This window comes from Leopardus geoffroyi, chromosome A2 (genome assembly GCF_018350155.1).
Source record: "Leopardus geoffroyi isolate Oge1 chromosome A2, O.geoffroyi_Oge1_pat1.0, whole genome shotgun sequence".
NCBI lineage: Eukaryota > Metazoa > Chordata > Mammalia > Carnivora > Felidae > Leopardus > Leopardus geoffroyi.
This window is the reverse complement of record NC_059331.1, coordinates 155,587,204-155,875,561: the sequence shown is the minus strand read 5'-3', so window position 1 is coordinate 155,875,561 and position 288,358 is coordinate 155,587,204. Positions and strand designations below refer to the sequence as shown.

The 288,358-nt window shown below is 40.5% G+C and overlaps 4 protein-coding genes and 1 pseudogene across 10 annotated transcripts; 3 read left to right on the top strand and 2 right to left on the bottom strand.

Moving 5' to 3' along the window:
• Positions 1-5,295: 5,295 nt before the first annotated feature.
• MRPS33 (mitochondrial ribosomal protein S33) lies at positions 5,296-16,568 on the top strand. The gene is made up of 3 exons (XM_045495899.1): positions 5,296-5,363; positions 11,008-11,249; positions 15,792-16,568. Exons 2-3 carry the CDS (start codon positions 11,035-11,037, stop codon positions 15,895-15,897), a joined length of 321 nt encoding a protein of 106 aa, XP_045351855.1. The 5' UTR covers positions 5,296-5,363; positions 11,008-11,034; the 3' UTR covers positions 15,898-16,568.
• Positions 16,569-68,427: 51,859 nt separating this feature from the next.
• Positions 68,428-243,112, top strand: BRAF (B-Raf proto-oncogene, serine/threonine kinase). Of its 5 annotated transcripts, none has more exons than XM_045495890.1 (20): positions 68,428-68,795; positions 146,471-146,572; positions 160,935-161,198; positions 167,651-167,754; positions 168,605-168,707; positions 173,436-173,584; positions 174,546-174,665; positions 180,648-180,807; positions 188,253-188,289; positions 191,946-192,082; positions 192,329-192,446; positions 194,450-194,534; positions 195,375-195,551; positions 213,064-213,110; positions 213,934-214,052; positions 217,613-217,744; positions 224,787-224,921; positions 228,129-228,179; positions 229,078-229,231; positions 235,777-243,112. In XM_045495890.1, exons 1-20 carry the CDS (start codon positions 68,670-68,672, stop codon positions 235,797-235,799), a joined length of 2,343 nt encoding a protein of 780 aa, XP_045351846.1. In that variant the 5' UTR covers positions 68,428-68,669; the 3' UTR covers positions 235,800-243,112. The 5 variants fall into 5 exon arrangements, with proteins under 5 accessions (XP_045351846.1, XP_045351850.1, XP_045351847.1 ...); XM_045495894.1 differs by lacking the exon at positions 228,129-228,179 and adding an exon at positions 189,697-189,816 and having other exon boundaries at positions 68,451-68,795; XM_045495891.1 differs by lacking the exon at positions 228,129-228,179 and having other exon boundaries at positions 68,451-68,795.
• LOC123607816 lies at positions 111,952-112,052 on the top strand (annotated as a pseudogene).
• A 5,427-nt stretch (positions 243,113-248,539) lies between the features above and the next one.
• NDUFB2 (NADH:ubiquinone oxidoreductase subunit B2) lies at positions 248,540-256,711 on the bottom strand. Of its 2 annotated transcripts, none has more exons than XM_045495898.1 (4): positions 256,555-256,711; positions 251,646-251,790; positions 250,149-250,251; positions 248,540-248,621 (listed from the first exon to the last, which is right to left on the bottom strand). In XM_045495898.1, the coding sequence occupies exons 1-3, from the start codon at positions 256,650-256,652 to the stop codon at positions 250,177-250,179; spliced, it is 318 nt and encodes a 105-aa protein (XP_045351854.1). In that variant the 5' UTR covers positions 256,653-256,711; the 3' UTR covers positions 248,540-248,621; positions 250,149-250,176. The 2 variants fall into 2 exon arrangements, with proteins under 2 accessions (XP_045351854.1, XP_045351853.1); XM_045495897.1 differs by having other exon boundaries at positions 250,153-250,251.
• A 4,438-nt stretch (positions 256,712-261,149) lies between these two features.
• Positions 261,150-278,612, bottom strand: ADCK2 (aarF domain containing kinase 2). Of its 2 annotated transcripts, XM_045495895.1 has the most exons (8): positions 277,677-278,612; positions 275,631-275,777; positions 273,053-273,181; positions 271,154-271,249; positions 268,625-268,876; positions 267,125-267,253; positions 265,643-265,696; positions 261,150-261,577 (listed from the first exon to the last, which is right to left on the bottom strand). In XM_045495895.1, exons 1-8 carry the CDS (start codon positions 278,607-278,609, stop codon positions 261,437-261,439), a joined length of 1,881 nt encoding a protein of 626 aa, XP_045351851.1. In that variant the 5' UTR covers positions 278,610-278,612; the 3' UTR covers positions 261,150-261,436. The 2 variants fall into 2 exon arrangements, with proteins under 2 accessions (XP_045351851.1, XP_045351852.1); XM_045495896.1 differs by lacking the exons at positions 261,150-261,577; positions 265,643-265,696 and adding an exon at positions 266,404-266,843.
• Positions 278,613-288,358: the final 9,746 nt, after the last annotated feature.

Genomic DNA, 288,358 nt, shown 5'->3' with positions numbered 1-288,358 from the left:
AGCTCTGGAGAGTTTCACATGGGTGAAGATAATACTTCACTTCTGTTAACAACGCTTTGGCCAGAAAGAGACATATGGCTTTACCTAATCCCAAAACTGCCATGAAGTGCACTCCAACCTTAGGCCCAGAAAGGGGAAGAATGGTAAATATTTGGGTACATTGTATCAGTGATTGCATAGTACGTTTATTTGTTTTAAGTAAGCTCTAGGGCAACACCCGGCTTGAACTCACAACCCTGAGATCAAGAGTTGCATGCTCCACCAGCTGAACCAGCCAGGCGCCCCCTCAGTATGTTTTCACCTTTATTCAATAACACATACCAAATCTAAAATAAAATTATGTATGACTTTTTTGCAGACTATTCCAGAGTAATGTGAAAAATATGAAGGTCCCTTAAAATAATCCATTTTTTTTTTAATTTTTTTTCAACGTTTATTTATTTTTGGGACAGAGAGAGACAGAGCATGAACGGGGGAGGGGCAGAGAGAGAGGGAGACACAGAATCGGAAACAGGCTCCAGGCTCTGAGCCATCAGCCCAGAGCCTGATGCGGGGCTCGAACTCAGGGACCGCGAGATCGTGACCTGGCTGAAGTCGGACGCTTAACCGACTGCGCCACCCAGGCGCCCCAAAATAATCCATTTTTTATTTAAAATAAGCAATAAAATAATCAATGTCTCTAACCTCTATTACTTCAGCTTCTAAGTTTGCTTTCCTTTCCAGGTAATGACACATCCTACGGATAAGAATTAAGAAGAGCTGAAAAGAACTGCTTATGTTGAAATATGTGGGAAGACATATTCGGCGCTGGCTTGGCCTGGCTTTCACCGGACTCTGTTTCAATAACAATGCACTTCTTAGCTGCAGAAGATGGGAGACACATTATGATTAAAGGAGATTTACTATCACCCTTACCATTCACTCACACTCACACAGTGTATCTGGCTTCAGAAAATCACAAGTATCCAATTACCTTCTTTCTTTTTTTTTTTTTTAATGTTTTTTAAATTTATTTTTGAGACAGAGAGAGACAGAGCATGAGTGGGGGAGGTGCAGAGAGAGGGAGACACAGAATCCGAAGCAGGCTCCAGGCTCTGAGCTGTGAGCACAGAGCCTGATGCGGGGCTCAAACTCACGAACCGTGAGATCATGACCTGAGCCGAAGCCAGACACTCAGCCAACTGAGCCACCCAGGCGCCCCCCGGTTACCTTATTCCCAACAGCCTCACTTCACCCTCACCTAGAATATATGTCACACAGGAAAAGACAGGAAGCATAAGGGTGGGTTTAGGGTGCCTCGATCGCTCATTAAAGGAAGCTTCCCCCAAAACGTGTTAAATTGCCGGAGGGTTTTATACCCTGGGTGAGGGATATACCTTTGTTTCAGAAAGTGAAAAAGAACTACTGTAAATGCAGAGGCAGGAGAGAAGAACCTGTATAATGCTAGCAATGAGTACTTACGGAAATAGGGCATCTGCACGTTAATTTACTTAAAGGAAAAAGTATCCACCTGCCTCTTGGACTGTGCCACACAGGAAGAACCTGAAACTGATGTGAGCTTTAATTCTTTCTCTAACAACAAGGAATATTTGCCACAGAGTATGATCAGTAATGAAACCGTACAGCAGAGGCTTTCCACTTCACCACAACTTAGAGTAAGACATAGATTTTACATTATGATCCAATATACACACATTGTTTCATGAAACAGTAATTACCCTCATTATATGTGAAGCGCTCTGATATTCCCTATACTAATGTCTTTTAATGCTGGTCACAACCTGCTAAATTGATTTCACAACTAACTTATGATTCATAGCCCACAATTTTGAAACACTGAGCTACAGAGATGGAAATTGGTAACGCAATCTCTGATTATAAGAAGTGTCTCTAAAGAAGCCTTAACTTGAAAGTACAAGTGGGAAAACCAAAGCCTGGAAGTCAATGTATGTGAGAGGTTAAATTTTGACCCTGAGGTGGGGACATTATTCTGAATTATCTAAGTGTACCCTAAATGCAATTACATGTATCCCTGTGAGAAGGAGGCATTAGGAGATCTGATACACATAGAGAAAGAGGTGATGTGAAGAAGAGGCAGAGAGACAGTTGAAGATACTGACCTTGAAGATTGACGTGGCCGCAAGTCAATGAATGCCAGTAACCACCAGAAGTTGGGAGAGTCAAAAAACGGATTCCAATCTAGACAGAGCCTCTGGAGGGAGTGTGGCTCTGTCACCACTTTGATTTTGGCCCAGTGATACTGACTTCAGACTTCCGGCCTCCGGAACTGTGAGAGAATAAAGTTTTGATGTTCCAAGCCACCAAATTTGTAGTATTTTGTTATAGCAGGCTCAGGAAATTAATAGGAACCCCATAAGCTTGACTTAATGAGAGTCATATTGTAAAGTGCCTAGAATGTTACTAAGACCCAAGTTCAGCTACTTATAGCTTGAAAAGCCAATATTTAAAAAAATTTTTTTTTAATGTTTTTATTTAATTTTTGAGACAGAGAGAAACAGAGCATGAGAAGGGGAGGGGCAGAGAGAGAGGGAGACATAGAATCTGAAGCAGGCTCCAGGCTCTGAGCTGTCAGCACAGAGCCCAACACGGGGCTCGAACTCATGGACCGTGAGATCATGACCTGAGCTGAAGTTGGACACTTACTGACTGAGCCGCCCAAGCACCCCATTGAAAAGCCAATACTGAAGAGATGAGGTGTGGGGTTTAAGTTTTTTTTAAGTTTATTTATTCATTTTTGAGAGGGAAAGAATGTACTATCAGCCCAGACCCCCCCCATGCAGGGCTCAATCCCACAAACTATGAGATCATGACATGAGCTAAAACAGAGTTAGATGCCCAACCAACTGAGCCACTGAGGTGCCCCAAAGTTTTGATTGGAAAGCAATATGAGCTTTATTCAGGAGGCCAGCCACCTGGAGGAAACAGACTCTTGACCAAAGGCCAACTCTGAGCTTTCTGCCTTGCTCACAGATTTTTAAAGGAGTTTAGGGCAGTTAATCAGTAAAGGGAGTGCAGTGGTCTGTAATATTTCTTGATTACTGTGCAGACTTAATAGTGCCAGCTACAGACGTTTTCACAGTGCTCAAAGATTGTGCAAGGGAGTCTGGTTCCTTAGTCCTAGGCATTAGGGGCGGGGGTATGTGTAAGAGGGTCTGGTTTCTGTTTTGAGATGTGCAGAAGGGCTCTATTCTTTTCTTGGAAAGAATGCATGATCTCTCAAAAAGGTTTGTATATGGGGGCGCCTGGGTGGCTCAGTCGGTTAAGCATCTGACTTCAGCTCAGGTCACGATCTCGCGGTCCGTGAGTTCGAGCCCCGCGTCGGGCTCTGGGCTGATGGCTCAGAGCCTGGAGCCTGCTTCCAATTCTGTGTCTCCTTCTCTCTCTGCCCCTCCCCCGTTCATGCTCTGTCTCTCTCTGTCTCAAAAATAAATAAACGTTAAAAAAAAAAAAAAAAAGGTTTGTATATGTACTGGGCTATGGGTGGTTGCTAAGGCTTAAGGACAGAGGCAGTTTCAAGAGTAATAGCCATTTATAACTCTTTACACCTTGGTAGTTTCGAGAGTCATGGTATCTTATAGAGATATTCACAAAACATACTGATAACACAAGTGATAGGTGAAAAGGGAAATGCCAAAAATAGATATATAAATGGAGCCAATGACAAGGTTTATGCAAATATACATCATAATATTCATTGCCATGAGTCTACTGCAAATTTAGCCTTAAACTTCCCAACAGCCCAACATGCAAAGGGAGCCTTCTTGTTTACATGATTCAGTGGCCATTAGATAAAAACAGGCAACTACACAAAAACACAAAAGACAAGGTGAAAATTCTACCCGGACCATTATTTTTGGACTGAGCTATGCAAAAAAGGATGAGGGATGCTCATTACATTGTGTGTAAATGTAACTGCAGTAAACTCACACCAGACCAAGTTTCTAAGGCTGATATGGTAAATATCATAGATTGATAAAATGTCAAAACTTAACTTGATAAGAGCAAATTCTATAGATTAGATTGATAAGATGTTGCTAAAAACCAAAATTCAACAGAATAAAATTAAAGATCCATTAGGCTTTATTAAGCGAGTTATGAATCAGTTAGAAACGAGCTGAGTTGTACAAAATGGTAGTAGGGTGGCGCAAGAAAATTATTAGCAAAATAAAGGAAAGAATTGTTTCAAGTCAGGACATTTTTTGTGGGGGGGGGGGTGGGAAGATGGGGGTTTTTATCATGCAGATTACCTCACTAGTGCAGATCAAGAAATTTCAGATTGACTGTTAAAAGGTTAAGTTCTTGAGAGAGGCTGAAACTGTGATTAAGTTTTGGTTTGCTGTGGTGGGTATGGGTGGAGAGGAATGATTCCATTTGGGGCTTCTTTTTCCCTTTTTAAAACAACGTCAAAAAATAACATGATTCTATAGGAGGGAAGAGTGTCCACAGAATACCTTCCCGGTATATGGCATACTGCTGATGCACCTCATTTCCGGGATACATTTTGGAGTATTTGTGAATGGCTTTGAATAATGCTTAGAAAATAATGTCTTGAGCCTTACTATCAGTCAATAAAGACTTCATACAATGCCTGAGGTGTGCCGTGCTTGAGAGCAGATTTAGCATGGAGGGAAATACAGTATTTCCACTATCTCCCAAGCCTATCTAGGTAACTACTAAAAAGTCAGATAAATATCCCATCCCTCCTGCCTGAAGGGCCACTGGGGGAGATAAACAGGCAGCTCCAAATGGCGCCCTGATCTAGCAAAAGGTATCAAGAACGGCCCTCTTAGAGGTGTTACCAATCCACTATTAGAAAATGAGTAGGTAAGTGCAAGGAGAGGGGAATGGCATCGCCGATGGGCCAGAAAACCCTTCAGCCCCTAGTCAAGCAATGCCCTTGGAGCACATCAAGGCCTAAGCTGGATGAAAAAAAAGAGGAACGGAAAAAAGAAAGTGCATTTTATCCTCCACCACGCGGCACGCGCACGACCATTACTTTAGAGGTTTGGAGGGTTTGTAACTCTTTTCCAACAAAATACGGTTAGCGAACCTTGCAAGACTTCTCAGCAAAGCCAATCTTCTCCCTAAACCACCTCCAGTCCACACACCCGAGGCACTGCCCTCACTGCGCAGGTGCCAAGTAGGACCTCTGAGGCCTCCAAGAGAGAGCGCTAGTAGTTCCGGGTTTCACTAGGGCTCCCCTCTAGCCACAAGCTTCTGTTTCTCCACTGCTCTCCGTTGTAGAGTGGCGTCCGAGCTTAGAGCCCGGCCGGGGCGGGCCTTCCGGGAGAAGGGCGGGCCTTCTGGGAGAGGGGCCCGAGGGAGAGGAAGGTCGCGCGTAGGTAAGGCTGTCCGGGAGCTTTGGGGGGTTCCGTAAGTGTGCGATTCCGGCGATCGTGGGAGAGGTTTTGCGAGGGTCTCCAGCCTTGTAGAGTTGCCAAGAATAAGACGATTCTATTTCACTATTAACCAGCTCGGTGGTTTCACACCGTCCAACAGACAAGTTGGCCTTTTCCTGCGTAAATGGGGGAATTTACCAAACGAAGGACTCTAGCGTAGTTGCCTCTCTGACACAGTTACTGTCTTTCTGATTAGGTAGCGTGCAAGGCTCGGTTTGTCAGCTCATCTGGCGGTATTCTGTACCGTCACTTTGTGTGGGGATGCAGATTAATTTTGTTGCCAGTTGAAAGAAAAATATTTGCGGGACGCCTGGCTGGCTCATTCCGAAGAGCATGCGACTCTTGATCTTGGGCGTCTTGAGTTCCAGCCCCACCTTGGGTATGGAGATTAAAAAAAAAAAAAAAATACAAACTTAAAAAAACAAATTGGGGAATACCCTAAAGATACAAGCGTCCGCTGACTTGACACCTGCTTCCATCACAAGCAGGCGTGATCCAGTCATTTGCAGGGGGTTGGTGGCGTTTTTGTTGAACTGAATAAAGCGGACTGACGTTCAGAGCGTTCGTGTCCCTACGACCCGGTGACAGTCTGTACCAGGTTTTAAAAATAATAAAGCATCGTATTTAGTTTTGTGAAACACGTGTGAAGAACGTGTGTGGGTTCCCTGAGACCTGATGATTATTAGGGCAACCGCTGTGCCACGAGTTATGCGTGTCAGCCTCGAAACACATGAGGTAGTAACTTACTCAAGTGGTAGATGAGAAAACGGGAGGCAAAGGATACCTACTACTGCAGACACGAAATGGCCATCAAAGCTCAGAGGCAAAATTCCAAATGGTTTTTCTACTGCAAAGCTGGTGCTCTCCAGTAACCAGTGGTTTTGAGAAAATGATGAAAACTCTCCCCAGCAGAATTTACACACACACATTCAACATACGCTTTTAAAGTTCGACGGGATTCACCCCGCTAAGGGATACCCAGGTTAAGAACTCCTGTACTTCATCTGCCCTTTTCAAAGAAAAAAAAAAAAAAAAGCAAACCTAATCCCAAGCCAGTTATTGACCTTAATTTATTTTTTTATAAAATTTTTTTAGTGTTTATTTATATTTGAGAGAGACCGTACGCAATCAGGGGAGGGGCAGAGAGAGGAGACTGAATCTGAAGCAGGCTCCAGGCTCTGTTAGTAGCACAGAGCCTGATGTGGGGCTCGAACCCACTAGTCCTGAGATCCCGACCTGAGCTGAAGTGGGACGCTTAACCTACTGAGCCACCCAGGGTGCCCCCAAAACCTGAACTTTTAAATGCATCAAACCTATCAAAAAGATCAATGAAACTTGCCCCTTTATGCTAGAGTAAAAATACAGGAATTTTCTTGTGTGGGCTTAACATGTCTTGCTCCAGTACATTTGAACATATATATGTATATATATTTTTTTCCTTAGCATTTTCCACTCCAGTTAATTTTTCTTCATGGTACTGTTTACTTTAGATTTCATTTAAGGAAAAATGATGTTTTTAAGTTTTTAAGTGACTATTTTATACTTGCTGGAATGGCTTCATGCAAATAAAAATCTTGACCTGTAAGTTATTTGCCTTTTCCTTTATTGTCTTTAAAATAATCTTTTTATTTGTAACATAAAATTGAAAGATTCTGTAAGGAGGCATACTAGGATCCTAAAAAATCCTAAGGCTTTCCAGTCAAAAAAAAAGAAAGAAAATTTAAAGCCAGTAAAAAGTGACAATTTACCAGTCCTAGAACCAGTATTTATGGACAACAGAACTGTGTAGCTGTTTTAGCCTATGTTAAAAAAAAGAACAGCATACCAGGTCACCTGGGTGGCTCATTCAGTTAAGCCTCTGACTATTTTGGCTCAGGTCATGATCTCATGGTTCAGGAGTTCGAACCCCACATTGGGTTCTGTGCTGACAATATGGAGCCTACTTGGGATTCTCTCTCCCTCTCTCTGCTTCTCACCCGCCCCCCGGCTCGCTCGCTTTCACGGTCAAAGTAAATAAAACTTTTTTGAGAGAGAGAGAGGGCGCAAGTGAGTGAGGGGCAGATAGAATCCCATGAGGGGCAAAGAGAGGGGGGTTGAGGAGAGAGAAGCGGGGCTCACCCAAAGCAAGGCTTGTGTTGTTTTGTTTTTACCCAGAGTGGGTCTCGAGCTCACGCATTGTGGAACTCTAACCCATGAACCATGAGATCATCACCTGAGCCGAAATCTGATGCTTAAGGACTGAGCCACCAGGCGCCCATAAATAAATAAAGTTAAAACAAAACAGAGCGTACCAAGCTCCTATGCCATTCTTCATCAGAGACATATATCTGCTCTGTGGAAGGAGACTACAGAGCAGTAATTGATAATTGTTATAATCATTTTCCGTTTTCTTCTTTTTAGCAAATGGATCTTTATTTCTAGTAAGGGATTCAGGTTTGAAGAGGCTTATTCCCTTTCTCCATCATAAAAGTTTTAGGACTTGGATTTTGTGGTATAGCCGTGTCCCAGTGGATTCTAATGAGACTTCTTTGCCATTTATGTCTCCCAGTAATTTCCTACATTACAAAGTGGGCCTGGAGATAACTTAGTATCCTATGATGGCTTCAGTGATCACTCTCCTTAGAGGTCCCTTCCTCCTTGCTGCCTTTCACGTTACTGAGCTGCTGGTCCCCTCCCCTGCATTTCTCTGGCTGTCAGTTTTTGTAAGTGAGGATGTCATTCCAGGGAGATAGCGGTTTAACTGCATGAAGTGTGTAGCTCTTTTTTTAAGGTATCTCCTTTTTTGCATGGTTAAATGAGGACAAGGAATAGGAGCACCTGGCTGGCTCAGTCAGACCATGTGACTCTTGGTCTTGGCGTCGTGAGCATGAGTCCCACATCAGGTGTAAAGATTACCTAAAAATAAAATCTTAAAAAATAAATAGGGGCACCTGGGTGGCTTAGTTGGTTAAGCATCCAACTTCGGCTCAGGTCATGATCTCACGGTTCGTGAATTCCAGCCCCACATGGGGCTCTGCACTGACAGCGAGAAGCCTGCTTAGGATATTCTTTCTCTCTCTCTCTCTCTCTCTCTCTCTCTCCCTCCCTCCCTCCCTCCCCCCCTCCCTCTCCCCCCTTCTCTCTCTCTACCCCTCCCCTGTTCACACCAGTGTTTCAAAGATAAGCATTAAATAAGGACAAAGAATAAATAATTGTGTCTGATTAGATCATACGAGCACCAAACTTAAAAACACATTTAGATTTTTTTTTCTTTTTTTAAGTAACTATTTACTGTCACAGTCTTAGTTATTTCTCACAGTAGCCCCGCAAGCTTTGTTTTCCAAAAAGGAAACTCAGATTTAGAAAATAAGTAACGTTAAAATAACCCAGCTAATAAATGGTAGAGCCAGGATGCAAACCTAGGCCTCAGGACTCCATGCTGCATCTTCATTTAAAAATAAAGCGATGGGGGGGTGCGCCTGGACAGCTGTCGGTTACATACCAGTCTCTTGATTTAGGCTCAGGTCATGATCGCGTGGTTGGTGAGATTGAGCTCCACATAGGGCTGTTTGCTGACAGTGTGGAGCTTGCTTGGGATTCTCTGTCTCCCTCTCTCTCTGCCCCTCCCCTGCTCACCCTCTCTCCGAAATAAACATTAAAAAAAAAGAACTCTTTAAAAAAAGAAAAAAAGCAATGGAATTTGGAACATTATCTGTCTGAAAACATTGTAACAAAACAATAGTTCCCTGGCCATCAAATAATTGGTCGTGGAAATACTGTGCACTTGCAGAAGAAATTTATTCTAATGCCATAATAGCAGTTAAGCAAAACAAAGCAAAGGTGATTAAGAAACCGTTAGTTTTAGTTTTTTGTTTTTTTTTTAATCTGATGTTGAGAAAAAGATAACTTTAAAGAGGAAAGGTAAAGCATGCAAAGAAACTTTGTAGCCTCTGAAGACCACTATGGAGTCTGCAAGGCGTTAGAGGTTTACAGCACTGATTTATTACGATTTCATATTTATACATTGAACTGTTAATGCCTTTTTTCTCACTGATGAAAATATAACTTTACCCCTAACAAGCCAACCCAACCCAACCCACTCCCATCCACACAACTCTAAGAGTTGAGAGAGAAGTGACAGGAAATGGAAAAAGCAAGGTTTGCATGGGATCCCCAGGTTGGAGGGGCAGAGAAGAGACCCTAGATCCAATGGTTCTCCCATTGCTGGCCTTCAGATGGCACTATTGGCCCAGGTTTGCTTGGTTGGTGTTAACCGTTTGGTAACTGGTTTGAGATCCACATTCTGCAATTGTTTTGAGGTCAGCCTCTGCTCTTTCAATGGGTCTTGAAATGGACAAGAAAAATTCCTTAATTTAAACTGGTTTTGGGTTTTTTTTCTTTTCTTGCAAGTTATTTTGAAATTTACTGGGCACTATTCTTGTTTAGAGGGTGTTATTTTTTTTTTTTTTAAGATTTTACTTTATATTTTAAGTAAACTCCACATGCTTCATTGACTGAGCCAGCCAGGCCCTCTAGGAAATATTTTTGTTTTCTATATTTTTTCCCAATTGGTTTTTCAAGATAGGTTTATGCCTTTTTTCTGTTTGGATATCAGCTCCTTTTCACCCCCACCAGACTGTCCCCCAGGACAGTTTCTTAGCAAAGATTCTCCTCTCCAAATTTCACAGTAACTAACACCATCAGCCACCAGGAAGCTCTGCATCTGGTCTGGGATGGGATGGGACAGCTATTCTACCAGCAATGTTCTTGATTCTTAGGTATCGCCTATTAATTTTTGATATATATTAGCTGAAATCTCTTCATATTATGGATAGCATCCTTCTACCTCTTTCAACATTCGATGTCCTGTTTTCAGTTAATAAGAAGTTAACTGGCGTGCACTGAGGCAGAGTATATAAGACGGAAGAAAAGACAGATAACCTTATAACCTGTAAGTCCTTCCTTTCAGGAATAAAATGAATCTTAAGAGCCATTGGGTTTATTTCTATAAGACTACTGTCTCTGTTTTGTTTTTTTCCCCGAATGGCTCTCAGTCTCTAGGCAGAAGTCAATCCAGCAACCTAGAGGCTAAATGACCTCATAACTCATTAGCAGTTCTCAGAGCCATCTGGAGCCCGTGAGGAGAACAGTGTTCAAAGGGCTGATAATAAAGACAACAGGATAATTATTTCTCTGCCATGATTAAACCTTTCGATGGCAAGCAGTCAGCATTTTTATTCTGCAGATTGCTGAGGTGGGTGTTTTCTGAAGGTATAATAACAATGCTGTGGTAGGATAACTCATTTGCCTGTCCTCATCTAGCCTACAAACAGGTAAGCTGTCAGTAAATAACAAAACAGTTCACTGTAAAAAGTTCACTAGAGCAAGGTAATAGAATGGAAATCCCAAATGTAAAAATTAGAAATGTAAATAAAGCATGCAAAGGAAACAACCATTCGGACTGTGGACATTTCCCAACTCCAAGGCATGTCCTGTCGGCCACATGACATGCACGTGTGGCCTGCTGGTTTCATTTTCTAAAGTGCTCACTGGTTAATCTTAGAATTTCATACACTAACCTGTTGATGTTTCTTCTCATTTTCTGTAGGGACCCTTGCTCCTTGTTGCTCAGGAAATGTCTTCACTTTCAGAATATGCCTTGCGCATGAGTCGTCTCAGTGCCCGGCTCTTCGGTGAAGTTGCCAGGCCCACTGATTCCAAATCCATGAAAGTGGTGAAGCTCTTCAGTGAGCAACCGTTAGCCAAGAGGAAGGAGACTTACGACTGGTATCCAAATCACAACACTTACTTCGCACTCATGGGGACGCTACGTTTTCTTGGCCTCTATAGGTAATGGCAAAAAAGCACAAAGAGTAACTTGTAAGAGATTATTCTAGGAGATCAGAAAAGGAAAAAGTTAGTTTTTTTATCCTAATAGTTTTTTGGCTCTTATAAAAGTGCCCAGGTTGTTCAAAAGGCACAGTTTTGGGGGGAAAGGATTTTAAAATACTCGACAATGGTCACACCAGAAAAAAAAAAAAAAAAGGAAACATGCACTTAGTGGAAGACATATTTTATTTTATTTTTTTTTTTTAATTTTTTTTTCAACGTTTATTTATTTTTGGGACAGAGAGAGACAAAGCATGAACGGGGGAGGGGCAGAGAGAGAGGGAGACACAGAATCGGAAACAGGCTCCAGGCTCCGAGCCATCAGCCCAGAGCCGGACGCGGGGCTCGAACTCACGGACCGCAAGATCGTGACCTGGCTGAAGTCGGACGCTCAACGACTGCGCCACCCAGGCGCCCCAGTGGAAGACATATTTTAATTATGTCTAAACCTGGACAAACTGACTGGATATTGAGCTACAGAGATGTTTAATTATTAATTTAAGAGCACTTTAAAGGGATGCAGAGGAAAACTGATGCAAATTCTGCAGAAGAACCCCCCCCATCCCCGCCCCCACAGGCCGCCAGAGCTGCAGGTTCTGATTGGTCAGATGAAGAGAGGCCCTGCCTGCAGCCGATCCCCTTCCTGGCGAGTTTATGGGAGCCTTCTTTCTTAACTAGTGACAGTTTTTTTGCAGTTCTTATTTCCTTCTACCTTCTTCTGGCATTTAAAAAAAATGTTTTTAGTGTTTATTTTTGAGAGAGGGAGAGATGGGGCGCCTGGGTGGCGCAGTTGGTTAAGCGTCCGACTTCAGCCAGGTCACGATCTCACGGTCAGTGAGTTCGAGCCCCGCGTCAGGCTCTGGGCTGATGGCTCAGAGCCTGGAGCCTGTTTCCGATTCTGTGTCTCCCTCTCTCTCTCTCTGCCCCTACCCCGTTCATGCTCTTTCTCTCTCTGTCCCAAAAATAAATAAACGTTGAGAGAGGGAGAGAGCACGCATGAGTGGGGGAAGGGCAGGGAGAGGGAGACAGGATCCAAAGCGGGCTTCTTTGGACCACAGAGCCCGATGCAGGGCTCGAACCCACAAACTGCAAGATCTTGACCTGAGCTGACGTCAGATGCTTAAGTGACAGAGCCACCCAGGTGCCCCCTTTTCTAATGTTTATTTATTTTTGGCATTTTTAGTTTGTACCCTTTTTGATATATTAATTTGATCTAAAAAAAAGTTGTAGTTCACCTTTAAGAGTAATATGTGGATTGCACAGGCTCTTAGTACCATGTGTTCCATGTTTGTGTATGTATAGGTACTTGGGACTATGTATTGCTCTAGAAAGAAAAGAGATCAAATGCCTATGTGATCATTTTCTTTAAAAGAGAGCCTTAGGGGCGCCTGGGTGGCTCAGTTGGTTAAGCGGCCGACTTCGGCTCAGGTCATGATCTCGCGGTCCGTGAGTTCAAGCCCGGCATCGGGCTCTGTGCTGACCGCTCAGAGCCTGGAGCCTGTTTCAGATTCTGTGTCTCCCTCTCTCTGACCCTCCCCCATTCATGCTCTGTCTCTCTCTGTCTCAAAAAAAATAAATAAACGTTAAAAAAAATAATTAAAAAAAAAAAGAAAACACAAAAAAATATATTTAAAAAATAAATAAATAAATAAAAGAGAGCCTTAATACCAAGCTAATACATGCTCATTATAAAAGAATTCAAACAGTGTGTAATTGTGTAAAGTTAAAATCTACCTTTTTTTCATGCTTATTTATTTTGAGAGACACGGAGCAGGGGAGGGGCAGAGAGAGAAGGGGGGAGAGAGAGAAAGAGAGAGAGAGAGAGAGAGAGAAAGAGAGAGAGAGAGAGAATATGAATCCCAAGCAGGCTCTGTGCTGTTAGCACAGAGCCCTACTCGGAGCTTGATCTCATGAATCGTGAGATCATGACCTAAGCTGAAATCAAGAGTCAGATGCTTAACTAAGTCACCCAGGCCCCCCCCCCCCCACCTTTTTTTTAATGTAAAATAAATCTACTTTTTGGAGTGCCTGGCTGGCTCAGTCAGAGCATGTGATTCTTCATCTTGGGGGTCATAAGTTTGAGCCCCATGTTGGGTGTAGAGATTACCTAAAAGTAAAATCTTTTAAAAATAAATAAATCTACTCTTTAAGAAAATCTAATATGTTTTAATTGCACATGTCTTAGGGCAGCAGTACAAAAGTTAATTTGGGACTATTTAATACAATAAAATTAATAATTCATTCCAGGTAATTAAAATTTGGTACACTCATCTATACAACAGAAATATTTTTAAGTATCTTTCATGCATAGACACTAAGATAGGCACTAGAGGAACAGCAGTGAACAAAACAGAATAGATTTTCTTAGTTAATATATTAAGAGAGATTATAATCCATGACACATTCTGAATTTCTGGAATTGCTCTGGGGCTTTCTCCCTTGCTATTAGTCTGGGCTCAGAAAATAAAAATTGTATTGTGACCCAAAATAAAATATCACTGGAAGGCAGATCTCCTGAGTAGAAAATTATAATCCATAACAAAGTCATATTCAGCTAATTTAATTTACCTTTTTGGTGCCACTGTACATTTGTTTGAAAAATAAAACCTTGACTATCTTTGGGGATAGGGAAAAAATACTTAGTGGTTAGTTATCTGTGGAAAAGCACAATTCTTTTCATGTATTTGGTCACTGGTTATGGTAAATGGTGCCTCTAATGGAAGACCTCCTGTGGCATCAGGCAGGATGAAACTAGACAATCTTCAATAAAGAAAATATTGCTCAAAGGCCTACAAACAAGGGAGGGACGCACAGGTTCTCATAAACACTGACTCATTCAGTGACACAGGTGCTTGGGCTGTATCATCACAGAGACAAAGACCCCTGCCTTTGGAGCCTTCCTTCTGGCTGAGGGTTGGCGGGAGTGGAGCAGGGAGGGAAGAAGAGGAGAACAGATGTAGCGGATATGCTACACAGCTGAGTGTGCCGTGGGGGGAAAAATAGTAAAGCCGCCTGAGCAGGATCAAGAATGCTGACAGGGCACGTGGTGGGTGGGGAAAGGATGGGTCACAGTATTAAACAGGACAGTCAAGGTCAGCCTCTTTGAGAAGATGAGGTCTAAGCAGAGACTTAAAGGTAGTGAGTAAGTCAAGTGGGACCTAGGAAAGAACTTTCCAGGCAGAGCAAAGGCCCTGAGGTTGGAGTGTACCTGGTATGTTCCAGGGGTAGCACGGGCTATGAGAGAGCGGTAGGGCCACAGGCAGATCATGAAGGGTTCTGAGGGCCATGACAAGGTCTTGGCTTTTACTCTGGGTGAAATGGGGAACCGTTCATAGGCCTGTGAACAGAGGAATGGAGTTTTAAGAAAACTTTTTTGAGTTTTAGAGTTTTGAAGAATTACTCTGGCTGCTCTATTGAGAATAGATTATTGGAGGGCAATCATAGTGAATTCCAAATAGCTCAGTTGTGTCCATCCTGTTCATGGAATGAAACTGTGTACCCTAGAAAACCAGTCTATTTTAAACCACCTAAGGAGTGAAAAATTGGGCCCAGCAACCCCTCCCCCCCATATTTAATTCATATGCCATTATTATCCACTCTTTACAGATGTGGTACAGAGAGGGAAAAGTCACTTATCCAAAGGCATACAGCTACTAAATGTTAGATGGAGCCGTGATTTAAACCCAGGTTGAAATGGATTCCAGGGGCACCTGGGTGACTCAGTCAGTTGATTGCCCAACTCTTGATTTTGGCTCATGTCATGATCCCACAGTTCATGGGATCGAGCTGCTTGGGATTCTCTCTCTCAACCCCTTTCCAACTTAGGCGCACAAGCTCACGCATGCTCTCTCTCTCTCTCTCTCAATAAATAAACTTTATAAAGAAAAGAAATGGGTTCTAGAACTTACATATTAAAAGGTATTTGATCTTAGAATGCAGACATTTTTCTAGAGTATAGGCCATCTTACACCCCATCCACATGTCCAAACAGCCCTGGCTTCTTGATCTCTAAATCTGTCTGTTGACTTGGCTTCCTTCTGCCTGAGCCTTTCCCCAGCAGCCTTTTCATGTGAATCATCCACGGCCATGAAGGCAGCTTCCTCCAGACCTCTTCTCCTTGTAGGACGTACTGGTTCCTGCGGCTCTCAGCGTCTCTGTGTAGCTATTGAAGCTCAAACCCACTTTCTGCTTCCCTCTGTTCAGTCTTAGTGTTACAGGGAAATTTGGGGTAATTATTAGCACTGTATCATAGTTGCATAGGTTTATATGGGCTGGCCTGGGAATTTAACTGTCGCTTATGGGGACACTGTGACTCAGAAGTGAACTTCTGGAACACAACTCATGTATACACTGGGGACTCCCTGTCCTTTCTGTTCACCAGGCTGAGCACGTGCCCTGTAGAAGACAAGGACCGATAACCACAACAGCCTAAGGGAAGAGTGCTACATTGGTGTGCTTTTCCACTCAGATACAAATACTGGCTCTTTTTCTTTCTCCACTCAGAGATGAGCATCAGGACTTCAAGGATGAGCAGATGCGTCTAAAGAAGCTTCGTGGCAAAGGGAAACCAAGGAAAGGAGAAGGGAAAAGAGCAGCAAGAAAGAAATAGTGTTGGTCCATCAGGAGAAAAAAACTTCTTTCTCAGCAACTGGCAGCAGAAGAAGGTGTATTCATCTTTCCACATCTTGGAGGAGTGGGAGCTTCCTAAACTGAAGATTATTTGGAAGAACACAATCATTTCTGTGTTGAAGTCCAATCCAGTTGAATTGTGACTGGTTTCTGGGACATGTTATAATTCTGCAAAGCTGTTTTGGCCTTGGTTTTTTACTCAGATGTTTACCTCTTTCTCTAAAGAAATGATTGAAGAAGGACTCATTTGGGGTGGAAATGGGATGTTGAGAGCACGGGGACAAACTCATTCGATGAGCATCCTTTAGTGTCCTCAGTATCCCTTCTTGCTTCCCCCACTGCACCAGCCCTGAACTCCTCCACCCCTCTGACCGCTCAGCCACCGTCTCCACCACCAAGCTCATCAACTTTAGGTACCTCTCCACCTATTCCTTGGAGACTATCTAATAAGATAGATTTGTGGGACACAGCTGTACCTGCTGAGAGAGTACTGAGTACCTGCTGTATACAATGTACTGGGGCCCTGGTAATACCATGGTTAGCAATAGAAAACTGTCCCTACCTTGTAGAACTTTCAGGCTTGTGGGGAAGACTAAATATTGTATCATTACACAAATGAAATTGTATTAAATGCTACAAAGGAAAAATCCAGACTTCTGCGACAGTGTGGATCAATGGATGGCTCAATCCAGAGATAGCAAGAGGCCCAAACTTCATGTAGTTTCAAGAAGGCCTCTCTAGGCACTCCTGGGTGGCTCAGTTGATCAAGCATCTAACTCCTGATTTCAGCTCGGGTCATGGTTCATGAGTTTGAGCCCCACATCGGGCTCCATGCTGACAGTACAGAGCCTGCTTGAGATTCTCTCTCTCTGCCCCTCCCCCCATCTGTCTTTCAAAATAAATAAATAAACTTAAAACAAAAAAAAGGCCTCCTTAAAGAGGCCTTGATCTCGGGGTCATGAGTTCAAGCCCCACGTGTGGTGTAGAGTTTACTTAAAAATTAAAAAAAAAATGGGATGCCTGGGTGGCTCGGTTGAATGTCCGACTCTTGATTTTGGCTTAGGTCATGATTCCAGGGTCATGGGATCAAGCCCCATGTTGGGTTCTGTGCTGACCATGGAGCCTTCTTAAGATTCTCTCTCTCCCTTTTTCTCTCTGCCCCTCCCTGCATGCTATGTCTCACTCTAAAATTAAAAAATTTTATGGGGCGCCTGGGTGGCTCGGTTGAGCATCCGACTTTGGCTCAGGTCATGATCTCACGGTTTGTGGTTCAAGCCCTGTGGTTCAAGCTCTATGCTAACAGCTCAGGGCCTGGAGCCTGCTTCAGATTCTGTGTCTCACTCTCTCTCTGCCCCTCCCCCACTCATGCTCTGTCTCTCTCTCTCTCTCAAAAATGAATGAACACTACAAAAAAATCTTTTTTAATTTAAAAAGAAAAAATGATGGGAAAAGTGTGTGAGGCACAGAGAACTCTATTGCAAATCCCTAAGGTAGGAAGAAAGTGTCCTGTTCATGGAGTGGAAAAAAGGTCACAGACTGTATAGGTTTCATAAGGAAACAAGAGGCCAGACCATGAAGGGCTTTGCAAGTTCTGTACAAAAACTTGGAGTTCACCAATGCAGTGAGTGTGTAAGGTGTTATTTCTTTGAGAAAGGAGTAGCTAGCTGCTCATTTTACTGTATTCTAGCAGTGAGGTTCCAAAGAGGTGGTGAGGCCTCTCTGATTTTTTTTTCAACTTCCAAAAATCTAACGTCTAGTAAATTTTTTGAAGTACTTTTTCTTTTCTGTTGTAAAATTTACCATATTAACCACTTTTTAAAAATTTGTTTTAATGTTTATTTTTGAATGACAGAGACAGAGTGAGTGGAGGAGGGGCAGAGAGAGGGAGACACAGAATCCGAAGCAGGCTCCAGGCTCCGAGCTGTCAGCACAGAGCCCAACACGGGGCTTGAACTCACGAACTGTGAGATCATGACCTGAGCCAAAGTTGGAAGCCTAACCGACTAAGCCACCCAAGCACCCCCCATATTAACCACTTTTAAGTATACAATACAGTAGCTTTAACTAGATGCACACTGTCCAGCTAAAAGACTTTTTAAGGGCGTTTTTGCCTCTCTCTGGAAAAGAGCAAAGTATCCGCAAGAGTACATATAGCAGCTACTGAAGCTATGACTGACTTTCCCTGCAGCATCAGAAGTCCTGGCAATAACTTCCCTGCAAATAATTCCTGAATCAGTAAGAATCCCATCCCATGTCTCAGATAAATTATATTTTTAAAGATACATGATCCAGATGGTATGGCTGGGGCCCATATTATAGCTTTAAAAACTACTTAAAGTTGGGTAATTTGTGTCTCATTTCATCAGGGGACTGAGAATCTATTCATTTAGAATTCTCTGAGCACTTGCCCTGTGCCTGCCACGTGCTAGTTGTGGAGGACACAGACTCAGTCCGTAAGGTTGTATGAATGACAGTTGTGTGATCCCGGGGATTTGCTCAGAAAAGTGTACACTTTCTGTAATTCTTGGCCAGTGCAGCTGAGCCAGGTGGGTGGAAGATTACCCCAGGATGCCGGGCTGAGAAACAGGCTCTCAGCCTGAACACGGTGTAGAACAACCCAGTGGCTGTTTCGAATGAGGCCATCTCCAACTTGTGGAGAAGGCCTGAATGTAAGGGGAGCTTAAAAGAATTAGCATGGTATTTTAAAGAGAGACCACATCAGATACCAATAGCTGACCTGAGTCGGAAACAAGCAAAGGATCTGGGTGTTGGTTTGCTGATGGCCCCTGAACCTACAAAGAGCCTTAGCAGTGGTTGATAGGTTTGTAAGTGACTCAGCAGTAGGCTAGTATGCCACTGCTCCATGCTGAAAATCCAAAACTATACCTAAAATTTACTTGCACATAAGCTGTACCCTGAAACCCATCTGACACAGTAAATGCTACCTGACTTAAAACAGCCTGTACTGAACATGGTGGACAGATAGGACGTAGAGGATAAAAGGGAAGGGGTAATTCTTGATGCCATAAAACAACACATTTCAGGACACCGGCAACTGTGGTTTAAGACAAGGACAAAGTGCAATCGGAAAAAACTCTTTAACTGCAGGTGTAGGCTAGACAGATGTTTAACTGGACCTCTCTGGCCAAGACCAAGACTTTTGTGTTTTCCCTCCAATGTTTGGTATTCTGTGTGCATGAAGGATTTTGCCCTTGATTTCACTATGGCACGGTAAACCAGATTGGGCTTGGGATTCAGAAGTCATGGATTGTGGATGCAGTCCTCCTTACAGGCTTTGTGACCTTAAGTCACATTCTCTGAACCTCCTTCCATCTCTAAAATCATAGTGATGCTTCACTAGATTCATGAAATATTAAGATTTGTGAAAAGTACCATGTGAGTTGTAAAACAGGAATCCAATGTTTTCACATACAGCTCTTTGTGTGACTAGCGAGAATTATTACATCTTACCAATAAATTTTTCCGAGGTAGTGTTGACAAATATATGCTAAAAATATAAAATTCTCTACATTTACATGCAACACGACAGGTTCGGGAAGCAGTAGGTGGGAGATGCATTTTATTATTTATGTGATCATGAAACTCATTTTTTAAAAAGCATCATGTACATGTGTGTATGTATATCTAAATGTGCATAAGCGTATAAACAGGATGCTTTTACTTGTTAAGCACCTTCTGGAAAAGACTAAGTCAAAATTAAAAATTCCTCCCTGTTCACCCTTTCCTTTTTTCCTCACACATTTCCCCCAAAGCTTCTAAGTGCCTAATTTTACAGATTTACAGGCAGGAACAAACTTCAAAGGAAATAGAGGGAAATGTCTCTTAAACTGCCAACTCTGTCTTCATTGTCCTTTTTCTTAAGTACTCATTTTAAGTTCAAAAGAAAGCATTTAAAAAAAAAAAAAAGAATCAATAAAACAAACAGTAAAACATTCAAGAAGACTTAGAAAAACAGGGAAATACAGTAAAGCCCTGGGTATTAAGAACTAAAAACCAGTAAAACATCATGCTGAACTTAAAACTGAAATGTTTTTCTTTGGCTTTTTTCTTTTTTGAGAGAGAGAGGAAGAGAGAACACAAGTAGGGGAGGGGCAGGAAGAGAGGGAGGGAGAGAGAGAGAGAATTGCAGGCAGGGTTCATGATGAGCCCAATGCAGGGCTCGATCTCATGACTGTGAGATCATGACCTGAGCTAAAAATCAAGAGTCAGATGCTCAACCAACCGAACCATCCAGGTGCCCCTGAGATGTTTTTTAAATGATACCATGACAGCAAAAGAGGAGGATCATGAGACTAGGGTGAGTACTTGTCAAAGGAACTACCCAGATGCAGTTTTTTAACTTAATTGGACGTCTGGCGATATTATAAGTTCATGTCAAAGTAGAAACCAAAACTAAACCAGCGTAGATCCTAAGGCCTTTTTCATTCCACTTAAATGTGTTTTTTGAGACAGAGAATAGATTCATTTTTGGAGAACCCTCTGTGCCTATTACAGAAAATATGAGCTCCTTATTAACAATCTAAAATGGTGCTAAGTGCAAAATATCTTCCCAAAAGACCCACAAAACTACTAACCGACCCACTGAGTTTAGCATAAAAACAACATTCTAAACAAATTAAAAGTCTTAGGACACATGTCAAATCTAAAAGACTGAGTATATCTAGCATGAGAACTGACAAGTTCATTAAGCACCAAATTAAATATAAATTGTTAATAAAGTTAAAGATAGAGATCAATGCAGTCCAGTCATCCAGAATGACTTCACAATCAGTGAAAGCAATGAATGCAAGTTATGTCAACATTTTTGGAGCACTTACCCCACACCTGGCTTTGCATTTTATAGGCCTTATGTAACGCCAGCATAAGTAGTCCCATTTTACAGCTGAGGAAACGGAGGCTTAGATCTTGTGCCCAGGATCACACAGTTCTAAGTGTCTAGACTGAGGTTTAAATCCAAGCCACCTGACTTCAAAGCCTATACCACCAATCACCACACTGTTACAAGTAGGATCATCCCACGCAGAGAGGGGGTTACAGCAAATAGTGTGTGCAAAGACCCACAGACAGAATTCTGGTGGGCAAGAGCTATAATGAGCGTGGCCTTGCAACTTCAGAGCCATGACTTCATGAGCCCTGAAGTTCCCCGTGTCCTTTTATGACCCGACAATGCAGCACTGACCTCTCTGAGTCTGAACGGTATTGTAACAATAACTACCATTTGTCCAATGCTTCCCTATTTGCTGGGAACTGTGCGTAGCTCTGTAAGCTATACCACTTAATTCCTCCAACAACCCTTTGAGGTATTACCTTTGCCGTTTTGTAGGTGAACTTAAGTTTAGCACCGTGGTTCTCAACTGTGGCTGTGCATCAGAATCACCTGGGGGAGGTTAGAACGCTGTGCCTGGTTCCACTCCAGACCAACCGAAGGCGGGGGAGGGAGAAAAGTAAGTTCAGCTTTGATAATTTTGAAAAGCTCCTCGGGTGGCTCTACTGTACGATGGAGGTTAAGAATCCCTGGTTTAGAGCAGTGTTTCTCAAGCTTTGGTATTTAGCAGTAATCCAGAGGGCTTGTTAAACACGGATGGCTGGGCCCCACCCACAGAGTTCCTTATTCAGGAAGCCTCAGTGGGGCCCAAGAATCTGCATTTGTAATAAGTTCCCAGGTGCTACTGGTCTAGGGCCACGCTTTGAGAACCATTCGTTTAAAGTCGTCTCTTTGTGTGTGCATTTTGCCTACTCTAGTAGCAAAGACAGGTGGAAATTGCTGGCTGCTTAGCATCAGCTCCAGCCAGGAATGACTTCTGGGTCCTCTGGTCAGTAGGTGGTACTGACCCAGAATGGAGCCAGACTGGGGCCTGGGCAACTGGTTTGACAGGTGGTGAGTCCTGAAGGAGTAGGAAGGGCTAGGTCACCCTGGGACTTCGGCCACTTGATAGGTCAGCCAGGGACCACTGAGGGGGGCTGGTGGGCATAGTGCAGGGGAAGCCAAGTCCTCAGGCAGAGAGCAGGTACCACATGGTGTGCAGGAAACCAGGAGCAATGTGACCCCCTGAGAGAGAAAGGCCGACAGCAGACAGCAGCCGTCAGTGCGGTAAGGGGAGCTCCAGGGGAATGAGGAGTTCCGTGGCTACAGAGGCCAGGTAACAACCCTTGCTTATCACACTCCATTCACAGGTAGTTACATTCTTGGTGGAAAGGCTAGATGGAGCTGACAATAAAGTCAGGGTGGCAAAGTCACTGCCATGTGAAAATGAAAAGTAGATATAACCTGTTAGGATTCAGTAAAGGGGAAGTAACAATTAACTCACGTTAACTCTGTACGCAGCCATTTAGAAATACATGTAGAATGTAAAAATTGGGATTGTCTATTCAATGTTTTCTTTGCACGCTTTCCCTTTCTTTAGCCTTTACTCTTAGCTTTTGGTAGGAGACTAGCGGGAGTAAATACATGACTGTCTTTCCCAGTGACACAAGACCTACACTTGTCAGTCAGTGTGACTCCATTAAGACAGTAAGGCTCAGAGGATGGGCTCAGCCGGCCTGCAGCTGAATCATCACCAGAGACTTCTCTGAGTCAGCAGGCAGGGATGCAGCCTAGGCACCTGCATTTCCAACAAGTCCTTCCAGGTGATTAATATGCAATCTAAATTCTGATGGAACCCTTGAAAACCAGAAGATAAACGCTGGTTCCACGACAACCTAGTGAGCCACAAGATGGAGGCATCCAGATGACCCTGTGCTTGTCAATGTAGCAACACATGTCTTGAATCGACCGTGAATTGTAATATCTTCATCACCAACCTCCTTCAGCTTCTGATTTTAAAATTCTCTCCAGCAAGCTCACATGTCTGATTTTATTCTTAGGGAGTCCTTGGCGCTAATAATTGCTTATCATTCTATAATGATCTAGGATGATCTTACCTCTACAGTGGTCTTTGCGGGGGCATGTTCAAGGTTACAGAGGGAGCAAGGATACTGCAATCCCTGGATGCTCAATTCCAGGCTTGTGGGCTGTTCCAGACCATCTGTGCAGGTTGTAAACTTCATCACAGAAAGGAAAGCATAATCAGAATTATTCTTCTTGTGAAAAATAATCACTTGATCTTTCCTCCTCTTTTATAGGTCTTATAAAGTCTCCCACTGCATTTCACAACCAGCATAAGAGCAGGGAAGATTAAAGCGAAGAGAAGCTCAGTGATCTCATTTGGAGATCACAGTCTGTCTAGTTAGCACAACAGGTGGGCCTCCAGTGTTTTTGCCACATGGCAAAACCAGGCAGGCACCAGCTCCCCAAGGAGGGAAGGGTGACTGGGTGACGCGAAATAGGGAAAAAAGAAAATTAAGACCACCCTAAAACATTATTCATTGTCAAGTGTTTTGCAAAGAACAAGTATTATTTCAATGACAAAAAAAAAAAAACACATTATTTTTTAGAAAGAACATTGTCATGAGATCCTAACAGCTTGCCAACTGATGCAGCTATTTTCTTACTAAAAAGGAAGCACCTGAGAAAGCATCAAACTAACTCAAAATGGTCATTTGGGTTATGTTTTTCTAATTGTTATTATTCTTCAGGAACCCAAATCAATTGAAAAATGTGTGCAAACCCCATGAGTCCTGCCTTCCTGTTTATCTCCCACCAAAGACCCTCAGACTAAGGAGTTCCCCACGGCCCTGCTGCCTTGATCCACAGCAACTGACCAGGCCTGCCTGAACCCCCCTCTCTTCCCTTTCCTGCAGTGCTTGCTCCTGCGTCACCTGAACAGGTGACCCCCAGGATGAGTCACCCTCATTTACACCCCTGGCTGGTTCAGGTACAATGAAGAATCTGTTTCTGAAATGCCAAAGTCTCAAAAAGAGAGGCTTCTAATACTTTGTATTAACTGCTCCTGGCCAGAGACAGATTTGTGCTTGCCAGCTTGCTCTAAGGTTGTGCCAACTGGCGGGCTCAGCCGAAATAGACAACAGTTTACAGTGTCTGAGCCTTTTTACTGGAAGTGTGCTGCCAGGACCCCCTGGGAGCTTGTTAGAAATGCACAACTGCAGGCCCTCCCCAAACCTTCTGAATCAGGATCTGCATATTAACAAGATCCCCAGGTGGTTTCTATGCACCTGAGAGCTGGAGAAGCTTTAAGGTTTAGACTTGTATTAACCTTCAGAGTTTTCAGCAGTCCCAGGGACCCAAATACAGTCTTCCTGCCTTTACTCATGCAGTCCATCCTCTCTGCCTGGAAATGTCTTCCATAGCAGTTCATCATCCTGGCCAACTCCTACTTATTTTTCAAGGCCCGACCCAAAGATCACATCCCCATTGAAACCCTCCTGATACCCGGAGGGAGTCAAAACTAATCATTCCCTCTTCTGTGTTTCCTTGATATATTACATCTATTATATTCAGTGTATACTAATATTATAGAGTTTTCATGCCATATTATATTTATATGCTCACATGTCCGTGTCCCCCATAAGAATGTGAGTTCCTCAAGGACAAATAACACACTTTATTCATCTATGTTCCCTAGCACCCAGCCCAGGGCTTGAAACAGAGTCTCAGTAAAGGTGTCATGAAAACTACCTTTGGGGGCATCTGCGTGGCTCAGATGGTGGAGCATCCGACACTTGGTCTTGGCTCAAGTCATGATCTTATGGTTCATGAGATCGAGCCCTGCATCAGGCTCTGGCTGACAGCCGGAGCCTGCTTAGGATTCTCTATCTCCCTCTCTGCCTGCCCCCCATTCTCTCAAAACAAATTTTAAAAAAGAAAAGAAAAATAGCTCTAACTACCAAATTAAAAAACACACACACACACTACCGTTTGATCTTTTCTTTCATTGTTTGAGTCAGGTAATAGTAAAATCTTACTCCGCTACTTGAAAATTTTCCCATTATAATTTTGTATCCTTTAAAAACCTTTCTTACATCTTTGATAGCTGATTTACAGTGACTATTCAAAAACATTTCCATTGGCCTGGAAACAACCTCTGAGCCTACATTTCATTGGGACAATGATTTCTGCCCCCTTTCCCTTGCACACACCCCTCTCCCACAAGGTAACATATCCGTTGTTGAAAAGCCAACTTAGAGCAGATATTTTTAGTGGGGATGGGAGGTGGTATAGTAAAAGGAATTATTTTATTTCCTCATTTCTATTAAGCCTGTCTTGGTAGCTCTAATATTTTCTTGCAAATATATAACTGATAATATTAAATAAATCAGTTGTGAGTGAAAGGCAAGAAAACAGTAAAGAAAGTAGAAAATAAGTAGTGATCCAAGAGTCCCAATAATTAATAGCTGTGTTAAGACAAACACACCAGAAAACATGCAGGTAATTATGGGGCATTTACAGAGTTGGCATAACCCCTCAGGTTAACAATGAACTCTTGAAAGGCTGTATGTAGTCATGCACCAGCCTGCATGAGATAACACACAGCCTGAGATGTTCACTGGGAATATACAATGAGCAATTATCACTGCTCAGTGCTAGTCAGCAGTGCACAGCTATAAACTGCTCATCACCCATAAGATTCATCCAGATGGTCTTAGTCATTGTTCACGTTTATTTCTGAATGTATGGTTCTGGCAGTGGTAAATAAGAGACACTATTTAGGTGAACTTTCCCTTTCTAAAGTGGCCCATGCAATATTTATCAAGAGATTAAACATGAACCTTTGACTCCAGTGTCCCGCAAGTCTAGAGCACAGAAATACAGATACAGGGACGCCTGGGTGGCTCAGGCGGTTGAGCGAATGACTCTTGATTTTGACGCAGGTCATGATCTCACGATTGTGAGATCTAGCCCTGCATTAGGGTCTGCGCTGACAGGGTGAAGCCTGCTTGGGATTCTCTCTCTCCCTCTCTCTCTGCCCCTCCCCCCTCTCAAAATAAATATTTTTTTTTTTTAAAGAAAGAAATACAGATACAAATGCACAAACATTTTCACGGGATTTTTGTTATTGTTGTTTTAAAGTTTATTTATTTTGAGAGAAAGAGAGAGAGAGCATGCACGTGGGAGGGACAGAAAGAGAGGAAAACAGAGAATCCGCACTGAGAGTGCAGAGTGCAACTTAGGGCTGGATCTCACAAACCCGGAGATCATGACCAAAGCTGCAATTAAGAGTCGGACGCTTAACTCACTGAGCCACCCAGGTGCCCCTAAACATTTTTAAAGAATAATAAATGAATGTTACTGGAACAACTGAAAAAAATGTAGGTTTTTCCTTCCCAAGGGCACAAATGCAAAAATTTAATAGTCAATGATGTACGACTTTAGGTTCAACAGAACTGACCCGGTCACTAGTACATTATAATGTATTTATGTAGTGATTGCTTTATTAAATACAAACTTCAGAGGCTTGTTTATAATATTTGTTATCACTTTTTATCATTTTATTATTATTTTTTTTTCGTGTATTTATTTATTGTGAGAGAGAGAAAGAGAGAGAGAGTGGGACAGAATCCCAAGCAGGCTCCACACTGTTAGTGCAGAGCCCGGTGCGGGGTGGGACTTGGAGCCCAATCATGACCTGAGCCAAAATCAAGAGTCCAATGCTTAACTGACTGAGCCCCCAGGCACCCCTGTTGTCACTTTAATTTCACTCATTCAAAAAATTTCTCTTCTTTAGATATTTTTCCTGTAATTAGATGATATGCCACCAGGTGGCAGTAGTGCCTCAGTCATGGCCTCATTATCTGAAGAGTAAGGATTTTGCCGCAAGGTGTTATAATATGTTGAGAGATGTATGGTTTTATATTTTGTAATGTTTTAATTCTTCATTAAAATATTTGAATTTAATTGAATATACTAGATATTTCTTTTATATCAAGATTAGAAAGAAAATAAAACAGAAAAAAAGAAAGATTAAAAGAAAAAAAGAAACATTCCAGTAAAAGAGACAGCCCAGTCACACTGCTTAGACAATCAGAGTTACATAAAGGATTAATATTAGTCTGTCTTTCTAGTATTCCTAATCAGCTAGAAAGTTCTGGGCTGCTTCCTATGACTCTCCTGAAATGTCTTTTTCATACTGCTACAAAAGAACAGAAAGAAAAGCAATCCTTGTTAGATTTACCCTAACTGCAGGATTTTAAAAATCCCACTTTTTGAGCAGGGAGCCACCTTAGAAATTTAGGGAAAGCCCACATTTTACAGCGGAAGAAATTGGCATCTCAAGAGGCAGATGTTTTACCCAAGATCCTTTGGAGACACAGAACTAGATCCCAGGTTACATAGGGAACCTTGACAAATGTGCTCAAACAGGATACGAATGTCAATTTGTGAAATATACAGTCACTTTATAAGGCTAGGTTTACCAACCCAGTTTAAAAAAAAAAAAATTGTTGGGGGCGCCTGGGTGGCTGGTTAAACGTCCGACTTCGGCTCAGGTCATGATCTCGCCATCTGTGAGTTTGAGCCCCGCATCGGGCTCTGTGCTGACAGCTCAGAGCCTGGAGCCTGTTTCGGATTCTGTGTCTCCCTCTCTCTCTGACCCTCCCCCATTCATGTGTGTCTCTCTCTGTCTCAAAAATAAATAAATGTTTAAAAAAATAAAATTAAAAAATAATTTTTTTTTTTTTAAATTTCAAATAGTTTCCATGCCCAACATGGGGCTTGAACCCACTTCCCTGAGATCAAGAGTCAGACATTATATAGATTGAGCCAGCCAGGTGCCCATACCAAGCCAGTTCTTTTTTTTATTATTATTATTATTTTATTTATGTAAGTAATCTCTACACCCCAACTCGGCTTGAACTTCCAACCCTGAGATCAAGAGTCGTATGCTCCTCCAACTGCGCCAGTCAGGCGCCCCCAAGCTAGCTCTGTATAGACCAAGTAGTTCCTCTTAGTCACTATTCTTGCAGTTCAGACAGGTTAAAGAACACACTTCAGTTACCAGCTGTTAGACCAGTCACTTAGGTTTTTTGCAAGTAGGAAGGATTATGAAGACAGACATTATAATTACAACTAAAAAACAAATGTGCTTGCGGAATTGCTAACCAATACAAACATTTACTCCACAACAGTAAGAAAAGCGGGTTTACAGTGTAGACTAAAATTTTATGAAGTACAGGGGCACCTGGGTGGCTCAGTTGGTCAAGCGTTCAATTCTCAATTTTGGCTCGGGTCAGGATCTCACAGCTCAGGAGATGGAGTCCTGTGCTGGGCTCTGTGCTGACAGCACGAAACCTGTCTTGAAATCCCTGCTTGGGATTCTCTCTCTCCTTCTCTCTCTGCCCCTCCCCTGCTCTCACGCGCGCTCTCTCTCTTTTTCAATAAATAAACTTAAAAAAAAACACACAAACTTTTAAAAAGTTTATGAAGTACAAATATCTGCCTTTCTCACACATATGATTTCAAATTGTATGAATGCTAATCTAATTCTGATCTTCCTTATTTCAAAAGGGGACCTCCCAGCTTCCTCTTACTTAGGCTTCACGTTGCTGCATAGTTCACCTTGGGTGCCCTGGGACTCAGGTTTTACGTTTACCCACCTGCTTCTGTGCATCACAGGGAGGCTGGGGAGACTCCCGGGCACTCCCACTCCGCTCTCCTCTAGTTGTCTAACTCTGTCATTGCTGTCAGTTCCTTTGAAAATGAGGAACTGTGCGTTCTGCAACCCACAGCTATCTGTCAGCCTTAGGAAAGGTCTCAAGTCTGTTCCTTGAATCCACGACTGCTACAAATTTCTTCTAGAAAGTCAGAAAAAGAAGTGAATGGAGAACATGAAGAGACCTCAAGATCAGTGTGAAAGTCCATCTTTCCAGTGAGAAGTTTCCTCAGTTTCCTCCCATGCACCTTCACTCTTCATGGTCAGCAGCTCAGGGACAGTCCCAGGTGCCCAACAGAGGCCAGCTTTAACTTCGTACTGAATTATTAATTATGCTTTCTTTGAGCTGTTGGATATATCCCAGACTTTGGGGTGTGCATGTGTTTTGCATTCAAAATAGTTTATGTAGGGGCGCCTGGCTGGTTCTGTCGGTGGAACATAGGACCCTTAATCTTAGGGTTGTGAGTTTGAGCCCCATGTTGGATATAGAGATTACTCAAAAATGAAAAATCTTGGGGTGCCTGGGTGGCTCAGTCAGTTAAGCATCTGACTTTTGATCTCAGCTCAGGTCTTGATCTCAGGGTGGTGGGTTCAAGCCCCGCATTGGGCTCCACGATGGGCATGCAGCCTACTTAAAAAAAAAAAAAAAAAAAACAACTTAAAAAAAAAAGTTTATGTACATACAATAAAAGAGAAGGAAAACTTTATCAAATCCTTGGACTGGAGATAACTTTCTAAGTTTAAAAAGAAAAGAAAAGGCACCTGGGTGACTCAGTTGGTTGAGCGTCTGACTCTCGGTTTTGGCTCAGATGATGTTGAGGTTTGTGAGTTCAAGCCCCACGTCGGGCTCTGTGCTGGCAGTGCTGAGCCTGCTTGGGATTCTCTATCTCTGTCTCTCTCTCTGCCCTTCCCCTGGCCGTGCGTGCATGCGTGCACACGTGCATGTGTACACACGATCTCAAAATAAATAAACTTAAAAAAATAAAAGATTAGAAAGGTGAAGTGCATCAAATATTTAAACCTCTGTACATCAGAAAGTTACGAGTAGGTTTGAAATACAAGCTAATCATTTAAGAGAAGAACTGCAATATTATGAACTAAGGATTAAATCAGCTCCTACAAATAGGGAAAACAAAATCCCTCTAAATTTCCAGTAAACAATGGACACAGAACATGAATAGACAAGGCACATGCAGTTGGATGATAAACATTTGGTAATATGATCAACTTCACTGAAATCAAATAACAGAATTAAAACTACAAACATGATATATTGCCTACCTAACAACTTAGCAAAGACGTATTGAAACATGAATGTCCCAACTGATACAGTTGTGGTGAAATGGGTCCTTTCACATACTGTTGGCAGTAAGGATAAAAACTAATACACATCTTCTGAATAGCAATTTCACCATGAATTTAAAGAGGCTTTAAAATGTTCTAAGTTTTGACCCTGTAATTCCACTTCTAGTGACTTGTATTAAAGAAGTAATCCAAAATATGCACAAATATTTTGAAATTAAGAAGATCATTGCAGCATTTTGTATGCAAGTGAAAAATTGACACTTAAAATCTAATGATAGAGGTCTGTTATGGCAAATTCCATAAATAGCATACTAGGCAGCCATTAAGAACTATGGTTAGAAATAATTTTTTTTTAATTTTTAAATTTTTCTTTTATTTATTTTGAGCGAGTGCAAGTAGGGGAGGGGCGGAGAGAGAGGGGGAGAGAGAGAATTCCAAGCAGGCTCCACACTGCCAGCACAAAGCCTGACGAGAGGGGCTCAATCTCGCGATCCGTGAGATGGTGACCTGAGCTGAAATCCAGAGTCAGATGCTTGACCAACTAAGCCACCCAGGTGCCCCAGAAATAATTTTTTTAAACAAGAAAAATGCCTGTGATAGTAAGTGTAAAAGGCGAGGCATAACTGTTGTTTTAACGCAGGAGTATAAAGACTGGAAGGGAGAAAGGTTAACAGTGGTTGTAACTAAGAGATGGGATCTCAGTTCATTTTATTGCTGCTTCTTTATACTTCTATGTGTTTTACAAACATTCTACATTCAGCATGGATTACTTTTCTAATAAGAAAAAAAGAGACATAAAAGGAGAAAAGCTAAAGCACAAAATTAATTAACAAAATGACTATGATTTCCCCACCCTCCCACAGCAACAAAAAAGTCTCCTGAGAAGACCCTGAAAACCCACCCTCCAGGTAGTGCTCTTAACCTGATGTTTACAGAGAGGAGTTGGTTTATTGCAGTGTTAATGTGGTCAATTGAGAAACGGCCTAGTTCCTGCCACATGACTTTATAGGGTGCTGAGTTCTCTGCAATAACATGCATAATAATCTTTTTAGCAATCCCTGCAATTAGGGGGTGGCCAAACTGGAATTATTACTTTATTCGGGGCAGGCACACACACATATGCACGCACACACAATGCTGGAAATTCAGAAACAACTACCCTCTTGAAGAAAAACAGAGTAATTAGGTCTCCTTTAGATGGGAAGATAGTCTTCAAAATCTAAATATAAACAGATTGTACTTTTTTTTTTCTTAAAAAATATAGATCACCAATCTCCACCACAAATTGGTTAAAGTCAGGTAGATGATACCATCTATCAGCGGTATCATAGTGCTTTGGACCTTAGGACAACAACGTAAATTGGTGGCCTGTAAGAAGTTACAGACCCACAGCTTTGGAGTTGAATAAGCAATGAAGGAAGTTCTCAAGTTGCACCGTGAGAACCAATTTTCTCAAGCAGAACTTAATTACAACTGTACAATCATCAAAACATTTATGGAGAACGCTAACCTTACACCCACTGCTGGGTTTCTGTTAAACTGATTTCCTTTAACTGAAATGTTCCCATCGAGAGAGAGAGAGAGAGAGAGAGAGAGAGAGAGTTGCAATTAGTACTGTTTCTGCTCAACAATATCAATAGCATGCTTCTGCTCGTCTTCTTTGTAAGGCCAAATATTTTTTCTCTGCTTGACAGGAATCCAAATGGGACTGTCTTAGGGTGCATCTAGTACAAGCCCATCTACTGTTTTAAGCACAAGAAACCCACTTTTCCAAGGTTATACAGCTAATTAGTGGTACTGGTGTTTACGGGAGCCCAGTTCTCTGAACTTGTATTCCGTTGTTACTGTTCCATTGCTTTAGCAGTATGATATCCTCGACTGATTTTCCCAGAGAGAAAACTAAGATTTGCATATCAAGACTTTATCTTTGAATGCAAAGAAAAATACAAGATTAAGACAATTAATTAAATAATTCTGCAGGGGGTAAAATCATCACCCCTTGCGATGTCAGAGAGTCTCGCTGTCCTGGGATGACCATCTTTGGGCTGACTCAAAGATGGTTTTTGTGCCAAGTACTGCTCGCCATTGAAATGAGGAGCTTTACACCTACACAGGGGCAAGAAAGAGAAAGAGCCTTGGCCAGGTAGACTAGGCCTCAAGGACAATCAAATAGCTTGGGAGAGAAGGATGGAAGTGGGTGCAAGGCAAAGGATAAGCAGATGTAAAAAGAAGTGTTTCAGGTGCTCCTGGGTGGCACAGTTGGTTAAGTGCCCTAGTCTTGATTTCAGTTGGTCATGATCTCACCGTTCACGGGATAGAGACCCATGTCAGTGCGGAGCCTGCTTAGGATTCTTTTTCTCCTCTCTCTCTGCCCCTCCCCGTTTGCTCTCTCTCAAAATAAATAAATAAATATTAAAAACAAAAACAAAAACTGTTTCAGCCCTATGCATTATTTGGAAGTAGGATCATGGGTCTTTGGAAGAACCCTGGGGAGGGAAGTGAGTGAGAACCAGTTAGCCTTTTCACCACAGACTCACAGACTGACTCACATGCACACGTGCACACACACACACACACACACACACACACACACACATCAGGGCACCTCTTAGACTCTGCCTTAGTGCAGTGCTGATACACAAACACATACTTTGGCCTCTTTCCTTTTGAATGTGCAATTTCTTCTTTATTATTCTGATCTGGCTAAATTTTACTTGTCCTTAAACACTCAAACCACACCACTTTGGGATGCTTTCTCTGAGCCCTCCCATCTTCTCTCTGCCCTCACCCAGACTAGGCTACATCCCCCCACCCCTGTGCGACCACACAACTTAGACATACTCTAGCGAAGTGTTTTTCATACTGCGCGGCAATGGTCAGTCTCCCTACAGGGACCATAAGCTGTTTGAGGACAGGGACCTCATTTTTCTTCTTTATATCCCGCTACCAAACAGTGGGCCGGTCACATACTATTGCGTCAAGAAACCCTTCATCAAATGACTGATTTCTGAGGATCTACTTACTTCTAGGACTATGCTAGGTCATGGAGACACAGCAGTAGATGAGCTTCACGTGGTCCCTGCCTTCACGAATTTTATATTATATTAAGGCACGTTGACACTCCAAAAGCTTCTTGGAAGAAATGATATTTAACATGATGAATGAGTGTCAGATTGGTCGGACATAATATAAATAACTTCCTACTCTGCAGCATTGTCCCACCTCAATGTATAATAGACTCAAGGACAAACACAAGGATTAGGGTTTTCTCAGATAAGCTAAATTTTGTAAGGAGTGCTACCAGAGACAACACAGACAAATTGGCCTGAGCCTGGCTGCTAACTTCCATAGCAACACCTAAAAAGACTGGCATTCTATTCATTTTATAGAATAAAGACAGTCACAGCCAAACATCATTTAATTGAATTCTGCTAATTTTGAATCTGTGAATTACTCACTTAGAAACTTGGCTGGCCTCTACGTTGACACTGCATATAGAGAATTAGATTTCCAGAGAGAATTAATAATAACAACAAGCCTTTAAATAGCTCTTCAAAATTTTTAAGTCTTTCATATATAACATCTGATCTGATAATGAGACTGTAGCTACTTCTACTTTCGGGATCTTTACCTGTTGGATCGTAGCCATTCTCAGTAGGATGTATGAGAGGAAACGAGGTTTGATGACTCACTATCCTATCTGAAATGAACAATTGGGCCATGCGTCAAGCAAACTTCAGGTGATGGTCCAGGTGTTGACTCCATTGTCACAACATTTGCAAGGGCTCCACGGGGTCCAGTTTGAAACATGATGTGTTCTTTTGTTTTCTTTTGTTTTTAATGCAGACTCCTGTGTGAAAGTGTAGAGCTGTGGAATCTTGATTTACCACTTCTTTTCTGTCACCATGTCTAAATCTCCAGAGAGAATGCCTTTTCGTTAGAAGAGTTGCAGAATGTTCAATGGAATTTTCAGCCGAGCCCCCAAGGCCATAGGTATCTGACACCAAAGGCAGTTTCAAGATGGACTAGCCTGACGGAGTTTTTCAGGAGATGTCTCAAAGTCAGTGGCATGGCTCTTAAAATCTCTTTGCCCACGTTGGGAATATAAAGGGAGCAACTTGTTGAGAAATGAAAAGAATTTGTGCCAAAATTAACTGGCAGGAAACGGTGCTGTGAGTCTCCCGCCCTCTCGGGGCAATGGTGGAAGGTTCTTCTCGTTTTGTATCAGGTGAGGAAAGAAGGCACATGATGCACTAGTGCCTGACTCCCACCTGGAAAGTCCCAAAGCCAGAGACAGGCTGGCATTAGATCCAGAAACTGGATAAAGGGGGTGGGAGCGAAGACAGGGTGGCCGCTCTGGGTGGCCTGTGTTCCCGGAGTGTGTCAGAGGAAAAGATGCTTGAGCATTTTTTAATTTTTAATTTTTATTTTATTTATTGGGCTCCACATCCAGTGTGGGGCGTGGGCTCATGACCCCGAGATCAAGAGTCACATGCTCCACAGACTGAGCCAGTCAGGCTGGCTCGCCCCTGTGTGAGCATTTTTAAGCCCACGGTGGCCCTCTCAGTGGAGAGCCAGCCTGGAGCTTTTTAAAATCCTGCCCATGGGGCGCCTGGGTAACTCAGTCGGTTGAGTGTCCGACTTCAGCTCAGGTCATGATCTCACAGTTCATGGGTTCGAGCCCCACATCAGGCTCTGTGCTGACCGCTTGCTCAGAGCCTGGAGCCTGCTTCGGATTCTGGGTCTCCTTCTCTCTCTGCCCCTCCCCCTGCTCACGCTTTGTCTCACTCTGTTTCTCAAAAATAAATAAATGTAAAAAAAATTAAAAATAAAATAAAATCCTGCCCAGAGGACCACACGAAGGAATGAACAACAGCAGAAGGCAAGAATCTGTGTAGAACCAATGCAGAAAAACCAGAGAAAACAGCGGCCAGCCCATGGAAGACACTTATCCCATATCACAGGAAGTGCAGCCAAACATGCCCAGGGGCTGCCTCCGAGGAACCCCAGAAGAGTCGGTGAAAAAATTTAAAAAAGGCACCTGTAAACACCTGGCAGACCCAGAATCGTAAAGCCCTCTTCCAAGTGCACCAGTAAATTAAGAATTTCCTGCAGGGCTGTGCCAGGCCATACTGGAGCCTGAGGCCACAGGAAAAAATCTGTACCCCCACATACACTTGTCAAAATATCTTCTCCTAGGGGCGCCTGGGTCGTTCAGCGGGTTAAGCATCTCACTCCTGAGCACTCAGGTCATGAGCCCACAGTTTGTGACTTTGAGCCCTGCGTCCGGCTCTGTGCAAGGAGCCTGCTTGGGATCCTCTCAAAATAAATAAGTAAACATTTAAAAAATATATACCTTCTCCTATGTTAATGAGTGGAAAAGTTAATAAAAGCTCTACAATCAAAAAACATGATTACATATGAAGTCCCGTGTTTCCCAATCTGTTTCTCACACCATTGTAAAGCCTCATAAACACACCCATCAAGGGACACAATGACCCGGTGGCCCTTGAACTACAGGCTGATTAGAAATACTGTTCCCGTTGCACAATACCTCAAGGTCATAAAACAAACAAAATATGACAGCCTGTCTTTATTTACATTTTTGGTGTGTTGTTCATCCTGAATTTTTTGCATGAGACTTAAAAAAAATACTGCATTAATATGGATCTTGTTTACTGAGCCCCTTTCACTTTTGCACTTGAGGCAAGTGCCTTCCTGCCAGCCCTGCTTTTCAGCTCAGTTTCTCCTTCATTTTTCACTACCTTCAAAGTCAGAGAACCCAGGACCCTTGGTTAGCAAGACGGAGAGGAGAGGTGGAAGTTCAAGGTGAAGAAAGTTTTTCGCATCTGCAGATGGTCTCAGCTGGAGAACAGGGTCAGTGGGAAGCAAAAATAAAGATGCCTTCTCCAGTCACATTCCCATAAGGGTTGCTCATTCAATGTACTGGCCACCTGAAGTTACACAAGAGCTTCAAAACAAAATCACACAAAGGCCTGGCAGTGGGGACTTTCGCTGGGGATAGACAGAAACCTCCAGCATAATATCTAGTGAAAGAATTTGGGATTGGTGGTCAAAGGCCAGGGTTCTACTCCTGGCTTCTCCACACACTATGCTTGTGAGAATACTCTGTTAGCCTCAGTACCTCATCCATAAACTCAGGGAATATTACTGAATACTTCCAACATGCTAGGAAAACATGATTACATCTTTAGGGGGAGACAGAGGCAAACAGCCAATAAGACTTAATGGTAGAGATATCTGCAGGGTGTTACTGCCACGGAGCCCAGGAGGAAAGCAACCCCCTCAAGTACGGAGCTTAGGAAGGTGACAGCAGACCTAAGTGGGGGCAGGAAATAATAGAGTTGAGTCATGTGAAGCTGCAGTAAAAGAATGCTTCAGCCAGAGGGAACTGTGGTAAAAGCAGGAGGAGCATGGAATCTAAAATAGCCAAACGCATAGAACCAACGGTGGTTGCCAGGGGTAGGGGAGGAGGAGAATGGGGAGAGGCTGGGCAAGGGGCACAAACTTTCAGCTATGCAAGTGGTTGAAGCAACACTGAGGTTTATTTCTCACTCGTATCCTGGTTCCACAGCCCCTTCTCTCTTGGTGTTTTGCTGTTTGTATGCATGGTCCCTTGGTCCAAGATGACTGCTCAAGGTTTACAAAGCAGGAAGAAGAAAGGACATGAGAGGGTCATGTTCCCCTCCATTTAGAGAACTAGACATTCCACAAAATATGTTCACTTAGCTTTCATTGGCCTTAGTCACATGTAACTAGTTGCATGGAAGGCTGACCTACTGCAATCTTTTATTCTGGACAGTCATACACCTGGTGAAAACACAGGATTCAGTTACTAAGGAGAAAGAATCCTTTCTCCTTGGGTCGGGCAACCAAGAGTCTCCTCCACAGTTATTGTGTCCTCTCTCAGCTAATGATACTGCCAGTTGTTCAAGCCGAAGTCCTGTGAGTCACCATCAGTGAACCCCAGATCCAATCTCTGAGGAGCTCAGGACTTATCATAAATCCCATTTTTCTAGCTTCTTCCAGCCATCATCTCAACTATTAATACAGCTTTCTATCTGGTCTCTTTGCTTTTACTCTTGCCACTCATGTTAGTCAGGATAGGCTATGCGGTGCTGTGGTAACAAACAGCTTTCTAATTCCAGTGAATGAATGTAAGAATGAATGATAGGGGGGCTTGGATGGCTCAGTTGGTTAAGCGTCTGACTTCGGCTCAGGTCATGATCTCACAGCTCATGAGTGTGAACCCCACGTAGGGCTCTGTGCTGACAGCCCAGAGCCTGAAGCCTGCTTTGGATTCTGTATCTCCCTCTCTTTCTGCCCCTCCTCTGCTTGCACTCTGTCTCCCTCTGTCTCACAAAAATAAACATTAAATTTTTTTTTTTTAATGAATGATGAATTCATGGAGAGTTACTGTTTAATAGGTACCAAGTTTCCATTTTGCAAGACTGAAGGAGTTCCACGGATGGGTGGTGTTGATGGTAGCACAATAATGTGGACGCTGAACTGGTCTAAATACTGAGAAAAGTGTGGGAACATGGAAGAAGCCTGGACCCAGAGAATCCATTGTAGCAGACCTGGATTACCCACCTATCTCCAAACTTCTCGTGGCTTGAGACAAATAATCTCCATCTAACGAACAGCCACGTTGAAGTTTTTCCTTGGGGTTTTGTTTGTTTTTTTTTTTTTTTTTTTTTTTTTTTTTAAGTTAGTATTTGAGTTTCTACCATGTGCTACCACTACTACATGCCAGGTTTTATTCTAGAAACATGTGAGTAAAAGTGAATTACTGCCTTCAAGTAATTTGTACTCTAGTAGGGGAAACATAATAAGTGAGTAAATATACAATGCATGACCTATAAAGGACTATGGGAGCAAAATAGCAAGTTTAAGAGAGTAAGAGTAAGAGAGACAGGGATTTCCAAGGATGGGTATTGCTTTTTTAAAAAAAGAAAAGAGGGGCGCCTGGGTGGCGCAGTCAGTTAAGCGTCCGACTTCAGCCAGGTCACGATCTCGCGGTCCGTGAGTTCGAGCCCTGCGTCGGGCTCTGGGCTGATGGCTCAGAGCCTGGAGCCTGTTTCCAATTCTGTGTCTCCCTCTCTCTCTCTGCCCCTCCCCCGTTCATGCTCTGTCTCTCTCTGTCCCAAAAATAAAATTAAAAAAACGTTGAAAAAAATAAATAAATAAAAAGAAAAAAAGAAAAGAAAAGGTACTTCTTCACTCGTGCTTTATTATTTTACTTTTATTTATATTGAGAGAAAGAGAGCATGTGTGTACACACGCAAGTTGAGTCAATGCAGAGCCCCATGCGGGGTTCGATGAGAGGCTCAAACCCACCAACCGTGATATCATGACCTGAGCTAAAACCAAGGGTCGGAGACCTAACAGACCGAAGCCCCCCGGGCACCCCGGGCTTTGCTTTTATATGTGGCAGTCAGAAAGGCTACTCTGATAACAAACGTGACAGGTAAGCAAGGACCCAAAGGAAGTGAGAGAGGGAACCATGAGGCTACTTGAATAATACTGCCCAAGCAGGAGCATCCTTGGAGGGTTCATGAAAGAATAAGGAGACAAAAAGAGGATTGTAAAAAGTGACAGAAAAATGTGTGTTGGGGAGGGGAACGAGTGCATGCGGGCCTTTGGGGCACTGTAAAGACCAGGGTTTTACTCTGTGCTGGGAAGCCCTAGGTCTTGCCACTTGGAGTAGAGGTCAACGAAAGAAATGCAATCTGAGACTCAAGCAAGCCAGAAGGCATGCAGAAAGGGAAGGGAATGTGCACGACTGCAGGACCAGGACAGGCTCTCTCTGCAGAAGCCTGGAGCCCTGACTAGGGAGCCTGGTGAGCCTGAAAGTCAACTGCTTCCATCTGATCCCCACCCTGAGGTCCAGCAAGGGGTCTGTGAAGCAATACGCCCAGCGAAACAGAAGACCAGTTGTCCAGAACTTTAGTCAATACCTTCACTTTTAGAATTCTTTGCCTGATACAGAAGGAATGCAGTGGAAGAAGATGGGATTAAGGGTGTTGTCTTCCTGCCTATTCTTAAAAATTGCCTCGAGGCTGGGGCCATTAATTTCTGGGAGTGGGGGATTGGCAGAGCACTAAGGCCAGTCCAAGAGCCAAAAATTCTCAGATTCAAAGACTAGAAAAAATATTGGCCTTGTTTACTTGCACACAGAATTAACTGGAAAAAAATAATCCAAAAACAAAACCCAAAAAACCAAACCACTACTAGGTTTAAGAGACAACTATATTTATTGAAAAACAGAAAAGAAAACAAACAAAAACCAAACAAAACCCACAGGCTGTTAGCCACAGCCTGTGGCTATTAAACCCTAAAGCAATCTCTGGGCCCCCAGAGAGTACTAGCAAGAATAGAAGGGCTTAATCTCCAATGATGGGAGGGATACTGAGCACAGGTTTATCCCACAGAGAAGACTGGTGGCTGCGGATTGGCTCCTCAAGAAACTTTTTTTTTCTCCTACCAGGGCAGGAGTTCTTGCTGTTCCTGTCTTAGTAATTGTCTAGGAGGATTTAACAATTTCTAAAGATCAGTAACTGCTGTAATTTTCCATTCTCCTGCTTTTCTGAGCGGGATTTTTCGATATAGTTCTCCTGGTCTTCCCCACCATTGTATATTAGGTATTTGGATCACTAGCAAGTTGTCTTTAAGCTTATGGGTTGGGGGTGCCTGGGTGGCTCAGTTGTTAAGCATCTGACTTCAACTCAGGTCATGATCTCACAGTTCATGAGTTTGAGTCCTACATCTGCGAGCACGAGGCCCACTTCAGGTAAGCCCCGCTTTTCCCCCTCTCCCTCTTTCTCTTTCTCCCTCTGCCCCTCCTGAGATTTTCTCTCTCTCTCTCTCTCTCTGCCCCTCACTCATTTGCACCTTCTCTCTTGAAAAAGAAAAAATTAAGCTTATGAGTTGCAGGAGTATAAGCCAAGTTCATACCTAACGGAGAGGGTGGTACTCCTCCAGAGTACCTGTCTGGGATGTCAACCTGGGCAAGGTCTGTGGATAAAACTTGGTGGTTGTCTCTTAGGTGAGGCAGATGTGCTTCATGTAAAGGAAAGAAGGGAGTGTACAGAATGATGTCAGTAGCAATGGCAGGTAGTGTGACCCAGTCTCAACCTCTAACTACTTTATCTTTTTTTTTTTTAATATTTTATTTTATTTTTGAGAGAGAGAGATAGAGCGCAAGCAGGGGAGGGAGAGAGAGGGAGACACAGAATCCGAAGTAGGCTCCCTCTGTACTGACAGCTCAGAGCTCGATGCGGGGCTCGAACTCATGAACTGCAAGATCATGACTTCAGCTGAAATTGGACGCTTAACCGACTGAGCCACCCAGGTGCCGCTGACCACTTTATCTTTTGCCTGTTGTACTGCAGAAGTTGTAAAGCTATTTCTGATCATCTTTGATACTAAGGTGACCATTGCAGGGGAGGAAAATAATTTTCCCTTTACCCTTCTAGGTTCTCGTAAAACCCCTGTAAAAGAAGATTAGCACGATAAAAAACAAATCGAATTATGTACATACATACAGGAGCCCCACAAAGATGAGACTCAAAGAAGTCTCATCAGAAGCATGAAGCTTTTATATTTTTTAGATAAAGAAACAAGAAATTTGTGACAAATTGACAAGACAAAGGAGTTTGGGCTAGGGATAGTAAAATGGTGAAGTAACAAGTTCATTTTTTGTTTTGTTTTGTTTTTAATGTTTTTATTTATTTTTGAGACAGAGAGAGACAAAGCATGAGCAGGGAAGGGGCAGAGAGAGCGGGAGACACAGAATGTGAAGCAGGCTCCAGGCTCTGAGCTGTCAGCACAGAGCCCAACGCGGGGCTCGAACTCACAGACTGTGAGATCATGAGCTGAGCTGAAGTTGGATGCTTAACCGACTGAGCCACCCAGGTGCCCCTGTTTTGATTTTTTTATACAGTCTTTTGGCCCTAAATTCCCTGTATCCAATGATAGGTTGCTTTGAACCATCCTGACACAAGGACGGTACCTTTCACGTGGAAGCTTTATCTCCTACTTTCAAGGAGACAGAGGAGGGTCAGAGTCGCCTTCCTGCAACAACTGTTTCTCAAGTACCTTTAATTCAAAATAGTCAATATGCCAAAGTCCCATACTTTGGGGTGACATATTCTGAACCCCTATAACATGTAACCAAGATCTGACTAAGATATAAGCAGAAATCTGCTGGCAACTTGGGAAAATATTTTGCTTTTTGATACATGCTTCCTGTTCCTCTTTCCTCCACCTTGGAGCCCAGACTTGAAGCTGGAGGTGGAGAAGCTGTCTCCCAACAAGTGCAACCAGGTGAGGATAAAAGTCAACAGGCCAGCAATGGTGGAGAAGGAAGGGGGGGGGGGGGGGGGGAAGGAAATGCAAGAGAAAAAGCAAGGAAGGGAGGGAGGGAAGGGGAGAGAAAGGGAGAAAGAAAGAAAGAAGAAAGAGAAAGAAAGAAAAAGAAAGGAAGAAAGAAAGAAGAAAGAGAAAGAAAGAAAAAGAGGAAAGAGAGAAAGAGAAAGGAAGAAAAAAGAAAAGAGAGAAAGAAAGAAGAAAGAGAAAGGAAGAAAGAAAGAAAAGAAAAAGGGCAAGCTAAACCGGAGTCCTAGATGGAATTATTAAGTAGCTATTAAGCACCAGCCCAGGAAAACTTACCCTGGAATTTGTTGTATGAAAACACAACAATAAATCTACATGTTTAAGCCTAGTAAATCCATATGTTTAACACTAATAACAAGGAAATGTACATGAAAATTGTGAGTTACCCTTCTATGCTCATCAAATGGGCAGAAATTATAACACCTGACCTTATGAATTATTGTCAAGGAGGCAGAAAAACATGTATTTTTATACACTGCTGGTGAAGGGTGAATTGGTGCAACCACTTGGAAGAGCAGCTTGGAAACTGCTAGGGTAGGTGAAGATGGACATAACAATTCCACTTCTAGATACAAATGCTTGACCCTTGCTATTTAAATTTTTTTTATGTTTATTTATTTTTGAGAGAGAGAGAGAGAGAGTCAGAGCATGAGCAGGGGAGAGGTAGAGAGAGAGAGAGGGAGACACAGAATCCAAAGCAGGCTCCTAGCTCTGAGCTGTCAGCACAGAGCCCCACGTGGGGTTCGAACTCACAAGCTGTGAGATCACGACCTGAACCAAAGTTGGACACTTAACTGACTGAGCCACCCAGGTGCCCTGACCCTTGCTATTTAATGTATGGTTCGTGTAGTCCAAGAATCCCTTGTACTTGTGCATAGGACATGCAGATAACGGTATTCACTGCAACTTTGTTTGCAATAGAAGAAAAAAAGGAGAGGGGAGACTTAAATGCTCATCAACAAAAGGATAAATAGATTAATGTTATTATATACATATGAGAATGAAAATGGATGAACTAGAGTTTCATAAATCAACAAGCATAAATCTCAAAAACATAATGTTGACCTAAAAAAGCAAGTTACAAAATAATAAGTGCAGTATGATATCATTTATATAAATTTTTTAATCCCCAAAATAATTATCTTATTCATAGATATATATGTGTATGTATATGTGTGTATATATGTACAGGCCTGTGTGTGTGTGTGTGTGTGTATATATATATATACATATATATATATATATATATACATATATGTAACATATATATAATACAAGTATAAAAATGCATGAGAGGGGTGCCTGGGTGGCTCAAGTCAATTGAGTGTCTGACTCTTGATTTCAGCTCAGGTCATGAGATCCTGGTTCATGAGACTAAGCCCTGTGTTGGGCTCTGTGCTGACAGTGTGAACCCTACTTGGGATTCTCTCTCTGCCTCTCAACCCTCTCAAAATAAATAAATGGGTATTAAAAGAATCCATGAGAATAAAAATGAATTCAGGACAGTGGTCACCTCTGGAGGAGGGAGGGTAGCAGCCTAAGGGGTTCAAGGGTTCAGCTCTGCCTTTTTTTTTTTTTAATGTAAATTTGAAGCAAATGGGTAAAATCGCAATATTTGATAAACCTTGGTCATGGGTGCCCTCATGATTTATTATTCTATTTTTCTCTGTGTTGGTAGTATTTCGCGATTTTAAAAGGTGGGGTTGGGGAGAGAAAGGAAAAGAAAGAGATTCAAGGCAAATACCAGAACAAGAGCAAGGTCTCCTCAAAAAGAAAAATAGATCACAGGGAGGCAGATGGAGAGAAACACGCTGGTTGGGAAAAGAACAATCAGATTTCAAATGCTGTTGCTTCAAATGCTGTACAAGTGCTGCAAACCACTGCTTGCGGTCCACTTAATTATTCCCATCTATTTCTGTGATTTGCCAGGTCAGAGAGAAGACGAAAGGCCTTTTGATGCTGAACTTGCTTGAGCCCCAGAGTACTTGGGGTATGAATATACCCAGGGGAAGATTTTCAGATGCAAGTCTTCATTCAACAAACTTGATAATAACTAACATTTACTTTGTGCTTACTATGTTCCAGGTACTATGTTCAGAACTTTATATGGTTTATCTCATTGCACTCTTAACACCCCTATGTGGTAGGCAGTAGTATCATCCCCTATATTACAAATGAAGAAACCAAGCCTAGTCACAGGCTAGAGTGTGGTGGGGCTATGATGCGAACCTAAGTAGGTGCTTCCACAGGCCACAGAGCCCGATGTGGGGCTCGAACTCAGGAACCACGAGATCATGACTTGAGCTGAAGTCAGTCGCTTAACTGACTGAGCTACCTGGGCGCCCAGAAGAGGCCTCATTCTTAACCACCTTGCAATGTACCAGGCATCGTTAGATCTGAGACTACAGGACTCCACAGACCTACAAGCAAAAAATTTCATTGACACGTTCAATTCAGTTTCATACACTCCTGTTTGTTCAGTGGAGTAGTTTCTGAGGCTCTGTTCATTTTTTTTTCCTATTTCTCATACTGAATTGAATAATCTCAATTTAGCTAACTTTAAAGTTCATTGTTCTTTCTTCTGTTTGCTCAAATCTGAGGAGCTCAACCTCAGATTTGAAATTTCCATTTCAGTTAGTGTGTTTTTAATCTCCAGAATTTCTACTTATACATGATAATTAACCATAGTCAGCATGCTCTACATTACATCTCCAAAACTTATTCATTTTATAACTAAAAGTTTGTACCCTTTGTTCAATATCTCTCCTTTTATAATCTATTCTTCTATGGTTGGGTGGGCCTGTGTTTTAATTTTGCTTACCTACAAGTCACAAAGATATTATCCTATCTTTTCAGATGCTTTACGGATTTTGCTTTCTTGTTTAAAGCATTTAATTTTTTTAAGCTCATTTATTTATTTATTTTGAGAGAGAGAGCAGGGGAGGGACAGAGAGAAAGGGAAAGAGAATCCCAAGCAGGCTCTGAGCTATGAGAGCAGAGCCCAATGTGGGGCTTGAACCCATGCACTTAGGGGTCCAAACTCATACTTTTTTTTTTTTTAATGTTTTATTTTTTATTTTCGAGACAGGGAGAGACACAGCATGAACAGGGGAGGGTCAGAGAGAGGGAGACACAGAATCTGAAACAGGCTCCAGGCTCTGAGCTGTCAGCACAGAGCCCGACGCAGGGCTCGAACTCACAGACCGCGAGATCATGACCTGAGCCAAAGTGGGCCGCTTAACCGACTGAGCCACCCAGGCGCCCCTCAAATTCATACTTTTGCATGTAGATATCTAGCTGTCTCAGCACCATTTGTTGAAAAGACTATTCTTTCCCAACTGAATGGTCTTGATATCTTTGTCCAAAATGAGTTGACTACAGATGGATGGGTTTCCTCTCGATTTTTAATATGTCAACTGTCCAAAGAGGTTTCCCTCTCTGAAATAGATATGTACTGGTCTGGTTCATTAGAAGGTATACAGATCATAAAGCCCACACACATTAGCACAAGCAAACAAGTGGGAAAAAAAGCTATTGAGAAAACACACTAGAGAATGGAATAGAAGAGGAGAAGATGAGATTGGAGATAGATGCAGATCTGGTCCATATACGGCCTTTGAGGCCAGGGTGTATCATTTGGGTTTTATTCTAAATGTGTTAAGAAGCTACTGGATAGTTTTGAGCAGGAAAGTGAGATCAAATAATTTACATTTTTAGAAGATCATCTGAATGCCAGGTAAACTCTGGAGCATAAAGTGGCAAGAGTAGAAGCAGGAAGATTTTTAGAATGTTATTAGGATCTAAGTAAGAGATGATGATCATTTGGACAAGTATGGCCCAAGTGACAAAGGGGAGAGGTAAATTCAGGATATATTTTGGGGATACAGATATGAAGGTAAATGTAATGGTTGGGGTGCTGTGGAGAAGTAAAAAGAGGGATCAAGGATGATTTCTTAAGTTATGTTTAGAAAAACTGAGTGGATGATTGCTCAATTACATCCCTTCCTTTGCTGAGATGTTTAAAGCTAGGAGAGGAGAGGAACCAGTTTGGGGAGTTGGGTGAGCTTACTGGAAATTCATGGGGAGAACAGGCCTAGACCCTGAACTGCACAGGAGAAGTCATCATAGTTGTAATTAAGTTGAATGTGTTCAGATGTGTCTTGTATGTTGATAAACAAGATACGTGACTCTCACGCTGAGAAGGTAAACAAAGGATAACTTCAAGGATGAGAGAAAGCCTTCTAGGGTTGGAAGAAAAAGAGGAGGTGGACAAGTTGGGGGGTGGGCAGGAGCTGAGGGGCAGGGAGGATGTGTCAAAGGTAGAGGAGGTGGTATGCTATGTGTGTATGTATAGAAAGAATTATGTACTTTTCAATTCTGCATTAGGGATACTGTGAAAGCTCATTGGTGCATTGCATAATTAAGCTACTCTTCAGGAACAAATGATACATTTTGAATGGGAAGAGACACTAAATTTGTTCTACTAATCCAGTGGGTCCTGAGAAACATTATAGGTATTCTAATTAATGATATAAATAAATGCTTAGAAAACATATTTACAGTGTTGGTGGGAAGATTAAATAAGATTATAATCATGTATTTTACTGTTTGGCATATAGCTAATCTATTAATAAGTGATAATAATATTATTAAATGTCAAAAATACCAGATCAGAATTAGCATAAACAATGGTGATGACAGCAATATGTTAGGAGGTGCATTTAGTTATTTTGAAATTCTGTTCTCTCAGTTCCTTTTCTACAAAATTGGTACTTTCTACACACACACAAATATAATTTTAGTTTATTGTGTGTATATATGTGATGTTTTTTCCTTGCATTCTTACTTTTATCTCACAAGCTTGCAGCAATGAATAATGCCGGATTCCTTAAAGACTAGCAGCTTGTGGTGTTATTTATAAGAAAACGGTAGTTAAATGTAATGGACTTATTTTAAGATTTTATTTTATTTTTCAAATAATCTCCATACTCCATGCGGGGCTTGAACTCACAACATCAAGAGCAGGAGTGGCATACTCCACCTACTAAGCCAGCCAGGCACCCCAAAATGGAATTATCTTAATCAGTGATACTTTAAATTTTAGTATCCCAAACATAATTATTATAGGAACTGTCATACATAATGCTTTTTAATACTCTTCAATTAGCAGAGACAGAAACAAAAACAAAATTAAAAAGAAGATAAACCCTAAGGACGCCAAACAAGCATTGCCTTCATCTGAATTACTCCTGGTTTCCATTTCTTCTACATTCTTTCTTGTTTTTTAAAAAATATTTATTTATTTATTTTGAGAGAGAGAGAGAGCACGCAAGCCAGGGAGGGGAAGAAAGAAAGAGAGAGAAAATCCCAAGCAGGCTCTGCACTGTCAGCACAAAGCCCAACACAGGGTTTGATTTCCAACCATGAGATCATGACCTGAGGCGAAATTAAGAGTGGATGCTAGGGACGCCTGGGTGGCTCAGTTGGTTAAGCATCCGACTTCTGTTCAGATCCTGATCTCAAGGCTTCTGGGTTCAAGCCCTGCATCGGGCTCAGTGCTGACAGCTCAGAGCCTGGAGCCTGCTTTGGATTCTGTGTCTCCCTTGCTCTCTGCCTCCTCCCCCGTTCATGCTGTCTCTCCCTCAAAAATTAATAAACAGTAAAAAAAAATAATAAAAAATAAATTGAAAAAAAAAGAGTCGATGCTTAACCAACTGAGCCATCCAGGTGTCCCCATTCTTTCTTCTTTTTGATGTTTTCAACCTTATTAGAAATTTTATAGATTTGTTACTTGGTTTCAAACAAAGGTATTAACGAAGGCAATCAATTCAATTTAAAAACAGTCTTTGACAGCAAAATAAGAACCAAACGCTACTCCCCACAATACATGGAGACAAGACACCTTGATAACTGAGGGAACACTTTCTTTCTCAGTAGAAGCTTGGCTGCACATTTCCCCCATGGGAAAGAGTACTCCTCACAAGGTGCACATGCTTAAGTGTACACATCTCCTTGTTAAAGGGGACAGACATTTACTTCTAAAGGTTTACTTTGAGTTCGTTAATGACAATGAAGATAATTATACTTAATTTATATTCATTTCTCACTTTTCTCCCCATTATTTTCTGTCTACCATATAAATGTCTACCTTGCTTATTTTGTGGCTTTTGTTATGTTTATTTTTGAGAAAGAGAGAGAGAGAGAGAGAGAGAGAGCAAGTGCCAGCCAGGGAGGGGCAGAGAGGGAGAATCCAAAGCAGGCTCCAGGCTCTGAGCTGTCAGCACAGAGCAGGATATAGGGCTCGAACTCACAAACTGTGAGATCATGACCTGAGCCAAAGTCAGATGCTCAACCAACTGAACCACCCAGGCACCCCTATTTTGTGGCTTTTTAAAAAAGTTTCTTTGGGGCGCCTGGGTGGCTTGGTCGGTTAAGCGTCCGACTTCGGCTCAGGTCATGATCTCGCGGTCTGTGAGTTCGAGCCCTGCGTCGGGCTCTGTGCTGACAGCTCAGAGCCTGGAGCCTGTTTCAGATTCTGTGTCTCCCTCTCTCTCTGCTCTTCCCCTGTTCATGCTCTGTCTCTGTCTCAAAAATAAATAAACGTTAAAAAAAAAAAAGTTTCTTTAAGGGGTACCTGCCTGGCTCAGTTGGTGAAACATGCCACATGATCTCGGGATCATGAGTTCTAGCCCCATGTTACCTGTAAAGATTACTTAAAAACAAAATCTTAAAATGGGGCACCTGGGTGGCTTAGTCGGTTGAGCGACTGACTTCGGCTCAGGTCATGATCTCACATGGTTTGTGAGTTTGAGCCCCGCGTCGGGCTCTATGCTGACAGCTCAGAGCCTGGAGTCTGCTTTGGATTCTGTGCCTCCCTCTCTCTCTGCCCCTCCCCTGCTCATGCTCTGTCTCAGAAATAAATAAACATTTTAAAAAAATTTTTTTTAATAAAAAATAAAAAAATAAAATCTTAAAAAAATTTTTCTTTAATATTTTTTTTCTGGGGAAATACATCACCTCTCTTCATCATCAAAAACAACTGAGAAATATATGAGGTCTTATAACTTCAATTATTCTCTTTAATAACATAAAACACATTCTTCATAAAGAATAATAAACCTTGGGACACCTGGGTGGCTCAGTCGGTTAAGCGTCCAACTTCAGCTCAGATCATGATCTCTCAGTTCATGAGTTCAAGCCCCGACTCGGGCTCTGTGCTGACGGCTCAGAGCCTGGAGCCTGCTTCAGATTCTGTGTTTCCCTCTCTGTGCCCCTCCCCTGCTTGTGCTTTGTCTCTGTCTCTCAAAAATAAATAAACATTAAAATTTTTAAAAAAAAAAGAATAATAAATCTTAACTAACTTAGATTAAAAAAAAGAATAATAAAACTTCATTAGTTCAATTAGGGAGAAATAGGGGGGATAAAAATATACAGGATTTAGAATGAAAAAGGAGATGTCTCATAGATAGAGTGATTAAAAGAATTCTAAGAGAATACTACATGCAGCTTTATGTCAATCAATTTGAAAACTAGGATAAATAGATGATCTCCTTTATAAACAAAATTGACCCATGAAAGATGGTAAGCATAAATAGCTCCATCTATAGCCACTGTAGGATGGAACTGAGAAAGTACTAAACTCTAACCTTGTAAAATGCACCAAACTTATTTACCTAATTTTTATCTCTTCATCCTTCCTTCTTTCCTTGCTTCCTTCCTCCCTCCCTTCCTTCTTTCCTTCCTTCCTTTCTCTCTTTATTTTGGTAAACTCTATACCCAATGTGAAACTCGAACTCATGACCCCAAGATCAAGAGTTGCATGCTCTAGGGGCCCCTGGGTGGCTCAGTCGGCTAAGCATCCGACTTCGACTCGAGTCATGATCTCGCGGCTTTGTGAGTTTGAGCCCCGCATTCGGGCTCTGTGCCGACGGCTCATGGCCTGGAGCCTGTTTGGTATTCTGTGTCTCCTCCTCTCTCTGTCCCTCCCATGCTCATGCTCTGTCTCTCAATAATAAATAAATGTTAAAAAAAATTAAAGAAAAAAAAGAGTTGCATTTTCTACCGACAGGGCCAGCCAGGTGCCCCATGATTTTTATTTGTTCTTAAATTTTTTTTAATGTTTTATTTATTTTTGAGAGGGAGGGAGGGATGGAGAGAAGAGGGAGACACAGAACCCGAAATAGGCTCCAGGCTCTGAGCTGTCAGCACTGAGCCCAACACGTGGCTCAAACCCACAAACCATGAGACCATGACTTGAGCCGAAGTCAGATACTTAACTGACTGAGCCACTCAGGTGCCCCATTTGTTCTTTAAAAAGCATAAAATTTCAGTGTGCGTTAAGTGATTTCAGGCTATTAATGAAAAGATAGAAAAGTCACTAATTCATTTTATGAAGTCAGCCAACTTTAACATTAAAACTAAATAAAGACCATACAAACAGCAGAATATTGTAGACCAGTCTCATTTGTGAGTATAGATACACATTTCCTAGCTTATGAATATAGATGCATGACCCAAACAGTTACATTTGATACAGTAACATAATAGGGGCACTTGGATGGCTCAGTTGGTTAAGCATCTGACTTTGGCTCAGGTCATGATCTCATGGTTTGTGAGTTCAAGCCCCACGTCTGTGGGCTCTGTGCTGACAGCTCAGAGGCTGGAGCCTGCTTCAGATTCTGTGTCTCCCTCATTCTACATCTCCCCTGCTAATGCTCTGTCTCTCTCTCAAAAATGAATAAACATGAAAAAAAGATTTAAAAAATACAGTAATGTAATCAAGCTTTTTTTTTTTTTAGATGGTTCAACAATAGGAATTCTATCAATATAATCCATTACATCAACAAATTTAAGGAGAAAAACTATGTCATCATGTCAATAAGTGCTGAAAAGATGTTTGATAAAATCCATTGGCCATTCCTAATTTTAAAAACTCTACATAAAACAGAAGGAACCTCTTAATAGGACCTCTTAACAAATGCCAACAGGAAATATCCTATGTAGCAAAACACCAAAACCATTTCATGAAAATCGATAACTAGTCAGGGATGCTATATCAGTATTATTTAACAGTGCCTTGGACAGTGTAGTACATTCAGTAAGATAGGAAAAATGGCATAAATTTTAAGGGAAAAGCAGATAAAATTGAAGAAATTCAGGTAAAAAAAGACTAGAATTAATTAAGAGAATTTGGTAAGATGATTGAAGACAATATAAATATATTGGAGTTAATGGCTATTCTCTATTCTTTTTTTATATTAAATATAATTTATTGTCAAATTGGTTTCCATACAACACCCAGTGCTCATCCTAACAGGTTCCCTCCTCAATGCCCATCACCCACTTTCCCCTCTTCCCCAACCCCCATCAACCCTCAGTTTGTTCTCAGTATTTAAGAGTTATTCTCTATTCTTTTAATAAACATTTAGAAAAGGTAGTGAGGGAAAATACTCCACTAACAATAAGAGAAAAACATCTAAATCACCCAAAGTTAAATTTGACAGGAAAAGCACAGAACTTAAATGAGAATCATAATAATGTCTTTTTTCAGAATATAAAACAAGTTTTGGACAAAAGGAAAAGCATTCATGTCGTTATATGAGAACATTAATATTAAAAAGGCAATTTTTCAGGGTGCCTGGGTGGCTCACTTGGTTAAGCATCTGACTTCACCTCAGGTCATGATCTCAGTCCGTGAGTTTGAGCCCTGAGTCGGGCTCTGTGCTGACAGCTCAGAGCCTGGAGCCTGCTTTGGATTCTGTGTCTCCCTCTCTCTCTGCCCCTCCCCTGCTTGTGCTCTGTCTTTGTTTCTGTCTCTCTCCCTCTCTCTCAAAAACAGATAAACATTTAAAAAAAAGTCAATTTTTCCAAAACAATGTATACATTTAGTAAAATTCCAATTAATTAATAGAGTATGGGTACAGGTTGGAATTGGATAAAATACTTTTATTTATTTTAACAAAAAATATTTTTTAATGTTTTTATTTATTTTTGCGACAGAGAGAAACAGAGCATGAGCAGGGGAGGGGCAGAGAGAGAGGGAGACACAGAATCCAAAGCAGGTTCCAGGCTCTGAGCTGTCAGCACAGAGCCCGGGGTCTCGAACTCACAGACTGCGAGATCATGACCTGAGCTGAGCTGAAGTCGGACGCTTAACGGACTGAGCCACCCAGGCGCCCCTGGGTAAAATACTTTTAAAAGTTATACAGAAAAATAAATGACGAGTATAGCAACATAAACAGTCAAGGGAGACATAGCAGATATTAGAACAGATTAGAAAGTCACTGCTATCAAATGATTACAGAATTCTAAAAGGTTAGACAAACCTTTTATATTGGTGAAATGGAATAGGAATCCACAAAGGGACCTCAGCAGATATATACAAGTAATATGTGATAAATGTGGTTGAAGTCATTGTGGGAAAGACGAATTATTTAATAAATGGGGCTAGCACAACTAGCTGTGTATTTGAAAGAAACTACATTTAGATCTCTATCTTGTGCCAGATATAAAAAGAAATGGATAAACTACTTAAAAAGCAAACAAATAAACAAAATCCTTGGGGGGAATATAGGAAAATAATGTATTTTACCAACAGGTAAAAGACATTGGAAATCCAGAACATATAAAACACAAGACATATATGACTCTATAAATACTATCAACTTTTTAAAAAAAGTTTATCTATTGATTTTGAGAGAGAGGGAGAGAGATTTCACATGAGTGGGGGAGGGGCAGAGAGAGAGGGAGAGAGAGAATCCCAAGCAGGCTCCGTGCTGTCAACAGCCTGATGCAGGGCTCGATGTCACGAACCATGAGATCATGACCTGAGCGGAGATCCACAGTTGGACGCTTAACCAACTGAGCCAACCAGGTGCCCCTCAACTTTTGTACGAATAAATGTGGAGGAGATATTATAATTTAAGCTAATAGATAGTAGATTCAGAGAAAATATTTATAATAAAGAGGAGAGATATTCAATAACAATAATCAATAACGAGCTCTTACAAACTGAGAAAAGATATGAAGACAATTCATAGAAGAGAAAAAAAACCTAATGACTAATAAGCACATAAAAATACACGAAATTCACCAGTAGTCAGGGAAATGTACATTAAAATAACAAGAAGTTATCGCTTTAAATCTATTTGTCAAAATTTTTGTAAAGTGAAAATGCCTACTGTTAGCAAGAATGTGCAGAGAAGGACGGTCTCATATACTGTTGGTGGAAATAGGAAGCGTTGGAGCCTTTTTTATGAACAATTGGCAATATCTATTTAAATTACAGTTACTTGTGGGGCGCCTGGGTGGCGCAGTCGGTTAAGCGTCCGACTTCAGCCAGGTCACGATCTCGCGGTCCGTGAGTTCGAGCCCCGCGTCAGGCTCTGGGCTGATGGCTCAGAGCCTGGAGCCTGTTTCCGCTTCTGTGTCTCCCTCTCTCTCTGCCCCTACCCCGTTCATGCTCTGTCTCTCTCTGTCCCAAAAATAAATAAAAACGTTGAAAAAAAAAAAAAAACACACACACACATCCTTATAAAAAAATAAATAAATAAAATAAATAAATAAATAAATTACAGTTACTTGTACCTTTTTCAAATAATCCCATAGCAGCTTTATATCCCAGAGTAGTAAAAGCATCAAGTGGTAAGATGACACGTAAAGGGATGTTTTCTTCAGCTTTCTTCATAGTACAAAACAAAATAAAATAAAGTAGAACTCGGTTAGTTGAGAGATTTGAGAGATTACCATGTATTTTTGGTATTCTTGAGAAAGCAAGATGTGCAAGATGGTCAATTTGCCACCAAGTAACCGTTTGATCTCCTCAATAAATGACGCCTTATTGGGGGCTCAGTGCTGGTTTCTGTAGCTGGCAGGTTGGCAGCAGTAGCTGGAGCAGCGTTGGCAAGTAGGGGGCCAGGCTTTGGGGCTGTGCCTAAACTCAGTCTCTGCCACCACGGCCAATTTGCTCATGTGCCCACTGTGTCGGCACTGGGATATTTTGTGATGTAGACTGGCTGACATCAACCAGCCTAATCATTTGGTCCCTGTGGTTGTTAATGCCTCATCCGTGGTACGTGCTCTCTGGTAGACACGAACACGTGATATGCTGATCTGTACACTTGGTGCCAACTCTCCTAGGTCTATTCATAAGGCCCGCCCCTAGATTTCCTCATATCCAATCTGTCAGCCTGTCCCTTCCAGGGCCCTGATCACTGACCACTGCCCGGGAATATGCATGTATTTTCATCTTGGCCCACGTCTCCTTCTCCACAAAGCAGGTACTACCTTTTGGGAAGATTTTCCATGCCGACAACTGTTTAAGGCCCTCCCTAAATGTGGATATTATGCAGCCATACACATATTCAGTGTTCACTCATGTACTTAGCTGACCCATCTATGAGTCAAATTTGGGCTTTTCCCTCCTCCCTTAGCTGGTTTTACAGGACCTCCTCTCACGACATAGCCAGAGGCATGAGCGAGCGAGGGAGGTACTGTGCAATTGTGGTGGTTGACAGGAGGGTCTTCCTGTTTAAGCCTGATACCAAATATACCATTTCAGTCTTTTGACTGCTGCTGGGCCCGTCTGACTTTATAAGTTGGCAAGGACGGACAAAATCCTTAAAGGGCATCTGGACTCACAGTCCCTTGGTTCTTCATGGTCAAATATTCTGTCTCCATCATGGCCCAGTAACGTACCAAGAAATGTTTCTCAAAGGTGTCTGATTCTCTTCTTCAGATGGCATGGCCGCACAGAGAATGGTCTGCACTGTGTGATTCTCCCACTGGAGTTTGCTATCAACTCCATACTGAACAGATTGAAGATTTTTTTAAAAATGTTTATTCATTTTTGAAAGAGAGAGAGAGAGACAGAGCACAAGTCGGGTAGGGGCAAAGAGAGAGGGAGACACAGAATCTGAAGCAGGCTCCAGGCTCTGAGCTGTCAGCACAGAGCCCGATGCAGGCCTCGAACTCACGAACCGTGAGATTGTGACCTGAGCCATCGTCAGCCGCTTAACCAACTGAGCCACCCAGGTGCCCCCGTACTGAACAGATTTAAATTAAATGTGACCTTTTTGTAGATTTACCTCAAAACTCAGGTGTGAGCGAGAGCTGCAAGAATGGAGAATAATCTAAATAATAGATAATATATTATTATGAGAATCACTGTATTCAACACTGGCTCATGTTCCTTGACCCACCTACAAGGCATTCCAAGCTGTCATATAAATGGGCTGCTGGCAGGCATGTGCCACCAGGCTTCCAAATACACTTAAATCTGGAACACAGTTTAGACTCCAGCTGGGCCCCTATTATAAGAGAACACAACAGTATCTGACAAGAATAGTGTAAAACTAAGCAGCCAGGGTTCCCAGGTGTTATCAGACCATACGAATAAAATGAAGATATATTAACTGAAAACTCAAAATCACAATGGCTTAAGTTTCTACCAATTTGATAGTTTGAACCTCAACAGCCCAAGTAAAGCAGGCTATAATTATTTCTTAGAGTCTCCTGTGGCTTCCCAGGACCAGGCAGCCACTTTGCCCAATTCCAGGGGGCGTGACTGATATTGTGTCCCAGGTGAATGTCACTCCCTGGCGCACACCTGAGATTCACACTGCGTAAAATGTGAATGGTGTCCCTGGAATAATGTAACATTGACCCTGCACCTTTCAGGTGTTCACAAACCAATTCCCACTCCAGATCTACTGTTCTTCCTCTTCTGTTTCAGTTGCCTTGGCCATTGTCCACTGTCCTTGACATTGTCTGAAGGAGAACCACTGATGCTAATGTTGAAGGTGACCTTTGCAGGCTCTCTACTACTCATACCAAAGATGCGGCCCCCTGATCATCCCAGAGCCACTGTCTGCACATTGGCAAAACAGGCTACATTCTGTGCAGACTGGGGAGAAAGGTGAGCTTTCCACGGCAATTTGCTTCCCAAGTACTCAAGCCCAGGACCTTACAAAGTCTCTCACTTAAGTGTTCCATCAGCGGCTACTTTCCATTCATTCTTCATCTCCTGAAAGCAACTCTCAACACTATCCCCCACCAACAAAACCTTTTTTTGTCATAGAAATAAGTAACTGGTAGGTATAACTTGTCTCAATGCATAATGTACCAACATCTCCATATGTTTTCTCCAACCTCCATCCAAAAGGACAAAGAAGCATATATCTAAACCAGAACACTTAACACATGTGGTTATTTTAATTGTAACTTTATATATGTATGTATGGAAGGGTGTCTGGGTGGCTCAGTCGGTTAAGCATCCGACTTGGGCTCGGGCCCAAAGATGTGCGATTAGCTATATGCTGTAAACTTGACAATGAAATAAATCTTCAGGAAAAGAAGGGAACACTGGTTTTATACCTCCGATAACTTCAAGTTTCCAACATCCTGCAAGGTCAAATTACAAGGGCAAGTGTCTTGAGGAAATTATAATGGCCTTGGAGTAATTGTTCCAGCTCTACATTATTAAGAAACCTTTAATATTGTTTATTGCTCCCTAACACCTTGTAATAGGCATGTTAATTCAATGAAGGGAATAGTTACCTTCAGACTCCGTAAAAATAAGCTAGTTAAGAAGACGGTGATCCTCACCTTGTACACTTCAATGCTTAGCCACCAGTTCTTAAAGCAAAAGGGTTTTACATTTTTCATTGTGTCAATTTTGCCTTTAACTTGCTCATTTTTGGCTAGAGATGTCTCTAAGCACATTTTAATATAAGGTTGGGAGTTTCAGTCTTTTTTTTTTTAATGTCTATTTATTTTTGAGAGAGAGAGAGCACAGGGGAGGGGCAGAGAAAGAGGGGGACAGAAGATCTGAAGTGGGCTCTGTGCTGAAAGCAGCAAGCCCAATGAGGGGCTTGAACTCCCAAACCGAGCGATCATAACCTGAGCTGAAGTAGGACGCTCAGCAAACTGAGTCACCAAGGCTGAGTTTCAGTCTTGATCTATATATTGAAAAACTTCTAAAGGTACAGTAATATTATGAAGCTGCCTCTGCGTTTCTCAGTCTTCTGTAAATTAGTAGCAATAATATTCAGCTTCTGGTTGAGTCCAGCCTGGCTGTCTGCCACCACTATAGCCCTGCTCTCACCCACAATCTTCTGCTTATAACTTTTAAATGGCAGTGTTAGCTACAGCTTCTCTTCAGCGTTTCAAAGATCTTTGGTCCTACTCTCATCCAAAACAATCCATTGCACTTATGTTTGGAATGTATTAAGTAATATGAAATGTAAACATGATAAAATGTTCAATCTTCTCATTAAAATAACAGAGTTTTTGGCCCCTTAATTTCCCAACATCTAACTTCTTTTATCATTCTAACAACTAATAACATTTCCTAGAGAGTGAATTACTGTCCTGTACAGAATGAGGGAAAATATGTTTATATTCATGTAAGAAAAGTTCTTACGTGAAAAGCGCCACCCAGAAAACCATGCTAATTTTAAATGGTGTAAGAGAGATGCTAATACAGAGACTGAAGGATCTGCATAATTAGCATATTTGCCTGCCAAAGCTATTGTTAGTTTAAAATATAAAATACATAAACTGTGGGGAGCCTGGGTGGCTCACTTGGTTAAGTGTCCGACTCTTGGTTTTGGCTCAGGTCATGATCTCGTGGTTTTGTGGGTTCAAGCCCCACATCAGACTGTGCACTGACCATGCAGTCTGGTTGGGATTCTATCTCTCTCCCTCTCTCTCTGCCCCTCCCCTACTCACGCTGTCTCTGTCTCTCTCAAAATAAATAAACTTTAAAAAAAACTTTTTTAAATACATAAACTGTGATCAATAAATATACTAGCGATCTAAGTCAAACATATTTATAACACCATGAAATTAACATTTGGTTAGACCCAATAATGAGTCATTATAAGAATAGAGCCGGGAAGTGATCCCGGCAGATGCCAAAACCAGAAACTCAGATTCAGGAGAAAAAAAGACATATCAAAATAATAAATAAAAGGGTTTTAAAAGGGAAAAATCCAGATTTTCCTTCATAGGAGGACACCCAGTATGGAAAAGATGTGAAGGTGGAAAGACATACATTTACCAATCTGTTGTTGAAAAACTTCTAACTGAATTCAAATATTAAAAAAGATTCCAGGGATTAACTCAAAGATTTTTGTTACATCAGTAACAGAGAATAAGGAATTAGCATTTATCTTTAATTTTTTAAAAAGTTTATTGAAGTAGGGGCACTGGGGTGGCTCAGTTAGTTAAGCATCCAACTCTTGACTTTGGCTCAAGTTGTGATCCCAGCCAGGGTTGTTGTTGGATTGAGCCCTGCATTGGGCTCCACACTGTCAGCAAGTGGAGCCTGCTTGGGATTCTCTCTCTCTCTTTCTCTTTCTCTCTCTCTCTCTCTCTCTCTCTCCTCTCTCTCTCTCTCCCTCTCTCTCCTCTCTCTCTCTTTCTCCCTCTGCCCCTCCCCTGCTCCCTCACACTCTCTCAAAATAAATAAACTTAAAAAAAAGTTTATTGAAGTAAACTTAATATACAAAAGAAGGTGCATGTATTTAATATGTACATTTTGATGAATTTGGACATAGGCATATACCTGTGATGCCATCACTGCAAACAAAGTAATAAACATATCCATCACCTCCAAAAGATTTCTTGTCCTCTTGCTTTTTGAGGGGAACTAGTATTTATCTTTACAAAAGAGGGTCAAAATGCAATAACATCAGTTAATTAAAAAACAAATACAGGTTGAACAGCTGTTATAGCATCAAGTAGGGAATGTAGGGCTCAGTTTGGACTTGGGGAGTTGGCAGTGTCTGTGACACATTCAGGTACAGACATGTAGCAGGAAGTTGGATACTAAAGGCTGAGTCTGAGTCCAGGTGGAGATATCTACACTGTGATACACATTTAGAAGCCATCATTGTAAACAAAACCTATGAGATGAGTACAAGGGTGAAAGGAGTTCCATTAGGAAAGAAACAGGGAAAGGGTGGAGTCCTCTTTCTCTGGGTTATATTGACAGTTAAACTGCCAATGGTGAAAACTGACCCCAAAAAGAAAGCCAAGAAAGAACTGACCTTTTTTTTGAGAAGACCAGTAGTGTGTGGAATCATGAAATCTAAGGTAATAAGAGATTTTCAAGAAAAAGAAAACAGCTAACAGTTGTTACAAATACAAAAAGAGGAGCAAGACCCCATACTGTGAGGTAGGCAAGGAAATAAGAATGGTTAAAAAAAAAAAAAAAATGCATGGGGCACTGGGTGGCTCAGTCCGTTAAGCATTTGACTTCAGCTCAGGTCATGATCTCACAGTTCCTGGGTCCAGTTCATGGGTGCAAGCCCCACATCGGGCTCTGTGCTGACAGCTCGGAGCCTGGAACCTGCTTTGGATTCTGTGTCTCCCTCTCTCTCTCCCCCTCCCTGCTCTCTCTCTCTCTCTCTCTCTCAAAAATGAATAAATATTAAAAAAAAATTTTAATAAAAATAAATTTTAAAAAATGCATAGAAATTTGTACTTGGGGGAGTTAGAAGCTAGAAAGTTCCTGTCTTAAAGCCTTTATTTTCTCGGTGATGTAGGAAGCAAGATCTCACAGAAAGGTTTCTGTATCTCGGAAAAAGACAGAAGCAAAACACAGATGTAAAAATCAGCATTTAGAGACATTAAACATGAAACACAGCAGTAGTTGTGATGTGTATAAAAGTTGGGTACTATTAGATATTTGCTCTTTGACAGGCTCTCCCAGAGCAATGGTACATGTTAAAACAAAAAAACAAAAAACCCAAGACTGTCATTATTGTTCAGATTACATAAAAGCCTAGCACAGTTCCTGGCACTCAGTAGATATGCAATAAATATTTGTTGAATGAATGAAAGAAATGAACCATGAGACCTCATAAATCTATCTTAAGAACAAAAAGATAACCAGGACAGGTGTTGCTACAAATGTTTATAATAAAAGTGCATTACAAATACATACTTAGAATAACACAACAACATTTAAGAGAAGATCCCTATTTAATATGTAGAGATACATTACAGGGTCTTATTAAAACCTGAGTGCAACACAACAAAAACTTTGTCTCACAGACTCTTGACAAAAGGTGTAAATCCAATATACCAAAAAATAAAAAGCATCATAAAACTAGATTTATCTAGTTTTATCTAGAAATTGATCCTATGTAAGAAGGTAAAACTTAATGCAACATTAATAGTGGATGACTGCAAGTTTTGTTTTGTTTTATTTTGTTTGAGACAGAGAGAGACACAGCACAAGCAGGGGAGGGGCAGAGAGAGAGGGAGACACAGAATCTGAAATAGGCTCCAGGCTCTGAGCTGTCAGCACAGAGCCTGAAGCAGGGCACGAACCCAGGAACCACAAGATCATGACCTGAGCCAAAGTCAGACGTTTAACCAACTGAGCCACCCAAGGGCCCCGACTAGCAAGTTTTTAAGTGCCTGAAAACACTTTCCTTCAGAAACTTATGACAATGTCTTATTATCATAAGTATGTGCTCTTTGTATACAATGAAAGAAAAATGTTCTCCAACATTTTTTTAAAGATTTTATTTTTAAGTAATCTCCATACAGGGCTTGAACCCACAACCCTGAGATCAAAAGCTGCATGCCCCACTGACTGAGACAGCCAGGCATCCCCCTCCAACATTTTTTGAAAAATCTCAAATATACAACAAAGTTGAAATAGTACTACAAACAAATTACCATATATCCTTTATCTAGATTCTAATAAATTGTTACCTTTTCTTTATCTCTATCTCCATTTTTTCCTGAGCCATTTTAGAGTAAGTTGCAGACATAATGGTATTTCACCTTAAACACGTCATCGATCATCTTATGAAAATACAGATATTAACATTAATTCACAATTACTACTTAATATATAGCTCTCCTTTAAGTCTCCCCAGTTGTCCCAAGAATGTGTCTTATAGTTTATTTTCCTATCTAGGGTTCAGTGAAATTTCATGTATTACATTTGGTTGTTAAAGCTCTTTAACTTCTTTAATGTAGAATAGTCTCTTTAACTTCCTGTCCTTGATTTTTTTTTGTTATTCGTAATATGGAATTTTTGAGGAGTTAGGGTTGTTCGTCTTATAATCGTCCACATTCTGGATTTGATAGTTTTCTCATGGTTGTGTTCAGGTTAAACATTTTTTGGACCCAGTACTACATAGATGATGTACCACATCAGGACTCATTACGTAATGTTGATTTATCCCCCTATTGGGGATGCTGAGTTTACTAGCCTGGCTATTAAACTGCTATTGTAAATGTATACTTCCCCCTTTATAATTAGTGAGAGGTCTGTGTGGTGGCAATAAGAAGCCAAAGGACTGCCCTCGTCCCCAACAGTCTTTTACCCAAATAAGAATTTCAGCAACTATTAATGGTCCTGACCTGGAGTAATTATCACACTGGCAGTTGCAAAATGGTGATTTTTCTAATTCTATCATGCCCTTGCTCTGGAGTATACCAAAGTGCATCCTGTGCAAGCTCAATTTATACACTGCTGTCCTAGATCTGGAATCAGCCGTTTCTCAAAGGAGCCCTCGTGACTTTTAGGGGAAAATGGTATTTCAAAATCAAGATTCAGGTATCAGGTATCAGGTATACCTCGGCACTCCTTTCAGTGCCCAGAGCTAAGAATACATGAATCTACGTGTACGTCTATACTTATACGTTTATATATATACATATGCACACATACTATATATAGGTATATACACATATAAATACTTATGTATACTATATGTACATATAAATGTACCTACGGATAAAAATTATATAAGGATTTATAAGTGTACATATATTGTATAATACATACATTATATACTATACATATACTATATAATACAAATATTACACAGCATATGTACTTTCCTAATTCTATCATTTCTTCTCTGTGTAATAACTAGCATATATTCTTCTAAAATTATACATACATACATGTTCACAGACACATTATTTTTGTCTAAGTCCTACATTAATACAGTTATTCCAATTCATATCCAGTATCACGGGGTTCTTCTTCAACTTCTCCTGTTCATAACATGTTTCTTACTTTTTCCACAGTAAGACTCTTGATTCCCAACATCATAATATGTACTCATTTCTCTATCCACAATAAATACAAATTGTTTTGGAATTACAAAGTCAATATCACTACCCATAATAAGCCTTCTAAAAAAAGTTAAAGATTTATTCGTAGTTCATTTTGTTCTTTGAATGTAATCCAGTCAGTACTTAAGAAACATAATAACAGGAATGTACTGCAGAGATTTGGTCTTAGGCAACTGTCGAGCTGGTTAAACAGTCTAGGTGGGGATGGTGTTTCTGGGTCTGCTGCTGGAACCTAAAATCCTCAGCCAGACAGTCAGGAATAAAAGTCAGAGGTGAAGTGGGAAAAGCGGGAAAAAATGAAATCTATGAGGCTGAGCTGGAAGCTAGGAGGAAAGACTGTAATACAAGTCAGATTGTCACTACCTTGGGTTCTTGTGACAATGCCAGTGATGGGGCTCCTGCGGGAGAAGCCCATCATCACAGAGTTAGACATGCATCCCATACAAATGTAGCACTTGTCATTTCTTCTCTCAGAAGAGAGCCAGCAAAGAACTCTAAGAATTATGCTCACAAATGCATTTCTCACAGCCTTGGTGGAAAGAGTTTGCTCTGGACACTCTCAGGGGACATATTTCAGGAGTGGGTAAGCAGGTCTTAAATGATGGAAGAGGATTCTGGGGAATAGTTCCAGTTTAGCTAATTTAACACAATGTAAGTCCACTATAGTCTACAGTCAGAAAGTGACATGCAAAAGCTACTGGAATTAATCACTCTCTCTGTGTGATTATGCTATGAATTTGATATATGATTAGGTTCATTTGGTTAGATTTTACTCTTTTTCATTTATTTACATCCATAAAGTAAAAGTATATTAAAAGATATACTCAGAGAAGTCTCACTCTTACCCTATCCCCTTCACCCCGTTCTTACTCCTCCCTTACCAGGTGCCATTTTCATTATGTATATATACATATATAGTTTCCCCTCACTTCTTGCCAAAAAGGTAGCATACTATATATAGTCTACTGCACCATGAAATACAAACAAATTTAAAAATAATTGAACACTTCATGGGCACCTGGGTGGCTCAGTAGGTTAAGTGTCTGACTCTTGATTTCCATTTAGGTCATGATCTCACGGTTTCATGAGTTCGAGCGCCACATGGGATCTCTGCTGACCGCATGGAACCTGCTTGGAATTCTCCCTCTCTCTCTTCCCCTCCCCTGCTAATGCTTTCTTTCTCTCTCTCAAAATAAATAAATAAACATTAAAAAAAATTTGAATGCTCCAAATTGCCAAATTCGCAAAGAATAGTGAAAAGAACAGTGTATCTTATTAACACACCAAAGGGTTAGTATAAGCAAGATGGTACAAAATGAAATAACATAATCATATAAATATCCTTTGGTAAATGTTAAAAAATGTTGAAAAATCACTTTTTAGAGTGATGAAGGTGTTCTGGAACTGACTGTGATGATGGCTGCCTGACTCTATGGATATATTAAAAATCACTGACTTGTATACTTTATTATGTTTTAAATGTTTATTTACTTATTTTGAGAGAGAGAGCATGAGCAGGGGAGGGGCAGAGAAAGAGGGTGAGAGAGATTCCCAAGCAGGCTCTGCACTGATGTGGGGCTCGATCCTACAAACCCTGAGATCGTGATCTGAGCTGGAAGGAGAGTCAGAGGCTTAACTAACTGAGCCACCCACGCACCCCAAATTGTATACTTTAAAGAGGTGAGTTATATGATATATGGATTATATTTCAATAAAGCTGTTATTTTAAAAACTCAAAAAAAGAGAGAAATATAATATCTAATACGTTTTTTTAAATTATATTTCGGTTTTTTTTTTTTTTTTTTTCAACGTTTCTTTATTTTTGGGACAGAGAGAGACAGAGCATGAACGGGGGAGGGGCAGAGAGAGAGGGAGACACAGAATCGGAAACAGTCTCCAGGCTCTGAGCCATCAACCCAGAGCCTGACGCGGGGCTCGAACTCACGGACCGTGAGACCGTGACCTGGCTGAAGTCGGACGCTTAACTGACTGCGCCACCCAGGCGCCCCATATTTCGGGTTTTTTTAATGTTTATTTTTGAGAGAGAGAGAGAGAGAGAGAGAGAGAGAGAGAGAACAAGCGGGGGAGGGGCAGAGAGCGAGGGAGACACAGAATCTGAAGCAGGCTCCAGGCTCTGAGCTGTCAGCACAGAGCCCGATGTGGGGCTCGAACTCACAAACCGTGAGATCATGACCTGAGCCTAAGTCAGATGCTCAACTGACTGAGCCACCTTCTAATACATTTCATCAATCTAAAAGCAAAGTCTTCCTTTAAGAATTAAAAGCCTGAGAAATGTGAGTTCAGTAGAGGAGATGACAACTGTGCTGAAAAGACAGAAAACCTAGACTTGATATGAGTTTAAAAAAAAAAAAACAAGAAACAAAAAACAAAAGTTTTTATTGACTTCCAGTTTCATAGGTACCAGTAATGGGGTGGGGTTGCTTATATGATTTTTGATTGTATTTTTTTTAATATTTAGTTTTCTCTCTTTTTTTTAATGTTTACTTATTTTTGAGAGAGAAAGAGAGTGTGAGCGGGGGAGGGCAGAGAGAGAGGGAGACATAGCATCCAAAGCAGGCTCCAGGCTCTGAGCCGTCCACACAGAGCCCGGCATGGGGCTCGAACTCATGAACTGCGAGATCATGACCTAAGCCAAAGTCAGATGCTTAACCAACTGAGCCACCCAGGCACCCCTGATTTTTTACTGTATTACCAAAAGCACGGATCCTAGGTTATTGCAATCAGCAGTTCTATTCTTTGTTAGTTGCACGAAATCTGGAAAAGTGTTCAACTGGACCATGTTCTAAGAGGAAAATTGAAAAGAATAGCAGAAAGATGGGAAAATACTTCAAGGAGAGAACTAGAGGAAACAGAACTCCCTTCAAATACTTGAAAGCACTTGACAGAATAACATATAGACTCATCCTGTGTTCCTCTAGAAGGCAAAACAGACCACAACATAGATGTCATAAAGAGGAGGGCTTTAATTCAACTTCGGAAAGCAAAGAAGTTCCCCTTGAAGGCACTGTATTAGTGAGGTCCCCATCACATTTGTATAGAGTCTGGGATTCCACTGTGAAGATTCCAAGTATCTCTCTACAGGAAAGCTGCCCTGAATCAACTCTATGATTCTATCTTCTATCCACACCTAAATAGCTTCTGAGAGTAGCTTTCTACTTTTTATTTTGATGTTTATTTATTTATTTTCAGAGAGAGCACGAGTGGGGGAGGGGCAGAGAGCGAGGGAGAGAAAGAATCCCAAGCAGGTTCCACACTGTCAGTGCAGAGCCCAACACAGGGCTTGATCTCATGATCAAGTGAGATCATGACCAGAGTCGAAATCAAAAGTCAGACACATAATTGACCAAGCCACTCAGGCGCCCCAAGAGAGGAGCTTTCTATTAATACAAGATGTATTATTCACAATGATGACCTTGATTCATAAAGAAAATATTAAACTATAATCAGCTATACATCATTGAATCTTGTTGGAGCTGTAGAAGCTTCCTAGAAACTGCTTACTTGTTTTCCAGTAGTTGACTACATTAACATGGATCAGACCCAGCTGGTCAGGTCCAGCTTATGGGTGAGACTACCCAGTGTCTATTAGAATGCAGGATTCAAGATAGAATTTCCAGTTGAAAAGTAACTGGAAGAGAGGGTCAGATATATCAGCAAGGCTTCTTAGTGTCTCAGACACGAACTAGAGCCAAGATCTGAGGAATGCTCCTCACCTGGATGTGTTTTCCAACTTCCTGTGAATACACAAATGCCTTAGGGGAAAAGGGGACTGGGAACAACACCTAAAAGAACTGCATTGACTAAATGCAAGCTAATACTGCTTTGATGCCCATATGACATACCACAGCACAGGAAGGAGGTGTCTTTCTGTTTCTGTCCAGAACACAAACTGGCTTGATTTATTGCAGGCTCCAAGAACACAGTGCCATAGTTTTGGGCAGAGAGTTTCAACACAGCATAGTGTCTATGGCAGTATCTGGATTTGGCCAGGGAAAGTGCCCAAGAGGAGACAGTTAGGCTGTGTCCTACGGCCAAGGACCTGCATTTATTTTTGCATGCAGTGGTAAGAAGCTAAAGAAAGAAGGTAAGGGCTTCTTCATTAGTATACTGAGATATGTCTTGGCGATTCCCAGTAATAAAAGGGGGAGGATACGAGTATAGAGTCCCCTGGGGAGAAAGTGAAGGTAAGTAACCATTTCTAGAAAAGCTGGCTCAGTATTCTAAATTTTTTTCTCTTAATGTTTATTTATTCTTGAGAGAGAGAGAGACAGGACATGAGCGGGGGAAGGGCAGAACAAGAGAGGGACACAGAATTTGAAGCAGGCTCCAGGCTCTAAGCTGTCAGCGCAGAGCCCAATGTGGGGCTCGAACCCACAAACCGGGAGATCGTGACCTGCCAAAGTTGGACACTTAACCCACTGAGCCACCCAGGTGCCCCTATAGTTCATTATTCTAAACACAACTTGTCTGTAAATTAAGATAACTGTAAATTCTTTGACACTTCTTCCACTGAGAGGTACGATCTATATGCCCTTTCCTTGAATTTGGGCTAGACTTAATGACTTACCTATATCCAATAAAATGCAGTAGAAGAAAATAAATAAAATAAAATAAAATAAAATAAAATAAAATAAAATAAAAATCCAACAGAAGTGACACTGTGTGACTCCGGAGGCTAGGTCATAAAATACAATACAGGTTTCACCTTGCTTATAGGAAGCCTAGCATTTGGAGCCCCCAGCCACCTTGTAAGAAGGCTGACTACCCTGAAACAGCCATGCTACGAGGAAGCTCAGGCCACATGAGGAAAGTATGTTTGGGTATTCTAGCTGATTGCCCCCAGCTGAGGTACCAGCTTCAATCACCAAGTATATGAGGAAATATGCCTCCAGATTGTTCCAGTCCCCACCCATTGAGACACTTCTAGGTATTGAGTCTTCCCACCTGAGGGTCCCAGATATCATGGGGCAGAGGCAAGCCATCTCTGCTGTGCCTTGTCTGCATTATGACTGAGGAGGTAACTACATTTTGTTAAGGGCAAAACTATGTTTGATCCTCACAATGATATAGTTAGGCGGGTTGGGTTGGCATTATTACCACCGTCATTTTACACATTAAAATAACAATAGGGGTTTGAGCGAGCTTACCTTCTTTGAGATTATATATAGTTAAGATATGGCATGCTGATACTGATCTTTGTACTCTACAAAGTTTATGCTTCCTCTATATTCTCCCATCTGGATCCTGTGGGGCTTTAGAATGGCCTAGGGAAATCAAATAAGATATATCCAGATTTAAAGACAAAGTCAGAAAATGTTGAGTGAATAGAGGCTAACAAGAATCAATATTAAATGGACGAGATCAATCATCCTGTGAAGAAATAACTATGTAAGAGATGGATCTACAGGTTGTTGCTGATAAAGAAGGCTATAATTTAAAATAGAACCAATGAAAACAAATCTTAGAACTTTGAATGTTATGAGGAAGTGTTATAATGATGTAATTTTTTAAGGGTCTCATTAGAAAATGAAATAGCACTGTTAAAGAATAAAAAATGCTGCAAGTTGTGTTTTTGATAAAACTAAGGGTAAAAAGTGCCATGACTGGCTAATGGTGCAATTTGAGTCTGTTTAGAAGTATGTCCTTAGAGTAAAGAAGGGCACTTCAGACTAGTATAGCTTGATGACATAATCTCTTAGGACAGTCTTCATTTACTCTACTTTTGCCAAACCACTTTTGATTTAAATTTAGTTCTTCAGGCAGACTTTTCCACTTGGAAGGGAAAGCACAAGGAAGCTAACAAACCTACCACACTCACTTGATAGGCTGCATTTTGCATTGTAAAGGAATATTAGTATTCTGATTAATCAAGCAGCCTCACACACAACGCCTTACCTTTAGACTAAGGATCAGTTCCTGGGCTCATAGTGACTCTATCGGTATGCAGACATTCAGCTTCAGAAGTCAGTAGGACAGCTTTCCATCTCTTTAATCATGGTGAATACTATAAGGAGGTCACTGGTGAATTTCCTCCTCATGGGAAGTAAAGAAATGTAGTTCACTCAATGCTTCTCATGACTTGATGGCTTGGTTACTTTGGTGATTAAAACTGTACACCATCAGTAGGCCACAGTATCTTCCACTGTGTTTCTCACTCCTATTTCTCCATTCCTTATTCTGCACCCCCACCCACCCCCCGGGAATATTCCCTTTCCTTTAAAATAAATGTACTTTTATTTTTATTTTATTATTATTATTTTTTAAATAAATGTACTTTTAGTAACGGATTGGGTGTCTTTAATTTCATTCTGTAATTGGGCCTCACAAGGGGAATTTAACTCTTATTTTCATGCATACTTTTTACAGATAATGTCTTAGAATATTCTATTCACAAAAGGCACGAAGTATTTAAAATGTTCTCAATGATTTTCTTGAAAATAAAAATCATTTAAGTTTTGATGCTTCAGATGACTGGAATGCTGTGCCTTGTGCAGGCCCTTGCACACGACAAGTTTTCCACTTACATTTGCTGAATGAATCTGCAAAACGAAAAACACACTTAAAGAAAACGTTTTATTCCTCAATAATGGGGAAAAGCTTTTAGACTTCCATTTAGACCTACTTTAACAGGCCAGATCCTTTAATGAAACGGATACAAAAATCATTCTGATAATTTAGCTGTTCCTAAATATATTTCTATCAAATTCGCTCAGATGTTTCCCCCTGGAGGTTTCAAGTCTTATTTTAACGACAGAGACACTCGCTGTAATGGAAAAAACACAAGCAGTATGGGCTTCCCCATCTTTCTCCCTCTAGGATTTCAACTGCTCGAACACCACCCATGCTCTTCTAGTAAATCCCACATTACGGCACAGGTTTAGCACAGGAAGGAGAACGAAGTAGGAAATCGGAGCCATGGAAACGGCAGAGCGGAGGAAACGTGCACGCGCGAGGGTGGGCACGAAAGGAAAGAACCCTCCCCAGAAGACTGCGCGAGGGCGCTCCTAGGATTACGTCACGCACCCCGGTGACGTCACGGCCGTGACACGCGGGTGACGCGGGTGACGCCGTTGCCGCGGCGACTTCTAGTCGTCTCCGCCCCCTTCCCCCGCCCCCCGCCTAGCATCCTTCCCCCAATCCCCTCAGGCTCGGCTGCGCCGGGGGCCGCGGGCCGGTTCCTGAGGTGGCCCAGGGGCCCTCCCGCCGCCGGCGCCGCCCGGGCCGTCCCTCCCCGCCGCCCCCCGCCCTCCGCCTCCGCCTCCCCCCGCCCTCCGCCTCTCTTCCCCCTCCCCGCCCAGCAGCGGTCGCTCGGGCCCCGGCTCTCGGTTATAAGATGGCGGCGCTGAGCGGCGGCGGCGGCGGTGGCGCGGAGCAGGGCCAGGCTCTGTTCAACGGGGACATGGAGCCCGAAGCCGGCGCCGCGGCCTCTTCGGCTGCGGACCCTGCCATTCCCGAGGAGGTGAGTGCCGGCGCACCCTACACCCCTCAGGTCTCTGGGCTCGGCTGGCTGGTGTTTTTGGGGGGAAAGAGGTGACGGTGGGGGCTCTGGTGCCCTGAGCCACCTTCTCCTTTGGGTTCTGCGGGGTGGGATATGGGCATCCCCGCCGTGTCCCTCTCCGTCATGCAGCTCCTCGCTACGTAAACACACACAGTGGCCCAGGGGGGTTTCCCTGGCTCGCACCCCAGTCTGGGGGATTCAGGCGGCATTGGCTGAGCGGGAGGCTATCAGTAGGGGGCGAGACTCAGGGTTGGTCTGAGAAGGTCACGGCTGGCTGAAGGTAGCCAGGCTCTCATCTCTTCGATGTTTTCGTTATTTTGGGGTGGGGGGGGGCGGCGAAGGGGGGCGGCATCCAGGTGGATAGATGTAGGTTAGTAGCCGGGGCCGGGACCCCAGCCTGAGTTACCATTGTAATTACTACATGGTCCGGGGGGGTGGGGTGGTGATGGGGCGCATCGTTCCCCTCCACTCTCCCTGATGTCTCCCTTTTCAGGCCTCTGCCCTCCCCTCCACTTTTCTACTTGTTTGGGGATTTCTTTTCACCTGTTTTACCCAGCAGATGGTTTTGATTTAATTTTTACTTTTTTCAATCTTAAATCCCACTGTTTCCGCTCTCCTCTCCATCCCGGTGTCAGGGCCCCAGTTCTTATGTTTGCCTGTGCTCTGTCGCTGAGTGGTAACCCTTCCACCCCCCCCATCCCATTCCCATCGGCCGCTCCGCTCTTTTGCCGGTTGTCGGACCTGCCAGCCTTGTAGCCTCAGTATCTACTTAAGACCATTTTTGCACTTCTCTTACCCTAGTTCTCTTTAGGCCCTCTGGATCATTCTACTGCTCCCTAGCATTGTTATCTATTATCTTCATAAATCCGTTTGGACGCTTTGGAGCTCCTTCCCTTCTGAATCCTGAAGCTGTCAGGATTCCATCAGGTTTCACTTGAACTACTGGCACTTTTTGGCTAGTCTTCCATTGTGCGTCCCTACCTCTTGATTTTTTCCTACCCGTTTTTAAATAGATTTGATTGATTTCTTTCTGTTGTCCTCCTTTTTGTCCCAGTTTTTTCCTTTCATTTTTTCCTTCTTGGCTTCTGCTTCTCTCAGCCTGTTTTTTTTTGTTTTTTTTTTTTTGCATTATTTAGCCTATTATCACCTTGTCAAATTATTTACATTTGGTTTTTAAGGAAAACTTACTCCATTTACTATCTGGTATTGTATTATATAGAGTAATACACTTTATTATACTTTGCAGATAATGAGATATTAGTATAATAACTGTGCTTTGTAGTTATTGATTAGATTATGTGATTTAATTCTGTTGACTTTGCTCAAAGTTCTCTTTCCTTCCGTACTGTTTACATTTTGTTTCCCAATTCTCATAATGTCTCACTCTTTCTTCTATGTATGCAATGCTTCTTTCCTGCTTCATCATCTTTACTTAGGAAATTCACCCCATATGCTTGCTCTAGTATTAGTTTGTTCACAATTATAATTGTTTTTCAGTCTCCTCTACCACCTCCATCTATGCCCATGATGTGTTCTATGCCATCATCTGGTCTAAAGTTCTCATATGTTTTCTTCATTAAATTGCACCACTTTCCACTTAATTTTTACTTTGCGTTTTTGCTCAGATCAGTTTCCTCTAACATCTGTTCATTTTCACCAACTTCTTGTATTCTAAGGATAGCTCTTTTCCTTCTTCCATTTCCTAGTTTATTCTGATTTCCTTGTCCCCAGCTAACCATTCATTCGGCCTTGTTTCCTGACTTTTGGTTCTTAACTCTCTGAAGCTTCCTCTTGTCTTCCCTGCACCTCCACATTCCTTCTTATTTATAAACAGCTTTGTTCCGTTGACATGGAAATTTATTTTTAGGATACATTGTTTTTAATGGATAAATACGAGGGGTCACATCTGCTGTCTATTTTTTCCATGAATCGGATATGCCTTTGTCTTACCAGGCACAGGTGCCTCCAGGCTCCCTTTACTCTGTAGTGTATGTGTGGTTTTGTTGAATTCTAACTTTGAAGACTATTACAGAATGGAAGAATGGACAAATTATTGGGGGTCATGAAATTGTAATTCTCTGACCATAACATTGTTTATACTGAGAACTTTAAGACTTAGTAGAACAGTTTGCAATGATATAGAGAAGTCTTTTGTTATGTATAATCTCCGCTATCTAATTGGAAAGGGCCGGATTGTTTGAGCTCTACCCTCTGAAGATTCTGATTCTGTAGGTGAGAGCTAGCGCCATAAGTTTCTGTATTTGGCACACTTCCTGTGCCGTTCTCATGTGTTAATGATTGAGAATCACTAGACTAATGAATTTAAGTTTAAATCGCCAATAATTAGAAAACGTATTGGTATCTCCTAAAACTACAAGGATACTCCTCTGACTCTCGTAACTAAATTTAATTAGTTAGAAGTGTTGTGTGCTGCGTCCTCCACTCAGGTTTTAATGTTTACTGATGAATAGTTTTATCTCTGTAATTTCTTATAAGAGCTGATATAAAAGGTATTTGAATGGAGAGTAAATGATTAAAAGTGAATCTCTTTTGAATATAGATATCAATGTTATGGATGGCAGAATAAATTCCTCTAAGAAATACTTTAAAATTTGAAGTTGGTATTGTTAATTCGGCGAAAACTGAAATGTACTGTGTGTGGTCTTTTAATTGAACTATCTTCCTTATGTGCACTTAAAGAGGTAGACTTGCCAAGTGCATGGAAAGAAATGAAAAGTTGTGCTTGTGTAAAATGACACATTCTAAAGAATTCCCTTGCCTGACATTAAAATAGAGGGTTTTTTTTTTTAAGTTTCTTAGAGGGAAATTTCAGCTTTCAGGTGCATTAAAAAATTTCTGACTACAGAGGGAAAACACATTCGTTATTGAAAAATTACAAAGCTGTAAGTAAAAAAAAAAAAGAAAGAAAAAAAATCTAATTATGTCACTAGGATATAAAAGTATAAACATTTTGGTGTCTATCCAGAACTTTTTTAATGCTTGTATGATATAGTATATGTGGTTTTAATATTTTAAACTTAATGTAGCAAAATGTTTTACATTTCATTAGGTAATACTGTGATTTTTTAAAAAAAACTAATAATTTTTTTTGGATATTAAAGATTTTTTTTTACTACTTGTTATCAAACATCTTGAAGATAGAATGTAGATTTCAGTTTTTGATGTATGTTGGGAAGTGAACAAATTTTTTTGTCCTGTATTTGTATTTGTAGACCTCAAAGTAGAATATTCTAGAAATAACAGGATCTTATTAAATATTTATGAAATGAATGTGCTTATACTTGTGGTATTAAACCTTTATTTCTGACCATTTATATTTCCCTGATGTTTCTTTCTATGACTATATGGTATAATATTGGGATATTGTGACTAAATAGTATAATGAATACATTTATTTGAAAAACATGTTATATTAGGGTATATTTGTTAACAGTTCTTCTGTAGTGTTTCTGTAGAAGGAGCTTCTTATAATTCATTACAATTAAAATTATATTGTTTTCATGATTTCTTATTGCCTGCCTTAGTTGAGCTATGTAATTATAATAATGCATTGACTAAGCAGTATTCTGGGATGGAATCTTTATAATGTGGTTCACTGTATTAAAACACATATTTATAAACCATGAAAAACCAGAGATAGTCCCATTAGGGTACTGCGTGCTTGTATAGTTCTGGTATTGCTGCTAATACTTGTCTAGGTATTTTTGAAGGTGGCCAAAACACGCCTGTTAGGCATAACTATAAGATAGCTATTTTTGTCTTTAATATTTCTAGTGGTCCCTTTCTGTACTCTTTCTCTCCTTCCCTCCTTAGGCATCTACTTTTAATTAGAAAACTATCTGATCATCAGTCACTTACATATGCTGGCTGTTAAAGGAATCATTTGTCAGTAAACCGATAAGAAAGGAATGTTGGTTCTGGATGCTTGAACCTTTGAATGTAGTAAACTCGAAGCAAACTTGATTTAATCTTGTTTGGATAATAGGCCAGAAAAATTATATTAGGATAACAAGCTAGAGAGAGGTTTGACTTTTTTTCAATTCCCTGTCCTTTGCTTTCCTGATAAGGATGGATAGGAAGCTGATCTAACACCTGGAAACCTATGTTCTCTGAGTGGTGGGGGAGAGAGGGAAGGAGCAGGCTATATTGGTTTTTTTAGGCTTTTCTGTGACCTGATGCTTACTTTGTTAAATGTGGCAGCTGCTTAGAATTCTTCCTTTTTCCTTTTTTCCCAATCATAAAGTTGTATTCTCCTTTAGAATTGAAAAGTGCATATTTCCTTTGACATCTTGGTATTAATTTAGCTGAGTTCTTAGTGTGAACATTTTGTGTCACAATTCCCTTGTTCTAGGAAATGCAGTATGTTGCTATGCTTCCTATATTTCTGCCTCAAATTGTCATTAAAATAAGCTTTTATTGGCGCGCCTGGGTGGCTCAGTCTGTTGAGCGACCAACTTCGGCTCAGGTCATGATCTCACGGTTCGTGAGTTCAGGCCCTGCATTAGGCTCTGTGCTGACAGCTCAGAGCCTGGGGCCTGCTTCAGATTCTGTGTCTCCCTGTCTCTCTGACCCTCCCCCGCTCATGCTCTGTCTCTGTCTCAGAAATGAATAAAATAAACGTTAAATTTTTTTTTTTAAAATAAGCTTTTATTGTCAGTAGCTCTTACTGGATTTCATCTTCCTCAGAAGTTGAATTAAGTCCTTTACTCATTCCCTTCATCTGTTCTACATTGGTTATTCTGTGAGGTCAGGATCAGCAATAGAGAACTGACTTCTCAATTATGTCTACTGCTTTTGTAGACATAATGTTACAGATAATAAAAGAACCAAAAAGGTAGTCTCATTTGTATCGTTCCTTCATTAAATATTTGCTGGAGGCATTGATGTGTTCTGGGAGGTAGTTTTTATTTTTTAGTTTCTTTTGGCTACCAACCTAATTTACTATCATACATAATTAGCATGGTAGAAGAAAGAAACTCTTAATACAGCCTACACCCTAACATTAAGCAATTATTTTTTTTCTACCCTCTACCCTCTGAGATTATTTTGGTTTCCATGTTTTCTCTTGGGCTTAAAAAACTATTAGTCTTGTTTCTTCTATCAAGACTATGCATATGGAGGGAAATTGATGCCCAGTAACTTAACATTCCTTTCGGGGTCCTGGGAATGTACTTGATACAGAGTATAAAAATTACTCTGAACTCAATTAACTTTATGTCTTTGGGAAGCTCTGTAACATCAAATGAAACATCATTTTCATTCTTGTAATATAGCTGCAGTTACTGACAGCACTTTTGGGAAAAATATACCATAGGATGGTAGTTTTTAAATTACTGTAGAGCACTAGACAATTTTTAAAAAACTACCACTGTAAGAAATTCAAGTTTTCAGTTACCCTAATACATACATAGGAGAGAAACAGTTTTTGTCTGTTTTGTACATTTTTTAAACTTTTTTTTTTTTAAAGAGAAAGAATGTGTGGGGGAGGGGCAGAGAGAGGGAGAGAGAGAGAGAATTTCAAGCAGGATCCATGCCCAGTGTGGAGCCCAAAATGAGGCTTGATCTTACAACCCTGAGATCGTGACCTGAGCTGAAATAAAGATGCTTAACTGACTGAGCCACCTAGGTATCCCTGTTTTGTACAGTTTTTTTTTAATCTTTGCGTTTTGCAACGATATGTGGCACAGAAGTACTCAAATACTTCATGAAAGAAATAGTGAATGGAACCTTATTAGATATGATGCACTCTGTTTTTCTGTACTTTTCAGTTCTCCTTTTTTTAAAATTGTTTTTAATGTTTATTTTTGAAAGAGAGGGACAGAGTACAGGTGAGAGAGGGGCAGAGAGAGAGACAGACAGACAGACACACACACACACACATACACACACACACACACACACACACACACACACACACACACACAGAATCCGAAGTAGGATCCAGGCTCTGAGCTGTCAGCACAGAGCCTGACACAGGGCTTGAACCCAGGAACCACAAGATCATGACCTGAGCTGAAGTCGGATGCTTATCCAGTCAAGCCACCCAGGCGTCCCTCAGTTCTCTTTTTTTATGCTATGCATAAATCAGTTTACTAGATTGATAACAAATTGGTTGTAACAGGCATTTTGAAGGGTGGTGTAACTTCTTCAGCAGTTATGAAAAGGCTCTGCTTAGTTCTACACTTTAACTCTTGAAGTTCTTCAGTTATCTGCTTTGCATGTTGGTTTCCTTGAAAAAGAGGCTTTTATGGCTGTGAAAATTTTAGAGATGTGTACTGGCATAAATCTTCCCAATTGTAATAATCTGTGTAGAAAATTTCAACAACTTGTATCTAAGATAGTGGTCAGCAAACATTTTTTGTAAAGAGTCAAATGGTAAAATTTTATGCACTGTGGGCCTAACTACTCTGTCTCTGTCAAAACAACAGATTCAACAGTGGCATTGTAGCACAAAAGCAGCTAATAGACTCTGTAAGTGAATTAGCCTGTGTTCCAATAAAACTTACGGACAATGGAATTTGAATTTCATATAATTTTCATGTGTCATGAAATATTCTTATAAGTTTTTTCAACATTTAAAAATGTAAAAACTATTCTTGTGGGCTGTATTAAAATAGATGATAGCCCAGATTTAGTTCATGGGCCAGAGTTTTCAGATTACTGGTCTAGGGGAGACTGACTATATCATATTAAAAGTTCTGAAATGAAGGTGTGGGTTAGAGGTCTATAGAAAGTTGATCATTGCTTTTTGAAAAAATGTCGGGTTTATTGGGATATAGTTTACTATACTGTAATGTACCATTTTAACTATATAGTTTGATGAGTTTTGACAAATGTATATAGTCATGTAACCACTGCCACAATCAAGATATGGAACATTTCCATCATCTCAAAAAGTTCCCTAGTTCCTCTGTATTCAGTCCCCTTCGCTGACCCTCAGTTCCTGGCAGACACCGGTCTGGTCTCTAGTCTTATTTTCCCAGAAAGCTATATACTTTCCCGGAAAGTTATATAAATGAAATGATAAAGTATGTGGTTTTATGTATTTGGCTTCTATGATTTAGTTTGATACATCTGAGATTCACCCAGGTTGTATGTATCAGCAATTAGTTTTTGCTTATTATTTAGTAGTAGTCTATTGTGTGGATATGCCACAACTTCTGCATTTACCAGTTGATGCGGCAGTAGGGTTGTTTTTGGTTTTCAGCAATTGCAGTAAAGGTTGCCATAAATATTTGGGTTCAGGTTTTTGTGTGGACGTGGGTTTTCATTTTTCTTGAGTAAGGACCTAGAAGCAGGGTTGATGGGTTGTATGGTAAGTATATATTTAACTTTATAAGAAACTACCAATTCAGTTAAAAAATGGGCAGAGGACATGAACAGACATATCTCCAAAGAAGACATCCAGATGGCCAACAGACACATGAAAAGATGCTCAATGTCACTCATCATCAGGGAAATGCAAATCGAAGCCAATAAGATATCATATCACACCTGTCAGAATGGCTAAAATCAAAAACTCAAGAAAAACCAGGTGTTGGTGAGGATGTGCACTGTTGGTGGGAATGCAAACTGGTGCAGCCACTGATGGAAAACAGTATAGAGGTTTCTCAAAAAATTAAAAATAGAACTACCCTACGATCCAGTAATCACACTACTGGTATTTACCCAAAGAATATAAAAACACTAATTTGAAGGGATATATACACCCCTGTATTTATTGCAACATTATTTACGATAGCCAAATTACGGAAGCAGCCCAAGTGTCCATACATTGATGAATGGATAAAGAAGTGGTGTGTGTGTGTGTGTGTGTGTGTGTGTGTGTGTGTGTGTAAAATGGAACATTATTCAGCCATAAAAAGAATGAAAGCTTGCCATTTGCAATGATGTATGGATCTAGACAGTATAGTGCTAAATGAAATAAGTCAAAGACAAACACCATATGATTTCACTCTTATGTGGCATTTAAGAAATAAAACAAATGAACAAAGGAGGGGAAAAAAGAGACCAAAAGATAGACTTGTAACTACAGATAAAATGGTTATCAGGAGGGAGGGAGGTAGGGGGATGGGTGAAATAGGTGAAGGGGATTAAGAGTACACTTATGTTGATGAGCACTGGGTGATATATGGAACTGTTGAATCACTATATTGTACACTGGAAACTAATAACAACATATGTTAACTACACTGGAATTAAAACAAAACAAAAGAAATGAAACTGCCAAAATTTTCTAAACTAGCCATACCATTTTGTATTGCTACCCACAGTGAATGAGCATTCCAGTTATTCTGTATCCTTGTCAGCATTTGGTATTGTCAGTCTTCTTAGTTTTAGCCATTCTGATAGATATATAGTAGTTGCTCATTGTGGTTTTCATTTGTATTTTCCTAATAACTAATGTTGTTGGATATCTGTTTATGTGCTTATTTACTATCCACATATTTAGTGAAGTCTCCCATTTAAATCTTTCTATTTAGTTATCTTCTTGTGGAGTTGTAAGAGTGCTATATTTATATTCTGGATTCAAGTCCTTTATATCAGATATCTGTTTTGCACATGCCACCCAGTCTGGCTTCTCTTTATATTTTCCTAATTGTCTTTTGAAGAGTAGAGGTTTTATTTTTGATGAAGTTCAATTTATCATCTTTTCTTTTATGATTTCTGCTTTTTGTGTCCTATTCAGTAAATCCTTTTTTTTTTAAAGTTTATTTATTTGGAGAGAGGGAGAGAGAGTGCGTGCACACACATGCGAGTGGGGAGAGGGAGAGAGAGAGAATCCCAAGCAGGCTCTGCAACGTTAGTGCAGGGCTCGAATTCACAAACCGTGAGATCATGACCTGAGCCAAAGTCTGATGCTTAACTCACTGAGCCACCCAGGAACCCCTATTTAGTCAATTTTTGCCTAATTTAAGATCATGATACTTTCTCCTATGTTTTTGTTCTAGAAATGTTACAGTTTCACCTGTTACACATCATAGGTCTGTGATCCATTTGGAGTTAATTTTTGTGTATGTTGTGAAGTAGAGGTTAAAGTTCATTCTTTTTCATATGGATGTCCTGTTTCATAGTTGTTGAAGAAACTTTTTTCTGTCAAGTTACTTTAGCATCTTTATTGAAATCAATTGATCATATATGTGAGTTTTGAACTCTGTTTTATTGACCTATATGTCTTTTCTTTGGCCAATATCACACTATCTTGATGACTATAGCTTTATAGTTAAGTCTTAAAATTAGGTAGAACCAATTCTTTGGATTTTTAGAACTTTAAAATTTGATTTTTGAATTTCCTGTGTTAACTATACTTTTAGAAGGAAAAGGCCCATAATTTTCTTATTCTGAAAAGTATTTTCTACCCCCAAAAGCCAAAGACTCACTGCTATTTATAATTAGCGCACCCCTATCTTGAATTATTTGGTGGTGAGGTTTATGAAAAATGGCAGGTAAAGAAAAACTTTCATTCAAAGTTCATTTCTTTATAAGAAATGAAGGAGATGTTTCAGCGGGTTGCACAAAGCAGTCAATAATGTCCTTTTTACCATATTGCAAAAATATTAACTGTAAAGAAGATATGTGTGGGTGAAAGTATATTAAGATGTTTATTCACTACAAAAGTCACTGAAAATGTCAGCTGGTGGAAGATATTAGTTTCTACTATGTTATTCTCCATCTTCATTGTAATAGTTCTTCTATTTGAAAACCTATGTCATGTTCTGTGATGTTCCAGAATTAGCACCTTTATTAATCTTCAAGGCATCATTAAATTGTTTTTACTAAGGATAAGCATTTGGTGATTGTTGGTCATATTTCTACCTTTCTCGTTGTGGCTCATATGATCCTTCATCTTTTTTTAATTACACTGGTGATTGCTTAGCTTAGGGGAAGTCCCTACAAGATAAACTATTCCTGGTCATGTTTTTCATCTAGGTATTAAACAAAAAATCAGCAAACATGTTCATAGAACATAAGTCTTGAATACCTGACTCGTACAGGGCTGTGTGGGAAGGTAGATAGTATCCAGGCTTTTGTTCACATTGTAAGGAGTGTTAATTCCAGTTGTATTTGGCTACCTTGCAAATTTGGAAAATGCTCTTCTAGGGAGAGAGAAGCTCAACATTTTGGCAGACCATTTTCAACTGTTGTTTCAAAATCAGTGTGTTTAAAAAATGCTTTTCCTTTGTAAAAGATACTTTGTGTTTACATTGAGAAATACTCTACTCATGTTTTATATTTTATATTTTTAAATATATAACCATTAAATTAATAACATCAAAAAAAGACTTTCTATTTTTAGAATAGCTTAAATTAAATGAAATTTTAGGATGCTTTTAATTTTGAAATAGTTTAAGGGGCGCCTGGGTGGCCCAGTTGGTTAAGTGTCTGACTTTGGCTCAGGTCACGATCTCAATGCTTGTGAATTCGAGACCCGCATCCAGCTCTGTGCTGACAGCTCAGAGCCTGGAGCCTGCTTCAGATTCTCCATCTCTTTCTGCCCCTTACCTACTCATGCTCTCTCTCTCTGTCTGTCTCTCTCTTTCAAAAAATAAACATTAAAAAATTTTTTTTAAAAGAAATAGTTTATTTTCTAAAAATGTTTATTTTTTTATCTTAGAGAGAGAGAGAGAGAGAGAGAGCAAGGGCAGAGGAAGGGCAGAGAGAGAGAGAGAGAGGGAGATAGAGAATCCTAAGTAGACTCCAGGCTCCAGTCTGTCAGCACGGAACCCAACTTGGAGCTGAAACTGACTAAACTGTAAGATCATGACCTGAGCCAAAGTCAGACACCTAACTGACTGGAGCCACCCAGGCGCCCCCAAAAATAAATAGTTAAAAATGCTGCTTAGGTTTGTTCGTTCCTCTGTTAGAATTTCTAAACTGCAGGGGCGCCTGGGTGGCTCAGTCAATTAAGCGTCCGACTTCAGCTCAGGTCACGATCTCGCGGTCTGTGAGTTCGAGCCCCGCGTCAGGCTCTGGGCTGATGGCTCAGAGCCTGGAGCCTGCTTCCGATTCTGTGTCTCCCTCTCTCTCTGCCCCTCCCCCGTTCATGCTCCATCTCTCTCTCTCTGTCTCAAAAATAAATATAAACGTTAAAAAAAAAAAAAAGAATTTCTAAACTGCATTTTCTATATTATCACATTTATTTTGCAAAATAAATTTGTTTGGTCTCATAGATGGACTTTTAACATTAAAGGGGATTAATAGCTCCAGCAGTAATATTGTAAATATTTATTAGAACCTGAATTTTTTGTATTCTCACCCTGGGTCTAATCTCTTTTCCTCTGTTTTATTTTTTTTATTTTTATTTTCTTTTTAAAAAGTTTATTTATTTTGAGAGAAGACAGAGACCAGAGAAGTTTATTTATTTTGAGAGAAGACAGTGGGGTGGCAGCACATAAAGAGAGAGCAAGAATCTCAAGCAGGCTCCCTGCTCAGTCAGTACAGATCTCGATGCGGGGCTCAATTTCATGAACCATGAGATCATGATCTGAGCCTAAACCAAGAGTCAGATGTTTAACTGACTGAGCCACCCAGGCGCTCCCTTTTTCTCTGTTTTTAAAGTTATACCATCTACTTAGAAATCTCTCTGTAGGGGCGCCTGGGTGGCTCAGTCGGTTAAGCGGCCGACTTCAGCTCAGGTCATGATCTCGCGGTCCGTGAGTTCAAGCCCCGCGTCGGGCTCTGTGCTGACAGCTCAGAGCCTGGAGCCTGTTTCAGATTCTGTGTCTCCCTCTCTCTCTGACCCTCCCCATTCATGCTCTGTCTCTCTCTGTCTCAAAAATAAATAAACGTTAAAAAAAATAAAAAAAAAAAAAAAGAAATCTCTGTAACTTAAAGGAAGAAAAACATAACAATTACTAATGTAAGAGTCTTAAATTTTTTTTAATGTTTATTTATTTTTGAGAGAGAGAGAGAGAGAGAGAGTCAGAGTGTGAGTGGGAGAGGGGCAGAGACAGGAGACACAGATTCTGAAGCAGGCTCCAGGCTCTGACCTGTCAGCACAGAGCCTGATGCAGGGCTCGAACTCATGAACCGTGAGATCATGACCTGAACCAAGGGTGGACACTTAACTCACTGAGCCATCCAGGCACCCCTGTAATTTAAGAGTCTTATGTAGGTATTGTTTTTTTAGAGTTCTTATTAGCATAATTTCTGGTAATGTTATATGAAGGTAATTTCATTCCCATTCATTATAAAAGTATCCTATCAATACCAAACAATTATTGCCTTTATAGTTTTTTAATATAAAAAGGTAAAGTACTATTAATTATTCCTAAATACCTCAAAATTGCATTTTTACACAATTGTATAACTGTATGTCCATGGGAATGGTGTCAGAACTTCAGACAGGGAAGAGGTTACAATTCATTGTAGTCGTTACATTCCTTTTGTACAACCACTGAAAGTGTTCATTTCCCCTTAGTTTTTGTACGCTTTTAACGCTTTTAACATTTGAAATATTCCACCCATATTTTCTTTCTGCAGGTGTCTTCTCATATTAAGTTACACAATATGAAGTTAGTTTCACTATGCATGAACATTTAGTTCAGTGTAACTTTGTGATAACTCTGTTGTAGAGGATTTTTCTGCCTTTGAATTTGACACTTAAGTTTCTGTATATATTTATGAAGGAAACTTTGGTTATTGGTTATCATGGATGACTCTTTGAGAGAAAGGTTTAAATAGTTCTAGCAACTGTTCTGTGTCATAGCCATTCCTATGCAGCTTGCTTATCAGTGGCGGCATTTGCTTTTTCCCTCCGTCCCCTGTGATAGCCACTGAACTTGTAAGTGGATCATAGTGGTATGAGAATAAAATGAGATTGTGAACATGTAAAACCCCTCACAAAATTATAGTGATGTTATTTTTCTGTTCATTTTCAAGATTAAAAATAAATATATTCAGATTTTTCCTTTCAGAAATACTTATGGCATTTTTTAGGATGTTCAGTGACACAGCTCAGGGCTTTAGATGTTACAGACTTTTGGCAATTCTTAATATAAGGTTGTTGATTGACCTAATAGGACTGTTTCAATGTTGATTACATTCAGTGTTATCTTTAAACCACTACTGAGTTAAAGAAACACACAGTGACAAAATACTTATATTTTTTGGTAAGCATGTCTTAGGAAAGAGGTAAAATGTGTTAATATGATAGTACACAGACTGTGTCTCATGACTTTATTGGAAAAATGGTAAGCATTAGGACTTGTGTTTTAACATTTTTAAAGCTATGGTCCACCATATTCCTTGTCCTCTTTCTTTTAAAAACTATTTATTATTTTTTTTTAACGTTTATTCATTTTTGAGACCGAGAGAGAGACAGAGCATGAATGGGGGAAGGTCAGACAGAGAGAGGGAGACGCAGAATCTGAAACAGGCTCCAGGCTCTGAGCTGTCAGCACAGAGCCCGATGCGGGGCTCGAACTCACGGACCTGAGCCGAAGTCGGCCGCCCAACCGACTGAGCCACCCAGGCGCCCCTAAAAACAATTTTTTTAACACTTATTTATTTTTGAGAGACAGGGTGCAAGTCGGGGAGGGGCAGAGAGAGAGAGAGAGAGAGAGACAGAATTCGAAGCAGGCTCCAGGGCTCTGAGCTGTCAGAGCCCAATTTGGGGCTCAACCCCGTGAACTGTGAGATCATGACCTGAGCCGAAGTCGGACGCTTATCTGACTGAGCCACCCAGGTGCACCTTACTTGTCATCTTTTTAAAACTACATTGATGACTGGTAGTAAGTCGTTTCATAGGCCATTATTCAAGTATTCAGTAAATAAATATTTGAGTGCCTACAATATGCCGGGTAGTAATCTCGGTGCTTAGGAGTACATTAGAAAACAAAACAAAGATCTCTGCCCTCATCTAGTTTACATTCTGGTGGAGGTATGTGTATATAGTGGGGGAGGGACAGATAGACACACAAAAAGAAAATTACATAGTATGTTTGAAGGTAATAAGTTGTGTGGAAAAATCAAAACAGAACACGGCAAATTTTGGGGGGTAGGTTGCAATTTAAAATAGACAAATTAGGGGCACCTGGATGGCTCAGTTGTGTAAGTGTCCAGCTTCAGCTCATGTCACAATCTCATGGTTTGTGAGTTTGAGCCCCATATTGGGCTCTGCACTGATGGTGGGGAGCCTGCTTGGGGTTCTCTCTCCCTCCCTCTCTGCCCCTGTCCCGCTCACTCTCTCTCTGTCTCTCTCTTTCTTTCTTACTCTGTTTTGCATTCTCTCTCAAAATAAATAAATAAATATCTTAAAAAAATAAAAATCAAATAGGGAAATTAGGTTAGGGCCTTAGTTGAGAGGGTTGACATTGAGCAAAGATTTCAAGAGGTAAAAGAAGAGCATTTCAGACAGAAGAACCAAATTCAAAGGTTCTGAGTCAGGATGTGCCTTGCCTATTCGAGAAATAGCAAGAGGGTCAAAGTTGCTGTAGTGGCTTAAAGAAGGGAGCTGAGGGGTGCCTGGGTAGCGCAGTCAGTTGAGCGTTGGACTCTTCATTTTGGCTCAGGTAGTGATCCCAGGCTCGTGGGATTGAACCCCATATGGGGCTGCACACTAGGTGTGAAGCCTGCTTGAGATTCTTTCTCTTTTCCTCTTCCCTCTCCCCATCTCTACTGTTTGCCCATGTGATCTATCTCTAAAGAAATTTTTTTAATTTAAAGAAGGGAGGCAAGTAGTAGGAGGTGGAATCTAAGAGGTCTTGGGGTAAGAGTGGGAACAGAAGCATGACCAAAGGCCATTGATTTTTGCTTTAGGTGAAATGGGTAGCCATTCAAAGTTTAAGCAGTCAAAACTGAGCCACATGTTTTTAACAAAAAGGTTCTGGTTGCTATGTAGAGAATAGACTGTAAAGAGGCAAGGGTAGATGTAGGGAGACCAGGGAGGAGGCTCTTGGAATTATCTAGACAATGGTCTAGACCAGAATGGTAGCAGTAGAGGTATATAGAAATGATCAGATTTTAGATGTTTTTATTTTTATTTATTAAAAAAATTTTTTTAACGTTTATTCACTTTGGAGAACAGAGTGTGAGAGTGGGGGAGGGGCAGACAGAGAGGGAGACACAGAATCCCAAGCAGGTTCCAGGCTCTGAGCTGTCAACACAGAGCCTGACATGAGGCTCAAACTCACAAACCGTGACATCATGACCTGAGCTGAAATTGGATGCTTAACTGACTGAGCCACCCTGGTGCCCCAAATTTTAGATGTTTTTAAAGTAGAGCCAACAGGATTTATTGACAGGTTGAAGGTGAGGTGTGCAAGAGAGGTGTCAAAGGGGAAGGGGAGGGCACAGATTAAGAATTCAGCCACCCAGGGGCGCCTCGGTGGCTCAGTTGCTTGAGCATTCGACTCTTGATTTCAGTTCCGGTCATGATCCTGGGGTCATGGGATGGAGCCCAGTCTCGGGCTCTGTGCTGAACATGGAACCTGCTTGGGATTCTCTCTCTCCTCCCCTTCTCCCCTGCTCGTGTACTGTCTCTCTCCTAAAAATAAAAATAATAAATAAAAATTCAGTTTGGGGCATGTTTGAAATACCTATTAGATGTCAGAGATGTTGAGTATGCAGTTATGAGTCTGGAGTTTGGGACTGAGGCCCAGTGACAGAGACTGTTCACTGTATCTATGTCTTACTTTCTTCTTGAGTATGTACTTAGACATTTCTCCCTTGTAGTTAGGTGTGGTTATATGATTAAGTTCTGGCTAATGTAATATGAACACATGTGATATACACTAATTCTAGGTCTGGTCCATACAAACACCCTCCATCCTGTTTTTTCCCTTCTGGTTGGCTGCACTGAGATAATCCTAAGGGTAAGTTGGAAGCCATATATTGTAAATGGTAGGTTGTCCATTAGCCTAGGTGTCTGAATACTGTATGGATAAGGACCACTTTGCTAACCTATTCAACAACCTAGTATTATTAGATGGATAAGAAATAAGTTTACATTGTATTTGAGTTCTTATACCTTTTGGGTGTATTTATTATAGCAGTTACCCAGCCCTGAATTTGGGATTTGGATGGTATTTGAAGCTATGAAACTGATGTGGTCATCAAGGGAATGAGTGTAGATAGGAAAACAGTGAGCCAAGGTTGGAGAAAAGAGGAGGAGCCTGAGAAGGAGCAACCAGTGGGGTAGGAAATCAGATGAAGAAAGTTTATTTTTTATTTATTTTTATTTTATTTATTTATTTTTTTTTTTTTTTGAAGAAAATTTAATAGAGAGTGGTCAGTTGTGTATACTGCTAGGTCAAGAAAAATAAAGACTAACAATTTATCGTTGGAGTTAACAAAGTAGAGCTATTGTGATATAGACAAGAATAGAGCATTGAGATGAGATTCCAATGGAGATATTCTGATGGAGTGATTTTAAGGGAGAATAGAAGAAGTGGGGATAGTGAAGAATTTTCCTATAAAGGGGAACAGAGAAATGGGGCAATAGGTAGGTAGTGATTGGGAAGTGGGGTCAAAGAATTTTTTTTTAGTGATTAAAAAAAATTATAAGGACATATGGTGATAGGAATGAATCCTTAGTAAATCATTAACCATTTCTGGAGAGAGACAGGGAGAGGAGGAGGAAGAGGGAGGGAGAAGGAGAGAGAGAGAGAGAGAGAGGGACATTGCCTCTGAAGAGGCAAGAGGGAAAGAGATTTAGTTATATGTGGAAGGATTGGCTCTCAATAGGAGCATGGATATTCTATGGTAATAGGTGGTAAGGCAGAGTATATAAATGCAAATGTTGATAGGTCCATGTGATAAGGTTATAAGCTAAGAGTGAATCTTAGGGATAGGTGCATTAAGGAGAGAGGTGAATGTCTTAAAGTTGTTTGGGAACACATGAGGGTGAATGGATAAGGGGCAAATATAAAACTGATAAGCAATATTAAATTATTTTACCAGTTGTCCAAACAGCATTGTGACTTCTGGCTTTTTGGTGCAGGTCCTCAGATCAAAGTTAAATGTAACTTGCTGAAGGCAATTTAATAATTGATATGAGTCATTCTCATTTTGACTCAGACATGGAATCGTTGTGAAATAGAACATGAATTATTACTTCTTCGTGAAGTATATGCCATTATCCTGTGGAATTTAAGCTAAATTTGGAGAGGTCTGGTTACTAAGGTTGTTTTTAAAAAGAATTCATTCTTTCTGTATTGAAGTTTTATTGAATATTTATTTTGTCTGGTAGAATAGCATCCTCATCGTTGCAGTCTAATTTTTTATACTGTACAGTGAAGCAGTTGCTGTCCTGTTACTTTCCTTCAAACATTTTCCAAGTTTGACTTGTCTTTTTGCTCATTCTTTTCCTGCTGCCTGAATTAGGAATTCTTTCCCTTGTCCTCAACCCATTCATACCTTTTAGACTTAGCTCACTTATCTCAGGAAGCATTTCTTAACCTCTTTCCAAGGCCTGCTCAGGTGCTTCTACTTTGTGCTTTCATAGTGTATCTCAGGGTATACTTGTATCATTTGACTTACTATATTATAGTTTTTGTTGATATCCATCCCTTCCCTCCAGACCAATGTCGTTCAGTCAAACTTTCTGTCATGATGGAAATGTTCTCTGCTGTCTTGTATGTCCACATGTGGCTATCGTGCACTCAAAACGTGTATAGTAGGACTGAAGAGTTGGATTTTAAATTTTATCTGATTAAATTTAAATAGTCACATGTGGCTGCTGACCAGTACTTTGATCAGTGCCACTCTAGACCCTTTTAAAGTCAAGGCTTGTGTGGGAGTCATATTTATTTTTCATTGCTTAGCAATACTTACTGCTACTTAAATTACTGCATTCTTTCTCAATAATCTTAGTCCAAATAGTTGTCACTCACCTGGAACATGGCAGTTTTCTTCTCTACTTCCATTCTTAACCTTAGCTTTCCAGTTTGTTTTCAGATTACGTTGATTTATGCAGCGGTAAGTTCTTCCATCCTGTGAAGCTAGGGTTTTTGTTGTTGTGTTGCTGTTGTTTTTCTCTTTTGGACTGAAAAACTGGGTAGTGGGAGGTTACCTCAAGGAATTTCTGAGGGTTAAGGAGCGGCAAGGAAGAGGTTTAGTGGGCTTGTGGAGGGTAGAGAGGCAATTTCCGCTTCAACCAAAGTAGCTCCACTGTGCTTGAGATTTCACTTGGAGGGAAAAAACGCTTCTAAAAGAGAACCCTCTTGTTGGAGGAAACAGGGCATGCACATGGCAGTATGTGATTAAGTGCCAGAGTGGATGATGGAGGAGTTCAGAAATGGAAGGTTATTATAGGCTAATGAGGTCTTGATGGAAGTTAGCGTTTAACCTAGGCAGGAAGAAGGAAGGAAAAAAAGATGTAACAGGTGGTGGGTATAGACTTTGCAAAGAACTAGAGTTAGAAATACATATGGTAGTTTTGTTTAAGGAACAGGATCACCATGATAATAGTTGAGTGAATTGCATGAAATAAAATTTGGCTACGTTAGACAGGACTGCATTGTGTAAAATAGTTACAAATGGAATATTTTTAACTTTATATTATATGCAGGGGGACGAAAGTGGGGATTTAAAATGATAAAAGCAGTGTTTCAGGATGATTGAATTGATAAGGGTTTGTACGGTGGATTTCAGATGGGAAGAGGTCAAACATTAAATATTTAGAGACAAAAGCTGTAAGGTGTTGTTCCTGTCACTGTTGAAGGTTGCATTCATTGACAGTAGATACTGAGACACTGTAGTGTGCGGTATTTATTAGGAATTAACACCTGTGAAAGGAAGACTGGGCACAGGATGAGGTTGTATTGTGATGCGGGCCTCATAAAACCCTTGCCTTTTATTTTAGCGCAGGGCTCCGGAGTGAGGATTGCCTGTCAGAGGGAGTTGAGCCAAATGGCTGGGCCTTTGTACCCCTCCTTGCTTGGTCACTGGATGTGGGCCGAAGTTGAAGCGGACTTTGAGGGAGGTGACATTTGGAAGCTCTGTCTTCTGGCTGTTCTCATAGCTGGTCAGCAGTTCCTTCCATGAAGGGGGAGCTTGGTCGCACATCTCTATGTCTTCCATAGACAGTGGGTCTGAGTGTGTGCACTTCTTCCCCAGAGGGCGGTTTTGAAATAGTTTGGAGGTATTTTGGTTTTTCAAACGTCGGGGAAGAGGGTGGTATTAGCCTTTAATGAGCAAGGAGAGGGAAAGTCCGCCCTCTCACAGTGTTCAGGACAGTCTGCACGTTTAAGAACTGTTTGAGTTACTACATGACTGAATGGTTGTTGTTGGACTTGTAGGTGAAAAAGTGGTAATGATAATCTGAGCTTAGAAACTAACTTTGTTTTAGGTATGAGGCATTGTATTAATATACACCAAAAGTTTCAAGAATTTAGTTACCACATAAATCGGAGCAATGTTAAAATTTTTTTTAAGTTTATTTTTGAGAGAGAGAGAACATGGGAGGGGCAGAGAGAGAGGGAGACAGGATCTGAAGCAGGCTCTGCGCTGACAGTAGAGAACCTGATGCGGGGCTCAAATTCATGAACCCTGAGATCATGACCTGAGCCAAAGTTAGACAGTCAGCTGACTGAGCCACCCAGGCACCCCTGAATATTAAAAATTTTGATCAGAACTTTATCGGGAGTTCACTACTTCAGAAAATCACACGATTGATAGCAGTGCCACCTGCACAGTATTGGGTGACTCAGATACTTTTCCTTTCAGTCTACAGTTGTAACCACCACAGTTGGAGTGATTCTCCATATAGATCTAAGCATCAGATACTCTCATTATGTTTATTTTAATAATTGCCTGCACATTTTGTAATATTATTACAAATTTATTTCTTTCATATGCTTGAAAATACAATTAGAGTATTGTTGACTTTTAAAATTTCACTTAGGCTATCTCTGAATTTAATTTTAGGATAGTACAGGGGGTGTTACAAAATGGTGGTCATAAAAAGAGGAAATTGATTTCTGTTTTCATTAATGGTGGATTGGGTTATTTCAGACCAGCCCTTTTTTTTTTTTTTTTTTTAATTTTTTTTTTCAACGTTTTTATTTATTTTTGGGACAGAGAGAGACAGAGCATGAACGGGGGAGGGGCAGAGAGAGAGGGAGACACAGAATCGGAAACAGGCTCCAGGCTCCGAGCCATCAGCCCAGAGCCCGACGCGGGGCTCGAACTCACGGACCGCGAGATCGTGACCTGGCTGAAGTCGGACGCTTAACCGACTGCGCCACCCAGGCGCCCCAGACCAGCCCTTTTGATGAAAACAACTAAAAATCTTGGAAACAATATTTCAACATTTTTTTGAGGAATTAAAGAGCTGAAGAGCTAGTAGAGAGCTACAAGGCCAAATACTAGGAAAAAAATAGGAACCTAAAAAAATAAAGTGGAGAATGAAGTAGCTTTTGCTCTAAGGGCAATTGCCAACCTATTCAGATTTGAGCTTTGGTTTTGGGGTACTTCATGGGATGAAGAAGTTCGAAGTCAAAGCCTGGAGTTCTTCCAAAGTGACAGTCAAAAAGAAGAATAACTCCCTCTTAAGATGATATCCCAAGGACTCCATCATTAGGTTAAGAGTGAAACAGAACTAGACTGTCTACCCATTCCCATATCTAGGGGATTGTGGATTTGATTGGAGCAGGGGAAGAGAAAAGAAATTAAGAAAAATAAATCCTTCAAGTTGTGACCACAGTTTTAGCTCTCACACTAATTAGCAGTTTAGATTTCTCTTGCCTGGGTGGTCCAGGGACCCTCAAGCCATTTATCTTAGTTCCTGGTTTCAGACTGGTAGTACTCAGAAGGCTTGGCAGAAGGAAAGGCAAATTATCGTTGGAGAGAGGCCCTTCATTCTGAAGAGGATTGCCACCAATAATTTTTCAAGAGCAGTTAATAGTACACTATCACAAGTAACCAAGCATAGTAAAAATATACACACCCACACATAAAATTACATGATACATGTATGTAAAATTCTTTAAGCAATATAATTTAAGATTTGTGTAGTTTTTTTATTGAGATATAATTGACAACTGTGTAGTTTGCTTTATATACATATACCTCAAAATAAGTTTTTAAAAAAATATATAACCTACTTGGAAATGGCACTGTGAATAAGAAACAGATCCACATAATTCTCATATATCAGATGGATTTAAAACAATTGCTGTTTCTTAATGAAAGACATATATATTTTTAAATTTTTTAAAAATACTCGTTTTTGAGAGACAGACACAGAGTGTGAGTGGGGAGGGGCAGAGAGAGAGGGAGACACAGAACTTGAAGCAGTCTCCAGGCTCCGAGCTGTCCACAGAGAGCCTGATGTGGGGCTTGAACTCACGAACTGAGATCATGAGCTGAGCCGAAGTCGGACCCTCAACCAACTGAGCCACCCAGGTACCCCGAGAATGAAAGACATATTTGAAGACAAGCAGAGAACAAGAGACTATGACACTTAGTAGACTTGAACACACACACACACACACACACACACACACACACACACGGAAAATGCAGAAATGAAACTATGCCAAATATACCTAAGGGAGAGATTGAACATGTCATACCTAACTGAAGAAGAATTAGTTACCTGGAGGATAAGGTGGGAGAAACTTTCCCAGCCGCACTACTAGAGAGTGAAAACAGTGAAAATATTGAAGAGAGCTTACATGATGAGGAAGATAGAATGAGATCTATCAAAATTTAATCAGAGCTCCAGAAAGAGAGGAAAGAGAGAATGATGCAGAGGTAATATTTGAAAAGATATTTCTGACTGCACATTTTCCAGTTTTTGTTTTGTTTTTTTTTAATTTTTTTTGACGTTTTATTTATTTTTGAGACAGGGAGAGACAGAGCATGAACAGGGGAGGGTCAGAGAGAGGGAGACACAGAATCTGAAACAGGCTCCAGGCTCTGAGCTGTCAGCACAGAGCCCGATGCGGGGCTCGAACTCACGGACCGCGAGATCATGACCTGAGCCGAAGTCGGCCGCCCAACCAACTGAGCCACCCAGGCGCCCCACACATTTTCCAGTTTTAATGAGAAACCAGTTGATAGACTTTCAGAAGCTCAGTAAATTTCAAGTAGTATAAATGAAAAGAAATTTGCACCCAGGCAAATCAGTGAAATGGCATAAACCCAAATACAAAGAGAAAAATCTTAAGATCAGCCGGAGGGAAAAAAAGGATTTCTTTCAAAGGAGCAGCTATTGACTGACAGCTAACTTCTCAACAGAACAGCATATGTATTTTCAAAATAATTGCTAATTTATATTTATAAATTCTACACTTAGCAGAAGTAACTCTTAAGGATGAGGGTAAAATAAAAGTTTAGTTTAACAAACTGCATCAGTCCTTTATAAAGGAAATTATGAAGGATGTACTTTAGGCAGAAAATTCCAGATAAAGGTCTGAGGTATGAGGTAAAATGAAGAGTAAAGAGCCTTGTTGAAGTAAATTAAAGAAGACCTAATGGGGCAAAATACCATGTACATGGATTGAAACACTCAATATTATGTAGATATAATTCTATCAGTATTTTATAGTTATAGATATTTAATATAATTCCAATCAAAGCATTAGTTGTTTTTTTAATTTTTTTTTTTTTTTTTTTTTTTTTTTGGTTTTGTTGTTTAGGTAGAACTTAAAAAGCAGATTCTAAAATTCTCTGGAAAACAAAGGGCCAAAATAGTTGAGATGTTCTCAAAGAGGACAGTAGGGGAGGATTTACTTTACCAGTTATTGAGACTTACTATAAAGAATAATAATTAAGACATTGTCATAAGTAGTCTAGTGATGGATGGACCAGTGGAACAGAAGAAGGTCTATAATTATGGGTTACTTGATGAATGACAGATATAGGTTACTTAATATATGACAGATACATGCTGGGTAATCAGTGAGAAGAGTGCCCTTTTCAATAAATGGCTGGAAAAATTAATTTGGACCTTAACCTCACAGTGATCACAAATTCTGGCTACATTAAATGTCTGGATGTGAAATGCAAAAATATAAAGCTTTTAGAAGACAATATGAAAACATATTTTTATTTAGAGAGCTTTTAGAATTTATTAGTGAAAATTAACATTTTTTGTTAAATTTAAGATGCCATGAATTCTAAGATTCACCATTACTTTATATTTCTGAAATAAAATATTGCCAGATAACCACGATATGCTATTGACTGTAAAATAAATGCACTCAGTTTTCACTTTTTTAATCTTACAAGTGATGAAATACAGTGCACTTCCTGAACTTCCTTCCATCAAATGTGGATGCAGCTTAGGTTCTCTCCACTGGATGTATTCCCAAAATTTGGAAGGCAAAGAGGACAAGGAAACTTGTTTTTGCTGCTGCTTTGGGTGGTTAGCACAGTTGTGGGATTTGAATGAATAGAAGCAGTTGAGGTGTCTGGACTGAGATTCCAGTGTTTAATACCAGTTTAATACCACTCCAGGCAGAAGTGGCAGTAGCTTTTAGACCTCTGGTTTGCAATGTAGCCTTTATCTCCTCATTCCAGTAGCTACTCCTGATTCTTAATCCTTACATATTTTGAATGATAACCATCTTAGTCCTTGTATTTAAAAAAGTTTTTTCTTACCGCCGCCATCATGGGTCGCATGCATGCTCCCGGGAAGGGCCAGTCCCAGTCGGCTCTGCCTTACTGCCGCAGCGTGCCCACCTGGCTGAAGTTGATGTCCGACGATGTGAAGGAGCAGATCTACAAACTGGCCAAGAAGGGCCTGTCTCCCTCACAAATCGGTGTGATCCTGAGAGACTGCCATGGTGTTGCACAAGTACGTTTTGTGACAGGCAATAAAATTTTGAGAATCAAAAAAAAAAAATTTTTTTTTTCAGGGCGCCTGGGTGGCTCAGTTTGTTGGGCATCTGACTTCAGCTCAGGTCATGATCTCACGGCTTGTGGGTTCAAGCCCCATGTCGGGCTCTGTGCTGACAGCTCAGAGCCTGGAGTCTGCTTCGGATTCTGTGTTGCCCTTTCTTTCTACCCCTCCCTTGCTTGTGCTCGGTCTCTCTGAAAAATAAATAAAGCAGGGAAGGGACAAAGAGAGAGAGAGAGGGAGACACAGAATCTGAAACAGGTTCCAGGCATTGAGCTGTCAGCACAGAGCCTGACTAGGGGCTCGAACCCACAAGCCGTGAAATCATGACCTGAGCTGAAGTCTGATGCTTAGCCAGCTGAGCCACCCAGGTACCCCCATCTTAGTCCTTGTATTAAATACCTTTCTGGTTGAAATATGTGATATATGTCATTTTCTTTTCTGCATTGGGTCCTGATAAATAAATTTTTATTGGCTCAAGGAATCATTTGGCATTTAAAAAAATTTTTTTAAACATTGTGGTAAACTATATTCATGTTTTAACCATTTATTAAGTGTATAATTCAGTGGCATAAATACATTCAGAATGTTGCATAACCATTACTACTATCTGTATCCCTAATTTTTTTGACCTCTCCTGCAAAAACTGTACCCATTAAAAAATAATTCCTTCTTTCTCCTTTTCCCAACCCCTGGTAATTTTTATTCTGCTTTCTGTCTTTATGAATTTGCCTATTCTTAGGTACATTGAATAAGTGAAATGGTATAATATTTGTCATTCTGTACCTTATTTCACTAAGATATGTTTTCAAAGTCCATATATCAAAAGTGACATATATCAAAATAACTGCCAAACTGTTTTCTCACGAGTATTCCATCTACATTCCCTCCAGCGATCATGAGGATTCCAGTTTCTTCACGTCCTTGCCAACACTTGTTATTGTTCTTTTTCCTCCTTTTTTTGGATTTTAGCTATCCTAATGGGCATGAATTGGTATCCATTGTGACTTTGTGTTATGTAATTCTTAGTGGAGTTTTCTCAAGAATCTAAACATAAAATTACCATATGACCCAACAATTCCACTTCCAAGTGTACATACCCATAAGAATTGAAAACAAACTTGAATAGATACTCGTACACTGATGTTCATTGCAGCATTATTTATGATAAACAAAAGCTGGAAACATCCTAAGTGTCCATCGACAGATGAATAGATAAAATGTAGTATATACATACGATGGAATATTAGTCATAAAAAGGAAAGATGTTCTGGGGTGTCTGGCTGGCTCAGTCGGTAGAGCATGCTCCTCTTGATCTCTCGGTTGTGAGTTCAAGCCCCAAGTTGGGCAGGGAGCCCACTTAAAATAAAATTTTTGAAAAAGGAAAGAAGTTCTGATACATGATATAACATGTGGAAACCTTAAAAACATTATGGTAAGTGAAATAAGCCACACACAAAAGGGCAACTATTGTGTCATTATATAAAATATCTAGAAGAGGCAAATACATAGAGACAGGAAGTAGAATAGAGCTTAACAGGGGCTGGGAGGAGAGGGAACGGAAGTTACTGCTTAATATGAGAAAGGTCAGAATTTAGTATCAGATGGAACCTAGGCTTAACTCTCATATAATACAAAATTTGTTCTGTAGCATCCCTGACAAATGATTAAGCATTCAATTGAATATCCATAATAGTAAGGCAGTTTTTTCCTTTGTTAAACATCTTTATTATTTTTTTTATTTTTAAAGAGAGAGCGAATTAGTAGGGAAGAGGGGCAGAGGGAAAGAGAGAGAATCTTAAGCAGGCTCCACGCTCAGTGTGGAGCTCAACATGGGGTTCAATCCCATGACTCTGGGATCATGACCTGAGCCAAAATGAAGAGTTGGACACTCAACTGACTAAGCCACCCAAGCTCCCTAAATATCTTTATTGTTAATAAAGATATCTAATAATGTGAATCTCAAATATACCTTCTTGAACTTTTGTCTCTAAGTTGTAACATCATCCTAGTTTAGTCCTTTGGAAAAGCACAGGACAAGCTGTCTCTTTTATCTCACGTCCCCACCCTCTCACTATTTGATATGCACATACACACTCCTTTAGATGTTTCTTTGACACTGGTTACTTGCTTTGTGCTTTCTCTTGTATCCAGGTCATCCTATCCAAAACCAAAAATACCTTCCCCAACTCTGGTACCCCCTTGAGCATTTGTTTTTCTTTCTGGTCACTGGCTGTGTTAGTACTCACTTAAACCTAACCTCTTGAAAGTCCGTCTTTCATTTCTTATTGCACAACTGAATGTATTCTTTCCGAGGCTACTCTGTAACCTTAACAATCAAGTTACCCTCTGATTTAGTGTATCAGTCCTGCATTTCCAGTGGTGTCTTGAGTATTTTACGTTTTAATGTCTCACTGACATCACAAAGTCAGCAAGTCCTAAACTGAATCAGTTCTCTTTCCCTTTAAATTACTTCTTCCCCTCTTGTAATATTCTCTACTTATTACAGTTTATTCTTGAAACCCCAGAGCATCTTTCATTTCTCCTGTCTCCTTATTTTTCCTATGCAGTCAGCAAAGCCCTCATGATTGGGATTTGTGTGCTCTTATACGAGACCTCAAAGAGCCGACTCCTCCCTTCCTGCATATAAGATTACAGCTAGAAACACCGTCTGTGAACCACAAAATGGGTCCAGACACCATATCTGCTGGCACCTTGATCTTGGACTTGCCAGTTTCCAGAACTGTGACAAAATTCTTTTGTTTGTAAGCCACCCAGTTTTTTGTTTTGTTTTTGAGAGAGAGAAGGGGCATGAGCAGGGGAGGGACAGACGGAGAGGGGAAGAGAAAGCTTAAGCAGGCTCTATACCCGGTGCGGAGCCTGACATGAGGCTCCATCTCATGACCATGAGATTATGACCTGAGCCAAAATCAAGAGTAGAGCGTTTAACCAACTGACTCATCCACACACCCACATGGTATTATTTTTACAACAGCCCACACAAATGAAGACAGCTGCTGTTCTTACTGAGGTTTATGAGACTCTGACCTCCCGGTCAGTAAGGACTATCACTACAGTATTTCTAATGCCTAGTACATCATGTGATACTAATACTAGGCTTTTATAAAATATGTGTCAAAAGGATGATTTACTTTTAGAATTAGATATAGCATGTAAGCATTCAGTGTAGCATTGTGCCCAACACATACAAGGTACACATAAATGGTAGTCCTTTTCCTTATAAAATAGTTTGTACTTTACATTCATTGATTACATTTATTCATTCATTGGCTTAAAGTTTAAGAATAAATACTGAACTCCTCTGTGCTGGTTGTGTGTCAGCTAGGTGCTTTGATACAGACACGATTATCTCTGTCCTCAAGGAGGTTACAATCTAGGGGTAGGACCAAATAAATCAAGAATTAAGGACAGTGTACTATGTTCAGAGTGTGCTCCAGGTGCAGAGAAATCACAGAAGAGGAGCACAGAATGCAACATGGGCTTAAGGGAGGGAGGATAAAAGATTTCCTAAACGAGATGAAGTGAATTTTAAATATTTAAGATGTACAAACCTTTTTAAAGAAGGATAATTACGCTTTATTTAGAGACATAAAAGAAGACCTTAATAAATGGAGGTACATACTGTGTACTGAGAATGAGTTGAAGACTGAGTATGGTAAAGATGTCAGTTTTTTGCACATTGACTGGTAGATGTATTTAAATCCAAATGCCTGTAGGTTTTTCTGTGGAACTTGACAACTTGATTAACAGTTTCTATGGAAGTAAAAAGAGGCAAGAATTGACAAGTTACTATTAAAGAACAGTAAGAAAAGACTTCCTTAATCTGTTTTTTCAGTCAACAAATTTGAATGCTTGCTACATGTGAGACCCTTGTTATTACCTTAGTGAACACGAGACATGTCTCCTACCCAAAGCACATTCAGATTCACTTCTGGTGATATCTGAGGTTTTTAAATAAACCCCTTCATGAAATATCGGGTGAGTGCCAGGACTACCAACAAACTTATCACTGTAATTTTATTACATGGTTTTTATATTTAAAATTTTTCCTGGTTGTGTAAGATTTTTCTTTACATTTTATTAGTTTTAATTTCTTTTAACTGTAGGATGCCAGAAGTAGGCAGGTTTTACCTTAAATAGATCCTTAAGAATGTCAATTGGATTACAGCCTTGTTAGAAAGGGAGGGAGGTTCTGCTGCTGAATGATGTATCAAGCAATTATGCGACCTTGGGGAGTTAGCGAGGGAGGGTGACTTTGAGGGTCCCACACGCATAGGTTTCGAGGCCTAGCCTGTGTGTCAGGTGTCTGGAGAACTTACAAAAGAAAAGGCAAGATGAATAACAAAATGACAGGTGAACTTAAGTAGGTAGAGGTTGCTAATGAATTTTGTCTGCCTGTATGGAAGTACGTGGGTGAATACATGCTGCTAAATTAGTTGGGAAAGGATACACTTGTTTGGAACACTTGCTTACTGTATTATTATTATTATTTTTTTTATTACTTTTTTTAACATTTATTTTTTGTTGAAAGAGTGTGAGCAGGGGAGGAGCAGAGAAAAAGGGAGACACAGAATGTGAAGCAGGCTCGAACATAGGGCTCGAACCCACGAGCTGAAATCATGACCTGAGCCAAAGTCGGATGTTCAACCAACCGAGCCACCCAGGCGCCCCTGTAATATTATTTTTTTAATGTTTATTTATTTATTTTGAGAGAGAGTGCATGCACATGGGAGAGGAGCAGAGAGAGAGAGAGAGGGAGAGAGAGAATCCCAAGCAGGTTCAGCACTGTTAGCACAGAGCCCAAAACGGGGCTTGATCTCACGAACCATGAGATCATGACCTGAGCCGAAACCAAAAGTTGATGCCTCACCAACTGGGTCACCCAGGGGCCCCTTGCTTACCCTGTTAAATGAAGTTGAACCCCCTCTTAACTGTGCACAGAAATCAATTCCTGGTAGATTGAAGGTTAAATACAAAAAGACAAACTCAGCTTTTTCTAAAAAGCAGCATACTTTTATGAGCTCAAAGAAGGGAATGATTTCTGAAGACTGAAAACATCATAAAAATGGACAAATTTGGGATGCCTGGGTGGCTCAGTAGGTTAAACATCCAACTCTTGATTTCCCCTTAGGTCATGATCTCCCTGAGATTGAGCTCTGCGTTGGGCTCTGTGCCGAGCCTGCTTGGGATTCTCTCTGCTCTTCCCCTGCTTGCATGTGCTCTCTCTCTCTCTCTTTCTCTCTCTCAAAATAAATAAACATTTTTTAAAAAATTGATAAATTTGACTACACTAAAAATAGGAACTTTGATTTGTTAAGGCCCCTTTAAGAGACTGAAAAGACCAAAGTGCAGAATAGTAGATATTTGTAATGTACGTGTATTAGTTACCTATTGCTGTGTAATAAGTTATCCCAAAATTTAGCAGCTGAAAACAGTAAACATTTATTTTACAGTTTCTGTGGGTCAGAAATCTGAGAGCAGCTTAGCTGGGTGACTCTGGCTCATGGTCTCTCATGAGGTCGGAGTCAAGTGTCAGCCTGGCCTGTAGTTATCTCAAGGTTGGACTGAGAGAAGATCTCCTTTTGTGCTTTCCCATGGGTTGTGGCAGGGGCCTCAGAAGATCCACTTCCAAATTCAGCCACTTGGGCCTCTTTACAGGGCTTACCTCACGGAATGGCAACTGGCTTTTTCCAGAGTGAAAGATCCAGGAGAGAGTGAGAGAGAGTTCACAGCATGTAGGCCGCAAATAACTTAATCTTGTAACCTATCACAATGAATGGACAACTAGTACAAAGTGTATATGTAAAGAAGTATGAATCACAGGGGCTCCTGGGGGTTAAGCATCTGACTTTGGCTCAGGTCATGATCTCATGGTTTGTGGGTTCAAGCCCCATGTCCGGCTCTGTGCTGACAGTTCAGAGCCTGGAGCCTGCTTCATATTCTCGTTCTTTCTGCCCCTCCCCCCGCTTATTCCTGTGTACATGTGTATGCGTGCCCTCTCTCTCTTTCTGTCTCAAAAAGAAACATTAAAAAGAACAGGTATGAATCACTAGGACAAAGAACACCAAATAGAAAAAGCAGGCATTTGAGTTAAAAAAAAAAAAAAAAAAAAGACCAATAAACATATGCAAAGGTCATTAACCTCATCAACAATTAGGAATAGAAACGAAAACCATAGGAGTCCATTTTATACAAACTAAATTGGCAGAAACGAAACATTTGAACAGCACCCAGCATTGGTGAGGGATATGCTCTTCCACTGCTGGTGGGAGTATAAATTAGAAGAACCACTTTGGAAAATACTAGTGTGTTCTACAACCTGCAGTACCACTCCTGGGCATTTAACCTAGACTGGTGGTTGTCGAACTTGATTGTGCATCAAAATCCCCTGAGGGATTGTTAAAACAGACTGCTGGGCCCCACCCTCAAAGTTTCTGATTCAGTAGGAATGGGGTGGAGCCTGACAGGTTGTGTGTCTAACAAGTTCCCAGGTGATGTTGGTGCTGCTAGTCCAAGAATCATAATTTGAGAACCAACCATTGCCCTAGAGAAATTTGTGAATATGGGGAATAGGCAGCGTATGAATATAAGACTGTTCATAGCACTATTATTTATTTTAACTCTAAACTACAAAGAAAAAAATTCAAATGTCCATCAGCAGTGGATTAGATTGGTAAATTATGGTATATTCACTTATGGAATAAAAACTTAGTTTATCGCTTCTCGGTCTTATGGCTAAAATCTGTTCTTACCAGTTTGATAAAAACTTAGTTTAAATGGACCAGGAAAAAAACTCACAGCTCCTGCACCAATATGTGTGGTCCCATAAACTTAATATTAGTCAAACATTAGATAAGTCACAAAAAAATTCAATGCAACGTGATGCTATTTATAAAAAGTTCCAAACATGGGGTTAACTGTATTGTTCAGGAGTGCAAACAGAAGTACAGAATTAAAGGAAAATCAAGAGAATAATTATCACAGGGGTGCCTGGGTGGCTCAGTTGGTTGAGTGGCCCACTTCGGCTCAGGTCCACGAGTTCAAGCCCCGTGTCAGGCTCTGTGCTGGCAGCTCAGAGCCGAGAGTCTGCTTTGGATTCTGTGTCTCCCTCTCTCTCTGCTCCTCCCCTGTTTGTGCTCTCTCTGTCTCTCAAAAATAAATAAATGTTTAAAAAAAAAAAAAAAAAAGAGAATAATTATCACAAAGGTGAAGAGTGATGTGTTTACCCCAGGGATGGCAAACAGTGGATGGAATTGAGGGACATGTGGGAAGGTTTTAAGGTACTGGCAATGCTGTTTCTTAACTTTACCATTATACTTTAAACTGTAGATATATTTTATAAACTCTTCTCTACATACATCTATAATAAAATTTACTTTAATATAAATAGATATTTTATAGATGAAGAAACTGACACTTGGAGGGTAAATACTTTGCCCAAGATTACAGAGCAAATAAGTGTCGGCTGAAATTCTTTCTGATTTTAAAGCTTGTGCTCTACTATTCTGTACCATAAATTTTTACAAGAGTTGTAAGAATTAGATACTGTAATCCCCATTTTATAGATGAAGAAGTAGGTTTAGAAAAGTTATGCAACTTGCCTAGGGATACATTGCCTAAGTAGAAGATCTGGGGATTTGGACACAGACCTTGTGATTCCAGAGGCTCTTAACCACCTTGCTCTTGGAGCCTCCCCACTTACTATTGTATCACAATCAGTTATACTTTTTGCGAGTTTGTTAACCACAATTGATAGCTCATGTTACACCTTTTGGCACCTTCACTGGCTTTCTACTGATGTTTTTCAGCCTGGATTATTATCTTGAATCTGTTTAGTACTCTGAGTTTGCTTGTGCTAGAGAATAAAACATTTCTTTACTTAGTTGTGTTCTTTTACCTAGGAATTTAAGTTAGAATTTTGATAAACTCTGCTTATGTCAGTGTACTGATATCTATTAGCTTTCATTGTCTAATCTTCAGCCTTTAAAAAATTCTGTACTCTTACCAGTAAAATTTGAGTTTATTAATGTCACTGCACGTCTGTTTTATTTGTAAATTATGTGTGTACCGCTGTACGAAAATAAATTTTTAAAAGCTAAGCCAAAAATGAAACAACTTGTGATGGTTTTCTTTGTCTGCAGCTAATATCTCAGGCCATTACACCCTTATGGCAAGGTTCATCATTAATGATAGTGGGTACAAATCTATATTTCGAATAATCTGGATAATTCTTAAAAACTGGCTAGTTTCTTATCAGATCTGATTAGGTCAGGATTTCTCAAATTGGACACTGTCTGCATTTTGGCCTGGATAATTCTTGGCTTGGCAGGGGGAGGGGGACGTTGTCCTTTCCGTTGTAGGACGTTAAGCAGCATCCCTGGTCTCTACCCCCTAGGTGCCAAGGTATCCTCCCCTCAGTTCTAACAATCAGAATATCTTAAGACACTGCCAAGTATCTCCTGGGGACAGAATCACCCCTGGTTGAGAACCACTGGGTTAGATCGTTGTTTTAATCCTGTATTGTGCCTGCCAAACAGCTTGTGCTAGGAGCAGGCAATGTCACCTTTGCCTTTTTGTCTAGCAGCAGTAGTGTTACCTTCAGTATGAGGTTTGAGATTTTTTGGTATGAGTTCCTTTCAAGCCTCATGTCTATTTTGTCAGGTTTATTTAGTAAAGCTGGATAATAACCGTACATTCACTTCACTCAGTATATTTAAGCTGTAGCATGTCACAGTAAGATGTGCAAAGAAGAGGGAGAACTCCTCCCTTAGTTAAGTGCTCTGCAGTGTGGAATGCCAGGGCTTTGGCATACCTCTTAGCCACGTGTGACATACCTGTCTATTAATCCTGAGTGAGGGTGGCTTTGTAAATAGTAAATCTGAAAAATCTGTAAGTGAAAAATCTGAAGTTTTCTTAGTTTTCTAGATGAATACATGACTAAATAATGTCTGCCTACAGCCCTGATAAAGAGTCTCCTGCTTGCCCTTTATAGGTGTAAATCATGTGTTCGGCCATCACATTGTCAACTGCTGTAGAGTTTGCATCATTTCAACTATAGAACTCAAAAGGGGAAAACAATTTAAGTTCTCTTAATTGACTTCTACCTACCCAACTCATCAGGTTAACTGATAGTTCCTGTTAAAAAAAAAATTTGCTGTCAAGGGCACCTGGGTGGCTCAGTTGGTTAAAGCATCTGGCTTTGGCTCAGGTCACGGTCTGTGGTTCGTGAATTCGAGCCCTGCATTGGGCTCTATGCTGATAGTGCCGAGACTGCTTGGGATATTTTCTTTCCCTTTGTCTCTGCCCCTCCCCAACTTGCACACGTGTATACTGTCTCTCAAAATAATAAACTTAAAAAAATATATGCTGTCCGATTAGATGTGGGTTATATTTAAAGGAAGATTCCTCACCCTACATCAAGGTTTGGAGAATGAGTGTTCATGTTACAGTTTTAAGGTAAAATAAAATCTTTATGGTTTTACCGTTGCTTATGATTCCCTGATTTAGCGAACCTTTTCTCTTAACCAACCACCAGGCTTTATTACACTGAATAAAGGGCTTTCTTTTGCACCCACTTCGGTATTACGATTGTGATGATTTACTTTGTGGAGTTGGGATTACAGTTTCTCTCAGCACCCTACTTCTCTCGTCATCTAAACTCACAGCTGCGTTATTATACAAAAAGTCTTCACACTTTGTCTTCTGGAATGGCTATTTGCTCTCTCAAAACAACTCTGGCTTCCTTCTTGCTAATTTACAGGATTATTGTGAGGATATTAAATCTATCAACAGTCGTTCAGACTCTCATTACTTCTTGCCTATAATTGTGGCATGCTTTTAATGGTACTCTTGGCCTTTAGTGCCTCTCTGGCTTGTTAGTTAACCTGAACATTGTTGCCAGAGTAAACATCTAAAATATATGTCTAAACAGATCAAAAGCCATTTATAACAATAAGAACTGCAATTTTTAAAAAATTACTGTATATGCTGGCTTAGATGTGGTCTCTATAATCAGGAGATGTCCATTAAACAATTTATTAAAAAAAATACATTACACACATAAATTCTGAATTGTGAGTATGTGCCCAAAGGAAAAAATAGCAGGTACTGTGGAGTTGAATGTGAGTCTAGTATAGACTGGGGAGAGTGATCAAGAAAAGCCTCGCTGAAGTGAGACCTAAAGATCTCTTCTATCTGGAGAAGCTGTGCTTGTTTGGAAAAGCACTGGGCAGAGTTTTACAAGAAGAAAAAATAGGTTGGGTAAAGGCTTTCCTGCTGGAAGGTCATTGGTGGTTGAGTTTATTGAGTAAGGGATAGACAGAATAGTGCCTGATAAGGCAAGAGGTTGGCTGGGATAAATCATTTAGGATCTTGTAATCTGTGCTAAGAAGTTTAGGTTTTATTTTTGAGTCACTGGGGAGCCAGTAAAGGGTTTAAGCAGGGAGAGTGATGTGATCAGATTTGTGTTTTAGGGATTCACTCTGATTATGGAGAATGGATCAGAGAGGAGTGGGAGTAGGGCAAAAGAAACGGGAAAAACAGTTAAGATACCTTTGTAAGTAGTAATTCAAGGAGAAAGGATAATAGTTTAGAGTAATGACAGTAAACAAGTTAACACATAAAATTATTATCTCAAAAAACCATTATCATAGCCTTGTGAAGTATGAGCAGAATAAGATTTGGAATGAACATATCCAAGCCCATCCAGTAAATAGTGGTGTAAGGAATTGAAACCATGGATGTTGACCGTTCGGCTTTTGTCTCTGAAACAAAAAACAAACTTCAGTGAAGATTTTTTAGCTTACCTTTATTACCTTTATCTCCTCCTAAACTCTTATTTACCTATGCTGTAGCTAAACCATACTATTACAATAGTTATTATGAACCTAACTTGTACATAGATGCCACTGATGATTGTTTGCTGTGGCTGGAATACTCTTACATAGTTAACATTAGGATCCAGATCAAAGAGGAAGCCTTCCAACTTTGTCTCCAGACACACATTGTCCATTTTCCCTCTTTTAACCACAGTAGTTTCTTTATGTCATGGTATGTTAATTCAATAGATATGTGTTGGGCACTTTGTGTAGACGTTGTGGATATATTCGTGTACAAAAATAGAGCGTCACTATGGAACCTATAGTCTAGAGACAACACAGACCTTGTAAACAGAATCTGTGCATACAAATGTAGTTATAAATCTTGAAAAGTGCTCTGAAGGAATAGTAAAGGATGCCTGTGGGTTCTTAGTAAATAGTACAGGATTGATTGCCTTGGAGGGGCCTTGAGTTCAAAACTATTTTTGTAATAATACTAAGACATTGTTTGCCTTTCACTCTCATTCTCTCATGAGGATTCAGTGATATAATGTGTGATAGTGTAGCAGATTGAATTGTAGAAGATGATATGACAATCCGGATGTCTTCTGTTAAGGTGGATGTTAATGATACTGTAAAAAATATAAAAAATATTACTTTCTCTTTTCATTATTTTTGTTTTGGAAAATGTAGTTATTTTTTCATAAAAATTAGGTTAGTGTAATTTTTAAATGAATTAAATATACAGATTTCTTGGTTATAATTTTTAATATGGTAAACATCGAAAGCTCCAACCTGCATGAATAAGAGCTATGAGGGGTCCTCAATAATTTTTAAGATTATAAAGAGATTCTGAAACCTGGAAGTTTAAGGGGCACCTGGCTGGCTGGGTCGGTGGAGCATGTGACTGGATCTTGCATTTACAGGTTTGAGCCCTATGTTGGGTGTAGAGATTACGTAAAAATAAAATCTTTAAAAAACAAAAAAAAGAAACTAGCAAGCTTAAGAACCTCTGTGGTGGGGACCTGACTTAAATTGGGGTCTTCTAGAGAATTAAAAGATCGCTTATGTCTCATTTTAAGTTCTTACCTGAAAAGTAAAGTCTGGTTATCTCCATATCTCCAAAGCCTGTACTTCTTTGCATATAATGGGTATGTTGGTTAAATAACGTTTTATTGCCAAGGTCTACTGTACATGGTCCTCATTTTTTGAATTTGGTTTGAAGCCTTTATTGAAGATACCATCTTTATTTCTGATTACTGTGGGAGATAGATCTGAGTTCAAATCCTTCTTGGTGTGAAGTTGCTTAACCTTGATGAACCTTGCCACTCATCTGTAAGATAGAATACATATTACTGTATTGTAATGATTAAATGAGCCAATGTATATACCCTGACAGGCACAGAACATGCAATAAAATGGTAACCTTTTATTTTATATACATAGCATATTGAGCTTAGTTCTAGTTAGTGGGCAGAGAGGTCTGTGGGTGAATTAGTATATAATTAAATAATCATCATTTGAGTACATCTAATAGTTTATTAGGAAAGGAGAGAAAGCCAAAATAATCCATTGCATGGTTACTCATCTTTAGAAGAGGGAACTGAAACAAAATGTAGGCTTAGAATAGTTGAAATAAAAATAACTCCAAGTACGTTGTAAGGATAGGGACAGAGTTTTATATGTCTGGTACCCCAACAGTGCCTCACATTTACTGAATATTTAAACAATGTTAAATAGCTAGAAATACTAAAAAACATTTTTAGAAACCTTGCAAAAATGTGTACTATAGTTTAAAGGTCAGGTCTCAAAATATCCCACATGGCTAACTGGAGAAGTAAATAAAGGAACCTGGAAGAAAAACAGAATTGCCCTGGGGGATAACATGAAGTGTTATAAAGTGTGACTAAACAGGATCTAATAAGATAGGACAGAGTAGGGCATCTTGTGGTGGATTCCAAATTTAGCCGTTAAAATCTTAACTATATTAGAGGTAGACTCCCTGAGATCACAGTGCAGAATGTTTGCCAAGGGATGACAAGAAAATAGCTAGGAAGATCAAGTGACTGCTTTGCTTTGCTTTTCATGGCAGAGAGCTATAGGAAAATTATCCTTTTATATATTCTCTTTTGAAGCAGGTAGTTCAGTTGTGCTGAAAAGAAAGAAAAAAGAGTGTGGTGACAGATGGTAGCTACACTTGTGAATATAGCATAATGTATAAATTGTCAAATGGCTATGTTGTACACTTGGCAACTAATGTAACATTGTGTGTCAACTATACTCAAATACAAAAATTAAAGAAAAAGTAATATTGTTATTCCTTATTTGAGATAAAAATCAACAAAAGTTGGGGGCGCCTGAGTGACTCAGTCGGTTAAGCGTCCGACTTTGGCTCAGGTTATGATCTCACGGTCCATGAGTTCGAGCCCTGTGTCGGGCTCTGCTGACAGCTCAGAGCCTGGAGCCTGCTTCAGATTCTGTGTCTCCCTCTATCTCTGCCCCTCCCCTGCTAACGCCTCTGTCTCTCTCTCAAAAATGAATAAACATGAAAAAAAAATTTTTTTTAAATCAACAAAAGTTGGCTAGAGCAACACAGAGGTCTGGATCTAGAGCTTGCTTACGTTAAAAAAAATTTTTTTAAGTTTATTTACTTATTTTTTGAGAGAGACAGAGATAACGTGTGAGCAGGAGAGGGGCAGAGAGACAGAGGGAAAAAGAGAATGCCGAGCAGGTTCTGTGTTGCTAGCGGAGGGCCCAATGTGGGGCTCGACCCCTCGAAACTGTGAGGTCATGACCTGAGCCGAAACCAAGAGTCAGACACTCAACTGACTGAGCCACCCAGGGGCCCCAAATTTGCTTACATATTAAACAGAAAGGGCTGTAGACTTTCTGTTCTTTTTACAACTAGAAAGCTTTACAGAAACTACCTGTGTAATTATCTCATAAAACTTCTTTCTCGTTTGAAGATTTTTATCAACTTAAGGTTTGAATTTTCATAGATTATTAATGTGTATTATCTCGATAGCTGTGATCTTTGAATTTATAGGCGACTAAATTGAGATGTCATTTGTAGTCAGAGCAAGTGAAAAGTATGTTGCTGTTCGCACTTGGTATTTAAGTAGATGCTTATATTATGCAATCAGTGCCAGCAGCTGGTTGTTAATTGAAGATAGTTTAACTGGAAAAAATTTAAGGGTATTAAAATATAAACGCCACATTTTAATTTAAAACATATAAATGTATTCTCCTATACCTATATTTTGATATAATGTTTGATTAATGTGCTCCGAGTGGAGTTCCATGTGTTTTTTCATGTCTCAACAATACTTATAATGCATTATCCATAACCACCTGTTTTCTTTTTACTCTAATCATCTGTGAGTTGAGTGAACAAATCATGAGAGATTCTAGGAAAAGGATGAAGATGACTTAGACTAGAGTGATAACAGGGGAAGTGATACAAAGTAATCTGATACATGATATATTTCAGCCATAGATCCAAGATAATTTTCTCTTGAACATAATTTCCAAGTGCATAAACTTCAGAGACAAACTGAAAAAGAGAAATCACTGCTAAGAACCAAATTTTTGTTCTACAAGATTGAGTAAGATATTTTTTTCTTCATATCCAGGATCCTATCTTCTAGTGAATTCCATTGGCACTACTTTTGAAATATATCTTGAACCATACCATTTCTCACTGCTTTCGTTGCTACCATGTCAGTCTTAGCTACTTTCCTCTGTCCAATAACAATAACCTATATATAAATGGTCTTGCCCCCTTGCGTTGTGGTCTCTACATGGCAATGGGAGTGATCACTTAAAACGTAATTTATGTTATTTCTTTGCTCACAAAACCACACTTAAAATGGAACCTAGACTTTGTATGGTTTTCAAGATCTGTATAATCTGACTCTTGCCAGCCACTGTCACTTCATCTTCTAAACTAGTGATTCTTGGGGCGCCTGGGTGGCTCAGTTGGTTAAACATCCAACATCAGCTCAGGTCATGGTTTGTGAGTTTGAGCCCCACATGGTGTTCTGTGTTGTCAGCGCAGAGCCTGCTTTGGATACTCTCTCTCCTCTCTGTGTCCCTCCCCTGCTCTCTCTCTCTGTCTCAAAAGTAAACATTAAAAATATCATAATAAAATAAAATAACTAGTGATTCTCAAAATGTAGTCCAGGCACAGTTAGAGGCCGCCAAGGCTCTTTTGGAGGATCCACAAGGCCAAAACTATTTTTATAAAATAATTATATTTTGTAAAAACTTTTTATAAAAATACTAATATGTTAATTTTTCAGAGTTTCCAGTTGTTCATTAGTGTGTTTTATTGCTACAGATTAATGCAAAGTCATATGAGAATCCAGCTATCTTTTATTAAGCTAGTCATTAAAAAGAATTGCAAAGATGTAAAACACTGACATCCTTCTCACTAAATCTTTTTTGTTTTGGACTTTAAATAATTTGTGTTACATGATGGATTTCCTACTAAATTAATATTTTTACAATTTCTCAGTCTTATTTTCCACTGTGGCAAATATTAATAGATATAGCCCACATAACCAAAGCTTTTAGAGATCCTCAATAATTGTTAAGAGTGTAAAGCGATCCTGGGGTGCCTGGGTGGGGCTTATCGGTTAAGCATCTGACTCTTGGTTTTGGTTCAGGTCATGATCTCACGGTTCATGAGTTTGAGCCCCGCATCAGGCTCAGCGCTGACAGGATGGGGCCTGCTTGGGATTCTCTCTCTTTCCCTCTGTCTCTGCCCCTCCTCTGCTCACTCTCACTCTCAAAAAATAAATACATAAACTTAAAAAAAAAAAAAAAGTTTAAAGCAATCTTGAGACCAAAAAGTTTGAGAACTGTTGTTTTGCACTATCAGCATTTTCTTAACACCAGCTACATTGGCTTTCTTATTCTTTGTAATCTCCAAGCACCCTTCTAACCTAGGGCTTTTTTCAGCAGCTGGTATTTTTTCCTGTGGCCGAAGGGTATTCTTCCAAGCTTCCTCACTTCATTCAAATGTTCAAATGTCATCACCTCTTTGATGAGACCTTTCTTAATAGCAAACTGCTCTTTCTAAGAGCTTCTTCCCTACCCCCTGTCCCTTACTTAGACTGAATTTTCCTCCAAGCACTTGTCACTGTTGGAAATTAAGTGATATGTTTGTTTTCCTGTTTTGGTCTCCTACCTGAATATATACTCTGTGAGGGTGGGGATTTTGTTCACTGCTATGAGGCGAGAGCCTTGAACAGTGTTGGGTTCGTGAGTGATTAATCGGTTTTTGACAATGAAAAAAGTAAAAATACACAGAAACAGAATCCATGAGTAAAAATGTGAGTAATATAGAATACATACTCTGGAAATCTAATACATGAATTAAAGGATTTCTAGAAGGAAAAAAGCAGAGAAGTAAAAATTAGTTAAATAATAGAAGACTGTATCTCTGAGCTGTAGAAAGACTTGAATCTGTATGTCGAAAGATAGAATAACAAGCAAAAGTTACATTTCCAGTTGAAATTCCTGAATATCAGGAAAAGAGATGATCATAAGCTTGTAGACAGAACAGAAAGGGAAGATAAGTCAACATTGGCAACACTGAGAGAAGAAAGTGTGTTTAAGAATCCCATATCTGGCCAAGGTATTTTCAGACAAGAATGGAACCAAAGTATATACATCCCCCATATACACTATCTGTACACTAAAGAGACATGATTAAAAGTGGAAATCAACATCTATAGATGTTGATCCCATATACTGTAATGTTAACTTTTTAGAAATTAAAAAATATTATTTTAATTCTAAATAAGTGATTCTGAAAGTGAGGTGCCTATACCAGTGGCAGCAGCATTACCTGGAAATGTCTTTTTAAAAAAATGTAGGCCCTATTGCAGACCTACTGAAACAGAAACTCTGGGCATGAGGCTCTGCAAGCTATATTCTAACCAGCTGTTTTAGTGATTTTGTACATGGTAGACTTTGAAGACCATTGTTAATCCTAGATCCAACTTAAAATAATAACCACAAGCATTTTAAGTAATTCTGTATGTTTTACTCTAAGGTTTTGGCATATATTAATTTAATTTCTCCCCTAACTACCTTATGAAGTAGGTACTCTCGTCATTTCCATTTTGTAGTTGAGAAATTTAGAAACTTGGCCAGGTATTCAGGACTGGTTAGTGGTGAAGTAAGATTTTTTTTTTTTAAGAGATAATTATCTCTTTTTAAAAAATTATTTTGAGAGAGAAAAAGCACAAGCAGGGGAGGGACAGAGAGAGAGAGGAGAGAGCAAGAATCCCAAACAGGCTCCACACTGTCAGCGCAAAGCCCGATGTGGGGCTCGAACCCACGAACCATGAAATCATGACCTGAGTTGAAGTCAGATGCTTAACCAACTGATCCACTCAGGTGCCCCAGTGGTGAATTAAGATTTAAATCAAAGTATTATGACTACAAAGCCCATGCTTTTAGCCGCTACAGAGCCCTAGTGCTTTCTTCAATTTGGGGGATGGAGCAGAACTAAGCAAGTTAGGAAATCCAAGAAGTATAAAGGAGAAGATTGACACACCTGAATATATAAAAATTTAAGATTTTTATAAGAAAATAGTATGCACATAAAAGAAAAAGATGTGATATACAATGGCAAAACTGACACATAACACAGGATTAACAGTTCTGCTATACAGAGAGCTCTCACAAACTGTTAAGAAAATGACTACATTAAAAAGATACAAACCTATATAATTCATAAAAGAAGACATGCAGATTTCATAATATCTGAGTAGATACTCAAATCTCAGTAGTAGTAGAAAAGGAAGTTGGTATTAACAGCAAGATTATTGTTTTCCCATCTGTGTGGTAGCAAAAAAAAAAAAAAAAAAAAAAAATGACATCAGGTACTAGCTGGAATATAGGAAAATCCTTTCAGTATCTCTCAGCATCCTATCAGCACCTGTTTGGGTATGATAGGGCTGAGGTGCTGATAGGATTGAGATACGGGTACTGATAAGGATTGAGAATTTCTAAAACCTTTTGCAAAAGTACATGTTAATGTCTGTTACAGATTTGAAAAGCTGTGTGCATGTGTGTCCATCCTTTGATCCAGCAATTAACTGCCCTTTAGGGAATCTATCCCACAGAAATAAAAGCCCTGGCAAATGGATAACTGTATAACTATTGTGTATTGCAGCATTATTCAGCAAAATGTGCCAACAACCAGAATGTGAATGTCTCAATACATGGTTGAGTAAACTTGAACACAAAATTACCAGAACAATGATAGTTGCCAAGTAATAATATATAAAGTATAATCTTGGTTTTGTTTTTAAAAAGAACAGAAGAAAGGCAGAGAGAAAAATATGGAAGAGTATGACTCAAAGTGTTAACATTGATTACTTCAGAGTCATAGGATTGGGGTGAAGGTGGAAGGGAAAATTACAAACTGATTTTTTTTTTAATGTCCTTATTTGATTTTTGTGGAACAAGGGGTGTGTGTGTCTGTGTGTCTGTCTGTCAAGTCTGTAGACGAAATGGGAATGGATTGGTGTTTTGCTTGCCAAATATAAAAACTTTCCAGTTTAGAATGTTAGATGTAGACTGATGGATGTATCTTTAGAAATGTCAAAATGTCTTCGTTTTGGACTACTTTTTTGTTGTGTGATCCATAGCTAGGTGGCTTATTTCTAAAATATGTGTAAGATCATAAAATACTCATGAATGTGTATTAGTATTGAAAATTCTCCTTAGGGGCACCTGGGTGACTCTGTTGGTTGAGCATCTGACTCTTTTTTTTTTTTTATTTATTTATTTTTTTAATTTTTTTTTTCAACGTTTATTTATTTTTGAGACAGAGAGAGACAGAGCATGAACGGGGGAGGGGCAGAGAGAGAGGGAGACACAGAATCGGAAACAGGCTCCAGGCTCTGAGCCATCAGCCCAGAGCCCGACGCGGGGCTCGAACTCACAGACCGTGAGATCATGACCTGGCTGAAGTCGGACGCTTAACCGACTGCGCCACCCAGGCGCCCCGAGCATCTGACTCTTGATTTCATCTCAGGTCATGAGATGGAGCCCTGTGTCAGGCTCTGTGCCGAGAGCATGGAGGCTGCTTAAGATTCATTCTCTCTCCCTCCTTCCCTCTCGCCCTTCCCCCCTGCCCCCGCTTGGTTGCTCACACTCAAAAATAAAAATAAATAAATAAAAATTTTTAAAAAATAGTAAAAGTTTAAAAAAAGAATGAAAATTCTCCTTAAAGTAGGATGACATACACTGGACCCACCAAAAATAACCCCAAAATGTTCTGTAAGAATCAGATTTATCTGATGTGTGAATATTACTTTAGAAATTTTACTTATTTAATTAACTAAATTTCAGTAGTTAAGCAGATTTTATCATTAACCTTTACATTTGAATATATTTTAAACTTAGCTTTAATTAGATAAACTCTTTACCTGATTAAAACTTGGTCTTGATTGCTTCTCAGCTTTTGGCTAAGATCAAGTGTAGTATCTATTCTTATCAGTTTAAAACTTGGTCTTGAAATGCAAAAAACAAACAAAAAAAAAACCCACAAAAACTGTTAATAGAGTTGACTGCACTGATTCATCATGGCTTTAAAAATTTTGTAGCTAGTATTTTATTGAAAATTGCCAAAAAATTAAAAAAAAATACAAAAGCATATGCACCGAAGGGCAACTTTAATTTCCATTCTGACAGAGCTCTAGTCTTATCTCTCACATGTAACCACTGTCAGTAGTATCTGTGTGGTATTTCTGAGTTTGTCTGTATAAAGCCAACTGTTGGTGGACTTTGATGATGATGATGAAGATGATGATTTTAGAGAGAGTGCATGTATGTGAGAGTTAGAGGGAGAGAGGGGGAGAGAATCTTAAGCAAGCTCAATGCTGAGCATGGAGCCTAGCTCGGGCTTGATCCCTTGGGATCCCTTGAGCCAAAAATCAAGAGTCGAATGCACAACCAACTGAGCCCCCAGACACCTCCCGTTGCCGCCCCCTTTTTTAGTTTTTTTTTTTTTTTTTGAGAGAGAGAGAAAGAGCAGGAGAGGGGCAGAGACAGAGGGAGAGAGAGAATCCAAAGCAGGCTCTGCACTGTCAGCACAGAGCCCAGTGTGGGGCTTGAATTCATAAACTGTGAAATCATGACCTGAGCTGAGACCAAGAGTCAGCTGCTTACTCTACTGAGCCACCCAAGCACCCTGCTGTCAACTTTTTAAATTGTATATATTTTTGCTATACTGATTATGTAAATTATATATTCTTTATATTGGAAAAAAATAAAGAACGTTTATGTAATCAATGCCCAGAATATTTTTGATCTAGGGAAAATTTTTGAATTTAACTTATTTTTTTTTAAGTTTATTCATTTTGAGAGAGACAGCTCAAATGTGGGAGGGGCAGACGGGGGGGGGAGAACAGAGGATCAGAAGCAGGCTCTGTGCTGACAGCAGAGAGCCTGATGTGGGGCTTGAACTCATGAACCATGAGATCATGACCTCAACCAAAGCCAAGAGTTGGATGCTTAACCAACTGAGCCACCCAGGCACCCTTGACTTTAACTTTTTAAAAACTTTTTTAATTTAATTTTTTTTTAATTTACACCCAAATTAGTTAGCATATAGTGCAACAATGATTTCAGGAGTAGATTCCCTAGTGCCCCTTACCCATTTAGCCCATCCCCCCTCCCATACCCCCTCTAGTAACCCTCTGATGTTCTCCATGTTTATGAGTCTCTTATGTTTTGTCCCCCTCCTTGTTTTTACATTCTTTTTGTTGCCCTTCCCTTATGTTCATCTGTTTTGTCTCCTAAATCCCTCATATGAGTGAAGTCATATGATTTTTGTCTTTCTCTGACTAATTTCACTTAGCATGATCCCCTCCAGTTCCATCCACGTAGTTGCAAATGGTAAGATTTCATTCTTTTTGATTGCTGAGTAATACTCTATTGTGTGTGTGTGTGTGTGTGTGTGTGTGTGTGTGTGTGTGTGTGTACGTACACACTTTGGCTATTTTATATATATATATATACACACACACACACACATACGTATACACACACACACACACACTTTGGCTCTCTCTCTCTCTCTATATATATATCTCCATACTTTGGCTATTGTTGATAGTGCTTCTATAAACATGGGGGTGCATGTGTCCCTTCGAAACAGCACACCTGTATCCCTTGGATAAATACCTAGTAGTGCAATTGCTGGGTCGTAGGGTAGTTCTATTTTTAGTTTTTTGAGGAACCTCCATACTGTTTCCAGAGTGGCTGCACCAGCTTGCATTCCCACTTGACTTTAACTTTTAATAATAACTAGATAAATAGTAGAAACAGCAAAAAATTTACCTTTCCTTTCAATATTTTGAATTATTTAAGAAATTGACACTTGTCCTCTTCTATCAGGTAGTAAGAGAAAGTTGTTGGACGGTTTTCAGTCTGGCATAATCATAAATGTGGCATCTCAATCTGTTCATTCATCTGTTTATTGTTTTCTGTGTTATTGTGTGTATGTATGATAGGAAATACCTGAATACAGGTATTTTACTAACTCCCTTAGTCAAAAGAGGGATTTAAGTCTGAGTTTGGTACAAAACTACCTGAATATATGTGCCAACTGTTTACTAAAGTTAGAGAACTCCAGTTGCTTGGCACCTGCAGACCTTGGAGGAAGTTACGATGGCACCTGTCATCCTTGCGCCCTGGTATTTCTTTTGGATAGAACTTTGACAACCTTTTAGATTCTCTATGGGCTTACTGTCCTAATTGGGTTTTATAAGGCTTTTTGAGTTGATTTTGGCAATTTAGATTTTTATATAAATGTCTATTTCAACCAAATTTTCAATTTATCGAGATTGTGTATAATACTGCCCTCAGTGTCTTTAATCTTTATCTCCATGTGTTTTACCTTTCTGATTCTTAATGTATTTTATTTTCTTTTTGAGATTTTCAGGGTATTGATCAATATTATTAATTTCTTCAACAAATTAATCCTTAGTTTATTTAACTTAATGCACTTAATTTTTGTTTGCTCTTTTGTTAATTCCTGTTACTATATTTATTTTTTCTCAGGTTTTTTTGTTGTGATTATTGTTCTATCTTACATCAGTTTATTTTCAGATTGATTTTTTTCCCCTAGTAAGTACATTTGAGGCTACTGATTTTCTCTTTTAAATATTGCTTTGGCTCCCTCCCATAAGTGTTGATATGCAGTGTGTAATTATCAATCAATTCTGAATATTGTACTTTCAGTTGTGGATTTTTCAAGTCAGGAGGTATTTGGAAGTTGAATGTTTTTTCTTGGTTGTTTTATATTATTTTTTATTTATTTTTAATGTTTATATTTGACAGAGAGAGAGAGAGAGAGAGAGAGCGTGCCCGCGAGTGGGCATGGGCAGAGAGAGAGGGAGACAGAATCTGAAGTAGGCTTCAGGCTCTGAGCTGTCAGCACAGAGCCCAATGCAGGACTCGAACTCATGAGCCATGAGATCATGACCTAAGCCAAAGTCTCACGCTCAACTGACAGAGCCACTCAGGCGCCCCTGGAAGTTGAGTTTTTAAAAAACTTCCCAGTGCCTGGATTCATAGGTTTGTTTGACTGACTGATTGATTTTATTTTTTAGCTATAATTTCAGTCTTTTTTTTTTTCAAGTAGGCTCCACACCCAACACGGGCCTTGAATTCATGACTCTGGGATCAAGAGTCAGATGCTCTATTGACTGAACCAGCCAGGTGCCCCTGGGGTAATTTTATTCTTTTTTTTCTTTTTTTTTTTTTCAACGTTTATTTATTTTTAGGACAGAGAGAGACAGAGCATGAACGGGGGAGGGGCAGAGAGAGAGGGAGACACAGAATCGGAAACAGGCTCCAGGCTCTGAGCCATCAGCCCAGGGGCTCGAACTCACGGGGCTCGAACTCACTGACTGCGAGATCGTTACCTGGCTGAAGTCGGACGCTTAACCGACTGCGCCACCCAGGCGCCCCTGTAATTTTATTCTTAATTTACAGTTTGGCTATCTTATGGTTAGAGAAGAAGGCTATAAGTATCTACATATTGACATTCCTGAGATTTCCTATATGTTCTAATACATAATTAGTTTTCTAAATACTGATCCTTAGCTTTCTCCCCTCCCCCATTCTAAGGTTATTTTAAGTGAGATATAATTCACATGCCATAAAAATTGTCCTTCTAAAGTATACAAGTCAGTAGATTTTAGTATACTCACAAGGTTGTGTAACCATCATCAGTATCTAAGTCCAGAACATTTTTGCTACTCCAGAAAAAGCCCCTATTCCCATTAGCTGTCAGTTCCAGTTCTCTCTCTTTTTCAGTCCCCTGGCCTCCACCATTCTTTCTGTGTCTATAGATTTGCCTGTTCTGGGTATTTCCTATAAAAGGAATCATACAATATGTGCCCTTTAATGTCTGTCTTCATTTACTTAACATAATACTTTGAAAGTTCATTTATGTTGTCGCATGTGTCAATCCTCCATTCCTTCCTTTTTTTTTGTAAATTGAGGTGAAATACACATAACATAAGCCACTTTAAAGTGAAAAATTCAGTGGCATTTAGTATATTCACCATGTTGTACAACCACCACTGATGTCTAGTTCAAAATACATTCATCACTCTAAAATAAAACCATGTACCAACTAAGCAATTTTTCTCCATTCTTCTCTCTCCCAACCTCCGAAGGTCACCAGTTTGCTTTCTGTTACCATGGATGTATCTATTCTTAATATTTTATACAAATGGAATCATAAAATATATGACCTTTTGTGTCTGGTTTCTTTCACTTAGCATAGTGTTTTCATTTCAGGATTATCTACATTGTACTTTCCTTTTTATGGGTGAATAACATTCCATTGTCGTATACCACAATTTGTTTATCCATTCATCCATTGATGGATGTTTGGGGATTACTTACAACTTTTAGCTATTGTGAATAGTGCTGCTATGAATATTGGTGTACTTGTATTTGGGTACCTGTTTTCACTTATTTTAGGTGTATACCTAGGAGTGGAATTGCTGGGTCACATGGTCATTCTGTGTTGTTTTTTTGTTGTTGTTTTGAGGAACCAGCAAACTTGGTACAGCAGCTGCATCATTTTACATTCCCATCAGCAGTGCATGAGGGTTCCAGTTTCTTCATATTCTCACCAACACTTGTTGTTTTATGTGTGTGTGCTTTTAAATAATAACCATTCTAGTAGATGTGAGATGAAAACACATTGTGATTTTGATTTGCATTTCCCTGTTGATTCATGACTTTGACCATCTTTTTATGGATTTGTTGGCTTTTTTTGTATATCTTTGGAGAAATATCTGTTAAAGTAGTTTCCCCATTTTTTAATTGAGTAGTCTTTGTTTTTGAGTTCTTTCTATCTTCTGGATACCAGACCTTTATCAGATACAAGATGTGCAAATATCTTCTTCCCTTCTGTAGATTGTCTTTTTACTTTCTGGATAATGTCCTCTACACAAATATTTTTTATTTTGTTGAAATCCAGTTTTTTTCTTTTGTGCTTTGGTGTCATAAGTAAGAATCCATTGTCAAATCCAAGGTCATTAAGATTTACCCGTTTTATTCTAAGAATTTATAGTTTTAGCTCTCATGTTTAGGTCATTTATCCGTTTTGAGTTAATTTTCATCTATCATGTGAGGTAGGCGTCAGCATTTATAGTATAAATTTGCTACGAGGCACTGCTTTTGCTGTATCCCATCAGGTTTATTAATATGTTATATTTTCATTTTCATTTCTCTGAAAGTATTTTCTTTTTTTTTAAAGAGTTTTTTTAATGTTTTTTATTTATTTTTGAGAGAGAGAGAGAGAGAGACAGAGTGTGAGCAGGGGAAAGGCAGAGAGAGAGGGAGACACAGAATCCGAAGCAGTCTCCAGGCTCTGAGCTGACAGCACAGAGCCCGACATGGGGCTCGAACTCACAAACTGTGAGATCATGACCTGAGCTGAAGTCGATGCTTAACCGACTGAGCCACCCAGGCTCCCCATCTGAAAGTATTTTCTAATATGCCTTGTGATTTCTTTGACTTTACATCTATATTCAAAAGGGATATGGGTCTGTAGTTAATTTTTTTTTTTTTTTTTTTTTAGTATGGTCTTTCATGATGGTATAAGGGTAATGCTGGCCTCAAAAAGTGAGTTGGAAAAGGTTTCCTCCTATTTTTGAAGAACATTGTATAGAATTAGTCTCATTTTTTATTTTTTATTTATTTTATTTTATTTATTTATTTTTTTATTAATATATGAAATTTATTGTCAAATTGGTTTCCATACAACACCCAGTGCTCATCCCAAAAGGTGCCCTCCTCAATACCCATCACCCACCTCATTTTTTATTTTTTAAAACATTTTGTAGGGTTTGTCACTGAAATCATTTGGATCTAGAAATTTCTTTTTAGGAAGGTTTATAAAATATTTTTTTAGTTTCCTTCATGGTTTGAGGAACATTAAGATGATCTCTTTCACCTTGTGGGAGATATTGTGTGTGTGTGTGTGTGTATGGTTTTTGAGGAATTGGTTGACTTCTTCTAAGATTTGGAATTTATGTACATCTTGAATTTTTCATAGTATTCTCTTATTATCAATGTCTAAATATCTTTGAGGGTCTATAGTTTATTTTTCTTTCATTACTAATGCCGGTAATTTATATCTTCTCCTTTTTCTTTTTCATTCTCATTAGAGATCTATAAATTTATGTTTTCAAAGAACTAGCTTTGGTTTGTTAAAAAACAAAAACCAATTGAGTAAATTTTAAAGATTTTATTAGCTAGGGCATCTGGGTAGCTTGGTTGAGTGTTCGACTCTTGATTTCAGCTCAGGTGAGGATCCCAGGGTTTTGGGATCAAGTCTGTGTCAGATTGCACGCTGAGCCTGGAGCCTGCTTAAGATTCCCTCCTCCCTCCTCCCCTCCATCCCCCACCCCCAACTCCTTCTCCCCTGCTTATGCTTGCTTACTTTCTCTAAGTAAATAAATAAATAAATATTTTATTAGCCTTATTCAACAATTCGTGAATTGGGCAGCGTTGCATCTAGCAGATAGAAAAGGAGCTACAAAGAGCTATGCACAATGGAAGACTTTTATAGGCGGAAGGAGGTAGGACAAAGAAGCTATTCTAGCAAAGAGCTAATATTTTCCAGGCAAGGTCACTTTCTTTGTGGGAGACAGCAGGGGTCTACAAATTACTAACTGGGGGCGCCTGGGTGGCTCAGTCGGTTAAGCGTCCGACTTCAGCTCAGGTCACGATCTCACAGTCCGTGAGTTCGAGCCCCGCGTCAGGCTCTGGGCTGATGGCTCAGAGCCTGGAGCCTGCTTCCAGTTCTGTGTCTCCCTCTCTCTCTCTGCCCCTCCCCCGTTCATGCTCTGTCTCTCTCTGTCTCAAAAATAAATAAACGTTAAAAAAAATTAAAAAAATTACTAACTGGGTATTCCAGGCTGACTGGGTAAGGTTACATTCCTGGGAAAGACCAAAACTACAGTTATGTCAGATATTAAGTCTTGCTTTGGGGATGTGGGCTTAGCACAAGGGACTCCATTTTTAGCCTGTTGTCTTATTTAACAATGTAATTTGTTAAAAGTATTTCCTTCCCTGTTTACAATTTAACTGATTTTCTCCTCTGTATCTGTCTTCCTTTTCTTTGGGTTTATTTTGCTTTTTCTCTAGTTCCTTGAGGTGAATTTGAGACCATTTTTATTTTCTAATAAATGATATAATTTTAATGGCATAAAGTCACCTTTAAGTCATACTTTAGCTGCAATTTACAAATTCAATATGTTGCATTTTCATTTTTACTTCTTTTTATAATTACTGGATTGTTCATCAAAATATTGTTAATGATTTTTGCGTCTGTGCTTTTGAAGGCTGTTGCTTTGTGGTTTTGAGGCCTTCTCTTTGACCCAGGCATTGTTAAGAAGTGTGTTGTTTTATTTCCAAGTGTTTGGAGATTTTCTGATTATCTTTATGTTTCTAGTTTAATTCTGTTATGGTTAGAGATATAGTTTGTATTTTTTAAAACTTCGAAGGTTTGTTTTATGATTTAGAATAATATCATGTATCTTGGTAAATATTCTGTGTGCATTTAACAAAAATTTGTATTCTGCTATTGTTAAGTCGAGTGTTCTGTTTTTAAGATAATTTGATCCAGTGGGCTGAAGAAGTTGTTTATTTTTTTCTATATCCTTACTGATCTTTCTGCTAGTTCTGTTGCTGAAAGAGTGTTGAAGTCAAGTACAATTGTGAATTTGTCTGTTTTCCTTTCATGTTCTAAGTTTTTATTTAATGTTTAAAAAAAATTTTTTTTAATGTTTATTTATTTTTGAGAGAGAGAGAGCGAGCATGGGTGGAGAAGGGGCAGAGAGAGAGGGAGACACAGCACCTGAAGCAGGCTCCAGGCTTTGAGCTGTCAGCACAGAGCCTGATGCGGGACTCGAACTCACGAACTGTGAGATCATGACCTGAGCTGAAGTCGGATGCTTAACTAACTGAGCCACCCAGCACCCCTATGTTTTTTAAAGCTTTGTTAGTGGGAATACTTGTCTCTTAGTGAATTGACCCTTTTATCACTATGTGGTGTCACTTTTTCTCCTTTTTTTTTCCTTGCAGTCTATTTTATCTGATATTAACATAGTAAAGCTTTCTTTTTTTTTATTTAACTTTTTTTTATTTTTTAAAATTTACATCCAAATTAGTTAGTATATAGTGAAGCAATGATGTCAGTAGATTCCTTAATGCCCCTTACCCATTTAGCCCATCCCCCCTCCCACAACCCCTCCAGCAATCCTGTTTGTTCTCCATATTTATGAGTCTCTTTTGTTTTTTCCCCCTTCCTGTTTTTATATTATTTTTGTTTCCCTTCCCTTATGTTCATCTCTTTTGTCTCTTAAAGTCCTCATATGAGTGAAGTCATATGATTTTTGTCTTTCTCTGACTAATTTCACTTAGCATAATACCCTCCAGTTCCATCCATGTGGTTGCAAATGGCAAGATTTCATTCTTTTTGATTGCTGAGTAATACTCCATTGTATATATACCACATCTTCTTTATCCATTCATCCATCAATGGACATTTGGGCTCTTTCCATACTTTGGCTATTGTTGATAGTGCTGCTATAAACATGGGGGTGCATGTGTCCCTTCGAAACAGCACACCTGTCCCTTGGATAAATGCCTAGTATTGCAATTTCTGGGTCGTAGGGTAGTTCTATTTTTAGTTTTTTGAGGAAGCTCCATACTGTTTTCCAGAGTGGCTGTACCAGCTTGCATTCCCACCAACAATGCAAAAGAGATCCTCTTTCTCCGCATCTTTGCCAACATCTGTTGTTGCCTGAGTTGTTAATGTTAGCCATTCTGACAGGTGTAAGGTGGTATGTTATTGTGGTTTTGATTTGTATTTCCCTGATCATGAGTGATGTTGAGCATTTTTTCATGTGTCGGTTGGCCATCTGGATGTCTTCTTTGGAGAAGTGTCCATTCATGTCTTTTGCCATTTCTTCACTGGATTATTTGTTTTCTGGGTGTTGAATTTGATAAGTTCTTTGTAGATTTTGTATACTAACCCTTTATCTGATATGTCATTTCCAAATATCTTCTCCCATTCTGTTGGTTGCCTTTTAGTTTTGCTGATTGTTTCCTTTGCTGTGCAGAAGCTTTTTATTTTGATGAGGTCCTAATAGTTCATTTTTGCTTTTACTTCCCTTGCCTCCGGAGACGTGTTGAGTAAGAAATTGCTGCGGGCAAGATCAAAGAGGTTTTTGCCTGCTTTGTCCTCAAGGATTTTGATGGCTTCCTGTCTTACATTGAGGTCTTTCATCCATTTTGAGTTTATTTTTGTGTATGGTGTAAGAAAGTGGTCCAGGTTCGTTCTTCTGCATGTCACTGTCCAGTTTTCCCAGCACCACTTGCTGAAGAGACTGTCTTTATTCCATTGGATATTCTTTCCTGCTTTGTCAAAGATTAGTTGGCCATATGTTTGTGGGTCCATTTCTGGGTTCTCTATTCTGTTCCCTTGATCTGAGTGTCTGTTCTGCCAGTACCATACTGTCTTGATGATTACAGCTTTGTAATATAGCTTGAAGTCCAGGATTGTGATGCCTCCTGCTTTGGTTTTCTTTTTCAAGATTGCTTTGGCTATTCGGGGTCTTTTCTGGTTGCATACAAATTTAGGATTATTTGTTCTAGCTGTGTGAAGAATGCTGGTGTTACTTTGATAGGGATCGCATTGAATATGGAGATTGCTTTGGGTAGTATCAACATTTTAACAATATTTGTTCTTCCTATCCAGGTGCATGGAATCTTTTTCCATTTCTTTATGTCTTCTTCAGTTTCTTTCATCAGCTTTCTGTAGTTTTCAGTGTATAGATTTTTCACCTCTTTGGTTAGATTTATTCCTAGGTATTTTATGGTTTTTGGTGCAATTGTAAATGGGATTGATTCCTTGATTTCTCTTTCTGTCGCTTCATTGGTGGTGTATAGGAATGCAAACGATTTCTGTGCATTGATTTTTATATCCTGCAACTTTGCAAGTAGAATTCATGAATAAGTTCTAGCAGTTTTTTGGTGGAATCTTTTGGGTTTTCCATATAGAGTATCATGTCATCTGTGAAGAGTGAAAGTTTGACCGCCTCCTGGCCGATTTGGATGCCTTTTATTTCTTTGTGTTGTCCGATTGCAGAGGCTAAGACTTCCAATACTATGTTGAATAACAGTGGCGAGAGTGGACATCCCAAGCTTTCTTTTGATAATAGTTTGTATGATATATATATTTCCCCATCCTTTTATCCTCCCTGAGTTGTTTGTAGACATCATATAGTTGGATATTTTGTAATCTCTTCTGACAATCATTATCTCTTAATTTGTATCTGTAGACCCATTTACATTTAATGTAATTATTGATATGTTTGGATCTAGGTTTACCAGTTTAGTAATTTGTTTTATGTTAGTTTTCTCTGTTTTTAATTATTCTCTTTCTCCTCTCCTGCTTTCTTTTGGATTCTGTGTATATTTTTTAGTATTCTATTTTAAATTTCCTTAGTGTGGTAATCCTGTGTTTATATAGTTTTTCTTTAGTGATTACTCTGGAGATTATAATATACATACTAAAGTTTTCAGTGTCTGCTTAGAATAAATTTTGTATCCCCTTAGATGGATTATGGAAATGTTACCACTATATAGCTGTTTTTATCCTTCTGCCCCCCTTTTGTTACTGTCAACTTGCATGTTACCTTTGTTTTCATACAAAGCCCCATTAGGCAATGTTATCAATTTTCCTTTCAACTATTAAACATATTTAAAGAATGTAAGACGGGGTGCCTGGGTGACTCACTCGGTTAAGTGTCTGACTCTTGGTTTCGGTTCAGGTCATGATCTCATGGTTTTGTGGGTTCAAGCCCCACATCAGGCTCTGTGCTGACAGCACAAAGCCTGCTTGGGAGTGTCTCTCTCTCTCTCTCTCTCTCTCAAAATAAGTAAATAAACTTAAAAAAAAAACAGAATGTAAGACCAGAGGATTCGTGTATTTATATTTATATATATATATATAATAAATCCACATATATGTGTATATATATATATTAATGTTTATTTATGAGAGAGAGCATGAGTGGGGGAGGGGCAGAGAGAGAGGGAGACAGAATCTGAAGCAGGCTCCAGCCTCTGAGCTGTCAGCGCAGAGTCTGACATGGGGCTCGAACCCACGAACTGTGAGATCATGACCTGAGCTGAAGTCAGACGCTTAACTGACTGAGCCACACAGGTGTCCCCATGTATTATATTTACCTAGACATTTGCCATTTCTGGTAACAATTCTTATAGAGCAGGTCTGTTGACAACAAATACTATTAGTTTTCATTTATCTGAAAATATCTTTGTTTTACTTAATCCTCAAAGATATTTTTACCAGATATAGAATTCTAGGTTGTCAGTTATTTTCTTTCAGCCCTTGAAAATGTTATGCTACTTACTTCTGATGAGAAATCTGTAGTCATCTGAAATGTTGTTTTCTGTTGTTGTTTTTTAAAAATTTTTTGTTGATGTTTTATTTTATTTTTGAGAAAGACATAGAGACAGAGCATGAGCTGGGGAGGGGCAAAGTGAGAGGGAGACACAGAATCCAAAGCAGGCTCCAGGCTCTGAGCTGTCAGCACAGAGCACGACACAGGGCTTGAACTCACAAACCACAAGATTGTGACCTGAGCTGAAGTTAGAGGCTTAACCGACTGAGCCATCCAGGTGCCCCATGAAATGTTGTTTTCTTATAGTTTATGGGTAATTTTTGTCTGCTTGCAAGATAATTTGTCTTGGTTTTCAACATTTAATGAAGTATATGTTTATTTCTGTGTATTTATCCATTTTGGGATTTACTGTCATTTCAGAATCTTACACGTTTTGTCAAATTTGGGAAGATTTCAACCATTATTTCTTCAATTTTTTTTGTTTTTGTTTTTGCTTCACTTTCCTCTCCATTTGGAGTTCAGTGACACATCTGTTAGATCTTACTGTTGTCTCACAGAACTTTGACGTTCTGTTTTTTTAATTTTCAATTCTTTTTTTCCCCTCTGCTGTTAAGATTGGATAATTTCTGTTGATCTATCTTCATGTTCACTCACTCTTCTATTTTCATTCTGGTGTGGAATCCAACCATGAGTTTTCAAATTTCTGTTATTTAAATGTTCAGTTGTAAAGTTTCTGTTGATTCTTCTGTCTTCACTGTGTGGAGGCTCTCTAGTCTTATTTCTTTTAAGATTTTATTTTTAAGTAATCTCTATACCCAGTGTGGGGCTCAGACTTACAACTTTGAGATCAAGAGTCTTTGCTGTACCAACTGAGCAGCTAGTGCCCCAAGAATATTTTTTGATCACTTGTTGAAGCATATTTATTACAGTTGTTAGATGACTTTGACATCCGGGTCATCTTGGGGTTAGTATCATTTGGTTGTCTTTTCCATGCAGGTTGGGGACTTTCCTGGTTCTTTGTGCAGAGTAATTTTGAATTGTTTCCTGATGTTTTTAATATTGTGTTAAGAGAATTAATCTAAGACAGGAGACTTACAGGTTCATACTGAGGCATAGAAATGCTCTTTGCAGTTATCTCTCCTTTTTTTGTTTTGGCTGTGTTCAGGAAAGCAGAAACTTAGAGCAGGCAAGTTGAAAAATAGGTCAAAGTCTTTACTCTAGTTATCTAAGTCAGAAGGATGAGCTCACCAGAGACTCAGAAGTAAAGAGAGCTGCCTGTAAGGACTTATAGTGTTAAGATTATCTGGAACCTTAGAGCTGTGTATTCTCTTCAGGTAGGCCTTTTCAGTATTAAGAAAAGTTAAAGACTCTCAAAAATAAACTAAAATTAGTAACATTAATGAGACAGTATAGAATTGCTTTTTTCCTTAAGGATTTAGCATACAATTTTGAAATGTAGTTTTGAATGGTATTTTTGAAACCTGTTTCTATTTTAAATTTTCTTAAAAGTTAATATAAAGATTTGTATTCTCATCTTGTAGCTCACAGAAAAGGGCATATTGTTTTTTTAGTAGTATATGTGCTACTGAAGTGAGCACACAGCATATATTTTTTGAATATCACAATAGATACCTTAGGTATGTAGAGGAAAGAATTATTAATTTTTTAATCAAAGAAAGTTATCTTAAAAGTTTATATTGAATCACTATATTGAACACTTGAAACTAATATTACACTGTCTAACTGGAATTTAAATAACTGGAACTAACTAACTGGAATTTAAATAAAAACTTACAAGAAGAAAGTCTACAGTATGCAGAGATGGCTGGGAGGGTGGAAGAGTAAGACGGTCCTAAGCTCACCTTGTGCCATGGATACAACTAGATAACACTTCAACATCAATAACCCAGAAAGTGACCTGAGGAGGAGTAGAACAATCTCCTCAACTATAAGTAGAGAACAGGCCACATTGAAGAGGGTAGGAAGGGTGGAGATGCAGTGGGGAGCTAAATGAACTTGGACCACCCACAGGGCCGGGGAGCTGACAGCTAAGGGAATGGAGAGAAGCAGAATATCAGTGAGCCTGCAGAGGGAGGACGAATGCCCATAATATTTGGTGCTGAAAACCAGGGGCTGAATTAATGAGTTCTTAAAACCAGCAGGACTTAAAGTCTGAAATGTTAATATCAGTAGGCTTGGCTCTCCGGGAGCCTAGAGGGTGATTGGAAGCTGAGTCCCTGCTCTTAAAGAGATAGCAAGACAAAGAGCCCACAGACTTATAGCATAGAAGCAGCAGTTCGAAAAACACCTAGGACGTACTGGGAGGGAAAGTACGCTACTCATCTTGGAGTGTGTCCCCAAGGGGCAAAGATCACTGAGGGACCTCTCTAGGGAGAGAGGAGCTGGCGGGCACCATCTCCTTCCCCTCACCCCCAGCATAAACACACAGCCACCTGTGGGAACCAGCATTGCCTCCACATTCACTACTTAACATGCTTACACCAGGCTCCGCCCCATGCTTTCAGTGGATCTGCCCTTTTCAGTCATGCTTATGTCAGTCCCCTTACCTCATTCCTGGCACTGCGGGTCCCTTCCCCCAGACCTTGCCAACACCATGTCTTCCAGCCCACATGTCTTGTGGGGCTTCGGTCTCGGCAGGTGGTGGTGGTGGGCCATGCAGAAGCCCCGGGTGCACCTTGTTAAAATTGTGCCCCTACCTGCTTGGCATGCTTTGTATATCTGCCCTGGCCAGCCCCTGGTCCTGGTGGAGGCGGCAGCCACAGCAGGTCTCATTCCACACACACCAGTGCACACCTTGTTAACACTACTCACCACCTCAGCTGGGGCTCAGACACTGCTCGCAGCAGGCAAAGAGAACATCTGCTGACAACTGAAGAAAAATGTGGCCAGCATAAAAGGGCCTGGGCAACACACATAGAACACCCCCTGAAGTGCCAGTTTCTGGTGAACGGGCGACATTGTACTGCAGGGCACTAGAGGATCTCTTCTTCATAAGGCCATTACTTTCAAGAGCAGGAGACACAGCTGATTTTCTAACACACAAAGACAGACAGAGTTAGATGAAGTGAGGAGACCGTAGACTGTATCCCAGATGAAAGAATAGGGCAAAATCAAAACAAAAGAGCTAATAAACAAAATAGATATAAGTAATATGCCTAATAAAGAATTTGAAGTAATGATCATAAAGGTACTAGACTTGAGAAAAGAGTGGAGGACATCAGTAAGAACCTTAACAGAGATCAAAAAAGAACTAGGCAGAGATGAAGAACACAATGAAATAAAAAATACACCAGATGGAATAAATAACAAGCTAGAGGAAACAGAGGAGCAAATTAGCGACCAAAAAACAGAGTAATGGAAAGTAATCAAGCTGAGCAGGTGAGAGAAAAAAATATGCAAAATGCAGATAGACTTAAGGAACTGAGCGACTCCATCAAGTGTAATAACATTCACATTATAGGGATCTCAGAAGAAGAGGAAGGAGAGAGAGAAAAGGGTCAGAAAATTTACTTGAAGAAATAATGCTGAAAACTTCTCTAATATGGGGACAAAATGGATATCCAGATCCAGGGGGGGCACAAAGGTTCCCCCAACAAAGTCATTCCAGGGATGTCCACACCAAGATGCATAGTAATTAAAATGACAAAAAACAGTGATAAAGAGAATTTTAAAAGCAGCAGGAGAAAAGACAGTTACATGTAAGAGAAACACCATAAGGGTATCCCTGGACTTTTCAGCAGAAACTCTGCAGGCCACAGGGGAGTGGCCTGATATATTCAAAGTGTTGAAAGGAAAAAAAATCTGAAGCCAAGAACACTGTACCCAGTAAGGCTTTCATTCAGAATAGGAGGAGAGAGAGTGTTTCTCAGACCACAAAAGCTAAAGTAGTCATGACGACTAAACCAGCCCTATAAGAAACAATAAAGGGGACTCTTTGAGTAGAAAGGAAAGACTATGAGTAAGAGTAAGAACACTAAGAATGCAAAAGCAGTACAAATAAGTATATGTGTAAAAATTAAAAATCAGTCAAGGGATTCACAAAGTAAAAGGATGTAAAATAAGACACCATATACCTAAAAGGTGTGTGTGTGGTGGTGAGGGGCGAGGATGAAGAGTAAAGAGTGGATTCAAAGTTAGGCAAACATCAATTTAATATAGACTGCTATATGCAGAAGGCGTAATATATAAACCGAATGGTGATCACAAATCAAAAACTAGTAATATATATGCAAAAAGAGAAAGGAATCTAAAGTTATCACTAAAGAAAGCCAGCAAACCATGAAAGAGGGCAAGAGAAGAACAACAAAAACAACCACAAAACAAGTATAAAAATGGCAATAAGTACATATCTAGCAATAATTACTTTGAATGTAAATGGACTAAAAGCTCCCACCAAAAGTCATAGGGTGATAGAATGAATAAAAAACAAGATCCTTCTATATGCTGCCTGCAAGAGACTCATTTCAGACCTAAAGACACGTACAGATTGAAGGGATGGAGAAACATTTATCGTGCAAATGGATGTCAAATGAAAACCAGGGTGGCAATATTTGTATTAGACAAAATAGACATTAAAACCAAGACTGTAACAAGAGACAAAGAAGGGGTACTGCATAATAATAAAGGGGATAATCCAACAAAAAGATAACAATTGTAAATGTTTACGTACCCAACATGAGAGCGTCCAAATACAAAGAGCAGCTAGTAACAAACATGAAGGAAGTAATTGATAGTAATACAATAATAATAGAGGACGTTAACATCCTGCTTACATCAATGGGCAGATCATCCAAACAGAAAATCAGCCAGAAAACAGAAGCTTTGAATGACACACTGGACCAGATGGGTTTAACAAACATACTCAGAACATTCTATCCTTAAACAGAGGTATACTTAATCTTTTTGGGTGCACACAGAATATTCTCAGAATAGATCACATTTGGGCCACAAAACAAGTCCCAACAAATTCGAAAAGATTGAAGTTATACCACACATCTTTTCTGACCACAACGCTATGAAACTAGAAATCAACCAGAAGGAAAAAATTCTGTTACAATGCAAAAGAAATTAGGTGTCTTTTAGAATGAGTGAAAAACATGTTACTTTTCAACTTCCAAATTTATATCTCCAACATAGACCTCTTAATTTAATTCCAGATAACGATATGTAGCTCCTATTTCAGCTCTCTACTCTGTTTGTTTAAAGGCCTCTCAGGATGTTTAAAATAGAAATTTTTTATTTCTTTATGCTGTGTCTCTCAGTCCCACCTCCAGTATTTCTTCTGCAGTCTTTTGGATTTGGTGCTCTTTCGTCTTCAATTGACTTAGGTTGAAAACTGTAGAGTCCAAGATGTCTCCCCTCTATCATACCCTGCATTCATTTCATCAGCAAACCTATTGACTCTGTAGTATATCCAGGCTATGATGAATCTTACCACCTTTGCCTGTGTCAGTGTGGTAAAAGGCAGCATCTTATTTCATTTGGCAGTCATTTCCCACTTGGTTCTTGGCATCAACTCTTGTTCCCACTATGGTTCATTTTCGGTATAGCAGCTATTAAAAAAATCTGAGTGAACATGTTACTTTAAAAAAAAAAATCATTATTGGGGCATCTGAGTGGCTCAGTCGGTTGAGCGTCCGACTTCGGCTCAGGTCATGATCTCACGATTCGTGGGTTCAAGCCCCGTGTCAGGCTCTGTGCTGACAGCTCGGAGCCTGGAGCCTGCTTCGGATTCTGTGTCTCCCTCTCTTTCTGCACCACCCCCGCTCACACTCTGTCTCTCTCAAAAATTAACATTAAAAAAAATTTTTTTTAAATCATTATTAAGATAGAGTTCACATACCATACAAACTACCCATTTAAAGTGTGCAATTCATTGGCTTTTCCTAGGTTCAGAGTTGTGCAACAATCATCACCAAAATCAATTTTAGAATATCTTCATCGCTCCAAAAAAGAAACCCCACACCCTGTAGCCATCAGCCCTCAGTCTCTTTATTCACTTAATTCTCCTCAGTCCCAGGCAACCAGTAATTTCTGTCTCTATAGATTTCACTAATTTGGACATTTCCTGTAAGTGGAATCATGCAATATGTGGTCCTTTGTGACATTCTTCCTTCACGAAGTATGATTTCAAAGTTTATTCATGTTTTAGCATATATCAGTATTTTATTTCTTTTTATTGCCAAGTAACATTCCATTGAATATGGATATACCACATTTTATTTATTCATTAGCTGATGAATGGTTGGGATTGTTTCCCCTTCTTGGTTATTGTGCGTAATGCATCTATGAAGACTTATGTACAAGTTTTTGGATGTTCTGTTGTATGTTGTTGTGCTGTTCTTCTAACACAGTGTATTAATTATCTATGGTGTAACAAACCACCCCAAAGCTTAGTGCTTAAAACAACCATTGCGAGTCTGTGAACAGGCTATTCTGGACTGAGCTCGCCTAGGCTAGGCTTTCTTATTTTTCTGTAACCAAACTGGTGGTTCTAGGTAGGCTATCGGGTCTCGGATGGCCTTGAATGACACAACTTGGTTCTAGGAGGTAGCCCAAACATGTGTTTTAGCAAGGCACAAGTATATTAGCAATCAAGTTCAGTTGTGCAGGAAAGCAAGAAGAAGCTTGTGTTTGCATTTTAAGCTTCTCCTTGGGTCATATTTGCTAATATCCTGTTGCCTAAAGCAAGTCACTAGGAGAAGCCTAGGATTAGAATGGAAAGGGACTACAAATTAGAAAACAGAAGGTATGCCTACAGGGAAGCCATTAATTGGGGTCATGAATGCAGCCAGCCTGTTACCACCTCCTTTCTTCTTGTATCTTAATACCTTGTTTTTGTTTTCCATCTGGTTTTCTTTTTATATACCTGCATGGTGAGTTTGCTCCTTCACTCCCTCAGGTCTCTGTTCATTTATCATCTTATCAGTGAGCCCTTCAACTCTGACTACTTTACAGAATTAATAGCCACCCCCCTCCTTCCTGCTTTACAGCTAGATTTTTCTTTATAACTTTGTTTTAAGAGCTTATTTATCATTTTCTTGAGAGAGTACATGCGTGTGCGCCCAAGTCGGGGAGGGGCGGAGAGAGTGAGACAGAGGATCCAAAGTGGGCTCCACACCAATAGCAGCCAGCCTGACATGGGGCTCAGACTCACAGACTGTGAGATCATGACCCAAGCTGAAGTTGGATGTTCAACCAACTGAGCCACCCAAGTGCCCCTTCTTTATAACTTTTTATCTCCGTCTGACATATGTATTTTGTTTTATGCTTGACTTCCCTCAGCTTCTGTGAGGTCAAGGATTTTGGTTAAATGCGCTGTCAATGCCTAGAACCCTGGCACAGGACTCTCATTAAATAGTTGTTAAATGAAGGAACGAATCTACATTGATCCATTTTTTCTTAAATTCTAATTATCTCAAAGTTCTCACCTGTGTTACATTGTGGACTGTGTAAAGTGTCAGCTGCTCTTGGTTAGAATATGTGATGATTTTTTTTCTTCAGTAATAGTACCCCCCACCCCACCCCTGATCTCTGGGGGATACATTCCAAGACACCCCGTGCATGCCTGGAACTGTAGGTAGTACTGAATCCTAGATATACTGTTTTTTTCCTGTGCATATATACCTGTGATAAAGTTTAGTTTATAGGTACAGGAAGAGATATAACAATATAATAATAAAAATAGTTCAATTATAACAACATACTGTAATAAAAATTTTGTAAATGTGTCCCCCCCCCCAGAATATCTTATTGTACTGTACTTATCTGTGTGATGATGGGAGATGATAAAATGCCTACATGTGAGATGAAGTGGGGTGAATGATGATGTAGGCACCGTGATGTAACATTAGGCTACTATTGACTTTCCAACAATATATCAGAAGGAGGATTATCTAGGATTCCAGACTGTGGTTGACCACAGGTAACTGAAACTGTGGAAAGTGAAATGGTAGATCAGGGGAACTACTGCACTTCTTATAGACACACAGACCCTGTGGTGTATAAGAATTGTTCTGCCACTCATTAACTCTCTGACCTGGGCCAAGTTTATTTTTTCACCTGTTTCCTGTTCTATAAAGTAAGGATAATAATAGTTCCAAACTGCTTGAGCTGTTGGGAGAATTGTGAAAACAATGCCTGGTACAAAGTAAGCACTATAAAAGATTGGTACAATTACTGTCTAATATTTCTATCAACCCACTTGTTATTAGATTACATGGCACAGGGTAAATGGAATTAGAAGCTAGAGAGGTCTTATACTGATGGAGAAAATTGTTGAAAACTTGACTATACTTTTTTGGAAGGGGAAAAGCCCACAAAGCAAAGGAAATAGGTGATGTTTTTCCAGTGTGTGTATAGGAACATTGTATTCTGAAAACATTCATATACCATGAAGTGCTCTTTACAAAATATTTTTTATTTTAGAATTTACTAAAAATACCTAAAATTGGGGCACTTGGGTGGTTCAGTCAGTTGAGCATCCGACTCTTGGTTTTGCCTTCTGTCATGATCTCTCGGTTTTGTGGGTTTGAGCCCCATGTCGGGCTCTGTGCTGGAAGCATGGAGCCTACTTAGGATTCTGTGTCTTCCTCTTTCTGTGTCCCTTCCCCACTCACACTGTCTCTGTCTCTCTTAAAATAAATACACTTTTAAGAATATAAACAAAAAATAAAAATACCTAAATTAGTGAGCGCATATTTTAACTCTGTCTCTGTTGAGAGTCATATAAGCATCATTCTCGATACATCAGAGAGAATGCCTTTGACTCACACTGGGTGCATTAGGGTTTAATTCTGTCCTGGAACTCCATTTGAAAAAGAAGGAAAAAAATACCTTGACTAGGGTGGCTCCTGCTTCATTGACTGGTAAACTACCTACTTCATACTAGTGCACTTAGTTAGGTGCTAGGAATAAAGCAGTGATCAGTGTCCAATAGATCTTAACTTCACTGAGTTTACAGCCCTAATAGGCCATTATACCCCAGTTATTTATTTCTGTTTCCCACACATCTTTTATTTTAGAGTCGTGGGACACGTGCTCTGGAATGGTGTGCCAGGGCTTTGGAGAACTGAGGGTGGCTTGTTTTTAAAGTTACATAGGGGCGCCTGGGTGGCTCAATCAGTTAAGCGTCCGACCTCGGCTCAGGTCATGATCTCGCGGTTCGTGGGTTCGAGCCCCCCTGTTGGGCTCTATGTTAACAGCTCAGAGCCTGGAGCCTGCTTCGGATTCTGTGTGTCCCTTTCTCTCTGCCCCTCCCCTGCTCATGCTCTGTTTTGTGTCTCTCTCTCTCAAAAAAAATAAATAATAAAACATTTTAAAAAATTAAAAAATAAAGTTACATAAACTTAGTGGATGATCTTATGGACAGTTTAAAATAGTTCATTTTTTATGCTGTTTTGTTTTTCCAGGATCCGTGAAATGATAAGGTTTACCTGCTGTCAGCCAGAAAAAAATCTTTTCTTCCTCTTCCATTTTGGATAATTTTAAATTAATTTCCAAGTTTGACTCAAAAGTCAGGATATTTGTCACCTATTGATTTCATGAACACCACTTCCCTATTTGTATATCTCACTCTCTCCTCGAACGAAGTAATTGTGAAGCTATGATCAACAAACTCTTAAATCCTCAACCTCTTTTTTAACCTTAAAAAGATTCCAGACACCTGTCTGGCCCCTGATCATTGTGCTTCTTCAGCCTTCTCGAGAGAAACTCATTTCACAACCCGTGGACTCCAGGACCAAGGAATGACTGTAACAGTTACTAATTTTCTTGACTCTTTAGTCTGTCTCCCCTTTCATTTTGTGAGTCTCACAAAATAGCAACTGCACACCATCTCTCTTCCATCTCTGTCTTCAGCAGTGGCTGCTGGCAGTGCTGCTCCTTCTGTCTTCCGGTGAAGACTGTCCACTCACTGCGAACTTCTCACAGCTCCCGCTTTCATCTCTGGACTTCGCCTCAAAGTCTTTATTGAGAAGTTAGATGCAGCTCTGATCTCACCACCGAATCTACAAACCTGTCTGCGTTGGTCTTGGTGTTTTCTACCTTCCTTTCCCTCATTATCAGAGACCTTCCCTGACTCATTCTCTTCTCTTCTCTTCTTCTCTTCTTGTGACTCAGGTTCCATCTTTTTACTGTCTCTGGGGCTTCTTTCCTGCAGTTTGTGTCTCTCTTCCACATCCTCAATTTCTCCCTCTCTTTTGGATTTTCCTTTTAGCCTCCAAACATGCTGTTATCTCCCAGTCCTGCTGTATATACAAATATATGCAAATATCATAACCAGATATATAGAAGACACATCCTTCTTAGTGTCTTCTGTCTGCTATTCTTTTCCCACTTTTTAACCAATGAATTTTCCTCTCTGAATAGTTTTTCTCTTACCCTAGTGTCTGTTTCTTCTCAACCATTTTTGTGGACTCTGGTTTTTGTTTTGTCTTGTTTTGTTTTACTGGTCCTCTAAATGTTGGTGGGCCTTAAGGTTGAGTCTTTGCCTACACTCCCTTGGAGGTCTGCTCATTAGTATGCTGTGACACCTAAATGTATCCTGCCTTCTCTCTCCTCCTGAGTTCATAACCAGCGTCCCTCCTTGATCATGTAATTGACCTCACCTGTTGGGGATACAGTGCTTGCTTTCTCTCCCTCTTGATTCCCCACTTCAGTAAATGACATGACCGTCCATACTGTTGCTTACACCGACGTTTTGGCTCTGGACTCTTATTTTTCTTTCTCACCCCTTCCCCATGTCTAATCCATTAGTAAGTCTTATTTTCTCCACCTCTAAAATATATCCCAGATGCACCAAGTTTTCTCCATCTCCTCTGCCTCCACCTTAGTCCAGGCAGTCATCTCTTGCTTAGCCTACAACCGTAGTCTCAACTGGTCTTCTTTGCATCCACTCTTGCCCCTCTATAATCCATTCTTCACTGGAGTGATATTTAGAGACATTATAATATTTACGCTCTGGATTTCCATTATCTAGAGTTAAATCCTGACTCTGTTGTTTGCCAGTTCTGTGGCTTTCAGCGAAATACAACCTCTGTGCCACAGATATTCTCATCTAGAAAATGGGATGGTAGGGGCGCCTGGGTGGCGCAGTCGGTTGGGCGTCCGACTTCAGCCAGGTCACGATCTCGCGGTCCGTGAGTTCGAGCCCCGCGTCGGGCTCTGGGCTGATGGCTCAGAGCCTGGAGCCTGTTTCCGATTCTGTGTCTCCCTCTCTCTCTGCCCCTCCCCCGTTCATGCTCTGTCTCTCTCTGTCCCAAAAATAAATAAACGTTGAAAAAAAAAAAATTTTAGAAAATGGGATGGTAATTGTCAGTAATAATAAAATATCAATCAGATTATGTCACACACACGCACACACCTGGTTTTGAAAGTTTGGATTCTCACTGCACTGAGAAAAAAATCCAGACTACTTACCATGGCTTTTTGCTTAATGTTCCTGACCTCTTGTTTTCATGTTCTCCTTGTTTACCTTACTAAACCCACACTTAGTTATCTTTTAACTCTTTACTTGCAAACATAGCTTTTGGTGGGGTATGCTTGCTTGCTTGCTTGTTTGCTTGCTTTCTAGACCAGTTTATTAACATTCTTGTTTTGTGTTTGTTTTGTTGTATATAAAGATAGTGCCATTTAAAAAAATTAGTTGATGTTTTTTTTTTTTTACCTGGTGACTTATCTTTTTAAGTGCTAGGACCAGTGTTCTACTGTGTTTTTCCAGTTTTGTGGGAGATTTATAAAATTCTTAGAAGTGGAATTGCTAAGTCAAATGATAGGAAAGTTTTCAGACCTATGAGTCCTATTGAGGTGAGTTTTTGAGACTTCACATGTCCACAAAAGTTTTCATTTACCCTCGTATTTGATTCATATTCATGAATAAAGGACCAAGTTGATTATGGTAGAGAGCTTTGCAGTTATACAAATATAGACCTTTGTTCTAAATGGGAAGTCTGATTGTGGGTTCTCTTGAACTTTGTGTATTCATTGGTTGTTTTTTTCTAGGGCACAGGGATTGGAGTAGGCAGGTTTAGGGCCACCCTAATTATAAATGTAAGGGCAGCTTTTAGTATGGAGGGAGTTAACCAACTCACAACCTCCATTTCCTTCTTCATTCTCTCCTTCCTTCCTTTCCCAAGCATATAAAAAAGTACAGAGAATAATATCATTGATCATCCATGCACCTATAACCCTATGTTGTTGAATCATGTCTTTTATCATATTTGCTTCAGATATTTTAAACAAAACATTACACAGATAAAGCACCTTCTAGCTCATCAAAGATAATCAGAGTGTATGCTTTGTATCTGTTCCCTGCTCTGTTCATCTTCAGAGGTACCCATTATCCTGAATTTAGTGTTCATCATACCATTCACGCTTCTAAACTTTTGACATGGGTGTATATCTATAAACAATATCAATGGCAAGTTTTAAAGCTGTATGTATCTTAGAACTTGGTTGTTTCATTCAATATTGTGTGTTGGAGACGTATCCTCAATGATAAATGTAGCTCTAGTTCTTCATTTTGACTTATATATAGTATTCCATTTTACAATTGTTTTGTTTTTTTTTTGTTTTTTTTTTTTTTTTTTTTGCCCCTTTTCTCTTAGGGAGTATTTTAGTTAGTTCTAGTATTTTGCTATTAAAACATTGCTGCAATGAATACTTCTTGTACATATGTTAATGTTGTAATAGCTGCATGATAGTATAATGCCCACCATCAGCTTTGCTAGATATTTTCAGTTTACTCTTATGCATCTGTATCATACCCACATGTAGAATAGAAAAGCACCTATTGCCATACATAGTTAGACCTAAAGGTTTTGCCAGTCTCATGGGTGTGAAATGATTTCTCATTTTAATTTGCATTTCTTTGATTGCTAATGAGGTCATTCATGTTATCATGTATCTGTTGGATAGTCTGATTCTCTTTAAATCTACTACTTGTTCATAAATCCTTTGCCCGTGTATCTTTTGGATTATTTGACATTTTCCAAAAGGATAGCCAGTTACCCCAGCATTATTTATTCATTTTTTTAATGTTTATTTTTGAGAGAGAGAGAGAGAGCGTGCGTTAGCGAGCAATCAGGGGAGGGGCACAGAGAGCAGGAGACACAGAATCCAAAGCAGGCTACGAACTGACAGCAGAGAGCCTGATCCAAGGCTCAAACCCACGAACTGTGAGATCTGACCTGAGCTGAAGTCAGCTGCTTAACTGACTGAGCCACCCAGGCACCCTAGCATTATTTATTATATGGTCCATGATGTCCCCCACTAAATTATAATGCCAACACAAACTATATCCATTCTCTTTGTTTATTGCTGTGCTGTCCTATTGCTTTATAAATCTTGCTCTCTAGTAATAACAGTCTTACTCTCATTATTTAAAATAGCTAAAAGACTGTATCATTTTATAGTACTTTTGTAAGAATTTTAGAATCAGCTTGCCAAATCCATGGGGAAAAAAAAATCTCAGGATTTTGTTTATTGTACTACACTGAATTAATTTGGGGGAAAATTTGAGATTATTACAATATTGAATCTTCACATAAAAGAGCATTTATGTTAGTCTTTGTCAAGTGAAGGGGTGGAACATGCACATACACACATGCATCACATGGCATAAATGTGAAGTAAGATTTAGTGGAAAACAGTAAGTACCAGAGCACACAGAATCCCCTGAGTTCTGTTATCTTCACACAGATATATACTTAGGGTAGACCTAACTAGAACTAATATACCAGAGAAGGGGCTCCTAAGTAATAATTGGAACTTTGAGGTTGATGGAATGGCCTTATTAGAACGGAGAGCTCTGTGGCTGTCATCAGCCTTTTCTTGCATTGAGCAAACTCAGACCTCCTAAGTCAGCTTGTTGATAGGCTACTAAAAGAGAGGAGGAAATAAACCTCCAGAGTCATTTGAGTTTCTCTTCTCAGTCTTCCTTTATGCCTTTGCATATTATTTTGTTGTTCCCTTCACAAAGATCTTGCAATCCTTTTATTAGATTTATTCCTAGGGGCGCCTGGCTGGCTCAGTAAGTAGAGCATGCGACTCTTGATCTCAGGGTTGTGAGTTCGAGCTCCATGTTGAGTGTAGAGATTACTTAAAAATAAATTTAAAATCTTAAAGATCTTTTTCTAGATTCTTTATAGTTTTTGTTGCTATTATGAAGGACATCTTTTTAAAATTGGCTCTGGCTGATGCACTGGATTACTATTCTATCCACCCATCTTGCATTATTTATTTATGTCTGTTTTTATATTTTCATACTCTTAAAAAATTTTTGTTTTAATGTTGTATTTATTTTTTGAGAGAGTGGGAATGTGGGGGGTGGGCACAAGAGAGGAGGATAGAGGATCTGAAGCGGGCACCTTGCTTAAAGGCTGACTGCTGCGAGCCAGATGCAGGCCTCAAACTCACAAACTGTAAGATCACGACCTGAGCTGCAGTCAGATGCTCAACCGACTGAACCACCCAGGCACCCCTCCATGCTATAACCCTTCCATACTATAACCTCCTGTATATAATATCAGTGGTAACAGGCACCCTTGTCTTATGCCTGACCTTTCATTGTGATATTTTGCTGCAGGTTTCTGTAGATATACTTTTATTAAGTTAAAAGATCACTATTTCTAATATTCCAAGATTTTTAAAATAAGTAAATGTTGAATTTTTCAAAATACACTCGAATTTTGTTACTGATTTTTAAATTAATTGCATCATGATAAAGAAATAGGGTTTGTATCACAACAGTTTTCTGTGTTTATGAAACATGTTTTGTGGCCTAGAATGTGACTGGTACATAGAGGAAAAAAGGAACAATAACAAAACTTGATCAGTTCCGTAGAAGTCAGAAAATCAAGAAAAAAGCAGTGTAAGTAGAAAGCACACAATAAGACTAGAAATAAATCAGGTACAAAAATGTAAATGAACTAAATTCTCTGATTAAAACAGATAAATATGTTTAAAACAAAACATGCTAGGAAAAGAAAAAAAAACTTTGCATAGTTCATTTATAATCAGTTTTTTTTTTTTTTTTTTCAACGTTTATTTATTTTTGGGACAGAGAGAGACAGAGCATGAACGGGGGAGGGGCAGAGAGAGAGGGAGACACAGAATCGGAAACAGGCTCCAGGCTCTGAGCCATCAGCCCAGAGCCCGACGCGGGGCTCGAACTCACGGACTGCGAGATCGTGACCTGGCTGAAGTCGGACGCTTAACCGACTGCGCCACCCAGGCGCCCCTGCATAGTTCATTTATAGGCAACACAAAGATGAGAAAAGACATATCAGGCAAATGCTGGTGTAGGTAGGTTTGTATCATAAAACAGACTTTAAGAGAAAAAGCATTGTTGGGGAGAATTAAAGGAAAAAGAGATAAAAAGTTTGGAGCAAAACTCAATCCTATATAGAAGTTGAAGTAACAGTACAACAAACGTTTGCATTGGTATCACTTAACACCACATAGCTTCAACAATTGTTAACATTTTGCTAGATTTATAGGTCCTGAAAAATTATTTCACTTGTCTAAAATTATATCTAGGGAGATTAACAATTCCGTAATCATATGTGTAGTACATGTTTAAATTTCCACAGTTATCCTAAGAATGTCTTTTATAGCTGTTCTCCATCCCTACACTAAGATCTTCTTTGTGTGCATGTGTTGAATTAGTTGTTGTCTTTTAATAGTTCTTGTCTTAGAGTCTTGAACAGACCACCCACCGTTTTGTTTCCCATGACATGATTTTTTTTTTTTTATTTTTTTTTTTTTTCAACGTTTATTTATTTTTGGGACAGAGAGAGACAGAGCACGAACGGGGGAGGGGCAGAGAGAGAGGGAGACACAGAATCGGAAACAGGCTCCAGGCTCTGAGCCATCAGCCCAGAGCCCGACGCGGGGCTCGAACTCACAGACCGCGAGATCGTGACCTGGCTGAAGTCAGACGCTTAACCGACTGCGCCACCCAGGCGCCCCATGACATGATTTATTAAAGAGACTAGGATACTTGTCCTGGAATGTCCCACATTTTGGATTGTCATGGCTTTGACTTTTAAAGAGAAAGATAAATGTCTTATAGAATGTCCCATATTCTGTATATGTCTGATTATTTCATTATTTTTTTTTGCCTTGTGTATTTCTTCTCAACTTGAAGCTAAGTGTAAAAGTTTGATTAGAGGGTGCCCGGGTGGCTCAGTCGGTTAGGTGCCCGACTTTTGACTCAGGTCATGATTTCATGGTTCATGGGTTCAAACCACACATTGGGCTCTGGGCTGACAGCTCAGAGTCCGGAGCCGGCTGCAGATTCTGTGTCTTGCTCTCTCTCTGTGTCCTCCTCCACTTGTGCTCTGGTGTCTCTTTCTCCACCACCACCACCACCCCCCCCCCCTCACACACAAATGAATAAACTTTAAAAAATTAAAAAAATGTTTGATTAGATTCTGTATTAATGTTTTGCAGGTAAACTTCATGGGTGATAGATAATGTGTCATTTATGTTGTATCACATTAAGAGGTATTTGTCCGGTTGTCCCTCTATTAATGATTCTAAGCTACATCTCCTTATAAAGATGTGTGTTTTTCCCTCTGTCTTTAATCTCTGTGGAAATGCTTGGACACTATAGGAGTATTCTGTTCTTCATCAGCTTTTCACCTAACAGCTTCAGCCTCCTGTGATCCTTTCTTGAATCAGTGATTTTATATTAACTGGCATTCTTTTAGAAAGAGCTTCCCACATCAAATAGGAATAACTAGAATTTTTTCCAAGAAGGTAGAATATAAAATACATAATTCTTTTCCACTAATGTTTAATTTTCTAAAGATGTAACAGTCACCTACAGTGGTGGCAAGTGTCTCCCAACAAACTTCTTACTTTTATGGACTAGTGAGTTTTTATTTATTTATCTTTTATGTATGCAACCTGTTGTAATTAATTATAGTTTTTGCTCTTTTTGCTGAAAATCTGCCAAGTTTGGCTAGTAGGAGTCCCTTCAAGCTGGCTCCTGTGTTGTTTTGACATCTGTCTGGCACATGAAGATGTTCCAGGATCCCTCTTGAATAATAAGTGGGTCTTAGAATGCTTTACTGTTGCCCATTTGCCCCCAGCAACTGTTGTCACTGTTTTTGTTGTTATTTTGTATAGTCTGCTTATTTAGATTTACCCTTGTGTTTATTAGTTTCCAGGTTCCCCATTTGTATTAGTTTCCTGTGGCTGCTGTATCAAATTACCACAAACCTGGTGTTTTACCGCAAATGTATTCCCTTAATAATTCTGAAGGTCTGAGGTCCAAAATGGGGTTCACACTAGGCCAATCGAGGTGTCAGAAAGACTGTTCTCCCTCTAGAGCACATTTCCTTGCCTTTCCCAGCTTGTAGAACTGCATTCCTTGGATTCCTTGATTCATGGTCCCTTCTTTCAGCTACCCAGGCCAGCAGTGTAGCATCTTCAGATCTCTCTGGTAGGTCTTCACTTACCTAATCCTCTGTAATAAAATCTCCCCATTTTATAAGGATGCTTGGAATAACATTTCGGGCCCATCCAAGATAATCTCCTTAATTCAGAATACTTAATTACATCTGCAAAATTCTTTTTGTCATATAAGGTAACATAGGTTCTGGGGTTTACAGTGTAGATATTTTGGGGGCTGTTAATCAGCCTGCCATGCTGCTCTGTCTTTTACATTATTCTGGGTTCTGTTTCCTTTTAGGTTGTTAGCTATTTTCTTTTGTTTCTTGAAGTCATTTCATTATCCTCTGGCTTCTTATACTGTTGTTAAGAAATATGCTGTCAGGGGGCGCCTGGGTGGCTCGGTCGGTTAAGCGTCCGACTTCGGCTCAGGTCATGATCTCACAGTCTGTGAGCTCGAGCCCCGCTTCGGGCTCTGTGCTGACAGCTCAGAGCCTGGAGCCTGTTTCAGATTCTGTGTCTCCCTCTCTCTCTGCCCCTCCCCTGTTCATGCTCTGTCTCTCTCTGTCTCAAAAATAAATAAACGTTAAAAAATTAAAAAAAAAAAAAAAAGAAATATGCTGTCAGTGTAATTTATTTTTTTTTTCTCTCTGGTTGACTTTAAGAACTTTTATGAACTTGTACTTCAACCTGTATGGTTGTGGATTTAGTTTTATCTGTCATGGACAGGACACAGGACTCATTGTGCTACTCTTGAGAATTTTTTATTTTCAATTGTTTTAGAAAATTACACCCGTCTTCTGTTTAAATATGTCTCCCATTGTCTGTTTACCTTCTGAATTTACTAATTCCATTCTTTGCCCTTCCTGTTTTCCATTCATTTTTCTCTGCCTTTTGGCCAATTTTCTCTGAATCCTCTTCTAGTTCTTTAATTCTTTCTTTAGCTCTAATCTGTTTACTTCAGCTGAGGTTTTATTTTAATGACTGTGATTTATCATTTTCTCATGCTCCCCTTTTATATATATTGTCTTTAAGCTTGGGGATATTCTAGAATTATCTCAATAGAAACTTTGATATTTTGGTCGGCAATTTATAAACTTTGATTTCTTTCTCAAGCTGATTGTATTTGTTTTTTATTTTAGAGGAGTTTTTCAGAATCTTTTCCACTGACTGATTGTCTAGCCTTCATGTTTCCACTGCCATGATTATTTTAATAATTCTTCTGAAATTTTAGGACCATGTCTCTCTTTTTGAATTATTTATTTTAAATAAATTTGTTTAAATAAATTTGTTTTACCTTTGGTAATAGTTATTTGTTGTTTGGGCATCTGTTAGACTAGCGTGTAATTTTCTCCTTTGACCTGTTAAGTATTATTTTACTGGATTCCTGATGAATGACTAACATTAATTTGAGGGAAAGAACAAGAGTGAGAGAGGGAGAGGGAACTGAAAGGAAGAGGGAAAATGGAATTTAAGAGGTTTTCTATCCTCACAGTTTGGATTATTTGTGTGTGTCTGTGTGGTTTTTTTTTTTTCATTTTGTATTCTCTTTGTCAAGTTTGGATATCTGGATTTTGCTAATTTTATGAAATGAACTTGGAAGATTTTCCTTTTTTATATGCGTTCACATATTAATAACTTATTGTATTTTCTTTAAAGGTTTGATAGAAGCCAATCCTATAATAATCCGGACTTGATGCCTTTTTATTGGGAGGAAGGGAGGCAGTGGCTGTAGTTTTCTGTGCCATTACTGCCCTGCAGTTCTTCCATAGCAGTTGGTCTGAATTTATATTTTATTAATTTATACTTTAACATAGGCGTCTTCTGAGGTGGGCGTTAAAAAAATTCATTTTTGTGGGGGAGGGAATTTTGCCATCTGTAAAGTCACTAGAAATGATTGATTGTTTACTAAGATTGCCTGATTTTAATTGCTGTGGTCCACTGAAGAGATCAAAACAGGACAGGAAATCTAGTACCTTTCTTGAATTTTTTTGCTTCTGTTTGTAATTCTTTCATTTCCCTTTCAGGATTGTTGAAACAGATTTTCTTCATTTTTTCCAAGAAGGCATTTTAAGGCCAAAACTATATATCTTCTCTTAGTTTTACAATATTTATTCTATTTTTTAAAATATTTATATTTAATAATTATCATCAAAGTTCTTTCTCTTACTCTTCTGGAAAATCTGAGCAAATTTTTTCTACCAGACTCATCTTCCCTAATTTCAGTGACAGCTCATAGTGATTTTTCTTCATTCTTTGGATATAAAATTACTTTTGTTGTGGGAACTAAGAAATCTTATTCCAGAACATTCATGGTCTGGCCCTGCCCTACCTAACCAAACCTGTCATTTTCTACTCCCCAGTACAAAAATTTTATTCTAATCAGTTTTAATCAGCTCAGTTCTGTAATTTCCCTCATGTTCATTTTCCTTTTCTAATCTAATTTCTTCCTTTCTCTCTCTCATTCCTTGGGGGGGTGGTTCTTTACTCTAACTGTACATGAGTTTTATCTGGGGAGCTTTAAAAAAAACAAAACAAAACAACACCAACAAAAAAGGCTTTGGATAATAACATCTTCATTTATTTACTGAAGTGGAAAGAATCCCCGAACTAGGCCTAATTTTTCCTCTCTTCCCCTATTCTAAAGACAGCCTGAATCTTAGTTTCATCACTGATTGAATACCTGTTATGACTAAGACACCAAGATAAGTGATGGGGAAACAAAAGATAAATAAAACATGTTTCTGATCTCAGAGCAGCTAATAGACATGAAAAACATAATCAATTTTAGGATATCAAATTCTGATTATAAAGCACTTCTGCCTGAGTGGTCAATGAAGTCAACATAGAGGGAGGTTATCATTTTCTGAGATGAAGAGACTATAGGAAAAAGAAGTTTTGGGGGGATTGTGGGCTAGACCAGAAGTTAAGTCTTTGAACATGTTAAGTTTGCAATGTCTATTAGTTATTTTAGTGGAGATGTTCAGTAGGCAGTTGGACAAAAAGTCTGGAGTTGAGAGGACAAAGCTGGATTTTAAAATTTGGGCTTCATCAGTCCATATTTGGCATATAAAGCCACAAGATTGGATAAGATCACCGGGAGAATAAGTATAGCTAGAGAAAAAAGACATCCGATGCTTTTTGGGGGATATGAAAAAGTAGCCAAGGAGTCGTAAAGGAAAATAATACTATATCTGACAATAGAAAGAAAAGGAAACTTCTGTCACTGCTTCTCAAATTCTGAGATTTTGCATGTATAACATGCTTCTGGAAGATTATGCTGCTGCTAGTCTATGGACCACTTTTGAGTAGCAGGACTTTGTATGACAAATGAGGCATAAAGTGAAAAACATGAAAAAACCGCAACATTTGGAGGACAATAGGGTTAATGTATAAAATATCTAGAACATAGGGTATCTATAAATCAACAAGAAAAAAATAGAATGAAAGAAAGAATATGGATAGGGAATTTTCCAAAAAGAAATGTAAATGTCCAATAAACATGAAAAATGGTTTTCTGGGAAATACAGATTGAAACAACAAGATCACCTTTCCCCCTTCAGATTGGCAAACGTTTCAAAGTTTGATAAGACCCAGTGTTGGTGGGATTATAGGGAAAAGCATGGACTCATACCCTCCTAGAAGGAATATGACTGGGGACTTTTTTTCTATTGGAAAACCATTTGACACATGTATTAAATTTTTAAGTGCCCATAACATTCAATTCAGGAATTCTGTGCATTGATATCTAAAAGGGAAACGTAAACCTGTGCCCAGAAAGGCAGTTCAGAACTATTCATTGAAGCATTGTTTGAAGTTGAGAAAAATGGAATAATCTGAATATCCTCTAGGAAGAGAATTTTTTTTTTTTAATTTTTTTTCAACGTTTATTTATTTTTGGGACAGAGAGAGACAGAGTATGAACGGGGGAGGGGCAGAGAGAGAGGGAGACACAGAATCGGAAACAGGCTCCAGGCTCTGAGCCATCAGCCCAGAGCTTGACGCGGGGCTCGAACTCACGGACCGCGAGATCGTGACCTGGCTGAAGTCGGACACTTAACCGACTGCGCCACCCAGGCGCCCCAGGAAGAGAATTATTAAATAAACCAAGGGTCCTGAAGCCCCCTCCTTGTTCGTCTATCTATACCCTCTTGTACATTTTTTAATTACCTCACATTTTTAAATTACAACTTTCGGTAGTTTAAAAGGCCTTAATCTCTAGTGTGTATTATATTTATGCTGTTCATTTTTGGTCACACCTTAGAATTCCAGGTTTAGATCATGCAGTTTGTGGAGTATCTAGTATACAGTGTAATTTGCAAGCACATTCTCTAACCACTCAGATAAATTGGACTCATTCTTCATCAAGGAAAAAATGACTTTTTAAAAAATAAACACATAATATATGCCTATACTATAACCACCCAACTTCTGAATTCTAGGCTGGCCAGCTGGATAAATGAATGAGGCTTGGAACCCTGCCAAGAATTTATTTCACTGATAAAATGAGGTCTTGGTTTTAGCCCCTACCCCTTTTCTCTCAAGGGGTTTTTCCCTCGTGTTGACTCCGTACTTTAAAATTTATACATCTTAGAACAGTGCACATTAGTAGGATCTGAGATGGAGAAGAATTTTGCCTTTCTTGTATAGAACGGAGAATTACAATGTGGTGATTTTAAAGGGAGAGGAGGAAAGGAGACTAGTTCTCAAGCAGTTCAGTTAGGAGTACACAAAAACATCAAGGAGCTGAAAATTGTCCTAAAATTATCCGTGACCATCCACTGTTAGGTTGCTCTTGAAGTTTGAAGACCATTGACAATAAGCAGTGTCATAGCAATATTACAAAATAAATGTTTCTATCCTTAACACCACCATTTAAAAACAGTAAAATACATATGTATTGATATGGAAACAACTTTGAGGAATGTTGTTCAGGGAAAAAAGCAAGTATTAAAAATGTTTTTTAAATATAATATTTATATGTATTTGTATACTTTGTATATGTATTATTGTATTTACTTTAATAAAAAGGAGATGTGGAAAGGATGTATAACAAATTGTAAACGGCAGTTGAGTTTTGGGCAAAGGGTCCAGGAATGTGGAAAAGTGTGAAAAGAGACTTTTGTCATTCTTTTTTTTTTTTTAATTTTTTTTTAATGTTTATTTAGTTTTGAGACAATTTTTGAGAGACAGAGTGTGAGCAGGGGAAGGGCAGAGAGACAGGGAGACACAGAATCTGAAGCAGGGTCCAGGCTCTGAGCGGTCAGCCCAGAGCCCAATGCGGGGCTCGAACTCACAAACCGTGAGATCATGATCTGAGCAGAAGTCGGACGCTTAACCTGCTGAGCCACTCAGGCGCCCCTGTCATTTATTCTGAATACTCATGTATTATTTGAATCTTTTACAGTTGAGAATATTTGTACTACTAGTGTAGAAAAGAGTTTTTAGGTGTTTAATAAAAGATGGGAAAAATTGCTATGCTAAATGGTCTCACAGGTCTCAGCTCTAAATTTCAAATTTTAAAATATCTCTAATTCATATCCTAAATGATTCTTATTTACATTCTTTTAAATTATTTTTCAGGTGTGGAATATCAAACAAATGATTAAGTTGACACAGGAACATATAGAGGCCCTATTGGATAAATTTGGTGGGGAGCATAATCCACCATCAATATATCTAGAGGTAAGCTTTTGAATATCATATCTGTAGTGATTTTTGATTTTTGATTTTTGATTTTTGTTATTTTAGAGACAGCGAGAGAACACAAGTGGGGGAAAGGGACAGAGGGGGAGAAAGGAGAGAGAGAGAATCTTAAGCAGGCTTCACACTTAGCACGGAGCCCCGTGCAGGTCTCGATCCCACAACCCTGGGATCATGACCCTAGCTGAAACCGAGAATTGGATGCTCAACCGACTGAGCCACCAGGTGCACCTGTAGTGATTTGGAAAATAAAAACATGAACTTACAAAAAGCATTTCTACTAGTAATAATGTTTACCCTAGGGGATAAGATGAGAAGTAGATATGGGAAGGTGGATTACCTTCGTCTTTATTATATTATACTTCTTAATCTTACTTCATTTGTTACAATAACATAGAGTATTTTGTAGTTTGGAAAAGGAGAAGTCATGTATAAACCTCAAAATATTATTCTGTTAAAAAACTTATTTAAAAAAGAGAGAAAGAGAAAGCATTCAGTTGTGGAGGTTAGGAAACTAGTTACTGTGTTAGAAAGTGGGGTCAAATTTTGTGAAGTATCTTTTTTCCTTGTGAAATATCTTTTTTCCAGCAAATCCCCCCAAATTGGTGTTTGCTTTCTTAATAGGTAAAATTTATATTTAAATAGCTCAGAATTGCTTAGCTTTAGTGTTTGAGGCTTTTGTATCAAGACTTGAGCATCATAAATTTATAGTCATTGTTCTTAATCCTGTGGGGTAGTAGTTTCTGTTGTAATCACAGATAACGTTTCTTGATATTGGTTTCCTGATGTAAGTCACTCGGGTTCCATGACGAGCAAGCTGTTAGGGAATCCAGGCAGTCAGGCTTCACGGTCCACACTGCTTCCCTCTGCACTACAATGCCTGTCGCTGTAAAAGCCGGTCCAGCTGTAATCACTAATCATATAGAAATATAACCATAAATTACAAATGATCATTTGCCTTGAAACGCCTTACATTTTTAGGCATGGATTGGTAGACTCCTAAACTAAATTTCTAGTTTAGTAATCTGGTTGCACTTAAAGGACGTGTTAAATCTTTCAGGTATTTTCATGAGAAAGTAAGTTTGCATTTCTAAAATAAATTTGGAAGTTTGGAAATAACCACTGATAAACTGTTGCCTTCTTCATATGGCTTCCCTCAGAGCACACTGCCAGATACCAGTAGTAGGACCACAGTTCATACCTCTGAATACTAGTTAGTATACTTTCCAATATCCCATGCTGTTTTATTTTTCTGTTTGAGGAGGACAAGTGCAGGAGTCATAGGAGGCAAAGAGTCCTCGTGAAAATAGTGATTCTTTATTAATTAGAATTAGACAGTTTAACCAAAAGTTTTTGCCAACCATTTCTGTGTCTTGTGAGACTCTCCCCCACCCTTAGTCGTATTACATTAGCATCAATAACCGTTTTTGACAATGCAGGGATTCAGTGCCCCCTCCACACACTCACATTCTTCACGCTCTTCACTGTTCACATTACATCTAACTAGGACAATATAAAGCAGACCATACCTCTTAGATTATATCATTAGCATGTAGATTCTTTTTTTAAAAATTTTTTTTAATGTTTATTTATTTTTGAGAGAGAGAGAGAAAGAGAGACAGTGTGAGCAGAGGAGAGGCAGAGAGAGAGGGGGGAGACACAGAACGTGAAACAGGCTCCGGGTTCTGAGCTGTCAGCACAGAGCCCGACGTGGGGCTCAAACTCACGAACCACGAGATCATGACCTGAGCTGAAGTCTGACGTTAACCAGCTAATCCACCCAGGCACCCCATGCAGGTAGATTCGTTATTCTCAGGGACACACAGAATTTCTCTGTAGAAGGCGATACAATATAGTGATTAAGATGATCTTTGAAGTCACATAGGCCCTATGTTTGAATCTTAGCTGTGACTTAGCTTCTGCAAATAGGTTACCTAATCTCCTTATACCTGACGTCATTGGTAAAATGAGAATACTCTCACACATGTAGTAATTTAAGGTTTAATTAAGTTTATAATTAGGAAATAGCATCATTCTTCACACATATTGATTACCCATAAATTTTTGATTCATTCATTCAGCAGATATTTATTAAGTGCCTGTTTATATTTATGCATTTATGCTTTTCTAGGCTCTGGGGATATAGCACAAAAAAAAAAACACCACACAACTGTGCCTTTAAGCAGCTTATAGTTTTATCAGAGGAGGGAATTACAGACAATAAACAATAAACCTACATAAACATTAGATAAACTATGAAGAGGAGCCTACCTGGAGATGACAGTATTCTTCCCTAGGGAAAGTTGATGAGGGTCAGTGGGAAGACCTTTGGGTACTGATATTTGAAGGCCCTTCAGTGAAAAACCAAGTTTGTTGGTTAGCCACTGAGACCCATCATTCTGCTTTCTGTCCCTACGTATTTGACTACTCTAGGAACCTGAAACAAATGGAATTGTACAATATTTGGCCTTTTGTGACAGCGCATATCATTTAGCATAATGTCTTCAAGGTCCATCCATGTTGTAGCATGGGTCAAAATTTCCTTGCTAATTAAGGCTGAATAATGTTTCCACATTTTGTTTATCCATTCATCTATCAGTGGATACCATTGATGGTTGGTCATTTCTATCTTTTCATTACCACGAATAATGCTGATTTTACTCCTTTTGACTGTATACCAGAAGTGGAATTACTCAATTATGTGGTAATTCTGTATTTAATTTTTTTTAATTAACTAATTTCTCTTTAATTTACGTCCAAGTTAGCACATAGTGCAACAATGATTTCAAAAGTAGATTCCTTAATGCCCCTTACCCATTTAGCCCACCCCCCCCCACACAACCCGTCCAACAACCCTCTGTTTGTTCTTTTATGTTTGAGAGTCTCTTATGTTTTGTCCCCCTCCCTGTTTTTATATTATTTTTGCTTTCCTTCCCTTATGTTCATCTGTTTTGTCTCTTAAAGTCCTCATATGAGTGAAGTCATGTGGTATTTGTCTTTCTCTGACTAACTGATGTTGCCTAGCATAATCCCTTCTTTTTTTTAAATTAATTAATTTATTTATTTATAAAAGTTTTTTATTTTTTCTAAATTTTTTTCTTTTTTTTCAATATAGAAATTTATTGTCAAATTGGTTTCCATACAACACCCAGTGCTCATCCCAAAAGGTGCCCTCCTCAATACCCATCATCCACCCTCCCCTCCCTCCCACCCCCCATCAACCCTCAGTTTGTTCTCAGTTTTTAAGAGTCTCTTATGCTTTGGCTCTCTCCCACTCTAACCTCTTTTTTTTTTTTTTCCTTTCCCTCCCCAATGGGTTTCTGTTAAGTTTCTCAGGATCCACTAGCATAATCCCTTCTAGTTCCATCCACGTAGTTGCAGATGGCAATATTTCATTCTTTTTGATCCCCAAGTAATACTCCATTGTGTGTGTGTGTGTGTGTGTGTGTACACATATGTACACATATACACACACCCATATACATACATATATATATATATATATATATATATATATATATATATATACATACACACACACACACACACACACACACACACACACACACCCCACATCTTCTTTACCCATTCATCTGTTGGTGGGCTTTTGGGCTCTTTCCATACTTTGGCTATTGTCGATAGCGCCGCTAGAAACATTGGGGGGCATGTGCCCCTCGAAACAGCACACCTGTATCCCTTGGATAAATACCTACTCGTGCAATTGCTAGGTCGTAGGGTAGTTCTATTTTTAATTTTTTGAGGAACCTCCATACTGTTTTCCAGAGTGGCTGCACCAGCTTACATTTCCACCAGCAGTGCAAAAGAGATCCTCTTTCTCCGCATCCTCGCCAACATCTGTTGGCTGAGTTGTTAATTTTAGCCATTCTGACTGGTGTGAGGTGGTATCTCATCGTGGTTTTCATTCCTGATGATGAGTGATGTTGAGCATTTTTTCATGTGTCTGTTAGCCATCTGGTTGTCTTCTTAGGAGAAGTGTCTATTCATGTCTTGCCCATTTCTTCACTGGATTATTTGTTTTTTTGGGTGTTGAGTTTGATAAGCTCTTTATAGATTTTGGATACTAACCCTTTATCTGATAATGTTGTTTGCAAATATCTTCTCCCCTTCTGTCAGTTGCCTTTTAGTTTTGCTGATTGTTTCCTTTGCTGTGCAGAAGCTTTTTATTTTGATGAGGTCCCAATAGTTCATTTTTGCTTTTATTTTGCTTGCCTCTGGAGCCGTGTTGAGTAAGAATTTGCTGTGGCCGAGGTCAAAGAGGTTTTTGCCTGCTTTCTCCTCTAGGCTCTTGATGACTTCCTGTCTTACATTTAGGTCTTTCATCCATTTTGAGTTTATTTTTGTGAATAGTTTAAGAAAGTGTATTTAATTTTTTAAGGAAATGCCATACTGTTTTCCACATTAGCTGCCTTTTACATTTCTGTTAGTAATACACAGGAGTTCCAGTTACTCCATATCCTTGCCAACACTTACTTTGTGGATGTGTGTGTGTGTGTGTGTTTCTGATAGCCATCCTAATGAGTGTGACATGGTATCTCATGGTTTTGATTTGCATTTCCCTGATGACTTATGATGTTGAACATCTTTTCATGCATTTATTGGACATTCATTCTTCTGTGGAGAAATGTCTGTTCAAGTCTTCTACACATTTTTTAATTGGGTTGTTTTGTTGAGTTGTAGGAGTTCTTTATATATTCTGAGTATCATTTCTAATTAGATATATGATTTACAGATACTTTCTTCGATTCCATGGGTTCCCTTTTCTCTCTGTTGATTATATCCTTTGTGCAAAAGTTTTTTTTTTTTATTTTGATGATGTCTCATTTACCTGTTTTCCTCATGTTGCCTGTGCCTTTGGTGTCACATCCAAGAAATCATTACCAGACCCAGTGTCATGAACCTTTTTTTTCTGTTTTCTTCTAAGATTTGTAATTACAGTTTTAGCCCTAACGTTGAGGTCCTTGATCCATTTTCAGTTAATTTTTCTGTATGATGTAAGCTAAGGGTTCAACTTCATTCTTTTGCATGTGTATATCCAGTTTTCCCAGCCCCATTTATTGAAAAGGTTGTCCTTTCCCATTGAATAGAAACTTTGACACATGCCCTTGTCAAAAATCATTTGACCATGTATGTGAGAATTTATTTGCGGGCTCTCTTTTTTTTCCGTTGGTATTTATAGTCCAACTTTATGCCAGTTTACACTGTACTGATTTGATTACTGTAGCCGTGTAAGGATTTTAAAGTCAGGAAGCATGAGATGTCCAACTTTGTTTTCCTTTTAAGGATTGCTTTGGCATTTCACTATCTTTTGAGATTTCTTATGAATTTGAGGGTGGATTTTGCTATTTCTGAAACACATGGGGATTTTGGTAGGGATTGCATTGAATCCATAGATTGCTTTGTGTAGTATTGACATCTTTAGAGCTCATAAGTCTTAAATATGAATGGGCAGCTAAGAATAACCAAATATTGGAAGAAAGCTTGTAGCAGGAAAACAATAGCAAAAATGGTCAAAGCAACTCAGAAATAGTGCACAGAACAGATGAGAACCTGAAAATAACTATAATTAACATCAGAGATAAGAGAAGACAATCTGTTCTTATTTCATGGCTGTACTAAAGAAACAAAAGTCTTAATAGAGAACAAGAAAGAGCTCTTGGTATTAAAATAATTAAAATAGTAAGCAGAAAATGTAAATACATATGTGTATGTGTGTGTGCATATACATAAACAATTGTTGTAAGATAAAGTTAAGGAAATCTCTAGAAAGCAGAATAAAAATAAAGATGGAAAGTATTAGAAGAAAGATAAGAATTAGAGAATAAATCTAGGAGAGCTATAAAAATACCAAATGGGGGCGCCTGGGTGGCGCAGTCGGTTAAGCGTCCGACTTCAGCCAGGTCACGATCTCGCGGTCCGTGAGTTCGAGCCCCGCGTCAGGCTCTGGGCTGATGGCTCAGAGCCTGGAGCCTGTTTCCGATTCTGTGTCTCCCTCTCTCTCTGCCCCTCCCCCGTTCATGCTCTGTCTCTCTCTGTCCCCAAAATAAATAAACGTTGAAAAAAAAAAAATTAAAAAAAAAAAAAAAAAATACCAAATGCTTTTAGCTACAGAAAAACAAAAACACCTAATCACAAGTTGCCCAAACAAATAGGAGTTTTATTTTCCCTTCCTGTAACAAGAAGCGTGGAGGTAAATTATTTTAAGATTGATTCCACAGCTCAGAGTTGTCAGATGCTGGGGTGGATCTCTACAGTCCTTTAGGCCTTTCTGTCATGAGTGCCACAGATCTGTATGCCATCATAGGACACCTCAAAGCAGGAAGCTGGGATCACAGACGCTCTCTTGTGTCGTACGCGCTTTCAAGGAGGAAATTTTTCCCTTCATATCCCCTACACGTCTTTTCCTTTATATCTCATTGACCAGAATGGGGTCACATGTATCCCTACACCGGGACTATGTTTATATTTCTTGAAGTAAGAGGCTAAAAAGTGAAGTTTTTCCAGTGTTCACAGTTTGGCTTTAAGATAAGCTTGAGCATTGGCGACTAGAAGTTATGCTATAGTTATTTCGTTCCAAACATTTCAAGATAGGAAATAATGTTTTCTATGTTTGATATTTTTGATATTTCCACAGGAAGATAAAACTTTACCTATCCCTGCATCTCTTCCTTGTAGCAGAACAGAGTGAAATCAGTTCTGTCACCATCAAAATCTTATGTCCTTGTACTAATTTATTTAAAAACTAGCTTTTAAGTTGTTCTAGATTTTTTCCTACTGATGTGAATAATAATTAAAATTATATTGATTCTCTTGATGATAACTTCAGTGAAATGAACTATAGTACTCTTAAGGAATTTCAAATTTGGCTTTTTAGTCTTTGGTTCCCTTTTTATTTATTATTATTATTTTAACATTTATTTATTTTTGAGAGACAGAGATAGAGCACAAGGGGGAGGGGCAGAGAGAGAGGGAGGGACAGAATCCAAAGCAGGCTCCAGGCTCCAGGCTCTGAGCTGTCAGCACAGAGCCCAATGTGGGGCTCGAACCCATGAACCGTGAGATCATGACCTGAGCTGAAGTCAGATGCTTAACTGCCTGAGCCACCCAGGCGCCCCATAAATCTTCATCCAAAGGAGGAAAAGATAAGTTTGCCTTGAAGAGTCCTTTCCCAGGAAATCTTCTTTTTTTTACCCAATTTTTCTCCCTCCCTACATCCAACAAGTTATTTGAATGCCTTCTGTGTGTAAGATAAAATGCTAGTTGCTTCTCTAGTAGTAGGTTCTTCTTTTTGGACCTGACATATTAGATTCCAGAAGAGAAGGAATAGTGTTTCTGGAATCACTGTGCTGGTGATACACACTGATGTTACGCACTGAGTCCTAGCTACCATAGAATTGACATGTATGCCAGAGTGCCCTGCAGACAGAGGCATGGTAACGGTAGTAGCTCCTGACATTTATTATTTGCTATATACCAGGCACTGTTCCAAGCAGATAGTAGGTCATTTAATCCTCAACCTATCCTTTGAGTTACACTTCCTATTCTCATTTTCATTTTATAGATGAAAAAACTAAGGCACAGAGGAGTATAATAATAACATGGCTAATGCTACAAAATTAGTCAATAATGTAGCCGAAGTTTGAATCCACACATTCTGAATTCAGCATCTGCTCTTAACTGCTATATCATAAGTATGATACTGACAGCCTTTTTGGTCTTTAATCTGTGTAGAACCCAGGATGATGCAGAGATATTTTATTAAAACAAGTGAAAAGAATACTAGCAGCAAGGTCCTTCTTGTGGAATACAGAGCAGTCCATTAGATACCATCTTTGGGCAATCTGTAAGATTTCATTGTATCTTGTGAAATGAAGTTTAACAATAAATTTAATGGACTAATGATAAAAAATGTTTATTTCACTGCTTTTTCCCATTTGTTTAAAGTAGATCCTTAGATAATTTTCCTCCCATTTTCCCCCAAAATTTTATTTTTAAGTAATCTCTCCACCCATTGTGGAGCTTGAACCCACAACCCTGAGATGGAGTTGCACACCCCGCTGACCCAGCCAGCCAGACATCCCTCCCACTTTTACTTGAGAAATGATTCACATACTGTAAGATTCACTTTTTTAAAGTGTGCTGTTCAGTGGGGTTTTTTTTAGTATATGCACAAAGTTGTGCAGTCATCACCACTATCTTAATTCCAAAACATTTCCATCACCCTAAAGAGAAACCCTTTACTCATTAATAGTCATTCCCATAAGCCCTTGGCAGCCACTGATCTGCTTTATATTTCTATACGTTTGCCTTTTGGGGCACTCTGTGTAAATGGAATCATACATGATACGGCATTTTGTGACGGGCTGCTTTCATTTGGCGTAATGTTTTCAAAATTCATCCATGTCGTAGCATGTAGCGTTCATTCCTTTTTATTCCCTCATGTAGATATATCAAATTTTGTTTGCCAATTTATCAGTTGACATTTGGGTTTCCACTTTTTGACAATCATGAATAAAGCTATTATGAACATTCATATATAAGTTTCTGTGTAACATATGTTTTCACTTGTCTCGGTTCTATGCCTTGGGATGGAATTGCTGTGTCCTATGTATGGTAACTTTATGTTTTAACTTTTTGAGGAACTACCAGACTGTTTTCCAATGTTAGCTGCTCCATTTTAAATTCCCTCCAGAAATGCATGAGGGTTTTCATTTCTCCACATCGTTACCAACACTTACTCTCTTGTTTGTTTTTTAAACAGTCATGCTTGTAGTTTTGACCTAAAAATGGTAAAGCATCTTTTTCATGTGCTTATTAACTGTTTATCTTCTTGGGAAAAATACCAATTCAAATCTTTTGCCCACATTTTAAACTGGGTTATTGTTCAGTTGTGAGAATTCTTTGCATATTCTAGATAGTAGATCCTTATGAGATATATATATATTTTTTAAGTATTTTCTCCTATTCTGTGGGATTTATTTTTCATTCTTTTGGTAGTGTCTTTTGAATTTTTTTTTTTTTAACGTTTATTTATTTTTGAGACAGAGAGAGACAGAGCATGAACAGGGAAGGGTCAGAGAGAGGGAGACACAGAATCCGAAACAGGCTCTAGGCTCTGAGCTGTCAGCACAGAGCCCGACACGGGGCTCGAACTCACAGGCTGTGAGATCATGACCTGAGCCGAAGTCGGCCGCTCAACCGACTGAGCCACCCAGGCGCCCCAGTAGTGTCTTTTGAAGTATAAAAGTTTTAATTTTGAGAAGTGCAGTTTATCTGTTTTTTTCTTTGGTTGGTGTGATTTAGCGTGTCATACCTAAGAAATTACTGCCTAATCTAGGTTCATGATGATTTACTCCTATGTTTTCTTCTAAGAACTTTGAATTAAAAAAATTTTTTTAATGTTTATTTTTGAGAGAGAGAGAGCATGAGCGGAGTAGGGACAGAGAGAGAGAGGGAGACACAGAATCTGAAGCAGACTCAAGGCTGTGAGCCGTCAGCACAGAGCCCAACGCGGGACTTGAACCCACCAACCGCGATATCATGACCTGAGCCAAAGTCAGACACTGGTTAAGTGGTTAAGTGGCTAACTGAGCTACCCAGGCTCCCCTCTGCTAAGAACTGTGTAGTTTAAGGTCTTAGTTTTAGGTATATGATCCGTTTTGAGTTACTTTTTTATTGTAATCTTAGGTAGTACTCCAACTTCATTCTTCTGCCTGTAGATATTCAGTGGTACCAGCACCATTGTCAAAAATCAGTTGGCTGTAAATGTAAGGCTTTATTTCTGGATTCTCAAGTCTTCTGTGGTGTTCTATATATGTATCCTTATTCCAATGTCTTGATTACTGTACCTTTATAGTAATTTTTGAAATGAAGAAATGTGAAGCCTCCAACTTTGTTCAAGATTATTTTGGTTTTCTGAGTACATTACACTTCCATATGAATTTTAACATCAGCTTGCCCATTTCTATAAAAAAGCCATTGGGATTTTGATAAGGATTGTAGTGAATTTGTAGGTCAGTTTAGGGAAAATTTTCATCTTAATAATATTAAGTGTTTTTGTATTATTCAAAAACATCCGACATGATCTGTGCCTTCAACTAGTTTACAGTTTAGTAGAGTCATGTTAAGAACTCAGCTAAGTAATACAAGGATGACAGTAATAAACATAACAAGAATTGCTAGTACTACTTATTCCTGCTAGTAAGAATATTTATGGGTTTTTGCTATGTGGTAGCCTCTGTAATAACTTCTTTTACTTGTATTATCTCATTTAATCCTCACAAAATTTTTTCATAATGAGAAAAACATAGTCCTATAAAGAAGAACATGGTAATAGTCTAAAGGAGGTGAAGAGAAAGAATACTTCTTTGGAGTTTTATCAAGCAGAGCTTTGAATTGGACTTTGAAAAATAAGTAGGATTTTGATGCGAAAGAATAAGGTTTTGGGAAAGCTTCATCCTGAAGAAGTATCTGGTATCTGTAGTATCTGGAAGAACGAACCACAAGAATTTTGTTGATGATACTGGTGGTGGCTGAGGTGTGCATTTTTGTGGGAGGACTTGTCCATATTTGCTGAGTAAGGAAACAGAGGAAAAATTGGAAGATATAAGAGAAATTGGGGATAACAGTGTACCAAGGCCTCTGTAGAGGCCCTAAACATTCAGTGCCATTACTAAATTGAGAACAGAAGAGAGATGGGGCGGGCCCCTGGGTGGCTCAGTCGGTTGAGCATCCCACTGTTGATTTTGGCGCAGGTCATGATACTGGGTTCGTGGGATCAAGCCCCACATTGGGCTCCATACTGAGCATGGAGTCTGGTTAAGATTTTCTCTCTCCATCTGCCCCTTTCCCCCACTCGTGTGTGCTCTCTCACTCTCTCTCTAAAATAAATTAAAAGAAAAGAGAGATAGGGAAAGGCATGGAGAATTGCTTAGACAAAGAAAGAAGAGGAAGCTTTTATTTGATGGCTTTGACCTCCAGAGTAAATTTGAAGGTAATGTAATGCTGTTTTCTGAGCGAATTACAGATTGGGTGATGAAGGTAAGGAGGCAGAGAAGCATAGAAAAGGTTGGAGTAAGTATTGTGAAAAATGTAATATGATGTTAAAAATAAGTAAAAATTTTCGGGTAGTACCCTAAAGGACTAATTTCCACAAATTGATAATGGGACTAATTGACCTCCTTCTATCTTCTTGACTTAATTAACTGATCTTAACTAATTGACCTACCTTACTATCTTCTCCAGCAGTGTATGGTAACCTGAGAGAAAGAATGGAATAATTGAGTGGTTAGAATTTACTCCAAATTTGTATTTGACAAACAAGTTGGTAAAAGAATAAGAATTAGAGAATCAGAGATGTTACTAGTGGTATTGTTGAAATGGTGAGCCGCAAAGTAGGGGCAATAAGACAGTCAAGGCCCAAATCTAAGAAACTTCAAGGGATTAATGTTGATATCATAAACAGATTAATGTAGTAAGATGGAAACTTGAGAAGGTGTGTTCAGGGACAGGGGAAGCTCCACATTGAGGTCTTGTCATCATTTGGAACTCCTGGATCTTGAAGGTAGAATGAAAATCAATACCTTTAGAAATAAGTTTAGAGAACTTTACGGCAGGAATGTTAAAAGAGTAATCCACACTGAATGCATCAAGGATAGTGGGATGAAATGAGTCAATCCAGGGACAAAAGACAGGCAAGAGCCTTGATTGCAGCTGTGAGGACGGAGAGAGGTGGAATAACTGCTTTGTACTTAATAAAAGGAAAGAGCTATTGATAAGTGCAGTGAAATAATAGCTTGTAATCCACAATGGAGGGAACAGTATATTTTCAAAAATTAAGACTAACATTTTGATATTGTTTAAGTGCATTCCATTTCCCTAAGGCTTACTTTGTGTACTTGTCCAGATGATAGTAAACAAGATTTGATATATGCAAGGGGGAATTTTTATCTCCCAGACTGCATGTATGTGATCTTCCTAGGGTAGGAATTGCATCAGTCTTTATTTTTTTAGTTCGAGTCCCAAACAGTGCCAGACACATGTATGCTCAGTATATACTAGTTGACGGATTAAAGGCTGGATAAATGGATCATATTAAAAGAGATGCCCGTAAGTAATTAGCTCTTGGAACTGAAAGCTAACACGAAACACAGTTCAGATAATTTTGAAGTGATTTGATTATAATGCCTCAAAATGTTGTGAAACATTTCCAGAATGAGGGTAGGGTAGCTAGTAGGTTATAAAGGAGAGGGCTTTTTAAAAATTTTTTTAAAATACTCATTTACTTTTGAAAGAGAGAGAGAGACAGAGCGAGAATGGGGAAGGGACAGAGAGAGAGGGAGACACAGAATCCAAAGCAGGCTCCAGGCTCTGAGCTGTCAGCACAAAGCCTGACGCGGGGCTCGAGCCCACGAGTCATGGCTCGAGCCCATGAAATCATGACCCGAGCCAAAGTTGGACACTTAACCGATGGAGCTGCCCAGGCACCCCAGGAGAGGGCTTTTAGATGCAGTTTATGCCCTTTACCCCAATGGCTCATTTTACTATTTTTCCTTTTTTTCATCTTCAAAATTATATTTTAAGAACCAGCATAGCAAGTGCAGTCAGTGGTCTTTACTGAAATGAAATTTCTTCTTCATTCTCCTCTATCTTTGATCATTCTCCTTTGCTTATAGAATGAAGTTCAGGCTTCATAGCATGGTATAGACACCCTCTACAAGTTGGTGCCTTACCCACTTTTCCAGTTGCATTACTTGTTTCCCTGTATTGCTATTCTTCATTTAATTCCGCAAACATATATTGATCCCTTGTTGTGTCCCAGATACTGAATTGCATGCAGCTATACTAGTCTGTAGTTTTCCCTCTATGCCTTAAAGTTTCCTACCTCTCTATTTGTTGCAGAATTTCTCCTGTACACAGCTCTCTCTTCTCCCCCACTTAACTCTGTCTATCTAAATGCTAACATAATCCTACCTCATTCTCACCTTATATCAAGAATGTCCTTTATTTCTCATGTATAACACTTAAGCATACTAAAATACATCCACCTGCTTCTCTGCAGCCCAATAATAAACTCCTTGAGTGATGAGAAGTTTTAAAATCTTTGATTCTCCCTTGTAGCCTTTTATAAATGTTTGTGGTATTACATCTGTGTATGATGGTAGAGAGAAATGGTGGACCATAGTGTGGGGGAGGGTGATTTCCATTGCCCTAAAGAACCATGGACATATATATTCCAATTTATTCCATCCCTTTACTTTCAATATCACTCTGTTTTCAAAATTCTTGTTATTTTTAGAATATGATATCTTATGTGGTCATTTGACTTTATAGCTTTAATCAAATGAAACTTCTAGAAGTTTCCACCCTAGTGGATAATGGCACCAGAATTTCTTGACTACAGGGCATAAACCACCTTTTCAAATAAAATTTTATTCTTTAAGCAGTATTTGATGGGATCGTCAGAGATCCATAGTGAAGAGAATAAAGTATTTTAACTAATACCTGTTTCAGAAAGAAGGTGGCAGTTATGTAACTTCTAAGCCCTGTTGAGAAGATTTTGGTGGTAATGGCGAGATCTGACCCTGTACCTGACTCTTATTTTTTTGACAAATCTCTTTTAACCCCGCATCTCCTTTTCAACTTCTCTTTCTGTTCTTTGGAGGGCAGAAAGGTATGAAACTTTATATGCCTACAATTTCCTCAAAAAAAATTTTTTTTAATAGAGAGGGTACTTATCCTTGATTTAGTATAGTATTTTATCTTATGTTGGATATGCAGTTTGGAAGTTAAATTGCAATATGACCAGGGGCACCTGGGTGGCTCAGTAGGTTAAGCATCCGACTTCAGCTCAGGTCATGATTTCACGGTTCGTGGGTTCAAGCCTTGCATCGGGCTCTGAGCTGACAGCTCAGAACCTGGAGCCTGCTTCAGATTCTGTGTCTCCCTCTCTCTCTGCCCCTCCCTTGCTTGCACTCTGTCTCTAAAATAAGTAAACATTAAAAAAGATTTTTGTTTTTAAATTACAGTATGACCAGAACATTGTAAATACATTTTAAAATTAACATTCGTGGGTTATTCTAGACATTTATATGTTTGTTGATTTCTCAGTGCAATGTACTGTCTTATCACATACACACAAAAAATGATCAATTTAAAAGTAGAAGTATTAATTTACAGTACTTTCAGCACTTATTTTGTAACTTGTACTTAAAACCCTATTAGCTAGATTATAAAGAGATTACAATCAAAGGTTTAAATTTCATATTTCCTTTTGTTACTGTCAGGAAAAAGTCCAGATTCAGTGTATGTTTACTTTATTTTATAGGCCTATGAAGAATACACCAGCAAGCTAGATGCCCTCCAACAGAGAGAACAACAGTTATTGGAATCCCTGGGGAATGGAACTGATTTTTCTGTTTCTAGCTCTGCATCAACGGACACCGTTACATCTTCCTCCTCTTCTAGCCTTTCAGTGCTACCTTCATCTCTTTCAGTTTTTCAAAACCCCACAGATGTATCACGGAGCAATCCCAAGTCACCACAGAAACCTATCGTTAGAGTCTTCCTGCCTAATAAACAGAGGACAGTGGTGAGTCAACTTTTAATATCATCATTGCTTTTTCTTTGTGTTTTTCAGAAAGAGTAGTTGTTGAAAATGAAATACGTTATCACTCCATATTCTGTGGTCATGCAAATGGAAGCATCCATTTCAAAAAGGAGTGGAAAAGACATAATTAATTGGTGCCAATGTCTGTGTCCCTAAACTGGAACAAATTGTATTGTGTTTAGTGTCCGATTTGACATTTTAACCTATCTGCCAAACTTGAACCAGACTCAAGCCTAAGTACTAGTTCAGAATCAAAAAGAATTTCCAGACTTGAGCTTGTTTGTTGTCTAACATATGTCAGGTAAGCTTTGTTCTTTGCCCTTGAGAAATCCCTATTTGGACTTATCAAATGTTGGATTTTTAGTGTGCTTGATATTTTTCCTCTGTCTATGTAACTTTTGTTGATCATTAGCATTACCATTGGAACGAGTATTCTGTAAGTAACATTTAAAGAATGGAAATCTGCACAATTTTATGGATGGTCTATAATCCTTGAGTACAAGTACTGTCATTGCCTTAAATAATGCATCTATATGCATCGCAACTTTTTAAAAATGCATGTGGTTACTTTTGAGGTTAATAAAAAACCTTTTCATTTCCAAATACAACTGAAGTCAAAGTAGTTTTATTTTTTTTCCCTCACACAGCATTAGTAGTAATGCTAGATTTTCATAGAAAAAGTTTGATGACTAGGCTGTTGCTTGGAGGCTATAGCCTGGAGGCTATGGTGGCCTCCAGTGAGGTTAATTTGTCACCTTGCGCAACAAAGAGATGTGAGTGTCAGTGTGTGGGGATGCAAGACTAGGCCTTCAGCCAGCGTCACAAAGGTAGTTGGAACTCAGGTCCTTGCATAAAGCTGAGTCTTTGAGGAGCTTTATCTTCAGTAAAAGGGTGAACTAGAAGAAAATCTACTTACTCAGCATACATAAATAACAATGAAACTTGTCTGTCTTCACCGATGGTCCAGATAAAGTTTAAAGCTTCCCTTGTGAATTCCTAATTATGGGCCTGTTCTCATCATGGCGTGGGATTCATATTTGTACTTATGGGTCCTGTCCAGGAACTTTCAATGCAACAAATGGTCCTAGAGAGATAATAGCGCTCAGGCACTGGGTAGAAGCAAATGCAAACCCTCTTTGGCGGATCTAGGTCTCATGAAATTCATATAGATAATGCCCACTGACAAGTTCAAAATCCCATGTCATAAAATATACAAGGAAAGAGCCTATCAGCACATTAGAAGACTTAAAAACAGCAGGATTCCTAAGAAGGAACCAAATAGGACTTCTAGGTGGTCTTAATATTTTAAACTCAGTGGATGACAGTTCCCATCTATGAAGTATTCTTGCTAAAGATGATTTTATTGAATGTTAAGCTTCCACACCTTCCATTTTACAAGAAACACAAGGAATAGAAGAAAAAGTTAAGTGCCATGAGGAAATGATAAATTCAGAATGTGGACATTGTATAAGACAAATGGCCTGGATTCAAAGTCACAGAAGATAAAAAAGATTAGGGATTATTCTACAACTAAACAAGACTAAAGAGATGTAAACAATTGCAGTGTGTGATCCTAGTTTGGGACTAGGATGGGGAAGAGCTATCAAAGGCATTCTTGCGATGGGAAATGGTGAATGTTGATTAAATATGTTATTATGGAGTTATTAATTTTCCTATGTGTGATAATAGGAATGTAGTTTAGTTATGTAGGAGAATGTCTTTATTCTTAGGAAATACATTTTTTAATATTTAGGGGTAAATCGTCATGACACCTACAACTTTGTCCACCTTCTTTTTTGAAATAAAACTTAGGCACAGTAAAGTATACAAATCTCAGGTGTACAGCTGAGTACGTATATGTAACTTTGTGCATATGTAACTGCCATGCAGATGAAGATACAGGCCATTTCTAATGCTTGGGAAGAGGTTCTCCCAAGCCCCCTGCAATTCGGTCATGATTTTCCAGAGTAACCACTATTCTGACTTCTATCTCAATCAGTCAATTTAGAACATAGTTTCAAATGATAAGATCGAAAACAAATGTCAGAGAAAATAAATATTAAATGTTAGAATCTATGTAGAGAGAATTTGGATGTTAATTGTATCATTCTCATTTTCCATGTTTGAAAATTTTCATAATAGAGTTGGAAAAATGCAAAAACATATACCAAAGGAAAAATAGAAAGTTCAAAAGAAACAGTTGTCACTAAGGAAAAAAAGAAATAATGAACATTTGATTTGATGAAGTAGCAAGGCAACTTGAACTATAATTTCAGTATCTCTAGTAGTTACAGCATATTACAGAACAGCTGTCAAAATGCTAAATAAAAATTAGAATATTTGTTTTAAAAAACTAAATGGATGAGATTAAAAGTAGATTAAATCCAACTGAAGGGAGGGAAAATTAGTAAACTGTGGAAAGCAAGGAAAGAGAGTCAAAGAAAATATAAAAGAGGGGATAAGAGGTATGAAAGATGAAATGAACAGTTTCATTATATGCCTAAGAGGAGTTCCAGAAAGTGAAAATAGAAATAAAGAAGTAGAGCAGAATTCAAAGAAATGATGGCTAATGTTTGTGAAAGACATGAATCTAAAGATTTGGGGAAAACAGACCCTGAATTGTATAAGTAAATTTTAGTCCATAATTATTTTTTTTTTTTTTTAATTTTTTTTTTCAACGTTTATTTATTTTTGGGACAGAGAGAGACAGATCATGAACGGGGGAGGGGCAGAGAGAGAGGGAGACACAGAATCAGAAACAGGCTCCAGGCTCTGAGCCATCAGCCCAGAGCCTGACACGGGGCTCGAACTCACGGACCGCGAAATCGTGACCTGGCTGAAGTCGGACGCTTAACCGACTGCGCCACCCAGGCGCCCCAGTCCATAATTATTAAACATAACAAAATGAAAGAATACTATTTTAAAACCATTCAGGGAAAGAATTATCTATAATAAAAAACTACAATTGGATTATTAAAAAATATTGATTGTAGCAGCTGGAGAAGCCAGAAGACAATAGAATATTGTACCAAGAATGCTGAGAGGTGCCTGTTAAGTTGCTTAGCTGAAGTATGAGTTGAAGGTACATTCACTAATAAAGGCCTTTCCAGATGGGGAATTTACCTTTCCCATGCTCTGCTTGAAGGAACTACTCAAAAATTACTTTAGAAAGTTGAATACAGATGAAGGAATGAAAAGTAAAAATTATAAACCTAAAACTATTAAATTTATAGAAGAAAACATAGGAGAAAATCTTAGTGACCTCGAATTTGTGGCAATGATTGCATAAATATGACACCAAAAGAAAAATCCATAATGAACATATTCATAAATTGGACTTCATCAAAATTAAAAACCTATTGCTCTTTGAAACACAGTGTTAAGAGAGTAAAAAGACAAACCACACAGACTAATCTTTGCAGAACATCTATTTGATCAAAGACATGTATCCACAGCATTAGAAAGAGCTCTTTGAACTCAATAGTAAGAAAGCAAACAACTCAAAAAATAGACAAAAGATTTGAGCAGATGCTTCACAAAAGAAGATATGTAGACAGTAAATAAACACATGCAAAGATACTCAGCATCATTGGTCATTGGGGGAATGCAAACTAAAGGCACAAGATGTCACTACACGCCTACTAGAATGGCTGGAATGAAAGAGTGGTCATACCAACTATTGGCAGCTATTATGTGGAATAACAAATTTTTATACACTGCTGGTGGCAATGTATAATGGTACAGTCACCTTGGAAAACAATTTGGCAGTTTTATTTAATTCAGTTCCTTTAAAATCCCAACAGTGTTTTTTGCAGACATAAGAAAAATCCATCCTGAAATTCATGTGGAGGCTCAATGAATCCTGAATAACCAAGCATTCTTGAGAAAGAGCAAAATTGGAGGTCTCACACTTCCTGATCTTTAAACTTTTTACATGCCTACTGAATGGCATAGACATCAGACATATAGATCAAGGAAATAAAGAGTCCAGAAATAAATGATCATGTATGTGGTCAAAGGATCTTTGACAAGAGTGCCACAGCCCCCTCTGGGGGGGGAGGCAGGGAGGAAAAACCCTTCCACAATGGTACTGGCAAAACTGGATATGCACGTGCAAAACAATGAGGTTGGACCCTTACCTTATACTATATGCAGATTATCTCCAAATAGATCAAAGGCATAAACATAAGAGCTGCAACTATAAAACCCCTTAGAAGAAAACATACAGGAAAAGCTTCACAATACTGGACTTGGCAGTAGTTTTTTAGGTAAGACACCAAAAGTACAGGCAACATGTAAAAATAGAGAAATAGGACTATATTAAAATTAAAAACTATATGAATCAGAAGCTTTGATGCAGCCACTCTGGAAAATAGTATGAAGGTTTCTCCAAAAGTTGAAAATAGAACTACCCTATGACCCAGCAATTGTACTACTACATTTTTAGCTGAAGAATACAAAAATGCTGATTTGAAGGGGCCAATGTTTATAGCAGTAATATCAGCAATAGCCAAATTATGGAAAGAGCCCAAATGTCTGTCAACTGATGAATGGATAAAGAAGATGTATTTATATACAATGGAATATTACTTGGCATTCAGAAAGAATGAAATCTTGCCATTTTGCAACAGTGTGGATGGAACTAGATTATTAGGCTATATGAAATAAGTTAATCAGAGAAAGACAAATATGATTTTACTCGTGTGGAATTTAAGAAACAAAACAGATGAACATAGGGGAAGGGAAGGAAAAATAAAATAACAGAGAAGGAGGCAAACCATAAGAGACTCTTAACTATAGAGAACAAACTGAAGGTTGAGGGGAGGTCGGTGCGGGGGGTGGGCTAGATAGGTGATGGGCATTAAGGAGGGCACTTATTGGGATGAGCACTGGGTGTTACATATAAGTGATGAATCACTAAATTCTACTCCTGAAACAAATACTACACTGTTAACTAACATGAATTTAAATAAAAAAAACCCACAAAACTATGTGAATCAGAACACAGTCATCTAAGTGAAAAGACAACTTATGGAATAAGACAACTTCTTTTCATATTTACAAATCATATATGCGATAAGGGGTTAATATTCAGAACGTATTTTTAAAAACTCCTACAACTCAACAACAAAAAACCTGTAAACAACCCGATTAAGAAAAGGGGAAAGGACTTAAATAGACATTTCTCCAAAGAAGATATACAAATAGCCAACAAACACGGGAAAAGATGCTCAACAGTAATCATTAGGAATATGCAAATCAAAGCTACAAGGAGCTACCACCTCACACCCATTACAATGCCTGTTATCAAAAAAAGAAAGGAAAAAAGAAAGGGAAAGAAAGAATGAATAACATGTTTTATTCAATGTAGTAGTAGAAGTCCTAGACACAGCAGACACACACACACACACACACACACACACACACAGAGGAATATTACAAAACCATAAAAATGGATCAGCTGAGGTGCCTAGGTGACTCAGTCGGTTAAGCATCTGATTTCAGCTCGTGTCATAATCTTGCAGTTCCTGAGTTCGAGCCCTGCGTCGGGCTCTGTGCTGACAGCTCAGAGCCTGGAGCCAGCCTCAGATTCTGTGTTTCCCTCTCTCTCTGCCCCTCTCCCGCTCGCAGTCTGTTTGTCTCTCTCAAAAATAAATAAACATTAAAAAAAAAAAAAAAAAAAAAAAGAATGAGCTCTTGCCAAAGAGGGTATTATGCTAAGTGAAATAAATCAGACTGAGAAAGACATATACCACATGATTTTACTTGCATGTGGAATCTACAAAATAAAACAGGAATAAACACAAAGCATAATCAGACCGGTAACTACAAAGAACACACTGATGGCTGCCAGAGGGTCAGAGAATAGAGGGATAGGCAAAATGGGTGAAGGGAAGTGGGGGGAGATACTTCCAGTTGATGGAATTAGTAAGTCATGGGGGTGAAAGACATAGGGATATTACTATTCTGATGTTGTATGGTGACAGATAGTAAGCTATACTTGTGAGCACAGCATAATGTATAGAGAAGTTGAATCACTATGTTGTACACTTGAAACTGAGGTAATGTGTGTCAGCTATATTCAAATTAAAAAAATGTTTTTAATTGATTTTGCTTTAAATGTTGACTTGTTGTTTCTCAGTGGTGGGTATATAGGAATCTGTTATACTTTCTGTTTCTATATGTACAAAATATTTCATAATCTTAATAAAAAACAAAATCAGTTTTGCTTTCAGTTGGTGAATAATGGATACTTGAGTTATGATTTTCCTTTAATATTAAGTTAGCTCTATAAATGATGTTGTATCTAACGTAGTAATCCGTATGACATTTTAAAGGTATTATAAAGGTAAGGTATTGAGCTTTATGAAATGATGCGAAAAAATATATAATTTATTCCTTTTACCTCATACTATATATTTCTGATACTATAGGTACCTGCAAGATGTGGAGTTACAGTCCGGGACAGTCTAAAGAAAGCTCTGATGATGAGAGGTCTAATCCCTGAGTGCTGTGCTGTTTACAGAATTCAGGATGGGTATGGTTTGTATGTGATGTGAAATTTTGTTTAAAAAGGCAAAAAAAACCTCAGACATTGAACTTTGGGGTGTTCTGTAGCATCTTTACCCAAACCTAGGGTGTTAAAATTTAAGTTTAGAAAAAAAAAAAAAAAAGCCTAAAGAAAATTTGCCAGCCTTTTGAGGAGTTAACATTAGACAGTTTTGTGTGATTATAGTATTTTGTTATTCTGATCAAATGACTTTATTTGGAGTTGGAGAATCTTAAAATTTTTGAACCATTTAGAGTGTGACTTATTTGAATAACGGACTCTACCCCACGCCCATTTTTAATATAAATTCATAGTTTCACAAAAGGCTTATCAAAATTAACATTTTACATTAAACTGTTTTTCTTTCAAAAAAGTGTCTAAAATTGTGCCAAGACCCCCCAAATTTTGAATCCTGTTTTTTTAAAAAATATCCTTTTTGGGGCATGTTGTCCCTTGAGTGCTGTTTTTATTTTTTTAGTTTTTACTTTTTTTTGAATGGATAGATAAATCCGTACCTGTGATTTTTTTTTTTTTTTTTTTTTGGAGGGGGGACCCTAGGAACAATCAATTTTCTGCTGTTGTAGGTCTTTTCTGGAGCTGACTTGAAGAAAAGAGTACATCTCTTTACCCTGCTGTTTGTCCAAGAGTGATACATTTATTTGGGGTAAACTTAAAAATTAATTTATTGCCATTTAAATTTCTAACGATGGAAGACCAGGGAGCCAAACCTCCCTCACCATTACTAGCCCCTCAATAACCAATTTTCATATCTTCAGCATGAGGTATGTGAAGATTTTTAGGTACGCTAACCAAGAAAGGCTGTGTCTACACTTTTCAGAGAGAAGAAACCAATTGGCTGGGACACTGATATCTCCTGGCTCACCGGAGAGGAATTGCATGTAGAAGTGTTGGAAAATGTTCCACTTACAACTCACAACTTTGTATGTACTTGTACATTTTTTCTCAGTGTCAAAAACGTTCAGGTTCTTGTGCATGAGTTTTTATTTAAGGAATATGCAATATGGATGAGTTATTTAGGGATTGATATTTGACCTAGGTTAAAATCAGTTCTTTAAAAACTTCGTATTTAAACTAGAGTTTTATTCTCATCATATACTTTCTTTTTAACTTGAAAAAGCAATAGATGACTTTCATTAAAAGGAACTAAAAAGAAGGGGCACCTGGGTGACTCTGTAAGTTAAGCGTCCACCTCTTGATTTCAGCTCAGTCATGATGTCACAGTCGTGAGGTAGAGCCTGCTTAAGATGCGCTTTCTCCCTCTCTGCCCATCCCCCGCGCGCATGTTCTTTCTCTCAAAAAAAAAAATTTTTTTTTAAAAAAGAACTAAAAAGAAAATTTGAATGGTACAGAAGTATATCAAGTAAAAAAATGAAAATAAGAGGGTAAACATTTGTTATTTTGTATTCTTCTAAACTATTTCTGTATATACAAATGTGTGCTTATACCTGTGAGCCCAAAGTTTTTTCCTTTCTCTTTTTTCCTTCCTCCCTTCCCGTTCTTTCCTTAAACGAAAGATGGAGTCATATTCTGTATGATATTCTTCACCTTAAAGAAAAAAAAAAATTCAACAGTGTATCATAGATCTCTTGCCACATCAGTACACCTAGGTTTGTGTTTATAGTGATTGCATAATAGCCCGTATTTAACCATCCTCTATTAATAGACATATAAGGGGTTTTAAAATCTATTTTGTACAGGGCTAAACAGAATTTTTGCATACAGCCTGATACACTTGTGTAAATGTTTCTGAAGGATGAGTTAATGGAAGTGGAGTAGTGCTCCTTGAGGACCTCTCCCTTCATCTGGGGTTTGCATTTGCTGGAACCTAGCCTAAGCTAAGTGTCACCAGCATGAGACCTGGAATGTGGGACATCTCCACCTTAGTGATGAGGGTATAGTGCCCAGAGTTTGAGAACTTACCCTCTAAAGGATAGGCAGAAGCCTAGAGTAGAATGATCTGTAAGGCAGGAATGCACTTCTTACTTTCTATTATATATGGAATTTTGACAATAGTTTATTTTTTCTAGATGGATAGTTATTGCTAACCTTTGGGCATCCAGTGCTTTCTCGTGTGCTTTGGTGATCAGTACAGCTGGACTCCTAAAGCAGATGAATGATGAGCTGATTTCCTTGGGGGTTTGTGCTTTCTGGGCTCCATTACTGGTGAATAATTTGTGCTTCAGTAAATAAGACATCTTTTTTTTATGTTTATTTTAAAATTTTTTTATGCTTATTTATTCTTGAGAGAGAGAGAGAGAGAGTGACAGCGCACAAGTGGAGGAAGGACAGAGAGAAAGGGAGACACAAGATGTGAAGCAGGCTCCAGGCTCTGAGCTGTAAGCACAGAGCCTGACGTGGGGCTTGAACTCACAAACCGTGAGAACATGATCAGAGCCGAAGTCAGATGCTTAACTGACTGAGCCACCCAAGCACCCCAAATGTTTACTTATTTTTGAGAGAGAGAGAGAGATAGACAGACAGTGAGCGGGGAAGGGGCAGAGAGAGAGAGAGAGAGAGAGACAGAATCTGAAGTAGGCTCCAGGCTCTAAGCTGTCAACTCAGAGCCCAACGTGGGGCTTGAACTCATGGACCACGAGATCATGACCTGAGCTGAAGTCAGAGGCTTAACCCACTAAACCACCCAGGTGCCCCAATAAATAAGGCATCTTTTTGATGAATGTCGTCAAGTCAGATTTACTATGTAGCAAGTAGTTTTGTAATGATGACCTAGCAAGTTCACTACTATTTATTATTTTTTTAATTTGTAGAATTTGGAGTGGATAAATCTGAAGATAATTTTAAGTTTTTAGGATCCCAAAACAGTAGAGCTTACATTTCACAATGATTACTAGTCTTTTTCTTAATTATTCTTCTTAGCTAGAAATCAGTTAAGAGGAGGTGAAAAATCTAATGTTAAAGTAGTGCCTTGGGAAGGTCCTTGCCACAAGAGAATAATGAAAACAAACTGCAGAGTATAAAAATCCTCACAACACAGTTGGAGACTTGCCAGTAAATATTTATTGAGAACTTTCCACTTACCACCACTGTTTCTGATCTGGGGATATAACAATGAATGAGAAAAACAATATCCTTGCCTTAGAGTAGAGAGACAGATGATTCGATAAGAACATTTCATAAACACTCTTAATTACCGTGTATGTATAAAGTACAGTAGATGCACAGAGTAGAGACTCCTAACCAGGCCTTGGAGGATCAGGAAAGTTTCCCAAAGGAAGAACTATCTAAGCTAAGGCCCAGTGGATGAGGGAAGAATACTCTCAACAGAAGGAACAGTGTAAAAGCATGGTACTTACAAGCTCTGAAAGAAGTTCAGGGGGTATGGAATCAAATTGGAGAGGGGATGGTTACAGTGCAGCAAGAGTTAGGGCTAGAGTAAGAAGAGTCCAGCTCGTGGGAGTCTTTGTAAGGCATGTCAAAGACTTGGACTTCTCTCCAAAATAATTGGAAATTGAATGCTTGTAAACAGGGGAGACCTGGGAGTGGATTTGTGTTTTAGAACAGTTGCCGTGAGTGCCATGTAGAGGCAGAGGAAAAGCCTGCGTTCCGTTTAAGAAAGGGAAAGAATTCCTCTCTTTGCTTCTCTCTGCTGGATCTTGCTGGCTACTGGAGGATAGCTGTTTATGCCTCCTGGTTCCATAGAATCCGTTATAAAAGCAGTTCCTTTGGTATTTGCCTGGGTTCCAGAAATCCCTGGGAACTGACAGGGTGGAAGTGGCAGGAAAGGTAGAAAATCTGCCTTCCCGTGCCCACTTTTATTGACAAGAGTATACTCATATTCAAGTGCATGTCACAATTTATACTCCTGCGTACCCACGTTTGCTTCTCATTTCCATTGCTCTCTGCTTCCCTTCCTCCTCCCCTCTTGCCTTGTGTGTTTTTTTCTTCTGTACATACACAAACAGCCTGGTACATGTGGGTTTCAAGTAGAAGTCAGTAACAGGAAGAAAAACTGCAAGTGAGTAGATTAATGAAAAAAGAAATTAGGGCTTCATGAAACTGAACAGATTATCAGATGAGTGAGAAATGGTTAGCAAAGAGGATCAGGTGACTATAAAATAATTCCTGTGAACACGTTTTGTATTTTTCTGTGCTCTGTCTTCTGAGATCCTGCGAGAAATACATAAAGTCCTCACGTTGGCGAGTAATGGCCACATAAATGTTAAAGGTTTTCTAATTTCTTGTATATCCAGAGACAAATGGAAAAGTAACAAAGCTAAAAACAAGTAGTTGCCTTTTATATTCTCTAGAAAGTGATACGTAGACCTTTTTAGGTGAAGAAAACAAGAGCCACTCTTGAAATCACTTGAATGTTCTCAAAAAGCTGGAATGTATCATGTGCCAAGATATCATTTTCCTGATGAGACATTATTGTTAAATATCTTTTTATCCTGCTAAATGTATGTTTATTGAAAAGAGTTTGGTATACTGTGGGTATTGAAATAAACTTACTGGCTCATGAAAGGCATTTGCATGGAATAGAAAGTTCTGATGTACATTATATATGGTCAGGATAAATACTGTTATATGAATATAGGTATGTCCTGGGTCATGATGTAAAATATACTTCTTACTGTTGTTTGTGATTAAAACTGTCTGAGACACTGAGATGAATTAAGGGTATATAGGAAAGACAAAGGACAAAATAGAGTCACCTATGCTTTCACCACTCTGAAATAGCCTCTGTTAACATTTCGGTATTTATCTTTCTTATATTTTCTGCTTATTCTATTTGTAAAACAAATACTCTAAAAATAATTTCTGGCTTCAGTAGTTATCAGGATAGAGCCTCCCTGACGCAGTTCTTATTATGTGACCCATGTCGTAGATCATTTGCCTTCTGACATGGAGTTCTTAAGTTTCCCATAGAGGAATGTTCACAAACCCATTTAGGTGTTCTAATCCTGTAACTGATAATTTGTTAAAAGTGGTTCTTACTGTCTTTTAGGTGATTTTCCTATCCCTTATCCTAGTCCGTTTCTGTTTTAAAGCTCTTTGGGTGGTTTTTTTTTTTTCTATTACTAAGTAGTAACTTTAAGCCAGAGTTCCTTGCTTTATCAACCTCAGCCATCATTTACTGATCACTGATTTTATAGGGAATTAGCTCATTTGTAGTGTTACAACCTTACCTTTTTCTTCCCCTTTAAATAATATACCATCCCACCCCACCATGTAAAAATAAATAAATAAATAAATAAATAAATAAATAAATAAATAAATAAAATGCCATTGTTTCTTGTTCTGTCAGCAGCAGCAAGCATCACTTAACTCCTTTCGTGGTACAGTTGTTACAGTGTGTCCTCACCCTTCCTTTCACGCCTGTTCCCTCTTTCTACTTGTTATCTCTACTTTTACTTTCATGGAGTCAGGTTGAAAATAGTTTCCAGTCTTTTATTCACTTTCCATCTTCTTGACTTCTGAGTTTTCTAAATTGGATATTGAGTGGGAGATAAGTACATATGGTTCATCTATTGCCTTGAACCCCCTGGTCTTCATTTTAATATCTTTGTGTGTAAGGCAGTTCTCATGATATGAACATATTAAAGATTTGTTATTTTAAGTGAATAAGTTGATTTCTAAAAAGATTCTTGCAAGTTTTTAAAATGCTCTCTGATGTTTTTACTTTGCAGGTACGGAAAACGTTTTTCACCTTAGCATTTTGTGACTTTTGTCGAAAGCTGCTTTTCCAAGGTTTTCGCTGTCAAACGTGTGGTTATAAATTTCACCAGCGTTGTAGTACAGAGGTTCCACTGATGTGTGTTAATTATGACCAACTTGAGTAAGTAATAAAAAAAAAAGTCTCTTTTCTATCTACCATTTTACATTTAACTTTTCTTAATGTGAAACTAGAGTATCTTAGAATCTGGGAATTTTCTTTCCAGTAGAGTTACAGAGAATTAAAAAAGGGTGGCTAGGGAATACAATGTAGTGTAGCCAGTACTGCTCCCCCAAATTTAATTCTGATTCAGCTGTACATTTCATTTATGTGTTATATTCTCTTCTAATGAATAAAGTTCCCTTGCCCATAGACATCACTGATAGATGGTTTTTGGGAGGAGAGTGGTGTGATTTAAACTAAGTTAACCATTATATTTTGGGATCACAGATCAGAGATTCTGATCCTATCACTATTTTGTAAATTATGTGTGTTCTCTCTCTCTTTCTCTCTTTCGGTCTCTCTCTCTCTCTCCTTCAACCTCCCCCGCCCAGTTTATTTGAAAGTAAGATATAAAATCTTTGTACCCAGCGTATCTTTCTAAAACTTCTATTTGCTTTATGCCACAGTTTCTCTAATAGATTAGACTGAGTCTATTGTAATCTTTTTTGTTGTTGTTGCTGCTGCTACTACCGTTAGGGTCTTATTACTTTGCTTGATCACTTGAGCAAAGAGAATTCAACTCTGTACTTTAAAGTACATTTGATGTAATCTAACTTAGCAGTTGATACATTTTCTTCTAATTCTTTAACCATAAAGCATGATTGTTCCCCTCTAATATATAGAAATTTGCTGGATAGAACAATTAGTTCTAGATTATAAGCTTGCCTTTCAAAGTGCAATATAATTTTTTATAAATAAGCCTTTAGGCAAAAAACGACTAATTGAATTTAACAGTCATTTCTGAAAGTGGAATTTGATCTCAAATATTTCTGTTAACTCTATAATGTATTCTGGTGTGTGAAGCTTCTGGGTTTTGCACAAGTTAGGTTTGTTTTGTTTTGTTTTTGTTTTTGCCTCACAGTTTGCTGTTTGTCTCCAAGTTCTTTGAACACCACCCAATACCACAGGAGGAGGCCTCCATAGCAGAGACTGCCCTAACGTCTGGATCGTCCCCTTCTGCCCCCCCCTCCGATTCTACTGGGTATGACTTGACTCCTGCTGTTCAATAACAATGCTACTTGAGCTGGTTTCTTTTGGATCTTTTGGTTAATTATGAACCTTTCCAACACTTGGACTGTTAAATCAAGGATTTTTCTCCAAATAACTTATTTTATCACATCAGACAAATGAATGATCACACAGGCAAATGTACACAATTTTATCACATCAGGCAAATGCACATGAATTCGGTAAAGGTACATGGGATTAAAACTGACTTAGACTCTTTCAGGACCAACCTTGGAAAAAAATCAAGCAGCAGATCATTTAGAGTTCCTGCCTTGTGCTCATCACTTTACTAGGTAATATCAAATAAGAAGTCTGTGATTCCCATTTAATTTTTTTTTTTTCAACGTTTATTTATTTTTGGGACAGAGAGAGACAGAGCATGAACGGGGGAGGGGCAGAGAGAGAGGGAGACACAGAATCGGAAACGGGCTCCAGGCTCTGAGCCATCAGCCCAGAGCCCGACGCGGGGCTCGAACTCACGGACCGCGAGACCGTGACCTGGCTGAAGTCGGATGCTTAACCGACTGCGCCACCCAGGCGCCCCTGTGATTCCCATTTAGAAAAGCAGCATTAAACCAATGAGACAATGGCAAACAATTTAAAAATAGTCTGCAATTTATGACATAATATTTTAAATGATGTGAGGACATAAATATTACCATGTTTACCATAGAAGAGAGAATAGTGAGTATAGTCAAGAACATTTAGTGAAGAAATGGGATATGAATTCTAGAATGTGGATGAGCCCAGGGAATAAAAAGCATGATGATGGGTGGTGGGATGGTAAGATTTGAGAGATAGTGAACAGAGGCTAATCTAAGTTGATAAGTAACATGTGTAAACCCAAATAATGAAGAGTGTTGAAATTCAGACTAGAATTTAGGCTTAAGATTTAACACAAGAGGGGGAAAAGGTACTTTTTGAGCAGAGAACTGGCTGGTCAAAATGATTTTAAGGAAAGGATCACCACATAGCAATGAGAGATAGATTGTTGGAGAAATGTCTAGGGTGAAGAAGGCCAACTAAGATGCTGTTCATAGTGGAGACAATGAGTGGCAATAAAGACTTGAAGTGGGCTGTATGGAGAAGGGATGGATATGCACAAAGTGTAAGGAAAAAAATTAATAGTGTTGTTAGTTGTGGAGGATAAATGAGAAAACTGACTTTAAAGATAATATAAAGGCATCATATATTCAAGTTTCATATAGGAAAAAAAAGAAAAAAGATGATGAGTTTAATAGATATTAGTATTTTGTTGGAGAATTTCTTATGTATGTCTGCATACTCTGTTGGGTTTGAGGCAGAATAAATTATGCTATATTTGGAGCATATGGTTAAAAAAAAATAAAGTCCTCACATGGCATTCTCTCTTATAATATTCCAGAGATAGTTAAGATCAGAAATATTTATTGTCAGTTTGAACCCTACTTCCTTCCTTTCTTCACAAGGTAATGCTATTTTTTCTACCTAGAGAGAGAAGACAGTAAGTGGATAATCCCAAGAGACCTGTAATTTTACAAAGCCAACCTTTCTAGAGGTTTCATAGGCTAGAAAATTTACTAAAGATTTGTATTAAGGACTGTATTTTTATCTACTTAGAAACACTAGAAAATGCAACCATTTATTTATTTAGTCAGGTCATAACAGTTACCTGCTCTAGTGGAGTCATTTTATTCCTGCTGTCTCTATCATTAGTTCTTTGCACCTGTGTCTTCCTTAGGAGATCTAAGTGTTATTGTTTGTTTTGATTTTTAATTAACCTTCTGGCTATGGTAGAACTCCCAGTTCTGTAGACCATGATGCCTTTCCAGTGGCAGGTCCTAGTTCTATGAGCAGAGTTACAGAACACCATAATGAAATTAACTTGGTTTCTCTGAAGGTTTATAATGGTAATGATCCAGGGCAGGTGCCTTTCAGTGAAGGGATGCTGTCTTAAAATTGAGAAACCATTTGCCTATGCCATGAGTATTTTATGTATAACTAAACTGTAGTACCTTCTGGTCTTGAGCAAATGATAAAAAAGATATTCAAACTTTTGTTTCCCTGATGCTTTTATGTCACAAGTGTCTGTGTATGCCTGTGAAAAGATAGAAGCCAATCCTGTTCTGTATTGCTGCTCCTTTGCATTATGTTAATAGTCTTTATAATAATTCTGGTGGTCATGAAGCACATAGAATAATGGATGTAACCAAGACATATTGGAGAAGTGATACATTGCCCAGTTTTGAATTAAAAGTTAGAGGTACCTCCTTTTCTGCTTTTTAAAAATGTTATGGAATGTGTGAATGTATAAAAAGTCAGCATTTTAAAATTTACATATTGCTGGGGCCCCTGGGTGGCTCAGTCAGTTAAGTGACCAACTCTTGGTTTTGGCTCAGGTCATGATCTCACAATTTGTGGGGTCGAGCCCCACATCAGGCTCTGCACTGGCAGCATGAGGCCTGCTTGGGATTCTCTCTGTCTGCTTCTCCCCTGGTCGTACTCTTTCTCTCTTAAAATAAATAAATAAACTTTAAAAAATAAAATTTACATATTGCTGAACAGAAGGAGTCACACTGCTTCAAAGCTTTTAATATTCTTTTTTTTTTTTTTTTTTTACCGTTTGTTTGTTTTTGAGAGGGGTTGGGGCAGGCAGAGAGAGGAGACAGAGGATCCGAAGCGTGTTCTATACTGACAGCAGAGAGCCTGATACTGGATTCAAACTCAGGAACTGTGAGATCATGACCTGAGCTGAAGTCAGTCATTTAACCAACTGAGCCACCCAGGCGCCAAAATTTTGAATATTTTTTTTTTTTTTAATGTTTATGTTTGAGAGAGAGACAGAGTGTGAGCAGGGGAGGGGCAGAGAGAGAGGGAGACAGAATCTGAAGCAGGCTCCAGGCTCCGCACCGTTGGCACAGAGCCCGACACGGGGCTCAAACTTGTGAACCGTGAGATCATGATCTGAGCCGAAGTCGGATGCTCAACCCACTGAGCCACTCAGGCGCCGCCCCCCCCCCCCAACTTTTAATATTCCAGATTGAAAATAAGATCTAAACTAAGTGGTAATTTGCTGAAGAGTGTTAGAGGTAAAAATTTTTTATTTTTAATCTGATACTGCTTTAAAGAGGTTTGCAACAAGATAGATAGAGGTGTCATTAGGAGAAAGCCAGTTACTGGCTGCCAACATACTTCACTGGGTATAAATTGTGTTGGTCCGGGTAAAGATGTCCTAGTGTGGAAATTCAATTTTATCAGTCCCCAGAAATGATGAGAGTTAGAGATACACTCGTTTACAGTAACCAGAATTAGAAAAGACTGAATCAAAATTCTAGGTAATTCATTTCTTTGAGAAATATAGCTGTTGTATAGACCAGAGTTCTTGTGTTGGATGGACCAGCACTCCACTGTTGGAAGATATTTTTGAGAAACCAAATTATAATCCAAAGACTGCTTTTGTTAAGCATGGGATTAGCACATGGCTCAGGGGCACCTGGGTGGCTCAGTTGATTAATCATCCAACTCTTGATTTCGGCTCAGGTCACGGTCTCGCAGTTCGTCAGATCAAGCCCCATTTCGGGCTCTGCGCTAGCAGAGCAGAGACTGCTTGGTATTCTCTCTCTTTGCCCATTCTCCGTTTGTGCTCTCTTTCTCTTGCTCCAAATAAACTTAAAAAAAAAAAAGGACATGGCTCAGATGTTTAATGACATTAGGATATAATAACTTGAAGTTTCTCACAAAATTATAATACACTGGGCATCAGTGCTAGGTAAATTGATTTCATGGACCACCATATGCCCTCCACTGGGTGATGTTAGATACCAGCTGCCAAATATAGTCTTTCTCATTTTGTGAATAGGCAGATATCGTCACTTTCTTATGTATCCATTTTTTTAGATAATAAAATTTATCAGATTAAATCCTGGTTTTCGTTTCTCCTGCTTCTGAACCAATGCCCTTTGAATACATGTTTCTGCTCTGTTATAGACTACATGTTGCAGTCATAGTCTTAATTCAGTAACTTTCAAAAATGACTTGCTGTCACTTAATGCCTGCATCAGATCAATTATATTAGATTGATCCATTATATTAGGTTAATTAGAATGCCCTGTACAACTGTAGTTAATTCAGGCTTTTTCCACATTTAAGTCCTAACTTAAAGTATGCAATTGCCTTGAGACTTTAAATTAGACTATAGTTTTTTAAAAGTAGGTACACTTTCCAAAACTTTTTAAAAACCATTTATCATTTTTACATTCTTTTACCTGTTCTCAAAATCCCTTAGCAAAAGCCATATATTGGCTGCCTAAGGCAAAATTAAAGAAAGCTCTGTCACAAATTAAAAATTTCTCAATAATGACAATAAAAATTTTCTTAAGGCCAGGTCCATCAGTCTTAACCTGTAATTTTCAGTGGGTGATAACCAAGTCTTTAAACTACATAATATTTTATTATTTTTATTTCAGTTATAAGTGGACTGAGTATGAACAAATAAGCTCAAAATTTCTTTCCCTACCTTTGATAGCGTACTTCAAAGAGTAAAACAATAAATGGGTGGGATTCAGATTTTGTTAAAATGCTTTATTCGGAACCTTAGGGGAAAAAAAAATCTTTTTGTCACTATTTGGCTTCTTTGGCTTTTCAAACCTTTTCTACTATTTTTTTCTTCCCGTACCTTCCCAAACCTGTCTCCTCACAAAATGTCTTTTTATTCCCTCCACATTTTCATTTTGGCTGTGTCTTAATAACCAATAAAAAATGATGATTAGTTATAGAGTTTGCATTAAATGGGGTGGAATGAGGGCACCTGGATGGCTCAGTCGGTTAAGCATCCGACTTTGTCTCAGGTCATGATCTTGCAGTATGTGGGTTCGAGCCCCGCGTTGGACTTTGTGCTGACAGCTCAGACCCTGGAGCCTGCTTCGGATTCTCTGTCTCCCTCTCTCTCTGCCTCTCCCCCACTCGTGCTCTGTCTCTCAAAAATAAACATTTAAAAAAATAAAAATAAAAAATAAAATAAATGGGGTGAAATGATACCAGTCTTTGTAGAGAGGCTGTGAGCACTGCATCATTCATTGGTCTTGATGGAGCTCATCAGGACAGCCATACCTTTTCTTTCACATGATACTCACCCTTCCCAGCTCCCTTGGATATTCTTTCTGAGGAGCCTAGACTACTCACAGGTATTTACAGTCTATTCACAAAACTTGAGTGTGCTTTGTGAGTATGAGGTTAATTTCAGGGCAATGAGAGATCGTAGAATTTGTTATTTATCTACAGTAACAAAATAGATCACTGTCACCTATTTTGATGATTTCATCAAAAGCAATTTTAAAGAAGATTTGCTTTAATGCTTATTACTTGATTCTCTTGCATCTCTTAATTATTGGACATGGTAAGAATGATAAAATATGAGAGGCTGACACTATAAGGATCATCTTTTGGATATGCAAATGGTCTTTTGCTATTGTTCAAGATTTTAATTTAACTCTGTGTAAAGCAACAGATACATCTTCCAGGTCCTGGAATCCACAGGTGTATTTTCAAAATATAATTTCCTAATACTTTGCATAAAAATTCCATTTTAGTATCTAGAAATGGCAAAGGTAGAAAAAAATAGATTTTATTCAGTCAATCTCTAGTATTTAGAGATTTTTGTGTAACTTTAAAGAGTTTCTTTAGCTGATTAACTACAGGTAATTTCTAGCCATTTTTAGATTTCCCTGGAGTTCTTGGATAAGAATCAGTGTTCTTGTCATTAATTGTCCCTAGAGGGTCTGCTTCAGCAAAAGCAGCTCTTCAGTATTAATTATAGGCATATATTAGTTTTTTAAACACCGTTACTGCTGGGTTTTTAATGCTTTAAAGATTTTATTGGAGAATACGAAAACAAGGAAATCTTTAGATCACCCATTTTTTGTTTTTATCTCTTTAAAGTTGCTCTGAATCTTATCTTTCAATGACTTGATTTTTCCAGGCCCCAAATTCTCACCAGTCCGTCTCCTTCAAAATCCATTCCAATTCCACAGCCTTTCCGACCAGCAGATGAAGATCATCGAAATCAATTTGGACAGCGAGACCGGTCCTCATCAGCTCCAAATGTGCATATAAATACAATAGAACCTGTCAATATTGATGTAAGTATGCAGCATTATTAGAACTAAAAAAATTCAATTATATTTCTTTTTCTGCTACATTTATAATATAGATCAGAAATAAGTGCCATCTTTCAAGTGTCACAGTCATTAGGTGATTGACTTCGTGAATTAGTGATCAGAAAAAACTTGTCATCTTCTCTGATGGTATTAATACTTAACTGATGCCAAATTGTGGAGTTGTTCGGATTTGTTGCCTTATGATATTGTTTCTGCAAAAGTCTTACCTTCATTTATTTAATAGATAGTCCCTTGGCCATTTCATGGTAAAGAAATAAGGGTACCATTGCAGATTTTCTATTTGGATCAATTTGAAATCTGTATCTAAATTTCTAAAAGTACAGTTTTAAGTTAAATAACCCTTTAGGACTAATCATTACTTTATGTACAAGATATGCAAAGCTACTTTTTACCTTCCTTACTTTTTTTTTAAAATGTTTATTTTTGAGAGAGAGGGTAAGTGGAGGAGGAGCAGAGAAATAGAGACAGAGGATCTAAGCAGGCTCCATGCTGTCAGCACAGAGCCCGGTGTGGCGCTCGAACTCACTTTTCTTTTCTTTTCTTTTTTTTTTTTAACATTTATTTATTTTTGAGAGACAGAAAGAGACAGAGCGTGAGCAGGGGAGGGGGCAAAGAGAGAGGGAGACACAGAATCCGAAGCAGGATCAGACTTCGAGCTGTTAGCACAGAGCCCAATGCAGGGCTCAAACTCGTGAGACACCTGAACTCGTGAACCACGAGATCATAACCTGAGCTGAAGTCAGACGCTCAACCGACTGAGCCACCAACACGCCCCAACAGACTTTCCTTAAAGTAAATATTTTAGGCTCATGGGTCATATGATTTCTGATGACAGCTGTTGAACTTTGTCATTGTAGTGTGAAAGCAGAGATAATACCTTATAAACAAATGGGTGAGGCTTTATTCTCATAAAACTTTATTTACAAAATAATCCAGTAATTGAGTTACAGAAGAGAATAATGTGCTCTTACTACCTGAGCTGTGGTGGGATGGGGGTCCTGATCTTGGAATTAGGTGTCATTTCTCCCAGAATTTGTGCTTTCAGATAAAGAGTGTAAGTTATTCCTAATCTCTGTAATAAGCAACAAAACAGAAAAGCTGCCAACCTTGTTTGCCTTGGAAACTAATTATATTTAAAAGGGAAGTTAAAAAACTATTTCCCCACATAAACAGGGTACTAAAATTAGTGAGGTGGTTTTGTGTGTGTGTTAGAAGATAGGAGTTGTTCTCATTATACAAGCATTCCTTATGTGAGTCTTCCTAGTTATATAAAGTTGAGTAGAGAAGCAAAAACTTTCCTAACAGGAAAATATTCACTTATTAACAGGCTACTTTAGTATTAGTCCCCACTCAGATATCTTTCTCCATCTAATACCATTTTGCATTCCAACCCCCATACATCATTACCCAACATTTCAATGAAAATATAATGCAAATTGATTGCAAATCTGGCAAAAAAAAGAAAGAAAAGATTTAAAGATTTTATAAAGATAGTGAAAAATGACTTTGGAGAACTACTGAAATTACAAAAAGCCATTGAAAAATAAGGATACAGTAGAATTAAATTAGTCCAGGTAACAATAGAAGAGAAAAGATCCTTAGAGATGACAATATAATAGGTTCTTCAAATGAAAATGATTTAAATATCAAAGGATTGTTAGAGGCCCTTCAGGGAATTGATGAAACCCTCTAAAATTTTTATAAAAATGGTTATGCTTGCTATGTAAAAGATGAATATGAAAACGAGGATTTCAGTTGGTGCTATAGCTTTCGTATTATGAACAACAAAAAACTTGATTCCTGTGTTCTGATAATTAGCATATTGAAATTGTAACTTAAAATTTATTAAATATAAAAGAAAATCTTTATTATAAATTTTAATTTCATTTTTCAAGATGAGCTTCCAAATTCCAGACATCCTTCCCACTTTTTCTATGAGATTTTTTTCTCTATTTTTATTGCATTTATTTTAAGTGGCCTTTGCCTAATATTAATTTTTCTCAACTAATAAGGTCTAGGTAGGCCTGAATACAAAGGAAGAAAATAGTAGGAGAGGGAAATATGGGAATAATGAGATTGTGAAATAAGAAACCAAATCTTATTTCTAAATTAGGTCTATTCTCATTATGTTCAAAATTGTAGCTATCTTGGGGTACCTGGGTGGCTCAGTCCAGTTAAGCTTTTGACTCTGGATTTTGGCTCAGGTCATGATCTCACAGTTTGTGAGTTCAAGCCCCCTGTCAGGCTCTGTGCTTGCTGTCGGCATGGACCCTGCTTGGAATTCTTTCTCCCTCCTTCCCTCTCTCTGCCCCTACCCTCTCTCAAAATAAATTAAAAAAAATTTTTTAAACGATTTTTTTAAACATTTGTTTATTTTTGAGAGACAGAGCACGAACAGGGGAGGGGCAGAGAGAGAGAGGGAGACACCGAATCCAAAGCAGGCTCCAGGCTCTGAGCTGTCAGCACAGAGCCCGACACTGGCCTCGAACCCACAAAGTGTAAGATCATGTCCTGAGCTGAAGTCGGATGCTTAACTGACTGAGCCACCCAGGTGCCCCAAAATAAATAATTAAAAAAAAAAAGTTATATCCAGTTTTCCTTTCAGTACTAACATCATTTTAGACTGTTTCCCTCTAGACTTTTCCTCTTAGTGTTACTGTTCTATTCTCTGAGGCTTGAATATTTGGGGTATCATCTTTATATCTTGACTTTTCTTCCTTCCTTTTAACCAAATAGTCATAAGGTATCACCTTTTCCTTTTGGTAATGCATCTCAAATTTGTTCTCATTACTACCACCCTCTGAGCCCATATTTCTTTATTTGAATTAATTAATCTCCTAAATGGATTTCCTGCCATTGGTTTCTCTCTATCCATTTCCATTCTTTATGTTAGTGTCCGAATAATTTTTTTATACCTCTGCCATCATCTGTTTCCTTGTTCCAAAACTTTCATTGACTTCCATTGATTATAAGATAATATATAAATGCTTTAGCATTTTCATTCAGTTTCAGTCATTCAGATCCAATCATTATTTATCATTTATTATTCTAGTAAATAAGTTTTTTTTAACTTGTTTTTGACATACTTGGCAATGCTGACTCTGGGATAGGAACTGTCAGAATTGGGAATTAAAGATGAATTAGCATATAGTCTGTGATCGCAAAGAGGTCACAGTCTAATGGATGAATCAGACATATAAATAGATGCAAAAATATATAGCGGTAGTTTATAGAAGAGGGTGATAATCCTATATGCCACAGGGTAGAGTTTATCACTGTATTTAACAGAGAAAGGACATTTAAGCCACATTATAAAAGATGAATGCGTAGGAGTTCATTAAATTCACTAGGTGGGGGTTTTAAGAAGAAAGGGCATTTGTTAAGGAAATAGTACATGCAAAAAATATGGAAGTACCTTTACTTAGGATGTAATTAATAATGCACATTGTAGGAGTTTCTGGTTCAGGAGAAGAGTAGGGAAAAGAAGACAAAACTAGGTAGGTAGAGTCCATACTTAAAGGCATTGTCAAGTCTTTAAGGTTTCTGTGGTTGCTGGTAGTAGGGAGTCTGGAAAACTTTTGAGTGGGAGAGGAAGTGCTCAGCTCTGTATTTTGGAAGAATATTGTGAGTTCACGAGAGATTTAGAAGGCAAGGTTGTTAGGAATGGTATCAAAAATGGCTACTGTTTATGAATGCTTACTATATGCCAAGTACTATACTGAGTGCTTTACATAAATTTTCTTTTTTTTTTTTTTAAGTTTGTTTATTTTGAGAGAGACAGAGCTAGCGTGAGTGGGGGAGGGGCAGAGAGAGAGAGAATCCCAAGCTGGCTCCACACTGTCAGTGCAGGGCCTGACGCAGGGCTCGAACTCACAGAACCATAAGATTATGACATGCGCTGAAACAAAGAATCGGATGCTTAACCGACTGAGCTACCCAGGCTCCCCTACATAAATTTTCTTAGTCTGTCCTCATAAACACTCATGGATTAAGTACTATTTTTATCCTTATTTTACTGTTGAGAAAATTCTATTTGAAGAGGTTAAGAAACTTACCCAAGATCACATTGCTGATAAATGATTGAAATGGGGTAAAACCTGGTCTTTCTTGCTTATGTTTAACTACTGTTCTGTAGAGTAGTAGAAAGAAGTGAAAGAGATGAGATCTAGAAGATAATGTCCACACTTCTCTGGCTTGGGTAAACAGTATTCATTCCATTCAGTAGTATAGGAAATACCAAAGGAAGAAGAACAGATCTTATAGAAATGAAAATGGTAACTTTTATTTTGGACATACTGACATTAAGTTGTCTGAGGGACTTTACTGGTTTAGAAGTCCAGTGGCAGTTGAATATAAGGACCTTGAGTAGAGATAACAGATTTTGGAATAATTAGCTTATTTCTCAATTAAAACCATGGGTGTAAATGATACTACTCAAAGACTACATGTAAATTGAAAAGAAGGTAGAATATGCAACCCCACTGAATATTATTAACATTTTGAGGTCCGGGCAAAGACTGCCCTTTTCTGTGCCTTTTACGGGCTCCTCTTCCCAAGTCTAACTTTACATAAGTAAGAGAGAGTAGTGTCACCCCAAAGGGCAGAAAGGGAATTGAAGAATGCTGAAGTAGTTGATGTTAGTTGCCACTGAGACTCACATGTGATAAGGACTGAAAATGACTACTGAACAATTAAAATGTCACTTTGACTTCCCTGAGAGCTGTTTTAGAGGGCCAGTGGAGGAGAGCAAGGCTGATGAAGGTGTGGGGGTAAGTGTCACTTTTGAGAAGATTGGCTCTAAAGGAATAATGTAAGGGCCATAGATTAAAACAGGATTGAAGGACAGTTGTTTTTAATGTGAGAATCTTCAGCATGTTTGTAACTTGAGGGGAAGAAGCAAGTGAAGAGAGAGGTTCAAAATAACAAGAGAGGGAATAATTGATATAGTCCAGTTCCTAAACGTGGAAACGATATTCCTCAGAGGCTGTGAGGAATTAAAGATGGACATAGCTCGCTCTGCAGCTCTTTACAGGCTGTATGACCTTGGGCAAGTGCCTTAACCTTGAAGCTAGCCGTGTCTACCTCTTTTGTTGGTTTGAAAATGTTTATTATGCACATAGTAAGAATTCAGAAATTATAGCTAATGCTACTGTGCAAATACTTGTTAATATAGGGACAGGCTTCTGTTTCCTCTATCATGCTAAAGGGAAGAGATATAAGTAACAAAAGGAGCTACAGGAGATGAGGGAGAGTTGGAAATAGCCAGTATTGGGATACTAGAAGATCCTCTTTAACCTAGAATAAGTGAAAAGATTGTCAAAGAGCTTTAGGAACAGATTGAAAAATAGAAGTTTATGGTGTTAATTAGCAGTAAGAGCGGAGAAAGCCAGAGGTGGCTGATCCCTGGTTGTGGGGAATTACAAGGTTGGTGAAGCAAAAAGGAAAGGGATGTGGCATTTTTGCCTTTGTCTTGCGGTTCTTTGTGTCTAGAAGTTCCTCTCTGGGACACCTGGGTGGCTCAGTCTCTTGATCTCAGCTCAGGTCTTGACCTCGGGATCGTGAATTCACGCCCCTCAGTTGTGCTCCAAGCTGGGTGTGGAGCCTACTTTTTAAAAAAAAATGTAGGTGGTCCTCTGCTTCTTTCCACCCCTGCATTCCTATCTACCCCCAACTCCTAGCTCTTCTCTTGAAATGCTTCCACAGTGAGGTCTTACAGTTCTTTATCCTTTGAACTCATGTGGCACCAGGAGTCTTTTCACCCATACTATTTGTCTGGCAGTTAACTAAGCAACTTTGGCACCTCTTTTATTGTTTTCTTAAGCTATTATTCTTTTATCATTTCATTTCCATGTTTGTACATCTTTCTTCCACTTAGATTACAAGTCCTCGGGGCGCCTGGGTGGCACAGTCGGTTAAGCGTCCGACTTCAGCCAGGTCACGATCTCGCGGTCCGTGAGTTCGAGCCCCGCGTCAGGCTCTGGGCTGATGGCTCAGAGCCTGGAGCCTGTTTCCGATTCTGTGTCTCCCTCTCTCTCTGCCCCTCCCCCGTTCATGCTCTGTCTCTCTCTGTCCCAAAAATAAATAAACGTTGAAAAAAAAAATTAAAAAAAAAAAAAAAAGATTACAAGTCCTCAAGAACACAGAGAAAGTTAGTGAGACCACAAGGATTTTATATTTATTGGTAGCCATGCAGCCCCTAACACCTAGCACATTGTTGGCAGATGTATATTTGTTGGTTATTCTGTAGAAGATGGCAAAGGCTTTATATAATACATTACACATGATGGAAATGCATTTGTAAAGAATTTATTCTAGACTAGAAACAAAAAGCTGCCTGTTTGCAAAGAGCCTTTGAGCCTGTTTAGAGACATTTGGGGCCGTTCAGGCCCTCCTATTTAAACTGGGTAAACATACTAAGTTCCACCTATCAATGTCCAAAGTGCATCGCGTTGCCAGTAGACTTTTCCCTCCCCATCACCCAGTATTGTCTGTTGTAGGAAGATATGTTTTAATAATAAAGACAAACTTTAACAAAACCCTATTAGAGCCATTTTGATTTTTTTTCCCCTCTAGTGTTTCCTTACGCATCTGTATTTTGATTGTAATCAAAATACATTTGTATTTTGTGTACATTTAATATTTTTTTATATTGTAAACATGTTTCACGATACAAGATTCATACTTATTTCAGTACCTGCATAATACTTACTAAACTGATGCACCATAATTTACTTAACTAAAATGTCATATGTCTATAATAGGGAAATAATTATTTCTGATATTTTAGTATGATGGATAATGCTGCACTGAATGTTTATGCATACATTTTTTTCTTCTGAATTATTTCCTTAGGAAAAATTCCCAAAAGTGGAATTACAAGATCAAAGGGTATGAACATTTTATGCCTGATATGTGCCAGTAGAATTTTTTTTAAGATTGATGTAGCCAACGGCACCTTGGTGGCTCAGTCGGTTAAGCATCTGACTTCAGCTCAGGTCATGATCTCAAGGTTCGTGAGTTCGAGCCCCGCATCGGGCTCTGTGCTGACAGCTTGGAGCCTGGAGCCTGCTTCAGATTCTGTGTCTCCCTCTCTCTCAAAAATAAATAAACGTTAAAAAAAAAAAAAAAAAAAAAAAAGAATTGATGTAGCCATTGGTTTTGAATGGCCTGAAAGGGATTTCAACATTTGATTAGGACTAATAATCCCTTCAATATAGGGGTTAGGTTGACAAGTGCTTCAAAATGTTTATCTTATGTTCCCTAATTTCATATTCTTTTGTGAAGTAATTGTATGACAGGTATTATGTTGAATTAACCTTTCTGTTAATGGTTAGTGGAAAGTTCAGTGTTGTTATTACTTTCTTACCATATGCTTTGAATAAATATCCATTACTGTTTATTTGTAGGACTTGATTAGAGACCAGGGGTTTCGTAGTGATGGAGGTAAGTAGTGATTTCAATTAAAAAAAAAAAAATCAGGGAAAAATGCAATTGCTTTGCTGCTTGTCTCCTTTATATTTGCTTCTTTCATGAAACACAGACACAGAGAAAAATGTGTAGGGGAAAACCCCCCAATTTTTTTTTAGTTTTCTTTATTATTTATCATTCATCTCTGGTAAAATTTTAACTGATTTATAAGATGAGTAGATAAAAAGAGACGACATAAAAGGAAATCTTAAATGTACTATCTACAATTTTAAAATGTTGTTATCCTCAAAGACAGATCATCAACTGTCTTACCCACCTTACTGATTCCTAACTATCTCTAAAACTAGAGGTGCTAACTTCCCTTTGGGAGAGAACTCTAACAGTACCACTCATACGTAATGATTGAGCTTAGGGTCAGTTAACACTTGATTTTCCTAAGTCATTCTTGTGAAGAATCCCTTAGATTGCCTGTCACAACATCTCCGTTTGTTGGACATTGTCAGCCTCTTCAGCTTTCTAGAAGGGTTTGGAATGTACCTTATACAAAATGGACCCTTATAGAAAGAAAGCATGTTGTCCTCTTATTAGTCCAGTAAATAAAAGAAGTAAATGAGAAATTGAATGGAGATTGCTTCATCAGATGTTCACTCTAGCACTCTAAAAATTGGGGACATAAGAAAACATTGCTTACTTTTTAAGTAAGATTTTATCCCTATACAATGTTTTCCACGAAATGGTATTTGAAACTGTCTTGAAGATTTCTTCCAGGTGGTCCTTAGTGCTTACCTTTTCAAGTATTTTCTCTCTAAAAAAGAGGACCTGTAATACCTGTTTACCTTTTTGAGAGTCGGTCTCCTCGCTGTGAACTGCTTTATCTTCAAAATACCTAAACCCAGACTTTAAAGATATTTTATATTGAATAAACATTGTGTAAGTCATCTTGTGTTATGTTTCTCTATACCTGTGAATCTGCCTCAATGAAAACCCTGCATTGTATCTTGGACTTACTATTCATTATAGCATGTAGTTTAAAAAGTTGTGGTTGTTTTCCATTTGTTATTCCATGAATCCACCAATTAATGTTGCTGCCAGTTTGACTTTCATATGTCTTAATAACTGTGGCTTCTGATAATTTTGCCCAGTACATCCAGCATTTAAGTGTTGCCATCATATTAGCATCACAAAGTTAAGTTAATCTTAAAAACTGCCTGCTTAGTTCCAAAAATCAAATGGCACTTCTTATCCTTTTTATGAGTCACTTTATAAAAAGTCATTGGGATTTTATGAAAACAAGCAGATTTTTTAGACATCCAGAATATTTTGTGAAGCAGGCTTCAACTCATTTATTCCCATGACTTCTTTCATTTCTTCTGTGTGTCTGTCTTCTTGTGTTTGCCTGCCCCTCTCTTTCTCTTCTAACAGCCCCTTTGAACCAGCTGATGCGTGGTCTTCGGAAATACCAATCCCGGACTCCCAGTCCCCTCCTACATTCTGTCCCCAGTGAAATAGTGTTTGATTTTGAGCCTGGCCCAGTGTTCAGAGGTAGTTGGGCTCTTCTTTCTTGTTTTCACCCAAAGCAAACTCAATATAAACTACAGATACTGTTTGTGCCTCACCTTCACAGCGTGTGTTTGTAAGTGTGAGAGTTCTCAGTACTAAATTTCTGCTTGGCCTGGCTGGAATGCTCTGAATGTGCTTCTCACACATACTCACTACCACAAGCTTTCTGTATGCTGTCATAAATTTTTAAAAGCAAGAAAATTCTGAGCTAAGATATCCATCTTGTTTTTTGTTCTATTACTTACTTTTTGGTCTTGATAATTTCTTAAACTCGGTGGGTGGCAATAAATAATGTATATGGGGGGGGGTGCCTCAATCAGAATAACTTTTATTTTAATCCATTTACATAATAGCCTTCATGACTATTAATATTTGTGATCAACTCTTGTGGTTTTTAATAAAGTAAAAATAGAAACCCCAATTAGGAGATTTTGCCAGATTTTTGGCTTTATTTTTCTATAATAGCGCTGTCCTTTTTTTTAATGCAGGACACGTACGTTTTGTATTATATCAGAGGTAGGGAGCCTTAAGAAAGGTTTTTAATATATTTGGGGTACTTTTAGCATACTTCATAAAATTTGAGGATCGCTACCCTCACTTACACCCTAATAGGAAAGAAGCACTATAGCAGTGTGGTTCCACTCTCTCAGTTCATCTCACTCCGTTTTGTAGTTAAACTGATCTCTTAACGTTTTAACTCAAAATTCAGACAGGTATCTTACTACAAATATTTTTAAAGAATTATATTTACTGGCTTTTGCTAGTGTCTCTTATTTACTCTGAAAGTGATGGTGGTGGTTCAGATTTTTGCTGTCTCAGCCCAGCTGTTTCTCATAAAATCCATAGGATGGGCAAGAATTCCTACAGTACTGAGTAGTGCCACTGAAATAAGTAATACAGTACATTATTGAGTAGATCAGAATCTATGAGGCCTGAGCAAGCAGTTAAAGCTTTATGATGTTGAAAATTACCAGCTGGAAGGATGAAAATGGATTATGCTCTAGTTATAGGCATCCCAGGCCCCATTTCCTTTTAGAAAATTGCATATCAGATCAGGTACATTCTCCATGTGATGACGTGTGATGTGGCAATGATAAAATTCTATACAGTTTGAACATTTAAATGTAGACATTGCTATTCTCCCTACCCCCAAATAGTAATCTTATAAAAGAAAAAATTCTTTCGAGGTCTTTTTGTTCTGTATATGCAAATATTACTGGACATCTCAGGTCTCCTTAACTGTATTCAGACACCACTAGGAGTCATTGCCCTGAACCCCTCTAAACCGGCTAGGTGAATCTAGGAGTTGTGCTCAGTCAGTGTTTAGAAAAGTATGCAGCCCTGCCTACTGAGTCTACTTTCAGTGTATCCCCTGGACTCACTTGACTCATAGAATATTTCCACTTGTAGCAGCTTGGCCAAGAGGCCATAACACTTAACTTTTCTCTCACTTTATACCTGTAGAGATTTTTCAGAAAGTCTTGAGAAACCTGTTTGGCTTTGTTTGTATTAATTTTGTTATACAGGTAACAAGTAGTCTTTGGTAGAACAGGAATCCAGGAACCACTGAACTGACCGATATTTCTAACTCTTAAACACTATAGGATTTTTAAAGTTCTCATGGCTAATATGATAGAGCCAGATATTTTTAACATTAAGGCCATTATTATATGTTCCCATTTGGGAGTTTCCATCTCTTTTATATTGATTGGCTGTTCAGGTAACATAAAATAGTTACAAGCTTATTTTTTCTATAAGCTTTTAAATTGATTTTACTTTTTTAAATCAAACAAAGACTTGGGAGTATTGTTTTAGTATTGATCTCTTACTTTAGAAAGATTATTTTTCTTCCAGACTCTACACCAATAAGCAAAGTATGTATCTGAAATCAGGTGTTTTAAAAGTCATTAAATTGACCAGAAAACTAAAAGAAATTACAGTGCAGATCACCAAATGAGGCCCTTTTTTGTCCTATCATTTCCAAAAGATGTACCTTTAAACATACATTGCATTTTGAAAAGAAGTCTAAATCTCTCCCCACCCTCTTACCCCAGTAAATTAACATACTCAATCCTCCTTTAATAGATACATTTTTCATTTCACTAATTTAGGATCAACCACAGGCTTGTCTGCCACCCCCCCTGCCTCATTGCCGGGCTCTCTCACTAATGTAAAAGCATTACAGAAATCTCCAGGGCCTCAGCGGGAAAGGAAATCTTCTTCATCCTCAGAAGATAGGAATCGAATGGTGAGAATATATGAGATCTTCTGTCCTCTAAGCTCTTTTGTTTTATAAGCTAGCTAAATGTAATGTCACCTTTTAGATTATATGATATATAGTGATGTATGATATGTCAGTATGTGACACAGAATTCCCTTAACAAAGTAAATTTAAAAGCTGATAGTTTTTTGCTTAAAGCATTCCCACACACTGATTTTTGCTCTCTTCCTTTTTTGTTTGCTTTGGCTTGACTTTTGTGCTATTTTTATGAAGAAAACACTTGGTAGAAGGGATTCAAGTGATGATTGGGAGATTCCTGATGGGCAGATCACAGTGGGACAGAGAATTGGATCCGGGTCATTTGGGACAGTCTACAAGGGAAAGTGGCATGGTACGTATGTAATACAGTAACATACAAGTTATAATAGGATACGTGTCATAACTATGATTTAAAAAAATCAAAGGGAATATGCACTGTTTGAATCACTAAGCAAATAGCATCATAGCAAATAGGTCAGATTAAAGAGTCCTCCAAAGAAAGGGTTAACAAAAATTATGGGAAATAAAAACAATTCACAGCAAGGAGGACTCCTATCATTACAGTAATAATTTTTAAAGATGACAATTCCCCGGGTGAGTTACGCCCCAAGATTTTTTTCTTTTAGAAGTCTTTTTGCTGATAGTTTTATTTGTGTTATAAATCACAGGTAAACATTAAAATTGTACTTACCAAAGGAAGAAACAACCAGGGAGCATATAGAAATGTTTAGCCTCACTAATTATCAAAGAATTGCAAATTCAAAAGCTAGAAATCATTATTTGCCTCTCAAGTGGACAGATAGGTTTTTTTTTGTTTTTGTGTTTGTTTGTTTGTTTTTAAATTGGCCATGTTTAGAGCTGTGATTGTAACACTGCTGGAGGGAGAATAAATTGCTACAGATTTTCTGGGGGGCAGTTTGTCAATATGTGTGTTGAGCCAACAATTCCATTTGTAGAACTACAACTCATCGGGCAGAAACAAACAGATGTGTGTGCAAGTATATTCATTAGAGACTTAATGAGAAAATGGAAATAAAGTTACGTGTTCATTAACAGAGGACTGGATAAATTGATAACCTTCATATGTGATTATATAGACATGAGATAGTGTGGTAGATCTATATTTATTGATACAGAAAGGTATGTGTGGTATATTAAATTTTACAGAACAGCATGTATAATATCCTATACTATGGTACTGCCTAGAAATATACATATAACATAAACTTTTAAAACGACTGTCAGCATTTTAGTATATATCTTTTTAGGTGATTTTTTTCCATGTGTATTCGTAAATATTCACACTGCATACATATAAAAGCCTAATAAGTTTATATATCAGTGTGTTAACAATGATCACTTCTGAGTGACATGATTATAGGAGATTTTACTTTTTTTCTTTGTTTTCAAAATGTTTTTCACTATGAGCACTGTATTACTTCGATAATCAGGAAGAATCCATAATTATATCAAAGTATAACAAACCTGCAAAAAAGTACAAGATTCATCTGTATTATTGTATGTGGTTATAGGTCATTCATTCTCTGAATAGTATTCATTGTGTGACTCTAACATGATTTCTTTTCCAATCTCTACTGTGTGATGAACATTTGAATAGTGTCCAGTTTGGGGCTATTACGAATGCTGCTGCTGTGAATATTCTTAGTACATGTTGTTTGGAGAACATATGTTCCATTTTTGCTGGGTATATACTTAGGAAAGCATTGTGGTACCACTGGATATACATATGTTCAGTTTTAGTAGATGCTGCCAAAAGTGTTTTAAGTGCTTGCACCATTTTACACACCCACTGGCGATGTGTAAGAATTCTGTTTCACATAAAATTATTTTTTTAATCTTCCTGAGCAAAAGCAAGTGATCCTTGGATTTGAAAACCATGTTAACTACTCTGATAAAGAAGCTCTGCAGTTTTCTATTTCAGCCAAGCTTCATTGGGCCTGTCATCAATAGTTTAACATTCAGATAATAAAAGCATTTGGTTTAGTATTGTTAATTAATCAGGAAAATACCATGGGTACTTACTTGGTTAAACTACATTTCTAGGGGAAATACAACATTGGCTATTGGGGGGGAGGTGGTATTTTGAAATACGAGTATAGGAGTGTCATTGTTCATTTAGTTTTTATCCTTAGAAAATTAATACATTTTAGAAGTTAAGATCTCATTTATTTGCAATTTAATAATGGTATGGATTTAAGGCCATGGTAATTAGTGAAAATATCCAAGAGGTTTTTATATATATATATATATATATATATATATTTTTTTTTTTTTTTTTTTTTTTTTAAGTTTAAAAAATTGGAATGACATTTGGAATGACAACTTTTTTTTTAGGTGATGTGGCAGTGAAAATGTTGAATGTGACAGCACCCACACCTCAGCAGTTACAGGCCTTCAAAAATGAAGTAGGAGTACTCAGGTGAGCCTGTGTGCATTACTGTTTTCCAGAGAAGTTATCTTTGTCTTCTATTTTCCAGTGATAGCCACTGTTGGCTTTACAGGTTTACAAAAAGTGGATAAGACAGAGTTTGAGTATACTATGTCTTTAACCGTATTGTTTAAGTGGTGTACAATATTATATGGTATAACTGATAGGAAAATTAGTCCTAAGGTGAATTAATGGAAATACAGTGTTCTGATCATGAAAAATCCTATTTCCACTTATGGAAATAATACTCTCAAAATTCTAAATTTATCAGAACACACTTAAAGATTGTGTCAAGCCCTGGGACTTGAGGAACATTAACAAACTAGAGTTATCCAGGGACAACTTAGATGAGGAGGGTTCTGAAACTGTAACAAGGGGAAAACAGTCGATAGAACTGAGTATATTTGGGTCCACAGAAGGCTATTATGTTCAAGAAGGTACAGACTTTGTTTTATTCCAGAGAGCAGAACACGGCCAGTGGTGGAAGTTGTAGGGAAATAGTTTTTTCTCAACCCCAAAGAACTTTTTAATACTAGAACCACTTTCAAAAGGGGGGTAAGGGTGAAAAAAGAAGCTGCAGCCTCAGTGAAGAGCTTTGCACAATTGAAGGTATTTAAGCAACTTCAGTTGCCTGTTGCGAAGTATATTAAAACCTAAGATCTTCCTGCAAGGGGTAGGATATTAGACTAGACAATTCCTAAAATAATTTCTAAACTTATCCTTCCTTATGTTCTAACATCTTCCTGATAATCAGACTGCTTTGGTCCACTTTTTTAAGATTTGCTGAAGTTTATCGACATTTACTATTTACTAACATACTTCCTTTTACAGGAAAACTCGGCATGTGAACATCCTGCTCTTCATGGGCTATTCAACAAAGCCCCAGCTGGCTATTGTCACCCAGTGGTGTGAGGGCTCCAGCTTATACCACCATCTCCACATCATCGAGACCAAATTCGAGATGATCAAGCTGATAGATATTGCTCGGCAGACTGCGCAGGGCATGGAGTAAGTTCCATTCTGTTAAATCTCTTGTAAATTGTTTTTGAAGACCACTGATGGTATTTTAAAGGTTTTAGCTAATATTCTTTTGGGTTGCTTTTGAATTACTGTCTAGTAACATAGGAACACTTTTAACTAATGGCTAAAAATATATTAAGAAATAAAATGTCTCTCTAGTATATCTTTAGTATAGTCTTCAAAAACATGTATCAAATATTTGATAACAAATACGTGACTGCAATTTTATGTTTAGCATGCAATGATTTAGTATTGAAGGTTAACAAAACAAAATAGGCCAAAAAACCAAGAAAGTCTACAAAAAAGTCTTTAACAGTTACTGAAGTATACAAAATAATTAAGTTATCCTTTCAAATTATTTTCTCCATGTACTCATATTTTTTATTACAAAATGTCATCTGAGTGAAATAAAATAAAATGAAAATCTGCATTCTGATGCTTTTTTAAGGATTCCGAGTTGAGTTGTTCATATCTGTTGAATTTTGCTATGTAATTTAAAAGATAAAATGTTGCTTAAATAGAATTTATCATCGGTCAGAATAGGGAACCAACTGGGAGGGATAAATTTTGCATGCAGCTCTTAAGTACAAATGAAGAAGGAAATCAAAAGGTAAAAATTAAGAATGAATTTTGAAAGTACTTAGATGAAAAATTTTAAGTTAGTAGAATACAAGTTTAAAAGCTCTATGGGTAGTTTAAAAATATGTGTGTATCTTATATTTTATAGTATACAAATGGCTTTTATTATGTCATTTAATCTCTATAGTGCTATAAAGTAGATTTTTTTTTTTTCTTTTAAAGGTCAGGAAACTCAGGCTTTTAAGTGATGTCTATAGCTGCACATTTAATAAATAGCAGCAGAGGTGTTTGACTCAGAATCTGACTCCCAAGCCATTATTCTTTCCCCATATTCACTATGCTACTTTTACATTTTAAAATTAGAATAAAAGAGTAAAAGTGTATATAAGTACCAGTACCTAGAGCTCTGACTCAAGGTCACTTAGTGTGTAAGTGTAGGACCAGGACTGAAAATCAGATCGGGCTCTTAAATCTTCCCACTGAACTATCACCCTCCCTGTCTCAAGACTAAGTAATATATCTAAGTAATTTAAGTAATTTACATTGTTTACAAGCCTGTGGTCAGCCAGAATGCTTATTGCAGCAAATGATTACCTCTTCAGTAACATTCCCACTTATCCACTAGACTTCAAACAATGTCAGCCTTTCATATAAGTTAGAATCTGAATCCGTTCAAATCTGAAAGGTATATTAAACTCTTGGAAAGAGTAAACCGTGGCAAAAGTAGTAAACATTGATAAGAAAACAAAGCTTATTCTGCTCCCATCCCACCAGTCTCTTTGCTGTTTCTTCAAGCCAAGCATCTTCCCTCCTCAGCCTTTGTACTGGTTATTTTTCTCTTTGGGATACTCATTCTGCAAATATCCATAGAGCTTCTCCCTTAGGTCTCTGTTTAAATGTTACCTTTTAAAAGAAGGCTTCTCTCACTCATCATCTTATGTAACTAAGATTCCTACCCCACCGATGATACTTTCTGTATCCCTATCCTTTTGTTTTTGAGACTCAGCTGTATCGGACATATTTGTTTATTGTCTGTCACCCCCACTAGAATATAAGCTGTATGAGATGAGGGGCTTTATTTTGTTCATTGTTTTATCCCTAATGCCTAGAACAGGGCCTGGCCTATGATAAGTACTCACTACATATCTGTTAAATACACACACACAAAATGAAAGAATGATTACACATAACTGCATATTATTGCTGGTTTACCTTTTGGAAGAGAGAGAAGCATATCAAAACAGAAGTGTCAAGGAAAGAGAAAATGGTCAAAGAGAATAACAAAAGAATAAGGGGAAATGCTTTTGCTATAAACAGAGGCAGCAAAGAATAGTACTAAAAATTGTTTTTAGAAACAGTGATGGGTAGGGCATCTGGGTGTCTCAGTCAGTTAAGCATCTGACTCTTGGTTTCAGCTCAGGTCATGGTCTCACGGTTTGTGAGTTTGAGTCCCGCATCAGGCATTGTGCTGATGGTGCAGAGCCTACTTGGAATTCTGTTTCTCCCCCTCTCTCTGTCCCTCCCCTACTCGTGTGCATACGTGCCTGCGCGCTCTATCTCTGTCTTTCTCTCCCTCGCTCTCTCTCTCAGAATAAATAAATAAACATTAAAAAAAAAACAGGAACAGTGATGGAGCAGTGGAATGCCACTATTGATAAAGACAAGAAGTACAATAGAGAGAACATTATCAAATTGCAATAGTTCTGTAGTCTGGAGAATAGTCAGTGAAGAGGCACAATATGATCCCATCGCTTTACAGTCTGGGTTCTGTAAGCATAAACCTTTGCATCTGTCTATTCCAAAACACTTTGGTTATATTTTTAGGTAACTCTGACTATATAATGAGTATACCTAGTTATGAATTCAGATCATTCTATAAATTTATCATAGATTTTAATAGCTAAAAAAGTATTAATAGTAAATTTTAGGGGTACCTGGGTAGCTCGGTTGGTTGAGCATCCGACTCTTGATTTTGGATTAGGTCACGATCCCAGGGTCGTTCGATTGAGCTCCATATCAGGGGTGACAGCCCAAAGCTTGCTTGAGATTCTCTCTCTCTCAAAATAAATAAACTTTTTTTTAACTGTAAATTTTAAGCCCTCTAGCAAGAGTTTATTGCCAGCTTTAAATGAACCAAAGAAGATACAGTTCCTATTTTTTCTTTCTGTTCTTTATAAGACAGTAACATGCACCTGGTTAAATGTAGTAACACATCTTTAGTTTCTAACGGCTTTGGCAGATGTGGGTTTCAAGTTAAGGTGACAAAGTTTTGCTGTGTTTTGAAACGCCACTAAAACTACAATCAAGGAATTTTTTTTTTAAGCATGAACATATAAGGACAGAGGTAACAGAGAGGAAGGAAACAATAACAACATTTTGAAAGCCAGAAAGCAGATGAAGTGGTAATGGAATTAATATACCTAAAAAAAGCTAAAGCCTTAGTTGGCAATGGGGAAATAAAGGCCAACCTGACACCACAGGTTCCTCAAAAGTGTCAGGAATTGGCAGTGCCGGCTGCCTTCAGAAGAGGGGAGATATGTGAGAGAGCGTATCTGCAAATCTCTAAATCCTGCGTCCTGCTCTGGTTCGCTGGGTGACTGCCCCCTCCCTGCCCTACTGTAGACTTTTATATTCTCTGGAGAGAGGAAAATCAATTATATCTGGACTGGGGACATGGGCGTGGAGATTTTGTCAGAAACGGGGTTGAGTGACTGTTTCCGGAAGGATGAATGGAGAGTTCCCCAGCACTCTGTTTTCAAAGATTCCCAGCCAAATGCTGGCAGCCAAACCTTCCCCTTTAGGCAGGAGATGGGAGAGTCTTCTCTGAGGAATCTTATCAACCGAGAGAAAAGACCCAAAGGTAGGGACATCAGGGATTCCACTTAGATCACTACACAAGGAATTTAAAAAACAAGAAGCCCATCCATATGCTCAAACCTTCCAGACAGTTTTTTGAACCTTCATTTAGTCTGAGTAAGACAAATTGTCTCTGGATCATCAAACGTCAGAGGTAAAGGGTGGGATGCCAATGACAGAGACCAAAACAAACGGAGTTAAAGAGGCAACAAGGAATAAACAAACACAAGGCAAGGAGAAGAGACACCTCTCTCCCCCGAATACCTACCAGTCTCCTCAGAGATGAAAGAAGATTTTTTATTCATGAAGCAAGAATAGATGCTTTGTTAGGAACGTTTGGATAATAACAACAACGGCAGTGTTAAAATGTTGATATTGTAGCCCAGCACAAATTATATGCTTTGTACTTACTTAAACTTTTAAATGTCTGATTCCTCCTTCCCTGTCCTCCACCATCATTTCACAAAGGACAGAGCAAGCTAGATGTAGCTAACCGATAAGTCCATAGTCTTTTTAAAGAGCCACCTAATAGTGTACTTTTGCAAAGCCCCCGTTTCAAAATAGTCTGCCACCTGAATGTTTTCCAGATGTTGTTGATCTTTTCTGAATACTTTCTGAAATGTATTATTTTCCCCTAACTCCTTCCCAATTTGAAAGTATACAGTCAGCCACTGCTCACACAAAATGTATTTTGAAGTCAGAGAGTATAAGCAGAATAAGGATACAAGGTGCTGGGGTTGTAGTCATTCATAGGATAAAACCGTTAGTAATTAGGAAAATGAATCATTAGGACTTTCAAATGTGTCCCCTTCATTGGATTACAGAATATAAGCAGGTGGGTGACATTTTTCCTGTGTGATTTTGTCTCCTTTCCTCAGTGAAGAATCATTTCTGATTGCTAGGTTTACCTGAAGAGAGCAGAGTTGTTGTAATGGTAGATAAGGAGAGTCTCATTCCTCCCGAATCAGGGCTAGTATAGTATGTTTATCATCTTCTCACCTGACAGTCATTGACCTTAGGGCCAAGGTATTTTAAAAATGTTGTTACTAAAGAAATTTCATGAATGATCAATCTGTCATGCCATTTCCTTGCAGGACTTTTAATTTCAGTATAATATTTATTGTATAACTTTTCATTTAACTTTATCAGAAAATTTACTAGGTGTTAAATCAAGAGAAAGTTGTGATCTGTTGTTATACCCACAGAAGTGTTATAATCTGAAAAAAGACAATTAAAAGTAATTTGGGGATAAATCCTCACGATTTACTTTTTTAAAAAATAATGAAAAGTATGCCTCTTTACTTAAAAACAAACCTAGTTTTGGGAATGCAAGCTGGTGCAGCCACTCTGGAAAACAGTGTGGAGGTTCCTCAAGAAACTAAAAATAGAACTACCCTACGACCCAGCAATTGCACTACTAGGCATTTACCCATGGGATACAGGTGTGCTGTTTCGAAGGGACACATGCACCCCCATGTTTACAGCAGCACTATCAACAATAGCCAAAGTATGGCAAGAGCCCAAATGTCCATCGGTGGATGGATGGATAAAGAAGATGTGGTATATATATGTACAACGGAGTATTACTCAGCAATCAAAAAGAATGAAATCTTACCATTTGCAACTACATGGATGGAACTGGAGGGGATCATGCTAAGTGAAATTAGTCAGAGAAAGACAAAAATCATATGACTTCACTCATATGAGGACTTTAAGAGACAAAACAGATGAACATAAGGGAAGGGAAACAAAAATAATATAAAAACAGGGAGGGGGACGAAACAGAAGAGACTCATAAATCTGGAGAACGAACAGGGTTACTGGAGGGGTTGTGGGAGGGGGGACGGGCCAAATGGGTGAGGGGCACTAAGGCATCTGCTCCTGAAATCACTGTTGTACTATATGCTAACCAATTTGGATGTAAATTTAAGAAAATAAAATTTAAAAAAGATAATAAACCTAGTTAAAAAAAAAAAGATGGAAGGATGAATTAAAGCTGAAAAGAGGTGAACGTGTATCAGTGATTGAAAATAATTCCAGTTGATCAAAGAATATTTAATTATAGTGAGCATGCTTTTCCAGTGGATAAGAACAATGATACAAAAGAGGGTACTGGTAATCAGAAAAATAAAAACTAAAACAAGTACTATTTTTCACCCACTGGGATTAGCAGAATACCTGAATTCAGACAGAATTGCGTGTTGAGAAAGATGAGGGGAATTGCTTACTGGCACCTGATGCAACCGGCCACCCCTGGTGTGCTCCAGAAGGTCTGATAAAATGGAGAGTACCTGACCTGCCCCGAGAGATGCCAGCTTTTGTTCCATAAAAGGTTTATATGGGAAGAGATGTATTGCAGGAAAATATATAACAGTGAAAAATTATAAATTTAAATGTCCATCAGAGGACTTGGATAAATAGAATATTGGCACCTCTGTGCAGGAGAATAATACACAGCAGAAATGAATTACGTATCAGCATTAGCTTTAAGATAAGCAGTATCAGGTGAGAAAAGCTATAGCACGAGACCACTTGAAATTTTAAAAACAAAACATTTTTATATGTGGGTTGTTGTTTTTTTAAGAGAGGTGTACATAAGTATGCAAAAGTATTAAAATAAGGATTAGCAGACACACACCAGATTGAGTAGTGGTTTGCAAGAATGGTGGAAGGGATTGGCATGGGGACAGCTATCAGGGAGAGAAGAGCAGTTGTCTTATCTATAACACGTTGATTATTTCTGTCTTTTAATTTAAAACAAAAGACTCCATAGTTGTGTTTTACTTTCATAAGTTTTATGAACTGTGAAAACCGGGAGGCCAATGTGGAAAATTTTTAACAGAATTAATTATAGTGAGAAATATGAGTGATTGCTGCAGTGATTGCCTTTGGTGCAGTTCTTAATTTCAAAATAAAAGTTATTATAGGGAATACATAGTCACTGGAGAACACCCAGGAAATGTGAACATAAATTAGCACCAGTAATCCGCCGAGAGATAATCACCATTAATATTCTGATGTGTATTGTGTGTCCTTTCAGAATTTGGTACTTAATAGTATACACAGTGAGTTATGTTGTTGTTCCAAGTATGGACTCGCACTGGTTTTATCTTTTTTCATTCTTATTTTAAATATCTTTCTTGATCAGTAAATACTATGTTTTAACCCCACCTCTGCTACATACTAGTAACTTACCCTCTCCTTCTGTTTTTTATACCAGCTACATTCTCTGGTTTTTTATATATGCAGTAATGTGTTTAGCAAGTACTTACTATGTGCCAGACTTTGTTCTGTGTACTTATATATGCTACCTCATGTAATCCTCAATAGCCCTGTGAGGTATATCCTATTATTATCCCCATTTACTTATAAAGAAACGGGTTTAGAGAGATCAAGTAACCTGGCGCTGACACTTTGGTGTCAGAGTATATTCCTTTACACGTTGCTGCTTCTCCAGCTTAGTCTTTTCAATACCTCAAGTGGGCTCTTAATGTAATACAGCAGCCATACTTTTTTTTAAGATTGTTCGTTCTTCCTTTCTCCTAGAGGGTGTCTTACCTTCTCTATCCTCAAACCTGCAACACCTCTCCAAGAACAGTCAGCTGATTTCCTTGCCTGTGATTTCATTGAGAAAATTAGAAGCACCCACCACATCTGCCCACCCGCCTATGTTCATGCTCAATTTTTCTGCCTTATCACTAGGAGTGAAAGCCAACCCTTCCTTTTCATATGCTAGATCCCTGTCTTATTTCCCCTACTCACTGACATCTTTGGAGTAAATCTCCCCTATTCATCTTCAGCTTTTCCTTTTCTACTGGATTTTCTTTCATTTAGAAGATCTTCCTTATAATGCACATTTGGCAGAATGTTGACAATTGTTGAATCTAGGTGGAGATTGTAGGGTGATTATTGTAATATTCTTTCAACTTTATGCTTAAAAATTTCTTAATAAAAAGTTATGGAGGACCCATCCTTGATTCTGCTTCCCCCTCAAGTTATCACCTCATTTTTCTATTCTTTACAGTAAACCTTGACAAAAGAGTTGTTGATATTCACTCTGTAATTTCTCTTCTTCCCTTTTATTGTGGATCCCACCTGGTCAGGATTTTGTCCCAATACTCCACTGAAATACTTCTTAGTGAGTCCAGTGGTTAGATTTACAGTCTCCATCTGTTTGTACTGTCAGAAACATATTCTGCAGTTGATCATACCCTTCTCCGATGAAACCCATCCTTAATCCCTTGCTACTCAGAATCTGGTCTGAGTAGCGTCTGTACCACTTGGGAGCCTTTTAGGAATGCTGAGTTTTAGAGGTGCCTGGGTGGCTCAGTCAGTTAAGCATCTGATTCTTGATTTAGGCTCAGGTCATGATCTCACAGTTTGTGAGTTCAAGCCCCACCATGAGTCTCTGTGCTGACAGAGCAGAGCCTGCTTGGGATTCTGTCTCCCTCTCTGCCCCTCACATGCTGTCTCTCTCTCTGTCTCTCAAAAATAAATAAACATTAAGAAGTATTAGTGAAAATGACATTTAAAAAAAATTGTTTTTAATGTTTATTCATTCTTGAGACAGAGACAGAGCATGAACGGGGGAGGGTCAGAGAGAGGGGGAGACACAGAATCCGAAGCAGGCTCCAGGCTCTGAGCTGTCAGCACAGAGCCCGACGCGGGGCTCGAACTCACGAACCGCGAGATCATGACCTGAGCCGAAGTCGGAGGCTCAACCGACTGAGCCACCTAGGTGCCCCGCGAAATGACATTTAAAAAAAGAAATGCTGAGTTTTAGGTGCTACCCCAGATCTTCTGAATTAGAGACTATATTTTAGCAAAGTCCCTAAATGATTTGGATGCATATTAAAATTTGAGAAACACCCTTCTCCTGATTTTCCTTCTACTTCTCCTTTGTAGCTAGTTCTTCCTCAACGCTTGAACCTTGCTGAATGTTGGAACTCTGCAGGAATCTCCATTCTCTTGGTGATCTCATCCAGTTTCATGGCTTAAAATACTGTTCAGTTACCACTTATATGCCCATCACCATCCAACTCACTTCCTCCGAACTCCAAACTGTCCTATCCAGCTGTCTGCTCCACATTGCTTGACTGTCTAATGGACATCTCATATTTAGCGTGTCTCCTACTGAGGACTTGACCTTTTTCCTCAAGCCTGCTCTTCCTACAGTCCTTTCATCTTAGTAACTGGCAACTCTGTTCTGTCAGCTGCTTATGTCAACATTTTGTAGTTATCTTTGACTCCTCTCTTGTTGGCACACCATACACCCAGCCTATTATCTCCTGTTCACTCTGTCTTTAAAGTGTATCTAGAGGGGTGCCTGGGTGGCTTAGTCAGTTAAGTGTCTGACTTTGGCTCAGGTCTCGATATCATGGCTCGTGAATTCAAACCCTGCATTGGGCTCTCAGCGCAGAGGCCACTTCGATTCTCCTGTCTGCCTTTCTCTCTGCCCCTCCCCTACTCGCACATGTGCTCACACTCTCTCTCTCTCAAAGATAAGCATTAAAAAAAAAATTTTTTTTTTAAATCCTGTTTTCATTTTTGGGGCAGCTGGGGGGCTCAGTCATTTGAGCGTCTGACTTCAGCTTGGGTCATGATCTCACGATTCATGGGTTCACACCTACTTTGGGCTGTGCACTGACAACACAGAGCCTGTTTTGGATTCTCTGTCTCCCTCTCTCTCTGCTGCTTCCCTGCTCATGTGCTCTCTCTCAAAAATAAACAGGGGCGCCTGGGTGGCTCAGTCGGTTGAGCGTCTGACTTCGGCTCAGGTCATGATCTCGCGGTCTGTGAGTTCAAGCCCTGTGTCGGGCTCTGTGCTGACAGCTCAGAGCCTGGAGCCTGCTTCGGATTCTGTGTCTCCCTCTCTCTCTGCCCCTCCCCCAGTTGCACTCGCTCGCTCGCTCTCTGTCAAAAATAAACATTTAAAAATAAGTAAACATTGAAAAATTAAAAGAAAAACATATACCTAGAATCTGACAAATTCTTATCTCCTATTCTGCCGTTCACTCTGATTCAAGCCACCATTAACTCTTGGCTGGCTTAGTGCTCTTCTTCCACCCTTACCTACCTTCAGGTTATTATTGTTCAGCACCCAGAGTCTTTTTTGAGACTTAACTCAGGTTATGTTGCTCCTCTGGCCTCCCAGCGTCTCACATTTCACTCAGAAAGAAAGCCAAAGTCCTTACAATAGTTCCTCAAGGTAACCACCACCACAATCTCTCTGCTTTCGTATTACCTCTCAATTCATTTACTGCTCTTCCTTCTTGCTCCCTCTGTTGCAAGCCAGTTTGCCCTCTTGCCACTCTTAGAATTTGGGAAGCACATGCCTCCCTTAGGGCCTTGCCCTCGCTAGTTCCTTTGCCTTCTATGCTCTTATCCCATATCTGCATGACTCTCTCCCTCCCCTCCTTTCAGGCTTTCATCAAAAGGTCCTTTGAAAAGAGGCCCTCCCTGCCCTAAAATCACAACCCCCTGCCAACTCATCATTTCCTGTCCCCCCACTCACAGAATACTGACACATCTTTTTTCTTTTCCATCTTCTGTACTAAAATGTAAGCACCTTGAGGTAGGACTTTTCCGCTTTATCTTCAAGACTTAGAACAGTTGTTGCTTAGCACATAGTGGGCTTTCAGTAAACACGTGTTAAAAGAAAGAAGAAACCCTTTCACAGGTGCCCGGCTGGCTCAGTTGGTTAAGTGTCTTACTTTGGCTCAGGTCATGATCTCACGGTTCTTGGTTTTAAGCCCCGCATCATACTGTGTGCTGCCAGCATGGAGCCTGCTTTGGATTCTCCCTCTCTCTCTCTCTCTCTGTCTCTCTCTCTCTGTCTCTCTCTCCTTCTGTCCCTCCCCCACTGATACTCCCTCTCTCAAAAATAAATAAACATTAAAAAAATTTTTTTTAGAAGGAACCCCTTCAAGGTAATCATTATTACCTCCATTTTTTAGGTTAGGAATCTAAAGCTAAAAGGGATTATGTAAATGTACCTAAGGTCATATGGCTAGTAAGTGATGCAGTTGGAATTCAAAACCCATGCCCTTTCCACTCTGTCCCTCTGGTTATGTTGCTTACCTCTTCCTGGCTCTGGTTTTCCCATTAGTATAAGTGCAATTATTGCTGTTTTGCTTGCCTCCCAGAGAAACACAAAGTGGTTTTTTTTTGTTGTTGTGTTGGGTTTTTTTGCAGTGATGCAAAAAAAGTGTTGTTTTTTTTGCAGTGATGCAAAAATATCCTGAAAACTTTAAAAGGCTGTATGTGTACATGAGGGTGGTAGAAATTTTTTTCTTATAGAAGTTTTACAGTTTTTGCTTTTAGTTTTAGGTCTTAAATCCACTTTAGATTGATTTTTGAGTTTGGAATGAGATGAGGGTTGAAGATTTTTTTTCTCCATATGGATATCCCAGCAGTATTTGTTGAAATGACTATCCTTTCCTCCACTGAGTTACCTTGATTTTATAAAAAAAAAAATAATTATGCTTCTGATTTTGGACTTGTGTTTGAAATGAACTTTTAGAAAGAATAATAGGGTTTTTGCTGTTCCATCAGTACCATGATATTCCATGTTTGTAAAACATTCCCACTTATTATTTTTAGGCCAATGTTTTACTTAGAAGGTTTGATTTTCCAAGGGGGATTATACCCTCTCTAATGCAGGTCCCAGCTAGGAAACAAAAAACACATAGAAGTATCATATTCATTGATTAGGAGATTCAATATTATTAAGATGTCTTCCTTCCCAAATTGATCTGTAGATTTCATTTTAACCCCAGTCAAAATATCAGCAGGCTTTTCTGTAGAAATTAACAAGTTGATCATAAAATGTACTTGGAAATGCAATGGCTAGAATAGTCAAGACAGTTTTTGCAAAGTTGAAGGACTTCTAGTGTCAGATTTCAGAACTTTGTATAAAGCCACAAGGCCATGTGATGTTGGCATAAGAATGGTCATATAAATCAACAAAACAGAATAGAAGGCCTAGAAATATATCCGTAAGTCTATGGTCAGTTGATTTTTTTTTTAACAAGATGTCAAGGCAATTCATGTGGAAAAGGTAGTCCTGTCAACAAATATTGCTGGAACAAATGGATTTCCAGAAATAAATAAACAAATAAACACACGATTAACCCTTACGCAACACAAGACATTAATATTAACTTGAAATAGATTAAAGACTAAAAGTTGAAAATCTAGACGTTCTAGAAGAAACATTGGGGAAAATCTTTATAGCCTAAAGAAAGACAAAGATTTCTTAGGATACAAAAAGTAAGGATCATACGAGAAAAAATTCATAAATCGGACTTCATCAAAATTTAAACCTTTGCTTTTTGAAGACACTGTTAAAAATGAAAAGATAAGCCACAGATTTTTTTTTTGATAAGCCACAGATTTTAAGAAAATATTTGTAACATACATTATCTGATTAAAAGACTTGTATCTAAACCATACAAGAACTCTTAGAACTCAGTAGTTAAGACAAAGTATCCAACAAAAAGAGTGGGCAAAAGATTGGAGTACTTTATTTAAAAGGCATAAGAATGGCAAATGAACATGTGCAAAGATGTTCAACATCAGTAGACATTAGGGGAGGTAAATTAAAACTCCAAGACACCACTCACTACACACCCACTAGAATTCTTACCATCAAAACCAGCCATTCCGATTATTGGCAAGGTTGCAGAGCAGCTAGAACTCTTACATGTTGCTGGTAAGGATCTTAAATGGGACAACCACTTTGGCAGTTTCTTTTAAAGTTAAAAAAACCACATGAGCAATCCTAGTCTTAGTTATTTACCCAAAAGAAGTGAAAGCATAAGTCAACAACAGAGACTTGTATTGAATGTTCATAGTATCTTATTCATAATTGCCAAAAATCAGGAACAACCCAAATGTCCAAGGGCTAAATGGTTAGGTTGTGGTATGTCCATACTCTGTAATACTGCATGCAGCCAGTGTGTGAATCTTAGAATCATTATGTTGAGCAAAAGAAGCCATAGATTTTTTTTATGTGATGTTCTAGACAAGGCAAAACTAATCTCTAGTGACAGAAATCATTATCAGTGGTTGCCTGAGCTGAAGAGGGTGTTAATTAATTGCAGAAATACATGAAGAAAGTTTTGGGGGTGATGGATATTCTTCATGTTGATTATGGCTGGTCGTTATACAAGTATATATATATTTGGCAAAACTCAAACCGTACATAAAATTGGGTGCATCCTGTGTTGTAGACAAGTTATACCTTAATAAGTTTGATTTTTTTTTAATGCGATAGAAACCAAAAACTACATAAAAATGGATTTTAGGCCACTCAGAGCACAACACAGCTGGAAAAGGTGTGAACTTCACTTCTTACGTATTTTAATTATTTTATTTTATTTTTTTATTAATTTTTTTTTAACATTTGTTCATTTTTGAGAGACAGAGTATGAGTGGGGAAGGGGCAGAGAGAGAGGGAGACATAGAATCTGAAGCAGGCTCCAGGCTCTGAGCTGTCAGCACAGAGCCCAGCTTGGGGCTTGAACTCACAAACACGAGATCATCACCTGAGCCAAAGTTGGATGCTTAACCGACTGAGCCACCCAGGTGCCTGATATTTTAATTATTTTAAAGTATAAATGATTGTTGACTGCAGAGGAGTAGCAGAGTCTCATTCCCTTCAGTCTTACTCACTTTGCACAGTGTGGTTATGAGGAGAGTGGAGAGCATCAAAGTAGAAGGGACACTGTAATTGAAATTGTTTGGATCAAATATTGTCACCACCCTCATGCATGTTAGTCCCGTCAGCTGCCACACCCTCCGTAGGTTTCTGGGGAGAGATTCAGCTTGCTACGTGAAGTCTAATGAACATTTTTGAAATTGTGTACCATTTGGTGAAACGGGATTCAAATGTTAATGTCTTGGAAGCCAGTTCTTTGGTTTTAGAAACAGTTGAAAATACAAGAAAAGAATAGTGAACTTCAGTGAGAGACACTTGGGACTGTTACAAACAGGCAACACGGATAAATCAGGCAAATACTACAGCAAATGTAGCCTTAGTGATTACATTTCAGCAAAGCATTTGAGGGATAATTCTCATGATGGCGTTGAGGAGAGGATCAAGAGATGTAAACGCATGGAGAATTGGACTAGGTTCATAAGTGTATAACGATCATCATCCCCGAAGCTATTAAGCTGAAGGAGATTTTTGTTTCATTCTGCTCCTGAGTATGACTAGCATGTTTACACATAACTTAGGTGAGGGCATCAAGAGCACACTGATCTTTTAAAACTTATTTTTTAATGAAAACTAAAATTTCAATCAGCTGAGATTATAGGCCACGTCTACAAGATAAGACATCTTACCCAAGGTCAGAAAAGAAAGATACACATACAAATATAGGATGGGGAAACTGTTGTGTAGGAGCAGTGCAAGAACAACCCTGTAGGGTTGGAACTGAATATAATTTTAATAGAAGTCTGTAGAGTGACTGGGGCTGCCATAATACTCTCAATAATGGCTGATATAATTTTTTAGCCCACATAAGGAAGATGAAGATGAATTAAATTTTGTTTTGTTTTTTTAGATTCCACATCTAAGTGAGAGCATATGGTATTTGGATTGCCCTGTCTGACTTGTTTCATTGCAGATAATGCCCTCAGGGTCCATCCATGTTGTTGCAAACAGCAGGATACCCTTTTTTGTGGCTGTATAATATTCATGTGTGTGTGTGTGTGTATGTGTGACATTTTCTTTATTCACTCATGAACACTAAGTTGTTTCTGTATCTTTGCTATTGTGAAGAATGCTGCAGTAAACATGAGAGCCTGGTTTAAATTCTTTTGGGTATATACCCAGAAATGGGATTACCAGATCATATGATAATCCTATTTTTAAGTTTTTCTGAGGAGCTTGCATACTGTTTTCCATAGTGGCTGTACCAGTTTACATTCTCTTCAACAGTGTACCCTTGAAAGAGTTCCCTTTTTTCTGCATTCTTGTCACCACATGCTGTTTCTTGTTTTTTTGATAATAGCCATGCTAACAGGTATGAGGTGATAGTTCATTGTGGTTTTGATTTGCATTTCCCTGATGATGAATGATGCTGGACACCTTTTCATGTACCTGTTGGCCATCTGTATGTTTTCTTTGGGAAAATGTCTGTTTTTTAATCAGTTTGGGATTTTTGCTATTGAGTTCTACAAGTTCTTTATATTTTTTGGATATTCGCTTATTAGATATATGACTTGCAAATATTTTCTCCCATTTGGTAGGTTGCCTTTTCATTTTGTTGGTGGTCTGTGCCGTTTGCTGTGCAGAAGCTTTTTCGTTTGACGTAGTCCCAGTTGTTTATTTTTGCTTTTGTTGCCTTTGTTTTTGGTGTCAAATCAAAAAAAAAAAAAAAAAATGATTATCAAGACTGATGTCAAGGACTTTGCTACCTATTTTGTTTTCCCTAGAAGTTTTATGGTTTCAGGTCTTATGTTCAAGGAGAAAATTAAGATGAGAGTCGCTCTAGTTTGTGTTGATCGGATCAAATCTAGAGTATTGTATTTACTCTTGAGGCATCATATTAAGCTCTTAAAAGAATGTTAAAAACCTGAATCTTGGATAATAGCTTGAAAGAAGTAGCATAGAGAACAAATTTTACGAGATGATTTGCCCAGCTTTCAGATTAAATGATTCTGTAGGTGGATACTTTTGCTTCAAGGAAGGAAACTCCCAAGGGAAACCTATCAAGAAGATGTGATACTCATTTAGTTTATAGCATGTTTTTTTCTTTCTTGCTACTTTTATAAACCTATAAGGTTCTCTTTAACATCTTTGAAAAGTTAAGAAGGGAGTCCAATTTGACTGCTTTAAATAATGGATAGACTTCTGTATAATCTATAGTAAAGTTAATTTATTCTTGTTCCCCTCCCTACCCTCAACCAGTAAAGGATTACCCAAGGATAAGGGGGTGCTATTTCAGGTTGCAGCTGTATATGACTTTGGCCTGTGTTAGATTTATATTGTCCACCTTCTACTAGGGTTATATCACTAGCTCAGCACTTGTATTTATATCTTGTTAATTATCTAGTACTTTCCCAGTCAGAATTTTTTTCTCCCCTCAACCCTCTGATTACATTTCTATTTACTTTATTCTTGCTATATTTCTTTGTATCAGATTCGTTGAAAAAATTGACAACATCAGGAACACCTTTATCTTCTCTTATAACTTAATCATGCTGCCATATAGTTCATTTTTACCACCCATTTGTTGTTGTGTTTAATTTCAAAGAAAACAATCTCTTTTCAAAGACCAACACTTTTTCTGTGCATTAAATACCAGATCTCTGACCAAAGCACCAAGCTCCGCCACTGAGCACCATCACCATTTGTTCCCCTTTCTTTCTGAAGAGGAGACAAGGTCTCCCCATCTTGAAAAAGCATTTGATTGAGGCCCCTTTTTCTCCATCTGTACCTCTCTCTGTCACTGCAGAACTTTTTAAGCAAATGAGACCCATGAATGACATCATGTTTTCCTTTAACATAAGAGAGAGCGGGTGATATAGTGAGATTGAGTTTAAGAAGTCATGACAACAAGAAAACTTTAAAATGCAGTAATCTATGCAGGAAGTAAACTGATATGAGAGAGAAATTGGAAGAGAAGGGGTTACTTTGTATAAACAGTAGTTTGAAATGAAAATTTTGTCTGAGAGGAAAGTTTCAAAATCTTGATCTCTGGGAGAATGAGGAAGTTTAAATGAAGATGTAAAAGCATAAATAAAGCTTAATCATTGTAAATCTTCCATTTTTAACTGTTTATTACATAATTTTGATTATACCATTTAGACTTTAAAGTGTCATTTTAAAGCAAAATTTGTTTCCTAATGGTCATTGTCAAATTTCAGAAGTCTCCTGTATCTTTTCTCTGTAGTATTAAATGAAGAAAAATAACTTTGACTAGAATATTATATGCATTTCATTGTAGTTGACTCAACAGACATGTTGAATACTTACCATATGCCAGGCACTGTGCTAGGCCCTGGAGATTAAACAGAAGTAAAGTAGGCAGAGCCCTTTCCCTCAGTGAACTCAAGCAGTTTTTAGGGGTAACAGATAATTTAAATCTATCATCGACTTTAAAATAGACTCACTGTGGATGTTATATAGCACGTTTCCTCCTCACTATTTTTGTCTGTTTTGAAAATTTATTCTGTATTACTTAATTTTCTCTTATTATATGCTATTTTAAACTAATCAACAATAGGATTATTTACTGTGGCCATTGGTAGCTAATTTAAGATTAACATGTCTGGTAAAGCTCCTCTGTATTTTTAAGAAGGTATTTTAGGGATGCCTGGCTGGTTCAGTTGGTGGAACATGCGGCTCTTAATCAGGGTTATGAGTTCAAGCCCCGGAGATTACTTAAAAATAAAATCTTCAAAAAAAAAAAAAAAAAAGGTATTTTAGTAATGTATACTACTACCTTTAAAATGGTTTTATCAATCAAATCTTCATATTCTGGTGGAATTTACATTCTGAAAAGAAAACCAAAGGCACAGAGGGAAAAATACATGAATCAAGCTGTTAAATAATTACTACATAAGTGAACACTGAAAGATCACTTTCAGTTGAGTTAATCATGGAAAAGCTTCATTCAGAAGTTAGAGTGAGTGTTCAGTCTTAAAGGATAGGAATGAATGGGGGAGAATAGAATGAAAGTTCATTTGGGGATGGGTTTGGGAGGGGAGCATTGATCACAGAGGTGGGATTAAATATCAATGTCTGTTGAAAAGACACGGATAAATAGGCTTGGCTGGAGTGAAAGGTTTGTATTGGTAAATAGTAAAAGATGAAGCAAAGTCTTTTAACACAACAGGATTTTGGCTGTACCGTAATAGTAATATGTTCCTATAATCCTAAATTCATTGACCGTTTATTTTAATATTCTTATGTAAAGAGGTTATCATAATGTATAGTTTGCAGTTGTATCATAATTTTGAATAAGTCTTTATTTACACCCCTAAATATGTTCTATAGATTTGGAGGCCAGAGTCTTTACCCCTACTCAGGTTGAAATGATGTTTTGTTTTTCAGTTACTTACACGCCAAGTCAATCATCCACAGAGACCTCAAGAGTAATAGTATCCTTCCTGAAATTTGTCTGCGAAGTTTGAAAACATCCTGACTTTTTCTTCTGCATTTTGTCTTCACATTATGTAAAAACAATTTTCATGCTAAGTTCAATATATTGTAAAGAGAATTAATAAACGGGTTTGCATGAGAGCATACTGAAGCAGGATACTACCACCTGCTTTTGGTTTCTGAACTTTTGAACATTATCAAAAAAATCTACCAAGTCTTTCTAACAGTAGTACTCTTTTGATTGCGTGCTTCCATTCTGTCAGCTCCACAAAACGGAGAGTTGCGCAGCTGCCCACTCATTTCTGTCAGTGCTCTGACGCTGCCCCCCAGTGGTGCAGATGTAACTGAAAGTTGTAACTTACGTACCAAGGAGGTGAGAAAGACATATTTTTCCTTCTTCCTCCATAAACCCAGCTCAAGACCCTGTCCGCCAACTAAACTTCATTCCAGTGAAGAACCTTTGTGTCTTTGTCATCAATGCCAAAAGAATGGATCTGTGTTACTGAAATCTAATGGGAAACTTTTCACGATTTCCCATAAACTCAGGAAAGCATCTCACCTCACCCTGCCACATTTCAAGCCCCAAAAATCTTAAAAGCAGGTCACGTAGGCCAAACAGAACTAATTATTTTTTAAAACATATTTGTCAACTTTAAGAGGAAATAGGAAGAACTGTACTTTTTAAAGGAATATCATTATTACCAAGGAAAGAAAATCATATTACAGGCTTATAGAAATTAGATCTCTTACCTAAAATTTTCATAATGCTTACTTTGATAGGAAAATGAGATCTATTGTTTTCCTTTACTTACTACACCTCAGATATTTTTCTTCATGAAGACCTCACAGTAAAAATAGGTGATTTTGGTCTAGCCACAGTGAAATCTCGATGGAGTGGGTCCCATCAGTTTGAACAGTTGTCTGGATCCATTTTGTGGATGGTAAGAATTGAGGCTGTTTCTCCATTAATGAAATTTGTGGACCCTGCGATGCTGCTGAACTACTAGAAAATCATTGAAGGTTTCATAATGCCCAGTATTCACAAAAATCAATGTTGATCTTATTTTTTATGTAAATAGATTTTAACCTTTTTCTTTATCTTTATGAAAAGCATTATACCAGTTTCAGTACATTTCAAACAAAAAAATGTATTTTATAAACTGTTTAAATTTTACCCAGAATTGGCTCTCTAAAATATCTTGTGTTCAAAATGTTCTGTGTACCCTGTTGCAAAAGGAAAAAAACAAGTATGCCATTTAAGCAGGTATGATCTGCAACAGTTACTAAGGTTTTGCTACGAGAACTCCTCTTTTTTGAGAGAGAGGCTGTTTCACCATCTTATTTAAGCCTAAATTGGCAAGTACTTCCGTTAGACTAGAAAGAACCTATAATTATTGGGGCAGCTGGGAGAGGAAAGACAAAAAAAAAAAGGTAGATTTTTAACACTGTCAGCCATGTGCTGCCCTGCATAGCTCTTGCTTTATTCCTATTTCTGCTTTGTTGGAAAAAAGGGAATGAAAACTTCAGTTACTTTCTGCAGGCTCTGAAAAGGGCAGGCATAGGAATCAACCTCTAAGCTAGCCGTTCTTAAAAGAGACTCTGAGACCCTTTTGGAGGTCTTCAAGGTCATCCCTGTGTAAAGCCACATTTGGTTTCATGTTCTTCAACCAGAAATGACACATCACAACAGATTGAATGCAGCAACAAATATGTGTCTGTAGCTGACTCTGTTAAACCAGTCAAAGAGAATTGCAGTACTGTTCTCGCTGAACTGTTTTTGGTTTTGAAAATACACTTTTCATTAAACATGGGTCATCTGTGTTAACATCTAATGGCTGTTGTTTTATTATTTATGGAATTACTAAATATTTTAACAGTTTCCCTGTTAGGTTTAAAAAGGATAAATACCTATGTATGCCCTTGGGATCTTCAGTAATTTTCAAGACTAAAAGAGGCCTAAGACAAAAAAGTTTGAGAACCGCTGCTCTCAGCTGAATATAGGATGTCCCCAAACCATTAGTGCAATTTGAAGGTTTAAATAATTGAATCTGCACAAAGACTTTGGGACACAATGCTGGAAACAGAAAAGCTGCAAGGGCTCTTGAAGCCACATTTGCATATATTCCCCGAACTATCCATAGCAGTCTCCAGGAAGGGAATTCCAAGATAGATGTCTGAATCAGTGAGGAAAACTTAGGGTTCAATTCGGCTATGATTTCTTGTAATAATAACTGGAGTTAAGGCAAAGTAGCAAGTGGAAGGAGCTCACTGGACTTAGAATTAGGAGATTGGTACTTAAGTGCCTATTTGACTCTTAGCCTGCATGTTTGTTAACCTCCTCCACGTGCCTCAATTTTTAATGTTGGTTGGACTAGTGGATTTCTAATACCTTTTCTGTGTCTAAGATTCAGTAATTAGAGCTAGCTAGGTTTGTGACTCTGATTATTCTAATTGTTTAATAAATCATTATAAACCAGAGGCTAATTAATAATTGTAAACTGGATCTCATGCACCTTTAAGTCATACACCTTGTTACAAGATGGCAGTGTATCCTAGGAAGGGGTGGGCTGGCAGATATTAAGTACTGAAATTATAAAACCTAATATTAAAAAGAAACAATTAATACATGTTTTAAAGGTGTGTTGATCTTAACTAGTGTGTAGGAGGGGCTCAGTTAAATCTCCAGGTTTGTCCTTTTTTCAAAACCGTAGTTTTATACAGTTAGTAGATTATTATACATAAAGTGTTACATTTTCTTCTAATTTCTTTTTTGTTGATACATAGGTAGATTGGTTCATCCTTTGTTCCATCAAGCTGAGTTCTAATACGAGAGTAGCCAATAGTACACTTAATTATTGAATAAATCCTTTTGGGTTGATAGTGCCTTCAGAAACAAATATGGAACATACGTAGACAAGAGAGAAGAGTTGGGTCAGGACTAAGGTTATGTAATTCTCTGAACTATTTACAATAGTCTTCTCAACCTTGTTTTATTTATCTTAGAGGGGAAAGACACCTTTGTGAAAATTTTTACAAATTAAATCATTAAATTGAGGATCTTAAATCACTAAATTAGTTGAGGATTGATTATGCGTTTCTTGTAAATAGATGACATACAACTTTACATCAAGCCATCTACCAACAACAGTGAGGTAAAACTAAATTTTAAAAAGACATTTAGTTCCTCAACTGATTAATTACTCTCTTCCTCTCAAAACTGTGTTCTGGCTTTTCAGATTGTGTCTATCATAACCAGCCTCTCAGTATTCTGGCTTGTTCACTATAGCACAGTTGTATGTGGTTTATTTTGTACTATATTACTAAAAACAGTAAGATGTTTGACCAAAGTAAGTAGACAGTCTTCTTCTACGCCCCCATCCTTCCATCAGGGCCTCCGTACATCTATCAGTGGTTCTCAACCTTGGTTGGACATTAAAATCATCTGGAGAACTTAAAAAAACAACAGTGCTTGGATCCCCTCCCCAGATTCTGTTCTAGATTGTAGTCTGGACATTGAGAGGTTAAAGTCTATACAGGTGATTGTGATTTTCGGGTGAGGCTGAACGTCATTGCATGCCTTTTGAGAGAGTCTGACTGGCCTTACCCTGACCTGTGACCAGGAATCTTGTTCCAGGTCTTCCAGCCATTTTTGCAGTCAGTCCAGGTTTTGGTATCAAAGTAACGCTTTCACAAGAGTTTTTATTTATACTCTGCAATTTCTCTAATGAGACAATTCTTCCAAATGAAACAGAACAGAAGATGCAAGGTGAAGTAATTCCTTTAAGCTAATATTTAACTGACCATCTATTGTATTTTATGTAAACAGCCAAGAAGAAATTAAGTATTAGAGTACAGTGAGTGAAATGTGTAAAAATGTAGCAAATATGCTTTGGTCAGTAGCTTTTCCCAAGAAGCAAGCAGCCAAGATTCTTTATACCATCTTCTAAGTCAACCTGCTGTCTCTTGCTTTTGTTAATAAAGCATCTATGGCATGTTGACAATGCTTTTGGAGGCAGGAGTTTTACCAGTATTCTCTAAGGTGCCCTGAGACGAGGAAAACCATTGTACCAAGGGGGAAAACCAAAATTCTAAGGCAGTTACCATAGTGGTTGTGCTACTCCCAAACATGAACACAGATCTAATATTTCTTTACTGAATCAAGAATGGGAAATGGGAACTGATTCTTGATAGGACTAGTCCTGGGAAGGATTCAAATAGCAATAACAGGATTTTGTGCTGAAAGAGGATGGCTGATAAAATTATAAAATCTTAGTAATGCACATGGAATCTCGGGTAATACCACCTCTTTCAGAGTTTACCAAGCATTTTTCTTCTTGATCAGTTCTACTTCTTTGCCCATTAATAAGAGAATTGATTGCATATTAGATGAATTATTTAATGACAAAAGCATTGTTCTGAGAATTTTAATAATCTGCTTTTCAGTCTATTCAGTTGAAGTTGAAGAGTAAACAAGAATATTTGTCTTTTTGTGTTCTGACAGGCACCAGAAGTAATTCGAATGCAAGATAAAAACCCATATAGCTTTCAGTCAGATGTATATGCATTTGGGATTGTTCTATATGAATTGATGACTGGACAGTTACCTTATTCAAACATCAACAACAGGGACCAGGTAAATCTTTACCATCTCTTGGGGTTTATTTTACTGTATGTATAAAGAGTCCAGTTTGGAAGCAACTGTGTGGCTCAGTCGGTTAAGTGTCCGACTTCGGCTCAGGTCATGATCTGGAGGTTTGTGAGTTCAAGCCCTGCAACCGGCTCTGTGCTGACAGCTTGGAGTCTGGAGCCTGCCTGCTTCAGATTCTGTGTCTCCTCCTCTCTCTCTCTGCCCCTTCCCTGATTGTGCACCTTCTTTCTCTCTCTCTCTCTCTCTCTCTCTCTCTCTCTCTCTCTCTCAAAATAGGGGCACCTGGGTGGCGCAGTCGGTTAAGCGTCCGACTCACGCCAGGTCACGATCTCGCGGTCCGTGAGTTCGAGCCCCGCGTCGGGCTCTGGGCTGATGGCTCGGAGCCTGGAGCCTGTTTCCAATTCTATGTCTCCCTCTCTCTCTGCCCCTCCCCCGTTCATGCTCTGTCTCTCTCTGTCCCCCAAAAAATAAATAAAAACGTTGAAAAAAATTAAAAAAAAAATTTTAAATAAAAAATTTTTTTTAATTAAAAAAAAAAAAAGACTCCAGTTTGTTGCAAGAAAAGAAGCGTTGAGTCCGGGTAGGCATGAAAAATAGATATCTTGATCTTTGTTACCAGTTTTGGAAACTTTTGGTATACTCTCAGCAATAGTAGCTGCGTGTAAGGCCTCTCCTTGAAAGCTCATGTGCTAAGTGTTGTAATGGAGTATAGCTCCTGATGTTCTGACTAGAAGCTAGAGCTGCAGCAGTGGGTGTTGGTCACATCTCTTGACCGAGCTCGGCTAGAAGGAGGCGCTGCCGCTGCAGCGACTGGGCTTTATGCCGTCTCTGTTCCGTCACCGCTTGTGCTAAGCAGCCTGGCTGTGCTGTTCTTCCCATTGGATTCTTGTGAAACTAGTACGGTTTCTCCCTTTTGTTAACCAGGTAAATGGAAAGACTTATTTCATGCTTTCCATTTTTCTAGAAGGAGAATTCTAATAGGAAATTTTTGTACTTATTTCCTCCTAAGTTCCTGTTCTCTGTCCTTTACCTCCCCACCCCACCCCACCCCCCACCCCCCCGCCCCCAGTACCCAACTTAGCCTCAGGCAGCTCTTTGCCTTTTCTGTCCCAGCCACATGAAATTCACCAGGACTTTGACACTAACCAAGAAAATGAAATTGTCTTTACTAAAATTATCTTGTATACCTCAGTATGTAAAAAAGAAAAAGTGTGTGTGTGTGTGTGTGTGTGTGTGTGTGTGTGTGTGTAGAGAGAGAGAGAGATTGCAGCAATTCCACCATTAATATATTAAAAAACAGGGGCTCAGTCAGTTAAGCGTTCGACTTTAGCTCAGGTCATGATCTCACGGTCTGTGAGTTTGAGCCCCACATCGGGCTCTGTGCTGACAACTCAGAGCCTGGAGCCTGCTTCAGATTCTGTGTCTTCCTCTCTCTGTGCCCCTCCCCCACTCGTGCTCTGTCTCTCTCTCTCTCTCTCTCTCTCTCTCAAAAATAAATAAACCTTTAAAAAAATAAAAACAAAACAATAGTTGACCATATAAACTATAAATAATATTTATACTTTGTACTGTGGTTTGCATCAGCATTACTTGAGTAAGGGCTTCTGGGTATTTCAGTTGATTAAATACCGAACTCTTGATTTCAGCTCAGGTCATGATCTCACAGTTCATGAGATTGAGCCCCACATTGGGCTCTGCACTGACAGCTTGGAGCTGCTTGGGATTCTCTTCCCCTCCCCCCCTCCACCTCTCTCTCTCTCTCTCTCTCTCTCAAAATAAGTAAATAAACATTAAAAAGACGAAGAAGAAGAATTACCTGGGTAATTTGTTTAAAAATAGAGATACTAGAGCAGATTCTGATTCCATGGAGTGAAGTCCAAGCACTTGCATTTTTAATAAGTTTGCCAGGTGATTTTTATACATGCCGAAGTTGAGAATCCCCAATCCAAAGAATAAAAAAAAATCCAACAGTGTGAATGTGGTATGTGTTTTATCATAAGCTCTCAATCTAGTGAAATGATAGTTTTTAACTTATAAATGTGTTAACTTCATGTAAGTAGTGTGTGTGTATGTGTGTTGGTCATCAGTTCAACTCTCCATCTTTTTGGTAATAACTCTGAGTATCTTTCTCTCTAAGAACTTCAGCTAGTATGTGATTTCAGAGAAGTAGTCTCAGTTGTCCTGTACTTTGTGGATACTTGCTGAGTGACCAGATGGCCCCTTACCCAGAGTGCTCTGGATTCTATGTAGATGAAAAAAGTGATTTAAATGACTGTTTCTACCAGGGTCAGCACAGAGCTAATTGGTTAGTTGCTGTTTGGTCTTTCTAACTACTACGTAGCTTTTGAATGTTGAATACTACCTTTGAGTGTTAAAAAAAAAATCTGTGACCTGATTCCTAATTACCTGACATTTGAAGCCCTGCATGAAGCATAGATGCAAGATAGACCAAACTACTAGCGAAGGAGCGTAGTCGACCCATTGCACTCATTGGACTTGTGACAGATTCTAGATCACTGAGATGATTGGATGATGGCAATCTGAGTAGCAAGGTTGGTTCTAATTTGCACACTTCCTGTGCCCTGCCTCCTACAGTCCTGTTAATTCAACCATAAGACATAATACCCTGTGCCATGTTCGCTTTTCCTTTGCATATTACTTTTCTACAAGGGAAAAGGGAACTTTACAAGGGAACTTTAGTTTTAGTTGATTTATCATAGAGGCAACAAATAAAAATTTATGAATCTAAGATCTGGATGAAATCCAGTGAGTACTTCTGTTTTAATAAAATAATACATTATGGAAATGGGTATTATTATCTCCAAAATATGGATAAAAAGCAACCCAGAGTTTTGCACTCATCCACTTCTTGGCATTTTAGGTGCTTTGTCTTCCACAGGAGTATAATAAATGATGTGGCAAGGGCTTACTCTCCATAAGAGAAGTAAGTGAGTGACCAACAGAAGGGTAAGGCCTTTACTGATTAATTCTGTCTGGTAGTAAGAACCTTCTGGAATTTGCCAGTCTGAAAGCAGGTTGAATATTTGATAAAGAAAAAGGAGGGCGCCTGGGTGGCTCAGTCAGTTAAGTGTCTGACTCTTGATCTCGGCTCAGGTCATGATCTCGCAGTTTGTGAGATCAAGCCCCACTTGGGGCTCTTTGCTGACAGCAGGGAGCTTCCTTGGGATATTCTCTGTCTGTCTGTCTCTCTCTGCCCCCCACCTCAAAATAAATAAATAAACTTTAAAAGAAAGAAAGAAAAAGGGGGTCAAAGAATGATATATGCACTATCCCTTACCCCTATTCTATTTCATTACTTCTTGTCTGCTTTCTTCAAAGGGCACTTTCCATGGAAGTCCCTTTTGGGAATTGCTAATTCTAGTCATCTTCAGTGACGTAACCCCAGCTATTGCTCCGTCTGTCCCCTTGAAATGATTTTTCTTTTTCTCTCGAACTTTCATCACCATGGCTCTCAGATTGGACTTCTGTTTGAAAATTTAGGAATATTCTTCTTTCTCATGGGAGATAAGACATCTCCTTCTTTACTACGCACTGTAGGAACTGTTCCTGTGTACTCTTCCCCCCATAGTCTCAGGTGGCAGGTTTTGCCTGTAAATTTAAAGCAGGACTCTGGTTAAGAAACTCAGTGTAATGGCCGACCTTGGACTCATGACCTGGTCACTTTACCTCTTCAGGTGTCTTTTTTTTTTTTCAGTTATAAAAATAAGAAATTGCACTAAAGAATTCGTTCTGGTTGTAAAGATCAGATTCTTTCCTAGAGCAGTTCTCTTAGCGCTTCAAGGGATGGCCATCGTATAGCATGCCTTTTGCTTTCCTTACTCTAGTGCTGAAATCTAAGAAATTGCTGTCATTTTTTTCCCCCTCTTTATCCTTCCATTTTGCTCTCTAATCACCCTGCTCTTTCCTCTTCCAGTGCAGCTTTTCTACTGAGTTGGGGTTAATAATGTACTCATTTAGGCTACGTGTATTGACTCTCTGTCCTCATGGTTTTCTTTGCTTGGAGTAGAAGTGCTGTGTCATCTTAGAAGAAAATAACAACTAATTTTTATCTGTTATTTTAAGTACTGTTATTTAAGTCTGTTATTTCAGTTACTGTTGGTGTATAACAAACCACCCAAAACATAGTGGCTTAAGCAAATTATGAATCTGCAGTTTGGACTGCTTTCAGTGAGGAAGATTTATGTCTGTGTCACATTGTGTTGCCTAGGGTGCATTCATTTAGGTGTTAAAGGATCCACTTCCAAAATGGCTCATTCATACCTCTGACAAGGTGTGGTGCTAGCTGTCTGCTGGAAGCTTGGTCAGGGTGAAGGGCCAAGGGCTTTAGTTCTTGTCGACATGGACCTTTCTATGGGGACGTCTTCTAGAAAGTGTGGACTTTGTTAGAGCCTGGTGGCTAGGTTCTAAGCACAAGCTCTCAAGAGATACAAAATGATAAATACCAGTATCTTACCTACCCACAAATTATTTCAATAAGAAATTTTCGAAGCCTACTATATGCAAAGCACTATGGGATATAAAGGAATACAAAGATGAATAATACACAGGCCATGCTTTTGGTGGAGTTTACCAATCTGTTGAAGCAGTGCAAGGGGAGGGGGTGATGAGAATGAGTAGACATTGTGCTCCAGTAATACAGAGGCATGAATCAAGGGGTGGAGGTGCCAGGAGTGCTGAATGTGGATTGAGAATGGAAATAACTAGTCAGTTCCAGAATTTCAAATTGAACTGCTGATTTTATCTTTTATGTGCCACTTAAATCTTCTGTACATGAATTATGTCCTGGAGAGTCTTCCCTTTAAGTTTAAGTAATTGCAAAGAATGTGATTTCCTTTGTATTACATTTTTTCAAAGTTTGATATGGCTCTTTTTTAAACATACTTTTATACTTTCAAGCCTTTTATTGATCATTCAAATAACATCTCTGCAACAAAAAATATGTATTTAAATTTAGAATTACAAAAATCTTTCCTGTGACTTTAGTCTTTGAAGGTTAATTTTTTAAATTCTGAACTATGCTTCTATTAATGAGTATTAATATATAACCGATGAAAATAATGTAAGTTTTGGTATATAGAAATAAAGAAGGTAAAATTTTATTGGAAATGTGTGTCTTAATGAACATATGGGGCTTTTCTCTTCAGTTCATTCATGTATTTGTGGATAAATAGGCTTTTGCTGAAATGAGAAGGAATTAAGCACTGAGCAGTATTGTTCAGGTAGATACAAAGATGGGAAAGTCAGGAATCTGTTGTACCCACATGCACAGTTCACTGGTCCCCAAGACCACACTCAGACTCAGTCGCTCATTAAGTTTGAGAACTCGCTCTAGGTTGTTAATGCTTACGGTTATGGTTTAGTGCAACAGCAGGATACAGATTACAATCAGCCAAGGGAAGAGGCACATAGGGCAGAATCCAGGAGAGTTCCACATGTGGAGGTCACAGTTGTCTTCTCCCAGTGTAACTGTGGACCGCACTGAATTCTCCCAACAGCAGAACGCTGCCAACCACAGAGACTCTCTTAAGTCCAGAGTTATCACTGGGGCTCTGTCAGGTAGATATGGTTGACTACCTCTGTGGCTGGCCTTAGTTCTCAAGCCCTCTGGTAGTCAAACTGGTACCATATGACTCAAAGTCCCTTCTATAAGCCCCAAGGTAAATAAACAGAAATACTCTCATCAGGCAGGACATTCCACACTTTTAGGGATTATCTCCTAGGAGCCAAAGGCAAAGGCCATGCCTTTTTCTGGGCAAGATCAATTCTTTACCGTACACCATATCACTCAGTTAAAACTCATGTCTATAATGTACCAAAAAATTGCATAATAGCTTGTCACTGAGTTTTGTAATCAGCTGACGGTTCAGTTAATTTTACTGAGAGCAAAGATTTGGAAACTAGCTGTCTTGCAAAGGTATTTGTTACCCATTCATGAAAGCCCTGTTAAATACCAATAGTGTCCCTTTGGTACCCCAGCAGTTTTACACCTTGGTGCAATGTGTACTATCGTTAAATTTCATGTGGGTAAAAAAGGTATGCTTTTTACAAAGCGGGAGTAGGGCAGTTCTGCCAGGGGAGATGGAAGGGTAGCTGCACACTTGCACCGCGTGGTCCTCGAGCACATCTGCTCTCGGGTCAGCACCGGTTCTTACAGCACTGAACAGGGACTAAGAGCAAGTTAAGAGACCAGGCTCGACTGTTCTAAAGTTCATAAGCTCCGGCCTGTAACAAGGGATCTCTTACTGGCTGTCCACCTAGCCACTAGGCTGTCTGTTGGAACTGTTCCCTCTAAGATCAAACCCCCCCTCTCTCCAAGACTTTTGATGTCTGTCTCTGCCCATTATCAAAAGAGCTGAAAATTAGAAAGTTAAGAAATTGGAAAAATTATAAATCTCTGCACCCAGGGAAGACAAGCCTTTTGACTTTATTAAACAGAAAACTTCAGTTACCAGATGGTTTACCTTCTTTTCTTTGGAGGAGGCTGTGATTCTCATATCTACATAACTAAATGCCCCATATCGCCCATTTCCTCAGCATACAAATTTAAAACGCAGATGCCAAAACAACTGCTAAAAAGGTTAACATTTTTAGTTCCAGCTACATATATATAAAGGACTCAGTATGATGCCCAACAAGTACTCAGTAAAATACTTAAGTAGAAAAGAGGCACAGCCTGATCTGTGTCTCATGATTGATTACCCTGGCAGTGGGAAATGGATTGGGGAAGGAGAGACCAGAGACCTGGGGAGCGATTAGGAGACCTTTACAACAGTCCATGGGACATGATGTTTTCAGCTGACGGCCCGTGCAGTGTCGGGTCCCCACGATAAGATGTGTGAGAATCAGATTACTAGCGTTGTGTTTCTTAACTTTTTATTAAGGGAAAATGTAATGCAGAAAAGTACACCTAAATGTGCAGCTTGTTGAATTCTCAATGTTGGAGTATTTTTCAATTTGTAAGTGAAGTTGTTTGATTTGTTTTTTTTTTTTTTTATTCCCTCCCCAGATAATTTTTATGGTGGGACGAGGATATCTTTCTCCAGATCTCAGTAAGGTACGAAGTAACTGTCCGAAAGCCATGAAGAGATTGATGGCAGAGTGCCTAAAAAAGAAAAGAGATGAGAGGCCACTGTTTCCCCAAGTAAGAAGAAGCTTGATGTTACCTAAGAGGACAGACTAATACTCAGATGCAGATTTTTAAATACTTTCAGGGGCACACAGTTTTGTGTTTTATGGATTTGGATGCCTTGTGATCGTGTGCAGGCAGCAGAGAAGTAATTACACAGAGATGATTTTATAAAGGTTGAACAGTGGTACATCTAGAAACCTGGAATCCCAGGACAGAATATTCAGAAAGACTTGACTTTGGTCTAGCAGTTTTCAAACAAAAATTTTTGGTCTCACACACTTAAAAATTATTGAAGGCCCCCCAAAGAGCTTTTGTTTATATAAATAGTAATTGCCATTTTGGAAATTAAAACTAAGTTTTTAAAATGTTGATAACTTTAAGCGTAATAAAACCATTACATGCTAAATAACATTTTTATGAAATTAAAAAGAACTTCATTTTCCCCACCAACAAAATTAGACGAGTGGCATTGTTTTCCCTTTTTTGCAAATCTCTACAAAAAGAAGACCTCTGGATTCTCTGCATTCATTATGCTGCAGCACCTTCCACCGTGTAGCTTCTGAAAGCACCACTGACTTTTGCAAAGTAATGACAGTGAAAAAGGCAGATAATACCTTAGTTTTACTACGAAAATAGTTTTCCCACAGACTGCACTTTGAGAACTACTGCCTTAATTCTTCTTGGTGGTAAGATAAACACATTCCAAGCTTCCCTACATACTGGGTCTTTTGGAGGAACGTTTCCACCTGGAGCAAAAAGAAAAGGCAGCTGTTGGTACTGTCTGCCTTTCTCTGATTCTTGGAAAATGACTATCACTTTTGTCTCTTCATGTTATAAGGCTACAGCCCTGAAGTTCATAATCTTTCATTAAGCTTCATGAACGGAAACTAAGTACCTGAACAAACTTAGAAAGTTTAGGTATTGTAATATAAATTGCGTTTTTTATGATGCTTAGGAAGTTCCTGATAGCACCACATAAATAGGTCTTGATAAATCAATACAGTTTGCAAGTGGGAATGCTAACTCCCTTAATTATCCAGCTACTGTAATCACGGAGTTGGTCTTTTGTGAACCTTCTGCCCTTGAATGCACAGCGCTAGCTGGATTTCTTAGACAGAAGTCACTGTTACAGGAGCTAGTGGATCTTTTATGCCCATCTAAAGAATTAAAGACCCAGGGCACCTGAGTGACTCAGTTGGTTGAGTGCCCAACTTCAGCTTGGATCATGATCTTGCAATTTGTGGGTTCAGGCCCCACGTTGGGCTCTGTGCTGACAGCTCAGAGCCTGAAGCCTGCTTTGGATTCTGTGTCTCCCTCCCTCTCTCTCTGCTCCTTCCCCACTCACACTCTGTCTCCCTCTCAAAAATAAACAAACATTAAAAAAAAAAAAAAAAGAATTAAAGACCAGGGCACCTGGCTGTCTCGGTGGAACATGCGACTCTTGATCTCAGGGTCATTAGTTCAAGCCCCACGTTGGGCATGGAGCCTACTTAAAATTAAAAAAAAAAAAAAAAAAAATTTTTTTTTAAATAAAAAATTAAAGATAGAATTTATAATTTGAACATACCTCTCAGGGGCTGCCTCAGCGTGGGTAGATCTAGGTTTTACGTATTGGAATTCTAAGTTACTATTTTGAGGAAGAGTTATTTTTTTTTTTTAACCCGAAAAACCACTGGTTGAAGATATCAAAGTAAAAGGACCAGTGCTGTTGGCCATTGTCAGCAGGCCCCCTGTACCTTGTTCTCATTTCATATTCCAGGTGCCAGAGCTTCCTGTTTAACCTGCTTGGTGTACATTAATAATGCAAATTATATCCATAGGACCACTTTTTTTTTAAGATTTTCTTTTTTTAAGTAATCTCTACACCCAACATGGAGCTCGAACTTAACAACCCCAAGATCAAGTTGCATGCTCTACCAACTGAGCCAGCCAGGCGACCGACCCACTTTCTGAGTGGTATTAAAAGGGACAAAATGGGGGCGCCTGGGTGGCGCAGTCGGTTAAGCGTCCGACTTCAGCCAGGTCACGATCTCACGGTCCGTGAGTTCGAGCCCCGCGTCGGGCTCTGGGCTGATGGCTCAGAGCCTGGAGCCTGTTTCCGATTCTGTGTCTCCCTCTCTCTCTGCCCCTCCCCCGTTCATGCTCTGTCTCTCTCTGTCCCAAAAATAAATAAATAAAACGTTGAAAAAAAATTAAAAAAAAAAAAAAAAAGGGACAAAGTGTTCACATTTCTTTTTTTTCTTTCAAAATGTTCATATTTCTAAATATAAGTAACATTTTATTCCTTGCATGATATCAGAAAATGAAATGCATATCTGAATTTTTCAGATTATTGAAGGCTACCTTAAGTACTGTTTTTAATTTTTCATTACAGGATCTCTTTTCACACTATACAAAAATATAAATTTTAAATGGCTAAAGATTTATATGTAGAAAACAAAACCTTAAAATAGGAAGTCATTTTTTATAACCTTGAGATAAAAGGCTTTCCTTATAAGCAAGAGACAAAATCCAGAAATTATAAAGGAAAACATGAGCATGTCTGACTACGATAAAAGTTTTTATACTTCTGTATAATAAAAATATTGAAAGGTAAACATAGAAAAATAATTGTAGCATGTATATAATAAAGTATAAATACTGGTATTATATAAAGGCCTCCTACAAATCAGTAAGTAAAAGATAATAGAAAATGAGCAAAGGATATGACCTGGTGAATCATAAAGAAATACAAATGGCGAATGAACTTAGGATGTTAAAAGTTCTGGGACAGTCAGTAAAATGTAGAGTAACAGTGAAATACATTTTGATTTTCTCTCTCAGATTGACAATATCCAGCATTGGGAACGATGTTGGGAAGTAAGGAAGAGCCTTCCTTGTAAATTTTTTAACAATGTTGTTGGGAATGTAAATTGGTTTGGCCTTTTGAAAGGACTTGCTAGAATTCATAAACTTAAAATATATATACTTTGTGCTCTGGTAATTCCACTCCTGAAAAGGTATACTACAGAGTCTGCTTCCACAAGTGTTCAGATATAGACAAAAATGCTTACCACTAGGAAAAACTAAAAATCAAGGTAGCTCTCTAGATGGCATGGATGTTAGGGAGGGGGAAAAAAAAGAAAGCAATGCAGAAAAATATGTATAGAATGATACCACTTTAAATGGTGATGAGGGTGGGGATGGGCTCTGTTTTCATATGTGCATGTTTATGCATAGGAAAGGTCCAGAAGAAAGTATAGACTCTTTAACAGTGGTTACCCCTGGAAGGTAGGACTTATACTTTTTCTGTATTATTTGAATTTTTATTTGTGTGTTATGCTTGTAATTTAAAATGTTTTGTAACATTGCTTCTTTGCCTTATACTAATCATTATACAGATTATAGTTTAACTTTTAAAAAAGTTTTGGTGGCTCAGAAAAATAATAGTGATGGCTGCTAAAGTTTTATTGAGTACTTACTATATATTCTAGGCATTGTGCCAAGCCTTTTACACATATGTCTCATGATTATGAACATCTGTTATTATACTGTACGTCTTCAAAGCCATAACCTGTTTCTTTGTACCTTAAAATATGCTGAGTTTCTACATTTTGTGGATTGGTGTCTATTTGTTGTTTTCCTGTCTTCTCCTTCACTCTTGGATTGTCACCTGTCACTTCTCACTCCTGTGCCACTAGCAGTCTGGGTCATTGGGACCCTCCTTTTAATCATGTATGTGTAAGACGTTTCCTATTACTGAGTTTCTTAAAGAATGAGTTGCTCTGATGATTCTGTTTGTGAAGCCATATAGTGCTTTACTGATTTATGCTCCTTCTTCCCAAAAGGGACTGTGGTCTGTGGGATAGGTATATAATTGGTTTAAAATTTTGTATTATTTACTGTTCCAAGGCTGGCAAATAATCTAAAATGTAAATAAAAGCTAACTATAGGTTACTTTCCCCATTTATTTTACAGAGATTAAAGCCAATGGAGTTTGGTAATAATCTTTTCTTTGTAAGGAAAAAAATACCAATTTCTTAAGCGTTTAGGATAATACTCAAAACAGTGTAAGATTTCAGGTGCTTTCTTGTTAAGTATGATGCGGATATTAAAGATTAACACCACCTAGATTTTCATTCTACTTTTTTTCTTTTTTTCTTTTTTTCTTTTTTTTCCCCTTTTTTAGATTCTTGCCTCTATTGAGCTGCTGGCCCGCTCATTGCCAAAAATTCACCGCAGTGCATCAGAACCCTCCTTGAATCGGGCTGGCTTCCAGACAGAGGATTTTAGTCTCTATGCTTGTGCTTCTCCAAAAACACCCATCCAGGCAGGGGGATATGGTGCGTTTCCCGTCCACTGAGATAAGTTAGATGAGTGCGCGAGTGCAGGGGGCCGGGGCCAAGGAGGTGGAAATGTGCGTGCTTCTGTACTAAGTTGGATAGCATCTTCTTTTTTAAAAAAAGATGAACCAAAGAATGTGTATGTTTTTAAAGACTAGATATAATTATTTCCTGATCTAAAATGTATACTTAGCTTTGGATTTTCAATATCCAAGGGTTTTCAAAATGCACAGACATTGCTGAACATTTGCAGTACCTCTTCTGGAGGCTTTACTTCCTGTTACAAATTGGTTTTGTTTACTGGCTTATCCTAATTATTAAACTTCAGTTAAACTTTTCTCCTGCACCTCTTGTTATGAGCTCTCACATGTCCCTTAGGGACTTGCAAGAGCAGTACTGCCCCCGTGTACGGGCTCGAAGGTCAAAGGGGGATGACAGGTTTTAACGCCTGTGTGAGGCAAGGCAGTCCGAACGGATCTCATTTAGGAAGCCACGAGAGTTGAATAAGTTATTTTTATTCTTAGTATTTTTTCTATAACTACTTTTTATTATAACTTGGAAAATATGGATGTCCTTTATACACCTTAGCAATAGACTGAATGTCTTTTTATAAATTATGGGTGCAGGTAACCAAAGACATTGCTGAGGAGTGGATGTCTGACATGAGTACTATGGTTGAAGCTTGGATTTTTAGTGGACAAATGTGATAAATTGAGGTTCCTTTTAAGTAGTGTTTCCTCATTACTAAAGGTGTCATATACACATGGAAGGTGAATTTCCTTACAAATGCATTGCCTCCTCCTCCCCCAAAAAAGCTTAACAGAATTCTGTGAAAGTTTTGGGTTTGTTTGTTTAGATGTCTTTAGTTGCCAAACAGCAAGGTCACAGACTTCTGAAATATTGTTACTTCAGATTATACTTCCCTCTCGTGATGCCTATTTTAACAATCCCCTTACCCATGTGTCTCATAAAATTTGTGCTCCATATGTTCTTTGCCCAGAAAGGTTCTTCTTCTTATGAATGAATGCTATTCTTTTTTTAATCCCATGGTACAAAGTATTTGTTAGAGCTAATACTTAACATTTTCTTATGTAAAAAAGGGCTGTATTGGGGCAGTCATTAATATTCTTATTGTGAACCAAAATCTTACTGGAATCAAAAGTGAAAGAGGCAGTATTGCTGGCGTCTTATCGAAGAGATTACCATCTCTACTTGTGAGTCAGTGCCAAAAGCCAGCCTCTTAAATACATTTTCATTTATTCGGTTTGGAACTGTGATGATTTTTAAATATAACGGACAGTTCAGGGTTATGCAGGCACACAGACAACATCTGCGTAAATACCATCCTTTGAAGCCAGTAAAGAAGAAAATTGGGAAGACTTTAATGATATTTTAGTTCTTAGGTACCACAAATAAGTTTTTAAAATACTTTCTTGGGACGCCTCAGTAGCTCAGTCAGTTAAGCATCAGACTCTTGATTTCGGCTCAGGTCATGATCTCACGGTTCGGGAGTTTGAGCCCCATGTCAGGCTCTGCACTGACAGTGTGGAGCCTGTTTGGGATTCTCTCCCCCCCCCTCTCTGCCCCTTCCCTACTTGTGCTCTCTCGCTCTCTCTCTCAAAATAAATAATTAAAATAAAATAACTTTCTAATTTGAATGGATGAAATTTCGTCCAGGAAAACTACCCAGTGAGAAGCATGGCATACCTTTGGCCCCTTATTTGGGCAGTTTAAGACAAGTAATGCCATTCATGTTCTTCAAAATGGATTCATGCCTTTCAATTTAGGCAAGAGTAGTGGAAAAGAACATTTCTCATGTTTTCAAAAATAAAAATGAGAAAGGCATAAAAGAATAGAGCATGTTGGAAAACATTAAAGTGTGGGATTTCCAAATCCTCTAGTGACATTAAAGATGTGATTAGTAGTGGGGCGCCTGGGTGGCTCAGTTGGTTAAGCGTCCGACTTCGGCTCAGGTCATGATCACGTTGGGTTCTGTGCTGACAGCTCAGAGCCTGGGGCCTGCTTCGGAATCTGTGTCTTCCTCTCTCTGCCCCTCCCCTGCTCGCTCTCTCTCGCTCTCTCTCAAAAATAATGAATAAACAGGGGCGCCTGGGTGGCGCAGTCGGTTAAGCGTCCGACTTCAGCCAGGTCACGATCTCGCGGTCCGTGAGTTCGAGCCCCGCATCGGGCTCTGGGCTGATGGCTCAGAGCCTGGAGCCTGTTTCTGATTCTGTGTCTCCCTCTCTCTCTGCCCCTCCCCCGTTCATGCTCTGTCTCTCTCTGTCCCAAAAATAAATAAACGTTGAAAAAAAAAAATTTTTTTTTAAAATAATGAATAAACATTAAAAAAAAAATTTTTTTTAAAGATGTGATTAGTAGTAATTACTAAATGGGGTTTTATTTATCACAAATTGAATAGCAAGCGTGTAGCTGATAAAGTTTTTACATTGGTCTGTGGAATGCTCAGTGCTCAAAGCTTTGGAAAGCATTTTAAGGCACAGGAGTCAAATGATCTTTATATTGATACAGTTCTTTCTATAGTTCTTCACTATACTTGCTTCACTCATATTTTCTTTTCTTTGCTCACCGTTTTTTCCCCTGACTACCCCCTTCACTGAAAACTACCCAGCAACCCCACTGTCTGCCTTTGACTCCATTCAGTCTCCTCTGCCAGAGGGCATTGCTGAGCTCTTCCAGCCATAGCGCTGTCTCACACTCTCCATTGTGCCTCCAAAGGGTCACCTGATAGTTCTCTTGTCTTCAAACCCGGCCCCCTGGACGTGTCGTGGAAGAACATGAAAAATCTGGCAGAGCGAGATGTTTAGAAAGCGTGGATGCAGAGGAGTAGGGAGCATTAGAATGACATATGGTAGTCTCCTTTTCTGTTCTTTTATGCTGTATTGTAGATGCTTTCTCCAAATAAAGAAAAATACCGTTTTTCTAACCATATGTGGAGTCCACCTCTCTGACGAGGTAATTGAAACAGAAGGACATTCGTTCTCTTATGACCTGCTCTTTTTCTTAAAACCTGAACCCTCAGATATTTTTATTAAAGTTGATTTCCTTTTTCAGCAGACAGCCTTTTTATAAAATTTGTTTTACATGTTAGGCATTTTACTAGTCAAGTGGTGAGGACTAAGATTTTTCATCTTGATTTTTAAGTAGTTGAGGGATCACAGCATTTAATCAAATACTTTAGGTTGTTTATTTTCAGATATTAATATTGTACTAGGCATATACATACTAAAGCATTAGTTACAATCATCCTCTTGGGGGCGCCTGGGTGGCTCAGTTGGCTAAAGGTCCCACTTCAGCTCACGTCATGCTCTCACAGTTTGTGGGTTCGAGCCCCACATTGGGCTCTGTGCTGACGGCTCAGAGCCTGGAGCCTGCTTCGGATTCTGTGTCTCCCTCTCTCTCTGCCCCTCCCCTGCTTGCTCTCTCTCTCTCTCTCTCTCTCTCTCTCTCAAAAATAAACAAACATTACAAATATTTCTTAAAAAATCATTCTCTTTAAATAGAGACCAGCAACTTAACACAGCAACTTAAATGGCCTCTGACTCAAGTGAGTCGCTCTCAATGTAAGGAAATGAACTGCCTTTGTTGCTTAATATTATGAAACGGGTACTTTATGGCTAAAACATTTTATCAGTTACAGTCTGTTAGATTGAGAATTATTGAGTATTTCTATAGCACTTTTTATTTTATTAAATACTTCATCTCTCCTGTGATAATTTCTCTTAAGAATTTAACAAGTCCAGTGTGTCCGTGCCAGAATGTTATACTTTTGAAACTTCCTTAAAGGTCACCACAGAGAAAGAATGGGACTTGCTTTAGTTTCAGATGACTGTCCCCACATCTAAAGCAGTGATCAATTTGTGTGCAAAATAACATACTAGATTTTTCATAGCATATTTTATCTTTAAGAAGTATACATCAAATTATATGTATGAGAGCCTCTGAAATACATTCAATTCTGGACTAAAAGATAATTATTTCGTAATATCTTAAAACTAGTTAATAAAATCCTTAGCTTTCAAATAAACAAATCTTGATGTTTAGAGTATCTAAAATCACAGGGCCTTCCCAAGTGTTCTCTCCCCTAATCTTAACTAAAGTCACATGGAAAATAGAACTTAGGTTATTCTTAGCCAGAAAAGAGATGAAAAAAAAAGTTTCATTTTGGCCTCTGATTTTTCAGGCAACAGTTAAGTTAATATACCAAGATTTCAAAAAGCCACATAGTATTCTGGGTGTTTCACTTCAAATAATTGTTATTACCTCAAATAAAATAGGATAGGGGATGGGATAATAGAGATTTCCAGATATGCAAGAAGGAATATGTTTTTTTTTTTTTTCCCAAAAGCAGATCCATCGCCTCTTACCCCCAATTTTTTCTTAAATTTCTCCATGATTTCAGGGTCATATATAGAAAGAGTTTTATTGGTCCCTAAACTCTTGAGTTCTTTTTGTCTTTTTTTTTTTTCCTGGACCTGAAGTCTGTTGATGTAAAGAAGTTCATTCCTTTAGAAGCAGCAGACAGTGGCAGAATGATCTTAACTGTTTCCTTTACTGGCGTATGATTTGCAGTTTGTTGGTAAGAGTTTGTCCTTGGGCGGTTGTTTTGTGATTTTTTTTTTTCCAAGGCTCACATTTTTAGGTTTGTAGAGTAAAACACTTCAACAAAGTGGAGTGCCTAATCATAATTAATGGACAACATCTGAAGATTTTTTCAAGTTATTTTTTAATGCAGTATATAAGATTTAACTTAGAATTTTGTCACTTTTGATACTCTCTCACTTAATAGATTAAAATTTAGCCATTTTTAAAAATAAAGATTTCTAAGTAAATCCTATTTTCACATTGGCTTCCTTCGATGAGATTTAGATTCTGCCAGATACAGTGATTACTAATTAGAATGTTGGAAATTGCTTTGAAGAAATGTATTAAAATACTGGAAAAAATAGCAACCTTAAAACCATAATGCACTCAAGCTATCAGCAAAGGTAGTGTGAATGTTTATACATTTCTAGAGTCGCTGTTAACAGCCTCCTGTGGTTATGCTATATTTGGCTCCCCAAAGTCTTAGTAATTTGGCTAATTTTTTCACTAGTGCCATACTCCCTAATCTTTTTAACTTTAAATATGAAGTAATAATTCTTTTACCCTTCCTTGACCTTTTGACTCACAATGCCATGGTTACTTCCTTGGTGAAAGGAATCCTTAGATAGAAAGACAGTTTCACTATGTGCAGTCCAATTAGTAATAATATTCAGAATGGGAAAACAAATGATTAATTATCGAAAATTGTTTAGGGGTGTGTTAATAGTGAAGACTCTTCTCCTCCACCAGACTTGCATTTTAACTCTGCCATTTTCTAGCTGTGAGATAGCAGGCAAACTACTTAACTATTCTAAACCCCCAGCTTGCTTCTCTACAAACTAAGAGAAGGAACAGCACCTGCCTTATAATTATTGTGAGGCTCAGATGCAAATGTATGTAAAGTATTCACTGATGCACCTGGCATATAACAGGCATTCAAACAGTCTCATATTAGTCTAATCGACTAATATTACTAGCCTACAGTCTGAGGGTTCTGCCATCCAGTCATTAGCAGTCTGTTGGGATATACCAGTGTTCTCTAGTAACCAGTTGGAATCTAACAGCAATTAGAAGATGGATAGGTTATTCCTAGATGAAATAGCGTATTCATGTGAGTGATTGCTTGGATCCTCATCACACAAGCTGTTACTACTGAGAAACGATGTTAAGGCTGGCTAAATTCCGAGAGTTGTCGGTTATTAACCAACCCCCCAAAATTAACTACAGTGTATATAATAAGAAGAACCAGCCTCTAGTTACAAGTAGAAGCTATGAACAAAACTGATAGATGAAAAATAATGGCATGAACCCTCAAAGTCGGTAAGCTAACGGAATATAGGACCTCAAAGGGACTTTGTGGTTTAAAGAATTCCTTGTGCTGACAGTAATGTTCAGTCACACGTGCCTATGTGTAATATTTTGGTAGTTTAAAAGGAAATGAACTAGAAAATGGACAGTCTAGATTTTCTTTCCTTCAATCAAATGTGTCATGTGGACAAATCAGCTGACCTCTTAATTTTATCTTTTTCCAAATGGGGAGAATTCTTGTTTCTTCCTTTCTAATCTAATAGTGGCATTATAAAAATGGAAATGAGTTGATAATTGGGGGGCAAAGTATTCAACAAATCAGACTTACTATTTTACAATCAGTTTCTGAGAAATTTTGTTCGTCGCACTGCTTTTCAGCGTGACTAGAACCATAACATGTACATCCCCGCTGGGAAGTTACTTGCAGACCTGATATGTAATTGATGTAACTGAACCCTACTCTCTGTACTGTAAATTATCTTCTTTTATGGGTTTCAGCCATTTTTGCTTTTAAATTAGTTATGATGATGCTAGATTTGTAATAGATAGCTAGTCACCTTTCAGTGAGGCTTTTCTGGGTCTCTAGGTTATTTGAGATAACTTTTTTAAAATTAGCTCTTGTCCTCCCTCTACAGGAGAATTTGCAGCCTTCAAGTAGCCACACCATCATGGCAACATCTACTCTTATTTCTTAAGTCTTGTGTTCGTACAATTTGTTAACATCAAAACACAGTTCTTCTGTTCCTCAACTCTTTTTTTAAAGATACAGAATTTTCAATGCATAAGCTGGTGTGGAACAGAATGGAATTTCCCATCCAACAAAAGAGGGAAGAATGTTTTAGGAACCAGAATTCTCTGCTGCCAGTGTTTCTTCTTCAACACAAATACCACGTGCATACAAGTCTGTCCACTCCCAGGAAGGAAGAGGAGAGAGCCTGAGTTCTGACCTTTTGGTGGTCAGGCATGATGGAAAGGAGCTGCTGCTACAGCTTGGGAGATTGGCTGTGGAGAGCCTGCCGATCGGCTCTGCCCTTCTAACCGCCAGATCCGCGTGTGGCTGGTCACCTGACGGGGCAGTTTGCAATCGCCAAGCATCGTTCTCTTTCCTGTTCTGGGATTTTGTCGCGGAGCTCTTTCCCCTAGCCACCACCGTTCATTTCTGAGGGATGGAACAAAAATGCAGCATGGCCTTTCTGTGTGGTGCATGTCCAGTCTTTGACGCATTTTTATCAAGTGAAGCTGTTTTATTTAAATGGAGAACGAGAGGTGAGGACGAGATCCGTGTTGGTGTAGAGGAAAAGGGGATGCTGCATCTTTTTCCTGACCTACTGGGTTTCTGGCCTTTGTTTCCTTGCTCACTGAGGGTGTCTGCCTAACCGCGCAGGCTGGGACGTGCTGGCACACATTGCCTTCTTTTCTCACTGGGTCCAGCAATGAAGACAAGTGTTGGGGATTTTTTTTTTTCCTCCACAATGTAGCACATTCTCAGGAAAATACAGTTGATATCTTCCTCCTAAGCTCTTCCAGTCATCAAGTACTTATGTGGCTACTTGGTCCAGGGCACAAATGCCATGGCAGTATCTATCTAATTAAAAGCCTACAAAACTGCTTGATAACGGTTTTGAATGTGAGACATTTATGTAATTTAAATGTAAGGTACAAGTTTTAATTTCTGAGTTTCTTCTATTATATTTTTATTAAAAAGAAAATAATTTTCAGATTTAATTGAATCGGAATAAAATAATACTTCCCGCCAGAATTATATTCCTGGAAAATTGTATTTTTGTTATAGAAACAACTTTTAAAGAAAGATCGTTATCCTTTTCTCTACCTAAATATGGGGAGTCTTAGCGTAATGACAGATATTTATAATTTTTAAATTAATGGTACTTGCTGGATCCACACTAACATCTTTGCTAATATCTCATGTTTTCCTCCAACTTATGCCTACACTACATCCTCCGTCCTCTTTCCAGTCTTTATCTGGAATATGCAACCGAGAATAAAAATGGTGGTGTCTCCATTCATTCTCCTTCTTCCTTTTTTCCCAAGCCTGGTCTTCAAAAGGTCGGGTAATTTGGCAGCTGAGTTCCCTTAGTAGAGAATAGAGCAATTTTAGGTGTATTGGGACTGAGGGGAGGATGCATGAGGCCTAACAGCAGTTGTTTTTATAGAAAGGGCTGCTGTAGTACCAAGAACCTCATCCCTTGTCTTTGCATAAGTGGAAAATATAATCTACTCGTAGCTTCCTTTGGCCTTTACTAAACGGTGGTATAATTGCAGTAGTAACAAAGAAAGTAACTCTGGATATATTTATTAATGACAAATTAATGACAAATCCAGCCTAGAATCTCTTGTCAGCATTTAGGAATGTAAATCAAATCCGACATACTTAGCACAACCAAGCTATGAAACCAAGGACCTTACGGAAATTAGGACCTATGAAATAAATCAGGGAATTAGAAATTGGTATTTAAACATTTCAAATTGTAACTCACTCCACTATCTATCTTTCAGCCTGTTAAGCTCACTGCTTCTTGCTAAAATACCTGTATTCAGGGGAAGGCCTACTGAAAACTCCACAGACTGGTAGAAGGTTGTCCTAGTAAAATGGGAAGTATCCTGGAGTTATTGATGAGTTTGAAAAGCAATGCGTTTATCTTAAGTCCTACATGAGCAGAGCAATATCTTACAGAATTCAGAAATGGCAAAGATTCTTGTTGATCTGAACAGCATCTTGTGTGCCTAATTTTGCTTCTCTTCTAAAAGCATTGTTTATTTTTCTTTTTAAATATGTCCCCATCCATGCTCTTAAGCTGGTTGGTGTGTTCCCTTTGCCAAGATTGGAGAGAGCTGGGCTGGAGAAGTAGGCCTGTCCTGCTGAGCAGGTAGAGCCCACCGGAGGAGGCCTGGCCCATGAGTCTCCGGTGGCGGGAGCCAGCACAGCACTAGTGATGGAGGAAGCTTAGCATTGGAATCCTCAAAATAAAATTCAAGGTGATACACGTTTTTCTTTCCATCCTATTTAGAATAGGTTGCTGTCTCACTTGAAAAGAGGAAACAGACTTGATCTCAGATGAAGCTGTGCCCAGAAGCCAGGCTCAGGGTGTTCTTGGGAGATTTTTATAGCACCCTTAAAAAGTAAAAATAAAATTTTAATATTTCTGTTCCCTTTTTTCCATCTCTAGTTTACAAATGACATGATAAAGGGGTTTCCTCTTACTTTTTGATGCTTAGACTACAGATAGACTTGTTGAGCTCCTAAGAAGATACAAGGAAGAACTCCTTGTTTTGTGCAAAGCACTTTATGAATAATTTTGTACAGATAGTGTGTGGCTGCTTCACTGACTGTCTTGTAAGGTTGTAGTTAACCTGTCTTTTCCGTAAAGTGGCTGCGGTGCCTTCTATAGTGTATTTTATTTTGGGTGAGGAAAGGTGAAGCCTTCTGAAAAATTTGAGAGCAGACATAAAAGATTGTTTCAAAATATGTAGTATTCTTGATGGACTTTTTTGTCATCAAACTAGAGTGTAGAGTTTAGACTTTTGCCACTGAAATAACATTGACCAAAAAACTTAGAAAAGGGATTTGTGAATAGAAAATCCAGTGTGACCATTCGTATTTATATGCACCTTAAAAGAAGATTCTGTCCAGCTGTCAAATTCTGGTTCCTGAACATCCAGTCCCTGATTGCACTTACGATCTTGTAGGATGTACTGGAGCGTCCTAGAAGATAAAATGCCATGTAAAGCATGTATGTTACATTTATGTTGGTGTTGGAAGAGAAAGAGCATATTATGTAGTTCTAAAGAGGTAATCAAGGCTTCAACACTGTCAACCAGAAACTCTGTAAATATTTCCTAGATTCTCCTTTGGTGCAGTCCTAGCTCTCTTAGCACACGATGTTCTCTTTGAGTCACCAGGCAGTGCTGGGGCTGCTGGATCCCCTCCCAGGCCCCCACTGCCCCTCCTGTGCACTCACTCCCCAGCCTTGTGTGGACCCCGTCTAGCTTTAGTTTGAAGCACATTGCAGGGTTCAGGTGACCTCTTCAAAAAACTACCTCCTTAGAATGAGGTAATGAATAGTTATTTATTTTAAAATATGAAAAGTCGGGAGCTCTAGAACATGAAGATGATTTAAGATTTTAACTTTTATGTGTACTTGTATTTGAGCACTCTCATTTTGTCCTAAAGGGCATTATGCATTTCAGCAGTAATACTGAAAAATGTAGCTCAGAGTTTCTGATTATTATTGCAGGTGGTGCCAGAATCTGTTTAGGGGTACGCTTCAGAATCTTAACCTTAAGTCAGTTGCATGAAATTAGATAGTTACGGTAACGGTTCACTAACAGTGATACACTTAATTTTCAGTAGGCTTGGCAAGACAGTACATCTTCATAAAGAGTTAGCCGCAGCTTCATCACATGCACAGATCCTCCTGTAGAGAGACTGCCCAGCGAAGAGGGTGGAATGATGCCCCCTGATCCTCTTCTTTGTCTGAGTTGGCATCGTTAGCACTAGAATATCAGCACCTTGGGACTAGCAGATTCCCACCATTAAGGCTATTTAAAAAACAAAAAACAAAACAAAACAAAAAAAAAAACAGTAACCAGACATGGAAAGTTTACTGTGAGTATGACAGCAGATAGCTTAGGGGTCATACACTGAAACGGTGTAGATGAGGCTCTAGAAAAATACCTTGACAATTTGCCAAATGATCTTTACTGTGCCTTCACGATGCAATAAAAAAGCTAAAATTTTAGCAGAAATCAGTGATATGTGAAGAGAGCAGCCACTCTGGTCTAACTCAGCTGTGTTAATATTTTGTAGAGCGCAATGTAGACCGCAAAGATCAGTGCACTCACGGGTTTATAGCCGAAATCACATTTAAAAAATGAGAAAACACACAGGTAAATTTTCGGTGAACAAAATTATTTTTTTAAAGCACGTAATCCCTAGTAGAGTCAGATATATTTATCACATAGAGCAAGTAGGTTGAAAATTATAGTTCAGTGACATTTCTAGAGAAACTTTTTCTACTCCAATAGGTTCTTCAAAGCATGGAACTTTTATATAACAGAAACGTTTGACAGACATTTTAAGGAGTTGCTGTCGTTTGGGGTTGGAAATAATATATGCTGGGCAGCAGTCCCTTCTCAAGAGTGAGAAGGAGGATGCTAGTAACATAGAGGACGGAATTTGATTTTATCACTTTCCAGAGTACTGCCAACCTGAACAGGGATTTTTCAGAGTTTAAAATGTAAACTGGCCTCCCAGGACTTGTTTGCAAATTAAGTGGGGCTGTCCTGGTCATGCTGTTCGGGGTGCCACGGGGGGCCCCTCTAGGAGGGGGCATTGGACCAGTTGGGGACGTGGCCGATGGCTGTGAACTGGACACACTCCATGGTGTGCATTTTGTGTCTTGTTTTCATTTCTTGCCACCCCCAGGAAAGGCACTGTACTGTCTCCAGCAGGTTCTCTAGATGTTTTACTAGGTTGTAAATGCCCATAGGCTGTTGTCCTCTGGTACGTATGTACTATGATGCCCATGGGCTGTTGAGCCCCAAGGAGTGCAGTAGGATCTCTGCCTGATGTGTACATTGACCAGAGGAGAGGGAGGCGGCCAGTGTATTGCTAGCTCTGATAAAATTGAAAATACTGGGAAGATTTTGTTTAATCAGCACACTAGAGAGTAAGCTTTGTTTTGTTGTTTTCAGATAACTTATTTTCACTTCTGTTTGGGTAAAGATATTGAAATTGAAATTGACTCCTAATTTTTGCCAGTGGCGGAAAGGGTAATTGATGGTTTCTATCAGGATTTTTAAGGTAGAGGAGGACAGAAACGTTAAGTCCCACAATCTTAAAGTAAGGCAGCAGTGCTTTATTTTAACACGCATCGGGATTGTTCGTCCTCACCTCAAAAAAGTGATTAGGTAGATCTTTAATTTCAGCATCCACAACTTCAGCTGTTAATTTTTTAATCCTTTTTTATTTAATTTTTTTATCCTTTGACCCCTTCTACCCAACTGTTCATTTAGTTTTATTAATTACTAAATTAGTTTTATTAAAATGTTTAATTTTATTAAAATGTATAATTTTATTTAACAGAATTCTCTTCTAATTGTAGTGCATGGGGACACAGCCAGTGTATCCGTTTGTGTGTGTGTGTGTGTGTGTGTGTGCGCGCGCGCGATGGGTTTGTGTTTTAAGGATTCTATAGATCAAAGTACTCTTGGAAAGCAGCCGAAATGTTTGTTCGTGTTAGTCCCGAACACAGGACTTGGGCAAGCATCTGCCGCTCTGGCAGGCTGGGCACATGGTCCGCCACGAGCAGCCGGCTGTCATCAGTCTGGGGAACTGGGCGGGAAATTCACCGAAGAGACGCGGCAGAGGGCTTCTGCTTACAGGGGCCGAGATGGGGTTAAAAGTTGCTTCAGTACCAGTTTTGTGTTGAAAATGATTCTGTGTTGCATTTGTGTGTTAAGCCTTTTTTAACCCACTTGGAGTTTGGTGGAAGAAACTTGAGACTAGCATAAGCAGCAAAGCTCACGGAGTAGGCACAGATGTAGAGAACATGGACCAAAATGGGAGGTGGGAGGGTGTGGGAGTAAGTTGGGGGCTAGGGAAAAATTGATGTGATGGTGGGAAATAAACTATAATTACCTGACATAAAACGTAAGAGTGCAATAAGTGTGCTTTTTATTCTAAGCTGTGAACAGTTTTTTAAAAGAAATTATTTCTTCCTACTAACATTTGTGTATGTTCCATAGCTGATTAAAACCGGCTATGTAAACATATAATGCCTTTTGATTCATGTTAATTACCAACATAAGTGGCTAACCTTTATGTCTTATTTATCTTCATGTTCTAATAGTTTACATACAGGAGTGCGTATGCGTGTGTGTGCGTGTGCGTGTGTGTATGTGTATGTGTATGTGCTGTATTTCCCTCCATTTGGAAATGCATTCATTGGGTCCTCTGTTCTTCCTGTGGCCACGCCACAGGTTATGTTCTTGATTTGGCCTTCGTGATATTGCCTGATTTGAAGGACTCTGTCACAGTGCTGTATTTTTGTGGTGTTCTCATTTGTTAGTTGTACACGCTGACCCTTTCCTCACTCAGCAGTAGCTTTCTTAGGAGCGTACAGCTGATGAGGGGACTGAATTTGACCATTCCTCGACATACGTCCCTTTGAATTCTAGTTCAGTACTTAGGATTGCTCTTTGGTTTAAACCAGGAAAAAGGAAATCACCCCGTTGTCATTCACTTCTTGGTTTGAGGACAATTCTTCTAGAAAGGAGAGGAAAGGGAAATCCTTCGTGTTTCAACTGCAGTGAATTAATGGCTCCTGGTTTACCACTCCAGACCTTACGGCGATTCACACACACATTCCTCTCTCTCTTGCTGCCAAAGGTTTGTTTGGCTTTAGTTCACTTCGGTTCCACTCAAGCATTGAAAAGGTTCTCATGGAGTCTGGGGTGTGCCCAGTGAAAAAAAATGGGGACTTTTAAATTGTCCACAGACCTCTTTATACCTGCTTTGCAAAAATTACAATGGAGTAACTATTTTTAAAGCTTATTTTTCAATTCATAAAAAAGACATTTATTTTCAGTCAAATGGATAATGTCTCCCTCTTGTCCCTCAATCCTCAGTGTTTGCTTGAATTTTTTTTTTTTTTTTTTTTTTTTAATCTTCCCCATACCCACTCCTTGATACTTTGGTTCTTTCCTGCTCAGGTCCCTTCATTTGTACTTTGGAGTTTTTCTCATGTAAATTTGTACAATGGAAAATATTGTTCAGTTTGGATAGAAAGCATGGAGAATTAAAAAAAAAATAGCTGAAATTCAGATTGAAGAGATTTATTTCTGTGTAAAGTTATTTAAAAACTCTGTATTATATAAAAGGCAAAAAGTTCTATGTACTTGATGTGAATATGCGAATACTGCTATAATAAAGATTGACTGCATGGAGAAGTCTTTATCAAGACTCTTTTTCTAGCACTATCCCATCCAGTAACGTAAGTAGTTGGGGTCTTGACCGTACTTCCAGGCAATGCGGAGACCCGGAGATGTGCGTTTTGTTTCATACATGTCAATCCCTGCTGGGTGAGTAGAAGTTACTTGTATGAAAAATATTTTTAAAGTAAGTAGTCGCGATGAATGCCTGGTACATTGTACCAACTGCACTAGGGTGGTGGGGACAGCCTTTTATCCAGTGGTGTTGGTGGTGACCCTCAAGTATGTTACGGTGCTGTGAGCTGACTGCTGCCCTCCAGTGGCTCAGCTGAAGTGTGTGCAGTAACGGAGTCATTGAAGGAATCAGTCTGGAGAAGTTCCCCTTGAATTGTATAGGTTTCCAATTTTTCTGACACAACTTCCAAAACATTTTGCATAGGAACACAGAATGTACTCATAGACATGTATTTGAAACTATGCACTTGTGTTTTTTAAAAATGCTAGTTACCCCAAACAGTTCATTTTGTGCATGATTTCACGACCTGAAGTCTGAATGACTCCTAGAATAACTTCAGGTGATGTCAGATAACTGGGCAGTTTCCAGAAGAGAAGTCAACCATTTTAAAACTTCACCTGGAAACCCTATGTCTGAGAATAATGTGAAGGAACAGAAATATCTTCAGGTTGGTACCTTATTTGAGGAATCTGGTTTGTTTTTCATGCCCCTCCAGCTAATCATAAAATTTGTGGAGACCACTATTTTCTCTGAACTATCTCTTTCTCATCTTAAAAAAAGAAAGTTCTGTAGTACAGATATTTTAGAAACTTTTTTTTTGAGTTGCTTTTTTTAATGTTTGTTTATTTTTGAGAGAGAGACAGAATGCGAGTGGGTTTAGGGGCAGAGAGAGAGGGAGACACAGAATCCGAAGCAGGCTCCAGGCTCTGAGCTGTCAGCACAGAGCCCGATGCGGGCTTGAACTCACGAACTGTGAGATCATGACCTGAGCCGAAGTCGGACACTCAACCGACTGAGCCACCCAGGTGCCCCGAAACTTTTTTTTTAGAAACTCATTTTAAAGTAAACTTCATAGAGGATTACAACAAAGTGATTGGGGCCTTATGTTTTAAGACCGTATTACTCTACTAGAAATTTTCCTTAAAACTTGGTCTAGAACGTGAACGCTTTCATTATTGTGATAAAATTCTATCACAAAGCACTCTACCACACCAGTTTTGAGACTTTATCAGGGGCTGTGATAATTGGACCTGCTGTCTGGATTATGTAGTACTCCTAGGCTGATAAATGCCAGTGCAGAAGGAGCTCCTAAAGATAATTCTGGTCCAGGGGCGCCTGGGTGGCTCAGTCGCTTGAGCATCCAATTCTTGCTTTTGGCTCAGGTCATGATCTCAGTTCATGAGTTCAAGCCCAGCATCAGGCTCTGTGCTGACAGTGCAGAGCCTGCTTGAGATTCTCTTCTCTCTGCCCCTCCCCCACTCCTTCTCAAGATAAACAAAAAAAAAGAAAAGATATTCTGGTCCAGGTCCCCTCATTGTCAGATACTCAATAGGAGTCCCCAAGGATGACACAGCCAAGACTCCGGACTTTTGTTTTCGACATCAGCAGCATGCGCCATTTTCTACATGTATGTGTGTGTGTACGATTTTGTTATGGTTTAATAGCTGTAACAAAATTTGGACAGAAATGGATGTTCACTCCATGACAGTGAGTTTGTAGCAAGAAGTGGATGTTGTGCCAGGCATACTGCACTTGCCCCTGCTGTCTTTGCCAGTCGGTCAAGCCCCTGCTCAGGTACGTGACAAGAGGCGGAGGCCTGGCTGCTGGGATGGGCAGTTCCTGTTTCCCCGCACCATACGCTGTGGCCCCACTGGTGCTTTCTAGTTGGTGGCAGCGGCGGACAGCCAGGTCGACCTCCCACAGAACAGTTTTAGGGGCACACAGGACCCAGAGGACTTCTGTACCTTCCCGTAACATGCGTACAACCAGGGGTCCTTACACAGTACCTCCCTTGTGGTGTTTGTACTCAGGGTTCCATGGGAAACGTTATAAATTTGTGTTAAAATTTGACACTCTCTGTTGCCATCAGTCATTTCTTCACCACCTGCCTTTCCTTTTGTGAAGGTCCATCTTTTCCCTCCATCTAGCAGGCCATACCCTAACACTCGGAGTATGCATATACGGGAATGTTTGACGAGTTACAGGAAAGTTTGAGGCTTTCCTATAAAATTGGACTGGGATTCAAGCGTCACCATAAACTTGGCTTGGACCCAGTGGTCTAGAAATAACAGTTGCGTACATTTAGAGATTATTTCCTTCACAGCAGATGTGGTTCTAGAGGCTTCATGTGCTAACACATTTAATCTAATCCCTTTTACAAACGTGGAAGTTGAAGAAGAGATCAAATAAGGAATGCACCCAAAGTCACATCAAGTAAATGGTAAAGCAGTGAGTCAGATCCAGCAAGTTTGACCCCAGACTGAATTCATGAAGCACTGTGCCAGTTTTTCAAACGGAGTCCCCTTCGTGGGTGGTAGAACCTGGCTCAGTTAACCATTTTAGAATAAGAGAAAGTAGTGTGTATCACAGGTAAGTACTGTGTCATAAAACTTTTGGATTATACACACAAGCATATATTCTAGGCCACCGTGTAAAATTAGCGAGTAGGTCATGATCAAAAAGGCTTACACAATGCTGTACTGACTCTCACAAGCTGACTCAGCCTAGAGCCAGGCTGGCAAGCCAGGATCTAAACCTCAGCTCTCAATTGTGTGAGCTTGGGCAAGTTACCAATCTATAGTTCAATGTCCTCGTCTATAAAATGTGGACTTAACATGTGCAAAGTGTTTGCCACAGTGCCTGGCCCATAGTTAAGCCATAAGCTTTCTCTAACTATATAGCCATCGCTCACATGTACGTCACGCTTTGGTACCTTCTCCTACTTTATTTTCCCATAAGCTGTACAGCTGCCTCCTGAACATGGGTTTGAACTATAATGGTTCACTTATACGTGATTCTTTTTGATAAAGACAGTACAGTACTATAAATGTATTTTGCTTTTTTTTTCCTCTAGCTTTACTGTAATACAGTATATAACAGATATAATGTGCCAAACATGTTAACTGCCTGTTACCAGTAAGGCTTCTAGTCAGCAGTAGGCCATTAAGTTCTGGGGGAGCCAAAAGTTATACCCAGACTTTCGACTCCACAGGGGTGACACCCCAACCCCTGGGTGGTTCGAGTCAAATGTGATAGGGTGGAGGCTTTTTTTTTTTTTTCAACTTTTATTTATTTTGGGGACAGAGAGAGACAGAGCATGAACAGGGGAGGGGCAGAGAGAGAGGGAGACACAGAATCGGAAACAGGCTCCAGGCTCTGAGCCATCAGCCCAGAGCCCGACGCGGGGCTCGAACTCACGGACTGCGAGATCGTGACCTGGCTGAAGTCGGACGCTTAACCGACTGCGCCACCCAGGCGCCCCGGGTGGAGGCTTTTTAAAGTTACCTTTAATTCAAATCAAGCAACTCTGATTTCTTTTTTTTTTTTTAATTTTTTTTTTCAACGTTTATTTTTGGGACAGAGAGAGAGCATGAACGGGGGAGGGGCAGAGAGAGAGGGAGACACAGAATCAGAAACAGGCTCCAGGCTCCGAGCCATCAGCCCAGAGCCTGACGCGGGGCTCGAACTCACGGACCGCGAGATCGTGACCTGGCTGAAGTCGGACGCTTAACCGACTGCGCCACCCAGGCGCCCCAAGCAACTCTGATTTCTAAGGCAAAGAGGTTAATGGGACTATCTTACTTGAGTTCGGGGTTACAGATGAGTACGGATCAATAAAACACTTTGCGAGGGGGAGGGGGGCACAGAGAGAATAAAAATTAGACCTAAAAAGTACAGAGGAGAGACGGCTTTTTAAAGATCTTACAGGCTTAACAGCTGAGACCATGCCCTCTTCTCCAGGTAAGTGAACACAAAATGAAAAGAAGTGTCTAGCAACAGGCTGTTGACTACTGGAGCTGGAAGGGGGAGGGTGAAACTGTTCCCCTTGCTTCAGCTTTGCTGCCTTTGTGCCTACTCTTGACACCTGAGGACCAAGGATCACTTCTGTTTAGAGCCTGCCAGAGGCTTCTCACTGCATCGAACATAAAATCCAAACCTGCAACCATGACCTGTTAACCTCATCTAGTCCCCTGGTCTCCTCACCTACTGGAGCCCCACCCGACTTTGTGCTCCTGAAACATAGTGACCTTAGTCCCACCCTAGACCTTGTTTCTTGTGACTGCTTGTCCCTGGAGCAGTCTCCCCTTGAGACCCTCACACAGATGGTTTCTCCTACTTGTTCAGGTGCCTCCCACCCAAAAGATCAGTACCCACCTATCTGTAGCACATCACCCAACATCATTTCCTTCGGGGCACTTAGTAAATCTCATGTAATCAATTTGTGTCTGTCTTCCCTTCCTAAAGTCTTTTAAGTTCCTTAAGAACCGGATCATCTTGGGATGCCTAGGTGGCTCAGTCAGTTAAGCATCTGCCTCTTGGTTTCGGTTCAGGTCATGATCTCATGGTTTTGTGAGTTCAAGCCCCACATCAGGTTCTGTGCTGGCAGCGCAGACTCTGCTTGGGATTCTCTGTCTCCCTCTCTCTCTCTGCCCCTCCCCCATTCGTGCTCTCTCTATAAATAAAAAACCTTAAACATGAAAAAAAAAAACATCTTATCGGTCTTGTTCAGCAATGTATTGCCTACACTCCAGTGGTTAAAAACCTAAATTAAAAATATGAACAGTTATGTTTCTGGGCAAATCATGAAGCCATTCTGTACTGCAGATTTTTATCTGTGGACAGAAGAAAATTCTGTCCTATCAGAACTGTGATGCTACAGAAAGTTGGAAGGTATTTCGAAACACGTTTTAGAAAAAGTGGAATATCCTATTTCACCAGTATCTCCCATTCCTCCAGTCGTAAGAATTCCTAGTTAGACATGTATCGCAGGTCCACAAATGGCCACTTAACACCATCCAGCCCACAAGCGATAATATAAACGCAAGAAATGGACCACACAAACCTCTCACCTCTGTATGTCGGGCAAGAAAACACCAGCAGTAGAGAAATGGCAAGAGTTTTCACGTTAACTGTCAACATACATAGGACTACAACATTCACTAGGAGGAGGGGGGTATCGCTCTGCAGTTAAGTGCAGGGCCGGGCCTAATGTCACTACTCATCAACGTGTGACCCTAAGGCAAAGTTACTTCATCTCCTTGAGCCTGAATTTCCTCACTGAGAAGTGGAGCTAATGTCTGTCTACACTATGGGGTACCCCAGAGGATCCAGTGACGGGGCCTGTAACCAGTTAGGACAGCAGTTGGGAGCACAGGAAATAATCCATAGAGGGTGGCTGTCGTTATCAGAAACATCCATAACTCAGTTCCTCACTGTTGACCAAAACACTTTAATGTACAACTTTCAGGTATGATATGAAGTCCTCAATCGCTTGAAACTTTCGCCTGACTCCTGCAGGGAAACAAAAGTAGAAAGCTTTAAGTACTTTTATTTTCAATAATTCAAATCCATAACTTTTGTTCAATTATTCAAGCATTCACTGAGCACCAATCATGAGAGTAGTCTTATAGAGTACCTTCTCAAAGGGTTTACAGTCTCATCTTTAAAATAAAATGTTAATGACTGTGTGAGAATACTGGGAAATCTGTAAGAAGAGGAGGTTTGTGCTGGCAGTCACGTTACCAAAGGGAAGGAGGGTCCTGCTAACGGGGACCCCTGATTTACGCACGGTAAATCCAGAGACACAAAACAAGCTGTGAGACAGTTTAACCACCTGCCTTTGGGGGACATTTTTTTCCTCTCCCTCTCCTCCCCACATACCCTAAAACTGCTGTAATTTTCATGTCAATAAGTTACTTTTTTTTTCCTAAAAAAAATTTTTTTTAATGTTTATTTTTCAGAGCAAGACAGACAGGGTGCAAGCAGGGGAGGGGCAGAGAGAGGGAGACACAGAATCTGAAGCAGGTTGCAGGCTCTCAGCTGTTAGCACAGAGCCCGACGCAGGGCTCAAACTCACACGAGATCATGACCTGAGCCAAAGCCGGGCACTTAACCAACTGAGCCACCCAGGTGCCCCTCAATAAGCTACTTCTAATTAAAATTATAATAGCAATACTAATAGTATGATGGAATGGGAACATTTTTCATTTAATGCTTTCTAGCATTTAAAATAATTCCTGAAAATAAATAAAACAATTTCCAAGGCTTTTGAGTGCTGGCAATTATTAATGCAATGATTGATTTAAAAAACATGTTACATGAGAATGTCTTAACCCCTGAAGGTTCTAGGAGTAGAACCTTCCTTTCAAACTAAGAAAAACTCTGATTCCTAATTTGGAAAAATGAAAGGACCATAAACTTTTACTGTTTAGGGTTAATCTCCACACAATTCCATATCGTAACACTTCTCATAAGCTGGAACTTTCTATACTTAGACACTCAGAGTAGAACATGGTATTTCTGCAACTACAAACATAACTGCAAGCTCCGTATCTGCCTTATCCACCACTATAATCCCCCTGTGGAGTTGATACTTTAGAAAAGTCTTTGATCAATAAATAGATAGGGGCGCCTGGGTGACTCAGGCAGTTAAGCGTTCAACTCATGTTCGGCTCAGGTCATGATCTCACATTCATGAGACGGAACCCTACAATGGGCTCCGTGCTGAGGGCAGAGCCTGCTTGGGATTCTCTCTCCCGCTCTCTGCCTCTCCTGCACTCTCTCTCAAATACTAAAAAAAAAAAAAAAAAAAAAAAGATGGCTAAATGGGACCCTAAATCATAACATGACTCAGGAAAAGAGAATTTTTTAAAGCAAATACTGAAAAGGAAGAGGAGACAGCAAATATGAAAATACTAAAGGCAGAAGCCAGACACAATACAGTTAATTGCCCATCATGATTTTAGAAAGACCATCATAAAGTCAAAACATTTTTATCGACACAAGGCAAACAAGTTTCCAAAGGAATGTGGGGCATACCCACTTGTAAAGAGTTCAATCGACACTTTCAATCTTCATCATCAGGGAGGATACCTAGTTCTTCATCTGTCCACTGGGAAGGATCTGGATATGGAAAGTGACCCTGGGGACAACCATTCAAAAAAAGGTAAAGAATCTACATATATTCCATACGGTGAATTAAATTCAAAAGAAAAAAAATCTAAGGCTGTCCTATACACAGACCCTGACATGCCACAGGAACAAATTCTACTACTTTACTATTTGCTTATCCGACTGTTCTTCAACCTGTTCAATATGAGCTGCGGCCCGAACTTTAAAGCCTACCCATTTTGGAGCCAGCAGCCCGAGCCAGCATTTCAGTATGCATCCATGATGGACGGTAGGGAGAAGGTACCCCACATCTCGACAATGCGTTAAAGCCCTGGTAAAATAGAACATCTCAAAGTGTCCTGTCAATCCTGCCAGGAGATCTGGAAGCCTCAGGTGGACTCATTCATCTTCAGTCCCGACTCAGGGCATTTCTGGTGGCATCATCGTCTCAGGCCAAGCAACCACATACAGGCCTGACGGCGGACCTACAGCGAGCTAGGGGTGTCCCCGTGCTGCCAATTCAGACACCTAACAACTCCCTACAGGGGAACAAGAGCACAGAGTTCTAAGGGAAATGGGACATGAATCAACCCGATGCATCAAAGATTTGTGTATGAAGATTTTTTTCCTATCTAGACCAACGAGCACAGATTTCAACGGCGGAAAGGTTTAATTTCCTGGAGAACAGAGTCAGTGCAAAGGGGATAAAAACTCAGTTGAGGCTAGTAACATGTTAGAATGTTACCAGCAGCTGACTTCTCAAGACAAATTAGCCCACATCTCTCCCACCCTGATCTGGCTGCCCTGGGCCCCTGCACAGACTAGATGACATTGAGCATTTAAAGCAACTGAAGTCTGGGGCGCGTGGGTGGCGCAGTCGGTTAAGCGTCCGACTTCAGCCAGGTCACGATCTCGCGGTCCGTGAGTTCGAGCCCCGCGTCGGGCTCTGGGCTGATGGCTCAGAGCCTGGAGCCTGTTTCCGATTCTGTGTCTCCCTCTCTCTCTGCCCCTCCCCCGTTCATGCTCTGTCTCTCTCTGTCCCAAAAATAAATAAACGTTGAAAAATAAATAAATAAATAAAAAATAAAACAACTGAAGTCTGAAACTTAACCCACCAAGGAACCCCTGGTTCAGAAGGTAAAAGAATTAGTTTCTAGTCTTCCTTCCAAATATGACAACCTAACAGAAACCGTAAGAGATGGATTACCAACCAGTACACCTGTGGGCAGAAAAGGTCAGAGATCATGTATTTCATTTGTTAATAGGATTCTGCATGTCCCCAAGGACAACATGGTAAAGGGATACATCCAGACAGCAAAACGGTCTACAGACGGGAAATGAAAAAGCTAAGCTATTGATATATTAGTAATAACAATCTAATTATAATACGCTATTAATATATTAGAATTATTGTCTTGCACTTACCAGCACAGCATCCGAGTCATGCCAAAAACGCCAGAGAATCCAGAACCACATGGTCCCACTGAAGAACTCGGCCTGGACCACCTGGGACTTGGTCAGCTGGGGAAACTGCCTATACCGAGGCTCGATATGCACCCCGCCACCGGCACTATGACACAAAACAAAATGTTACGCCTCTTGGTGCCTCTTCAAAGTATGAAATCATCCAAAATTTTAAAGTTAAATCTAGAAACTGAATCTAACATTTGTTTTTGTTTTTTTTTTTAAGTTTTATTTATTTATTTTGCAGAGAGAGAGAAAGCACACAAGCAGGGACAGGCAGACACAGAGAGAGACACAGAGTCCAAAGCAGGCTCCAGGCTCCGAGCTGTCAGCACAGAGCCCGACGCGGAGCCTGACCCCACGAACCGTAAGATCATTACCTGAGCCGAAGCCAGACGCTTAACCGACTGAGCCACCCAGGTGCCCCTAAATCTAACACTTCTCATCTCCTCCATGAAATACAGGATGACAGACCTCCACAGTCCCTTGAAACTCATTTTTCATAAGCCTGCTTTTAAACTTGTTTGGCAGCAAAAAACTGGCCTGCACTGATGAGATTATTATTTCCCTTTAGTGAATATTCATGTATTTTATAGCAGAAATATGAACGTGTTGATAATGGGATACCGGCCTCAAGTTTTAGTCCAGGGACGTGAACCTGCAGCAGTACGTCACTTAGCTGATCCAGAAAAACAAATGGGCAAATTAATTTTGTTCTGTTTAGCCATCTATTTCAAAGGCAAATTATGTCCTCTGCTCTATTACAGTCTTTATTAAAAAAGACCACTATATGGGAATGACGACTCAGCAAATCCTTTTTTTTTCTTCTCAGTTTATTTTTTTTAGTAATCTTGACACCCAATGTGAGGCCGGAACTCATGACCCTAAAAAAATTTTTTAATACATAAAAGCAAATGTTTACTTTAAAAAAATAAATAATAAGCTAATACTTCTGAACAGAGCAAAGAGCCTCAAAACAGTAAGTCCAAACAACTTTTTCTGGTTTTTGTTTTCATTTCAATATTGATAAACTGGGGGACACAATCCCTAAGGGCTGCAGTCTTTTTATTCAGTTAGATTTTAATTATTATAGGTGGACTCTAACGTAATATAATTTGTACTGAATGGTGCTATTGTCAAGATCTATTTAGCAGCTATACATATTCTATGATACAGAAGTTTAGAGAGAATTTCTATATAAAATGTACAGTGTTCACAAATTTCATTTCAGGTAAGACTCAGCTTGTAAAACAATATTCTCTTCTGTGCAGCATAGAAATGAACAACTGTACCAAAACTGCACTAACATTTCTTCAAACTGTGCTGTAGATTTGAGAACAGCACTAGATCTATGGTTCCTTATACATTCTTACCCACCACCCTTATTATCCTCTCCTACTCTTTTAACATTTTTTTAATGTTCATTTATGTTTTTGAAAGGGAGGGAAGGGGCAGAGAGAGTGACACAGAAGCTGAAGCAGGCTCCAGGCTGTCAGCAAAGAGCCCAACTGGGAGCTTCAAATTCACAAACCTTGAGATCATGACCTGAGCTGAAGTCGGACGCTTAACCGACTGAGCCACCCAGGCACCCCTATCCTCTCCCTTTAATTGTTAAAGGTTATTAATAATCATCATTTATTGTTTACCATGTGCCAAACACCAAAGTAAGCATTTTATATGCATTATCATTTATGTTCATAACCCTATAGACAGAGCCTATGGTTACTAATATTCACAAATGAAAACACTGGGGGATTATTTGGTGGCAAAGCCCAAGCTCTTAAATACTGCCTACAAACAACATTAATAATTTTCTCATTTTATGAATCAAAGACACAGTTCTTAATTAGAATTCCCATCAGCATGATACCACACTGAAGAGATAAAGTTTCATTTTTATGTAAATATTTACCCAGTATATTACACATCTATTTGGAAGGCTCTACATAAAATATTAATGGATGGCGTAAGAGGTGATTCCTATTTTTGCGTATGTATTTAAATTTTTATTAACTTTTTTTTTAAGTTTATTTTATTTATTTTGAGAGAAAGCGAGAGCATGAGCAGGGTAGGGGCAGAGGGAGAGAGAGAATCCCAAGTGGATAGCGTGGGGTTCTATCTCCCATAACGTGATCATGACCTGAACTGAAACCTAGGGTCTGAGGCTTAACTGGCTGACCACTCAGGCACCCCTTAAGTTTTGGTTTAAATTCCAGTTAGTTAACATACAGAGTAATATTAGTTTCAGACGTATAATATAGAAATTCAACACTTCCATGCAACACCCAGTGCTCATCACAAGTGCCCTCCTCAATCCCCATCACCTAGGTCACCCATCCCCCCACCCACCTCCTGTCTGGTAACCATCAGTTTGTTCTCTAGGGTTAAGAGTCTGTTTCTCGGTTGCCTCTCTCTTTTTCCCTGCCTCCGCTCATTTGTTTTTCTTAAATTCCACATATGAATGAAATAATATGGTCTTTTTCTATGACTGAATTCACTTAGCATTACACTCTGGATCCACCCACGTTGTGGCAAATGGCAAGATTTCATTTTTTTATGGCTGAGTAATATAGATTTTTTGTTTGTTTGTTTTTAAATAGTAACCACATATTACTTTTAAAAGGCACCCCCAAGGGGCGCCTGGGTGGCTCAGTCGGTTGGGCAGCTGACTTCGGCTCAGGGCATGATCTCACAGTTTGTGGGTTTGAGCCCCACGTCAGGCTCTGTGTTGACAGCTCAGAGCCTGGAGTCTGCCTCGGATTCTGTGTCTCCCCCATCTCTCTGTTCCTCCCCTGCTTGTTCTCTGTCTCCAAAAAATAAATAAACGTTAAAAAAAATAAAAAATAAAAGGCTCCCTCAAGCATCATTGCTTTATGACCTGAAGAATATATCACACTGTTTCTGTAATGCCATCATGTGCCAATTTTATTTAACAGTATTTATTCAGGACCTATCTATGCATATAAATACTTCATTTTACAAACAAACTATGGGGATGAGAATTCAATATACTGTAACAACAGGCTTCCTCTTTGATATGTTTTAGATACAAGGGCCCATCAGTTAAATTCATTAAAATAATATTTGAGAATTACAGTTCAAACTCACTACCAGGAACTCTCCACATTTCATTATTGCCACAGTGACCTGTTGTTTTAACTATGACTTGAAATAAGTGGGTCGTGGGGCGCCTGGCTGGCTCAGTTGGTAGAGCACGCAGCTCTGGATCTCAGGGTCATGAATTTGAGTCCCACACTGGGTGGAGAGAGCATTTAAAAAAAAAAAAAAAAGAGGGGCACATGGGTGGTTCATGGATTTGAGCCCCATGTCCGGCTTTGTGCTGACAGCTTGCTCAGAGCCTGGAACCTACTTCGGATTCTGTCTCCCTCTCTCTCTGCCTTTCCCCTGCTCACGTTCTCTCTCTCCTTCAAAATAAACAAACATTAATTTTTTTTTTTTTTTTTTTTTTTTTTTTAAGACAGGCACCTATGTAGCTCAGTGGGTTAAGCATGCAACTCCTGACTTCAGCTCAGGTCACGAACTCGCAGTTAGTTGAGATCGAGCCCCTCATCGGGTTCTGCCCTGACAGTGCAGAGTCAGCTTGGGATTCTCTCTCCCTCTCTACCCCTCCCTTGCTCATGCTCTCTCTCTCAAAATAAGTAAATAAACAGTAAAAAGAAAGAAACAAACTTCCAAGGCCAAACAGCTAGACTGTGGCAGAGGTGAGATTTGAACTGAGGCAGTTTGAGGCCACAATCCTGCTTTTAACCACTACCTACCCTGCCTCTTGGAAAAATGTAGATGATGATCTACGGGGCCTGGAACATCACCTGTAAAAATCGGGCGTTCTACTTTCTGTCCTGCTCGTACTGAATCTCTGCACTACCAATTCATTTTTGGCAGATGTGCCCTCCCTTGGCATTCAGCACTATGATCTCCAGTTGAATTTTTGGGCTACCTCACGGGCGACTCCTCTATTGCTCATTCTCTTAATTCTGGTGTTGCGAGAGTGAACCCTAACACGAACTATGGGATTCGGAGATAATGTGTCAATCGATTCTGCCAAAGGGAACATTCTCATAGGGAATGTTGATAATGGAGGAGGCTATGCATGAGACCAGGGGCCTTATGGGAAGTCTCTGTACCTACCACTCAATTCTGCTGTGAACCCAAAACAGTTCTAAAAAATAAGATTTCTTCTTTTTTTTTTAATTCCTATATTGCCCAAGCATCCACTTTTGGCTCTCTTCTCACCCATAGGCACTCTCCCTGGGTGATCGCCTCCACAACCTTAAGAGAATTCATCCTCCACCCTGAAGCCAGAGTAACTATTCAGAATGGAATTAAAATCTGGTTATGTGACATCTAATTAAAACCTCGCTGAGATCGCTATCGCCTCCGTTAGAAATCCTCCAGCCGGGCATGCGGACATTCCCTCCCTACGTCCCAAGGTCTCCCGAGGCACTTCGGACACTCCTTGCCTCGCACTTGACGCTTCGAAACACACCGTACAGGTTGTTTCCTCTGCCAGAACGCCCTCGCCTCCCCCAACTCCTGCTCTCGCTTCCAGATCAGCTCCAGCTTGCCTCCACGTTCAACTGAATTTCCCAAAGGCAGGCTCCCCTGGGGCAGGAGCGGCCTCCCGCACAGTGGAAAACCTGCCAAGCAAACAGTGCCCCGGCGCCCACTGCCCCCCGGTCTCCCTGGCCCGCACGTCACGGACCGGGACTCCAAGTCCCAGCATGCCTCGGGGCGGAGATCGCTGGAGAGACCCGGTCGGCCCAGGTGCCCGGCGTCAAGGTGAGGGCGTCCCGAAGACGGGCGCTTTCCGTTAGAAGCAGGCGGGGCCCCTCTCCCAGCCAACACTCACTGACGGACTCCAGTGCCTCCAGCCGCCCCGGAGCCGCGGCCTTTGAACAAGTGGTTTCCAACCCGAAAGAAAGGCGCCAACCGCTTCAGAGCCGACATGCCAGCGCGCGTCCGGATCGCCGTTCCCAGGCCGCACCGCCTCTTACGTCACTTCCCCCCGGCGCCCCGCCCCGTTACGTCATGGCGTCGCCCCGCCCGTCTCCCAGAAGGTGGCGTTTGCCGGGGGAAAGGCTTTAGGAGTCTCCCGGCTTCAGGCTCAGCTTTGGGAGACCCTCTCTGCGCGCTTGTGCTGGGAAACCAACACTGAGTCTGCTCACTCGCTCCTCTCTGACTGCTCATCTACACGGTGTTTTCCCACCTTCATCCGCCCCTCTGCCTGTTCTTCCCTAGTTAACTGCCTTCTGGACCCCCCTTAAGGCTGCTAGACCCTTTCTGAAGCAGAGGACCTGCCCAAAGCGAGTCCTTTGTGCTCTCCTCTCCTGCAAGAGGCTCACAACAGTTTTCTTTAAAGTCTTCGTTTTTTTATTGTTCTGCCACTTGATTACCAACCAGCAACCAGTGGTGCGCAAATACCAGTACATGGACTGGTGGCATCAGAATCACCTAAGGAGCCCGATCCCAGATACTCTTCAGTCTGGAGCAAGGCCAAGGAATCTGCATGTTAGCGTGCCCTCCAGTTTATGCAGTGCTCTAATTCCCTGATCCTGAGCCAAGCCCTAGATTCTTGACTTTGGTCTCCTAATATTGCCTTCTATTAAATCCTGGATGGACTCTAAGCTCCTCTAGACACCCACACCACCATCTCCCCTCAACCCTCCCAGAAATTCTTAGGGTCTTTACTTACCGGTTATGGTCTTCCTAAAAAGTTGCAAGTTTGATTAACTGATTTATTTTTTTAAGTTTATTTATTTGAGAGAGAGTGTGCTCACATGCGAGCGGGGGCGGGGAAGAGAGGGAGAGACAGAATCCCTAGCAAGCTCCATGCTGTCAGGGCAGGGCCCAGCTGGGGCTTGATCTCCCCAACCTGAGATCGTGACCTGAGCCAAAGTGAAGAGTTGATTGCTTAACCGACTGAGCCACCCAGGCACCCCCCACAAGGTTAACTTATAGACTTAGCCTGCCAGCCTCACACCTTGGAGATTTCTATTTGAAATGCATCGTTTGCTAAGCCCTGAAGACTTCACTCTCAGAGTCACAAGCATGAAGAAGAGGATACTTAAGGAGAGAAATGCAGACCTAAATTTAGGGATTTCAGTGCACTGAATATAACTGACATCCTTCCTGTGCCAAGATCTGGGTCTCCATGTGCCCTGTAACAGGAAACCTGTCTCCCTGGAGTTACACTCACATAAAGCTTGGGATTACTGAGTTGCCTTGTGACCTTCTGAGCAGCCTATTAATTTAACCCCTGGCCCTGTAGAACTCTCTCCCCTGTTGTCCTGCCCTCCCAACTTGTAAGCTGGTGTATAGAGGAGAGAATCCACTATTTTCTGGATGAAAGTTGACTTTCCAGTTGATACACAAGAGCATGGCTTCCTCTGAGCCACTTACCCTTTCTAGTGACATGTATGACCACTAAGATATGAAGTTCATGAACTGGGAAGACAGAGCTTTCCATTCTTCCTTGGGAGCTCACTGCCCAAGCTACACAACTTCCCTGATCCCAGCAAAGAATGAATTTGTGATTGCAAGGCCAAGGGGCGGGGCAGGGGGGGGAGGTGGAGCACAGCTTAAACAAAAAAGAGCCAAAAGATCTGGAGTTCAAATAGAGTTAATAGGGTCAAATCGAGTTAATAGCTCTATTAGCTCTATTAAAGTCGAGTCACTTTACTTCTCTGAGTATCAGTGGCCCCATCTGAGTGCGAGTCTTCTAGAGTCCCTAGCCCACCACATGTACTCAGGAAATGTTTATTCTTTGTTATTCTTTCCTTTCCTCCTAGCAAAAGCTATTCAGGGGAATTAAAATTCATCCACTCTTCCCATCTTTTTTGCTGAATTACTAAACAAGAAGTTTTAACTTCAATGCTTGCTTGTAATATTAATCATAATAATGCTTGTAATAAAAATATTGTTTTATAGACCATTTGTAGGACCCTTAGCTTTAATGCCTTGCATTACAAATTCTGATTTTACTATAAAGTTTATGGTCCCAATCAGTAAAATATTTTGACTATGTAGCAGTGATGCCCATTTGTTTTCTAGACACGCTTTAAGAATTCCAAAGGGGCTGGGCGCCTGGGTGGCTCTGTCAGTTAGGGACAGACCCTAACTGACCTAACATACAGCATCAAACCCCAAATCAAGAACCTATTCCTTGGCTGGGAATAGAAAACAAAGCAAGGAAGCAAGGAAGGGAGAGAAAAAACAAAACAAACTTTTGTTCACACAACTTCATGTATCATTTCATTTCCTACGTTTAAAGGCTTGATCTCCCTTTCCCTAGAAGTCTTAGAAAGAAGAAGGGAACCCATCTGTCCAGCGGTTTTAGTAACACAGAAATGAACCTTATTCTTTCTACTTTAGAAGGGATTGAGTTGTGGTCGCTCTTCAGGGGACAGCCACCATGCTGCCTCTTTATCCACTTACACCCAAGGAAGTAGCCTTTTCTCGGTAAGAAGACAACTTTAAAAATCAGATTTAGCATTTTTTAAGATGCTGAATTTAAAAATCAGCCAATTACCTACATTAAAGCACATCTGTTGCCCATTTTTCTCCTCTGAGACAGCCTGTGTTCATTTTCGGCTGCTGCTATAATGGCTCCTGAGGAACTGAGGCCCTCAGTCCAACAGCCCACGAGGAACTGAAGTGTGCCAACAGCCACGTGAATGAGCCTGGCATCGCACCCACCCCTGTGGAGCCTCAAGATGCCCGCAGCCTGGGCAAAACCCTGAGCAGGGGCCCTGGCTAGACTGCACCCAGATTTCTGACCTGCAGACACTGTGAGGTACTAAGTTTTGTTGTTTTTCAGCCACTAAGTTTGGGGTAGTTTGTATGCGATGTTAGATAACTAACACATGCCACCAATAGTTTGATTAAATCCATCGGCTTTAAGGCGAAGCTCAGTACTGCTGAGACAGGCTCAGGGCGGCACCCACCCTGCACTTGGACCCTCTCTCACCTCACAGTGTAGGTGTACGTGCACTTGACACAAGGGCTCTGTGTCTGGCTGGAGTGCCCATGAGGAAGCTGAACAGTGCCACTGCCCACCCCAGCTATCTGGAGCCACCCCAACCCCTCACTGCCTGACTAGAGTGCCCTCCCCTCAAGACTTGATAAGTAAAGGGGTGCCTGGGCGGCTCAGTTGGTTAAGCGTCCAACTTTTTATTTGGGCTAAGGTCATGATCTCACAGTTCGTGGGTTCGAGCCCCGCGAGGGGCTCTGTGCTGACAGCATGGAGCCTGCTTGGGAATCTCAATCTCTCTCTCTCTCTCTCTCTCTCTCTCTCTGCCCCTCCCCTGCTCACACACACTCTCTCTCAAAAATAAACATTAAAAAAAGACCTGATAAGTAAAATTGCTATCCATACCCCTCAAAAAAACTGCCCCAAATGATCCTATGTGCAACTAAACCTTCTTTGCTCCCTAAAAGACAAAGGGGAGGAACTTCATCCTTGAGAAGGAAAGAGTGGAAGAATCTAGTCCTGTGGTCAGACCAGAACTTCCAGAGAGCGGGAAGGCTTGACTTACTACTCACTATCTAGAGCAGCGGTCTCCAAAACAAGCAAGAGAATCCACTGTGATGTGGGAGAAAATACTATTTTTTATCAAAAGAAGAAGAAGAAGAAGAAGAAGAAGAAGAAGAAGAAAGAAAGAAAGAAAAGAAAGAAAGAAAGAAAAGAAAGAAAGAAAGAAAGAAAAGGAAGAAAAAGAAAAGAAGAAAAAGAAAAGAAAGAAACTAAGTTTTACTGATATCGGCTCTACAAGCTGACCCTGGGACCCGCTTAGTCCATGGGGGCCCACCAGTTTTAGGGAACTGACCGTGAGTGGGCCCAGGGCAGAAAGGCAGGCAGTGGCCTCCTTAATTCATTGCTGGAGAGTGTCACCGTGTGCTACTGCAGATGTCAGGCCCTGGTTTACAGAAGTTCTCATTATGTTACCTCTGTGTTAGTATCAGCCAAAGTTAACCCTGGACGAATGGGAAAGGGCCTGAACACTGCTCAGAGACTGCAGTATGAATGCTGATATGTGAGCACCGGGGAACTTTAAGAAAATGGCAGAGATGATTCTGTCCCTGTCCCTACTGTGGCAGCCATATTAATCACTTTACCTGGTCATAACATTTAGCAGGTCACCAAAAAATATGAAAAATTATCAAGAAGATACTTTGAAGTACAGCAAAATTTGCCCAGAGCATATACCGTGCCTTCAGAGATCTGCTGGTGGCAGTAGAACCTGTACAAAGCTTCTAAATACGTTATGTGCGTGCAGGTATGAATGTAAATAGATTCAACTTTTCACTAGGAGGGTCATCAAAAACATTTGGAAGCCATGGGTCTACAGGATTCTGTGACATTTTCTAACCGAAATATCAGAGCACTTGCAGGGCCTCCCTGATTGGGAAATGTACAGGGTTAAGAAGAGAAGAGAGAAACGAGAAAACAAAATAACTAAGTTTATTTGTCCTCCTCCGCGGAACATTTTCCCTGAAAGTCTCCCTGACACCGGGCCCAGCTCCCACGCTGAACGGAGAGGAGTCTCCCCGCCCTTTCCTTCCCCAAATAACCCAAAGCTTTTCACACAGAAGCCTGAACCAGGTCAGAGCGCCAGACCTCGGCATGCCTTCCACGCGTACCAATTTGAAAATGTCCAAGCTGCCACAGGAGAGGCTGCCGGGGGTGGCCTTCAGTTCTGAGACGAAAGCCCGCTGCCTGCCCACGGCTGCGGTCAGCGGGAGGACGCTGGTCCTTTCAGAAGGAAGGGCTTCGCTGCCTCCAGGATGTCCAGTTTGGGGTCCAGGGAGCGGCCAAGCCCCTCCAACACCATGATGGCGAACACAATGGAGGCGAAGTTGCTCTCTAGCTTTACCTGAAACAGAAAAACTGGTTCTTGCCAAAGCCCACTGACAGAGAGAGAGGATCCCGGATAACCATGAGACCGTCCACTCCATGCCTGGGATTTCTACCACCTACCTGCCACTCCTCTCCCGACCCCATCGTCTTCCCCACCATCATCTACTCCCCCAACCTCCCCTCTACTAGAAATATTGACGGAAAATCTGGGGGATGAAGCACGTACTTCTCTAGGGGTGTGTGTGGATGAATGACTTAAAAATGATAAAATGACTATTTCACAGCTGCACGAGGGTCATCCTTCAAGAGCTGCAACGGCCTTTGTGAGACCGCGCAAGTGGCTTTGCTCAAACAGCATGGCTGCCTCCCCTTTGGAGCCCGGGGAATAGTAGCAGCGATTTAAGTAAATTACTCAACTAGTCCGCAAACGTACTGTTCTCCACATGCTAGAGAAAGGAAGCTCAGGTGCAGGGTGGTTAAGTGATTTATTCCAGGCCGCTGCGTGAGGTAGAGTAGAGCCAGAATTTAAACCTGGAAGAGCAAGAATCTGCTTTTCGAGAGCACAGAAGGTCAGAAACTGGAAGGCTGACTCAGGGGGAAATAATCTCTGTTAAGAGTGAAACGTTATTGGGGCGCCCGGGGGGCTCAGTGGGTTAATCGTCCGACTCTTGATTTCGTCTCAGGTCATGATCTCACGGTTCGGGAGTTCGAGCCTGTCGGGCTCTGGGCTGACAGTGTGGATTCTCTCCCTCACCCTCTGCCCCTCCCCCGCTGGCACACATGCTCGCTCTCTCTCTTAAAATAAATAAAACTTAAAAAAAAAAAAAAAGGTAAAGGGCATTTGTCTCAGTTAAGACCTGAGAAGTTGTCTGGGGGTCAGGTCATGCTTCAACACCACCAGAAATGCTTTCACTCTTAAGCTGAGGGGTGAGTTTGTGTTTGTTGTATTCTTTCTTCCACTGTTTCTCACAAATGTATATGTTTTTTAACATTTATTTTTGAGAGAAAGAGAGACAGACAGAGACAGAGCGCAAGCAGGGGAAGGCCAGAGTGGGAAACAGAAACCGAAGGAGGCTCCAGGCTCTGAGCTGTCAGCAAAGAGCCCGACGCAGGGCTCGAACTCAGGAGCTGTGAGATCATGACCTGAGCCGAAGTCAGAGCTTAACCGACCGAGCCACCCAGGCTCCCCTCTGGCAAATATTTTATTAAAAATTTAAGTGTCACTTGAATAGACATTTCTCCAAAGAAGATGTATAAATGGCCAACAAGCATATGAATAGATGCTGAACGTCACTAATCACTAGAGAAACGCAATCAGAACCACAAGGAGATACCACCTCACGCCCGGTAGGATGGGCATTAGCAAAAAGCCAGACTGGATCCTTTGTATATTGGTGGCGGACAGGTAAAATCATGCATGGAAAAGCGGTACAGAGCTTCCTCAAAAACTAAAAAAAAATACCATATGATATAGCAGTCCCACTTCTGGGTAAATATACAAAGAACTCGAAGCAGGACCTCAAAGAAATATTTGCACATCCATGTTCACTACAGAATTATTCATAACAGTCAAGAGGGGGAAGTAGCCCAAATATCTGTGGCTGGATGAATAAAGAAAATACGGTGTAGACATACAGTGGAATATTATTCAGTCTTACAGAAGGAGGAAACCCTGTCACGTGCTACAATATGGAGGAACCTCGAGGGCATGATGTTGAGTGAAATAAGCCAGTCACAAAAGGACAAACAGGGCACAATTCCATTTATACGGGATATCTAGAGTCGTCAAAATCACAGAAACAAAGTAGGACGGTGGTTGCCAGGGGTTGCCAGGGGTTGCCAGGAGGAAGAAATTAACTGAGATGCTGATCAACGGATATAGCTTCCATTTCACAAATTGAGAAAGTTCTAGAGATTTGTTACACAACGATGTGAATATGGTGGACACTACTGAACTATGCATTGAAAATGGTTAGGGTTAGGGTGCCTGGGTGGCTCAGTCGGTTAAATGTCTGACTTCAGCTCAAGTCATGATCTCACGGTTCATGGGTTCGAGCCCTACATCGGGCTCTCTGCTCTCAGCACAGAGCCTGCTTCCCCCTCTCTCTCTCTGCCCCTCTCCCGCTCAAGCACACGTGTGCGCTCTCTCTCTCTCTCTCAGAAGTAAATAAACATTAAAAAAAAAAACTTTAAAAAATGGTTAGGATAAATGTATACATATATTTTACCTATAAACGTTTTTAAGTTTGTTAAAAATTAAATGCCTGGTGAAATGTCCAGAATGCGGTAGTTGTACTAGGTACTCTGTCGGCTCTCCCATCCTGGGAACAGCAACGATAACAGCAAACACTTCAAGAGCTTTTAACCACTGTGTCCCACACTGTGTGTAAGGAAGGCTGTCTGCGGAGTTAGAGCACGGGGGACAGGAGGACAAAGCAGGAAGAGTCCGGGCTCTGCGGTCAGACGGCCGGCACCCGGGTCCTGGCATTACCACAGGCGCCACGTGGCCGTGGGTTCGTGGCTGGGCCTCTTGGCACAGGTGCCTGCCTTGAGGATGTTGAGGGCTTTAAATGGGACAGTGACAATATGATATAGGGCGCACACAGGGAGCTCCTGCACACTACTGTGGTTACTCACGGCGGCCCTGGGGGCTGGGAGGCGCTCATTCAGGTCAGAGCTGGTGAGCCTGAGTCTTGGCCACCTGCTCTGCATCGTGTGCAACTGAACTCCCAGGAGCGGATGTTCAGTCCTGTTTCCCTCCAACCCAACTCCCTAGCAATGACTAAAGCTTTCCCCAACCCCAAGGCTGTATGGAAGCCTCCTGCAAAACAGAACGTGTCAGAAGTTTTGGAAAGCATAAAGTTTTTTACCAAAACCCCACCAACAAAGCCAACTCTAGAGTCAAGAGACAGTTGCAGGGGGCAGGGGGGAGGCTGTGCCACGCACAGTTGGTGGGACGTGGGGAGTCACTTAGTCCTTCCGTGCCCCATCTCTTCATTCAGGTAACATGATAGAGATCAGACCTGCCTGTGGGCATTGTCCTGAGATTTAACGAGAAGCCGGATGCGCAACGGACCCCAGGTGGTAGGCGTCCTACATGAGCCAGCGGCACCTGTTATCTCATGAATCCATAGGGTACTTGGAGACCCCTGGTCTGTGAGTCTCTTTTGTCCCAAGCATGCTGCTACTGCAGAGTAGTCATGGAGCAGCACAGAGAGCACAGGACTGAGAGACCTGGTTATGTGTCAAGTCCCAGCTCCACCACTGAGGCCCGAGAAAGAGAGCAGACCGGCCTCCCCCGCTGTGCCTTCTGTAGAGTGAAGGCGCCGGGCCAGACAACTTTAGGACTCTCAGCTCTGTGCTATGATCCCTGCCAAAGAGCTGCCTCCTCCACGTGGTGTTTTATTACCAGACTGCAGAGCCTCACGGGAAATGATGGGAAAGGCCATCTTCAGAGGAGAATCCTCCCTTTCCCACCCTCAACACCTTGGCTGGCGGCTTCACTCTGAAGAGTGGCCCAAGACCACACTCCATCACGAGCAGAGAGAGCCGAGGCAAAGGCCAAGGTGAAGAACCATGAGGCCACTTCCCCCTAAGGGACTGGGGCAGGAGGCGAAGGCCAGGACAGCCCCACCCGGGCCTCTGAACCCACCAGGACAAGAGGCACCTCCTCTTGGGCCACCCTTGACCCTGGGACGTTATGCCACACGGGAAAGAGGTAAGTATGACTTACGTTAATACTAAGCATCACTAATAAGAACTGAGGATGGAAAAGGCATGAAAAGCCCGAGTGAGGCGGTTCTGGCATTTGTGAAGACAGCCGGGTATTTGTCTCTCCAGCTGGGTATCGCGGGTACTTGGGCCGCTCGACCGAGGGGTACTCAGAGTCACGGTGAGAGGGAAACGGCCCGCCACGCCTGTGTCAGCGAACAACAGCACTCGCCACACGAACGTCTGCCAGGACGAGATCGCACGGAGGGCAAGTACCTCCCTCCACCCTGCGGCCACCCTCCGGCTTCCCCAGACGCCTGCCCTCCAGCCTGAGCAGCGCGTGGAGGCTCAGCTGCGCCTCGGGCCTCACCTTGTGAGTCATCAGTAACTTAAAGACATTCGACAGAAGGCTGGAAACTTGAAGCTGGAAAACAGAATACAACGGACTGCAGAGTCCCCACAACCACTTCTGTACCTTCCAGGTCCCTGTCCCACCCCGTCCTACCACCCACCCCCGCCCACACCCACGCCCACAGCCACAGCCACACACGCACACCCACCCAAACACACACACAGCCACAGCCGCACACGCACAGCCACATACACACCCACCCAAACACACACACAGCCCGCAACCACACAACCACTAACATACAACCACATACACATACACAACCACCCCCCACCACCCCCGCATCACCCCCACACACCCCCACACAACCACATAACCACACACACCCACACACATCCACAACCACACCCACACACAAACACACAGACCCCCCCACACACAGCCACACATGCACAGACACACACACACACACAGCCACAACCACCAACATACAACCACATACACATACACAACCACCCACACACCACCCCCACACACAACCACCCCCACACCCACACTCACCCACACCCACAACCACACACACACACACACACAGCCACAACCACCAACATACAACCACATACACGCACACAACTACACACCCACACCCACAAACACACCCACACAACTATACACACACCATAACCACACAAACTACACACACACCCACAACCACACACACACAACCACTCACATACCCACAACCACACACACACCCACCCCACCCCACCGACCCGCCCCCTGCAAACACACACACCAGCTGTCGGGAAAGGGGCTCTCGGACAACTTCCAGAAAGGACCGCAAACATACAAGCCCAGCTCCCATCGCACAACTGAGTTCCAAGCCTCCCGTCGCGGTCCAGCCTGGGGGCCGTGGACCCCATCCCTCTCAGCGCACAGAAATCTTAGGTGAATACACCACATGGCCAGTGCCAGTGTGCCAGCTCCTCACTAGAGGGGGCCACTCCTTGCTCTGACTTGCTCCTGCTACTGTAGGCCATGAACTTGGCAAGAAAACGGGCTAGAACTGTGTATAAAACACCGAGTGGGCTTTGGTTCGGCTGTAAATAAAGGACACGAAGGTTAGGCATGTCCTCTGGCTGCTCCGGGGCCTTCGTCCTCCTTCCCTCCACACTCAGCTGAGCTCCAGACACAGGCGAAGCTGCAGAAGGGCCACAACCTGGATGGGGGATGGGTGGGAGAGTGGCACTATAAATGTCCCTGCCCCAGCAGCCACCAGGAGAACCTGGTCAAGGAGTCACTCTTGAGAGCCGGGCCTCCAGTGGGTCGCCTGGCACCCGGAAGACGTGGGCAGAGGAAATGTGCGCTCTCTATCTGCCTTAACGCTCAACCCCACTCAAGACTTCTCCCTGTGAACAGGTCTCCCTTCAACCTCTGCTCCATCCAAGGGCAAGGGCAGTAAACACCCCAAGGCCTCTGCCCCTCAAGTGGCCTGCTCACTTTTTCCAGGGTGATGGTGTTCTTCCTGGCCTGAGTCACCAGGGCGGCCATCTCGGCCTTGAACCGCTCCACGTCCCTGCACTCACTGGCCCGGGCGTGATGCAGGATGAGCTCGGCCACCCTCTGGCCCTGCAAGACGTGAAAGAAAGGAAACTCAGTAGAGTCAAGAGGCCATAAAACTGGACGCTCTGCCCAAACTTCTTTATATTCTAGTTGCTTCCACCTCAGTTTTCTACCATCCTGAACTTTTCTAATTATACCCACTCCAAAATACCTGGTGACCAAACAAAGACTTTCAAAGCCTCTGTCGGTCGCTGGGAGCCCACAGGCTCCAGTGCACTCAGGGCAAGGGGCTGTGTTCGCCTCCTTCGCCTGCAACAGCCACACAGGGGACGGGGCAAAACCAGTGCCCTGCTGCTCGCGCTCCACGAGGCACTGCCGACCAACCAGCCCATCCCCAGAGTCACCAGGACCTGCTGCTGGACCGGACCAGCCACACTCTCCTCGTGGGCTCTCTCCCCGCCCAAGGAGAATTCCCTCCTCACACCCGACCTGACCTCTGCGCTCCAGCCTTCCGCCTCCTCTGCCCAGGGCGCCCTCTGACCAGACAGCCTCCCGGTCTCCCCGAACACCCGAGTGGTCACTACAATGCCTTTCACCTCCCACAGAGCCACCCCAGGAGCCAGGCTCTGTCTCCCCAACCTGCGCAGGGGAACGTCCCCCCACCCTCCACCTGCCACTGCACCTCAGTGTTTAACCTTGGCCCAGGGGATGCTTTCATACAGTCTCAGGCTCGAGCCTTTGGTTTGTCCCCTCAGACGCCTCCTAAATAAGCAGAGCCTCCCCTGAATTTTGCCTTTTTGTTTTTTAAACCAGCTCTCTCTTTGGCAGGGTCTTTTTTCCACATCATTGGCCAGAGGGTTTCTTCATTGTCACTCTTGATGTAGTACCTGAAGTTGACTCTGTAGAGGTTTTGCTGAATCCCTTTCTGTAAATAATCACTCTCAGCAACTGGAGCCCCTCCGAGCCACAGGGTTGGGGGTTAAAGACCACTCCAGATTCCAAGGTTGCTCCCCACACTTGGAGAGTAAGTTCTCTAAGCTGCTGCTTCTCACCAGCCTGCCGTCTTGCAGCAAATGGCACAGGCCAGTCCAGCCGTCATTCAGACGAGAAGCCAGCGTTCCCAGTGCCCACCCACAGGCCTGCTGAGGAGGGAAGAGAAACTACCAGTACGAAACAGCATTCGCAATGCTGTCCCAAACTGTGAGCTGCTTAGAACAGGCGTCACGCGTGGGCATCAGCGCATTTTGACCAAAGACCCCTTGGATAGCTTCATTTCCTCTCCTCTCCTTCCCTCTCCCCGCTCCACTCCACTCCACCTGCGTCCATCAAGAGCACCCCTGGCCAAGGCAGGCATTAACAAGATTGACAAGGGAAACCCCACGGTTTCCAAGAGCCTAAAAGATCATCTCCGATTCCTGCTGACCCAGTGGGTCTCACCTGGCCCATCGCCACAGCCATGAAAACTGCCCGGAAGTTGCTCAGGTCGGCATCCTGCAGCTCGGCCACGATGCCGGCATCCAGCAGCACCAGGCGCAGCGGGCATGGGGCAGGTGTCATGGCCATCACCAGCGTATCGCAGACATCCACCTGCTGCAGCCGTGCCTCTTGACTCCTGGAAAGACCGTTGGCGCCCTGGACCAGGATGTTCCCAGGGTGGAGGTCTGCATGGACAAAGTTGTCCACAAATATCTGGAAGGAAATCAGTGCTATTCAAGGCCGAGTCACCACCCCATCACCACCAGACCACACGTGAAAAAGCTTCCGGGACAGGGGTGGGGGCTGCCTGGGTGGCTCAACCGGGTAAGTGTCCAACTCTGGGTTTCAGCTCAGGTCATGATCTCAGGGTTCACGGTTTGTAAGTTCGAGCCCCACATCGATTGAGTAAAATGGCAAAGAGGTGTACATTTTATAAAGCCTCGTGGCTTCTGTTCTCACTTCAGAATTTGTACTGCCGAAGGCCGGGTTGACATTTTTAAGAGAAAAGTTATTTTCAAAGTAAAGAACATTTAAAAAGATTAGAAGGGAACATGAAAAATCAAAGGCCAAACTGCATTTCAAAGGACTTATTTTTATACTGTAGTTTGAGCAATTGATATTCTAATTACGAATTATCTACTCATTGTTTAAAGGTTCCCCCAAATTCTACGTTCTTAAAATTCGTGGAACCACCTTTTTAGAAAAACATTTCATTAATCAGACATCCCCTCCATTCCCTCCATCCGTCCACACGGTAGAGTCTAACCATGATACCAACAACCCACACTGGCACACAGCATCGGGTGGGCGGGGAGAAGTGGCTTCGAACCTACTAAGCAGGAAAGAAAGCCCCAGGACAATGCTGGACAGGAAGTCGGGTGTGACTTGGTGGGACAGGATCTGCCTCCTATGAAAGCTCATCTCTGTGGTCAGAAACCACCAGCAATCCTTCCAAAGAGGAAGAGCCTCAGAGGCTCTCAGGGACACCCTCCTACCTCCTACTGGCTGCAGACCCAGGCCAGAGGCCCTCCTGGGCCAGGTTCTGGCTGTGAAGGAGGTAAGAGAGGCCGCTGCCCTGGTGAAAATCCTGGAACTAGAGAAGCAAGGGCTGGCACACCCGCAGGATGTGGTTTCCAGAGGCTGGCTGACCCCGGACCCCGGGCTGAACCTCCTGGCACCTTGCTGTCCCCTTGGCCCCCCAGCTTTCACCCCCATCCTTGATTCTGCAAACTGGAACCCATCACGATCGCCCCAATTCTGCGTGCTATTTCCTGCTGCCTTCCCCCCTGGCTGCCCCCACTGCACCCTCCCCTCTGGCCCAAGGTGCCCCTTGGAGCCCTGTTGCTGGGGACAAAGTCCTCTCCCCATTGAACTCCCACTGCACCGACTGAGAGAACACCCAGCTCTCCCCAGACAATCCGGCTTCTCTGGGAGTAGCTGGTGGTAGGGGTGGTGGGGGGTGGATGCTGCTGACTTTCCACCAGAGGCCAGAGGTGGAGTCGAGGCCTGCTCTGAGCTCCTCTTCTCACCCCTGCCCTGCTCTGGCCACTGGCCTCGGCCCCCACAGCTCCATGCCAGTCACACAGGTTCTTTCTTCCCACTCTGCCGACACACCTGGTTCCTTCTTACCCGTATTCCACATGCTGCAGACCTGGGCTCGTATCCTCTCTCTTGCCGACAACATGCCATCCATCCCTCAACCACTCCCTTCTGTGCCAACTGCCAGGGAGAGTCCAGACCCTGGATAACCTCAGTACCCACTTTCTTTACTCCTACACGTGAGCTGCTATCAATGCCAGTTCCTGCTGTTAGTACTAATGATGACAGCGGAGGCTAACACTGCTTAGAGCTCACTATGTCCTTTTACGGGCATCAGCTCATTTACATCATCAGGCTGAGCCCTCGTAGGTGACACCTAGACTTCCTCTACATCTCAGCTCAGATGGCATCGCTTTCTGAATGAATCCTGAGGCTAGGATGGGCCCCACCTAAATGACCCTCTTGTGCCTGTGTATCATTTACTCATTTGTGGCCTGTCTTCCCAATGAGTGACAGTTCCATGAACGTTGTGATCATATCTGTTTCGCTCACTACCGTAAAGTCAGCACTCAATTTAGTTTATTGAGCACAGAGAGGGTGCTCCATAAACACTGCTGAATGAATGAAGTACCATTTAACATATGGTATCTTCCGCTGTTTGTCTAAACTGTAGGCAACTTGGGCAGAGCCTGGGTCTTGCTCCCCACTCTTCCCACAGCACCCTGCATGGTGACCAAGCACATGCCACCAAGAAAGCGCTTAACAGAAAGATGTAGAATGAATGGTCGTGGTGGGTGGCTCAGCTCTTCCTAGAGCAGATTTTCAAGATGGCGGCTTGCTGCTTTCCTCATCTTCCCGCCCATGGGAGCCGACCAGTGTCTCCACCATCTTCCCATGTGAGATTTGACCACATGCTGGGCTGGGGCACCCTCTCCATGCCCATGAACTCACCATCTTCAGAAGCATGTTGATCCCCAGCCGTGCAATCTTCTTCTTCAAGTCTACAGGAATCCCTGCCTGCTGGTAACTGGACACAGGCACACTTTCCTTGAAGAAAGGTCAAGGAAGAGACAGCTTTACCCTGAAAAGCCCACCGAACACCCTGTTCCTCATCCCCACGTGACACATGGGCACTGCCTTCCCATCCCTACTCTTCTCGAGAGTTTTTCCTTCCTTAGAATCCCTATGAATCTGTCACCCACAAGTTAATTTTAATCTACTTAAATCTACAAGTTAATTTAATCTAACAGTTCACACAGGTTAGTTATTTAATTGTCAAAGCAGCCCGCTAAGACAGATCTTGTTATTCCTCGGGAGCAAATAAAAGAACTAAAGCCCAGAGAGTTTAAATAACTTACTCAAGATCACACAGCTAGTAACACCGGGTCATTCGTGTCACTTCCCTGGATCTCACCATTACTATCTTTACAAAGGAGGCTGAACCAGGCAACAGCTAAGGGCAATGATGTGACACAAACATTTGCTGAACACTTTCTCTGTGTAAACTCTGCTGAAGGCATTTTGTATTCGATGTGTCACTGTGTCCTGGAACAACCCTATGAGGCAGGGGCAGGTGCCTGCTGTTATACACCAAGAAACTGAAGTCACCAGCAAATAAAATGGAAAGCAGTTTTTCCGACAGAACGGAAGAAGGTATTTGCAAACAACATATCAGATAAAGGGTTAGTATCCAAAATCTATAAAGAACTTATCAAACTCAACACCCAAAAAACAAATAATCCAGGGAAGAAATGGGCAAAAGACATGAACGGACACTTCTCCAAAGAAGACATCCAGATGGGCAACCGACACGTGAAAAAATGCTCAACATCACTCATCGTCAGGGACATACAAATCAGAACCACAATGAGATACCACCTCACACCTGTCAGAATGGCTAACATGAACAACTCAGGCAACAACAGATGTTGGCAAGGATGCAGAGAATGAGGATCTCTTTTACACTGCTGGTGGGAATGCAAACTGGTGCAGCCCCTCTGGAAACAGCATGGAGGTTCCTCAAAAAATTAAAAATAGAACTACCCTATGACCCAGCAACTGCACTACTAGGTATTTATCCAAGGGATGCAGGTATGCCGTTTCGAAGGGACACACGCACCCCAATGTTTATAGCAGCACTATCAACAATAGCCAAAGTGTGGAAAGGACCCAAATGTCCATCAATGGATGAATGGATAAAGAAGATGTGGTATATATACACGAGCAATCAAAAAGAATGAAATCTTGCCATTTGCAACTATGTGGATGAAACTAGAGGGTATTATATACTAAGCAAAATTAGTCAGAGAAAGACAAAAATTATACGACTTCACTCATATGAGGACTTTAAGAGACAAAACAGATGAACATAAGGGAAGGGAAGCAAAAATAGTATAAAAACAGGGAGGGGGACAAAACATGAGACTCTTAAATATGGAGAACAAACAAGAGGGTTTACTAGAGGGGTCTGTAGGAGGGGGCAATGGGCTAAGTGGGTAAGGGGCGTTAAGGAATCTACTCCTGAAATCATTGTTGCACTATATGCTAATTTGGATGTAAATTTTAAAAATAAATTAAATTTTAAAAAATAAAATAAAATAATAAAGTAAAATAAAATCTCTGTCAATTTGACATATGAAGAAAAAAAAAAAAAAGAAAGAAAGCAGATTTTCAAGTCCAGAAAGTATGAAGCCACGCCCAGGCTCCCAGCCACCCCGCTACACGACCTCCCTGCCTCATGCCACAGCTGAGTTGCCCTCAGTTTCTCTTGGCTTTTGCCTTTTCAGACTGAACAGCGGAGATGGCCCAGCTGTGAGTGGAAGGCACGGCCTGGGAAGCGCTCATTCTTACTTCATAAGTTTCCACCAAGACGTCCCTGGTGACAAAGGGACGCAGAGGGGTGGGGAATTTGACGGAATTCACATTCAGGAAGTTGCACTGGAAGTGTTCTAGGTTCCGAGCTTCGTAACGCAGGTCGATCTAGAGGGAAGTGGAGAGAAAAGATGAGGGGTAACCTGGGCCCAGGGAGAGCAGTATCTGGATGGCCAGTAAGCTAGTGAGTCACCACGTGCAGCGGCCTTCTGCACCTGCCTTCTTGCAGAACTCCTCAGGGGACAAGGGAGGGAGGTTTTGGCCGCGGGAACTCCTGGAAGCCACAGCTGCAGACCCCCTCGCCGCACTTGGACTCCACTGCCTCCCCGCTATTCCCTCTCTGCCCACCCCGCGTGACTCCAGGCCACGGAGCCCTTGCCCACGTCCCAGGGCTTTCTCTCCCTTGCTCTCCGGTGGCCCTCTGGCCTCCACCAGCCCTAGACCTGTCCCCCTCTTAAGGTCCACCTCCATCAGGGGCCGGCGCTGCCCTCTGCCCACTGCGCTGACGCAGCTCCCTCCGCTCGGCAAGCCGTTCCCTTGCCACTCAAGGGACCGCTCCCATCTCTCCAGGCACCTGCTACCGGTGCCCTTGATGACCCTGTTCCTCCTGAACAGTTCTCTTGGCACCCACCTTTCCCTCCCCCGGTCTTCCCCCTGCCTCCAGCCACTCCGTCTAGGTCTGGTCTCCTGGCCACTCCTCCCCTGTGTGCCCCCACGCGGTCTCAGCTGCTGACCTCCGCCAGCCTCCACTCTCCCTCTCCATCCCCTCACGTCCTCAGCCAGCACCTCCTCACGACAGAACCGTGGTCTCCCGTCCAGACCCCGCTACCAACTCCACACTTCTTTTCCTAGAAGCCCACACTCCGTGTCTTGAATGGAGTCCACCCTTGAACACCCTTGAACTCCACGTCTCAACGGAATTTACTCCCCCCCGCCCCCCATGCAGCCAGTCACCTGGGAGTCACTGCAGATTACCCCTCTCTTGTCCTCCACACCATTGGTGACTCCAGGCCACCAAGGCTGCAGCCTCACCTCTCTCGGATCCACTCCCCCGTTTCCCCCTCACTACAGCTCCCAGGGTGACTCCCAGCCAAAAGAGGCACTGGGCTCCTTGACCCCCATCTTCCCTCTCTCTAATCCATCTGCTGGTGCCCCCTACCACCTGTAGGACGAAGTCTAAATTCTTTAGGATGACATCCAAGGTGGCTCACTGTTTGGCCCCCGCTGCTCTCTTCAGCTCCATCTCTTTATGCCTCCCGCTTCCTCCGCCTCCCAGAACTCTAGCTTCAGCCAGTCTAAAGGTGCTGAACATCCTGACCTGCCTCATGCTCCCCATCCCCTTCGCCTTCCTTAGTCCCTCTGACGGGAATGTTCTTCCCCCATTTGGTCCAACTGTAAACACCACTCACCTTTCAAGACTCAGCTGGAGTCTGGGGAGCCTGACCCTCAGGATAGAATGACCACTTCCCCTCTCGGGCCCCAGCTCTGACCCAAGTGAACCTGGAGAGACTCCTACTATAACCGGGATCGTGCTCTTTTTGCAGATATTTATGGGCCAGTCCCCTTCTGCGTACTATATATTCCTTATGGACGAGAAAACCTCACCCATCACCCCATGGTGTCTGTCGGACTTCGAGGAGGGGTGGTAGGAATGACAGTGACGCAGAGATGGTTGCTGGAATAGAAGCTATTTCCTCTATTTTAATTTTCTTTTATCATGGAAACTACGTCGCCCGCAGCATAAAGCAAAGCTTTCAAAACATTCAAAGGCATCCCCGGGACTTAAAACCTTCCATCAGAGGACAGAAATGAAGACTGAGCACCTTGCTTTTGAAAGATGGCCAGTTTCTGCACTCTCCAACAGGGAGCCAGTGCACTTGCCTACTTGAAGCCCTGGCTGCCCCCAAAACATGTTCACCAAGTCCGGCTACTTAAACAAGTATCCCAAGGGTCCTGGACAGGGAGCAGGTCCTTGTCTACTCCAAAACCCTGGAAACGAAACAAAGCAAAGGCACAGTGTGTGACTTCACTAATTCTTCTCACCCTGGAGATCAGCCATCGATTGTGGCACAGATAACACAGATGACACAGATAACACCAGGATCCTGGTACTTTCCTCCCAGGCGCTAAGGAAGATGGTGTTTCCCAGGCACCCTTGCGGTGACATTGGGCCCGTGCGATTAAAGCTCTGACCTGTAGACTCAGAAGGCCACAGTGGCCTCTCTCTCCACTCCACACGGACCCTAGACGACCCAGGTTGAAGATGGCAGCACCAAACTTGGGGGGAAATTGGGTCCCTGGATAACCATGAAGTAGAGTCCCCTCTCCCTCCTTCGGCTCATCTGCATGGCACTTTGATACAAGAAATAACCTCGCTGCACTTGGCCTCTGAGATTGGGGTATTCTTTGTTATGTCAGTTAGCAGTACCTACCCCGACTGCTACACCACACGAGCCACGACATTCTAGGAAATCACGCATTCGTTCAGCATTTACGAAACAGCCAACGGCAAGAACTATGTTAGATGCTATTTACAACCGAGGGAAGAAGGCTTCACCTGATGGACCATGAGCTTCTCAAATTCCTCCACAATCTCCGGCAAGCTCAGCCACTTGACTCCTGGCAAAAGCGCGAGGACTCGGCTGCCCGTCTTCATCAGCAGCAGGTCCATCTGTACCTGAGACAGCAAGCCAGGGTGCAACACCTGCCAGGAAGACAGACAGAAGAGGGATCAGGAGGGCACATTCACCCAGACAGGGCTGGGTCCCACCATCAAAGGAGAGCCAAGCCCGATGCTCATCAGAGCAAAACCGGATGTGGTCCCGACAGCCGGGATGCTCCTGCCACCCTCACTCCCATGTGCCTTCGATAAAGAGATGCTCAGGGCAACTCCTCTGTGCTGCACTTGGCTTTGCTGGGAAGAAGAGACGGGCTTTTCCTTCCAAATACATTAAGGTTAGGTCAGTGGCTCCCAAACATTAGCATGCATAAAAGTCACCTTGGGGTGCCTGGTGACAACAAAGACTGCTGGGCCTCCTTTAAGACCTAGTGAATCACCTACCCTGGGGATGGGACCAGAAATCTGCATTTTACTGAGCGAGTGCACCAGGTAAATGCGTCAGGTAGTCCAAAGCCTGAGTGGATAAGGATCTAGAGTCACAGAACTCCAGCAAGGATGCACCACGGTGGGACGGGAAGAGTCTGCTTTCAAATGCCTGTTTATTCTGCAGCTCTTGCCCAGTCCGAAACTGAGCACGTACTCAACCTCTCAGCCTCCTGTTCCACTTTTTACAGTTTTCTGGCTTTTCTTCCTTTTTCTTTTTAGAGAGAAAGAACACATCCAAGTTGGGGAGAGGGGCAGAGGGACAGAGAGAGAATCTCAAGCAGACTCCATGCTCAGCATGGAGCCTGATGCAGGGCTCAATCCCACAACCCTGGGATCATGGCCTGAGCCAAACTCAAGAGTCGGACACTCAACCTACTGAGCCACCCAGGCGCCCCTGTTCCACTTTTGAAAACATGGAGATAACAGTCCCTACCCCCACTTCAAGTCCTTTCCGGAATAAAATGGGAATATAAATAAATAGAAATTAAAGAAATGCCTGCTTCAAAGGCATCAAGAACAGATTAAATCATGCATCTAACATGCAGAACATAACATCTGTTTTTTAAGAACAGATTAAATCATGCAGGCACCCACTCTTTGCCTTCCACAGAGCAGAGGATACTTTGGTCCAGGGTTCCCCAAACATGCCTACTCATGAGAATCACTTGCAGCCTTTATAAAAACACAGGCCTCAGCTTCCTCTCTTGGAAAGTATGATTCAGTAGGTGTGAACTGAGGAACACTTGGGAGGGTTTTTTCCAAGGAGGTGTAAGAGAGCATCAGAGGTACCTGCTATGGGTCGGCCAGATCCTCGGGGTCATGCTGAAAGGGAATGGAAAAGTGTGGAGACTAAAAATTGATGGAGCCCAGGCAGGGGTGACTAGAAACGAAGAGGGGTGCCCAGGTGGCTCAGTCGGTTGAGCATCTGACTTCAGCTCAGGTCATGATCCTGCGCTCCATGGGTTCGAGACCCACGTCGGGCTCTATGCTGATGGCTCAGAGCCTGGAGCCTGCTTCAGATTCCGTGTCTCCTGCTCTCTCTGCCCCTCCCCCACTCTCTCTGTCTCTCAAAAGTAAATAAACATGTAAAAAAAATTTTTTTTAATAAAAACAAAGAAATGAAGAGACAAGGGAGCCACTTCTGTAAAAATGAAGACTGCCAGCTTGGGCTCACCACATGGTATCTAACCTAGACTGTCTGTGACTTACCCTGACCCCAGAGTAGTGGGTCCATTGGGTGGTTCCTCTAGCCACAGAGGCAGCGGACCCCAAACCCTCTTCGTTTTCCTTTACTGGACTATTCACACAACCACTCCCTAGAACCAAGAAATAACAGCTTGCAAAGCATAGGCAGTCAGATAAAGGTCAAGCTAACAGAAATCAGTGGAAGGTAATGTGGGGTGATTTGCAAATGGGGGTTTCTGATCGGGGACAGCTCTGTGGGGTCGGTGAGATTTTAGAGACAGGAGGGACAGGTGACAACATCAGAGCACTTACTTTCACTGCCACAGGGATGAGGTGATCTGGCTCAGATTGGTGGGCAGGGGCTGAAGACTGAGACAGGACTGCATTTGATCCATCCGGGTCAGCTTTAGGGAGGAGCAGCCTTTCTAGAAATGACTGGTCGGCAAGACTTCCTTGAAACTTCCACCCCTTTCCCAGGGGTCCAAAGAGCTCTCCCAGCCTCCCGACTGCCCCAGCTTCTGAAGAAGGCTGCAGACTGGAGGCCTCGGCAAGTCTCTGGATGCTGACCTTCTCCAGGAAGGCGGGATTTGCACGTGCTTTGTACACTTGGGCCACACAGCCTGAACCCACAGGTTCCTTCTTCTCAAAGCAGAGGACCCTTCCCCAGTCTTCCCCAAATGCCTGCCGCAGGAAATGCTCAGTGTGAGTCCAAGGGTGGGGGGTCACCTGGACATGCAGCTTGGAGAACTGGGCACAGAAAGCCTCCGAGAAGAGATCCCGCCGGGTACTGGCCCACTGGCCCAGTTTGATGTATGTTGGGCCCGAGGTCTCCGTGGCTTTCAGAAGCAGATAGAGCCAGAGGCTGGAGATGCTGGGTGCCAGGTAGGTGAGGGGGTAGAAGAGAAGGAGGGGGAAGAATTTCATCAAGAGAGCCCCAGCCCGGAGCCAGATACGGAGGTGCAGAAGGAGGCATCCTAGCGGCCCCTCTTGGGAGACTCTCTGGGGTGGCCCATTTTCAGCTAGGTCACTCCAGCTGGCTCTTTGCTGGCACACGCTCTCAGGGCCCCCCTCACCAACGTCTCCATAGGCTGAGATAAGTTTCGGTAAAGTGCCAAGCAGAAGCCAACAGAGTCTAGCATTACGAGAGCACCCAGATGATCTTAAAAGGCCGAGTTCCTGTCTGAGCTCAAAACCTCTTAGGTACGACAAGCAGACCCTAACAGAAAAACGCCAGGGGGTCACCATCCTCTCCCAGAGGTCCCCCGCCTAGGTTGCCCGCCCTCGACTTAAAGGGCACCCATCTATGTTCACGCTCTGGGCAAGGCTGACATGAGTCCAGGCCACAGCTGAGTATCCCACTTAAAAGTGGGGCAGCAGCGAGATGCGGCGACGCTCAGAGCCCGCGTACAGGCTAACTACGCGAGTGCAAGCGGTGCTCAGTCTGGCTCCCGGTCCTGCCCTGCAGGGAGCGCCCCCTAGGCCTCGCAGCCCGGCCCCTCCGTCCCGGCTCCACCCCGAGCTCCCTCCCGGTACCTCGCCTAGACCTAAGGTCCGAGGCCGCCTGCGCCTTCGGGGGCTTTCAGAACTGCACCGACTGCGAGGGCCGGAGGGGCCGAGCCAGACGCCAGGCCAGGCCCAGAGCGGGGACGCGACCTGCGGCGAGGTGGCCGCGCAGGCGGAGCCACCCCACTCCAGGTCGCTGGCCGGGCACCCGCGGAGGGCCACAGCGAGGAGGGGCTGGGTGGAGGTGGGGGTAAGGGTCGTGGCGCAGAGCGCGGGTGCTGAGAGCCAGGAGGGAGGGGTGCGGGGGAGGCAGGAAGGTACACCCGGGTCAAGGGATTGAGAGCCGGGGCGGTGGGCAGTACGGACCGCCGAAGACCCAGACCCCGGGTACCAGGGTGGGAAGGAGCCTGGGGGCGGGAGGTGGCGGGGGGGGGGGGCTGGGAGGGGCTGGTGCAGAGACCCAACGTTGAGGGCCTGAGGATCCGGACGCCGACAGCGGGAAGGGTGCGCGGAGGGCCGGCGATCGGGTTGGAGAAAAAGGGGGAGAGGGGCGAGGAGAGCGGGAGTCAGGCGGCCGGGGTCCGGGAGTCCAGAGCGGAAAGGGCGTGCGGGGGACAGCGGATCCCGGGGCCGAGGAACCCGCCGCCGAGAGCCCGGGACCGCGTGCGGAGGGCCGAGGACCCGGCGCAGAGGACGCGCCGCCCGCGTCTTCCGGGAGCGCCCGGCGCGCCCGCTCGGGCACCTCCCCTTAAAGCGGAAGCGGCGCGGACTCGGCGGAGGCTAATCCCCGCCCTCCGCTCCTGGACTGCGTAAATAGATTTCGCGCAAAACTCAAAGGGCCCTCCACGCCCTCCCCTTCTGCCCGTGCTCTGGGTCTCCATGGACATCTTTGCAGCCTTCTTTACAGAAATCGTGGAAACGCGCAGTGAACTGAAAGCCCGGTCTGCACACAGGTTGAGTGTTCAGCTGAGCAGAATGTGAGGAGGGTCGGGGTGGGAGGTGATCCTTGGACCAGGAGTACCAGGCTGCATTAATTTGGGATGTGTTTGGACATTGGGGAGTGGCTAATGGCATATTCATTTAACTAATGCTTTTTGAGCCCAATACGTAACTCTTAAGCAGAATCTAGTAATATTATCGAGGTTCATAATATGTTCTGTTTTTAATTTTTTCAATGTATTATTATTTATTTTTGGGAGAGAGAGAGACAGTGAATGAGCAGGGGAGGGGCAGAGAGAACGGGAGACACAGAATCTGAAGCAGCTTCAGGCTCTGAGCTGTCAGCACAGAGCCCTTTGCGGGCTGGAACTCATGAACTGCGAGCTCATGACCTGGGCCAAAATCGGAACCCTAACCCCCTGAGCCACCCAGCCGCCTCAAGGCTCATAATATGTTCTGAACTAGGTATCACGCTAGGCCCGGGGACGTGGAGACGCACATCCTTACTTTACAAGCTGATCACTTATGAGGGAGATCCCACAGGGGAACACATAATGTACAATTTCCAAGTGTGACACAGCATGAAAGAAAGGAAGAATCAGAAGAACCCAAAGCATGGCGACTACTTTGGACAGGAAGGGAGAGAGGCGTTAGGAGTGGGAGGGTGTTCAGATACATAAAGAATAAAGTCCTTGGGGCGCCTGGGTGGCTCAGTCGTTTGGGCATCCTGCTTCACACAGGTCATGATCTCATGGTTCTTGTGTTCAAGCCTGGTGTCAGGGTCTGTGCTGACAGCTGGGAGCCTGGAGCCTGCTTCTGAATCTGTGACTCCCTCTCTCTGCCTTTACCCCCCCTCACGCTCTGTCTCTGTCTCTCAATAAATAAATAAATAAATTAAAAAAAATAATAATAAAGTCCTCAAGAGGAAGGAGTTAAGTGTGAGGATGGGGGGGGGGGTTGCTTTAACCTTGAAAAGCCAAAGGAAGGTCCCATGGTTCTAGACAACAAGGGGCAGAGAAACAGGTGATGGTGGGGGTAGTGGGACGCTAGTGGTGGTGGTGATGGTGGTGGTGAAGGTGCAACTTAAGGAGCTACAGGCACCCAAGCAGGTGAAGTTGAGGGATTCCTGGGGCCCATGTGAATGTCACTGAGCAGAATGATGTTATCCATATTAAGGTACATGGACAGCAAAATCAGTTATATCAAATATGAACCCTACGTCAGAACCTGTAAGGGGCAGCCTTTAAAAATCGCAGATGTTGCTGCAGTCAAGCTGCTTCTCACATGAGTCATTTTATGCAATCTGTTTCAGGATGTGTAACAGCAGGAGTGTATTTGGAATGATTAATGAATTAAGAGACTAAATATACAAACAGGGGTGCCTGGGTGGCTCAGTCGGTTAAGCATCCAGCTCTTGATTTCGGCTCAGGTCATGACCTCATAGTTTGTGGGTCTGAGCCCCACATCGGGCTCTGTGCTGACAAAAACGACCCTGCTTAGGATTCTCTCTCTCTCAAACTTAAATATAGAGAGAGACCAAATATACCAACAGACACTGGCCAGATATATGACGGTGGAACTCTGACCTGCAGCCTCTGCGGTAATAGGTCCTGGACAGTCAGGACTCGGTCAATGACTGCCAGCTTCTCTAATTTTCATCCCCAACTTCCATCTCAGGACCAACCACAGGAAGCCAAATGTCTACTCCAAACCGGTCACAGAAGATGCCCAGGGCCCCAGCGTCCCTGTGCCAACAACCTCCAATTAGGGCCCATTTGGTGCCTTTTTTTTCTGTATTACCTGTCCCCACTAGCATTTGAGTCTCCACTTGTGTTTGAGTCTCTGCCACATGCAAGTGATGATGGCTGACTTCCTTGCTATAGAAAGCTCTGGATAAACGGCCTCCGTTTGTTCTCACTTGGGTGGTCTCCTTTTTTTTTCCATAGAAATTTTCGTGACAGCTAAGCCCGCTAACTATTCGTAGCTTCCAGTTCTTGGAGATGCTCCTGCGTATGCTGTTAACTCTGCCACCACTAGGTGGCACCATTCTCTCGTGACCTGCAACCGAGGCTTCCTCGGGGTTCCCAGACCTGACAGCGCGGGAAGAGAATTGCAAAGGCCCACGTGGCTGTGCTTATCTTTTTACGTGATCCAAATGACTGTGATTTTAGCATTTCCCATGGAACATTGTGACAGAGCAGATGTGATGCAGGGCCAGTGCTTGTTCAAAGCCCCAGGATAGGGGATAAAGATGCAGGATTGGCTGGCTTCAGAGTTCTCAGCCTCAGCACATTTGACATTTGGGGCAGGATAATTCTTTGCCGTGTGTGAGGAGGGGTGGGCAAGGGGGGAGGGGAAACCGAATCGTGCCTTGTAGGATGCTGGAACCCACTTGATGCTGGAAACCCCCTTTCCCGATTATGACTTTAAAATATGTCTTCATGGGACGCCTGGGTGGCTCAGTCGGTTGAGCGTCCGACTTCGGCTCAGGACGTGTTCTCGCGGTTCCTGAGTTCGAGCCCGGTGTGGGCTCGGTGCCGACAGCTCAGAGCCCGGAGCCTGCTTCGGATTCGGTGTCTCCCTCTCTCTCTGCCCCTCCCCCACTCACACTCTGTGTCTCTCTCCTTCAAAAATAAATAAACGTTAAAAAAATTTTTTTTAGATATGTCTTCAAACATTGCCAGATATTTCCTGGGGAGCGAAGTTGCCCCCAGCTGAGAACCACTGGGCTTAGCTCCTTTGGAGGACAGTTCTCTGTTGAGACCCTTTCAGCCACTCCCCCCTCAACACACATACCCGTTTTCTTCAGAACAGGGTATCAGCGAAGGGAAAGCCCTGAGCATGCCTGCTGCAGCACCCCCTTCTTCGTCCTGCCTCGAGCAGACCCTAGACCAGCGTGTCTCCGGCGGGACTTGAGCCACCTCCACTGAAAACACCTGGGGTGCTTGTAAAGCTGCAATCCCCGGGCCCCACCCAGCCCCCCTTCATTGGGACCCCTGCTTCCCCTCCCCTCCCAATACAAGGGCCCTATCAGGCAAACAAAAAGTTGGAGAAGGACTGACTCTATCCTGCCCCCAGGTCCCGCTTGGTACACCTGGCCTGCAGTTAGTGCCTAAGAGAGCTGGACCGTGGCATGAAAATGCTGGCTGTGGGCCACCCATGTACATCTACTCCTCAAGCCTGTAGAGTAGAAAATATCAGAAACAACACTGGAAAAGGACAGTCAGGGACAAGGCTGAAGCAGGCGGGCTCGCCCACCTCTTTCCCCACTTGCCACAAAGATTGTCCCAGACCTTCCTCACGCGGGCCCCCTGGCCGCCTTCCGCTCTCTCCTTCCTTTCTCCTTAGCAGGCTTGTCAGAGGAATTGCCCCTCCTCTGGGTCCCGCTTTCTGGCTTTCTGGGGTTGCTCTGGCACCACCCGGGGCAGGTGCCGCTCTTGTGCCAATGCCAGGTGTCCTGGCAGATCCCTCCCTCCTCGATGAGGGGCTTGGCCATGCCCACCTTTGAGGCCCCTTTCTGCTCTGCTCTGTGGGGCCCCACCTATGCACGGCTCTGATGTTCCGGGGCCTTCCACGTCTCTGCTTTCAAACCGGACCCATGACACCAGTAGCCCCGGCTAGTGGTCCTACTGGCAGAGCCACTCAGGTCGTCCTGGGTCAGATGGCTGGGTACTTCCGGGCTCTGGCACTCATTCGCAGTGGCCTTGAGCAAGGCACCTACCTCTTTTTGGCTGTGTCTGCGTTGGTAAGAGGCTATTAGAACCTCCCTCCTAGCTGGTCTCTGCAGAACCTTAACATTACCTGGCAACACTCAGCCATACGGGGAAAAGCAGAAAGAATGAGAACCGATAGCTGCTTTGTGCTTTTTCTGACTGTTTGAGAAGGCGGGAGCTGGGTGGGGCCTGAGGGCCAACTGGCCTGATCTCCCCAGACACCTGAGACCCTCGAAAGGGAGGTGCCGTGCCCAAGGTCACACTGACATCTGAGGGTAGTCAGATGTCACCTGGCTTGCCTTTGGGCAATATTTTCTATTTTGCTCTAAGTTGATCTGAGAGATAGAGGAAGCAGATCAGATATTAGGGCCTCCCAGGGGCACCTGGGTGGCTCAGTCAGTTGAGCGTCTGACTCTTGATTTTGGCTCAGGTCATGGTCTCACAGTTGTGACATTAAGCCCCACATCAAGCTTGGCATGGAGCGTGGATCCTGCTTGGGATTCCCTCTCTCTCTCTCTCTCTCTCTCTCTCTCTCTGCCCCTCCCCCACTCATTCTTTCCCTCCCTCCCTCTCTCTCTCTAAATAAATAAACCTAAGGGGCACCTGGGTGGCTCAGTCAGCTGAGCATCCTACTTCAGCTCAGGTCATGATCTCACAGTTTGTGAGTTCAAGCCCCACATCGGGCTCACTGCTGTCAGTGTAGATCCCACTTCAAATCCTCTGTCCCTCTCTCTCTCTCTGCCTCTCCCCAGCTCACCCTCTCTCTCTCTCTCTCTCTCAAAAATAAATTTAAAAAGCATTAAAAAAAAAAAAAGATATTAGGGCCTCCCAGAAACATGTTCCTTTAAGCGAGGTGTGGCCTCTGAGAGGCAGTGCAGGGATTTGCAATTATTTGGAGGTCTAAAGGCTGAGATCAGGTCCTGGGTGAACGTTAGCCAGGGGGGTTGAGCTGGCAGGTTTTGAGGCTGTGGGTGCAGCACCCAACTCATAACGTTGTGTGATGGAAACGTTTGGAGAATTCTTGCCTCCCCATTCAGGTTTGAGGAGATTGTCTAGCTGGCCAGGAAGTAGGTCAAGGAAAACTCTGAGAAGCAAGATGGGAGTCTTGTGTCCTCAGCACAGTCCAGAGCTGGTCCGACTGACTTGGCATGTTCTGGAATCACAATGAACAGGAAGAGCTAGAACTGCTCCTACAAACAAATCTGTGACTTCAGAAAAGAGAATCTAAACCATCACACTCTTGTGTCCCTTCCTTAATGTTCAACTGGGTCTCCCAACAGGAAGAGAATATATGAGTCGAGGGTATTTGGCTTTGCAGGCCTAACATCTGAAACTGCCTGGCGGTGAATGCTGCACAATGTCCTTGACTTTGTTCTCTGCTTTCTGTCGTAAACACACTAGTTCTTGTAAAGTGATGAATGCCTTAATTCTTTGTGGGGGAAAAAAATGACCCTCCAAAGCTAAGGGCATAGAAATGCAACAGATGGTTCTTAGGCAAAAATTATGTTATTGTGTTAGTTGCCAATTCAGTGATTCTTTGAGATTTCCAGGGTACCCTGACAAATGTCAGTGGGTCTATGATGACGAACGTCAGTTACTCCACAGCGCCCCCTCATGGGCCCCCACAACTGCCCGTCTTCCCATGCCAGTACCGAAGGCAGCAGGGCACCGGGAGAGAGGAAGAGAGGGGACAAAGCCATCTCCGCGGAAGACGGGCCCTTCACAGCCAGGAGAGGATAAAGGAACCCGAAGCCTTCAGTGTGGGCCCTGCTCACTGCTTCCCCTGGGTGGCTGCGCCTCCGACCCTCCTCCTGGATGACATTTGATTGGGACCAAGAACAAACCAAACCTGAATTTGAAGTTTGGGTGGGATGGTTGGCTTGGTTTTGTTTCCCCAGAGGGAGGCACATGAGGGTTGTGGCAGATAGGAAGGAACGTGCGTCCAGCTGTCTGTAGGCAGGGGAGCAGAATGGGCCAAGGATGGGTTAGCAATGGAATGAGAAGGGAAGAAGGCAGCGGGCCTCCTGTGGAGGAAAAGAGCAGGGGAGCCTTGCTGCTAGTGGGCTCCAGTTAGCCACTGGAGGGCTGTGGAGGAGCTTTGCCAAGGGCATATCAAGGTGAGGCTGTGGATTTTTTCCCGCCCCTAACATAAGTTCCTTCCTCGCTCTACCTCATTCAGATGTCATGCGCTTAAAAATGAGTGATTCCTCTCCCCACACCAGCTTTCTGGATAAAATAATAATAATAATAACCAGGGGCACCTGGGTGGCTCAGTCAGTTAAGCATCTGATTCTCAATTTCGGCTCAGGTCATGATCTCATGCTTGTAAGATCGAACCCCGAGTCAGGCTCCGTGCTGAGTGTGGAGCCTGCTTGGGATTCTCTCTCCACCACCATTCCTCAAAATAAATAAATAAATACATAAACATTTAATAGGAACAACCAAACCTCTCCTCTGTTGTCTGCTGTGTGCATACCTTTCAACTATGCCACCTGCGTGCCAGTGAGACAAGAGGGCTCCTATCTCTCAGGGGCTGAGAAGGAATGGATCCCGGTGACCCAAGCAGGGGGTCTGCAGTCTCTAAGGAGGGGTGTCAGAGAGGCCTGGGGGAACTGCACTGCCTGTGCCTGGGGGAGCATAGCCAGGATGCGGACTGATCGCTGATCCAGAAATCCCAGTCCAGAGTGGCTGGCACTGGGCAGAACCACTGCTCTGAGACAAGCTGGCATAACAAAGAACCTGGCTTGAGCCAAACAGGCCTTGGAACTCAGTTTTCCCGTCCGTAAAATGTCAGGGATGATATCAGATTGCCCAGGGTGCGGGGAGGATTATGTGGCAAGACCATTCGTGAAGGTGCTCGGTAAATGTTTAGCATCCAAACAGAATTTAAATTGGGACACCTGGGTGGCTCAGTTAGTTAAGCATCTGACTCCCGATTTGGGTTCAGGTCATGATCTCAGGGTTTGTGGGTTCAAGCCCCATGGGTTCTGCACTGACAGTGCGGACCCTGCTCGGCATTCTCTCTCTCTCTCTCTCTCTCTCTCTCTCTCTCTCTCTGCCCCTCCCCTGCTTGCACATGCACTCTCTCTCAAATGAACTTTTTTAAAAAAGGAATTTAAGTGGAAATTAAACAATTTGGGGAAGAGGAGTTGTTCAAAGGCTCCTTTTCAGGCTCTCTCCCTGTCTTGCTCAGGCTAGCCTTCTTCCAGCCCTGGGTACTCCTTCACTTGGTTTATAGCTGAGATGAAGCAGGCTCAGTGCTGTGGTGCAGAAGGCCCTGGACCTAAGAGAGGTTGGGGGGAAGCTCCACTCGGATATGAGAGGAGAAAATGGCCTGCTGTCCTAGGAAAATAACAAACAGGAGGTGACCGAGAGTGCCCCCAACAGGCCAAACCCAGTACCACACCATTTACTTGCTGATCTGTTTTTAATCCCTCCCAACAGGATGAAGTGGGTTATAACCATTGCTACTTCCACCTTACAGATGAAGACACTGTTAGAGGCAAAGCAACCTGCTCCTGAGCCCGTGCTCCTCAACAGGATGCTGAAGGAAGAGAAGGGAGGGGTAAGAGAGGTTCTGTGGCGCTCCTTGGTTGTTCTAGGTAGAAAAAACAGGATTCAAGATGAAGAAAAATCAACTCTGTCTCCCTCTTCCCATCCACACCTTTCCCACCTTGAGGCCAGGCAGTATCTCCTACCCTAGACCTCATTTTCCAACATGGAGAGACGTTGAAGACAGACGGGGAGGGCCGGGGCACTGTTGGAGCTGTCAAGTGTCAGGAACGGGGGGAAGAGGGACCACTGAGAGGCTCTTCCAGGCTCCCGTGCACAGCCCTCACCTTGGATGGCTACCCTGACCTCTGGAGCTGGAGACCAGGGCTTGGGATGGATCAAACACCAGCTGGGAAAGCTCCAGAGAGCCGGGGGGGGCAGGGCCACCCAGGAGAGGCCGAGCCCTGCCATGGCGACAGTGGCTGGTAGGCCCAGAGACAGGAGCAGCCATGGGGTTGGGTGCTCCAACAGGCAGGCAGGGATGGAAAGTCGCAAAGCACAGGCTCCACTCAACAGAGTCTGCCCCAGGGAACTGAGGCAGGGTCTGGTTCTAAAACAAGCTAGTGTCTAGAGCTCAAAGATGAAGGAGCAGAAGGAGTGCTGGCCACCACCAAGGAGTTGCCACTAAGGAGCTCCCCAGCCAGCCTCCTCTTGGTTTGTCCACCTGACGTGGGACTGGCAATTTGGAAGCCACGGAATCAAAGGTGACCAGCCTGCGCTGTGTGTAGGGTTGGGGGAGGCAGCCAACGGGGCTCTCAGCTCCATTTGCCATTTTCCCCACTTTGCCAGTTTGCCCCATGATAACCCAGAGCCCTGGGGGTAATAAACGTTGAAGCCAAGTCCTAGAATTATTTTTTAGAAAGTGAAAAGGTATTGAGTCACCTGGGTGGCTCAATCAGTTGAGTGCCTGACTCTGGATTTTGGTGCAGGTCATGATCCCAGGGTCGTGGGATCCAGACCGGCTTCAAGCCCCGAATCGGGTTCTGAGCAGAGCATGGAACCTGATTAAGATTCTCTCTCTGTCTGTCTCTGTCTCTGCCTCTGTCTCTCCCTCTCCCTCTCCCCCACTGCCCCTCTCCCCCATTCGTGTGCTTGCTCTCTCTCAAAATAAAGTGGAAACGTATTAAATGATGCTTCAGCAAACAAAACTAATTTAAATGCGTATACTTAAAAAAAAGGTAATTTGCTTGTACCTTGCAAATTTGTATTCTGAAAGTTTACTGTGCTTAGTTGAAGTGGGTATAGCATGATAGAGTTTAGGAAGCTTTACAAGCTCTAGAAAAGCTT

Coding starts and splice junctions, on each gene's coding strand:
- MRPS33 (XM_045495899.1), top strand. CDS start 11,035: ATGTCTTCACTTTCAGAATATGCCTTGCGCATGAGTCGTCTCAGTGCC. Junction 11,250..15,791: donor CGTTTTCTTGGCCTCTATAG/GTAATGGCAAAA, acceptor TTCTCCACTCAG/AGATGAGCATCAGGACTTCA.
- BRAF (XM_045495894.1), top strand. CDS start 68,670: ATGGCGGCGCTGAGCGGCGGCGGCGGCGGTGGCGCGGAGCAGGGCCAG. Junction 180,808..188,252: donor TAGAACCTGTCAATATTGAT/GTAAGTATGCAG, acceptor GTTTATTTGTAG/GACTTGATTAGAGACCAGGG. Junction 224,922..229,077: donor AGAGGCCACTGTTTCCCCAA/GTAAGAAGAAGC, acceptor CCCCTTTTTTAG/ATTCTTGCCTCTATTGAGCT.
- NDUFB2 (XM_045495898.1), bottom strand. CDS start 256,652: ATGTCGGCTCTGAAGCGGTTGGCGCCTTTCTTTCGGGTTGGAAACCAC. Junction 251,791..256,554: donor GGAGGCACTGGAGTCCGTCA/GTGAGTGTTGGC, acceptor TTTGTGTCATAG/TGCCGGTGGCGGGGTGCATA. Junction 250,252..251,645: donor ATGACTCGGATGCTGTGCTG/GTAAGTGCAAGA, acceptor GGTTGTCCCCAG/GGTCACTTTCCATATCCAGA.
- ADCK2 (XM_045495895.1), bottom strand. CDS start 278,609: ATGGTGACCCCCTGGCGTTTTTCTGTTAGGGTCTGCTTGTCGTACCTA. Junction 275,778..277,676: donor TCATCCCTGTGGCAGTGAAA/GTAAGTGCTCTG, acceptor TCTTCCTGGCAG/GTGTTGCACCCTGGCTTGCT. Junction 267,254..268,624: donor TGGCTGTGGCGATGGGCCAG/GTGAGACCCACT, acceptor CACGTCTTGCAG/GGCCAGAGGGTGGCCGAGCT.